Source organism: Eptesicus fuscus, chromosome 7 (assembly GCF_027574615.1).
Source record: "Eptesicus fuscus isolate TK198812 chromosome 7, DD_ASM_mEF_20220401, whole genome shotgun sequence".
NCBI lineage: Eukaryota > Metazoa > Chordata > Mammalia > Chiroptera > Vespertilionidae > Eptesicus > Eptesicus fuscus.
In genome coordinates, this window is record NC_072479.1 from 55,804,915 (window position 1) to 56,086,755 (window position 281,841).

General features: G+C 49.6%; 10 protein-coding genes, 5 long non-coding RNA genes and 1 other non-coding gene across 20 annotated transcripts; 5 read left to right on the top strand and 11 right to left on the bottom strand.

Moving 5' to 3' along the window:
- Nucleotides 1-3,347: 3,347 nt before the first annotated feature.
- LOC114231274 (uncharacterized) lies at nt 3,348-9,450 on the bottom strand. 4 transcript variants are annotated; one of them, XR_003617242.2, is made up of 3 exons: nt 8,920-9,450; nt 4,770-4,859; nt 3,348-4,299 (listed from the first exon to the last, which is right to left on the bottom strand). XR_003617242.2 is itself a non-coding variant. In XM_054718437.1 (3 exons), exons 1-3 carry the CDS (start codon nt 9,275-9,277, stop codon nt 3,662-3,664), a joined length of 1,005 nt encoding a protein of 334 aa, XP_054574412.1. In that variant the 5' UTR covers nt 9,278-9,395; the 3' UTR covers nt 3,348-3,661. The 4 variants fall into 4 exon arrangements, 2 of the variants coding, with proteins under 2 accessions (XP_054574412.1, XP_054574411.1); XR_008556501.1 differs by lacking the exon at nt 8,920-9,450 and adding an exon at nt 8,597-8,666; XM_054718437.1 differs by having other exon boundaries at nt 3,348-4,239; nt 4,770-4,838; nt 8,920-9,395.
- Nucleotides 9,451-9,573: 123 nt separating this feature from the next.
- LOC114231275 (uncharacterized) lies at nt 9,574-14,429 on the top strand. Of its 2 annotated transcripts, XR_003617243.2 has the most exons (3): nt 9,574-9,718; nt 13,811-13,930; nt 14,128-14,429. It is a non-coding gene; the product is annotated as an uncharacterized LOC114231275 (long non-coding RNA). The 2 variants fall into 2 exon arrangements; XR_003617244.2 differs by lacking the exon at nt 13,811-13,930.
- Nucleotides 14,430-53,283: 38,854 nt separating this feature from the next.
- Nucleotides 53,284-54,590, top strand: LOC114231273 (uncharacterized). Its single transcript, XR_008556502.1, has 2 exons — nt 53,284-53,424; nt 54,187-54,590. It is a non-coding gene; the product is annotated as an uncharacterized LOC114231273 (long non-coding RNA).
- Nucleotides 54,591-74,835: 20,245 nt separating this feature from the next.
- Nucleotides 74,836-77,092, bottom strand: HOXC4 (homeobox C4). The gene is made up of 2 exons (XM_054718438.1): nt 76,500-77,092; nt 74,836-76,007 (listed from the first exon to the last, which is right to left on the bottom strand). Exons 1-2 carry the CDS (start codon nt 76,936-76,938, stop codon nt 75,652-75,654), a joined length of 795 nt encoding a protein of 264 aa, XP_054574413.1. The 5' UTR covers nt 76,939-77,092; the 3' UTR covers nt 74,836-75,651.
- Nucleotides 77,093-94,387: 17,295 nt separating this feature from the next.
- Nucleotides 94,388-96,582, bottom strand: HOXC5 (homeobox C5). Its single transcript, XM_008140784.3, has 2 exons — nt 96,129-96,582; nt 94,388-95,438 (listed from the first exon to the last, which is right to left on the bottom strand). The coding sequence occupies exons 1-2, from the start codon at nt 96,580-96,582 to the stop codon at nt 95,224-95,226; spliced, it is 669 nt and encodes a 222-aa protein (XP_008139006.1). The 3' UTR covers nt 94,388-95,223.
- A 2,343-nt stretch (nt 96,583-98,925) lies between these two features.
- Nucleotides 98,926-101,575, bottom strand: HOXC6 (homeobox C6). The gene is made up of 2 exons (XM_008140785.3): nt 100,865-101,575; nt 98,926-100,131 (listed from the first exon to the last, which is right to left on the bottom strand). The coding sequence occupies exons 1-2, from the start codon at nt 101,262-101,264 to the stop codon at nt 99,824-99,826; spliced, it is 708 nt and encodes a 235-aa protein (XP_008139007.1). The 5' UTR covers nt 101,265-101,575; the 3' UTR covers nt 98,926-99,823.
- A 14,886-nt stretch (nt 101,576-116,461) lies between these two features.
- HOXC8 (homeobox C8) lies at nt 116,462-119,968 on the bottom strand. The gene is made up of 2 exons (XM_008140783.3): nt 119,512-119,968; nt 116,462-118,172 (listed from the first exon to the last, which is right to left on the bottom strand). Exons 1-2 carry the CDS (start codon nt 119,945-119,947, stop codon nt 117,880-117,882), a joined length of 729 nt encoding a protein of 242 aa, XP_008139005.1. The 5' UTR covers nt 119,948-119,968; the 3' UTR covers nt 116,462-117,879.
- Nucleotides 119,969-125,866: 5,898 nt separating this feature from the next.
- On the bottom strand, nt 125,867-128,990 carry HOXC9 (homeobox C9). Its single transcript, XM_008140782.3, has 2 exons — nt 128,453-128,990; nt 125,867-126,737 (listed from the first exon to the last, which is right to left on the bottom strand). Exons 1-2 carry the CDS (start codon nt 128,988-128,990, stop codon nt 126,493-126,495), a joined length of 783 nt encoding a protein of 260 aa, XP_008139004.1. The 3' UTR covers nt 125,867-126,492.
- Nucleotides 128,991-129,005: 15 nt separating this feature from the next.
- Nucleotides 129,006-130,170, top strand: LOC114231271 (uncharacterized). Its single transcript, XR_008556599.1, has 3 exons — nt 129,006-129,071; nt 129,329-129,488; nt 129,927-130,170. It is a non-coding gene; the product is annotated as an uncharacterized LOC114231271 (long non-coding RNA).
- A 7,192-nt stretch (nt 130,171-137,362) lies between these two features.
- MIR196 (microRNA mir-196) lies at nt 137,363-137,441 on the bottom strand. The gene has a single exon (NR_129197.2). It is a non-coding gene; the product is annotated as a microRNA mir-196 (primary transcript).
- Nucleotides 137,442-139,428: 1,987 nt separating this feature from the next.
- HOXC10 (homeobox C10) lies at nt 139,429-144,024 on the bottom strand. Its single transcript, XM_008140781.3, has 2 exons — nt 143,161-144,024; nt 139,429-140,055 (listed from the first exon to the last, which is right to left on the bottom strand). The coding sequence occupies exons 1-2, from the start codon at nt 143,909-143,911 to the stop codon at nt 139,778-139,780; spliced, it is 1,029 nt and encodes a 342-aa protein (XP_008139003.1). The 5' UTR covers nt 143,912-144,024; the 3' UTR covers nt 139,429-139,777.
- Nucleotides 144,025-152,801: 8,777 nt separating this feature from the next.
- Nucleotides 152,802-155,961, bottom strand: HOXC11 (homeobox C11). The gene is made up of 2 exons (XM_008140780.3): nt 155,273-155,961; nt 152,802-154,022 (listed from the first exon to the last, which is right to left on the bottom strand). Exons 1-2 carry the CDS (start codon nt 155,958-155,960, stop codon nt 153,790-153,792), a joined length of 921 nt encoding a protein of 306 aa, XP_008139002.2. The 5' UTR covers nt 155,961; the 3' UTR covers nt 152,802-153,789.
- A 7,395-nt stretch (nt 155,962-163,356) lies between these two features.
- Nucleotides 163,357-176,614, top strand: LOC114231269 (uncharacterized). The gene is made up of 3 exons (XR_008556503.1): nt 163,357-163,831; nt 165,111-165,298; nt 176,398-176,614. It is a non-coding gene; the product is annotated as an uncharacterized LOC114231269 (long non-coding RNA).
- HOXC12 (homeobox C12) lies at nt 172,537-174,133 on the bottom strand. The gene is made up of 2 exons (XM_008140778.3): nt 173,524-174,133; nt 172,537-172,775 (listed from the first exon to the last, which is right to left on the bottom strand). Exons 1-2 carry the CDS (start codon nt 174,131-174,133, stop codon nt 172,537-172,539), a joined length of 849 nt encoding a protein of 282 aa, XP_008139000.2.
- A 7,176-nt stretch (nt 176,615-183,790) lies between the features above and the next one.
- HOXC13 (homeobox C13) lies at nt 183,791-190,712 on the bottom strand. The gene is made up of 2 exons (XM_008140777.3): nt 189,980-190,712; nt 183,791-184,234 (listed from the first exon to the last, which is right to left on the bottom strand). Exons 1-2 carry the CDS (start codon nt 190,710-190,712, stop codon nt 183,978-183,980), a joined length of 990 nt encoding a protein of 329 aa, XP_008138999.2. The 3' UTR covers nt 183,791-183,977.
- Nucleotides 190,053-194,225, top strand: LOC129149647 (uncharacterized). Its single transcript, XR_008556504.1, has 3 exons — nt 190,053-190,151; nt 192,427-192,476; nt 193,256-194,225. It is a non-coding gene; the product is annotated as an uncharacterized LOC129149647 (long non-coding RNA).
- Nucleotides 194,226-281,841: the final 87,616 nt, after the last annotated feature.

The window sequence follows — 281,841 nt, forward strand, 5'->3', positions numbered from 1 at the left end:
GGTGCAGCGAGAAACAATGCTGTCTGCCTTTGAGCTGTTCAGGCGTCAGGGAGCGGGAGCGGGGAGGGAAGCGCTCTGCCCCCCTCAGCGGCTCTAGCACCAGAGACACTGTCCAGAGCTCAGCCCGGGGCCTGCAGGGCCTGCACAAAGGCTTGCTCAGCTTCCCCTCCCAGCTTCTCCCAGGCTGTCGGGCTAATTAGTAACGCGGCGTGGGAGTGGGGGCAGGGAACAGGGCCCGAGATACATTAGCAGCGTTTCTGCGGTTAATCCTGCGGTGCTTGGAGGCTGTTTACCCTCTACCCAGGGATTAGGAACCTGTTTGAGTTAGAAGGGCACAGAGAGGCCAGGGCTGGGCTCTGTTCCCCACCTGCTTTTAGGAGCGGGGGTGGGGGCGCTGAGCCAGCAGAAAAAAAAAATAAAAAGAACTCCAAGAAACCTGTCTCCAATCTATCTCCCTTATTGATCTCCCTGCCGCCCAGCTGCTGGCCTGCTTTTGAATCCTGATCCTCTCTGCTCCTGCTTCATCCCTGGGCATTGCCCTTGTTGTCAAATACCAATCTGGCTCAGAAAGGTGGGGAGGAAGGAGGGAGGAGGGGGTGCAGTGTTTAGCAGAGGGGATGAGCCCAGCATGGAGGGGTCCCATATTTCAGATGTGTTCCCTTGGAGGAGGGGGAGTCCCCTTCCAAGATGTGGGCCACCCCCTTACTCTGCCCAGAAAGGAAGAGAAGGCTAGACTGTAGGGAGAACTTACTTTCAGCAGCAGAAGCGAGTAGCTCCTTCTTTAGAGCTTTATGATATGACAAGCCCAGTGTTTTACTGAGAGCAGCGTTGCTCCGAGGCCTTGGGAGTGCAGGGAGGGAGAGAACTGTTTCCTCAGGTGTCCTGTTGGTGGGGACATTGTCACTTGCTGTTGTAGCACAAGGATTCCTGAAAGTGTACACACACACACACACACACACACACACACACACACACACAGCGACGCAGCTGCTTAGAACCAAACCGAAGGCGCCCGCAGACACAGGAGTGGGCTCTGAGCAGCCTCCGGGGACAGGGCTCTGGGGCCCTCGCAGGTTGAACAAGCCCCCAAAGGAACATGCCAGGTGACCGTTCGAAGAGGCGGACTCTGATGACCCCCCTGCCCGCTTTCTCCTCTTGTGTCAGTGCTACAGCAGTGTTGGTGGGTGTGTGGACCCTCCCGCCACCCCCACTGGGGTCTGAGGGCAGAAGCTTCCTTGGGGCCAAAGGCGGAAGGAAACAGCGGCCCGGGCTTACACTGCAGCGTGCGGGGCAAAAAGGATAAAGGGCCCCAGAAGCTCCTGTGCAGACTTTGGAACCAGGATTTGTGCTCTAACCAGATTTTCTTCTTCTTTCCCTTGGAAAACTCACATTGAGTGATCCCTCCGCTAGGGCTCAAGGTGGTTCCATGCTAGTGCCAGGGGCCAGCCCCGGGACGGGCCTTCTTGGGACACAGTCCTGCCTCCTGCTGAGGGATGCCTCTGACAGCCTGCCCACCACCTCCCAAGCTGTGCAGAACGGTACTCAGCCCCCCGGTGTGGCTTTGACCCAGGAACCAGGAAGTCGCTGGTTCGATACCTGGTCAGGGCGCATGCTGGGTTGTGGGCTGTGCAAGAGGCAACCAACAGATCGATGATATTCCTCTCTCATTGACATTTCTATCTCTCCATCCCTCTCCCTTCCTCTCTCTCTAAAAATCAATAAAACATTTTTTTAAAAGAAGAATGGTATTCAGAAATTCACAGAAGAAAGGAACAGAACGGTTGAATATATGGGGGGAGGGAGGGGGGAGGCAGAGCAAACCCAAGATTATCCATTGACATTTGTGCTTTCATGTGGCTTCAAGGTGGGGACTTCAGACCTTTGGTACCCGGATCCCTGGGTGAAGGGCTGCAGTATGTGTGTGTGTGTGGGTGTGGGGGGGGGGGTTCAGTGCAGGGACCCCTGGGACAGTGGGAACAAAGGGGCTAGGAGCCCAGGCAAACCTCTGTCAGAGAGGTCATGGCGGGGGGCGGGGGTCAGCATCCATCTGTAGGGACGGGGGAGAGAAGAAATGGTAAAAATAGGAGAGAGAGAAGAAATAAAACTGAAGGCACTGAAACAGAGGAGAGAGCGAGCTAACGATCCACACAAAGAGGCTGAGAAACACGTGTGAGCTTGGGAGCGGGTGGCGGGCAGCAGGAGGCGGGGAAGGGAGAGCCTGGCGGGGGGCGGGGGGGTCAGCAGCCGAAACAATTGGCCAGGCTTCTGCTTGGGAAGGTGGGCAGGCAGGCAGGGAGGGGAAGGGGCTGCAGAGAAAGCCGCCCCCCCCCCCCCGCCCCCGCACAGAGGAGAAGGTGGCGATGGAGCCGCCTCTCCCAGCTCCGGGGCTAACAGCACCCCCTGCCCTCTCCCTGAGCCCAGGGCTGAGATTGACGGGACTGCAGCTTCTCTGGGTCCTGGGTGGATTTGAATAATTAAGTCATCTGGATTCTTATGATTTACCATTTTCAATGATAAATAGACAGCGCCCAAGCCAGCCAGTTGGCAAAACTCTGGCTGCTAGTTATAATTTGTCAAGCTGCCAGCAGATTCATGTTTTATGCTAATGGAGAGAGACTCATTGACTAGGGGGAGGCAGTGACCGGGTCAGCTCTTTCCTCAGGCACCCCAGGGGTCGAGAGGTCAGGGGAGAAAGGCTGAGGCCAGTATGGATTTTCTGTAAGGGTCAGTGTAATTTTATAATAATTCAGCTGGTACACACGCTTTTGCATACATGGAAGGTCATGTATGCAGACATATGCTCAGATCTGCGTGCACCCCCCCCCAACACACACGTGCACCTGCTCCTGTGCGGGCGTCTGGGCCCACTGCACACAGTCTGGGGCAGGAACACTTGTCCACCCTCTTCGGCTCACTTGCACAGGCACAACCTTGCTGTCACCTTCAGGCACGTGATTATAGCGAGGAAAACCCACAGCCTGCTCAGAAACCCAGGGGAGCACCCCGCCACACACACACACACACACACGCAAACACACACACGCACACACGCACACACACACACACACGCACACGCACACACCCCACACACAACGCACACCTCAAAGATGGGGAGGGACCACTGGAGGACCCGTGTGCCTACCATCCCACCATCCCAGTCCCTTTATTTCCGGGCTTCCCGGCCTGCTGATCCCCAGGGTGTGTCTTTCGCTCTAGTGGGGGAAACATACGCGCCCCAGGACAGTCCTGGTTTTCAAGCGACTGGGCCTGGGTAGCTGGAGCTGGGAAGACAGGGGCTCTGAGACTGGCACATGGACGGCTGCAATCAACATCAGCTGAATCCAAACTCTCTTTCCCATTCACCGGTTTATTCAGGTATTTGTCCACACGCATTGAAGCCGCACACTGGCAAGAATCTTTTTTGACAGCCGTGACAGACGGAGGCAGAGGCCATGCTTTGCACATACTACGTGTTAAATAAATATCGGGGGCACGAACAGCTGAAGCTACTGACTTGTCCACAGAGCAGACTGCTCGCTCCCCTTCCAGTCCTCCACTCACCACACCTTACCATCCCTGGTGTGAGAGGCCAGAGAAGAGGTGCAGTTCGGGGTGAGGACCGCCTAGTCCTTGATGCGAGAAGTCTGGGTCTTTGGTGTGATTAAAAAATGCCAATTTTATACCAATTGAAGCAATCTGGGCTCAATTTTGACCCCCAAATGCCCTCAGAGTGGGTCAATGAGCAAGGGAGGCCTGAGGGAGGAGCCTCTGCTGCTCCTCCGTGCCCAGGAGAGAATCTGAGTTTGCTTCCGAGCAGGGCCGGAAGCTGCAGGTCCTTACCATCAGCTGCTTGGAGGTTTGGGGGGGGGCTCTGGGGAAGGATTAGGGACACGGAGAAAAACATTTCATTTCCCTGTTCCCCAGCCCCACCCCAAGTGAGGGGAAAAAAGCACAACAGCAAACTGAACAGAGAAGAGGCCCAGGCGTCACGGAGAACCCCAAGGCAGAAGGCGCTTCCGGTGTCAGGCTCCAGGAGGCAGCTGCAGCTGCAGGCTCTGCGCAGACATCCAGGTCCTGAGAAGTGAACTGGGTTCCTCCTTCCCAGCCGGCCAGGTAGGGGCAAGGGAGCAGCTCTGGGCAGAGGTCTGCATCTGCTCCGCGAAGGCCTGGAGTGAGCGACCTCCCTTCTCTGCTCCCTTCTGAGCAGATGTGGATGGCGATGGGCCTGGCTAGTCAGGGCTGGAGAGACGGCCAAGAGCCAGAATCAACCAGCCTCGCCATCCAAGAGCAAGAGGACCCCTACATGCATGGGGAATAGGGAAATAGACCTTACTTATTTAATACACTGAGTGGCCAGATTATTATGATATCTGAATGCATAATAATCTGGCCACTCAGTGTATATCCTATATAATAAAAAGTCTAATATGCAAATTGTCCTCTCGACCAGGAGTTCGACCAGCAGGCAGGCCGGCCAACCGCCCATGTCCCCTCCCCCTGGCCAGGCTGGCCGGACCCCACCCATGCACGAATTCATGCACCTGGCCTCTAATATATATATCTATATATATATATATATATATATATATATATATATACACACACACACACACACACACACACACACACACACATACACTAAGTGGCCAGATTATTATGTGTTCAGAGATCATAGTAATCTGGCCACTCAGTGTAGTTTAAGGCACTGTCCTGGCATCACTGACCTCACCTCCCTGCACCAAGGTGAGTTCCTACAGACCCTCACTCACCCTGTGAGAGCAATGGCCTTGGGGCAACAGCAACTCCACCCGCAGGGGCTAGGGCAGGCCTGCAGATGGCTGGAAGGGAGGAAGGATTTTCTGGAATGATACAGGGATATGATGGTAATAATCATGACTGATACAGAAAACAAGTTGGTTCATCCCACACCTGATCGGCAAGCTTACTCCACATCATTTTGCCCTTTACTTTCAATCCCAATTTTTGCATCCACATAATGAACTCTGGAGGGCTCATGTTAGCTTGCCTAAAAGTCTCAGAACAAAGCCTCTGGGATACAAAGATAGTACAAGAACCCATCTTGGACTAGATGGAGAGAGAGAAATAGAAAGGAAGGGAGGGAGGGTGGGGGGAGAGAGATAGAGAGAGAGAGAGAGAGAGAGAGAGAGAGAGAAGGAAAGGAAGGAAGGAAGGAAGGAAGGAAAGAATTAAGCCGAAGAAAAGGGGAGGAAAGCTAGAAGAGCAATAAGAGCAATGCTGGGAAGTGCAGGACTGAGGCCCCCTAAGGGGGAACTGCAAGGTATTCTGTGGACATGGCATTCCAGCCGGTTTGAGGGCCCGTTAGCCCATCCTCAAGGACTGCACTGTCCTTGGAAGACCTGGCTGACCTCAGTGACCTGCCCCATCCCATTTTGGAAAAACAAAGGGGTAATCTAATTGGCTCTAACTGGGCAGTCTCCCTCCCCCTCCCGCACTTGAACTGGGTGTGGAGTGCTGGCCCAATGTGCTTCAGACACACAGCCACCCCAAGCTGAGCTCCTCCACAAGCTGAATCTAAAGCCACTTTGCCAATTAACCTCTGTGTGTGTGAGTTCAGTGAAATACACTGCACATCTAACGTCCACTTGCCCTAGCAGGAAATGTCCTCATTCTCTTTCAAGAGTGAGGTTCTCTGGCTCCTCCAGCACTTGCAGAACTCATGCCAAGCTCTTTACAGATTAATCCAACCCCTTCTGGCGAGGAGAAACCCCCTGGCCTGGAAGGCAGCTTTCTGAGGCAGGGGTGGAGATAAGGATGGCAGAGGAAGAAAATGAAGATGCCTTTCCCAGGGGTGACCAGGCCTTTGTTCGCCCCTCTCTCACCTGCATATATACAGGCAGGCTCACCGAGATTCCAGGAGGACCTTCCAGTGCAGAAAGCTCATTCAACATGTGGCCCAAAGGAGGCCTAAGTTCCCAGAGTCAGAGCCTTACCAAAGAACAAAGCAGCCCAGTCTGCAGTCAGCCTCGGCCAGCAAGGTCAGTGGAGGCGCTAGGGGCAGCGGGACAGGGTCTAGGAGAGGGGCCCACCGCCTGCCTGCCTGCCTCTCAACTGCCTCCTCTGCTTCCTGTGCTGATTTTGGAACTAGACCTTGACCTGCTGAGCCTCACAGCTGGCCCAGCTGAGGCAGGAGGAGCCAGGTCAGCTGCTTCTCTGGAGAAGCTGGTGGCAGGAGGCCTGGGTGGGCCTGGCGCTGGGGAAATGGTGGTGGTAGGTCAGGGCAAAGCTGCCTGGAGTACCACGCAGCGGGGCGATCTGGTCCCTCCCTTACCCCCACGGGGCCTCTCCCTGCCCGCTCTTCACCTTGTGCCTTCCCTGCCTCTGCTTCTCCCACGTGGGTTCCCCTTAATGTTCATTCTGCTTTGTTTTCTCTCTCCTTTTCTTTCTTTCCTTTTATCTCTCTGTGTCTTTATATTATGTTTCCTTCCTTCTTTTGCATTCTTTCTGCAGTACCTTCCCCTTTTCCCTCTCTGTATTCTTCCCTTCCTCTTACCCTTTCTCCTATCATTCCTCCTTTCTTTCCTATCTCATTCTCCCTCCATTTCTTTTTTATTTTACTTTTTAATTTCTTTTCCTTCCCTTTTCTTTCACTTTCTAGCTCCCTCCTTTTGTTAATTTGTTCGTTCTTTCCCTCTCTTTGTGTCCTTTCTGCTTTTGTTCATCATAAAACTAGTCCTGCTTGTTCATTCTGTCCTTTGTCAATATTCCTGCCTCTCTCTCCCAGCCGCCCTCCCGGAGACCCCTGCTCTACCCCAGCATTAGGCTTTCTCACATGGCTTCTTCCCTCACCGTCTTCCTCTCTTTGTTGTTCTCAAATTTTCCAGTCCTTTGTGCTGTTTCCCTGACCTTCTTTCTATCTTCCTTTGTTTCTAAATCCTCTCTCTGCAACAGGCACATGGCATAAAACAGCCCCCTCCCCAAGTCAGGGCTTCTGTCCTGTGTCAGCCCAGCCGCCCTTCATGCCATTTTTTCTCATCTTCCCTCAACTTGGGGTTCAGTCCCAAAGGCTCAGGAATGGCGCTGTTCCCCTAGGTGAGAGGTCAGGGCTGGGTCCACAGCTCCCCACTACAGGCTCAGGCGAGCCTTGCCAAACTGCCATACTGCCAATCTAATTTAAAAGAGAAGAACGGAAAGGGTAAAAGAGAGAGAATCCCATGGATTGTGGGGTGAGGGGTAGAGGCAGTGTTGGGGAGGCAGAAAGTACTGGCTTCACCAAAGAGGGAAGGGGCAAAGCCCAGGGCCAGGCGCCTCCCTAGCACACCCAGAGCCCAGCCAGCTCCCTGCGGCAAAAAGGCCTCAGGCGGCTCCAGTGAATTTGGGGGTGGGGCGGGGGAGACCTCCCAGCAGCTCCTCTGAGTGGAGGGTGCGCAGGTAGAAGGTGGGAGGGAAGGAAGGGCTTAGGTTAATTCTATCAGTCGCCTTGGCCTTCCCCTGGACATGTCCTTCTCCAGGCCCAGGGTTTAGGAGACCCCACTTTAGGCAGTGTGGGCTGTGGCCTCCTGAACCCCTCCGCTAGGCAGGCCCCATCCCGGGGCGCCCGTAGGAGCAGGTGCGGGCCGCGCTGGGTCACCCTCAGAAAAACACCGGGTGCAGCGAAAACAAAGGCCTGGGCGGGTTGGCAGCTTTGCAGCTCCTGACGGAGCAGGGACCAGCGGCCTCTGGAATTGGAGGTGCCGGGCCAGGTCGGGGGCCAGAGACATCACGGTGTCTCCCCTGGGACCCACAGCCTCTCCCGGGCCTTTCCAAAAAGCGGTCCGAAGGCGCGGCTGCCCCGGCCGGCCGGGTTCCCAGGGCTGCGCCGCCCAGCTCGGGCCCAGCGGAGACTCCCGCCCAGGCCGGGCTCAGAGCTCGCGGCCTCGCCGTGCACCTGCCGCGGCCCCCGCCCTCGCCCTGGCCCAGCACCGCCCTGGCCTGCCAACACCCTCACCCTGGGCCGGGTCCCCCATTTCAGCTGTGCCCTCTGGACACCCCCTCTGCCCTTGACTCCCTTTTGCAGAGCCCCCTCCACCTTCCCCCGGGGAGTTTTTCGGGGTGCTCCATCTCAGCCCCCGGAGGGGGGGTGGGCAGAGGCTCTCCCTGCCCGTCCTGTGAGCTGGAGAACGTGGGGTGGTTATGCTGGGGGCGGGGGCGCACTCCCCTGTCTCCACCTTAGGGACATGGGTCCGAGTCCAATTGGACTTAAAAGAAGGAGATACTTGGGAGTTGTTCCCTCTCTGTGTCACTCCTAGTTTAAAGCCACGGGAGGCTCCCAGGGCGGCAGGGGCCGGGCTGTCCTGGGGGAGGCTCTGGGCCGGTACCCGCCCCCCACCCGGGCAGAGTGGGCAGCTGCGTTTTCAGCCCGTGCGTCCCTCCCTCCCTCCCGGCGAGGCCGCTCTGAGGATCTCTAAGCGTCTCTAAGGGCTGCCGGGGTGAGCAGGTTCGGGGCCGCCCGGGGTCCCTGCATCGGTAATCAGCCCTGACCGGGGACCAGCAAACGCATCCTTCCTTCCACGGAGGAAGCAGGTCGCCCCCTCCCACTTTAAACAGCAAACCCCCAACTCTGCCCCCTGCCGCGCACCCCTTCAAAAAACTTTTCTGAAGTTCCCGCAAGTTGCGTTTGGGGACAGCGGCGATCACTCTCAGACTCTGTGGGTCTCTAGGCCCCCAATTCCTCTCGTCCTCCCGTTGCAGAAGCTGCCAGCCGCCGCCGCCGCCCTCAAACTCCGAGGAGAGCTGCCCTGGCCCCACGCGTGTGACAGACGCCCACGCCGGGCCCGTCCCTCCGAGGTGGGCAGGTTAGTCTGTCTGCAGGGTAACGGGATGGAGTAAAGGGAGAGAGAGAGAGACCGGGAGAGACATTGTTTTCAGGCTCAAAGCGCAGCCCTCCTGGGCCCAACTCACCTGCTCCGGGCCGGCTCCTCTTGATTTTGATCCACTCAAAAGTTTGTGCTCTCCAACCGTCCCGGGAGGGGCGCGAACTCGGCCGGCCGTCGGGGTGAGGAGGGCGCCCCCGAGGGCGCAGGGGCCCCGGGGGAGTAGGAGTCGGGTGCACCTTCCCCAAAGCGGAGGCTGAAGCAGCGACCCGGAGAGGGAACGTGCAAGCGTCCAGGGCCAGGGGCCAGGCTGTCAGCCCTGGGGCTGCCCGGGCCGGAGCGGGCGCTAGGGAGGGCGTGCTCAGCGGGGCTGGCGGGCCGGGGAGCCGGGAGGAGAGGGCCCTGGGCCCGGGGTGACGTTTCTTGCTGCCTCCAGTGTGTGTCATCCCGGGTGTGTCCCAGCCCACAACATTCCCTCGACCCCTCCTGGCGCGGCACTCAGGGCTGGGACGAGGCGGGGAGGGGGCGAGGAGACCCCCCGTAGCCCCTCCCCAGCCCCCGCGCCACCACCACTCCCCCCCTTCTCTGTTCCGAGCCAAGGGACAGACAGAGAATTGCAACTAGAAATTCGATCGATTGGTACGAGGGACCACGTGGTCCGAGGCTGGCCAATGACCAGGCCGCCCGGGATGAGCTAATAATGGAAGCAATTTGTAACTTTCAGTAGCTCTATCGGCCTGGGTACCGGAGGGAGGCGGGCGGAGGTGGGGAGAAGGGTACCCCTAGTCCTTCCACTCTCCTCATTCGTCCAGGGACACCCAGATCCCCTGTTCCTCCTTTCCCCCAACACGCAGGCCCCTTCTGTCCGGCGGCGGCTCCAGAGCAAGGTAAGCGGGTCCTTCGCCCTCAGACACTCCGTCCCCATCCTTTCTGGCACCTGCAAACAACGTCCCCTTCCTACCCACCGGACAATTTAAATCTGATTTTGTTTTTCTCTTAGTTGAAACACACACACAATTCTTTTGTATTCTTTTGTGTAATCTATTTCAGATTTGCGGAAAGATTAAGTTCAGATTAATATACTTTTTTTTGGGGGGGGTGAGTGGTACTTTTTGGGGAAGTTTTATATTCCCTTCTTTTGGAGAGGAGCATTCTACTTATGGAAAGTTTACTTTTCTTTGGGGATGAGTTGCACCTTATGTTTTTGCAAGCTTAATTTCCCTAATGATGTCAAGTTCATGCCTTTCTCCAACCCATCTTCCAATTTCAATATTTACAATCACTTAACAGATTTCAAGTTTACTCATTTGTTTTTCTCCTCCCTCACTAGTTTTTCAGCTGTTACCGAATCTCCTTGATTTCTTTCCTCCATGGGTGGCCTGAGAGTTAGTTTTGTGTTGATTTCTCTTTTTGTTTTGTAAACGAATTTATTGTTTGGGAAACTCTATGGGGGTGTGAACAAGGCCTCTTTTGATTAATTCCAACGCCTCCTCTTTTGAAGAACAATTTGCTTGAAGTGTTTTATATATTGTCCTCATTTTTGTTTATTGTGTCTCAATTTTGTTGTGCTGTATTTTACCTCCTTTTAAAATCGGATCGTTAAACCATTCTAAAAGTTTTTATTTTATAAAGTTCACTATTTTGTATATTTCCTTCCCTAACCCCCTTTGCACTGAGGCCTCCTCCATCTCAAGACCCCCCCCCACTGTCAACTTCCACAATTCCCAGCTTCAGATCTGACTCACCCTCCCAGCCAAAGAGGGACGTCTGGGAAGAAAAAGATGTCCTACTTGTGTTAGAGACGACACTCGGGGCTCTAGTTCTGGGCACCTCTAGTCCGACCCACCAAGCCAGCAGAATCAGGGAGAACAGAATTTTTGTTCTCTTTCTAAGCTCTTTCTCCTTGGCTCTATTCTGGGCAACTCTTTGGTACATAAAGTTAAATTATTAATTCCCATCTTTCCCCTAAATCTTAAGGAAAGTACAAGCAGATGTCTTTTCTCCCCTAAATATAAGCTATTAGCTCGGGGTCAGCCTGTTGGGGCTCTTCCCTCCTGGAAGAGGATTCCCAGAAGAGACACACAATGGTTAGCGGCACCCCCCCACCCCCCCCCCCCCCTTTTTTTTTTTTACTTGTGACTGAGGTGGAGGTGGCAGGGACTGGGAAACCCCATTTTGATCTCTGGCTCTGGCTTTGAACGGACACAAAGAAGGAGAAAGAGCTGATCCCTTCTGGTCAGTGAGTTCTGGCTTAAGAGAGTTTGGGGTACATCCCAGCTCGGAGGACATTCTTTTTAGTGAAATAAACCATTGCATGGTTTCAGCCTCTTCAGAGTCATTGCAGGCACAAAAATCAAATTACGAGAGTAATCTGTTCCCCGGAGAAGCCCTGCCTCTGGCGACTTTGTTCATTCCTCCGAGGGAAACAGAAGCCAACGGGGCAGAAGTAAAACTGCCAGCGTTCCTCCCTCTGCCGCTCCCGGTGCTCCGGCCGGGCTGTCTCATTGGCATTCCAGGCACATCCAGCCCAGCCCCGTCCCAGCTTCTCCCAAGTATGAATCTAAATTACTATTAATAAGGGGCCGCTCCAAGTTAATTGGCATTAAAAGAATTCATTTCAATTTGTTAATATTAAATGAACGCTCTGCACTTTAGCTCCCTTCTTCGCTCTGGCATCCCAGATGAGTGATGGGAAGTGAAGGTGGGGGAGTCGAAGGAGGATTTTATTTCTGACTCTCCAGCTTAGCCACTGCGGTGCCTCCCCAGGGTGGGAGATCAAGGCGCAGTGGGGGACTCTGATGATCTCTCTGGTGAAATTCATCTGAATCAGCTGGCGCTGGGGGGTAAGGGGAGAGGGGGCGGAGGGAGAGGGACCAAAAGGTAGGGGAGACATTGTGGGGGAGGGGAGGGACTGGAGGAAAGGTGGGAGGGAAAGGGACAGAAGTGGACTGGAGTGCTTGGAGGACAAGGATTGTGAGCTGTGGGGGTAGAGCAGATTTGTAAAGGAAGGTGCTGCTAGTTGAAAAACCCGCCTAGAGGAGGAGGAGCGGGGGGTGTGGGCGGGGTTGTGAGGCGAGGCAGCTGGGGGCTGAAGCTGTAGAGCTGTGTGATATTAGGCAAGTTGCTTGACTTTTCTCTCTGCCTTAAGCTTCTTGATCTGTAAAACTGGGATGATGATAATAGCATCTATCTCAGGGGGACATTTGGGATTAGGTGAAATACATGTACTATGCTTGGCACATAGAAACCACCAGTAAATGTTACCTCTTGCCCTGGCCGGTGTTGCTCAGTGGATAGAGCATCAGACTGAAGGGTCCCGGGTTGGATTCTGGTCAGGGCACATGCCTGGGTTTCAGGTTCGGATCCCCAGTGGGGGGTGTGCAGGAGGCAGCCGATCAATGATTCTCTCTCATCATTGTTGTTTCTATCTCTCTCTCTCTCCTCTCCCTTCATCTCTGAAATCAATATAAATATATTTAAAAAATAAAAATAAATAAATGTTACCTCTTATTATAGCGCAGTGGTATAGAAGCATGGATTCTGGAGCCAGGCCACCGGACTTTGACTCTCAGTCCTGCCTTATACTAGCTGCATGACCTTGGGCAAGTTACTCAACCTCTCCATACTTTTTTAGTTTCCTACCTGGGAAATGGAGTTAATAGCTCAGAGGCTGTTGTGAGGATTAAATGAGTTAATACATGTGAAGTGCCTACAACAATGTCAGTCATGTAGAAAGCCCTATATAATCATTAGTTGTTGTTTTTTAAAATAATTTTTTTATATTTCAATTACAGTTCACCATTGATGTTGCTTTTCTGGTCTGAGAAGGTTGGAGATAGGGGCATGGAACCTCTTAGAGGTTGAGAGCTCAGTGGATTCTCTGAGACTGTGATCAGATCCATCCTGTCACCTCCATCCCTGAATCTGGCCTAACAACTGGGGTGCCAGTGGTGAGGGCAGGGAGAGTGAGACTGGGCGCTGGGAGCTGGGATGCCCTGGGAGTGAGACCTCCCCTGGCCTCTGTTCTGGTTCTCGGGTTGGTGATCCTTTGCCAGGGCCCACAGACTACCGGGGAGGTCAGTGCTTTTTCCCCTGGGAGGGCTATGATGGGGCCATTGCTTTCCTGGTCTAATAGCTCCCTTTGGTAGAATCACCTCTGCAGTGTGGGTTGGGGGAGGTTGGGTAGAGACTGACATTTACTAAACACCCTCTGAGTATGGGCCAGCCCCCCCCACACGTGACCTCACTTGAGAGGGTGAAGAAAACAAAGGGCTAAGTAGGTGAAGTGACTTGCCAAAGACATAAAGCTAAGAAAGTGGCAGAGTTGGGATTTGAACTCTGATTTGCCTGATGACAAGTCTTAACTCCCTTCCATTGCTGTACACTTTCTGAAGGGGTAGGTGAGACCCATGTAAATTTGGGACCAGAATGAGGCCAGGACCACAGGGCAATTGGAAGATGGGGACGGGGGGAGTAGGGGTGGGAAGAGGCCAAGTGGGAATATTTCAGTCACAGAAGACTTCCTGGAGGAGGAAAGTGTAGATCAGGGTTCAGATGGGAAAGGAATGAGGATACCAATAAAGAAGAGGCGGGGGGGGGGGGGGGGGGGGGGGGGAGGCGGAGGGGGAGGAGGAGGGAGTGGTGCATTGGCAAGGAAGGGGAGGAGGAAAGGGCTATTCAGAGGCTGAGTGAGTGAAGCCGAGGGAAATGAATCTGATTTGCCTGGGGTCTGCCTTGGTGGCACCAAGTAAAATCAGTTGCCATGTACTGAGCCTCCTGCCTTCCAGCTATATTCATTATCCCATTTAATTCTCTCGGCCACCCTGACAAGAGCATTTCTATTCGTATGTCCAAAAGCGTCACTTGAGGCCCAGAGACCTTAGTCCCCACTTCAGGCCACACATTTGGTAGCTGGGATTGCCGGGCACAGAAACCCATGGCTGGGCTGCCTGCACAGCATATGTTGCCTTTCATTCTAGTTAGGTCGTCCTGCCTCCCCACATCGTAGTCACACCTAATGACGGGAACGGGATGAGACCGAGCGGATGGCCAGCAGGCAGTGGAACAGAAACCTTCCTCACGTCCTAGTGAGGAAAATGGTATTCTCTCTGGAGTGAGGCCTCCAATGACTTTCCCAGGGTGGATGGTGGGACATCATTGGGGATCACACTGTTTTCTGGGCTGTGGACTCCGGGGAGGGGAGGGAAAGAGGGCAGCTCAGGTGTGGGTTTGAGCCCTGGATTAAGACCGCCAGTTGTCCACTAAAATCCCATCTCTCCTTGTTGCATGAGGACAGAGAGCCTCCCAGCTGGACACTCCAGTTCCCAGCTCCCCTGCTGCAAGGTGTGGCCAGAGCGGAATGTGAGCCGAGTAATATCAAAGCCTTAAGACGCTGGGTAAATTCTCCTTTTTCTGAGCTGGACCAGATGCACCTGAGCCTGAGCTTTGACTGCAATTGAGGAGAAATCCCTAAGAGGGGACAAAGCCACAATCTGATTGGAACCCAAGTTCCTGACTGACCAGGTGGAGCAGAGCTGCCTGCCGTCCAGGACTGCTCCCTTCCAGACTGTTCCGTGAGAAATAAACTTGTTTTCTAGATGTGACTGTGTTTTGGACCCTTTTTGTTATAGCAGCTTTGCCATCATCCTTTCTATTATACTTTCCACACAGATTTGTCAGTTCAAACCCACCAGCTGGATTACATCAGATCATGGAATAATTATAGTAACATTTATTGAGTGCCAGAGATTACACACATTATTTAATATTATTATCCTCATGACAGTCTTCTGAGCTAGGCATCACTATTCTTTCAATATACAGATGAGAAAACTGAGGCCCAAAAGAGGTAAGTGATGTGTCAATGGACACATAGTAGGTGGTAGATCTGGGATGCCAACCCACAGAGTGTGCAGAGCTTAAACCCTTCAACGTGGGGCAAATCTCTTCGTGAGGACAGAGATGTAAAGGGCCTTGGAGATCACGCTCAGCTTGGCCGAGCCACTTCATAGTCACCACGGGGCCTGGGCATCTCCCATCCTCATTTCAACCCAAGGAGTCTGGCAGACACCCATGTTAGATGTTGGGCTGCTACCCAAGTTTTATTTGAGGAAAGGATCACACACTAGAACCAGTCTGAAAACCCCTGATAATGTCAACCCTCCCCCATTTTTTTTATTATAATGAAGCTAAGAGAGAGGAAGTGACTTTTTAAAAAATCCTCACTTGAGGATATGTTTTTATTGATTTGAGGGGGGAGGGGAGAGAGAAACATCGATGCGAGACACTGACCAGTTACCTCCTGTAAGCGCTCAACCAGGGATGGCACCTGAAACCTGGGTATGTGCCCTGACTGGGAATCAAGGCCACAACCTTTTGGTGTAAGGACAACGCTCCAATCAACTGAGCCGCCTGGCCAGGGCTGAGGAAGTGACCTCTTAAGGTCACACACTTAGTTTTTCTGAATCCAGGACAAGCTCTCTTCCCACCACACCAGCGGCCTGACCAATCCACAAGAACAAAAATAACCCAAACCAGGCAAGGGGGCCTGTATCTCCAGCGATCCCGCTTTGGGATAGCCAAGTCATGATTCCCTCATTTCCCCTGTGTCCCTCCAGTTGGATATCTGCCTCGGAGACCGCCTCTCTGGGCCTGGGGAAACGAATGGGCGGCACCTTTTCCCAGCTGCCTCCCTCTCTGGATGGTCAAACATGCAAAGGAAAGCCAGCGCCACAGCCAAGCCTGGCCCGGATCCCTCTGACTCCCTCTAGTCTCCCCACATCTCCCTCCTCCCTTCCTAGTAGCCCACCAGGGAGAAGGGGGAACAGTATCATAAATTTCCCCTATTTATACAAGAAGACAGAATGTTTCTTGTGCCAGAAAAAACACAGAGAGGGAGCTGTCAGGGGAGAAGGGACCCAGCTCCACACCGCCTGGGGACAATTCATCTTCCCCAGCCATGCCCTCGGGGCTGCCATAACACTGCCTGTGTGACCCGCAGGCTTTGGCTTGGGGGGCAGCCAGGACCCGCAGTGTCTGGGCTTTGTTTCTGATGGCCACCTTCCTGCTCCGTCTCAACTGCTCCCCCTCTCCCCCCACCCCGCTCTCTTTTTTAAAAACCAGTTTCTTGAGATAGAATTCACATACCATACAATTCATCATTAAAATGTAGAATTCAGTGACTCTAGTATATTCCTAGATATGTGCAGCTGTCACCATGGTTAATTTTAGAACATTATCATCGCCTCAAAAAGAAACTCATACCTCTTAATTATCACTCCCTCACTTCCCCCCGCCCCCACTCCTTCCAGCCCTAAGCAAATCTTAATCTTTTTGTCCCTATAGCTTCCTCTATTCTAGACTTTTATATGAAGGGAATCATATACTATGTGGTCTTTCCTGACTCACTTCTTTCATTCAGCATCATGTCTGCAAGGTTCATCCAGGTTGTAGCATGTGTCAGTGCTGCATTCTGTTTATAGCTGACTAATATTTCATTGTATGGCTGTGCCATGTTTTGTTTACCCATTTGTCAGTTGATAGACATTTGGGTTGTTCCTATCTTTTGGATATTATGATTTTCCCCTTCACTCTTATATCTCTAGGCAGCTTGAATCACATAGAATGTCTGTGGGCAAGAGTGTTTCTTTTAATTTTTTATCCTCGCCTGAGGCTATGTTTATTGATTTTAGAGAGAGAATATGGGAGGGAGGGAGAGAGAGAAACATTGATTGGTCACCTCCCATATGCATCCTGACCAGGGATCGAACCCGCAACCTAGGTAAGTGCCCCAACCGGGAATCAAACCCGAAACCCTTTTGGGGCACAGGATGATGTTCCAACCAACTGAGCCACCTGGCCAAGGCAAGTGTTTCTTATATGTGGGAGCACCCAACATCCAGGAAAGCAGGGTCTTGGGCCAAGTCTTTTTTGTGTTAATGATGGTCACTAAGCTGGACTATTCCTCCCTCTGCTAAGTTACCGAGGGGGCAGCTATACAACTTCTCTCTTTTTATCAGTTGTTATTTTGGTCACTTGCTAAATTACTCAGACTGGAGGATTCAGAGCCTCCTCCGGGGGGTTTAGACACACCCAAGTAGATGAATGGATGTCTTCCCACTGGGGGAGAGGTTCCCTGAGTCTGGTCCCCAGCAATCCTCCAGTATCTCACGGCTGAAGGGAGGTCTGTGGAGGCTCTAGGGTCAAAGGAAAGCTTTGTCTTGGAGGCCTGACTCAGCCCAGAATGCAGGGCCCATCTCTGTCTCGCAAATTGCTTTGAGCTTCATCCACTCACTCACCCAGCAAGCGTTCATCGAGCATCTGGAGAACCCAACAGACATTGCCCCTGCCCTCATGCACCTCGCAGTTCCAGTGATGTGGGCGAGATAAATACAAGTGAGCCAAAGAACACAAGTTGCACGAGCTCTGTCAACATTTGTTGGATGAATGAACAAATGAATACTTACTATGTGCTCCAGCAAGAAAATGTAAACAAATCTGAGTAATGAGTCCGTTTCTGCAGCCACGACCCTTTCTAGTCTGGATGATAGCACTTCTCCAGCCCTCAGAGGGGAAGGTATGCAGACAATGCAAAATATTAGCTAATAGCTACCATTCATTGGGCCAGGCAAGTACCAAGGGACTTATGTAGCTCACCAATTTTCACCCTTTGAATTAGGTATAATTATCCCCATTTTGAGGATGAGAAAAATTGAGACTCAACGAGATTAGTAACTGCTTGCAATCACACAGGCAGCAGTACATGGCAGCACATTGGTCCAGACTCTGGGGTGTGGATTTGTTTTCAGACCCAGCTCTGCATGACGAGTACATCTCCTTCTGAGGCCCCGGCGCAGAGGGAGCTGGCCACCTCCCCTGAGCCTGGGTAGGAAGGGAAGGACCAGCTTTGCGTTCACAGTCCTTTTCCTTCCAGTCCTCGCTGTGTGGGAGAGACCACACGAGGCCTGGATGTTGTCAAGCAAAGGCCCGAACAGGCCAAAGAGCGGATGATGTTGACAAGAAGGGGACCTCCACAAGGCAGATAATCAGGAGCTGACGACTGACAGCCCGTTAGCATCCCCAGCCCCTGCTAAATCAGGCCCCTGACCTGACCTTGATGACACGTAACACACTTTTAACACATTATAATTTTCACATGCGTTAGTTCACGTCTCACAGAAACAGGAGGTATCCAAGACCGGGCTTATTACCGAAAAAGTAAGCTTGTGGGGCAAGGACCCAAGTGTCCTGCTCAATTTTATGTAATGAAATTTATGTAGGGCTTACCATAGACCATGGACTCTGTTAAACATCTCACAACTATTAACTCATCTACTTTTCTTCACCATCATATAAAGTAGGTATTAATATTATCCACATTTTTTAAAAAGATGATGAAACCGAGGCACAGTAATGAAGTGTCTTGCTCAAGGGCAGAGCAGGGCCTATGAAGCCAGCCGCCTGGCCCCGGAGTCTGTGCAGAATCACTACACCAGGTGGGCTTGGCACAGCGACTCCACTGGGGAACTCCCGTTTGTTTTCCTGGTGACCCCCTCCCTCTCCCCCGCTCCCCTCAGTCTTTATGGGCCATTGGAACAAGCCAGCCAGAGCTGTGGCTCCCAAGGTGATGATCCTTCAGCTGCCTCCTTGGCACTGTCACTCCCGCCTCCCATCTCCTGCCAAGGCCTCCAGCCGGGAATCCCACAGACGGTTTGCCATGGATCAAGGTTTCTCCGGAGAAAGAGCTCACAGAAAGTCTGCTGTGAGAGATGAAGTCACTTGCTGTTTCCCCTCTTCCCTCAGCAGGAGGAGCCAAGTGAAGTCAGTGCACACTTGAACGAGGGCTATCAGCCTTCAGCGCTGGCCAGTTCGCAGACACATGTGGGCCCCTGCGCCCAGTGACTGCATGGAAACTCTGAGGCGTGGGTGATGGAAATAAAACTTGTGTAGGAGAGCTGTGTGTCATTCATTCACTCAGCACCGCTCCCTGATGTGGGCCCAGGGTGTGCACAGGAGCTGTGGATAGGCGTGCTCATTCTTTTATTCATTGTCCACTTATTTATTCAGTAAATTCTGATTGCACCTTAGAGGCACTGAGCTGGAGGTCACGGATGGACAAGGCAACATTCCTGCCCCGCAGGGCTCAGGCTAGAGAGGAAAGTGCAGGCAATGTCCTGGTGATTTGTATCAAATACGGAGGAACGAGTCATTTGGTGGCGCCGCTTGACATAACCAACCCCAGTGCTGTCCTCCCTCAGCCTCTCCACATGCCCAGCAGCCCCGTCCCTCAAGCTTCTTTGTGCCTGACCCCACCTTCCTTGTGAGCTGGACCATTTATGTCAAACAAGGAGTCTTGAATCTCCTTCCCAATTAGCCACCGCTTGGCTGCAGGCAGCGACGAAGGTGGCAAGAAGCCATAGAGATAAGGCTCCAGGTCAGGAGGGCATCCTTACGGAAGGAGGGGTTTCGTGTGTGCCCCTGTGTCTCCTGGGCCCCGAGGCTGCCCATGCCACCTACCTCACCCTGCTCCTCACCACTAGTTTCCAGGTGGATTTGGCCAGCAGAGTTCCTGGCAAGGAAGGGAGAGGAGCCAGGCTATGTGCTGCCTGCCCCCCACACCCCGGGAGGGGTTGTGGCTCCCCAATGACCTATGCTTTGCCAGTGGCCCCTCTCCTGGACCCCAGCCCGAGCATCAGGCTTTGGTGGCACTATTTCATTTCTTGTCCCTTTAGGGCTTCCTGGAGCCTCATCAGCCCTTATTGGTTCCCTCAATTCTGTCCATGCCCTGAAAATTGGCATGTCGTGAACTCTCTTCAGGGAAGCCCTGTTGAATGGGTCATTTGTTTCCTGTTGGAACCCCAACGGGCTTGGGTGCAGAGGAGGGGTCAGAGGGCCTGGGGCTGCAGGTTGGCGTTGTTACCCTTCTCCTCCAGGCACGCCCAAGGGCAGAGAGAAGGTTTGCACCGGTGAACGAGCGGCAACTCTCTACTGAGGCTTTTCCTTGACAGATGAGGAGCCACTGGCCCGGCTCTGGAAGGGAGCATGGAGAGGCAGTGCAGGCAGGCGCTACAGGAAGGACTGTGGTTGGGCCAAGGGGAGGGAAGCGGACTGCTGCTGAGGCGCACCCTGTGCTGGCCGCTCTGACAGCGGCCTCCCCAGCCCCTTCATTCACCCAGAACCTTCCCCTCATTTTATAGCTGAGGATTGTGGCTCAGAGAGGGACAGAGGGAGCAGGCAGGAGATGCAGCTGCCTCAGTCGCTCAGGCAATCTAAGAGATGCCCCACTTTGTGATCAAGGGATTGGGAGGGTGACAGACAAATCTTGGCTTAAGTGACAGCATAGCACTGGGAATTCGGAGCCACACTGTATGGATGTGAGTCCTGGGTCCACCTCTTACTAGCTGTGTGATCTCGCACATGTTACTTGACCTCTCTGTGCCTCCATTTCCCCATCTGTGAAAATGGGGCTGATAAATAAAACCACCTTGTCAGGGCTGTGGAGACAGTTCAGTGAGTCTGGAGTTAGAAGGGCCTGAGGAGCTGTGCTGGGAACATCATGTGTAAGAGTTAAAGATGGAGCCTCGTGCCTTCTTTTCCAGCCCCCGCCCTTTTCTTACCGCGCTCCGCCCCTGCCTTCTCCCCAAAGTCCTGAAAAGAGTGAAAAGCCACCAGGCAGTACCTTGTCCAGTCTGTTGACCTCCAAGCCCTTTGTGAGCGTGACTTACCCTGTCCTGCCCCCAGAAACCACTTTTTTAGCGAGAGCACGAGGACCCGAGACAGCCAGGTGTGTCACCCACACCAGGCCCCTGTGCCCAGTGGGATCAGCCTTGATGCCCGCAGGATGGCCTCTTCCTCCCAGCCCCTCAGCTTCCTGGAGCTGTGGGGGGCCTGGGAGCTCCTGGTAACAGCACATTAAGCCCCTGTTTGTGGGAACTTTAATTTAAACACGAATTAGAGACGGCAAATGACTCTGGCAGCCAGATAAGCTATCCCAGGAGAGCAGGGAATAAGCCAAGAGAATCCGTTGAGGTAAGGCCTGACTTTAAACCCAGAAGCTTGGGCTAGGCGAAGGCTGGAGGTCCCAATGAAGCACCCCAGGGGCCCCACCCCAGCTGCCCCCCTCTGGGGTCCATGCCAGCCCCCTTCTCCACCATTCTCCATATATTTTGCAATATTCCAACCTGACTCCTGATTCTATCCCTCCTGCCCCGACCCCACTGATTTGGAGAACACAATGTCATTACTTCGCTTCTCATACTTTTCTGTCATCTGCTATTCTGAGAAAGTTCCACTTGTTATCTAACCTCCATCACCTCTATTACCATTGGAGCCTAATGCAGCCTGCCTAGTGGTGGCTCGGGGCTTCTGTCCAGGAGGCCGGTGTGGTGAAGGTGAAATAACCGGCCGCTGAAAGACCTGGGTGCACGTCTCTGGGTCAGTTTCCTCATCTGAGCAATGAGTGAGTAAGAGGGTCTCTAAGACCCCTGAGCTCTGACTTTTCACAGGAGAATCTGAGGACAAGAACATCCTAGGAAATCTCTATTGTCGTCTATGACAGGAAGTTTCCACTGTTCTAGGAACATGGTTGGCTATTTGTAGGGGGAGAGGGGAGAGCAGTCAAGTCTGTCTATTCCTTTGTGAGGTCTTCGGGCTTTGCTCCCACCTCTCCACACACCACCCAGGCCCAGGCCCAGGCCCAGAGAGGCTGACTCCGGTTCCATCAAGGCCTGCTGAGCCCAACTCGGTGGGGCTGTGGCTGCTGAGACATCGTCACTGTCCTCTGGGGTGGGAGCGACATATGTTCCCTCTGTTATAGCACCTGTGACGGTGGCTGAGGGATGGCAACCCCCACCCTCTCCAGCTGACCTTGAGAAATCGTATCTTGTCTTTCTGGGAGGCTTAGAGTGAAAGCAAAGGGGCACACCACCATAGCCCCAAAGCCCCCACCAATGGGAAGCTGCTGTCCTCCAGAGCGTGTAAAAAAACTCTGGCTAGAACAGGAGGGAAGAGGGTCAGACCACAGGCAGGACTTCCAGGCTGAGTGCTAGAGCAGACTGTGACCCCAAAGGGAAACCCCTGGTGTTGGTCTGAGAGGATGTCTGTGAGGCCTGGGTCACGGGCAGGAATGAGGGCAGGAATCCCAAAGGCCTGTGCCAGCCTGTGACTCAGGAGTTAGAAGGTCCCTATGACTGGCACAGAAGGACCTTGGCATTTTCTCTGGCCCAAGGCTCTAAGGCAGAGGTGGGCAGCTGTCATTGGGGCCTGAGGCCCAGCTCCCTTGCCCACCTCCCCCTTCCTGTGTGCCTGGCTGCCCCTAGAGCCCCAGGCCTGCCCGCCATCTGGGTAGCTCAGAGGAGAGCCCACTGCCAAGGGAGTGCCAGTGTTGATTTATAGCCCACAACCTTGGCAGGCTCGGCTGTGTGCCCAGAACCTCCTTTGCTCAGGAAAGAGTCGCACCTCTTAAAGGGGCAGTGCCGAAGAATGCAGAAAAGCCCAGAATGAACACTGAGGCAGGAAGGGACCAGCGAGGACTCTGGGTGACTCATTCCCTAGGGAAGCTTCTCCACATCCATCGCCCACTCCTCCTTTGTACGCTTAGCCCAACTATAACAGGTTAGGGTGTTTAATGTCAGTTGCTCCTGGTCGACTATAAACTCTATGAGGGCAGGAATCAGATCTGCTGTGTTCATCCCTGTATATGCAGCGCCCAGCACAGAATCTAGCATGTAATGGAGGCTCGATAAGAACTCGTCAAGCAAAAGAAGAATAAATAAATGAAAGTCCTTGCCCAGGAGGTTGGAGAGGACCATGTGCTTATGTGCTTTTCCACGGTTTTTAAGACGCTGCAGCACCTACCCACCCCCACCCGCCCTGGGATCTTTCCTCCAAGACTTTTCCACGTCAACTGGGACCCGTGGGGCCAATCTGTTACCCAGATGCACGTTCCTCCCCCCACTTTCCTTGGTGGATCATCCCTCCTCAGGCTCCACACAATGTTCTTTTCCTTCCTCCAAGAGGCTTTCTCTAATCACCTCTGGCCTCGTCTCCTGACTTAGATACTCTTTCCCCACCACTTCTTAGCATGCAAGTGCTTCACTCATTCATTCATTCAGCAATATTTACTGAATGAATCTACTGCGTGCTGGGCACTGGGTGCTGAAAATTCATGAATGAACAAGAGAGAGGCATGATCCATGAACTCAGGGACCCTACGTTTCAGAGGGTGAGACAGACAAAAGAATTAAGTAAATCCTCAGGTCTCAGCTCTCAACAAACAATAAACGCAAGTTGTGATATCTGCTATGAAGAGGGCTGAGGTAATCACAGGTGGGGTGGAGTGGGAGCCATTAAATTGGGCAGTCAGAGAAGTTTTCTCAGAGGAAGTGACATTTTTGCTGAGATTTGAAGGGCAAGACAGAGCCCTGTGGCGTGAGGGAACAGCTTTCTAGAAGTGGCTCAGTCACCTGGGTGTGCACAGCAGAATACCCCGGGTGTGTGATTTTCCACACTGCCCACTCCCACTCCTCCACATTCTGAAAACTCCTATTCCTTTAGTTTAAAATCCTTGGGCAAGCAGCATCAGCCTCATCTGGGAGCTGCGTCCCCTCTAGATCTACTGCATCAGAATCTGCATTTAACAAGATCCCCGATCATTTGTATGTGCAGTGATACTTGAGAAGCACAGCCTAAGTAACACCTTAAAGGTGGGCAGTATGAGGACATCATGGAGGTGGGCAGGGTTGAGGGAGTGGATGCTAAAAGTTTGGATTTGAATCAGAGAAGGGGTGTGAGAGTATGCATGCATTTGTGCATGTGTCTCGTGTGTGTGTGTGTGTGTGTGTGTGTGTGTGTGTGTGTCTAGCCCTCAAGACCTCCAGGCCCTTTCCTTCCATGAGGATGATTGCCTGGGGACACATCTTTACCCCAGTGCGACAACACCCCTACCTCCACCTGCAGCTGCAAGTCAAATGGAATCTGCCGCCTCTGGGTGGTTGGGGACACCTCTAAAGCAAGGCAAGGCGAGCAGATCCCTTGTTTCTGACCTCCGGCAATCCATTTATCTGACCTAAGTCTCATAAATGCGTCCTGATGAGCCCAATCGCTTGCTAATGGTTATGAGCTGAGACTTGGGGATTTATGGCTGAGGCCTTGGTGGCCACAGACAGGAGCTGGGCTGTGTGCAGGAGACCAGGCTCGGTGTGGCTTTAGCTCATCCATGGACCATGGCAGGACCCAACCCCCCGCATTTGGGGCAAAAAGCACTGCCCTGAGGAGGGGAAAGTGGGCTGAGGAGAGAGAGAGAGACGTCCGGCCGCAGATGCCCAGGGAAGAAGGGTGAGTGTCTGGGAAACAGGCCCAGCTTGGCTGCATGTCTGTGTGTTGGGGTCGGGGGAGTGAACATTGGAGAAGTGAGCACCGGGATTGGAGCCAATCAAGCTCGGGTTCAAATCCTGGGTGTGTTACTTAGTGTGTGACCGGACGAATCACTAATCTCTCTGAGCCTTCGTGCCTCATCTGTAGATGAAACTGTATAAAATAATACCATAGGTTTGTAAGAATTAAATGATAAATTTGCAAAAGACACTTCCAATACTAATTGTGTGTATTTAAGGAGGTGAAGAGATTGGGATTCCAACTCCAACTCTGCCACTAACTTGCTGGGACAGAGCTTTGGCGCTGCCACCAATGGCCTCACGCACGTGCCCTTTCTGGGCCTCGGCGCCCCACAGATGTGAAGAGGGGGCTAGGCCCAGTGTTCTGCTGCCCTTCCAGCTCAGAGGTTCTGTGGCTCTAACAAGGAGCCCTTGAGTTGCAGACGGAGAGTTGGAGGGCATGGCCATGCTGCAACTGCGGCCTCAGGGACAGCATGGGGATGGGAGCTGAGTCAGAGCCGCCCCTCCCTCAACGGTGTCTTCTTGTGAGTTCAACCCCCAGCAGGGTGCTGGGCACGACATAGAGGTCTGGGGCAGAGGGGTGATCAGGAAAGGCCCTGCAGTGGGTAGGGGCCAGTTCGGATTTGGTGAAAATACCTGAATCACTCATGTTGTTTGCACAAGTAGGTCTTCAAAGATCTCCTTCCTTCCCCTCCCCCAAGACACATATGGGTGCTCTGTCAAGTCTGACCTGATAGGGAGAGGGAGCCAAATGGAACAGAGAGCCCCAACCCCACCCCACCCCCACCCCCACCCCTGCCAGGAAATCCAGGCAGAGACCTGAGGATTCCTATGCCACAGTGCAGAGCACGGGCCTCAGCCCTCCCTCCACCCACTTCTGGGAACTTCCTAGAGACGGTCACTGTGGGAAGCGGACATGACCCCCAACGCAGCCCCCAGCCTCACAGGCCCTGTCCTCTTCCATGCTCTACCCCACTCGCCCCTCCGCCCCCACGGGCTGGCATCCCCATCTCGGAACCCTGGAAGCCTCTAGGGACTCAGCGGCCAATGGAATTACAGTTATTGAGCACCTGTGATGTGCCTGGCACTGAGCCACCAGCAAGGGCTAAGGAGGGATATCAGACCTGATCCCTGTCCTCAGAATGTCACAGCCTAGCGGGGGGACAGACTTAAACAGCAATGACCACACAGTGCGGTGAGGGGCAACCATGTGCATGGCAACAGGTAGGCCGTTTTTACAGGAGAGGGAGGTGTGAAAGGAGATACGTGAGCTGCTTTCTAAACATTTTGGTTGTGGAAGATTGAAAACGTACAAAAGTAGAACAGCATACTAAACCCTGTGTCCTCAGCACCAGGAGCAACAAAGACCACCGCAGGGTCGCCTTGATGAGACCCCACTCCCACGCCGCTCCACCGCACTGGTACTTCGGATGGGGCTGGGCTGGTTTTTTTCTTTTAAATATATTTTATTGATTTTTTACAGAGAGGAAGGGAGAGGGATAGAAAGTTAGAAACATCGTTGAGAGAGAAACATCGATCAGCTGCCTCCTGCACACCCCACACTGGGGATGTGCCCGCAACCAAGGTACATGCCCTTGACCGGAATCGAACCTGGGACCCTTGAGTCCGCAGGCTGACGCTCTATTCACTGAGCCAAACCGGCTTCAGCTTCTGGGCTGGTTTTAACGGAGGAACAGCAGTTCCCCGTGTGGACAAGGGCTGGGGGGACATTGCAGGCACAGGGAATGCGATGCCCAGGGCACCAAATCCAAGGCAGACCAGCGGGGAAGCTGTTGCGTCCACCGCGGACATTGGTCCCTGTGTGACTTGTCACTATTTATGGAACCAAGAGTCTCCCGAGGCACGTCCCCCGCAGAGCCCAGGAGGCGCGGAGCAGGCCGGTGGAGAGCTGGGAGCGAGGCGCGCACAGGGAGGGGTCCCCGCAAAGGCCCTTGAGCGCGGGGACCCGAGCGCACCAGCACCGCTGGGCACCGCGGGCGCAGGCGAGCCCTCCGCCCCGTCGGCGCGCGGCCTTAAATATTACCCCGGAGTTTTCAATTATCTCTTCTTAATGGATTTGCAGGGGCTCTTTCATCAAGCGCGGTGTGGCTGGGTGTGGGGCTGTGCGGAGCGCGCGGCGAGGGCTGGAGCTGGGAAAATGGCCCATATTTCAATATTAAAGCCCTTTACGATCGTCAGCAGCATGAAAGATGCTGCAAATAAAACGGAGCCGCCCGCGCCAGCCTCTTCATCTCGCAAGTTTTAATTAACGCTGAGGGGGAGGCGGCTGCCGGGCGGGTCGGAGCTGGGCCGGGGCGGACGGCGGAGCCTCGTGGATCCCGGGTCAGAGCGCGAGCGCCGAGGGCCGGCGAGGCTGCGGGAGACGCCGGCGGAACGGCGCCCACCGCGGGGGCGGGGGAAGAAGAGGCGGGCAGGTTTCTGAGCGACCAGGAAGCAAACATCTGAAACCCAAGACGCGTGGCTCTTGTTATTAAAGGGGAGGAGGCTTACGGCCAAAGGACTGAGCTCTTCACACCACCCCTCCTTCAGCCTCTTCTTTAGGCCAACAGCAACCCCCAGACGGTCCCCTGAGATGACCCCAGACCATCCTCCCACCCCACTGCACCCCCAACACCTGAGGGGTCTCCAACCATCCCCTTCTACCCTCGCTTTGGGGAGGCAGACATGCTTCCTGGTGCCCGCCCTCACGGCTCCTGCTCCGAGACGTCTGCTTTCTCCATCATTCCCTCTGCCGCCTCCGGGGCGGGCCCCATTCTCCAGGCGCACAGTGTAGCGCGCACAGAAGCGCCACTGTTCTGCCTTGGCAGCGGCCTGGCCTGACAGCTTGTGCCTGAGCAACAGACCCATCCGTCAGGCGGGAAGGATGGAGCCACGTCCGGCTGCCCGCTCTGAGGACTCCCCTGGGAGCCACCTCTGGCCTTGGCCCAGACTCCTCTCTTCCCCTTTCTCCACTCCCCCATCCCTGCCTGCGACTGCCAGCTTAGCGTATATATCTGTCTCTGTTCTCCCCATCCAACCCCTGCCCCGCCCCCCTACACACACACACACACACACACACACACACACACACACACACACACTGGAGAGGGAGGCCCAGGAGCACCTCTTCCCATGGGCCTCACTTAAAGGTCTTTCTCCTACCTACACCCACATGGCTGGCATAACTCTTTGGCTAAAAAGAATCCAGGGATCTCAGTGGACCACAAGCCAAAGCTAAGTCAACCAATGAACACTGATTTTAAGGGAATCCTATGGAGTGAAGGAATTAGAAAAACAATACAAATAAAAGACATGGTCTTTATTCCTGGGTATTTACACATACTTTATGTGTCCTGACATGTTTTGCAAAAATGAAATTCTTGTCTCATTGCGCTAAGGAGCTTGCAAGCACTAATTTGTTAAAGCAAAAAAGGAAAAACAACCTTCCTCTGATTTCTCTTTGGTGTGTGTGTGTGTTTTTCTTCTTGTCAATTTGATAAGATGTAATCATTTATCAAGACTGCTTAAAATAGCACGTGCTTATGCAGTATGGTTAGGAAGACAGAACCCACACTTAAACAGCATAGGGAGCAAGTACAGAGGGCAAGTGCTGTGGGAATATAGAGTGGAGAAGTGGGTGAAAACTGAAGCATGGTTAGCTTAATCAAGGAAGACTTCCTGGGAGAGGCTGGTTTTGGAAGTAGAAAATAAGAAAAGTAAGTCCCAGATGGGGGAAACACTGGTCCTAAAAGAGGACAGATTCTATATTTTATTTCGGGTTGAGGAACACACACGCGAGGCTACAACACATCTTCCCTGAGAACAGAGTAAGATGAAACAAGACTTGTGTGGGAGCAGGAAGAATCCGGGGTGAACAGCGAGATCTTCAGTGAAGTTGGAGATGGAAGTGAGAGGAAAGGGGCCCTGAAGCAGCCTGTCTCCAAAGGAGTCTGCCCATACTGGCATCCGGCTATGGGAGGGGCACCTGGACTCAGGGACTTGGCCACCACCTTCGATGGTCCCACAAAAGGTCTGAATGCATAGTCATCAACGCCAGGAAGGGCCCCACAGCTTCAATCGCCAGTTCTGGCACCGCTGGGGGCGGGGGGAGAGAAGTAAAGGTTCTCTCCTCCACACAGATTGTAAGGGGAGAAACCGAGGTCCAATCACTCAGCTCAGTAAGTATTGAGCAGCTGCTGTTTGCCGCACTCTCTACACAAGGCACTGAGGATCCAGGGATGGCCAGGCACAGTCCTTGTCAACAAGGTGTGCACAGTCTAATGGAGAAAACAATTCATTGATTAAAAAATGTATTGAGCCCTGGCGGGTGGCTCAGTTGGTTGGAGCATCATCCCATAGACCAAAAGGTTGTGGGTTCCATTTTCAGTCAGGGCACATGCTCAGGTCGTCGGTTCTATCCCCCGTCGGGGAATGTACTGGAGGCAACCGATGGATGTTTTTCTCACATCAATGTTTCTCTCTCTCTCTTCCTTCCTCTCTCTCTAAAGATCATATTAAAAATGAAAACATATCCTCGGGTGAGGAAAATATATATATATATATATATATATATATATATATATGTATTAATAAAAGCATAATATGCTAATTAGATTGGACGTCCTTCTGGACGTCCTTCCAGATGAAGCTGGGGCTGCGAAGGAAGCCCAGGTCCCGGGTGCCAGAGGGAAGCCGGTGCCGGCAGCCGGGGAAAGGAAGGCCTACTCTTGCATGAATTTCATGCATTGGGCCTCTAGTTTATATAGTTATATATATAGCTTACTATGAGCCAGGTAGAGTCACAGGAGCTAAAGATGCAACGGCAAATGAGACAGACTCAGTCCTGCCCTCTGGAAGAACACTGTTTGGTGCAGAGGATGGGTACATTCCAGGCAGTTAGAATTCAGGGTGATGTGTGCTGTGAAGAAGGAAGGACAGTGGCCATGCAGGGACATGCATATGAGGGACACCTACTCTAGTCTGTGAAAGGGGAAGCAAGGATGATGTGGAAGAGGTAACCCAAATCTACCTCAAAGGGTGCAGAGAAGTCAGGGGCAGGGTGGCGTGGGAGGGCGCTCTGGCCAAGGTTTGTGGGACTGTCTAGCATCCCACCCGGAACTATGGTCAAACCAGGTCCAGGCCGAGTTTCCTCCCTCCAGGCACAGGATGGCACCGACCTGCACCAGCGCAGCTCTTCCAACAGCAGCGGGGGAACGCCAGAGGATCATCCTAACGGAGCCAGACCAGGGGATGAGGTTATCAGTTTCCCTTCTGCTGGGAAGCTTCTGCCTCAGGGCGAGGCTATTTGGGAAGGCTGGGGGTGGGGGAGGGCGTGTTCTGTGGAGGGTCTTACTCTTTCCACCGCCCCCTCACTGATAACAGTTTTGAAACAAACCAGATTTTAAATAAAAAGAAACAGGTGATATGTCTCTCTAGCTGCAGCTGAATACAAACCAGGACAAGAAAGAATTGTCCTCCCCAGAACGTTCCTACCTCCCGGATCCTAACCAGCTCCCACACCCGCCAGGGGCAGGAGTGAAGGAGCACAGGGGAAGGGCATCTGGCCCGGCAGACTCTGCCCGAGGCAAGAGCACCTGTGGCATCTTCGGGAACTGCCGCTGCCCTGCCTCGATGTAGGAAGGAGGTTGGCAGAGCTCATGAAGGCCCAATACATCAGGTGGAGGAGCTGGGACAGTGAGGGACCCCTGAGCGTTTTATGGTTTACATGTTGGCAAGTTTCCCTGTAATACCGAAAACAGAATCATGTCACACTCTTGTACTCACTATCCAGACTTAAAGTTTCATGAACCGATTATTGTCATTTTGTCAGCTTTGCTCTGGAGGTTTGTTGTTTTTTTTTTTTTAATAGATCATTACAGATAACACTGAAGCTGCCCTTTCCCCTCCCCAGTACCATTCACCTCTCTCCCAGAGGCATTACCATCATGAATTTGGGGTGGTTCTTCCAGACCATCCATGTTTTTCTATTTTCACCACATATACATGCATGAATAACAGTTAGTCAAGCGGCCTTGTACTATCGCTTGGAAAATTAGTACTTTTTAAAAAGCTGTCCAGTGGTTACAATAGAATTTACAACTTAATTTTTTTTTTTCACTCTGCATCTTTTAAATGTCTTCACATGAGGTTTTTGGCAAAGCACCGGCAAGGGTAGACCTGGGTTTGTAAGATCACTTTGGGTACCAATCAGGGAGTTCGAGGTGACAGGGAAGGACCGAGGACGGTGACCGTGGGAAGAGGGTAATGCACGTTTAGAAGGTTGAATCCACAAGGCAGGTCACTGATGGCAAGCTCCTGAGGGCAGGGATTTGCTCTGTACATGCTGTTCTTTAGCACCACGAACAGGGCCTGCCTCTTGGAAGATGCTCAATCAGTATTTGTTGCCTGAGGAAGGTTAATAGGGGAGGAGCAATCCAGGATGACTCCCCGATTCCCAGCCCAATGGGACTGTCTGTAAAATAAGGGTCCCAGGCAGAGAGGCTGGATTCTAGGGAAAGAGGAATCCAGAAGCCAGCTTTCTGGGCCAGAGGAGGTGGGGCTGCCTCGCACAGGAGGCACTGGCATCAGGGAGCAGACCTGCCTTCCAGCTCTCAGGATTGAGGGCTATGAAGGATCGGAAGGGACCCAGGGATTGAAGGGGGAGGGTCCAGTCCTGCTGGGGGTAAAGGGTAGTTGAAAAACAAACTAATTTCAAAAACCAGCTTTCTCAGAAGGTGGGAGGGCAGGGCCCAGCCTCTGCATTCCCCACAGCAGTGTCTCATTGCCCTTTGTGTGGTGGGTGCCCGCAGCCCATTAGCCAAAGCAGAGGAGGAGGAAGAAGGTGTAATAAGTGATTCTAGAAGCATAAAGACCTTGTCAGACGCCCACACTCCCAACTTTGCTCCCACTCATACTCATCAACAAGATGGACCGGCGGGGTGCTCACAATTGCTTCCTAGGGACTTATTCTTGACCAAATCCAATCTCTCTCTTTAGGGAAGGATGTGAAATATAACCTGCTGTCCTGCTCTTAAGACCCAGAATTCTGGCCCTCACCTCGAAGGGCTGCCCTCTGCAAAGAGCTCCCTCAAAGCCACTGCCGCCCCTCCCTTCCTCAGCCCACCACCTCCTGGCCCAGGCCCAGCCACCACCCATCCTCTGCTGCCAATTCACCTTCAAACAGTCCCCTGTTTGTCTTGTTCTTCTCCTTCTCTGACACACGCCCCTCCCTCTGGTCCCCCTCACTGATTTCCTGAACTGAGCCTGACAGCTCCCCGTTCCAGCCTCATCTGCTTTTGTCCCTCTTTCCAACTCCTTACCTGAACCTTTGATTGCTTGGCCCCAGAGTCCTTTGGGTCCTGGGAATGGTTGAGTGGCATTTCCTGTGTCACCCCTGGGTTCTGGGGCAGGAATGCTTTTACCATCCCCAGTGCCCCTCTCTTGTGGGGACCAGAGGGGTCATTTAGTTTTGTTTGATCTGGCAGAGTAAGGCATTTCCTTCTCTCCCAAATGGAGCTCTTATGGATCTAAGTCACTTGGCAATTAGATGTGTTCTTTGCTTAAGGAATTTTAAATATCCTGAAGTAATGGAGTAGGTGTAGGGGAAATCTTGGTAGGGCTGGCCATTCCCCTTCTCTAAGAGCCTGCCATTTGAAGGGATAGTAACATCCATTGGAAAGGCCCCGGTGGGTCCAACCCTAAAGTCACCAAGAACCAACCTAACGACCCTCAAATCCCCTCCCATCTTGAACTTGAGCAGGCTTCTGATTTTTCTCAGAGCAATACACTTTACACCTCCCTGAACCCCAACACTGAGCAGAGTTACACTAAGTAGATTTCCACCTTAAACAGGTGGACACACCACATGGGCTCCCCCAAGTCATGTGACCTGCCCAGCTGACCAAGGTTCTGTCTCTCAGTGGAAAAACCAATGAGACTTTTTTTTTCCTCCTCCTTTTCATCTGTCAGGACTATTCAATTTCTCTACAATCAACACATTACTTGTACTATTAAGAAGAATAAAGTAAAACTTTAAAAGGCCAGGAATTAGGGTGTAGATGTGGATCATGGTGGCCGCTGCTGAGTTGGGAATGCAGCCCTAGTTGGGTGTGTGTCCTGCGGATGCCCTAATGCGTCAAGGGCCACTGCAGGGCTTTCTGAGGACAGGGAAGCCGTGAGCCCTGGGCAGGCCCAAGGCTGGGCCAACAGAGGGCCCCTGCCGAGGACTAGAGTGGGGGGTAAAGAGAGAAAAGTGTCAACAAGACCCAGAGAGGCAAATGCCTTCCAGTCATAAAACCTCAAAGGTCTAAGTAACAGTCAGCCTTTGGGGCACCCTGTGGATTAGTGGTCTGGCTAGTAATTATTATACAGGAAGGAATCAAAAGTAGGTTGTCTTAAATCCACTACTTCATGTTCTTGATGCTAAAGTGGAAGGATAAACAGCGGGAAGGTGGAAACAGGCGTGTTGTTTGTTTGGCTCTTTTAAAGAGTGACAAAGTCAGAGGTCCTGGCTCGTAGCCCAGGCTCTGTCCCTGACAAAAGGATTCCCAGCCTCTTCTGCCCAAGTCCCTTTGATGTTAGAAGAGTGGTTTGGACCTCAGTGGCCTGGGGCTCAGTTTGAAGGGCCCTCACTAAGGACCACATTTTTTTGAGGCCTTAAGTTTTAGCTTTAAAATTATGAGAGCTTGGCATTTTATTACCTAGTATATTTTGTGTCTTAATATAAAAATGATGTTTTAAACCAGTGGTCGGCAAACTCGTTAGTCAACAGAGCCAAATATCAACAGTACAACGATGGAAATTTCTTCTGAGAGCCGAACACCGACTTCTGCGCATGGGCCACGAAGTTTCAATCGCACTGTATGTGCGCGCCCGCACGTGGTGTTTTGTGGAAGAGCCACACTCAAGGGGCCAAAGAGCCGCATGTGGCTCGAGAGCCGCAGTTTGCCGACCACTGTTTCAAACTATTTGCCATCAAAACACCTCAGAGAGGCTTCTTATGGTATGTATCCTGTGACACCCCACCATGTGGCCACTGGGATGCAGCCCGCGGGCACCTGCACCCCAATGAGAAGTGCTTCCATGGGTGCCTCCCCCCAAGTAAGTCCCTTCTCTGTTTGATTTAAAAATTTTAAAATTTGATTTTTTAATTCCTTGCCACTGTCTCAGGTTATTTCTCGAATGACTACCATTTAGTGAGCACTTTCTATATGCCAGGCTCTGGTGCCAAATGCTTCACATGCATTTTGTCATTTAAATTCTTACAGCCACCTGAAACTCAGAGAGGTGAAGTGGCTTGCCTGCGGTCACACAGCTGCCGAGTAGCAGAGTGAGGATTTAAGTATCGGTCTGCTTGACTCCAAGCAGACTGCAGTCCCCGGCTGCCTCTCAGGGCCCAAGGCTGGAGCAGCGGGCTGAGTGCAGAGTAGGCTCTCTTGTGGGGAAAGAGGCTCTCGTGGTACATCTAGAACGAGCGTGGCTGCATTACAGGAAGAGTTAGAAAAGCTAGGGTTAGGTCCATCTCTGCCCCTGACCAGCTGTAGGTCTGGAGGGAGCCCCTTCGCCTCTGGGTCCTCATCTATACAATGGATAAATGAGGTCTGTGAAAGGGACCGTGGAAAAAAGATGAGCCTAGAATCAACATCTTAGGTTCCTTTCTTGCTCTGCTGCTAACTGGCTGTCATATTAGGCCAGGCACCAACGCTCTAAGCCTCTGTTTCACCCTCTGTTTCACTTCTAAAATGTGGAAAATAGCCCTAGCCAGTGTGGCTCAGTTGGTTGGGTGTCAGCCTGTGCACTGAAGGGTCGTTGGTTTGATCCCTGGTAGGGGGCATGCAGGAGGCAGCTGATCCATATTTTGCTGTCATATCAATGTGTGTGTGTGTGTGTGTGTGTGTGTGTGTGTGTGTGTGTTTCTCTCTCTCCCTCTCCCTTTTTCTCTCTCTAAACATCAATAAAATATAAATTAAAAAAAAAAGACATGGAAAATTATACCCACCTCACAGGGCTGCTATAGGGATTAAAAATAATATATGTAAAACACCTGAAACAGAGTTTGGCATGTAGTAGTTGCTCAATAAATGCTTCCCAATAGCAGTAAACCTTGTAATGGTAGTATCAGTGGTAGTGCCCATATTAAGAAATTGTGATTATTAAAATGAGGGAAATGTGTGAGAGCAAAACTGCAAAGTAAGGCAACTCCTTAAAAGTATGGAACTGGGATGTTCACTTAAATATTTGTTTACCTTTTATGTGTGTTTAGAAATTTTAATAATAAAATATAGAAGGAAATAATTGATAAATGAATTAAAAATTTAAATACACATTATCAAACCGAAACAAAGGGAACTGGGGAAAGGTCTACCTTAATGAACCCCCATATTGCTCTGCTGGTTGAAGGCCTGGAGTTCCCTTTCATTGAGAAACTTCTAACACAGTCAAAACCAGAGAAGGAGCCACAGCTCAAGTTCTTCTTTTTTTCTTTCATATGCTTTTTTGTATCTCTTCCCCATGATCCCAGAACAAACATTCCTCCAGCCCATCCCCACTCCCACTGGTGCCCAGCGCCCAGGGTGTGTCTGTGTTAAGTCCTTCCCAGAGGAAAGACACACCAAACCAAACAGCTCCTGGAAGGGGGTGGAGGGTTCCCTAGAGAAAGAACGCCTGAGGGAGGTTGAGGGGAGGTAGGAAGGATCCAGGTCACTCTACCAGCCAGTTTGGAGGACAAAGCCAGACCCTCCAACAAGCAGACTCTCAAGGTCTCTCTCAGCTTTGACTTTGGCTCAGCCCAACTCTGTGACTCAGCCAGTCAGCCCTCACTCCTCAGTGTGGGCAGGACCTCGAGGGATCACCCACCTGCCTTGGCAGCCACACAGGCACTTCCCAAAGTCTCCGTTCGGGGATTCTCTCTGAGGAAACTTCAGGGCTTGACCCAGGATTGCCTCTCCGTCTCCCTGTTGGGGGGCCTTGCAGCCCAGCCAAGCGGGGGTTTTCCAAAGCAGGTGGGGCCCCAGGAGTGGCCAAGAGGCTGTGCGTAGGATGGGTTCTCCTCTCCTGGGGCCTTTTCCCCCTGAGCTGGTGTGCCAGGCACCTCTCCCAGTTTGGAAAGCAGATTATTTATGGTTTATTTTTGACACCAGATCATCGCTGCCCAAGTTTCATCAATTTGTCACTGTTTTTATTGTCAGCAATTGCCCATAACTGGAGCACATTTAAAATGTCATTGATCTTGGTATTACAGCGTCATAATCTGACAGTAATAGGTGTCGCCAGCACAGGAAGCCCAGGCCCTGAGATTGATGGCGTTCAGCACACCGATTATATTCTGTCCATCTAAGTGATAAAAGAGTACGTAGGAGGCATTCAATAGATAAATTAGATATCGCTCCCAATTATGTCCCTTTATTTTATGGAGTCATATGCTCCCCTTAGAACTTTTTTTCTTCATTTGGCTTGTAAAGGAGGCTTTACTTGACCCTCAAAAAACCAGGGCTGCTCACCTGCCTGCCCCACCTTGAGTTTCACCCTGATCTCTCACTACCTTCTAGAAGTTTCTCAGGTGGACTTTCCCTGGAACTCACCTAGGAGCTTCCCCAGTGTGGAGGGTGGGCACAGGTTTGGAAGGAAAGAGACGGAGGTACCTCAGTGCCTGGGGAGGGGTTGCATCAGGCCTTTGGAAAGGTCTGATGATGCCTTTCCTTAATGCGACTCTGGCCAAATAAATGAGATCAGAAGAGAAGCCATGAAATGGCTATGATCCTCCAGCCCCAAACACCAGTGAGCCTTCAAATTAGGACAACTAGTCAATGGCTATTGCTGGGGAGGAGGAGGATGGTCCGAAAGCTTTCAGTCCTCAGGGAGTGACTCCATCCACCTCCCTGCCTCTACTTTCCCTTGAGTTGAGTCCATTCAGATCTTTAATTGGAAGAACCCCTGCCCCCCAGAATCTCCTGCACCCCGTTTCAGACCAGATCAGATGCTTCCCTCAGCTTGAGTTCCAGCTCTGCCACTGAGGTGGGAGAACGATGAAGGCTTTTCTGGGGGCAGCAGCGGGTTCCCTGCCAGAGAGCAAGCCCCAAGACCAGCTCATTTCTAAGATGAGAGCTCGCCCAAGGCAGGGAGGGCCTGGCCAGAAATGAGAGGCAGGGAATGGAGGTATGATGAGGAGGTAACTTTATTTGGGGCATGGTTTATAAGCATATTACTCTGAGGACAGCCTTGACCTAGTCTAGACCCCTGTTCCCCGCTCCCCTTCCCCCATGTTCCCTGAAGCCAGCAGGAAACACAGAAGAGACGGAGACAACAGGTGGTGAACAGAGTTCCACGTCCATTTATTGAGCTTCGCAAGAGAAAGTGTCCCTGGCTGGGCTGTTCCCCCAGCCTGTTGCCATCTCTACTATTATAAATAATCCTGGCACTAAGTGCCCTGTTCCACGTAGGGGAAGTTGTTCTTGTGGTGTGAAACTTGAGAATATGGGTCAGGGGAGGAGGGAAGACGGGGGGACAGGAGAGAGAGATGGGGAGCCATCACCCCGAGGCTCCTCAGCTACACTCCTGAGCTGGTGATAGATGAATTTCTGGAGCAGCGGGTGGCATTTCAAGTAAAATGTTTATAGGAAGCGAGTGTGATTTAAACAACGTCTTGGCCGATAAACACCAGCCAGATGGGGGGAGAGGGCAGAGGGAGGAGTAGAGGAATCTAAGGCCCAGAGGCCCCTGGTGTTAAGTAGCTGTCTGAATCTCTGCTCAAACACACTCACCAGCTTTGGTCTTAACATGTTTTTAAGAGCTGGTTATGATTTCCTCGAGGGCGGCTCAGATTAAGACTAGAGTGGAGCCCCCAGCTGAGCGCCCTCAATAACTGTCCATCACAGAGTCTTTAGAGACGGCAGCCTCCTCCCCTCGGCTCCGGCTCCAGGAGCCCCGACCAGGGAGGGCTGCCAGGCTGGCCTGCTGGTCGGCCTGTTCCTAGGCAGCGCTGGAGCGTGCTGCCCTTTGCACATGCTGTGCCCTGGGTCCCGGGACAGATCCTGGGGACAGGGCTTAAGACCCACCCTCAAAAAGTCTTCGAGGAAAGAGAAATCACACAACCGAGAAAAGAAGACAGAGAGTGAAGAGAGGAAAAGGATGGGAACCAGCCTTGGCCTGTGTGGCTCAGTTGGCTGAGCGAGCTCCTGTGCACTGAAAGGTTGCCATTTCCCTTCCCGTCAGGGCACATGCCCACGTTGTGGGTTCAGTCCCTGGTCGGGGCTCATGCGGGAAGCAACCGATCGATGTTTCTCTCTTTCTCCCTCTCTCTTCTCTCTCTAAAATCAATTAAAACATATATATATATTGTTTAAAATGATGGAAACCAAGAAAGAGAAAACTGTCACCAAATCCAGAATCCGGGCCCTTCTCACTATGTCCACGGCTGCTACTCACCTTTCACTTGGATTAGTGCAATAACCTTTCAACAAGTTTCCCCACATCTTCCCTTGCCCCCTTGCAATCTATTCTCAACACAAAAGACAGGACCATTAAATCTTAAGTCTAGTAATGCCTTTCTTGCCCATTTCACTTGCAGTAAAGATCAAAGTCAGTAAGGCAGCCTACAAGGCCCTACGTCATCTGGCCCCTCATTACCTCTCTGATGCCGTTCCCTCCCACGCTTCTCCTTGGTCACTCTACTCCAGCCACACCAGTCTCCAGGATCCACAGGCTTGCCAGGCATATGCCTGCCCCAGGGCCTTTGCACCAGCTGTTCCCTCTGCTTGGAAGTCTCTTTCCCAAGATACCCTTGGGGCTTATTTATCTCCTCGCCTCTGAGTTTTGGTTCAAATACTATATTGTCAATGAGACCTTCTTGACTACTGTATTTAAAAATGCAGACTTCTCCCCCATCCTGATCCCTCATTCCCTGATCTGTATTTTTCTGCCACCATTAATATATAATAATTTACTTATTTAATACATGGATTGTTTATTACGGACTCTCTCTGCTAAAATGTAAACTCCACACAGGCAGGGGTCTTTCTGTGTTTTGTTCACTGATGTATCCTGAGAACCCGGATGAGTGCTCAGTAACAACTGCTTAATGAGCAAATGCAAAGAATGAGGTTAACCAGGGAAGGGCTTGGAGGTGAGGGAAGGGGGGGACCATCCCAAGTTTGGGGTTACCTTGTGTCTTATCTCACCACAGGCCAAGCATGAGGAACTGAAGGTCAAGGTGATACGCACAAGTACAAGAGCTGGGCATCACCCACATGGAGAGATTCAATTGGAAAAGAGACTAGCCTGGATTTACCCCTGATTCTGGCGCAAAACTTCACTTTAGGTCGGGAGTTCATCATCTCTGTGACCAACCTGTACTTTAGGATAACAATGCCAAAGGGATGTGCCAGGCAAGAATGAAGTGATTGGAAATGAAGGGTGGACTGGGAATTCAGAGGCCCTCGAGGTCAGGGGGAGGGTGGCTGAGACAGCAAAGCAGGCATGTGTCCTCTAAGACTGGAAAAAAGATCAAGGTGGAATCATAGGGCCTGAAGGAAGATTAAGATTGTGTGTGTAAGTCAGGGGAGGGAACCAGGTCATCATTTCAAATAGGATGTTCCATGTCCATGGAGGGCAGAATGACAGCCATGGGCTATACCTAAAGTAGAAAGAATTGGAGTTAGACTCCAACAGCGCAACAGGTAGTAGAGGGAAGGTGGAGCCTTGTCCTCTGGAGAACCTGAGCAGGACCCAACTGGGTGACCCCTCAGCTAGGCTGACACTGAGGGCCCTGAGGGCCTGCAAGGCCCTGGGACAGCAGTGTGGGGACTAGAGCCCTGGAGAGGCTTTCTGCCTCTTCCTGGCCCCCGACCCCTCCCTCTCTCACATGCAGGGTTTCTGAGCAACTAATCATGCAGCCATCTTGCCAGTGTGGATGGAAAAACTGAGAGTATTTGGTGTGTCCCTTCACCACCTCTCCCTGAAACCTCAGTGCTCAACTCAGCTTTGGGGTGACTTCGGGGTATAAGCCAGGAGAAGTAGAAATATCTCTGGAGGGTTACACAAGACAGTGGTTCCTGTGGTTATAATGGAGAGAGGATCCAGGTGGCCTGGTTGTCCTGAGGATGGAAGGGAAACTTACTTGTCACTGTACAATTTTTGGTGCCTTTGAGTTTTCAACCATGTATATGTATTTCCTATTTGAAAAAACACAAAATAATTATATTCAGACAAAAACAACAATAACAACAACAACAAATAGATGCAGGGAGGTTAGAATTTAATGCCTATGACGACTACCTTGAGGACAATGAGCTGGCCCTTCTGGCCCCCATCCACACCCTCCTTCGATCTGGTATCTCCATTCCCTACAGGTTCAGAGAGGGGTGTGGCTAACCTGATGTCACACAGCATTTAGGGGCTAGCAAAGTTCTGGGGGTCAGTTTTTCAGACTCTCAGTGTCAGCTTTTTCTCCTGGTCGTCAATGGTCTGATCTCCCCCTTGACCTCTCTATGTTATTTGCAGGGCTGTGTAAATGCTGCAAATCAACCTTCAGAGAGATATTTTTAAGTGTGTGTGACTTAAATGCCATCTTCCCCAGAGAGTCATCTCTTATGAGCTCTCCTCTGTCCACCCGTGTGGTATCAGCATATTCCCTCCCTTTCTGCCTCCTTTCCACCACCCTTGACCACCAAAGTGGCTATCCACTGCAGTCTGGCCCTGCCCCAGATGAGACATGTGACCTTGAGCAAGTCATTTAACCTTCCGGTGCCTCTGTTTCTTCATCTATAATCGAGGATCATGACCTTCCTCCCACGGTTCTTCATTCATCCATTTGTACAACAAGCATGTATTCTGTGCCAGGCGCTGAACCCAGCTCTGAGCATCACACGAGACAATGCATGTAGAGTCAGTATAGGGACACAGAGTTATTGCCAAGGCCTCCTTCCTTGGCCACTTTTCTGGGCTGGGCGTGGAAATCGAGCAGGCCCTCGGAAGAATTGCTTCAGTCCACTCCCAACCGCTCAGCTTCCACACTGCTCCTGGGGTGAGGCTGACATCCTCCTCTGGATAAAGTGTCGGGCGCTGGAGAAAAAGCCTCTTTCCCAGGCTTTCCCACTGGCTAGATCCCCAGGGCATTGCTTTGCCTGCAAGAAGGGAGAGCACTGAAATTCACCTGTGGGTCTTTAGTCTGGAGCTTTGGGAGTGTCCAATTCTCTTGTCCCCTGAGAATCTGCTCCTTCTGCTCTGCTCATGTCTCTCCTTTCCTGAGCTCCACGCCTCGCTGGGGCTGGTACAGAGGCTGAGAATCTGGGACAAGACACTCTCTCACATGTGCCTCCCTCTAAATGTAACCTGGGCTGTGGAGGGAAGATGACCCCTTCTTTCAAACAACCACCACAACCTCAGAACATACAGGAACTTGTTTCCGATGAGGAAAGAGAAGTTTCCAGAGCTCTTGGAGGGAAGTTATGCCCATCCCCTGCCTGTTCCCTGAGGATTGGATGAGTATCACTGGGAGGGAGGGGTGTTTGTGGAAAAGACGCTTTGCTGGTCATAACACGATCCCAAGTCAAGTCAAAGTGATGATGAGGGTCTATGGGGAAGAAGGGATCTAGTTTAGATATAAGGAGGCATTTCCTGATGGTCGGGGAATGGGTTTAAGGAGAGAGCTGTGGGGGGTTAGATGGAACCACTCAGACACAGTTCTCCCAAAGCCAGGGGAAGGATGAGATGATCTGGGAGTTGCAGAGGCTTCAGGGATTCCATGATGCTGCAGGGCCAGCCGGGACTGGGGTGGAAGCCAAGGAGATGTCAGTTCATCCATGTCTAGAGTATAGGGGGCAGGTTCTGGGGACACCCCCCCCCCCCCACACACACACACGCCCAGCACAAAGCCTCATAAAGGGCAGACTAGACAATCTGACCAAAGAGGACAAGTCTTTCCTGAAGATGGTGCCAGCTCCACCCTCAGGGAAGGACCGCTGCTTTAGAGCCCCAACAAGATGGTTCCAGACTGTGGCCCCTGGAAGTCCTTCTCTGTGTCCAGCCCCAGTCCTGTTACCACTGCTTGCTTTGACCTCACTGCAGTGTGTGGGGTTTGCCCATCCCCAGAGGACAAACCAAGAAGGGAATAAGGGCCTTGTTCTCAGGCCTGGCCTGTTGGAGCAGAGCAAGTTGGCCAACCCTCAAGCACCTGACTTAGCTCCTAGGGAGTCCTGTGGAGACTGGAAAGGGGGTTCTTCCTGGGAACGCCCACAACCCCTGAGGGTATATGCAGACAGCAGAGGGGGTGCTGAAAGGCTGGTGAGGAAACTCTTCTGGATGCTCAGCCCTCCACCCCCCTGAGGAAAGATTGTAGCTTCTGAAGGGTGGGAACTGAGCATTATGCCAGGACCCCCGTGCCCAGCACACAACAGGTGCTCTAAACCTATGGGCTGGCCCTAACCGGTTTGGCTCAGTGGATGGAGCGTCGGCCTGCAGACTGAAGGGTCCCAGGTTCGATTCCGGCCAAGGGCATGTACCTTGGTTGCGGGCTCGTCCCAGTAGGGAGTGTGCAGGAGGCGGCTGATCGATGTTTCTCTCTCATTGGTGTTTCTGACTCTCTATCCCTCTCCCTTCCTCTCTGTAAAAAATCAATAAAATATATTAAAAAAAACCACAACCTATGGGCTGAATGAATAAATGCATCTGGGGGCCTGGGGCTGGCCCCCCAGGAGCTGGAGTGGATCTTTGGATGAGAGATCCCTCTCTGGGCCTCAGTTTCTCCATCTGTAAAAGGAGGGGGTTGCACTAAATTATGTCTAAGCTTTTTTTCAACCAGGGGTTTCCTGTTCTCTCACTGTTCCTCTCCAGTTCTACCCCTTTAAATCCTTATCTCCCCCTTGACCCACATTCTCTGCCCTCTTCATCTCAGCCTCTCCCAGTTCCCAGCCCACTTCCTCCTGTTTTCCTTTTCACAGGTGTTCTCCTTGTCTGTTTCCGGTGATTCCTCCTGGCAGGACCCTCGCTCCCCCCCCCTGAAGCCTTCTGTGTCTGGGTCCCCCTCCCCCGGACCCGCTCCGTCTAGCGCTCCCTTCATCACTTTAGAGCCAGAACCCGGAGATTGTAAGAAGGGGAGGGGTCCTAAGGCAACCTCTGCCCGGCTCCTGCAGCGGCCCCACCGCAGAACCACAGTCCCCTCCCCCTACCAATCCACTCCCCGGCGTGGCCCACCCGCCGCTCTCCCGGCAGCCGGTGCCGCAGTGCGCCCTCGCCCCACGCTAATGCGATCTGGAGAGACCCAGGCGGGCGGCGGGCAGTCTGGGCCGAGCGTCCTGGGCGGCGCTGATGGATGGTCCCCTGACAGTAATCGCAGAATGAGGACGCGCTGGCGACGCTCTCGCCTGAGGCCCCGCTGTTTGGCGAGCCCCGGAACCCCTCCCTCCACCAGCGCCTGCTTCCCAGGCGCTGCCCCCAACCCATTGGGCTTTGGGGAGGCCTGAGGCCTGAGGCCTGAGGCTAGGGCGGAGGTGGGGTCTTTCCCTGCCCCCTCTCCCCCAATAGTTTCTGTTCTGGAATCATCCTAGGATCCCACCCTGTGCCGGGTGATTCTGAACAAGCTACTGGGCTCCTTGAGCCTCACTTCCCGCTTCTGTACAATGGGAAATAATGGTCTTTCTGAGCCTAGATGGAGAGAGTTAGCTTCAAAGGAGAAAATACTGAGGCAAATTACTCTCCCTTAAGCAGAAATTGACTTTTACTTTTAGTTCACAGTGCTCAGAATCATCTGGGCTAGCTCTGGCTGGGAAGCTCAGTTGGTTAGAGCATCCTGCCAACATGCCAACATAACGGGTTCAGTCCCGGTCAGGTCAGGGCATATACAAGAATCTACCAATGAATGCATAAGTCAATGGAGCAACAGCCCTAGCCTGTTTGGCTCAGTGGCTAGAGCAGGGGCCTGCAGACTTAAGGGTCCCCGGTTTGACTCCGCCCCTGGCCGGGCCCAGGTCAGGGTGCATGCCAGAGGCAACCAATCGATGTTTCTCTCTTTTTCTTTCTCTTCCACTCTCTCTAAAAGATCAATGGAAAAATATCCCAGGGGTGAGGATTTAAAAAAAAAAGGAACAACAAATATCTCTCATCAATAAATAAAAATTAAAAAAGGAATAATCTGGGCTAAAGCTAATAATCTGAAGCTGAATGAGAGCTGAGTGGATATTTACACATAGAATATATGTTTATAAACATACACATGCTATAATGTTCTGGGGCTAATAAATATATCTGAACGGCCGAAACCGGTTTGGCTCAGTGGATAGAGCGTCGGCCTGCGGACTGAAGGGTCCCAGGTTCGATTCCGGTCAAGGGCATGTACCTTGGTTGCGGGCACATCCCCCGTAGGGGGTGTGCAGGAGGCAGCTGATCGATGTTTCTCTCTCATCAATGTTTCTAACTCTATCCCTCTCCCTTCCTCTCTCTGTAAAAAAAAAAAATCAATAAAATATATTTAAAAATATATATCTGAACGTAAGAGATGTCAGAATCAGCACTGCTTAGGTGTCATTAAGGAGAAGCACATCAGCACAGGTATATTTCTTCAGGGAGGTGACTGCCTCAAGCAGGACTCTCCCCACTCCACTGAGGCCCCATAAGGTACTAAGCCGCATTCCCCATCGAGTCTTGGGATCCCCTTCAATCCAGGGCCAGGCTGACTAAGGGCTGTGAGGAGAGGATCCCCTTAGGGAAATGTTCCTGGAGGACTTTCCGACCCCTCACCCACTTCCAGGCCACTCAGAGTTCCAAGGTCCCCCACTCCCCACCCCAGGGGATTCCCCTTGGGCCTGGGCCCTGCTGAGGGTCTGGGGGCAAGGATCCAGAGCCAATTACAATTCTGAGAGCATGCCCAGGCACTTCCTCAATCCCTTTTAACCTTTCCCTCTCATCAGAAGCCAAATTGAGTTAGTCTTGAGTTTTTATTTAATTCCCTAAATGGAATCATAATCTGTTTAGTGGCCTTTTTCCCAAGTCCTGGGTACTAAAGTGTGCGTGTGTGTGCGTGTGTGCGTGTGTGTGTGCATGTGTGTGTGCGCGCGTGTGTTGGGGGGTGGGTAATGAGGGCAGCTCTGTGGCTTGTGGAGAACCCTCTCACACAACCTCTAAACAACACCAAAGAGCAGGAGACACCCATGACCCTGATTGCCACTGGTGTATAATTGTGATGATTATGGTGATGATGGTGATGACAACTAATATTTATTGGGCATCTCCTGTGCCAGCCTTGAGCTAGGCACTGTCCATGCATTTCTCACTTAATTCTCACCATTACCTTCCAGGTAGGTACTATTTACAGATGAAGAAACTGAGACTTAGAGAGGCTGAGTAGCTTATGTCACATCCTACAGCTATTTTTTAAAAAAATTCTCACCTGAGGATATTTTTTCCATTGATTTTTTTTTTTTTTTAGAGAGAGTGGAAAGGAGGGAGGGAGGGTGAGAGAGAGAGAGAGAGAGAGAAACACCAGATGTGAGAGAGACACTTTGATTGGTTGCATCCTGCATGTGCCCCTACCCAGGCTGGGCATCAAACCTGCAGCCCAGGTATGTGCTCTTGACTGGCAATCAAACCCAAGGCCCTTTGGTGCACGGGCCAACACTAATCATTGAGAAACACTGGCCAGGGCCACATCCCACAGCTATTGATAAAATAGGGCCCAACTTTGAAACCACAAACTACAGAGGCCGCGCTCTTAACCACTCAGCTGTGTGACGCTGGTCAAGATGCTTTTAACTGCTACAGACTCCAGTTCCCTCATTTGCATAATACAGATAATAAATGAAGATAATATACTCCCTTCTTACGGTTGTTGTGTTGATTAAATGAGATAAGACATTCACCCTACTCACAGTAAACGTTCAATTAAGTGCCATAAACTTTGGGATAGGGTGGAGCATGGGAAGGGGTGTAATGCAAGGCAACAGGTGACTATTAATGATAAATTGTGACTTCTGATAATCACAGTTATCATGTTTTGGAGAGCCTACTGGGCACAGGCACTCAGACAAGGAAAAAATTGCCATGCCTGTTTCACAGATGAAGAAACTGAGTTTCAGATAAATTAAGTAAATTGCCTAAAGCCAACCAGTTAATAAATGGCAGAACAGAGTTTAAATTCAAACATTGGGCCCTTTGGACTCCAAAGCCTGCTGCTCCTAACACCTCTACAGTCACCAGACACTGGCCTCTCCTGGAGGAGCTCAAGGCTGCCAACCAGCCCAAGTCATTCCCTCTCCCACCTGGGATCCATTGCTCCAGGTGAGCAATGTTTCCTTAAAGGAACAGGAGAGTAAATAAAAAAGCACCTAAGATAGTTTCTCCCTCCCCCAAAGCCAATGTGGAGCTTTTCCCCACCCCCTTTCCTCACTCCCCTGTTTCCTCTGCTCAAGTTTGTGGCCATTAACTAGAAGAGAAGAAAGTTTGAACCAGGCATGAAATATTTATCAGTTAATTACAATATGCAGATTCTGTTCTTGGGGGTGATTTATCTTTTTAGAAATATAGAAAAAGATCCTGGAAACTTGTATCCTAATTGCTTGGCCTATTATTGTAGCAACCAGGTAGAAACTCCATTTACTATGTAACTGCGAATTTTCCCACTAGCTGCCTCTGCCTCTGACACTGGTGGTCTGGGGACTATTCACTTTTCTGATGAAAGAGGGGCCTGGAAGAGGTCAATTTGTCCGTTCCCCTGTTTCCTCTTGGGGTGGCCCCTAATAGTTGTAGGAAATGAGAAAATGAGAGTCTCAGAAATTCTGGGATCTCAAGAGAAGCATATCGTATGTGACACCCTCCCCCACTGAGGCAGCGGTTGCTGAGAGGGTGGGTCCCATGTGGAGGAGAAGCTCTCAGCTGAGCATCCTTCCCTCCCTCTTTGCTTACACACAGAGGGCGAAGTGGCAGCCTTCCTCTTGCCTCTTTTATCACCTCTTAGGGCCCATAGCTCAACCCCTGGCTGCATATTAGTATCATCTGAGAAGTTTTTTAAAAGGCAGATGCCTGGACACTACTCCAGACCAACAAAATTAGAATCTGGAACAAGGTCTCAGTATTTTTTGTTGTTGTTAATCCTCACCCAAGGATGTTTTCCATTGATTTTTAGAGAGAGTGGAAGGGAAGGGGAGAGACAGAGAGAGAGAGAGAAACACTGATGTGAGAGAGAGACACATTGATTGGTTGCCTCCTGACCTGGGATTGAGCCTGCAACTGAGATACGTACCCTTGGCTGGAATCAAACCTGGGACCCTTTGATAGAGCCAAGCTCTATCCACTGAGCCAAACCGACTATGGCAAGAATTAGTATTTTTAAAATCTGTCCAAGGGGTTCCAGTGTGCAGCAAAAATGATTACCTCTAGCCTTGGCCAGTTTGCTAAGTGGTTAGAGCTCTGGCCTGCGGACTGAAGGGTGGCATGTTCGATTCCGGTCAAGAGCACATACCTTGTACCTCGTACCTGGGTTGCAGGCCTGGTCCCTGGCCCTGGTCGGGGCGTGGGCAGGAGGCAACCCATGAATATGTCTCTCTCACATGGATGTTTCTCTCTCTTCCTGTCTCCCCCTCCCTTTCACTCTCTGTAAAAAATCAATGGAAAAAATATCCTTAGGTGAGGCTTAACAAAAAGAGATGAGAACCTCTAGGGCTCATGAAAGAGTATGGCTGCCTGGAAAAGGGGCCCTGCTTATGTGTAGGACTATGGAATTTTCACCCCTCCCTTTCAGGTGTTGGAGGAGGCAGTGCCTTCACTTTTTTTCTTTTATTAATATATTTTATTGATTTTTTACAGAGAGGAAGGGAGAGGGATAGAGAGTTAGAAACATCGATGAGAGAGAAACAGAGATCAGCTGCCTCCTGCACACCCGCCACTGGGGATGTGCCCTCAACCAAGGTACATGCCCTTGACCGGAATCGAACCTGGGACCTTTCAGTCCGAAGGCCGACACTCTATCCACTGAGCCAAACCGGTTAGGGCAGTGCCTTCACTTTTATTGGAATCTGAAGAGCGTACTTTTCTCTCCCCATGAGAAGCTTCTAATATTAATAACTACCATTTATCAAGCCCCTGCTGAATGCTTGGATCTATGCAAATAAAATTTAATCTCATCCACACAACAACTCTATAAGGTCAGTGGGTATGTCCATTTTATGGATGACTCAGAGAGGTTAAGTAATTTGCCTAAGGTTGTACAACTAGCAAGTGACAGATCTGGGATTTTGAACCCTAAAGCCCTGTTTTTCACCGCTGTGCTGCCCTGCCTCTCAGTCTCTGAAGGCTGGAAGGGAAGCGCTTCAAAGCCAGTATCTGAAGGCCTAGGAATGTGTTGGTGAGGGCAGGGAAAGAGGAGGAGTGCCGAAGGGGCTGAGCAGATGGGGCGTGCAAGGAAGAGTGGTGGTGGGAGACAAATGAGAAGCAGTGTGGGGATGAGATGAGGTGCCTGAAGGAGGGCGTGGTGAGGGAATGGGGTAGTGGCTGTGGTGAAAGCTGGGGACTGGGGTCTAGGAGTGGGAGCTGGCAGCAGAAGGGCAGGAATGGTGAGTAGTGCCCACTGTGGACTGAATAGCTGGAGAGGGGGAGGGACCTAGTTTCGGAGGAGGGGCCTTTGTAAGGCACGCAGCAGTGAGGAATGCCCCGCCATGAATACTAAGGGCAAGAAGAAGAGAAAGGGCCAGAGGGGGCTGGGTGATGTTTAGCTGCTGGGGTGATTAATGGGGGTGAACGGAGGGTGAAACTCAAGCCTTCGAACTGAGATGATGGGGAATGGTTGTCCAAGAACAACAGTGCACTGTTTCATCCAGAAAGCCAATGTCCAGAGGAGGGGCGGCGGGAGGACGCCAGGCTCGGTTGCTCCTTCTCTTTTTTCCCAAGGTCTCTTTATTTGCCACCGACCAGTAAATTAAAATATACTCTCCAGGTCTGGGAGATCTTCTGATGCGCTTCCTACCTGCCTCCTGGTTTGGGGAAGACTCAGGGATGCTGGGGTGGCTCAGGGGAAGAGCGAGTGGGGTTTAGGATGGTGGTTGAGGTGACTCCACGGACCACTCCACCATGGCATGAAGTGGTGACATAACCTGAGAGGCACTGGGCGATCCATGGGGGGTTGGCTCCCTGAATGTCTTAGAGCAGCCTCAGCCTCAGGGAGGGGAGAGAGAAAGAGTTGGGGAAGGAGGAGCAAGGCCCTGGCATCAGGGTTATTTACTGGGCTTGAGGAATGGAGGTAAAACTCCTGGGAAGTATTGGGTTTGAACCCCCTCCCCCATTTCCTACTTCTACCTCTCTATAGGTGTAGCTGCTTCAACTCTCCAACAGCATTTTCAGAGGGCAGGAGAGGAGGAGATGAAGCGATGTCTCAGAGATGTCTCAGAGTGGGGGAGGTGAGCTGTAGGCAGGGATTTAAGTGGATATAGTCTCACAAAATAGGAGCAATTTTCTCCCTCTCTAGGCTGTTACAGATGGGAAACAACTGGCAAATCCTGCTTCCCAACTCCAGCCATCCCAGGGCATGGTACATCTTGAAGCCTTTGCCTCCTATAGAAGAGCGGGGTGGGTGGAAAGGGACATCAGGAAAAGGAGCCAGATGTGTACTCAGGGGTCCGCAGAGATCAGCATGTCCTGAGGGCAGGGTAGGCAGAATGCCCATCCCTGATCCTAAATCACTGGAGAATTTTGCCTGGGAGTCCTGCCACCAGGCCTTAATTCCTGTCTCCACACAGAACTTGACCAAGCTGCTTCCCTTGTTGGGGTCTCACTTCCAGGTACCACTATATCTTTCCAGGAGCCAAGCCTACAAAACACTTTAAAATTTGAAGTTAGTGGGAGGTAGTTTATTGAGTGCAAATACTCTGTGAGGTGCAACATGACCTGACTAGTAATGAGGCAACCATTCCACATGGGGTTCAGGTTCAAGGGCTACTTTCCAGAGGGGCCAGGCCTCAGTTTGCTTGTTCTGAGGGCAAGGGCTAACAGAGGCTGCCCAGTAATTCTCAGAGAAGGAAATAAACGAGCCCACTGGAGAGCAATGGTCACAATTAACAGTCTTAATTATGAATTAATAATTCATAATTATCCCAGACTTGCAGATAAGCACAAGCCCGCTGAAATTATTTCTCAGGGAGAAACATAGTTGGAGGGGGTGGGAAGGGGACTTCAGTGCAGCCATTACTTCTAAAGGCCTTTACCTTCATTCCTCTGCTTCCCAACTAGGCCTGGAAGAGATTCATACACTCCCTTGGCGGATTCCCCTCACAGCTACCTCCACAGAAAAAGCTTGCAAACACGGTGCCACACTGCCTCTCTGTTCTTCCTGAGGCCAGAGGGTCATCCCTGCCAATGTGACCTCAGAAGCTGGACTCTAGATTTCTGGGGTCTCTCTGTCCCCTGCTGCCTGTTTTGCTATTTATATATGGGGACCCTGCAGGAGGGGCTGACATGGGGTGTCCCAGGGAGGTGTGGCCACCTTTCTGGCTCTTCTCCCTACCACACCTCCCTTCTCGTGGGGATTGCCTAGGAGCCCTCCTATTGTGGCGGAAGGCCACTTCAGCTCTGTGGGAAGGGAAACAGAGACCACCTCTTCTCTTGTGGATGCTGCTGGTTCCAGGTCTGGGTGTGAGTGGCTGACTCTGACCTCCTGAGAAGGCATCTACATGACACTGTTAATGGCTAGGAAGGCTTGTCCAACACCAGAACCAGTTTTCTGATGCTTCTCTCCCCAACACCCATAACCCCAAATCCCCACTCCAGCAGATTTTAAAACATCTTAAAGGAACTTCAAAGAGTAGCTCAGATCCTCACCACTGGGGGTGGGGAGATCTCTCTCCCTCTCTCTCTCTCTCTCTCTCTCCTGAAAAGGAGGAGAGATCCTGTTCTTCCAAATAATCAAGGACTTAAACCACAAAAGGGCCTTATCTTCTGGCCATTAGGGGATCCTTGTCCACCTTCGTCAAATGCTGAAGGAAGAGGTGAACAGATCATGGGCCAAGGGGATCTGGCATTAGAAAGGGGATCTGGATTTGCTTTCCCATGGGCCTCATCATGTGTGTCAAATATGCACGTCAGGCTAAATCTACAGGATGAAGGGAATTTGGGACATTGAGACCTGAAAACACCCTTTTCCACATCTGCGGGTACAAGAACGTGCTTGGAAAGCTGCTCTTGGGCAAGGTGGATGGTCTGTCCAGCACAATAGCTGGGCATGGGGGCCACACACCAGCCCTTCACCCCGAGCGCGCTCCTTCCCTGGTTTCAAGAGGAGCGTCAGTTAGGTGTGACCCAAGTCATCCAGATAACAGTGAAAGCGGGAGTTGTTTTTGAAAAAATGCCGCTCTTCTGGCCTCCAAATGTGAGGTCTTTAAATCCCTTCCCTTGCTCCTCCTGTTCTCTACCCCTTGCCCCAGTAGACACTCCCAAATCCCAGCTACCACCATTTCTAAATATGGGGGAGGGGGGAAGCCTAACTTTTCTGGTCTACCATTTCCCCCCACCTGCAACTCCTGCCCCCTCCCCCAATTTTTTCTCTCTCCCTCCTGAGCCTCCGCTCTTCGCTTCTTTAAAAAAAAAAAAAAAAAACGAAGAAGAAGGAATTTTCAATAGTCCCACTTGTCAAGCGAAGACCATCTTTTAACCTTCAACAGCAGCGAAAGCCGTGTGAACTCTCGGTGAACCAAGATTGAAGTCATAAATCACGCGTACAAAGGCGGCTGCGGAGGCTGGCGCGGGCTGCTGCACCTTTAACGCTTTCTGGGGCTGACAGGCGGCGGCCCAGCTAAAGTTCACAGCGCCGGGGAGGGCCCGCCCGCCCCCGCCCCCCTCCCCCCGCCCGGCCCCCGCCCCCGCCCGCCCCAGCCCGGCCCGGCCGGCCGCGGCCGCCGAGCCTCGCGGAGGAGGCCCCTGAGCTGCGCTGGCAGAGGCCGGGGGTGTGCGTTTTCGCTCCACAACCCGGCTCCATCCCGCTCGGCGATCGCCACCCCTCTGCTTGCAGTATTTAAATAGGCAACTGGATCCGCGCGGACACGATAATGTAGCCCGTTCTGTCCTGGGCATTTTCCACAGGACCCCAGAGATGGACCTCCCGCCCTCGGTCCTCCCTCCGAGCTGGCACCCCTCCTGTCTGCACCGGCCCAATGACACAGGTCCTCGGGGTTCCGGTGGGATCCGGTGGGATCCGAGTCATTGGAACCAGGACACCTGGCGGAAACACGCCATATCATTAGGAGGATTTTCTTCCTCTTCGCCTTCAGTTCCTTTCTCTCTCTCCTTTCTAAGAGGGTTGGAGTCGGCTGCCGTGCGCGAGCGGAGAGCGGGTGGGAAGGAAAGCCGCCCTGCTCCCTCCCCTGGCCGAGGTCGCCAGCTCCCGCGCTGCAGCCGGACTCGCTTCCGTTCCTCGGCCTCTCGGCCTCCTGCTCCCATCGGTTTTTCCTCCCTTCACCATCTTCTCGGTTTAATTAAAGTTCAGCGACTCCGCTTGCCTTTCCTTCCACTCTCGTTTTTTGTTTGTTTTGTTTTGTTTTGTTTCTCGGAAAGCAGAAAGCAGACGGCCCAGCGGCCACCGGCCCAGCGGCCCCAGCACAACCCGGGCCTGCCGCCGGCGGGGCCTCCCCTAGCCGGCCTCCCGCCACTGGCGACCGCCTTCTGGACCGGGCCCTGCCACTCCACCATCCCGAAGGTGTGCAGCGCTGGCCTGGGGGATCTGAACGACGGGGGCTGGGGTAAGAGTGTCCTGTCTTCCCCTGTACCCCCAGGCTTGCTCCAGAAAGTTTGAAGGGTGTACACCCGGACTCAGACAACCCGCTCCCCCAAACCCAGGACCAACTAATCTATGACAAAAGCCCGTGATGGATTTGGTATATGTTAATTCACAATGCCCTTTCCTCCAGAATTTAACTATAAGTTAATACACACCGGAAACCACGCGCATACACGGTCGTTAATGGGCTTAGGTATTAGCGAGCCCTAACGATGCATACAAATGTGCTCTGCGCTCTGTAGGCCCCTCAAGATTTATGGGCCTGGAGCTCTCTGAAGCTGTAAACAAGGAGAAAAAAGAGAAAGAGAGAGAGAGACTGGGGGAAAAGAGACAGGGGCCTGACTTACCCCTCCAGGTTGTGGGAGAGAAGGGATCTTTGCACGTGGGTTTTACTTATTTTCCTTTCCTTACCAGCTCCTCTCGCTCGCGCGTGGGTTTTGGCAGGGTCTGGGGGTGGTGTTTGTGCCTGAAAGCTGGTGTGGCCGGCAGTGTGTTGTTTGCATGCTGGGGTAGGAGGATGTCTGCCTCCTGTGAATTGCTGTGCAGGGCCTGAAGGTAGCAGGCACTTGTGGGCATATGCTGTGTGTGCACACCTGCTAGGTGTGTGTGTGTGTGTGTGTGTGTGTGTGTGTACACGTGTGACAAGCAGGCTTCCCTCTGGGTCTGGCTGCTGTACCCTGAACCCAGTGAACAAATCTCCAACAACAATCATAATAACAATAAATAAAAACAGTAGTTAACAGCCCCTCCCTAGCAGGGTAACAGTAAAATGCAAGAGGAGATATTTTGAAGAGGGGATGGGGACGGGGTCAGGTCACTGAACCTGAGGGGAAGACAAGAAAAGAAGTTAGCTTCTTCGTATATCCTTGGGGGGCTGGGGTTTGGGACCCCCCCCCCCCCCCCCCCCCGCAAGAGGTTCCTCAGCCAGAGGAGCAGAGGGAAGCCAGGAGGCCGTTTTTTCCTGCTGCTTTTTTCCAGCTTTTGCTTCGTGTGATCAGGGGAGGGCTGTTGGCTTTGAGGACTTTCTGGAGCCCCAGTTTTAGAGAAGGCCAACCATGTAGGGTCAGGCCAAGGGGCAGACTCGGGTAAGGCGATGGCCACAGCCTGGGCCCATCGTGCCGGGAGGTGGAGGACGAGCGCAGCCGGCCAGGCAGGGGTGGAATTTATGGCCGCGGAGAGAGGGGAGAGCAAGGGCAGGGCTCCCGTAGGCCCAGCGAAAGTTCCCTTCCTAGGTCTTTGGAGAGAGAGAGACAGAGAGAGAGAGAGAGAGAGAGAGAGAGAGAGAGAGAGAGAGAGAGAGAGAGAGAGAGAAAGAGAGAGAAAGAGAGAGAAAAGAAGAAGGAGAAAGGAGTGGAGGCCCGTTGAAATTTCCTTCGCGCGGGCTAGAACAGAGCGAATTTCCATAAAGGAAGAGAAGACACGGTCCCGGATCCTTCCATGGACGCCTCACTCTCTCCAGGTACAATTTTCTGATGATTCCATGAATTTATGTTTTTAGGGGAGGACAGAGTCAGAGGTGTAGGGATATGCCACTGGCCGGGAGGAAGCCACCCCCACAGTCTCGGGTCTAACGAAATCCCCCCTTTAACAACAATTGTATCTACAAAAAAAACCAAAGAGGAAATATAAAAACACAAATTAGCCAACTTTCATAGGAGAAGAAAAGAAAATCGCCATAACAAATGAGCGTGAGGACTTCTAAAAGATTTAAGTCACAAACCTTTTCAGAGGTTTGGATGCCTTTTCCACAGCCGGTGACCCATCCGGTCAGAAAAGAGCCGGAGAGATACACTTCCGACCGAGCCACTCCTTTAGAAGCAGCGCACACACAGGTTCCAAAGAGAGCCGGGGCCTCCTCGAGTGTGAAAACCACACCGGGTGGAGGACACTACGGGAGCCAATTGGGCAAAAGGAACAATAAAAGAAAATAAAACTGGTCGCACCGCTGAGCGCAGGACACGGATCGAAGAGGCCCCGGGTCTGGGTTCCAGGCAGCCGCCAGGCGAGGCAGCGGCCCAGGGACGGGTGTTAGGGCCGCAGGCACCGCTCGCTCGCTGGGTCTCCCTCCCAAACCCAGCCTGCAGCCCGCTTCTCCCCAGCCTCCGGACCCTTCTGCTCTTGGCTGGGATGCCAGGTTGGGGCTTCCTTAGTGTGAGGATTTGGGGTCCAAGAGGGGGGCAAAGCGACTCAAGCCAGTCTCTGCTCCATTTCTCTCCCCTAGGCCTCTCCACTTGCCCGAGATCTCGGCTGGCCACCAGGAGACGGACACGGAAGGAGCTTGTGGGCTGCAGGGCTTCCCAGAGTCCAGCCACCTCAGCCCTCTTTGGGGGGAATATCGGTGCCAGACCCCTCTGCGCCCTGTCATATGTGACTGCGCTCACGTCAGGATTATCTTACAAAGAAGAAGAAGGAAAGCCGGGTGTTTATAGCTAGTTCTGCTGATCCGTTCACATCTGGAGAGTTTATTTATAACTCCCACTAGAACTCTCTCTGTTTGGAAGCACTGGTGGCTCAATTGACAGACTGATGCCTAGAAAATATTGCTCTATCTCTAACCATACCTAAATGTGCTGTGGTTGTATTTACAGATTTATGCTCGAGGAAAATATAATTATTTCCATTGTGTTTGTGCATATACAATAGTTACAGGAGCAGATTTATATATGGGAAAATATACGACTCTCTTATAGCCATCCAGCTTTATGGACATTTGATATCCTGACAGATTTATATCTCTGAGCAGCTATATAGATAAATGTATATCGTTGGAATTACATACCAGGAGATATATACTTATTGATTGTGATATAGAGTGGTTAGAGCATTCACTTAAAGCCATATATGGCTATGGAGATATTTCTATATTATTATCACTATATATAGGCATATCTATTTATAACTACATAGTTATAAAAATAGACATAAGTAATTATAGTCCTATATGTACATGCCGCTATCTCTCTTGAGAGTTATAGACACTTGCGAATATAACTCCATAGAGATATCTGTATGTATATAAGGGTGTAATTATCTCGTGATGTGTGTAAATTGGGGCTTAGGCCAGTCTATCTCTGTACAGACATATTTATATGTAGGGGCTGGGAGAGACTTCTTCACGGAAGTATTTCCAGAGGGCCAACTGGAGGGCTGCTTGGGCCATCTAGGAAAGCAGCTAACAGTTCTGACTAATGGAGGGATGGAGTTACAAAAGGGTAAACAGAGCACAGGAAGCCGCTGGGAGAGGAGGGGAATGGAGAGTGCCCGGGGCTCAGCAGGAACCGACAGACAGGGAGGAAAGGGGAAGCACCCACCGGAGGCGGAGGCCAGAACCGGTTTTGTCAGGGGCTAGTGGCCCAAGGGAGTGGGTGCGGGACTTACGGAAGAGGAGGCGTGAACCGTCCTATAACCCAGAGGTACCCTCCACGGAGGGAGGGAGCGGCCTCCAGTCGGCTTTTAATGCACTGAAGGTCAGCTATCCCCTAGCCCCTCTCGCATTCCTTGTGCATTTTTCTTGAACCCCAATTTTAGGGGCTTAAAGAGTGGGCTTCAGAGGTGAAGAGATTTAGGAGGGAAAGGCAGGGAGCAGGGTGCGCTTTCGCCACTGCTGCCCTCTGATAACACAGCCAGAACAGCGAGGCAATGTTGCCAAAGGAAGCTTGCTTTCACCTGGGCCTCCTGGGCCTCTGGCGCGCTGTGTGGCTGGGAGCCTGGTGGGTGGAGGGGTACATTTTCTATACTGGGCATGTTCTGATGAGGGTTTCAGGAGGCCTTCCTCACAGGGGCCTAATCCTGCTCCACTGGGCCACTTCTCTGTTGCTCCTGAAACTGGGGTTCCCTCCCCTCTGGGTACACTGGGGCTCCTCCAGCTCCCTAACATCTCTGCCCTGGGCTTTTATGGGGAGAACTTGACTTTAAAGAGCAGGGAGCATGGACCTGAACCTCTAGCCCTCTCCTCTCTCACTCACATCTCCACGGCTCTCTCGCCGCCAGCCCTCTTCCAGGCACCCCTGAGCTAAGGCTCCATAATCCTTCCCCTGCCACCAACCACGGGAGGGGGACGACACACCCAACCCCAGTTGGTTATTTTTTTTTAAACCAAGGAGTCACAGGTATCTTTGCCAAATGGGATGAGCGAAAGGTTTCCCTGCGCTCCCTCTCGGCGGGCGGCCTCAGGATCTCTCGGATGCTGGGGCAGGAATGCCAAGGGCCGCCCTCCACACACCTCTGCCCGCCGGATTGGCTCTCCAGCGCAGGGACTCTCTCTGCTGCCTGGCACAGCGGAGTCGCCCAATACATACTTGTTGAAGCAAACTGAATGGCAATTAATTGAAAAGCTTTTGGCAGAGAGAGTCTGGCCCTCCTCAGCCACAGCGGGGTGGCAGGCACCGGGGTCCCAGGGCCGGAGCCGGGCTGGGATAACATGGCGGCGGGCTGAGCTGGGCTCTGCAGGCCCAGAGCTGCCCTGGCCTGAGAGGGCGGCTGGAGGGAGGTGCCAGGAGCCAGGAAACGGGAGAGGAGGCAAGGCAAGTGCTGCCCCCCACCCCCAGTCTCCTGGCTCTCCAGACTCTCAAGTATAAGAAAACCAAACCAGAGCCCAGACTTGGGCTGGGAAGGAGCCCTCTGTAGGCCCGCGGGACCCAAAGAGGAACCACCACTTGGTCCATTAAAAAGTACACAAATAAAAATATATTAGCAGAGACGACAGCCTGGCTGTAGGAAAAGGCCTCTCTCTCGGCCCTGCTCTGCTCCAGGGATACTACCAAATGGAGCAGAATTAATGTTTAAAAACTTTTAACGTTAAAAAGCTCACACATTTTCTAATCTAGTCATACCCCTTAATTAGGTGGCTTCATAGAGTTATTTTTTATCCTCCTCATCTCTGCCCCACACACTTTGGTCCCAGTAGAAGAGTTCCTTCCAGGAGTTTGGGGACAGGCGGTCATTGTCCATGACAGGTTCTGAGTTTCCCCACCTAGTAGGATCCCGGCCTTCCCCTTCCCCTTTCCCACAAGGCTTTGAACGGAGCAGACCTTCCCAAATTTTCCCCTAAGGACCCTTTGAGACAACCTACCCTGTACCTGGGGGAGGGACTGAGGCCTGGAGAGGGAGCTAAGTTAAATGTGGATCTCATTTCTGGTCCCCCAGCCTTTGAATTTCCTCCTCAGACACCCAACTCTCCCTTCCCCTCCCCGGCAACACCTGATGCCCACAGGGACCGTGGATGCTTTCCCTAAAGAAATGTAGGGCGGGGAACTGTGGGGCCAGCATTTACATATGTTTGCTTAAGTGGGACTTAGGCAGGTGTCAGCTCTTGGGGGAGGGGAGGCTAAAGGGGGTGGGGGTGGGGGGCTGCTGTAAACCTCTGAACCTTCCAACCAACCTTCTAACCTCCTTTGGGGTTCAGGTAACAATTGTCCTTGGCCAAAGGCAGGAAATGAAGAGACACTGGCCATACATTTTGAGCCTAGAGATTTTGGGTTCCTTTACCTGGGCCGAATGACGCTTAGCTGTTTCTGGATTCCAGACCCCTTGAGAACTGATGAAAACAACCTGCTCTCTCCCCTGCAAAATGCACACACTCAGTTACTGGGATTGCCCGGGAAGCACAGGACATCTGGGTTCAGTAGCCCTAATTTGTATATTTTCCCTTTCTTTCCGTGACCCGTGCCCAGTTGTCTGATTTGGCTTTTGCCCTTCCTGAGTCCCCTTGCTTGGGAGTCCAGAAGTTCCTCTCCAGGTATAGACCCTGCCATTCTCGGCAAGGCCCTTTTCCTGCTCGGCTTTACTAGAGCAGGCACCAGGCAGAGGCCTTGCGTGCATGTGCGGAGCTCCTTAAGCGCTCCCCTTCTGCAGAAACCCGCACTGTCTGTTAACTAAAGGCTGGTCCACACTACCCAGTTACTCCACTCATTCCGGAGGGTGGGGGGAGTCTGGGGGCATATTGACAGCAGTGGAGGCCAGGCTATAAGGGGACCAACTCCCATCTCTAGTGGAAACTTGAGTGCAAGGAGCAAGTTGCAATTGCTATAATAATCATAATAATAACAATAATAATTTATTTAGCATATCATTAGATGTGTATTTACTGTCTTCCCAGGGCTTTTTTACAAGTGTCTCCTAAGGAATTCTCACAACACCCAGGGGAAACAATAATAAGCTAATTACCACCCTTCAGCTCCTTCTCCTCCCATCCACAAAGTCACCCTCTCAGAGAAGCAGCATTTAGAGTCCCTCCCTGTGTTTTACACTCGCCTAACACAGTCTCCCCATTCCTAAATCTCCCTTCCATTCCCAGGTTTTTTAAAATCATAATTATGGAAGTTTCCCATAATTTGGAGGAGGAAAGGTTGGGAAGGGTAGTAGCTGAGGCCCAGAGAGATGTAGGTAGTAATACTGTTTCCCTGACATCACAGTAATATTTAGGATAATGAGGGGGGGGGGCGGGGGAGAGGAACCAAATTCTTACTTCTCTGCTCTTTGGGGGGCAGAAACTGCCTGAACATGGCTAAGAGGCAGACCAGGTTAGACAGAGGACTCGTGCCGCCATGATGCCAAAACATGAGTCAAGTTTAGGAGTGTGGCCAGTCCTGCAAATATAACGTCCACATGAGTGGCCTTCAGATTGTTCAGGCCAGATAGAACTCAGAGATGTCAGGCCCCACACATCCCATTGGCGTCTTTTGGCAATGGAAAGAAAAGAAGAATTTATATATAATATTCACACATATTTTTTGAGTGAATAACCATGAAACTGGTTATACTTTAAAAAATACTCATTTCTTTGTACTTTTAAATATAAATTCATATCTTTTCAGAGACTATAATTAAAACACAAACCAGACACATGATTTTGGATGATGGATTCTGGGTGGACTCTTGGACCACCTAAAAGGCCCCCTAGAGTCCCAGTTATCTGCAGAGCATACTCTTAGATACTCATTTTCTTGGCCCCAACCCAGGATGGAGAACTGTAGCTGATGTCATGACAGTCCTGGTCAGAGACAAAGCTACTTGGCCTGTCATTGAGATCCTGGGTGTTGCTGTTCAAACTACCTAGTCCCTGAGGCCAGCACTCCACCTCTCTGCCCAAGTATGCAATTGCTCCTGGGAAGAAGCAAGTCTGAACTAGAGGGTATAAGAGGCAAGTAGAGTCAATATGAAGATGAACTGGAAAAGTTAGAATTTAATGTACCTTTTAGCTCCCCAAACCACAGGTGGCATAGTGACATTCTCAGTGGTCGGATAAGCCATTTGGTATCTTTTCCCCTTTCCATGGTTCTGGTCCTCATGTCTTCCTGCTACCCATGCTTTCCACTGTATGCCTCTGGCACTCTCACCTCCCCAATCCTGTCAAAATGTACTCATCTTGAGTCCCAGCCCTATCTCGACTGGGCCAGGATGCCAGGTTAGGACCTTCACCAATGTGCTGAAATGTACTTTCTCCCAGAAAATGGTGCTTCTTGTAGTGGTCGTCAGAAGCCATTGCCCAGATGGAAGGAAATAGCTATCATGATGGAATTTCAGAACCATGGCAGGTGGCATGATATAAATTTGTGTGAGGTTGGCTTATGATTTTTTTAACCATATCATGGAGATAGCCACCCATCCTGTTTGTGGGTAAGGCCATCCTTGTCCCAAACCTAAGGTTTCTAGGCCACTCGGAAGGATCCAGAACTCTTTCTGCTTCTTTTATAACCAGATCTTGAGAGGTAGCATTAAGTTGGAAAAAGACTGGAATCCTCTGGGTAAGAAGATCATGCATGAACTCTCAGGGTCTAGCTTATGATTTGAGACCATGGTAGTCATTCATTCGATGACTTGGTTCCAATTCAAGGGTAGTGTCCTGAAGCCCCCTCAATACTCATAACTAAAATAGCTTCCATTTATAGAGGATTACTATATGCCAGGTGCTTTCTGCTGAATTTTGTGAGGAAATGTAATCTCAGAAAGGTTAAGTCACCTGCCCAAGGTCACACAGCCAGGTTGAACCCTGATGGGGTGTTTCCTCATCTGCCTTTGGATCTCCAAATCATGTCTCCTGGATTAGATAAACAGCAAATAATCGCAGAAATGAGGAAAAAATTTTTTCTGAAATAGTTTTACATCCTCTGGTCATGTAGACGGGGCTCCACACGGCACTTCTACCCTGGCGTCTACAGTGGCGGATCCAAGGGCATGCGCACTATCAGAATTTTCATCTCCCTGAATTCAGTTTTACCGGCAGCACCTGTGATTTTTCAGCATGATAACCACCCACCTCTTTCCCAAGACTAGAAATATACCCTTAGCTCGGGCATCTGGTTTCTAGGAGAGTCCTTGATTCCCACGTCCCCAGGCAGAGTCTAGGTTTCTCACAAGGGCCAGCCAATGCTGAGCTGAGAGGTATCTAGAGATAAATCTTCAGAGCCCCTCATCTCCCTGAGCTTCCCCTCTAAGCACTACTTTTCTGTTCTATCCTTGTTTGATAAAGTATCCCCTTGGTGCTTTTGTATTTTAAAGGATGTGATCTGGTAGGACTGAACTTAACACCATGTGCTCTGTTGGTGGAACTTAAGGCATTTCGGTGGCCAGACAATTGGGGAGTGGGAAACAGCCTTCTGGGGGCTTTAAACTGCATCACTGCATCAGGCTGATCCTGCATCTCATTATCCATTAACTTCAGATGAAAGCTATAAAATTGGATCCCTTTATTCTGATATTTGAAACTAAGCAGATAGTGGGGCTGATTTCTCTGTTTTTACCTGGCAACTGGCATCATGCAGACACCCCTCCCACTGTTTTGCCCCATCTTGTCTTGGCCTCTCTTCCCTCAGGGCAGGGTACTTACGGGGAAACAGCTCCCCATGGTGTGTCTGCAGGAGCCCGGTGGAAAAGGTTGAGTTGTCAAATGAGGAGACACCACAGCTAACACCCCCACTCCCCACCCCCCACCAACTCTGGAATGAAGATGGAGGGTTTTCTGTGCCTGGTTTGGTTCACGGAGACACATAGTCCATCATCTGATTTGCTACAAAGGGTATTCCTTCCCTGCCCCCCAGCACCCTCTAGTTTTTGCTTAGAGTCTCAGAGCTGGAAGGATCTTAGTGATAACCTAATTGAACCACTTCATTGTGAAGGAAGGGAAACTGAGGCTCAGACAGAGACCAGAATCCAGGTGTTCTGGTCCTCAAACCAGTATTCTTCCTACCACCACACTGCATCTGGCTCTCTTTCCATTTCAGCTGTCTATTATTGGAATTGCTTCCTCCAAACCCCAGAATCCAAGCTTGTTTTTCATGGCAGAGAACACAGGCACCAACAATCATAATAATATGGGCCCTCCTGCCTGGTTGTGGCCACGTTTTGGCACATGCCTCAACATACCCACATCATGCTCCCACTGCAGCCCATCTGTGATTTCTGTAAAATTAGAGGGCCTCTCTCTTCCCCTGTTTCTGTACCACATTCCATGCCAAATCACCTCAATCCACACTCCCTAGAGCTGACCAGGGCCTAGAGAGGGGCTTAAGGTCCTGGGACAGAGAATAAAAGGGTAAGAGCATTATTTTTTCTTTTTTTCTTTTATGGCCTCTGACTTTCTGCTCTCAGCCTCAGATGAGGAGAGAAAGAGGAAGTTGGCTGTCCTGAGTATATTGCCATGCCTTCCTCAAGCTTCAAAGGAAAAAACCTTTCTTATTGTTCAAAGTTGAGGACTGAATGCAAGGGAAGGGGGTTGAGTTTAGCACCAGGATGCTGATTATATAAGGAAGAACTTGGGGCCATGAGAGTTGTTGGACACCTGTGCACTCTGAACACACCAGGTAAGTTTTCACCCTACCCCCTGTCTAGACGGTCAAGTCAACTTCACAGGGTTCCTTCTAGCCCAAATATTCTGGTTAGAAATGTCTTTTTCTCATGTTTGTTGGTCTGTCTAGTCCTAGATTCCTTAGGCAGTGCTCACTCATTTTCCCATCAGGACTTGACTCTGAAAAACATTTTTAAATTTTATGTCGGTCCTAAATAACAACGTCTCTACCCCTAAGAAACAAAACAAAATTGAAGCAATTCAGAAAAAAATAATTCATCAGTTCACCTATCTGTGGGCTTGGTAGCATTGGGCTCAGGGGTCCAGAGCCTTGCAGTCTGTTAGAGGCTGAAGTATGTCCCCTCAAATTCATATGCTGAAGTTCCAACCCCCAGCACCACAGAATGTGACTGTATTGAGAGGCATGGCCTTTAAAGAGAGGTAATGAAGGTAAAATTTGGTCACATGGGTAGACCCTAATCCAATATGACTGGTGTCCTTATAAGGAGAGGAGATTAGGACACAGACGGACACAGAAGAAAGACCATGTGAAGAAGACTATCTACAAGCCGAGAAGAGAGTCCTCAGAAGAAATCAACCATGCCAACACCTTGATCTTGGATTCCTAGCTTCCAAAACTGTGAAAAAATAATAAATTTAAACTACCTAGTCTGTACTTTGTTATGGCAGCCCTAGGAAAGTAACATGGTGTCTAAGTGTGTCTTAGCCATTCACTGGCTGTGTGACCTTGGTCAAGTCATTTAAAACTCTCCAAGCTTCAGTTTCCACATGAGTTCTAAGGGCCTTTCAATACCTAACATTCTGGGTAGAAAAGGGTATGGGGGGATAAATGGTGATGGAAGGAGACTTGATCTAGGGTAAACACACAATACAATATATATATGATGTATTATAGAATTGTACATTTGAAATCTATGTAATTTTATAACCAATGTCACCCCAATAAATTCAATAAAAAAGAAAAAAAACACACCCTAACATTCTGTGATTCTATATAAAAGGACAGTCCCAGTTACACTATACAACGTTTCCTTTCCTGCCAACGTTAGTTTTAAGTGGACACATTTCTAGATACATGTACTCATACAATCACCTACACAGCTTTGAATCACCACATTATCCTTCTAAGTATACAGCCACTTACACTAGCCTTTCCTTCCTCTAAATGCCAGTGTAGATCCAACTTGCAATGCAAACACATTGGGTCCCCAGAGTCTCAGATGCTGCATTTCACAAAAAGTGGTTGAAATGAGAACATTTTAGTCAATTGGCTGGTTTTGGTGAACATAGTGCCAAATAGCCCCACTGTTTTATCTCTATTTAATTGATGGATCTTGTTTTTAAACTGTCAGATTCTGTCCATATTTTTTGACTCAGAATCACTCTATGGCCATGGAAGGCCTAGTCAATTCCATCACCGTTATTTGAATTGATTGGTAAGTTCACTCAAAAGAATCAACCCAGACAATTGACATAGCTTCACACAGACCCAGAGAATATATTCTCAGGTCATGTCTACAAGATGCCAAAACACCCACTTTGGTCAATCAATTTAGTGAAAAAATCAGTCTAACCTACAGCTATAACACAGTGTAGGCAAAGCAATGTTCCCTTGTCAGCCTGAGATGACTCGAAATCTGTACATGGCCAGTGTCTACCCGCTCCTCACTGAACTGTCTTGTTAAGATAAAGATATGTGTTTATATGGACACATACACACATACATACCATGCCACACTGCTCTTAGTTTTGTCTTCTGAGGAGAGAGAAGACTTGGGGATAGAAAACTTGTGCTGGTAGGGGCAGTGAGAAGACCTTGGGATGACTTACCTCAGGTGCACATTTGCATGAATGTGACTCAGATTGGAGCTTTGGCCAATAATTCCTTCATTTGATGGGATGGGAGAGAAGGAGTCAACTGGAATGGGGGTTGGCCATGTTAACTGGTCATTAGTGAAAATGGCCCAATGTATATTTGCATGTCTCTGGGCTTTTGTATTTGATTTTATATTTTTGTTCAAACATACAAATATGCATGTTTGTATCCCTGCATATTCACATATGTCTGAGTATTTGGGTTTGTGCCTGTTTTCCCACATGCCTGAGTTTGCTGATATATACTTGTACATTTGCATCTGCCTCTGAGTGTGTGCATGTGTTTGTATGACCAGTGTGTGAGCAAGGTAGATTTGCCTGGGCCTCTGTGCATATCTCTTTTGAGTTTCTGTAAGAGGATGCTATTACATGTATCTGCATGTACCGTATTTGGAGATCAGTAACTCCAGTGAGACTTCAGATGTCTCTCAAATCCCAGGCAAGAAAAGGATGAAATCTGATGCTGGAGAATGGTTGGACAGCCCCTCTGCTTAGACCCCTCTGGCTCAAAAAATGATTTTCCTCCAAGATGAGGTTTGCAGTGTCTCCCAAGGACCCATTCTATCTGCCTCTACCACATCTAGACCTCCAGGGTCCCTCCGCACACCATTTTTAATGTACCTAATGAGTAGAGAGGAAGCTCTGGAAGTGAACTGGGACTTTAAGATAGAAATAAAAAAGGAAACTTCATCCTTTCCTCCCCATTGTCCTCATTTTCCCTTATTGACATTTATCAACCTGGAGTCTGAGGCACAGGGGAGTCAGCTACTCTGCATTTTTTTAGATCCTTTTTACACTTTAAAAGCTAAATAATTTTGCTAATTTTTAAAGTAGGTATGGTAATCATATTGTGGTTATGTTGTAAAAAATGTGTTTTTTTCTTATAGAGATATTAATTGAACTGTTCACAGAAGAAATTATATGATGTCTAGGATTTGGTTCAAAATATATGAGGTAGGGGTGGGTTCAATTTAGATGAAACTAGATTGGCCATGAGTCGATCACTGTCAAAGTGAGGTGATGGATACATGAGTGTTTGATTATACTATTCTCTCTACTATTTTGTTTGACTTTTCCCTACTAGAAAAGAATCACATTCCCTCAGGCATTCCCTACTATTTCCCCACTACACTCCCCATCTGGAGATATAACTGAGGGAATGATTTCCCCCCATTATGGGGATAAGAAAGTGGTGGCTCTCACTGTAGTGATAAGGCATCCAGGAGTGGAAAGCTCTGACTAGAACTGAGGCAGCCGGACTTCCCACCGAGGGTTCTTCCCATTGCATCGTGCATAAACATGAGCCTCATACAGCCATGAAATATAGGACTTGTGAGTAAATACCTATCTGATTAATGAAAGAACTGAGACTCCAGTTGTTCATGCCTTTGCATGGGATGTGCCTAGATAAGTCCATGGGCACCCAAGGGTTCCATGTTTGCATCTGCAGAGACACATACACACCTCAGTTCAGAGACACATACACACCTCAGCTATGCTTTCCTAGGTTGTACACTGGTAGATCACTTGTTTTGAAAAGGTATGTTAGACATGATATATAGAAAAAAAGAGAAGGGGATCAGATTGTTATTTCTAAGTGCGCCTGTTCTGTATGTTCATGTGAAGAGCTGGGTTATCGTACTCTTGGTGAGAACATACCAACAGGGAACCTGAAAGGAAAAGCTATCCCTGACAATGGTTAGGTCAAGCCCTGGACCACAGACACTTGGAGTCTGGTAAGGAAGGAAAAACTTTGGCAGGTTAGTGCCTTGTATCTCTCAACAACACTGTAACTTTACACACAGGGGTACAAGATACTTTTCTCCTCGCATACATATGTATGTCCCAATTAAAAACAATCTATATCCTTTCATAAATAGTGTGTCCATCTTCCATATGCATGTTATGCAGCCATGTCTTTAGAGAGAGGGATTATAGCAGGTGAGCCTAGTCCTAGGAGTCAGAGGACAGGAGGTCTAGTCTACTGTCCACCACTTGCTGAGTATGTCATCTTCAGCCAGTGACATCACCCCTCTTTGGCTCAGTTTCCCCTTCTGAAAAATAAGACTGATATTAATAGCTCAGCTGTCCGTGTCAAATAATGCTAAACATATAAAAGCTATTTTGTCTACAAATCTATATTTTACTCTACGTATTCATACTAAAAATAATGAATATGTACCTATAACATACATAGCTTATCTACCTACCTACCTACCTATCTATCTATCTATCTAACCTATCTATAGGGTAGAAAGATGGAGTAACTTGCATAAAATAACACAATTTGAATATAGCATAGAATAGTGAAATGATAATGAGTTTTGGAGTTAAAAGCACCACTAAAGAGCTAAAAAGTTGCCCAATATAATGGTTATGGAGTGACTTCTGCTGGTTATCTCAATTCGTTAGATTAGTGGTTCTTAGAGTGTGGTCCAAGGAGCCATTCAGGAGCTCTGTGAGGTTCTTTCTCTCCCAACTTCATATCTGCATGAGGCTTTGTACTTCATATACTTCAACCAAAACAATATATTGCAACAAACTGAATGCAGAAACAGATATGAGAATTCAATCATCTTCTATTAAGCTAGACATTAAAGGGATTTGCCTAAATATAAAACAATGACATTCTTCTCACTAAATTGTTATTTTTCACAGTAAGTTAGTTAGGTTAACATGTAATATATTTATTATTATTACTATTATTTAGAATATTTTTGAAAGGTTTCAGTTTTAATTTCTAAGAAGGTAAAATTGATAGGTATTAGCCATTCAAAAAAGCTCTTTGATATTCTAATAATTTTTAAGAGTGTAAAGGGATCCTGAGACCCAAAAGTTTGCGAGCCACTAGGTTAGAGCCTGTTGTCGATGAGGTCAAGAACCTGCCAAGCAAAACCAAGCCAGGTAGCAAGACCCAGGTTGCTCTAGGCTTATTGCCCTCAATCTGGTGCCACCCTACACCCTCACTAGTGCTCCCTGCCAATCTCAGTCCCATCCTAACAGCTGGTGCCCATGGCCATCGTGAACACAGAATTGGAGTTCATGAGCATCCACTCTGGTGTCAGGTAAGTCCTACTGGAGTCCCGGCTCTACCAGTGGAGCATATCACCAGCCTCCTGGGCCTCAAGTAGCTTCTCCTTTTGTAAAAAGGGTATATTCCTTACAGTGTTATTACAGGGCTCAAGTGAGAGAATGAATTTAGCACAATGCCTGGTACTAATAAGCACTTAAGAAAATGCCTGTTGTTGTTAATAGTAAGTTACTGAAAGACCACTGTATGCCAAATGCTCATATAAGTGCTTTTCATACATGAATCCACTCAATCCTACAGTGTCACTGTAAGGCTGTTAACAACCCCAGGTCACAGTTACTCGGTAGTTGCTGTGGCTCTTGTGGTGGTTTTGGTTGTTTCCTATGTCCTGCCCTATGAGCAGAATAGTGTAGATTGGAGGGTTAGATAAACGTTTCTGGTTTTGATTTAACTTTGACATAGAAGCAAGAATACTGTGAGGAATCTGATCTTCTAGAAGCCTCTGACTCCCACCTGCTTCTTCTTTAGCCACCCCAGATCTAAGGAAATAAATTGCAGAATCAAGAATGAGACCTTATGCCACATGGTCTTCAGCAAAGGAGCAGGCCTTTGGGGAACAGAGGACATACTGTGAAGTGACATCAGTGATAAATCAATGAACCTACTTCATAGGTGCTCTAGTTGGAATGCTATTCTCTGTCAGTCATCAACTCTACACACACACACTTTATCTTTAGCAAAGTCACCTACTCGTGCATCTATGAACAGGAGAAATGAATGTGTTGAGGTCCTTGCATGTATGTGTTATTCGTGTTTTGAGGGTGTGCCTCTAGGTAAACATGTGTACAGAGAGAAAGGACTCTGTGAAATTATAGACTAGAGGGAGGGACTCTCTCCCCAGTCTTCCCTTCCATTCTGATTAATTACCAAAGATGCTATAACAAAATTATAGGCTCTGATCTCCTGAATCTTTCTTAGATCAGGTTCCTCCAGAGAACATTGTGGCTGGTCTAGGTCTATCCAACTAGTGGGGTAGAGAAGGGAAGGATGTAGTTCAGTTGCCTCTCATCACTGTGGAAACTGAATGGCAGAGCCATGGGGAGTACAAATCTGGGGCTTTTGGTCAACCACCAGTTTTCAAGGAGAGAAGAAGGGCCAGGATCCCAGGTAGGGCTGGAGGGAAGGGTGGGAGGAGGAGTTACGTTCTCTAGCAGTTTCCAAATGTGGGCACTAAGACAAGGACCTTGGGATAGTCCAGTCTGGTGCTCTGGGGTAGAAGATGGGTTATTGCTAAAGAAAGGTCTACCAACTAGAGTTCAACAGTCTTGGGCCTGGAATTAACTGGACACAGATTCAGCTGGATTGACTGAGAGGAAAAGACGGGCTGTTGTCTGCCTGGCTGGGTTTTAACCATCTCCTTCAAGCTTTGGAGACCACGTATTCCGGTATGTGAGTGGAGGAAGGAGGATGTGAGGGAGTCACTTTTTGGTTCTTTTTATTTTTTGGAAGATGAGAAGAAAGGCTCTCCAATGTGCACTGTCTTGGTTTATATTAGGGAATTCTGGGAGGGACCGAGGGGTGTTTTCATTGCTCAAAAAATGTTAGAGAGGGTGATAATGACCAGGTAAAGAGGTTAGAAAAGGCCATCTCTCCTCTATGTCAGAACTGAAGATACGGTCAAAATCTGGAGTCCAGCAGAGAACTGGGGCAAATTATCTAAATAATTAAGCACAAATTCCTCTGACTTCAGATCCCTTGCTGAATTTAATGGATAATTGTCCCCAAGAGAAGATGCTGGTTCCTGGCAGGCCAAGACTCAAACTGTGCAATTCCAGGACCCTCTCCAGCTGGGAGAAAAAAATGAAAGTGACTGGGGGTTGGGGAGTGGTCTCAAAGTTTGGGTCCAAAGGTCTCTGGGCCCTAGGGTAACAGAACTGGCTAGAGGACAGAGGCCCTTCATTTGGGGACTTCTTTGACTGCTAGAGGTAAAGGGGGGGGGGGAAGGAGGTTGTTGGGGGAGGGGCAGGCAGGAACAGATGCTTCCAGATCTAAAGAAATAATTTGAGGGGGAAAGCAGGAAGGATCAAACGGAGGAAGAGGAGGGGGAGAAGGGGGGAGAGGAAAGAGAACAAAGGTAGAATGGGGATTGTAGCCTCTTTGGTGGAGAAGAGATAAAGGGGAATCCGGGTGAGATAGCTAAACCAACATCTGCCCCAGGCTATAAAACCTGCTCCATTCGCTCCTGGCCCAAGGGCCACTCTGGAGCTGTCAGCTCAGCCCCTGAGGTGGCCTGGACTGGAAGCTCTTCAAGGAACCTTTGAACCTCAGTTATCCCTCCCAGATTGCCGCCCTTCCCCCCCCCCCTTTTGGTTCCTCTTCCTCTGCTTTCTCAGTTGGAGGGGAGTTCCAGGAGCAGCACAGGCAGGAGATGGTCTGGGAAGATTACTGCAGGATGAGAGGGGCTGAGGAGCAAGGACGTGAGGAATACCGAACACAGAAAGCAGCAGGAATGTTGTGCAGGGACCTTCGAACAGCCGAGCAAAGACAAGACAGACAGACAGAGCTGGAGGCAGTCACATTCTAAGACAGTTCAAAATCATCAGAGAAACCTAAGTTCAGGAAGAAAGGTTTCTTGCTGGGAGGCCCACATCTCCCCACCTCACCTGGAGTCCCTCAGTCAGGTGAGGTTGAGGTGAGGGGCTGGAGAAAGGCAGCTAAAGGCATGAGCAAATATACAAGAGGAATATTCCATACCTCCCCCATTTTTCTCCTCTCCTCAAATGGTTTTCCTTTCCCCCCTCCATCTAGGACTCAACCCCTGTTCTGTAACCTTGTTTTCCAACGTCTGTTCCAGCTGAATGGGAAGATCCACATGTACAAAGTTACAAATACTGTGCTACTGCCCAAAGGAACAGTCACAAATAAGAGCCATGGGGTGAGTAGAGCTCTTCCCAGCAAGAACAAACTGGTTGGGAGAAATTTTCCAAGTGACTCACTCAACCCCAGTGCCTCCCGGCCCGTGCCCTCCCCCCCACCTCAGCCCCCATGGATAGCCCAGCCTTGTCCCTGCCCATCCGATTTGAGAATGTGCTTCCCTTTTTATAAGAGCCCCGATCCTAACCTGGCCTCCAGAGACAAAGGCCAGAAGAAAAGGGAGGCGATCTTTCCTAAGATTTGGGGTGGAGGTGCGGGGAGGACCCATTCTTGGCCTGGAATTCCTCCGAGGGAAGAAGAGACTGTTGGTTTGATGGCCTGGGATCCTTCAGTCCTGCCAAGTCCCTGTTAGGGAATGCTTCCAATACTAACTGGATCTCCCATCTCCACCCCCAACCCCTGCCCAAATCTTGAGAGGGTCCCATTTCCTGCTCTTGTAATTCAGAAAACTCTCCTTTCCTTTGTAAAGAAAAAGGAAATCTTATCTGGTAATGGTAACATTGGGGTATTGGTCAGTCGGGGAGCAATTCATTGAGACTACACTCAATTTTCTATGAAAAGATGGGAGGTGGAACAGGGGAAAGCAAAAGGAGCTTGGGCTCTAAAGGGCGAAACCCCAGGGGTGTGGAGCGGGTTCGTCGCACAGGGAACCCGCTCAGGCGGCCACGCAGCCCGCTCCCCCCGCCTGCCTCCCAGCCCAGCGCCCTATTGTCCTCCGTCCAAGCCTGGGGTCGTGACCCAGTTGAAGGCGACACCGCGCCCCCGGGCAGACTCGGCGTGGAACCCAGAGGAGGAGCCGGGCTACCGCCAGCCTCTTGCATCTCGCCTTTGCGGGGCTCGCGATCCTCAAGATCCCGGCGCGGGGACCCCCGTGAAGGCAAGCCGCTTTGTGCCCCATTCTCTTGCTGCCGGCTTCCGGGAAGCCAGAGACTCGAGCGGGAACCTCGGGGTGGGCTATTTGGCAGAGCCTGCCTACAGGCTCCGTCTTAGGATTTCTCTGTCCAGAAGTTCAAATATACTTTGCTCTCGCAATCTCTGACGCTGAGAAGGGAGGGCCAGAAAGGGGGAGTGAGTAGAGGTGACACTTCTTTGGGCTTGACCCGTACCTATCTCGGCAGGCCGAGCAGACCCCAGAGAACCCTGATCTTCCAGAATCTGGCAGCTGCTGATGGGGACTGGACATTTAAAATCGTCCCTTCCCATTATCAGACTCTGTAACCCTATTCACCGGCCAGCACACTCCCAGACCCTCCCTACCCATCCTTGCTTCCCAGGCCTCCTGATTTGCCAGCGGGGGCCTCAGAACTGAAAGCAGGAAGGTGGAGCTGCAGGCGCCTCACCCCTCCTTGCACGGATGTGGGCTCAGCTTCTGGATGGACCCTGCGTTCAAAGAAGCTACAGAGCTGACACCAGAGAGAAGAGTAGAAAAATCCCGAGGAATGGCGGGAGAGCCCGTTCTGAAAAGAGGCCCCTGGCTCTGGAGGGCAGTGAGCAAACCTTGGTTTCTTCTCTGCTCCCCAAATCCAAAAGGGATCTGAGCTCCTCAAGCTGCACAGGTTTTAAGGTGGCTGAGGGACCCCTTCGGGTCTCTGGCTCAAACAATGCACCCTACCGGTCTTCATTCTCAAGAGGCAGCTGAAACTCGGTACCCGCTGCAGGAGAAAAATTAAAATGTGGCCAGTGATCGGGGTGCAGAAAAAGCAGGCCAACGGGGTGGTCAGTTCTAGCAGAAAGATTGGTCAGAGGCAAAGACTTCCTTTCCTACCAAATCCCCCAAATGTTTATTTTGGGCTCCTGCCCATCCAGATAAATCAAGCTAACAGATTAGGAAGTTCATAAAATTGTATTCTTAGGTAATGATATCCAGAGAGGCAATAAATATTCCCTCTGCTCTGATGCCCGCTGGAGTTAGGGGATCCTCCCTCTCTTTTTCCAAGCTTGAGAATGGTTTATTGAAAGGGGAACTTTCAATTAGAATTAGCTCTCCAAAGGTGGGGTGCCAGATAGAAGCTGTGGAAACCATGAGAAGTGGCTTTGTGAGGGCAAACTCTCCCAGGACTGGGCAAAAAGCAGAGAAAAGGTTTCTGAAACTGCCCCAGCCCACTGCTCCTCCCGTCACCACCCTCAATCTCAAGGATTCCCTTGGTAATCACTGCCCCATAATCTTAGAAAAGCAGACAAACTGTGCCTAGCAGGGGCTACCCTGGCCCCAAGCTCTGGAGAACCCTTTCATTGTTTTATCTTCCTTACCACTCCCCCAAATACACACATGCACTCTAGACTGCAAGCCACCAAGCCCATGCATGAAAAAAGCGGGTGCACAGACTGCAGAAAAAACTTTGTAGGAAAGTTCATACACACAGCCCTGCGAAGCCTTCAAAGAAACAAAGTTGCCCTGGCCTTTCCCCCAGGCTCACTTTCTCAGCTCTCTCCCCTTTTCAGGCCAAGTTTTTTCACCCAAGTACACCAGTCAGCGCAGAAACTCCATTTTCCCCAAGTAGAAGTCGTCCGTTCAGGATGCGATTTCCCGCCTTCCCTCCCCAAGACCAGAGTTGAGATAAAAATTGAATGGCAAACAGAGGCAGAATTGAAACTGCTGTGCGGCTCGCCCCCAGAGCGGATCGAGTGCTAACTACTTACATGTCAAGGGGATTTTTGACCTGTGGGATCTCTTGGTGCTTGGAGAGAAGGACCTTGGAGAATTGGTGTCGTCGTTTCACCCTGTCTTCTCTTTACTTGTCCATTGGAGACAGAGATACACTGTGCTGGCAGGCATTCACGCGCCTTGCCTCTCCCCATTACTCTGGGCAAGAACTCGCCAGCCCCACAAAACAGTGGCATCCTATCTGGAGACCAGGGGCTGAGCCAGAGCTGGCTTGGGAGGGTCGGCGATGGGGGTGGGGGAAAGGTCAGAGGCGCTGGCGAATATAAAGGCGATGTGAGAGAAAATGTTGTGCCCTCCCCGTGAACCTGGGCTGCGTCCCCCCTCTCCCCGCCTCAGCCTTTCCCCACTGCTCAACCCAACTTCAATAAAAAGCCCCAGCCCTCAGCCCTGGGCTTCCCAGTGAGGCTGTAGTAGCTGCATCGGGTGGAGCAACAGCTGCAGGGGACCTAGGCTGCCAGAGCTCAGGGCCCTGGCCCAGGTTGGCCCCACACACTTCTCTCCCCAACCCTCCCCAGCAGCCTGATCCTATATCTGGGTGGTCAGGTCCAAGGCAAAGGGGAGCTTTGGGGGAAAGAGGAGAGAATGGAGCCCACTGAAGGGAAGACCAGAGGCCGAAATCTTAAAAACTCAAATGTAAAGGGGTTTAGTTTTATTTTATTGGTCAAGAATTATGGATTTCTGATGTTTCAGAGCAAGAGGGATAGAGACACAGAGAGAATGATTATGCGTATATGTGTGAGAAGCGGAAGGAGGAACTGGAGCCCCTAAAGAGGGGAAATAAAAGACTGTCCAATTCTTTTAATCTGCTTTTCCTTCAACAAGTTCAGGGAGAAGCTGAAGAGATAAAAGACAGTGGTTCCCCCCATCTTTGCTTTCATCTTTTCCATTTTCAGGAGGAGAGGGAATAAATTCCCCTAAAACCAAACGAGCAAAGTTAGGCAAGGACTATGGATCTTAATTTTCTTTTTTCACCCCTCTCTTTCCATCTTAGCTTCCTCACAGGGTTGGAAAGACAGGCAGGTCCACCCCTCAGACCTTCCTTTCCTTTTCCCAAGCACAGCTAGACCCTCTCTTTCTGCCCCAAAGTCAACTCTCTCAAGATGACAGCAGCTACAGTCCGATTTGGCCCCTAATTCACTTGATTACATAAAATAACTCTAGATAATTGTTGGCCCTGCTTCCTTGCACTGTAGGCAGCATGTTTTGCTGTCTCCAGGGCACCATTGAGGGAGGAGAAAGTAGACCTAAAGGACCAAGTGATTCCCCTCAGCACACACACACACACACACACACACACACACACACACACACACACACCCCACTCCAAGAGCCAGCCAGCCAGCAAGTGGTACAAGAGGAAATAAACCCAGAGCACACCAAACAGATTTTCACAACTTGGTCCCCTTGTTGCCTTTCACTCCAGAATTTGGGGAGAGAGGGAAGGAGTATCCCTGGCTCTTCTACGTACCCAGATCTCTCCTCTTTCTCTTTTCTACTTCTGATAGTGCTTCATCCTAAAATTTGGATAAATTGCCTGAGAAACTCACCAGCTGCCTCCCCCACATCCCAACAAACAAGCAAAAATTTGAGCAGGTCTTGCTTAGAGCTTGGTCTTCAGAACCAGAATTATTTGGGAACCTTTGGCTTAAATTAACTATTCGGGTAATCCAGACCAGTTTTCTTATTTTGCTTCTTTTTTGTTTTTTTTAGCCCCAAGGAAATAAGTTTAAAACAATTTTTTTTTACAGCCAGAGAGCCTTCCCTCAGCCTTGCCGGGACCTGGGAGGTTGCTGAAATGGGGTGGTCCCTGCCTCTCTCTGTATCTTTTCTCAACACCTGGCAGGTCCATGATAAAAGTTAGGGGGGAAAAAATAAAAGTTCTTCATTATCTCCAGGCATCAGGCTTTGAGGCCTACCCATGCAAGGGGCCTCCCAGGCCTCTGGCCTCCACTTCACCCTTCTTTCCAAGTCTAAACAAACAGAGAAGCCATCCTGACAGGTCACTTTGCTGCTTCAGAATCACCAGCTCAAAATCTTTCTTCTTTTAAGGAGACCATACATGTTGAAGGGGCATCTTTCTTAATGCCTCATCCCCCCTAAAAAAGCCCTAAAAGATCAAAGATCTTTTCCCTCCTACCTAAACTTGCCTTCTTGTCTGAAATTAGGCAGGCCTGCTCAGCATAGAGAAGGGAGAAGGTAGGAGAGGGGAAATAGAAAAAAGAAAGCACTGTGCCTAACTATAGAAAAGTGACACCCCCATCCCCCCAGCTCCGCTGTAAGCACCCCCATGAGAGTCTGACCTCTGCAAAGTCAGAGGGAAGGGACAGGAGAAATCAGCCCTAATCTTCCACATGCCCTCTTCTGAGGGTCCCCTGTCCCAACCCCCTCATTGGTTCTTCTAAGGATATTGTAAAACTAGAGTTGAGAGTTAAGATTTGTGTGTTTGCTTAGAGTAAACTTAGGTAACTATAGAGAAGGTGGGATGTTACCAGACCAGAAAGAGGAGGGGGATAAAAAGAAACCATCAGACATTGACGTAAAACTAATTCACATCCACTGGTTTATTATTGATCACGGGGCATTTCACATCGACACTAAAATTCTTTATTGCAAGTTTTACAATAATCAAGTAAATTCAGTCCAAAAACACAATAACCATGATGGAGGGGGGGGTGAGGTGGGGAGATTCTACCTATAGACTGCCTCTCTGAACTGAAAGTTCATTTTTATTTTCTTTTGGCTCCTCAAACTGAACAGCTCTGAGAGGCTCTCCAGATGCATTTAGCTTTGTCTGCTGTCTTCCCCCATCTCCTCCCAGCCTCCCCCCACAACAATAATACAAAAGAACTTCATAGCTTTGTTCTCCTTAAAATGACTTCCCTCTCACTAACCTCCCCTGGTGCATTTTCAATGCAAAAGGCCTAAGGAAAGAGGGGGGAGAGAGGGAGGAGGAGGAGAAGGATGAGAATTAGCTTTAAAAATCTCTTTCATTTTTTCTTTTCCTCATTTCCCCTGAAATTCACCCAAACCAGACCAGCACACCTTGCAATATATAATTTTTGCAGTTTTTTTTTCTTAAAAAATAAATAACCCCCCAAAATGGCCTTAAAAAAAAAAACAAAAACAAAAAACAACCCAGCAGGTACCATGCTAAGACAACATCACATGCTTTAAGGGTCCTTAACAGTAGAAGGGAGAGAAGGGCAGGGGGCTTGTTTGTTTATCTGTTCTGTCTGTTTGGAACTGACAAGGGATAAGGTGGGAAGAAGAGAGAAAAGAACCAAAATATATATATATTAAATTCTATAAATAAGAGTCAATTTGTATGTGAGGGGAGGAGGGGGGCATGGGGTGGGGGCAGGGTGTGAGTTATGTTTTATAACCTGGTAATGTCCTCTGCCCGCTGCGGCTCCTGCGTCGTGGCGCCCTGGGAGTGGTCTTCAGAAGTGCCCGGGGTGGCTGCCGAGAGGGTGCTGGGCGCAGCGCCGGCCGGGGGCGCTGACCTGACTTTGGTGTTGGGGAGTCGGTGGTCCTTCTTCCATTTCATGCGACGGTTTTGGAACCAGATTTTGATCTGCCTCTCAGAGAGGCACAGCGAGTGGGCGATCTCGATCCTTCTCCTTCGGGTCAGGTAGCGATTGTAATGAAACTCTTTCTCTAATTCCAGGACTTGCTGCCGGGTGTAGGCTGTCCTCGAGCGCTTGGGTTCCCCTCCGTTATAATTGGGGTTCACTGGGGGGGTGGGGAGGGGAAAAGCAAATAGTGGGGTTCAGAGGCAGCAGCTCCCTGCCCCCACCCTCACCCCGACCTCAGCTCTGTGGAACGGGAGGAGGGGGTGGTGGAAATAAAGTCATCAAGCTAAATGGGTTATAAAGAAGTTGGAGGAAGCTTGGAGACTTTGTAGTGTAATAAGAGGGGAATCCTCATTGTAACGACACTGAATTATTTATGCGCCCTTAGAAAGCGAGCATAGTTTTCACACATACATAACAGATCGTAGCACATGGCTCGGACTGCCCAGAGTAGCTAAGCCATAAAATTTATGGGGGATGTAATTACCCATTCTCGCTCGTAAATCCAGTTCAATTGTGCTAACCCAGAGTAGCTCCTGGAGAGAGAGGGGGAAGGAGAGAAAGGAGGACGGGGGCCAGAGGGGGCCGGGGAGGGTGGGGAGCGCTGGGGAAGAGGGGAGGGAGGGGGAGAGCAAAAAGCAAAGTTGCCTACCCGTGCTAACGTGGATTTTTTTCATCCATGGGTAGACTATGGGTTGCTTGCTGGCGTTGCTGGAGGGATGGTCAGGGGCTGGCTGGCTGCAGGCTGGCGGGGCTGGGGACGGGGAGGCGGAGGCGCCTGAGAGAGGCGCCGGCTCGCAGAGCGGCTGTGATTTCTCTGGGTGGTGGTGGCCCGCCTGGGCAGGCCCGTGGCCTCTCGAATTGCCCGGCCCCTGGAGGCTGGTGCAGCTATACTGGCGCTCGGGGTAGCTAGGGCGCGGAGGCGGTGGTGGGTACAGCTCCTGGTGGTGATGCTGGAATCCCGATTCCCTGGTCCGGCCGTAATATTCCGGACTGTGTTCAGGGATGTAGCTATTTTGCGAATATTCTTCGCATGGAGGAAATTTCGGATCGATGTAGTTAGAGTCCATCAAATACGAGCTCATGATCATTAATTTCTGGAGTGGAAAATAATTTTTCTCGCTTTGTCGTTTTTCTGCTCCATAAAGCCCTCCTACTAGCTAGCGACCCTGTAAAGTTACTTTCACCATGTGACTCCGCCGGCCAATCACACGGAGCAACCCAGTCCCCGGATAAGGAACCGAATCGCTTTATTCAAAATGTATCCAATTTTTTTGTGTGTGTGGTGGTGGTGCTGCTGCTGGGGTGGTGGTGGTGGTGATGTGGGGTTAGCTGGCAGGGGCTGGGGTGTCTCAGTGCGCACCCCACAGGCTGACAGCCCTCCCCTGTAAAAGGAGGGGAAGCCCCAGCGTTCCTCCCGAGCCTGGGCATTGAGGGGCTGTGGGGAGGCTGTGACTCAGCCCCCTCCCGAAGTCTCCCCTTGAGCTTCCGATGGGCCCCTTGGGCCTCAGCTCCTGAGCTTCTCCAAAGGTTTCCATTCCTGGTGATCCTGTCTGTCTGTGTAGGTCACCGGGCAGCGCCCCTCTTTTGCAGGAAGAGGAAGTTGAATGAGGACTGGAGTGGAGGTTGGATGGGGAGGAGCCCAGGCTGAGCCCAGGGGGCTGAAGAGCCTGGGGTGCCCCCCATCCAAGCATACCAGAGTCCAGCCCCCTCCCGTGTATACACACTCACCCAACCCTCTGGCCCGGGGGGCCGGCGAGGCAGGGTCCCAGCCGGACCTGGCAGGTAGAGGCAGTGGGATGCAAATGATTCTGACGTCATTTCTGGAGGTCTGGGGGTTGAGCCCCGCTGAAGAGAGACAGGAAGTGGTTGGCAAAAGCAGAGTTCAGAAGCCTTGCCCTCCCGAGCACCCACTGAACCTCCCTGTCCCAGCCCAGGAACCTAGGACCTCTCCTACTGCCGGTTGCTATTCCCACTCTCCATTCGGCCTGGCCTGCAGCTTTCTGACCACCGCCTCCAAGCTGCTTGCTGAGGAGCCCGGGCAGGGAGCAGAGAGATCGGCCGGGAGTCAGCGCCCGCCGGAGACGTGTCCCGCCCAGGCCCTGGGCGCTCTTCCTTCTCCATCCCCACAGAGGGCAGACCTAGCTAAGAGGGAGGCCGGCCTGTGTGGATAGCGCTTGCTTGGGGCCAGGGATTGTATCCATGTAACACATGTGTTTACATGTAAACACACATTCCCAGAGGCCATATCCAGGCTGCCTTCCAAAAGCTGAGGGGTGAGCTCACCAAGCTGGGAGGGCTGGGTACACCTAAGCAGGGGAGATGTCTCCAGATCATTCCTGCCCCCTCGCCTTTCTCTGCCACCAACCCACAGGAATACCTTTGTGCCCGGGGTGGCAGGGCCATGGAGGGGGGGGGGCAAGAAGGGTTGCTTTTCACCCCCCCCCCCAGATAGGGATGGCCATGTCCTGCCACCAATTCCAATTAACTGATCCCATAACACAGAGTTGGGGGGGGGGGTGGCAGAAGGGAGAGCCCAGGGAGGGAGCCGGGTCCCCTTGTTGTACTTGATAACAATTATAGTTTAAAATCATAGCTTGCCGGGGCTCAGCTATATTTTACTTGATAACAATAAAAGTGACACATAAAGTTAACTGTTTATGTTTTATTTATTAGACTAAATCTGCCAGTGGTGGTAGGAGCGCTTGCCTCGTCGCTACAGCTTTTATAGGGCTGTAAAACGTCATAAATCAGTCTCGCGGAATCGCCCGCACTCTTTGTGTCGGCGGCGGCGCAGGGCTGGCGGCCGCTGGCTGCCTGCTCCCTCCTTTCCACGAAAAGTCGTAATGTGATTTTTCCCCCTCTGATTTTATTATTATGATCGCCGCCGTGATTAGTCAATCTACCTTTAATTCGCCGCCCTACGCTGCCTCCTCCCAGCCCAGCCTGGTTGACACTTGAATAAGTACCTTTTAAAACGGCATAACAACTATTTGAGGGTTTAATTAGAACATCTGCAATTAAGGGAATGAGGAGGGGAAGAGAAAAAATAAAGCCCTTGTGAGAGGAAGACTGAAGGCGGGAAATTCTCAACCTGTCTCTCACCACCTTTGGGATGCAAGAGAGGGTCCCCACTTCCAAATTAGGGCTCACCCTAAGGCAAGAATTACACTGGGCCACAGCTGATGTCCCAAGGAGCTGATCCTCCACCTGGGCCCCTTCCTTCCTCAATGCTCAGGCCTCCCACCCTCAACCCAGGTGCCTGGGGAGGGGGGTCCCTGGATACCCTCTCCCAAGTAGATGATGCCCTGCCCCCTGCCATCAGGTGGGCGAGGGAACAGGAATTCCCTGGAGGTGTACCATCTCTTGGAGGAGATTCCCAAACATTCACAGACCCCCCACTCCTGTCCGGGACCCTCGTAGTGTGAGGACTGGCTGCTTTGGTTGGAAGAGGAACTTGAGACTTTGAGGAGGGGAAGGTTGATAGTGGTTTGGAGTGTGTCAGGGTTTTATTTTTTGTAATTATTGGTGGTGGGGGTGAGAGCAAGAAGAGGGCAAAGGGAAAACAATGCTGAATGCTGACCTACATGAAAGTCTGAGCCACTGCCCCAAGGCGAGAGCCAAAGCGCTGGGGAATCTCAGGTGGGGGGTAGGGGAGCTAAAGGGACTGAAAGCCTCCTAGCCCCACCCCCAACCTCCCTTCCAGGCCAGCACCTGGGTCAGGCTGCCCCACCCCAATCTGGCCCAGATATTCTTTTTCCCACCTGACCTGGTGAGGTCTTGGCCTGGCTCCCCTTCTCCCAACCCTCACACTCACCTTCTGCCAGCCCTGCCTCCACCTCAGTCCTCACTTCTTCTATCTCCTTACCCTCTTGGGCTTGTTAGGGAGTCCTTCCCAAGGCATTGCCCACCCCACATCCAACGAACTTACTCCCCAGGATTCTGAGCTCCTGCAGGTGGCTAGAGGGAGCAGCGGGAGCAGGAAACCCACTTCAGGCCAGTGTGTGTAAGTAGATACAGAGAGTTCAGATGCCTCCAACTAAATGTCAAATCTGTCTTTGGTTATTACAGCTAACAAATATATATATATACTACTAATGTTTATTAATACATTAAATGCATCCTTATGCAGCCACAAATATATGTGTGGTTCTCATTGCAGGCTTGCACAGCTAATTCAACATGCACATTCATAAAGTGAAATCTGGGCGATTCCCCCCAATATGCCCACACTTATCTATATCACTTACCAAAAAAAACCTCTCTTTGGGCTTCTATAGCTTAATAACAAGGAAGTCGCCTATCACATGGGGAAAATAGCAAGCCAGACTGCACCACACACATACATACAAACATTTTCACTTATTAGCAGTACGGAAATCAAATCCTTACGGAAGACTCCTGCACTTAGCACTGGCTTAATTGGGTGTGTGTGGGGGGGGGGGGGCACTAAAGCAGCGGCTCTCTCCTGCACTGACTCCTCCGGTCCTGCCTCCTTTTGTGCATGACCCTCCTGCCTCTGGCCTTGCCAACCCAAGGGTCTCTCTACTCTCTCTACTCTCTGGCTGGCTCTGCCCTCCACCTCTCTCTGGCCCAATTTTATTTTTTTTTCTGACTACCTTTTGCCAGCTTTTAAACACTCTCCGAATGCCCCCCGACCCCATATCCTTTCTAAATCTCGATCTGGTTTCTCTTTCGGAAACATGTTTCAGTACAAAGCGCTTCCCTTCTGACACCGCTGAAGAAAAATATGTGTCCATTGTGTGCGAGGCCTTATTGTGCCCGGATTACCATACTGACCGTTGGATAACCCATATTCCTCCCCTCCCCAGTAACACGCTGCCGGCTGAGAGACCTCAGCGGCTCCACAGATTCTGTGCTGCATTAAAATCCACCTCTCAGACTCCCTGAATTTTCCTAGGGAGAAAAATAAATGTGAGGACCAATGTAGGGTTTGGAAAGCAAAGAGAAGGAAAATGAGAGTCATTCCTTTCCCGTTCACAGAAGTGCAGGGTTTTGCTTTTAGTGGATGTATGTGGTTTTTGTTATTTTAGAGATTGGAAATGGCAACATATCTCTTTCTTCTTCCTGAAATAAATTGACTTTTAGATAGTATGCAATCAAATAATTCATTTCATTTTTATTTTTTTTTCTCCAAACAACCTGAAAACCCCAAACTAAAGCAAGACTCTTATCCCATTTCCCCCCTGTGTATGTATGTATGTATATATGTGTGTTTTGTCCCTTTCTAATGCCAGCAGGCAGGGCTAATGTATGCAAAAGAATATGCAAATGCTTAATTGATTTTTTCTTAAATCTCTTGTCAGTAAAAGTAATGAATTGGTCTAAAATGATTTTAATAACCTGGACGTGTCACCAGAAAATACTCAACCTTTTTTTTTCCTCTCTCCTGGAATCGCTTATAGTCTTGGGGGGGGAAAAAGCAATCATGGAATGTTAATTTGCCCCCCTTTAAAATATTAAAGATAAATTTCCCTTGTTTGTTCCAAGACCATAGGCAAGGTCCTCTCATGGATTTCCCCCTCCTTGCCTTGCCTTCCTTGGAATTCAATTTTCCTCAAATCTCGTTTAAAGTGGCTTTTTAAAAAGTGGCCGCATTTTAATATTGGTTAGACAGAGTGACCTGCATTTCACCTCGGGTGTTTGACTTGTTCCAATAGGTCACTGCCATGGGGTTATTGATGGGGAAACTCCATTGAAATTTGTCTCTTCGCAAATGGCCTTTAGATCTTCCAGTGAGTTCAATAACTAGTTATAATGTGGAAGGGGAAAAATGAAGGCCCTGGGCTAACGAATTTGATGTTTCATTTTTATGCTGGAGAAATTGTTAGTTAGAAGAGGTTGGCTTCCCCACCCCCTTCTTTGCTCATCCTGGCCTCACTGACCCCCACTCCCGGCCAAGGCTGCTGGATTATAACCCCTTTAAAACTTGGACTGGGATGTCCCTTTCTCCCTTGATGTAAGCTTTAATTCTTATTATTATGAATATTATTGTTGTCAAAATTCTGACTAAGGGTGCAGGAAGCTTGCGTTCCTGGAGATTTGTGACCTGAGCTTGCTTGTTTAGTGGGGGAAGGACTTTTATTTTTTAAAGGGGCTTAAATGCAGTTTTGAAAGATTCGGGAGTTAAGCTGGCTTTAGGGTCTTTTATGGAAGGCTCCCCGGCCTGGTGCTCTCAGAATTAAGGTGATGATAGGAAGCTTCCATCCCTTTCAGGGGTTGATGAGGGCATCTGCCCTCATCTGTTTGTGGCCTCTGAGCTGCCAGAGACCCATGGGATCAGGCACCCAGGACCAAAGAAGGCAGAGACTGGAAAGTTTAAGGATAGACGGAGAATTCCATGGAGCAAGCAAGGGAACCCTGGGTCTCCTCCAGGGTCAGAGACAGAATTCATGGAGACTTGGTCTAGTCTGCCGAACTTCATAAGAAGGGCGCCCCACAAAGCCCAACGCCCAAAGACAGTGCGTTTTCGTGAACTGAGGAGAGCAGAGGACAATGATGGGAGGCATGGAGATTTTATAAGGTTCCCCTTTTGCTGGAATCCTCAAGGAGTGGGAGAGGATAGGGCAGGGGGAGAGAGGAAGGTCTTTATTTTATTCTCCCCAACCACAGCCAAGTTGGGGAACCCTTGACTTGTCGAGAGAAGCCTCGGTGAGAAGGGATTGTGTAGAAATCATCTCTCCAGGCTGACCCAGCCATACCGGAGGTTACCATTATTAACCTCAATAACAACAAGAACATCATTCCCCCACAAATCAGCTGCCTGGGTGCCTCAGGTCCTTCTTCCAGGAACTGCTCCTTCTCTTTTCCTGCCGGAAGGGCTCCAGTTTGCTCAGCCCCAAGTTTCCCCTTGAACAAACCCACCCGCTTCCTACCCCCTTCTGAGCCTGGGTTCCGTAGATGGGAGTCATTCCAAAGGCAAGCACTGATTTCTGGGTTAGGGGAATCGAGGCCAGTATGTCAGTGCCTGAATCCAGGGCGCCACTTCCCTCCATCCCCTCGAACCCAGAGGCAGGAAGTACCTCGGTGCCACCTGTGCTCAGACCAACTTTCCTAGGCAGAGCCGTGGCCCCACTGGGGTCGGGAGCAGCCCTTCACCGGAATCTCATAAAAAATGGGAGAGTCGGAGAAGGGGCCCTGGGCGCTGGGGGGTCGGCCTGGGAGAGGACCCCGGCCCGCGCCGCCCAGCCGCGCGGGGATCCACGGCGATCTGGTCTCAACTTGCCCGCAGCCCCTGCGCGTGGGCCCCAGCGGGCGAGTCCCTTCCCCCGGACGCTCGCCCGCCTCGGCCCGCACCTCGGCGGCTCCCTCGGAACCCCAGACCCCCAACCTCGGGCCTCGCCCTCTCCCCGTTTTAATTACGTGATTGATTTTCGCTTTGGCCGCGTCGAGACGCCTCTGCCTCCGACCGGTTTTAACCTCTCGGTTCCCTTTTTGTCTCTCCGAGTGCTCCTGCCGCGCGGCAACTCGCAGGCTGCCCCCGGGCCGCTGCCTCGCCCTTCACACCAACGAAATGGCCCTCCCGGCTCGGCGGCCGGGGCTGCGGCCGCCCGCCCGCCGCGCGGGGCTCTGCGGCTGCGGAGCTGCCCAGCCGCCCCCTGGATGGTCTGCGCTCCATTCTTCTCTACGAGGGGCGGCCGCGCCGAGTTACCGCCGCCCGCCTGGGGCCGGCCGGCCGCGGCGGTCTCCTCCCCGCCCCGAGAAGGGGGTGCTCGGAGGTCTGCCCGGGACCCGCGGAAGCGCAGCGCCCGGCTCCGGGCTCAGCGGGGAGCTCCAGCCTCGTCCCCGTCCCCAGACTCGGCCCTGCGCCCGCGGCCCAGAAGCGCCCAGAGGAGCAAACATGGCCACAACTGTCCACCGCTGCGCCCCGAGCGGGACCCCGGGGCTGGGGCTCGGAGCCCCCCACCTGCACTTGGCCGTTCAGTCTGATGTCGCCCCCCAGCCCCAGACAGAGGCCCGGGGGAGGCAGCCGCCGCCTCTGCCCCGCGGTCCAGGGACACGCCGCAGTCCCTGCATCCGAGGGGCTGGAGGTGAGGCCAAGGAAGGGAGAGAGGGGAGAAATTTTAATGGACGAGTGGAACAGATGTGGGGTGGGGAGTGGAAGGGGAAGACTTGAAATAAAGAAGAGAAGCCCTTTCCCCCACCCTAGCCTTTCTTGCCTCCACACACACACACACACAACCAACCCTTTTTCCCTCCCCAAACCGCTGGTGTTCCGCTTAATGTCTCGTCTATTTACAACTAATAAACACCTCTCTGATTATTCTCCCACGGTCTGTTCATCCTTTGATCCTTTCCAAGGAGGCGAGCGATGACTTACTATTAGCAGTATTTGATGATTACATTTTCCCCCTCGGGGAGAGGAGGGAGTTGGGAATGGATTTCTCACTGGGGAAGAAGTTCAGTGAAACTTGAGTTGGTCGCAGTCTTCTCCCTGCACCCCCCTCTCCCCCACCATCTACAACACCCCAACCTCTGCTCCCCCAACCTCCTTCCCCAGCAGCAATGTTGCTGGGTAAATAAGAGTCCGCCTGCCTGGCTATTAGGATTCTGGAGACGTTGGCATCTGTAGCAATCATTAGTCAAAGCCGCGGAAGCCAAAGGAGCCGAGGAGTTGGACAGAAAAAATCTTGGAAATGATATACAGGAGCCGCGGAGGCATCAATCCCGCCGATAAGAGTGCGGCTGCCGGGAGCAAGGCGGCCGCTTAATTGGGCCCTGGGCACCCGGAACAATTGGGGATGGGGCACCTATGGGTTGGGCAGTGACCCTGGCACCATGTGGGCACCCTAAAAAAATAGCTAGGGGCTTGAACACCCCTTCCCCCAATGTCAAAGGCCCAGTTGGGTGGGATGGGGGGACTCATGCCTGTGTCAGCTTCACCCTGGGAGCCAGGAGGGGCTGGGCTGCAGGACTCTGCCTTTCTTCAGTTCCCTGCTCCTTCGTGGCTCTCTTAGGAGGTGCTGCAGGTTCGGGGGGCCTGGGCTGGGATTGCAGATCACAGGGACAGTCTGGACAGAGGCTGTGGTCCCTAGAGTGGATTTTCAGGGGACAGATAATTCAGTTGCACTAGATTTGAAGATAGCCTTGGAAATAGCAACAGAATCACTTGCTTTAATAAGCAAAACATCCAAAAGATATTTGTTCCCTATCCCCACTCTTTATTGATCACAGAGATAGAGAGACAGTAAGTTTAAATCCTTCCAGACGGAGAGCTATGCCCCTACATGTAGATGTGTGCATTATGAAACCATCTCTAAACATATGTTCTAATATTTAAGTTTCTGCAAAGACTACAAAGATCTCCAAATATTCTGCTTCAATAAATAGCTGTTTTATGAGTGGGGACCCTTACATAAATCAAGATAAATTTTTCAAAATAGAGATTGAGCAACACATATATAGTTCTTTCCAAGTGAGAAGAAAAAAACCCCACCAAATATTCATCTAGATGTTTAGAGAGAGAGAGAGCTGTACCAATACATTCTAGCATATACATCGAACTCTATAGAAGGATTGGTAATGTGCACACAGGAATTCGACAGAGGACTGTTATGTTCACTGTGGATCTATAAATCTAGAGATCTATAAATCTGTATTTAAATGTGGAATAGAGAGAGATGTAAAACATACATCCTGTTATAGAGACATAGAGCCGTCCATAAATACATTTTCACGTGTACAGCTACAGGATTGTTCAGCTCTCTATAAAGACACCTGAATTTTTTCTGGAGTCCTAGGAATGAGGGCAATTCTCTAATGCTTGTGAGTTTGGGGTGCCTGAGCCCAGAGTTCTCTGGGAAATAAACAAGGGTACACCGGAGCCTGTGCAAGTGCTCAGAGAGCCCAGGAACTCATATAATCTATGGCCTCATTCCCAGCATGTGCAGACATTTCTCTGGCGGTGGATAGGAGCCCTGATGCCTGGGCCTGAAAAACGTCCTGATTTACTGAGCCCAAACTGAGATGGAGGTAGAGGGCTCTTTACTTCTTTTCCCTTCAGCTCCTTAGCTCCAGGCTCAGGGGAGACCCGTGGGAAAAGGGGTGTCTTTAGGAGGGGAAGGTTCATTAACATTACAAAATGGAGTCATACAGGTAAAATATGATTTTGTTTGCAGAGAATTGGGTTAGAGAGAAACAGGGGAAGGCTGTGAGCTTTCACACACACACCCCTGCACCCATCTGAGTTACATAAATCCAGCACCACAGCACTGCAGAGTTCCCTCCATTCACATGGTGCTAGCTGGGGACTTCTATATGCTTCACTCCCACCCCTCTTCCTAAGTTCTCCCCTAAACACCTTGTTCCACCTGGTCAAGAAGGAGTTCGAGTTCGGGGCTTAGGAAAGGGGTCACAGGGAGAGCAGAGCCCCCGATGAGTCATGGTGTCTACCATCAGGCTCAGAAGCTGATTGCTTGGATGTTGGTTCCTTTTTAGTTGAGGGGTTGGGGGAACAAGGTCTGTGTGGACAAAAGGAAATGAAAGGTTCCTCGGGTGATTTTTAAATCTGGAACTTTGAGGAGGGGAATCACCAATGAGCTCTTTTCTTACTGGAGGTGGAAATTTTTGGGAGCCCTGGATGTCCTTTTACTTTCCTTCTTTGGTTTTCTGGGGAAAGGGCGGTATAGAGGGGCCCCAGGTGGGCTTGGGGAAGTGCAATCCAATCTTGCTGGCCAGATTGGGGGAGAGTGATTTACAAAGCAAAACCTCAGATGCTACTTCCTGAGAAGTCACCAGATCAAAACAGCTCCTCTAGGCTTTTATGACCCAGTCTCTACTCCCAACAGGAAAAGCACCCTCAATAAAACCTTGGCCCACGCCCCCATCCTCTATCCAGAGGAGGGGCAGAGACACAATCTAAAATGAGAGACCTGACCCTTACTTACTTCACACACACACACACACACACACACACACACACACACACACACACACACAATGGGCTTTCTAGGTGACTTTTAAAATAAGTATCTACTAGATTTTTCTCTACTGCCTGAGCAAAGAATCAGCCATGAGAGATTTGGAATTTGAGCCTGGAGCAGAGGGTAAGGGTGATTTGATCAGATGAGGGTCTGGCTTCATAGTCCCTTGTTATCTTCCAACTCACCACAACCCAACAGGCCAACAGAAGACTAAAGGTCACCAAGAGCCTGGCTGCCACCATCTGTGGGGGCTTCTCCAGGGTTTTGCTTTTCCAGAGAGGCAGAAGGAAGGAAACTGGACAGTTGCCCAGGGCTTGAGGGCAGAGGTGGGGAGGGCATGACAAATGGTCTCCAGGCTGGGTGGGTGGGAAGAATGAGGCAGGGCAAGGACTGGGAAGTTGGTTCAAGACTGGATTACTGTGTGCAGCCTGGGCTTCAGACCTCTTTCAGACCATACTTAGGCACATACATGTACTTCTGTGTGTTCGTTCATGTGTGGTGTTTGGGGTCAGGGACTGGGAGAAATAGGGATCCTTCTAGGGAAGACCTGGTCTACTCTACCCCTCTGAGAGCTGTGGCAGGCCCAGTACTGAAGGATCCCAGGGAACTGAGCCGACACATTCCACCGAGCCCATGCAGGGCTGCAGATCATGGGAGAAATTTCTCTGTACTTGTATCAGGTGTGAAGAAGTAGCTTCCTACCTGCACTGGCTCCCCAGCATGCCCAGAGCCTTCTAGTCAACCTCTCTTTGTAGCTTCTAAGGCCTGGCCATCAGAGAATGAACAAGGTGCTGGATTACCTAGTGTAACTTTCCCAAGTCCCAAATTCTATCCCCTGTTCCCCCTACACAGTGATTTCTCCTGGGTGTTGCTGCTCCCCTTTGCCCTTCAGTGAGCCTTAGGAATGGGAGGGGGAGATAAATCCCAGGGTTCTCCAGGACTCAAGGACCAAGAGATCTCTATCACCCCAGTTCAGCCTTCCAAATTCCTTTGGCTCCTGGGGCCCCATCAAAGCCTGGGAAGGAGATATTGTTAGAACAGACACACCATTCTGGGTTACCAGGACCCATTAAAGGGGGATGTGATTTTCTTGGCCCTCTAGCAGCTTCATTTCTTCCTTATATTGAATCTCTAACTCAAAGATCCCTAACTTGGGGTCCTGATTTTTCCCCTTCTCCACCTCAAAGGGCTCCAAGATCTCCAGACCCACTGAGGAGGAGGCTCAGAGTGGTGCTTGTCTCCTCAGCAAAAGAAAATACAGAATTGAAACCCAGCCCAAAGCAACTACACACAGAGAGGAAGAGTCAAAGAGAAAGAAAAAGTTTACATGGATATTAGGAGGGGTTAAGCAATAAAATCTCTCTTCCCAGTGCCTGCTTAGACATCCAATGCCCCCCCCCCCCCCTGTCTTTCCCCAGCTTTATGGGATCTGGAAACTCTAGTGTGAGAAATCCACACTGGAGGTGAGGGTTGGTCTCAGACAAGACTACCACACCACCTACCAGGGAAAAAGAACGTGTGTGCTTTCACTCTTAACCCATGAAAGAGTCAATGGAGCAGTATGAGGAAGGTGGTGTGGAAAGTGGGGGCTCAGTGGTTTCCAGAAGAGCTGCCTTCCCTCTGGCTTCTCTTTCTAATCCTTCCCACCTGTGGCATAGTCCCTAAATCAGCCCTACCCAGAAGACAAACAAACAGGAGGGTCCTGACAAAGCCCAGCTCAAACCGGGTTACCCCTCCCATCCTGCACCCCTGAGGCCCCTTAGAGGAGGGCTTAGAGTTCCCAGGGGCACAGCCCTTCAGAACTCCCACCCCTCAGTCAGCTCAAGAGGACCAGAGATCAGAAGGAGAAGGGGAGAGGCGGAGAACTCAACCAGAAAATTAACCCTGGAACAAAGTCCTGGAGAGGGGTGGAGGCATGAGGAGTACCTGGTCTGCACTCATGAGGTGGCTGGGTCAGGGCCCAGCCCAAAATGTTTAGGAAGCACACACTTCTGTCATACATGCACACTCTCTGTGCCATCAAATGCCCTTGCTCAGAAATAGTTTCTCCACCCATTGCTTGTTCTGACCAACCCATGTATACATAAACATTGAAATCCACACCTTCAGTGACTGTGTCCTTCGACAGCTATTGGCCAGGACACAGGATCATCCTGTAGATAAAGCTAATGACTCCTGGAACATTTCCAGAAACACAAATCAAAAGAGGCCTCTTCTAATCATCACGCCTGCCCCCAAGAAGATTGGAAGAAAATGATAACTTGTACAAGGTGAGTGTATAGGGAATAATCATACTCAGAATTTGAATTCAGGGTTCGAGTTCATATCCACACCTGCTGCATAGTTTGATCTAGAGTCCACATCTATAAAACCTAGAGAATTGGGTAGGATCACACAGGCCAAGATGGGAGTAATCCAGAGGACACCCTCACAACTTCTGATCCCTGTACAATTGAGATTGACCTCCAGGTACAACTTCGTTAGAATAGAAGCCACAGGCTCTCCACAGCTGGTTCAGGGACAGAGGCCAGAACGGGCTCAGCATCACTCCCCTGGGCATCTGAGATAGGGCGAACCCAGGCGCTATAGGGAGTGGTGGGGAGGGAGGGAGCCGAGGTGGAGGTAGGGTGAGGCGAGACAGAGACCCAAGTACTTTGGGCTGATTGGTTGGTGAGGGCCATGTGACCCTACTCAGAGCATTCCTGATTGGTTGCTTGACCCTTCTAGGGTTAAAGACCTAGGAACAAAATTTAAAGCTTTCCGGGTTGGCTGGGGCACCTGACTGCCCATCCCCCCCCCCTCCAGTGGACCCCTTCAATTCCAGCGCGAAGTGGGGGTGGGAAAACCAAGAACCTCATGCCCAGTTTGTATTTGTCCTACTTCCGTTCATCCCACTACAAAACAGCAACAACAACAACAACAAAAAAACTGGCCCAGGTAAATTATTTGAGAGGAAGGACCATCTATTATTATTGGGATAATAAGGAGTGACATTTTTGAGCCTAAGAAACAGAAAACGGGACAAGGAAGTCATAGGCCCCCTAAGAGACGCTGTGTAACCCGAGTACACCGCCCCACACGGAGCGGAGGGAATGGGAAGAGATTTGGCCAGGAGTCGGGGAAGGCTGAGAGTCCGGCCCGGGTGCGTGTCTTTGCCCTGCCTCAAATCTTGGTTCAAGACCACGAGACTCGCTCCTTAAGGCCTTGAGGAGGCCGGATCGAGGGGAAGAATTATAGACCAAGGGAAACTCCCATCTCCCCACTGCCTGGTTGGAAAGTTTTCAGAAACCCTCAAAAGCACAGACTGGTGGGGAGGGGAGAGTCGAGGAGGGCCAGAAATGAGGAAGGGAGAACCTGAGAGCTAACTTTCCAAATGGGCTGCTGAGGAGAATCCTCGGGGATCCGAACGCCCCCCCCCCCGCCCCCCAGGAAATAAAGAACTAGGGAGGAGGGTGGGGAGGCCGAGGCTAAGCTACAAACCGAGGCGGCGCGGGGAGGCGTAGGATTTCCCCAGTCCCGGCGCCCGCGGTCCTCACACCGACGACCGACTGCCAGGGTGGGGGCTGGGGCTCCAGCTCAGACACGCTGTATTTGGGTCTCTGTCCCCCTTCACCCTTCCAGAGTCTGCCTGGGCTCCCTGTCGGTGCTGGATCCCTGCTTCTTCCTCAGTCTCTAGGGCGGTAGGAGCAAGCCAGCAGCCTCCTCTCCCCGTCCCCCAAATGCACCCCTTCACAAAGCGGGTGCCTGGACCCCCTCGTGCTCCCAGGCAAGCCCCCACTATTCTGGAAAGGCGAGTAGACCTGGCTCGCCCCTCCTCCCCCTCCTCTTTCCCCAAGTTGCCCTCATTGGGACCGCCTTCCCCCTGCTTCGGAATCCCTCGAGATTCTGGTGGGCCCCTTCCAGGAGCCCGAGTTCACATGTTGCCGCTTTCCTGGCTTAGCTCTGGGTGCCGCGGTGGGGGACCACTCACAGGTGCGGAGGACACGTGCCTCCCAGGCTCCTTCCTACAAACCTGAAGGGAGCCCAGCCTGAGACTGGGCCAGGGTGCCATGCCCACACTGGGCCCTGTGGCCCCATCCACCAGAACCCACTGCCTCCTGAGGGCTGAGGCCTTGCCTGGCCAGCCTAATAAAGAGGGTAGCCTCCATTCCCCCACCCACTTATGCTCCACTCATAGCAGTCACCTCTAGGCCTCCCGGGCCTAGTTTCATGGTTGGCCAGGGCTAGGGGTGCCAGGAAAGACCCCAGCAGCTAGAGGGAGGAGGAGGCGTGAAACCACACTGGCCCCAGACAGACTAGAACCCCAGACCACTGAGGTTGAGACAGCTGCCCACCCAGGCCTATTGGTGAAGAAGGAGTGGGTGCGTTAGGAGCCCTGGGGTTCAATTGGCCACCTTTAAGATGCTTCTGTCATTTCAGCTCAAAGCCTGTGGGTTCAAAAGTCCTCCTTCCCCAGCTGCCCACCCTGCCTGGACTCTGGGTCACTGGCCAAGGGCCACACTGGCCCTTCCCTGGACCAGAGGCATTTTGCGCTTGCGCCTACAGTTCACACACTCCTGCAAACACCCACCAAACACCCATATGTGGCCGCTGTCTTTCTTCCCAACTGAGGAGGGAGAGGGGGTCAGGGAGACCTGGCAAAGCTCTAAAGAACCCAGGCCTCTCTTTACCCCAGTTGACTCATAACTAGAGGGAACAAGGGCAGGGAGGAGAGGGCTAGTCTGGGGCGACAAGCTCCCCATCCTCCTACCTCCCAGCGGCTTCTCTTCTCCTACCCCAGCCTGACGGTGCCTGGGGCCTGGGGAGGCCTTCTTCCCCTCCCCTTAATGAGTAGGGACTGCCTTCTCTCATGAAGTGGGAAGATTAGGTAAACGGGAGAAAGGGTCAGAGAGAGAAAATTAACTTACAGCATTCGCCTGGGATTCATTTGCGAAGAAGTAACCTCTCTCACCATCATCCCCAGCGCCGTAATCCCCTCTAACTGCCAGGCCCTCTGTCCTAGCATTAAACCTCACCAGCAGCTGCGTGGCTGGACAGTTAAGATTATATATGATGTAAATATATTGTGGGTTTGTCAGCTCTCCCTACACCATAAAACTTGGTTTAATGACATCACGTGGTCCCCCAAGAGCCACTCACGGGCTTGCCTTCGGGCCATTCACATAAATAACCTCCAAAAGTTTCAAACTCCTAAATTCACATAGAAGCCGTGGGTATTTCTCTAATGCTCAGTTACACTAAAAAGACCTCGTGCTGCTCCTTTGCCCCACCCCCACACCCCCCTTGTAGGGTGGGGAGGGGGGAGAGGGTGGATCCTTATTTATTTACTTACTTATTTCCATAAGGACCTGTCGCCTTCGAGGTCGTGTTGATATTTTTTTTTCCTCCTATTTTTTTCCTCCTCTCTCCTCTAATTGCTCAGAGTGGGCCGTATCCCCCTCTTCCCACTCCCCCGGGAAGGTAAGTCATGCTTCTTCCCCTTCTTTCTCGATGACAGAGGGGGTGGGTTTCAGGGCAAAGTGAAGAGGCAGGCTTCATTGTCGCTGTTTGGGACCCAGGAGCCCCTCCACTAACTCCCCCAGAGTGATGCTAAACCCTGGGACGTGGCGATTGTTCCAGGGGGCTGGCCGGCGGGGGAACCACCTCAGAGTCCAAAGTAGAAGCCTCTGCTCAGGGCGAAAAGCAAGGGCCTGGGCTGTACCCACTCCCAGTGCAGGGCTGTGGCTACTGATGCTGCTGAAGCAGAGGCTGGGGCCTGGGCGAAGACCTGCAGGCTGTGACAGGAGGGGGGACCGGGCAGGCATGGCTGCATCTACCCAAGCCTGCCCAGCTCCTCCAGTGAAAGAGAGGCCCAAACCCTTCGGGGAGGAGGCAGTCAGTGCAAGGTGGGGCTGGAGCGCCGGGCCCAGCGGGTCTGAGCAACTTTGCCCCCACCGCTGGCAAAGCCCTTGGTTCTCCCCCTGGGGCGGTGCATCCCCTGGGAGGAAGCCCAGGGCCCCCCGGCAGGCAGTCAGGGAGGCTGGGGCAGGTGATGGCAGGCGCCAGGGCCTCCTTCTTAGTTAACGGTTACCCACTGGTAACGCCAGTGCTTCTCCATGCTTCACCGCTCACCCAATAGTTTTACTCAGCATGGAGAAAAAATTAAAATAACTCCCTGACGAAAAATTACACATTTTATTTGAGAAAGAGAGGGAGAAAGAGACAGAGAGAGAGAGAGAGAGAGAGAGAGAGAAGGCAAGCTGGCGCTGGGCTGTCTGCTGTGTGCTAGTGGAGGAGAGACACTCCGGGAGGCCTAATCTGGACTGAGTGAGTGCAGTGTGAAGAAGGGTGTAGCAATGGGTGCAGTTCAATCAGCATTTGGTGAGACCTCCTACTTGCTGGCATGTTGTGAGGAAAGGCTCTTGGGTCTTTAAAAAAATGACAGGTGGCTTAGGCAATAGGATGCAGAGAAGTCAGTCCTTATAATAAATCCAAGGAGCATCAGCATTAATAATCATAAATATTCCCAGAGCCTCCCTGCTCCCTTTCCCTCTTGGCTGCTGAGAAACCTTCTAGCCCAGCTCCTGAACCTCTCCCTTCCCCCCCCCCCCAGTGTGGGGGGCCTAGGCTTGGCTCCAGGAAATCACCCCATTGTGGGAGGCGGGAGAGGAAATGCAGTAAAGTTTTATGGACCCTTCCCACATTTGTTTCTCCTATAAAGTACTTCCTCCCCCTTCCCATCCCAAGAGCCTGAATCAGAGCAGAGCATGGGCCTAAGCCAGTCTCAGGCACCATCTGAAGTATCTGCCTTTCCCCCTTCCCTTTTGCCCACCCTCCCCCTACACAGAATCCCAGCGACCAGATAAATGATGGCAAACAGATGAAACTCAGGCACTGGTCTATGCAGCTCCTTTCCAGTTAATTGTCCTCTATAGCCCTAGGCCCTAGAAGGTGGGGAAACAGTCTGAAGATTCCTGCCAGGCAGGGACACCCCGCAGACTGCCCTCCCTCCTCACCCTCCGCCAGTATCTGAGAAAGCTGAGACACACCTCCTCCAACTTCCCCAGCTCCCCTTTACTAAGCTGCACCAACTCGGAGGATCCTCCTGAGACCAAATAGGACCCTGAGCTCAGCCCTCTCTCTATGTCCACCTAGGCCCCTCGGGGACCCCTTAACCCTGGAGAGATCTTCAGGGGGCCGAGTCTGAGTACTACAGGGCCACCAGTCCCTGCAGACTCGTTCTGGCCTGCAGTGAGGGCCGCTGTCAGTCTAGAGGCCCCAGATCCACCCAGCCAAGGAGGGAACGGGGTGCAGAAGCCTGAATGCCTTGGATGGCCACAGCATAGGACAGGCACCTGGGTCCTCCCCTTCCCCCGAGGCCCTTCTTGGGGCCAGGGGTCAGGACAGGAGCTCAGTTCACCTGCCTTGTCTCAATACCCCAAGAAGCTCCTAAAAATTCCTTTAAAGGGGAGGTTTAAAGGCTGTGGGCCTCCCCCTGCACCTCACAGCCCATTTAGACATTTTTGCCCAATACGTGCCCCAAACAGAGAGGAGCCACTGCATTTTTAGTCCTGTTCTCTCTTTGTCTTTATTTGATATGACAAAATATAGTTTCAGGAGAGACCTGGAGTCAATAAATAGTTGTACAACAGCGATGGGGCAGGCGGGCACAGAAAGTCGCGGCAAGGATACTAGCAGCCAGGAGCCCCTCGGACCGCTGCTGGGGTCCTGTGGCAGGGAACCTCAATAGTTGAGCTAGCTAGTGGTCTGAGGCTGGGGGGCCTGAAGGCATGCAGAGGGCGCAGGCTGGAGAGGTTCCCGGGTTTAGGGTTGGGAGAAAGGTTTATAGAGCAGAGGACAACCCAAGGAGCCCGAGGCAGACTTCAATCGGCTCCCCTTTTATTATGCAAATTATTTAAAAATCAACCACTTGAGTGTAGTCACTACAGCGAAGCACCCCGAGCCTGGCGCCAGACTCCCCCAAGCACAACCACTCTTTCGCCAGATCGAAGCGGCCTGGCCAGCCCAAACCGGGAACAAAGGAGAGAGCGAGGCTGGAGGGTCGGGGCGCCCGGCCTGCAGCAACCACACGGCCCACCTTCGCTCGGGTGGGTCTAGCTGGGGCTGGGAGCCTGAGAGGCGGCCCAGGCCGGTCGGGGCAGCGCCAGCCTGGGCAGCGCCAGTGAGCCACAGCCCTCGGACCCCTGCGGAGCCGGCCCCGGGGCGCCCCAGAGCTGAGCAGAACTGAGGGGAGTCAGCACAGCAGGGTCAGCCCCGCGGGAACCTGGGGTCGGTGGAGATGCGGAATGCCGGGGAAAGCGCTTTTGTCTTTGGGGCCCGGGAGCGGGTCCCCAGCCACCGCCCTTGCCCTAAAACAGAGAGGAAAACCGGAAAGGAAAGGCGAGGGGAGTGAAAGGAGCTCAGGGTGCTGTTGGCGGGCGTCCCCGCTGCCTCCTAAAGAGCCTCTTTGCTTTTCATTTTGGAATCTTTCTTCCACTTCATCCTGCGGTTCTGGAACCAGATCTTGATCTGTCTCTCGTTGAGACACAAGTTGTTGGCGATCTCTATGCGCCTGCGGCGAGTGAGGTAGCGGTTAAAGTGGAATTCTTTTTCCAGTTCCAAAGTCTGGTAGCGCGTGTAACTGGTTCGGGACCGCTTGCCGTCTGTCTCTGGAATATAAGCCCCCCCAAGCCAGGAAGGGGTGAATAGCGTGCAGCGCCTCAGCGTCCCCACCCGAGTCCCAGGCCCCGACCCGCGGCGGAGGGACCGGAGGCGAGCAGGGCGCGACAGGCCCGGCGGGCCGCAGGCGGGCCCGGCCCAGCCCAGCCCCGGGAGAGGCGCCTCCGCCCAGGCAGGAAACTTTCCGCCGCAGCCTTCACTCCGCAGCCAGAGGGGCTGAGGGGTGGGGGGAGAGGGAGACCCAGGCTCGGACCGAACAATAAGCACCCTCAAGATCCGAGCACCGGGGACCCCCCTCCCGCCCCTCCCAAGTCGCTGGAGTCCTCCGGAGCGGCGAGCGCAGGCCGAGCCGGCTCCACGGGGGAGGAGGGAGCCGCGGGGGGATCCCCGCGCTGGAGCCCCGCGCTCCTCACCCTTCAGATCCCTCTATTTTTTTAACTCCCTCCCTCTCCCCCAAAAATTGAATATTGCCTTTTATACACGTTTTGTTCCTATGATCCAATTATGTCGTCGTAAATTTGGGCGCACACAGCCTCTAAGCCTTTTAGTGGACAGTTTTACGAGCCATTGATGCCTGGATCGTAAAATTTATGGCCGCAGGTTTTTTTTCTTTATTTGCCCCGCATGGCCTATAAAACCCAGGCGGACCCGAGCGCGCAAAATGAAGTCCTAAAGTTTACCGTGGCTCATGTGCAGTTTGGTCATCCACGGGTAAATCTGTGGCGGGGCCGGTGGCTGGCTCAGTCCGGCAGGCTGCCCTGTCTGCGCCTGCTCCTCTTTGATCTCCCCACTGCTCTTAGCTCGCTCCTCCAGCGCTGGGCGAGCCGCCTTCTGACTGTACATCCCGGGGTTCAGAGGAGCCGCTTCGTCTCTGCCCAGAGCGTGTCCTGGAGCGGCCGCGGCGCTGCAGGCGGGGCGGTCGGGGTGAGCCCGGGGGTTGGCAGCCATGTCTACCCCGTGGAGAGAGTTGGAAGGCGCAGGCGGTGGGAAAGTGATGCTTAAGTCCAATCCGCCGTAGCAGTACCTGGATGCCTGCACCTCTGAGGCCGATCCATAGTTCCCACAAGTTTGCATGTTATAGGCAGGGATATTGGGGCTCTGCTTATAGAATGAATTGGCTACGTAGGAGCTCATGGCGGGGAGGGCCCAAAAAAATTTCTGCACCCTTTTTGATTAAGGGTGATTTGTGACTCTTTGAAGTTGAGGGGTTTTTTGTTCTCCAAAGTGCACAATTTATAGGTGGAGATATCTCTTTCTTTATCCTATGCGCTCTTCCCAAATAAGGGAGCCTTAAATAGAGTCACGTGACTCCGGCGGCCACTCATAAATTTGGTTTGATGACCTCCGGGAGGTTAGTGATGGAAGCCGGCGAAACGCATCTTGATATGTTGGCAAAGCCTAACCAAAGGGGAGAGGGAATGAGAGAAACAGAGAGAAGGGGGAGGAAAAAAAAAATGGTTCTTTTGAATTGGGGGTAGCCGGGACAACGAGCCCACAGCGACACCTGGTGCCTACTTGGAGAAATTGCAGCCTGGCGCGCCGGCTCGCCTTTCAGACCGATGGATTTTCTACCCTGTAGAGGGGAAGCTGGTTGTTGCTGCAACAAACCCCTGAAATGGCCTTTGAAATTGTATTTAATTTTTAAGGGAAGAGGAGGCCTCGTTTAGGATGCACTGAGGGTGTTTTTTTTTTGGTAACTGATAGACCTGGCCTCTTCACCCCCAGGGCCTTCCAATTTTCAAAAATGGCTGAGGGAACGGGACTTAAGTGGGGGAGGGGGCCTGCCCAGGTTGGACTTAGAGGGGGCTTATCTCAGGTTGGAGGTTCCTCTCCTTGGATGTCCCAAAGCACTGCTATTGCTGAGAAGTTGCTTGTCAGCATGGAAAAGTGAACCAAGCCTCTGGAGAGGTAGACAGGATGCCCAGGAGAAGTGATCCTGGGTGGACATAACTAGATGGGGGTGGGGTGGGGTCATGAGGCTGAGAGTACTGGGGACTCTGGGGTGAGCCTGGAGGTGAGGAGCCATGGTAGCTGAGCAGACCTCCTCACCATATCAGAGACCCCAGAGTAGCAACAAGGTCATTTTCAACGTGTGTGTGTGTGTGTGTGTGTGTGTGTGTGTGTGTGTGTAGAACCAGACACAATGGCCTGGAAGACTGCTCTACATCCCTGTGTATGACCCTCATGTGATACCTATGTCTGATATTTCAGATAGGAAATAGATGTTCATTGAGGGCATGGAAAAGCAAGATTCAAGCCTCCACAAATATATGGGCAGGGCAGAGGACAAGACCTATTTTGTGCCCTATGGAGGAAAGGCCTCTGGACCAGGGACTTAAATCCACGAGGTCCACAGGAGAGGAATTTCTGAGCTAGATGGAAGTGCAGGAAGAACCTGACTGGGGGTAGGAGAAGGGGGTGGGCAGAGCAGGCGCCTGGGCAACCTTCACAGCCCATGGTCAGGGGCTATACAGCCATTCGGCCCCTTTCCGACCCCCCTCCCCAAGCTCCAAGTCTTATTCTTTCCTGCCTGCCTGCCTCTCCCCAGGAAATCTCCGCCCCTGCCAGGAGAAGCGTCCCTCCCCCCCTCAACCCCCCCCCCCCGCAGGCGGAGGCGCTGGAGGGGGCGCTGGCGGGGATCTGGAAGGTCTAGAAAACTCTGACGGATTTTTTTTCTCTCTGGGAGACCCCCTCACTACCTCACCCTCTGGGTCCACTCAGGTTTCTCTGGCTGGGCTTAGGGAGAGAAGGCCTGGGCTGGGGGAAGGTTGAGGCCTAGCTGCGCTCCTCACCCGCGGAGTTGGAGGGGAGAAGGAAGAGTGAGGAGCCAGACTGGGCTGGGGCTGTGAGGAAGAAGAAATGCTGTCCCGGCCACGTCAGGAGTCCCAGGGCAGGCGAGAGCTCAGTTTCCAGGCTTTCTTTTTCGAGATGTCCTTGAATCGCTCGGTCCCGGCGGAGGGCTCCAGTCCCGCTGTCTTCCTTTCCCCTCCTCTCCGCCTCCGCCACGTTTCGCAACTGTCGGCCTGGCGCGGGCAGGGGGCTGCTCACAGGGCGCCCCCTCCTCACTCGGAGAGCGGGCGGGGAGCCCTGGTGCCCTGGATAATGCTGCTTTTCTGGGTTTGGAGGGCTCGTGGGTCCGAAGACGGACCCCAGACGATCACAGGCAGGAAGGGAGGCCTGTGCGGGGCTGGAGACCAAGCCGCCTAACCCCGGCTTCTCCCTGACCCCCATCAAAATCCCAAGCCGCTTTTTTTTTTTTTTTTTTTTTTTTTTTTTTTTTGCGGGGTGAGTGTGTTGCTCCGCGTAGGGAGCCCAGGAGAGCCACCCAGCCGCACGGAGGGGGAGGCCAGGCTGGCGCCCGCTCGGGAAAGGCGAGTGGAGAGGCTGGGGGCTCGCAGGCTGCAGGCAGGCGCGGGGCTCCGGGAGCCTGCCCCAACCTTCACCCCCAGGCGAGGCGGGCGAGCGAAGTCACAGAAATCCCGATATAAACTTTTAAAAATAATATCAGTTTTATTAAATATTCGGGGACGGATCCAGAGGTCGGATTTATACAGGAGGGTAACACGAGGGGATCTTTTAGAATTTATTTTTTTTTTCTCCTACTGGCTAAACAAACGTCATTCACTTTTTTTCTCTTTTTGTAATTTTCCCTCTCTTTTTTTTTTTTTTTTCCCTTTTTAAGATGGGATCGGAACACGGACGGTGCTAAACATAAATATAAATACAGAGACCACAAATACAGCTAAAAATATTCACACAGAAACGGTCACAGTTTGTAATATGCCATAATGACCCCCAGGATTCTTTAAATACAATTCGCCTGGGCTGGGCATTTGCTGGGGCAGAGGGGCCGGGCAGGGGCTGCGGGGAGGCCCTGGGGGTGGCTGTGGGGCCAAGACGCGCCCTCCTTGGGCCTCCCGCCCTCCCCGCCGCCAGGCCGGGCCCTAAGGCCCCGGAGTGGAGGCCCCGGGCCCGGGAGCCGGCTCTCTGCGCAGGGGCGGGAGGGGGCGCCGAGGGGGCGGGAGGCCAAGTCCTCATTTGAGGGAGAACAGCGGAGTCTGAAGCGAGGTTCAGGGACAGAGCCCCCAAGGCCTGGGCGGGGGAAGGGGCCTGCAGACAAGCCGAGAACGAGCTAGCGAGGGAGCGAGGAGGAGGAGGAGAAGGAGGAGGAGGAGGAGGAGGCGGCGGCGCGCAGTGAGAGAGTTTGTGCGGTGAGGGCGGGGGTCCAGAGTTTACTTTCAGGTCCATATCTGACTCCCTAATTTTTCTTAGGGTGTCAAGACACACCAATTGTGCCAGTGATAAATACAGAGTGTGTGGTCAGGAGGGCGCTGGGGGAGCGGAGGAGAAGGAGAGGGGTGGAGGGACAGTCCGGTCACTCTTTCTGCTTCTCCTCTTCTGTCTCTTCCCGCTTTTCCTCTTTTCCGCCCAGGCTGTCGGCCGCGGCCCCTCCGCCGCCCCCTGAGAGCGTGGACGTGAGATTAGATTCCTTTTTCCACTTCATCCGGCGGTTCTGGAACCAGATTTTGATCTGTCGCTCGGTCAGGCAGAGCGCGTTGGCGATCTCGATGCGCCGGCGCCGCGTTAGGTAGCGGTTGAAGTGAAATTCCTTCTCCAGTTCCAGGGTCTGGTACCGCGAGTAGATCTGGCGGCCGCGCCTCCGGTCCGCTCCATAGCCAACCCCTAGAGATCCAGGCACAAAACACACCGAAAACAATCAGCCGGGCGTCCTCCGCAGACCACTTAGCCTAGCAAAGTCCTGACCCTCCCAACTTGACCAGCAGCTCAGGGCCCCTCCAGCCTTCTCCCACTTGCCCTGCCCCACCCCCACTAGGGGTACAGCCAGGATCCCAACTTCAGTCCCCCCCCCACCCTATAGGCTGGTAGGTGTGTGTCCCACAGAATGGTGGCAGGGCGGGGGGCAAGAACCAGGCAGAAAGCTGTAAATCTAAAAGCTGGTTTTTGAAAAATCCTAAACACTGGGGATGAGGGCCCTATTTCTCAACGATTGAACTCCCCCACCTCCCCAAGCACCCTAGCTCCCTGGAAACTTCTCCCCCCACTTTCTGCCCCCTCCTTTCCCCCTCCCTTCTCCTCAGACTGACTCAACTTTGGGGGTTCCCCCACCCCCTGCCTCCTCCCCTCACTCCCTGCCCTGTTTCTGCCCCCCCTCCCCGCCCCAGCTCGCCTTGGAGCCCTCCAATCGGTCAGGGGCCGAGGGGGCCAGGCCCCTGCGAGCAAGCGGGAGGCGAGCAGAGGGGGCAGAAGAGGGGGCCCTGTCTCGGCGTCGGCGAGGAGACGAGCGTGATTGTTTTTATGGGGCCATAAAAAACTCTCTCCGCCCGTTCTTCTAGGGAAGCCGGTCATAAAGCCAGTTCAGTTTATTTAATTTATATCTCGGAGCTGTAAAACTCACCACTGTGCGAATTCATTCGCTGCATCCAGGGGTAAATCTGGATACTGGCTTTCTGGTCCTGGGGCGCAGTCCTGCCCTGCTCAGAACTAAAATCCTGAGCGATTGAGGTCTGTGTGTTATGTCCTAAGGTGTTTTGTCTGCAGTTTGAGAGCATGTCTTTCTCCTGGTAAAAGGAATTAGATCCATAGTCATACGGCCCCCGGCTGGAACTGAACACGACATTCTCCTGTGGCGAATAGAAGGGAGTCGAGTAGATCCGGTTCTGGGCAACAGCCGCTCCGTAGGTGGAGAAATGCCTCACTGGATCATAGGCGGTGGAATTGAGGGCGACGTTGGGGAGGACGTCCTGGCCCCCGGCGAGGTGGCAGGATAAGGAAGGGTTAGTGAAGTAGGAATTCATCCCTTTGCCTTTACCTGGTCGGGCTATGATTTCTTTAATATTTATTTCTGTCTCCAGTTTGTACTCGGAACTAGATGGTTATAGGGACGGCTCCAATCCAGGACAGACAAAATGACAAAGTCAGCTGACCCCCTTCCAGCCAATCGCAAGCCAGATGTCAAGAAGGGGGAAAAAAATCGCTTCTGCTTCTGTTGATTCCCTAGTTGAGACTAAGTGTGTGCTTTGAAAGTAAGACTTGGATTTTTTAAAATATATATACGCGTAAGGGAGCTGATTTGGAGGTGAAGGAAGGGTGAATGTCCGCGAGCAGGGCCGTGGGGCCCAGGGAGGGAGAGCTGCACTCGCTCAGCCCCAGCTAACTTTGCTGTGCAGTGGCCAGAGCCAGGGCTGGAGAAGCTCTGTATTTTCAATCTGATTTCATCTTTTATATCTGCTCTCTTCTAAAATTACATCTTGATTTCTCCATGGGAGGAGCTCCCTCCCAGCTCAGGGGGGATCCCCAGAAATCCTACAGGAAATCCTGGTTTGATATTCCACGAAGTGATTCCTCATCACCAAACCAGCATTTTTTTCCCCCAATAATTTTTTAAAATCAAGAGTAAGAAGAAATTCATAAACGTGATGCTCAGAGGAAGGAGGGTGTGGCTGAGAGTCTTGGATGTAGGGGAGCAAGTAGGTCTCAAGGGGTGAGGGTGAGACTTCAGGGCAGTGGCAGATCTGAGGTGGGCAGAGGGGCCTGGCAACTGCTTTCCCCTTCCCCAGCTCCCTCTGCCTCTTCCTCAGCACCCCCTTTTGGGGGAAACTCTGGCAGCATTTTTGCCTAAAAGGGAGAATGTATAAAAATACTATAGGAAAGGGAGGGAAAGAAGCAAAAGGTGAAAGAGAAAGAGAGAGAAAGAAAGGAAGGAGAAAGAACTCAGAGTCTTTCTAGACACATCAACTCCTGTTTATGTTGGTGAGAATTTATGATTTGGAGCCATTGAGGGCCGGTGGGGTAATTCACATAAGATCCAGCCAGAAAGAGAAGGCTGGTGGGGCTCTGATGGACATATAGCATTTTGCAAGCTCAAGCCCTTGCACATGTCAGAAGCCCCCTGCCCCCTCTGGGCTCTCTACCCTGCTAAGGGAGGCACCCTTGGACCTGAGCTCTGGGGCTTGGAGATTCCAGCAAAGTGCTCCCTAGGAGGGTCAGCCATACCTGGTGGGGCCCAGCCTCTCAGCAGCCCTTACCCCCCATTTCTTTCCACCTTGAGGCTGAGAAAGAGGAAGAGAAGGCAGCTGAGTCCGAGGTTTCTGAGGGAGCCGCAGTGGGCGAACTGAAGCAGCGGAAGGTGTGCAGATGGGGTTTTACTCCTGATTAATCCAAACTTAATTTGCTATCGTGACATAGGCTAAAAAAGGCTTTGAGTTGACAAAGAAGGGGTGGTGGGGCAAGTGAAGAGGGCAATGGAAGCTCATATTTTCCCCTCATCATTTTTTTGGGGGGGGGAGGACTGGCTATAACAAGGACCCGGATGTCGCCAGATTTTATGATCTTTTCCTTCTGTGTAACAAAGCGGAGTAATCAATGGGTAGCAATAAAGCCATAAACGGGACTATGCTGGGAAAAAACTCGTTTATTCATCTTCTGTAACGTTAAGGTTTCCCTGGAGTGTCGCTAGGGGGGAAAAATAAAGTTTTTGAACCCAAAAGCAGACAGTGTGTAGGAGCTGGTGGCGACAACATGTTAGTTAATACATGAAGCTCCTTACCGGGCTGAAGAGTCTTCCTGCCAAATAATGTGTGTTGGCTTTTAAAATCACAGGCTCAGTCCTTCAGAGAAGGAAATTTGCTGTTATTTAGAAGGGTAGGGAAAAGACCCCTGTAATTACAAAGGTTCTTCCTCTTGGACCATACTTCCCTCTCCCCAAGGAGATGAAGGTGAAAGGGCAGGGGAGGTTTCTTAAATTAAGGAGAAATTTTTAGATGAATCATCTCATTTTGGGGTGACGTGGCAGGTTCACAAACACAGACACTAGCGTGAATTGCTTTCCCCTCTAGAATCCAGTTGTCCTCCAATTCATGGCATGCCTGAACAGAGGTTTCCAACAGCTGGCTGGGGCTCCAGGCCCCCTGGAGGGCAAAAGGGAGAGAGAGAGGGAGAACTAGGGGCGGGGAGACCCAGGGGGCTGAGCTAAGGAACAAGTCAGTGCACCCCTGGACACAAGTAGCCGCTCTCAGAGTTCACAGACTCATTTCTGCCCTAAGGGTAGTGGTGTAACACGTAGAACAGGCCAAAGAAAGAGTAAATTCCACCCCCTCCCCATTTCAGAAAGAGATTGCTAGAGGGATAAATCATGTCAGTGATATTTCCTGCAAGATATTAAATTGTTGCAATGTACAACAAATTGAATGATAGAAGATAGGATATCTTAATGAAGTTTTGCTTTCAATGAGTGTTGATTTTCTAGGTATTTTTAAATCTCTTTTATGGATGGGTGGGGGAAGGAAGGTCCTTGGAAGAAAGAAGGGGCTTCTGGGGAAACACGTACTGCAGCTCTCCAGCAAGGATGCCAGAGTTTCCTTGAGCCCCTCCTAAACCAAGTCTAGAGGGGAAAGGGGCCCCAAAGTTGGGGAGAGTCTCTTTTGGGCCTAAAGGCAGTGGAGGGGGGGGGGACGACCTGAGGAAAGTCTCAGCCCCAGAAAGTTAAGTGTTTTATTACATCCCTAAACAGAGGGCAGAGACTGAAAGGTCTCGCCGATTTATAATGAACAGAAACCAGCTGCTGGGGGGCAGGAGCGGGGAGGCAGAAATGTTGGGAGGGGGAGAGAAGGGGAAGCAGAAACACAAATAATTTTCCCCAAAGCTTAAAGACTTTCAGCAAAATTAATTTCCACCACATTCTCCCCCATCACCGTTCCTGAGGAAAGACGCTTCCTCCTTTCAGTTAGATCTTTAATTATGCAGCTGAAATCTGCTGGAAGGATTCGCTCCAAGGGGGGAGAGCAGGTCAGATAAGCCCAATCTTCCCTCCATTGGATTACATTTTCCTTTTCTCATTTTATGTTAATTTCTTTCTTTTTTTGGCAAAAGAACGACTGTCTATGGGGAGAAAGCTGGGACTTGGGTTTTTCTAAATATATTTGTATTTTCCTGTTAAATTTGTCTGAAAACAATTATGGAAACTCATCAACAGAAGCAAGAACAGATGTTTTATTAAAACTGCAGTTGAGCTCTGTAAATATGCACAAGTCCTAGGAAGGGGAGGGATAACTTGTTCTTTGTTTCTATAAAACAAGCCTGGAGAATCAGAGAAACACCCCCCATCAGGCCCGCAGGTCTCCGAGCTGCTCTGCCCTTTCGGCCTCGGAAATCAGGCATTCCGAGGGGGTTTGGCAGCAAGAGCAGATTTTTGCTTTGGGAGCTGTAATTAGTGGATTCAAAAACAGAATTCAGAAAACACAGCACAGGAATAAAGGGGGAAAGTTGCCGCTTGCTGCTCCAGCCCCCTCCCCAATCCAAAACACATGCTTTTCACAAGCACTAATTATAGGAGAGAAACTTACTGCAGGCGCGCCCTGGGCCTGAGTGGGGGGCAGTCACTGGTCAGGAGTCCCCAAGGCTAAGGGTCTAATTGGAAGCTGGGCGCTTGAGGGTTTTCCGAGGCGAGTGAAGCACCCCTCCCGGAGCCTCACCCTGCTCCAGGCCGGGGCCTGGGGGCCTCTGTGCCTCTGAAGGGGGAAGAGGGTGGGTGGACCTGGGCTCTGGCCCAGAAGCGATTCGTAGTCAGGCCTCACCTTGCTTGCCTTTGCTTTCCATTCTGCTCTGGGAAATATATTAATTTCTTAGGGAAGGTATCTGAAGTGAGAGGGATGAGATCTGGGATTTTTATTTGGGAGCCATCAGAGGTCCTGCTTAGTTTGTGTTCTGCCCGTTTTCTCTCTCTCCCTAGATCCCCCACGTCTGCGTGTGGATGTCTGTGACCCACCCAGTCTCGCACACAGATACACACACTCCTTTCCTGGCTGCCTGCGCCACCAGCTACAGCTCGGCGCCTCCGAAGGCTGCTCAGGGACCCGACACTGGAGCCGCAGTCCTCAGCGCTCGGCCTGGGCTGGGCTGGCGTTTGGCTGCCTGGAAGCCACCGCAGCTGCCTGACCCACCCCGCCAATTCTTCATTTCCAGAGCTGGAAGGAGCTGTTGCCCCACCGGCCCCTTTTGTGCCACTGGGCAAGGGCTGAAATCCCTCTTGCAGAGAAAGCTGAGTTTCAGTACTTGTTCGGCTCACTTCACAATCGCACTGTTTGGTTAAGACTTTGCTGTTCTAAAGCGACTGACTATTCACTTGGCCCCGACCTGGTCTATGATTAGCTTTTGTATTTAAAAAAAAAATTAAATCCTACTCTAAATGCCCAGCGTTTTGTGCATGAACTCCTTTGATCTCCACAGAATCCAGAATAAAAGGATTGCAGAATCGCTCAGTCCACCAAAGAACCTGAACACAGGGACCTGGATCTGCTTGGAGACATCAAAGAAGAGCTCGCTCTAGGAGCCCCCAGTTTTTCGCAGATATGTGGGAGACGTTGTCTGAGTACATACCTCCCCATATACACATTGCATTCCCAAACATGCTCCTTCTCCTTTCAAAGTTCAGGCAGGGAGACACTTGGAGAAAAGTGAAATTTGACACACCCAACCCGGAAATGGATTCCATCAGGGGGTGCTGATATTATAGGACAAGGCCCAAGTTGGCCAGCTGAATAAAATTGGGGGTCCACAGGGAGGTGGGGAGGGAGAAGGAAGAGGCCAGATGGGGCATGTCAAGTGCCTGAGAACTGCTTCAAACACCTCGGAGGCCTGGGCTGGTGATTCCTCTTTCGAGTTAAGAGGTTTAGAGGCTGCCCAAGCTGCTTTTGTTTTATTTGTCATTAAACAGAGAAGAAAGGTACGCGGAGGGGCTCTGCTAACTCACATCATATTTTCTCTCCTCCCTCTCTCTTTCCAGATTTCTGCCTGACCTTTCATTACTACCACTCCACTTAATGCTGCTACCATCAGCAAGCATCATCTCCCACATTGGTGTTTGTTTGGCTTCAATTCACTTCTCTGGCTTAAGGTTAAAAAATAAAATAGGTCCCAAGTTTATCTGTCCCATCATACTCAGTCTTGAGGCCCTTGTGGGTTCCCTCTGGAAGAAATCATTTCTGGCTTTTGTGGCCTGGCCCCCAAGCATCCTACCTCTGTCTCAAGCAACTGATTATGAGCTGAGGAGGGGGCACAAGGAGAGCTTCCAGGAAAGGGGATGGAGCTCTGACCCTGAGGGGCAAAGCAAGTGGTTTGCTTGGTCCAGGAGGAAAAAGGAAAATCCAAAATATTCAGAATATTTTTGGTCCCCAGAATGAGGCCAAAGGATTCCCGACCCCCTGGCTTCTCTTCTATCCATCCACACTGAGCAAGTACTGCTTAGACCGATTTTGGAGGTTTATGAGAATTACAAAATTCAAGAACATGGCATTTATGACGTCACAGTGAGTTGTCATGAGGAAATTGTAAATGTCATAAAAGTTATATACAACAGAAGCTTTGTGTGTGGGTGCCCTGCCTCCCCTCACTTGGTTTTCCTTTCCCCCTTCTTCCCCTTGTGTAAGTTCTCCCACTTGAAAATAAAATGTTATTATGTTCTGGAACAATAAGCCAACAATGAAACATAGTCCTCATTTCCCTATAAATAATTTTATCCTTTATTGTTTGCAGATTTGAAAGAACCATTTAATCTGTGCTGGCGAAAAGAGGGAGAGAGATGGGGAGGGGGGAATTAATTTCAGAAAGGCGAATATTACTTACTTCAATGATACTCTTTTTAGATTTGATAGCCAGGAGCAAAATTAGAGGCAAACCGAGCCGCCTCTCTGACTCTACACCTGGCGGGATTGGAAATTTATAGGATCTTTAGCGAAGGGGCAATTTAATTTTGTAGGATTTGCTTAAATTCACTGCTATTTTGGGGGGCTGAGGAGAAGGGAGGGTGAGCGACATGCTTTATCTAGCTTTACGAATCTGCCAACATTACCCTGATTTAAAACCCAACAACCTGTGTCTCAGGGAAAACTCCTGCAGAAAGGAGTGGGGGAGAGGGATGAGGGGGGCTCAACTTTCTCAATGACTGTGGCCCCCTTAACCAGGCAGTTGCCAGGGGAAAGGAAGAAAAGCTAGAGGCAAGGGGAGGGCTGCTCCAAGTCTCTCTACCATCAGGACACTGAAGGTTTATGGTGTCCCCATAATTCCCCCAACCCTATAAACAGCTGCCCTATTTTAGAACAATTTCTGCTTCCTCCCTTCAGAAAGAGAGAGGGAGGGAGGAGGTGAGGGCTGTAAGGGCTGCAGCGCGGTGCTGGAAAGGGGAGGGAGTCAGGATAGCACTGCACTTTGTTCTCCTGGGTGAGTTTGCTGGTTTGGCGGGTTTCAGACGCAGGGTGGCAGCAGACAAAACAAGTAAACAACTCCTCACAGACACAATAAACAGGGGCAGCTGCACCGCCGCCGTGGCAGAGGCCATGGGCCGGGAGAGGGGCACAATTTGGGGGTAATGTCACACCGGCACCCAGGGGTGCCCAAGGCCTGAAAACCCAAGGCCGCTCTTGGTGCCAAAGGAGAGAAGGTGGAAGCAAGCTGCATGCCTCTGCACCCACAGCATGTCTGGACAGGAGAGTCTCGGTAGGAACCTGATCGCCTAGGAGTAGAGGAAAAACGACGCCAGCCCCTCTCCTGTCCTTACTTTTTTTTATGAGGTTTTTTTTAAAAGGACATTTTTATTTCCCCCTTGCTCTGTCTTTTCGTGGCCCCATAAGGGAGAAAGGCTAGGAAAGGAGGCTGGTTAATTGCCTGCCCTGGCCCACACTCAATGCTCCAGGCCCACAGGGGGCCAGACCCTCTGGCATTGCCCCATCAGCCTTCTCCTAGCTTACATAGCGGACTGGATTAAAACAAAGTCCCATTAGTAACCAGATGTCGGTATTTTGGGAACTCAAAGAACCCCTAATCTGTCCCACAGACAACAGACGCAGGCAAATCTTGGACCCGGTAAACGGACAGAGTGAGCAAGGCTAGAGGATAGATGTTCACCGCACTCCTACCCATCCTGGCAGGCCTCTCCAAGTACCCGAGCCCACAACTGCCCCAGACCATGACCCAGAGACCACCGCCTCAACTTCACCGCCCCAGCAAGGCTTTAAGCATGAGGGCCCAGCCCATTGCTCCAAGCAAGGTCCACATAACCCACAGAAGATTTTCCCACAAAACTCACTTTCAACACAGCTGGATAAAACAGTCTCTGAGTTGGGGGAGTATGGGGGGAGGTGTGGAGAGAAAGCAGAAGAGATCAGTATTTCCCCAGCCCAGCTGCTGGGACAGCAACGGTATTAAGGTCTGAGAAAGCTTTTGTAGTATCTGTTGTTGACTGGAACCCGCATACTCCAACTGCAGCACGTACACATTGTACACATTTCAATCGAGCACGCACAGAGAGCCTTCTTGGTGCACCCAGGGTCTCCTTGAGCCCATGCCCACCTAGTGAGGGCTAATAACATTTTGCATGCACATAAAACGGTGTTTGAGCGAATATAGGCATGGTGATATACAATTAACCAATGAGGAAATCTGAGTCTGTGTATATTCACGCAAAAGTCTGAGTCTGTACATTTGAGCCTGTATAAATGTGTATAAAGCTCCCAAGCCTGGTTTTAGAACACAACAGCCAACCCAACAAGGCCGCCTTCTCCAAACAAGGTCGCATTCTTCATGGGGATCACAACTGTCAAATCAGGGAGAGAAAGCGTTTGCTCTGCCCATTCCTTCCTAGCTAGGAACCGGTGCATGACATACAGCCCATGCCAGGCTGACAAAGCTTGTGAGGGGCAGGCCTGAAGTGCCCAAAGAGTGGACTCAGAGCTAAATACTGGGGGCTTGTGTTAGCACTGCCAGGCGCTACCACACAGGTCCAGTGCCTCTGCCCAGCCCCGAGCCCTTGGTGTGCAGAGTCCTGGAGCCAGATTCTATTCTCAGCAGCCCAGGCTATTATTAGATAATCACTGCAGCACTCTCCTGCACCAAGGACCAGGTCTACAGGGGATCTGGCCTGCAAGGTGGGTGAGAGTTGCCACTGGTAGCCCCTCTTGTGCTTCTGTTTGAGCGCCACAGAGGGGAAGAAGGAAGGGAATGAAAATCGAAAGTAAGGAGGGAAGGAAGGGGCTGGCGTTTGGGGCCGGCTTTATCCCCTGGCCAGACTAGAAAACTGGAAAACCAAGGCCAGTCACTGTGGCTATACTTTCTCTGCATCCTTCTGTCTCACGAGGAGTCTAGGGATAAAGGGCTTGGATGCCTATAGGACCCTCGTCAGGGAGAGACAGGAAATCAATTGATAAAAATATTATACAAGGACATCTCAGGATGGTGCTATTAACCCGTCAACTGGAACCCTAACACCCTGAAATCGCACCAACAGCACATTCTGTTAGATCCCCACTGTGGTCTGGAGAAATACCCCGCCTTGCCCAGGCCCACCTCTCCAAAGGGAAGGGACCCTCTAACATCCCCATGGCCCCAGTGGCCCTCTTTAGAAACCCTTTCCCCAGGGACAAACAAAGGAGACTGTGTGCGCCCCCCCCCCTACCCCCCACTCCAGAGAGTATGGCCATCTGCAGGGGCGGGGGCAGATAAAATACAGGCAAAAGAGAGAAATAGAGGCCTCACCGGTCGGCGGGTTCCCACATTACGACAGGAGAAAAGCTCCCATTTTCAGGCCTCCGGGGGCCCCTCCACTGGCCCACTGGCCTCCCCTTGCCCTTTTCAGGTCTCACAGACTCGGGATCTCGGTGGCCGCGGCCTGGCTCCCGGAGGCAGCCCCGGGCCGCGCCCGAGCGGCGGGAGAGCGCGCGGCAGCCGGAGCAGGCGGCGGGCTGGGCCCATTTGGGGAGAGCCGAGCGCTTTCCTCGATCGTAAACAAGGAACGCGAAATTAGCCCTTCGGCAGACGCCTCTGCCGACACACAGTCCTATTGGGGGGGTGGAGGGAAGGGGGAGAGAAATGCCATTTCTTCCCCCGGGAGAATACCTCCGAGGCCTTTATGTCGTCTGCGAAAGGGGAATTTTGGGGGGGCAGGAGAGGAAGGGAAGGGGATTGAGGGGGGAGGGGAGGGAAGATTCACCGTCAACTCGAGCCCAAGGGGTTTGATTTGAATGCAGTCGAACTATATTTTTAGGAATTTGATAAAAACAGGTTCTCTTCCCCGCCCCCCCCCGCCCCCAGGCGACGGGTCAGGGTTTAAACAGGAAATCGAGGAGCGATCCCCTCCCCCACTCGGGCTGGTGGAGGCCGGTCGGGCCTCTGGGAGGGGGGGGGGGCGGCTCCTGACTCGGACTGAAGGTGAGTCTGGCCCCCAGACTCCACGCCCTCTCGAGGAACAGGCGCCCCCTCTCCCAGCTCTGGGGTGTGTCTGCCTGGGCGTGCAAGCGTTTGCGTGCGCGTCGCCCTTTATAAACAGAAGCTCACACATATAGGGGCCGCCTCGGACCCAGGCCCGGGAGCAGGGCGGGTCATATATCAAATTGCAACACATTCAGGGCCACGTACATTTGGAAGAAATTAAGCCACTGTGTTATGAAACCATATGTGTCGGGTTAGGACTATACAACACGCCATTAGCACCAATTATTAGGAAGAGCCCGGGCGCCCCAAACCCTCCGGGCCGCCCGATGCTGACGTCCCTACCCCGGGAGCCGGCCACGCCTGGAGCCTCACTGCCTCCACTCACCCCGGAGGCCCGCCAGCCGGCGAGGCCTGGGCTGTCCACCCAGGCGGGGGCCTCCCCAATTCCCACGTCCGCCCAGACAGGGCTGCTCCTCGCCCAGAGCAGCCAGGCCGAGGCGGGTTAAGCTGTCCAGTATGGATCCTGGGTGGGGTGGCCGCTGTTGGGGGTGGGGGACGCACTCCGGGGGAGAGAAGGCAAAGAGGCCCCTTTGCTCCCAGCGCTAGAGGAGCATGAGTCCCCCACCCCCACCCATCTGCCCGCAGTGCTGGGCACCTCCCATCTTTCCAGCCGCTCGAATGGGAGCGGGAGCAGGGGGTGCGCAGACGCTCTGCCCTCCGCTGACGCTCACCAGCCACCAGCCTCCCCCCGTAATTGCCAATTAACAGGCCCCGCCGCCCGCCCGGCGGCGCGCTCTTCCTGCTCCGCGGCCCGGCCCTGGGCCCGCACTGCGCATGTGCGAGCCTGGGCGGCCACGCGCTCCGGGAGGGAGGGGGCTGCGCAGCGGGGAGGGGCGCTGGAAAGTTTGTTTGGGGGTTGGGGGGCCGACTTTGCTCCGGGGCGACGGCTACAGCCTACAGGTTTCCTCCTCCGCCCTGGAGTGTGCGCCTCTGGGCCCCCTCAGCCCCGGTCCCATTAGCCCAGAGGCCGCAAATCTAAATAACAGGTAAGGACGCGGTGAGCGCCGGCGGGCGGCGGGCGGCGCACTAGACCCGGCCTTGAGCCCCACGGGCGCAGCCTCCTGCCCGCACCCCTCATCCCCAACTTCGGCGCACAGTGACATCAGGACAACACCCCCCCCCACTACCTGATATTCCAGTTTAACCCAATTTCTCCCCCCTCCACATTTCCTCCCCGTAACTGCCCACGCGCCCACCCCCTCGCACCCCCTCTCCTCTCTAACCGAGACCAGCCGCTGCCGTCCTTATCTTGAAACCGCCACCCAGCTACGGACCATTAGTTACATATTTGAACCAATAAGGAAACACTTACCGGGCGCTGCTGTCACTCTCCCTCTCCCTCTCCCTCTCTCTCCCTCTCTCCCTCTTTCTCGTCTTTCCTCATTCTGTGCCGCTGCCGAGCCTGTCTCAGCTCCACACACTCACATATACTTTATATAAATTTAAAAATAAAATAAATAATCCTAATAACCAAAAAAGCCAAATAAAATTAAGGAGAGTTGCAAGAAGGGGGGCAGGCGGGAGCGCCTGGGAGAGGAGAGGGGAGGGGAGGCATCTGCAGCTCCTGCCTCAACTCCCGCGCCGCAGTCCTCCGCCCCTGGGGGGGTCGAGGGTCCGGAGGGGAGAGAGGTGCCCTCAACTCCTGCCTCTCCCCCTCCCCCCTCCCCAGGTGCCCCCAGCTTCCGGCGACTCCACCTGGGAGGGAAAAAATTAAATGGGGGGGGGGAGAAAATAATTATTAATCAGATTAATAAAAAAAATACTGATAATGAAGGGAGCGCCCAGCGCAGGTTTCCCTGGCAATGGTTAGGCTCTTACGGGGAGGACTGTTCTGAGGAGCGCTCCGAACGGACAAACCACAATAAAAAGTTCACGTTCATGGATGGAATCCACATGACTTCTTGTGGCCAATCCAACTTGTGAGTCGATCGTAAACTTTTATTACTCAGCTGTAAATTTTCTGCAAACAACCGGGAATGCGATGCATTTGTGTAGCGTGTGCAAATGGGCGCCGCGGTCGCCATGTTTACCCAATTCTCTCAGAGAGGGAGCAGCCCCCGACTCCCACCGCACCCCCACCCACCGCCCGCTCCCCCAGGGCCCGGCGCTCCGGTCGGGCGCAGAAAGGGCAAGGGGGATGCGAGAGGAGGTAAGGAAGGATTCTGGCGCTGAGTCGGCTGCCTCCCTTTGCCATGCCGAATTTTAAATATTTTCCTTAATAAGTGGGTTATTAAGGTTGGATCTGGGGGAGCCGAAGCTTTGCAAAGGTTGGTGACATTGGGGCAGTGAGGGCTGGCAGGGTGAAGGGACTGAGAAGGGATGCGCTCCTTACCCCTGCCTTTTTTTTCTTTTCCTGGTAAGTGAACAACATCCTTCCCAATGGGGTGTCTGGGCAGCCCCCCACTGCACCCCAAACAGGAGTGGGAGGGGCAGGCCCCTGGAAACCTCCTGGCAAGCCTGAACTGACCGCGGTCTGCAGAGCAGAAAGGGCTTAGCCTGGCCTGGGCAGTCCTGCAGAGACAGCCCGAGGGGTGAGAATTGGGAGCCGCTTCTAGGACCCCCAAAGCACCTCTCCTCCCCAGGTTCCTTTTTCAGAGAAAATACATTTCCCCCCAAGACCACCCCTACTGTCCGGTCTTCTCAGTTCCAAGGTTGGCATGGCAGCTACTCCCAATCGTTTTAGAATTAAAAATAAAACTAAGGCCCAAGATCTTGGTTCCCACTTCTTTTCCCTTTAGGTGCAAGGCAGTTTGAAGCCCTTTCTGTCTTCTGTCTTGTCTGGTAGCCCACACCCGCCCGCCTTTTTCAGAAAAAATCCCGCATCCTGGCAGCTGAGACACACCTTGGAGGCATTGGATAAAGAACCTTCTCCCTCCCTAAATTCCACCTTCCTTACTAAATTCTGAGCACCCGAGGCACCCCCACCCTTCTCCAGACCCCAAATTCTGGCGATGTGTCCAGTGTGGGGGAGCTCAGACTGAAGTCCCCATAGAGACTGCTTGCCCATCAGTCATAGCCCAACCACTCTTCCCACCAGCTGGAGATGTGAAGGCCCAAAGCTCTCCCCTTGGACCCACAGGGAGTTGGCTTGGGGACTTCCAGGGCTGGGTGCCCTACCCCAGCCAACAGGGGTCCCCCATCCCCTCCCCAAGCTTCCTCCACAGAAGGTGAAGCGGTTCCCTCCGCCGGATGCAGGGACCTCGTTTCTTTTACAAACCCGCCCATAAATTTTATAACAGGTAGTTAAAAATTACAACAAGGAAGCGCGGGCCCAGCTTTTCACAATGGGCCGCGGGGAGAATGGGACGGCGCAGCGGGCAGCTCGCCGGAAATTTTACTTCTAGTCTGTGGCACACCCTGTCCCGAGCCCGCTCTAATTGGGGCAGGGTGACTGCGCCCGCCCGCCGCCTCCCAGGCGCGGGGCATCTCATTTGGAAAAGATGAGGGTGGAGCGGCCAATCCCCTCTCCCGTCCTAGGGTCCTCCGAGGAGCCTTTTAGGACATCCAGTACCCACCCCGCCTCCCTCCTTCCCCATTCCCCGCAGGCCTGCACCTCCCCTGGCTTCAGCAATGAAGCGGGAGAGAGAGAAAATGATGAGGGATTTTTTTAAATCCAGAGAAACGAATTTGCCCCCCAACTTAATAGCTGCATTATCTCGTCTCTACGGTTGAGATTAGAATAATAAATTCAAGGCAAAATGAGGGAGATGCTTCAACTCAGCATTTTGAAAGATACTATTTTTCACAAATCACAAATCGCTTTCGGAAGCCACTTTGATTGGCTAATAAAAAAGTAAAGAATGGGAGAGAGTTCTAACTGCCGCCGCCGAATGGTCCCCATTCCCGTAATGGGACGGCGGGCGCGTTTGGGAGACGCGTTTCTAAAAAGAGCGCATCCTGCTCGCAATTAAATTCCCCCATAAAACGGGTTTTACCTTCTTTTCTCTCCAAACGAGAAAACGGAGGCGGTGGGCAGAAGGGGTGGGGGACTGGGTGCTGCAAGAGGGGGCGGCTCGAGCTCTCTAGGTCTGGCCCACGTCTCAAGCGACACCCGCTCCGGATGCACCCCGCCCTCCGACGCCCGGCTTGGGGCCACGGGCATTGCCGAGCAGGGCCAGGGATGAATGGGACATTTGGGGGACAAGAGGTGAGATCCTTCCCAGCCACTCAGTGTAGGGTTCAACCCCCTCAGCTCCTGGACCAGCGATTTTTATTAATAGCATTCATAATTCCACATTTAAAAATGAAACAGCCCTCTGCCAGCCCTCGGAGTCCGGAGAGGATGCGCCGCGCGTGGGAAGGCCCGCGGTGGGAGCTAAATGCTGTTTTTTAGGACTTTCCCGGCGGATAGTGTCTCGCGCAGCAAACCGGGTTACCTGGCTGGCTCTGTAGCCCTTCGTGGGGACCCCAGGTTCCGAAAGATTTCCCCCAGAGCTGCTCAAAGCTGTTCCCGGCGGCCCCCAGCATGGGCTTTCAATGGCACCCTCTCTCGCACCCTGTCTCAGGCTGCAGCAGTTCCCTATCCACGATCCCCGACTCAATCCTGTTTTCAGGATCACTTTGCGTGGGAGCCAGGACACAGACGCAGTGGAATTACACGAAACAAGAGTTGGCCTGGGCCTAAGTCTGGGAAAATCATCGAGAGAGAGAGAGAGAGAGAGAGAGAGAGAGAGAGAGAGAGAGAGAGAGAGAGAGATCTGGCCTCAAAATATTTCAGTCTTTGGGGATCTGGTTTTTAAGACCAGAAGATCTCATCCCCTCCCCTTTCCCCCTCTCCTGACTGAGCCAGATGTATCTCTGGAATTTGGTATTATTTGACCAGAATCTTACTGGCATAAACAGATTTCTCTAAGACCGCCCCCCCAAGGAAGAGTGAGAGACCACTTTGCCCCCCTGAGTCCCTTAGCCTTTGACCCTTTATTTTGGAGAATGAGGAGTCCAATGAAGACTCTCCTTACCCTACTGTGGCTGGAGTGGAGGGACTGTCCCTTCTCCCCAGGCCAATGGCCTACACCATGAAGGGCAGGGCAGGCTGCCCAAATGCCAAGGTGAAGCCTGGACCGGGCGTGAAACAGCTAGAACAGAGGCTGGAGTGGGAGCAAGTGGGTTAAGTGAGTGATGGCTCTGTGCTGACTGAATTTGAATTTCAGAATGTGGACCCACTCTGCTTGGTGTACCAGCTCACTCACTTTCCCCTTCTTCTCGCCTTCCCCCCAGGCTTAAGCTTCCTCATCCTTAGGCACCTTCCAGCCAAGTCCTCCAGGCTGCCTGGCGCCTCATATTTTCCCCATCGTGTTCACTGTTCTAGTGGTGGGTGCTGGCTGCCCAGGGTTGGCCATGAGGGGCATGTGGCGATCAGAAAGAACCTCATTGCCTCATCCTCAGCCCCAGCCCTGGAAATAAAAGGCCTAGCTTTGGGAAGGGCATGGGGGCAGATTCTTTGTCTGGGCCCAGCCCAGGGCTGAGGAGGAGTAAGGTGGATAAGTGGGGAGGTGCTTTCTCCCCATTTGGGATCCTGGCATCCAGAAACCCACTTTGTTTGGAGCCAAGGTTTTCCCAAGAGCAGAGTGCTCTTCTTCCTCCTCTTCATCTCCCTCCTTTCACCTGCCCTCCCAGCCCAGCCTGCCCTCTCAACTCTACATGAGTTCCACACCCCCACACCCCAAAGCCAGGTCAGTGGAGGAGACCTCTTCCAGAGTATTGAGAAAAGAGGATGAGGACGGGGAGTGGGGCAGATCATAGGGAGGGGGTTTTGGAGAAAGAAGCAAGTCATTCCAGATTCAAATATTTTTCTCCTTTTTTTTTTTTATTATGACTCACGTATACAATACAAAGTACTTGGACCAGGAACAGGGCTGCCGGGACACAAAATCTACATTCATAGCTGGACATAAAGACAAATGACCAAAAATTATTCTTATAGATATATTTTTAACGTTTTTTTTTTCCTTTCGAGCACATTGCATAAACAGAGAATTCAAGACAGAGTTAACTATACATTCAGTGCAATTTAGTTCTACTCTACTGGGGTTAGAAGCACAATAAAAGCGCACAGGACCGGCGAGCTAGGCAGTCTCAGTTGTTGGGTTTTCTTAGTGAAATAAGCAGCAACAAACGACAACAAAACCGCATTACGAATACTCTCAAAGCAGGATTTCTTTCTATAGGTAGTGATAAAATACGTTGGAGGTTTTTTTTTTTTCATTTTAAAATTTTTCTCTTTTTTTCTCCCATATTAGGATTTCTAAAAATGTCTCTTTTTTATTTTTTCAAGATTATTGCAGGTTCCCTTTAGGTAGTATGTTAAAGATATCAGTATTATTATTACCAGTATTATTATGGTCAGTATTATTATTTTCATGATTATGGTGATTTCTGAGCACTAACACTAATGCAGCTCAGAGGAAGCTAGGCCCAACAACAGAAATCAGACAGCAAAGGGGAGGGAGGCATGGGCCTGAGTGACCATGGGATGACTAGGTAGGATTTTCAGCCACTGCAGGTTCCTGTCTACCCTCTGGAAAGGGTGGGGGTGGGGGATGGTCTTTCTAATGGGGGGGGGGGAGCCCCAGAAAGGGAGAAGGAATATTCCTTGCTATCACCTTTTTATTTCTTTAAACATTTCCCCTTTCCTTTCCTTCCTTCCTTCTTTTTTTTCCTTTCCTTTGAAAAGAAGTAAATCTAATAACCTAATCCTAGCATAAACACAAAGCCATGAGTCTTCTTCATTTTAAGGGGGGGGCTCCCCTCTAAAATAAATACCAAAGGAGCAGGGAGGTGGGAGTGTGGCAAGAAGGGGCGAGAGAGGGGGCAAAGAGGGCAGGTCTCAGACCTTAAAATCCTGGCTGGTCTCTGAAGGGTGGGGGTAGGGACAAGTGTGTGTGTGTTGGGGCAACGACTGAGACAGAGACTCCGAACTTTTCGCTGTGTCTCAGTCTCCCCCCTCCAGCCCCCCAACAAATAAAGATGGGGGAAGTCCAAAGGCAATAAAACCAGAACTGCAAGTATCTGACAGGTAGTTAGAGTTGTGAGTGTCATTCTATTCTCTATAAAAGCAAATGACAGTCGTAAACTTCTCAATTTATCCGCTACCATAAAACGAAACTTCAAGGGAGTTGCTAAAGGGGTGGGGGGGGGTCCTCTCTTTTTTGCTTAGTCCTTGTTTTCTTCCTTTTCCTCCTCTTCTTTCTCCTCTTCCTCGTTTCCTTCTTCCTCCACCTTCTCCTCATCCCGGGCTCCGGGCAGTTTATCCTTGTTGTTCTCCTTTTTCCACTTCATCCTTCGGTTTTGGAACCAGATCTTCACTTGTCTCTCAGTCAGTCCCAGGGCGTGAGAGACTTCAATCCGGCGCTTTCGTGTCAAATAAGGATTAAAGAGAAACTCCTTTTCTAGTTCCAAGGTCTGATACCGGCTGTAAGTTTGCCTTCCGCTGCGCCGCCCGGGAGCTGGACAGAACAGAACCCCAGTCTTGTTATGTTTGGGTGGGGGCTCAGCTTTCCCCTGCCATTCTTTCTCCCCTAAAGTCCTCCTCCTGATCTCCCAGGTCCCCTTCCTCCCGCAGAGCAGGCAAGGGCAGATAGGCGAGAGCAGGCAAGGGCAGGAAAGTTTGGGAGCTTGTTTTGGTTTGCTTCACCTTGGGAGGTGGGGGCTGGACGGGGGTCTGTCTGGAACCTGGGGGTTGGCAGGGGCCGGGGATCACTGCAGGGTACTCCCCGGGCCTGCAGTCCCAGGAAAAGAGCCCTTGCAGCTTTGTTTACAAGTGCAGAGTGGCATTTGGTGAGCAGGGCTGGGGACAGTCTGTTTCCCCAAAAAAGGAAAAAAGGTCTGGGGGTAAAGAAGAGGGGCTTTGCTCACTGTCTCCTCATCAAATCTCTCTGACTCCTGCTTTGCCAGGAAGGAAAATAATTGATCTCCTGGAATGTATCACTGCTTGGCCTGATTGCTGACTGGAGACCAGCAAATAAATCACGGGCCGTCCCCGCTGGAACTTGTCGCTCCCTTGCTTCCCCTTTTGCTTCGAAATTGGGCCAGGAGGGGCCACCCTTCGAGGGGCACATGACCTGAGTCACTCGTAGGGTCTCCAGGAGCTTCAACTAGCCTTGGAATAGGGGGTAGGTTGGCTAGGATCTGCAGGACCTCAGAGCCCTCTCATCTGTATGGTCTCTCTTTTAGAGCACTCTTGTTTTCCTCCTCTCTGGCTTCCTCTCTTCTCTTCAATGGAGGGAAGTACAGCAAAGTTGGGGTAGTGGCCCTAAGGCCAGCTCTCTGACAGAAGGCACGGGGTGCCCCCAGACAGCCAGAGCACCTGTTCTTGGGGTCTTACCACCCTCTGGCCCAGAGAGGGGAGGGAAACGGGGGTCTCTCTTCGCCCCAAGAAAGCCTGGACTAAGGCTCTGTGCCTTATGGAGACCCTGATTTGCTCCAAAGGCTGATAACCTCAGGCTCCTCAGGCCCCTTCCCAGCCACGTCACCAACTTTGCTCTTAGAGACGGTAAGAGGGAGAGACGGACAGACAGACAGAGGTGAGAAAGCCACTTTTAACCCTTTGCACCCAGGCACCACCTTTCCCCCTTAACCCCAGTCCCCCAGATATCCCAAGGCAAGCCCCGTGCCTCACCCCCAGCTGAACCTCCCAACCTCCAGAAACCCACTCAGGCACCTAGGTGGGGCCGGGGAGACCCCGCCGCCAGGAGGGAGAAAGCCAGGACAGACAAAAAGGAGGCAAGGGAGGGGGGAGACCCCGGAGCGCGGGAGACCGAGGGGGAAAGAGAAAAGGCTTCTCACCGTGGGGTCTCATCCATGGAAACATGAGGCTGGGAGACGAGTTTTGATTTAAGTGGCCTTGTCCTTCGCTACTGTTAGTGTTGGCGGAGGATTTACAGTCGGGATATTGCACCACGCTCGCCTCTTGCTGAGCCCCATAAAGGGACTGTCTGGGGAGCGCCTCGTAGCCATAGAATTTGGAGGCGTCTCCGTGGCAGCTCAGCGAGCAGGGGTTCTGCTGGTAGCCCGAGTTGGAGATGCCCGAGGTGCCGTGGTGGAAGAAGTCTTGGACGTGGTGCGAGGCGTGCTGGAAGCCGGGCGCCGAGCCGCCGGGCCCGTACACCAGCGCATGGCTCCTGCCCACGCTCTGGGGGAACCGGCAGTCGTAATAGGCCGGTTCCAGGGACTCGCCGCCTTTGTATTTGGAGAACAGGGGGTTGACGAAGTAGGAGCTCATGCTGGGCACATGAAAACCCGCCGCCCCCTCCCCTCTGGCTCGAGACTCCCCCGCCCGGTACCCCCGAAACTCCCCTCCCCCCGGGAGCGAACCCCCCGGCCGGCTGGTCCCCGGGGCTGGGCCGGGCTGGGCGGGTGGGGGCGCCGGGGCCGGCCGGCCGGCTCACGCAGCTCCCGGGCTGGGCGGGCGGCGGCGGCGGCAGCGGGCGCGGCGGCGGCGGCTCTCTTCACTGTCGGTAGGTAGAGCTCGCGCTCCCTCACTTAGCTCTTTCCTTTAACAGCCCAGGCGAATTCCTCAGACTCCCGGCGGTGGCGGCGCTTACACGCGATTCGCGTTCATCAATCCACGACATGAAGACAGGCGAGAGAGAGAGAGAGAGAGAGAGAGAGAGAGAGAGAGAGAGAGAGAGAGAGAGAGAGAGAGAGGAAGGGATGGTGGGGGGGTTGAGGGGTTCAGAGCTGGGGGGGGACCTGGAGGGAGGAGAGGAAGGGGGAGGGATGGGGGTGTGGTATATATGTGTGTGTGTGGGGGTGAGCCAGCCCAAGCTAATGGCTGGGGCCAGTTTTTCCAAGGTGCGCATTCAGATCTGAAGGTGCCTCTCCCCTCTTCTCTTTCCCTTCCTCCCTGAGAGAGAGATACCTGAGCCGGCAGGTCAACTCAGGTTACCTCAACAGGTATAAGACCCCCAGGGGGAGGGATGCCAGCCAGGGAGAGCAGGCCCCCTGAACCAAAGGACGGACTCCTATGGGGTCCTTAAGTCTGGAGACTTTGAAGAGGAACAAGCACATCCTATCCCAAAATGCTTCAGGCACCAGAAACCTCCATGCCTCTTGCCCCTCCCCTGGGTGGGAGGCTGCCCTGGCTTCCCGCGGTCCTTCAGGCTCTCTGGCTGCCTGCTGTGGGTAGAGAAGAGGTGGGGTCACTGCATGTACCCAGGGGGGCTGCCCTGCCCCTTCAAGACACCAGCTCCTGCCTGAGGCACGAAGCCAGGCAATGGCCAGGAGCTTGGCCGGGGGGTTCTGAGAGCAACGCTGCTTGTGGGGACAGAGGAGAGGGCAGCTGGTGGGTCTCTGGCGGCTGGCTGGGTGGATTCAGGATGTTTCTCCTTAGGAGGCTACTTGGACCAAGGTTGGAGGAGACTGGAGCAGGCCTCTCACTTGTCCCCGCATACCCTACCCCGTCATCAGGAATGCCAGCTCGCCCTGGGCATCCCCTGGCTTCACCTCCCACCCCCCACCTCCCCAGGCAGGCTGCCCAGGCCAGGGTGTGGATGAGAACTGTCAACAGACACTCTTTAAATGTTTACCCACACTTTCTCCGGGCGGTTTCCCCCAGCCCCAGGACAGGGTACATTCAAGTCAATCCCCGTGAATAACCTTAGTTCATCAGCACCCTTCCCTGGCCATATGTGCGTGCAGTCCTGTGGCGCAGACAGAGAGAGGAGGGAGAAAAGACAGAGAGAGGAGGGAGAAAGTGAGAGAGCTGTAGGTATGTGTGCTGTGTGCATATGGGTGAAGAAGAGGAAGAATGATTTTTCTGGTCCTCTCCCTACACAGTGTGTGAGGTTGTGACACACAGGGCAGCACCAAGGTGCACTGGGGATACACAGACACTGCATATGCTCCCTTCCACCCTGAAAAACATCAAGTGCATACTCACTAAACTATCATGCCTTGGAGCACCCCTGTCACTCCACAGATACTGTGCACACACATGCACACCCAGGCGCATAGGAAAATAATACCTGCCAAATATACACGCAGCTTTAGCTCTTTGCATCACGAACAAATTTGCTACCTATTTTCCTTCCACATCCTGAGGCTTCCACATCCTGAACGAGGAAGGAGGCAGTAGGAAACCAGATCTTTTTTCTTCCCCATCTGGAAGCCAGCTCTGGGTATGGAGGAAGGAATGGCAGTGCAGGGGAGGATGGTGCTGAGAGAATGAGCCTCCCCACCCCATCCCTCTATTATCTAAATAATTGCTGGGGAAATGGCCACCCTCAGCCAAATTCTCAAAGGAGATTCACGGATGCCCAAGCAAGCGGTGCTTCCTCTCTGCTCTGGATTTAGAGAAACCCGCCCCCATCTGAGTCCGGGGCTGCCCAGACTCTGTGAGACCCAGAGCAAGGACCCTGGGGCAGCAGGAGGGGAGGGTCAGAGGAAGGCTGTGCCAGGGCTTCAGGTCTCCCTAGGGCCCAGGAGCGTGGAGGACAGACAGGGGTGAGCACGCTCCAGCCTTGGTCCCAGCCCTGCCTTCTCTGAGCCTGCTCTGCAGTACTGAGCTGATCCGGATGGACTCTGGGCTCCCAGCATCTGGATCACCAGGGACTGTCATAAATACTTTCTCTTCCCTGCCTGGAAAGAGGAGGCTCGGCAGGCCGGCCCGCTCTGGAGCCTGCACCTTATCTTTTAGAGGGTGGAGGGGATATCTCTACAGTTTATGGTCCAGCGAAATCCCTGCCACACAGCTCTTCTTCCGGGTCTTTGTGTCTTGGAATGCGACTGTCCTGAGTGTGCCGCCACAGCCGCCTGCTCCGAGAGCCCACCAGTCCTGAACCCCCTGGCCGGACTTGGTTTCCCCTTTTGGGGAGGGGGTCCCTCGCCTTTTCTTCCTTTCTTTCATTTGATTTTTTTTTTCTTTTACACATAACTGGTTGATTTCCCTTCGGGAGCCAGGAAATAAAGAACCACAAGCAGCCATCCTCGCTGGGGAGTCTCTGTCCCTCGCCTCGAGGCCTGCACCGCCTTTCTAGGTATCACGGATTTATGTTCGTTTGTCTGGGTCATTCTGCCTTTTTGTGTTAATTACGCGCTGCCTGCTTCGTTCTTATCTCCTCCGCAAAGCGATTATTTTCGACACCCGCCCTCCCTCGCCTCCCTCGCGAACCTGCTGTCAGAGCCAGGGCCCATCTCCCGCCACCGCTCACGATTTATTTACACCTCGCAGGTGAGAGGATTGATTTGCTCAGCCAGTAGGGCCGGGCGGGACCGGGGCGCGGGGCCTTCTCGCCACTGCTCCGAGGAGCCGGGCCTCAAATGTCAGTGCGGCCAGGCCGGCCAGGGGCGCCGCCGCCGCCTCTAATATTGAACAACAGCGCCACCTCGCGTTCATTTTCTCCAATGCAGTCCAGCTGGGGGAAAGGCCAAGGGAGAGAACAAGCAGGTCTCAGGCTTGGCCCTAAGGTGAAAAGTGGCAGGAAGGAGTTTCCAAATGGGGGAGGGGGAAGGGGGTCCCTGCAAGGGCGTTCCCCCGGGACCGCTTTCCGTTTGTTTTATAAGTTCTCGAGATAAACCTTGTCAAAGGTTTCACACTCTTCTCCCTTTTTGAAACCTTCTCTTCCCGCATTAAGAGCCACCATGCAAAGGAACTGCCGCGGTCTTTCCTCCTCCCCTCTTCAGGCGCATTTCTGGGCTGGGAACACCTCCGCGCACGCCGACGCACGCCCTGAAGCTCCCGCAACCACCTGCCCAAGGCTGCACCCTAAACTCCTGGCTCTTCTTACCCTGCTGCTGGTCCCGCACCGCCTATTCCGCTGCTGCCCGCTGCACTCTGGGGTGGGACTCTGACTTCTCCCGGCTGTTTGCCCCCTGGTTTGTAGCCCATCCCTCTCTCACGCGCGCTCTCTCCACCTCTCCCCCCCCCCAGCCAGTGAGGTCCTGTTCTCCGTGGGCCATAGACAAAACATTCCTATAATCTGATTTCAAAGGAAAGAGTGTCCACCTTATTTAAACCATAAAACAATTAAGCCCAGACGTCTAGCCAGCTCCGCGCTGCTGTTTTGTTCGGCCCCATTCAGAACCCAGCGCAGGGAGACAAACAGCGCCATAAAAGTGGCATTTCGGTGCTGCGGAAATGTACCTATCCCCTGCCTTTCCAAGTGGAACAACCTTTAGGGTTTTGTGATTCTGACAAAGGAGCAGAGGAGAGGTGGGAGGGGAAGATTAGGGCAGGAGGGCGTTTGCTAGCCCCTTTCCCCCAGCTTTCGTTTCTTTCCCCAGATGTGTGTTGTGTTGTGATGGTTTTAACGCACAGATTATAATAAATAAAAATTGAATCCAATCCTGACCTGCAGGCGGCTGAGCTGGTGGGCCGGGGCGGGGTGGGCCTGCTCTGGATCCCGGGGCCCTCGAGCCCGGCGCCCTCCTTCCTGCCCGCCTTCAGGCCGGCTCGGGCAGGCTGCGGGAAGCAGGCCCCGCTGGCGGACGGACGAGGGGAGGCGAAAGGGCCTTGGAACAGGGGCGGGGTGGAAGCCCGGAAAGGCCGCCAAGCTCGGGGCTGCGGGAGAAGCCGGAGTCCCCGCGTCAGGACCCGGGCAGATGGGTGCCTTGTTCCCCAATGGGCGCAGAACTGGGGCCAGGGTCACAGGACTGCAAAACGGCCAAAGGGAGGAGGGAGGAAGCGAGAAAAGCGAGCAATCTACAGGCAAAGCACCTTTCAAAAGGACCAAGGGAACAATCGATTCTGGAATTGGAAAGGATGTCTCCTAAGCGGGAGAGAGGAGAGGGTGCTTCAGCTACTGGGGAAACCACACCGTCGGTCGTTTGCGACTTTTGATTGCAAAATATTATCAAAATATTATCAAAACAAAATATTATCAAAACAAAATATTATCAAAACAAAATGTTCACCCCTTCCCACCTTCCTCCGGCCCCCGACACTGGAGAGTTGAATGGAAGGAGGGGGTAGGACCTTCAAATGATGGGAGGGGCTGGTCCCTACAAGTGCCTCACCAATCCTGTAAGACAATGCAATGGCCCAGGGAGCTGCACGAGGCCTGGGGTCCCCAATTATTTTATGATACACCCCAAGAATTCAGAGCAGCACCCTGCACCCTCTCCAGAATGGGCAGCCTGAGATATTAAAGGGCTATATTTCAGGCAGTCTGAGTTTAATAGTTTCCAGATTGGGGGATTTCCGAGAAAGGGGGCGCCCAGGCAGAGGCGTACCCTGCAGCTTGGGTCTGCTTCTGATTAGCAGATGAATCTGCCCGTTCTGGGGAGGGCACTCTGGGGTACAGTGCAGCTGACAGCCCCACCAGGCTGTCAGACACACATCTCTACATCCTTATGCCTGGGGTCCTTCAACCACCAGAGAACATTCCCCGCCTGACTAATCCCTGAGTAGCTTCCTTGGGCCCTGGCCACACTACCCCCCAGAAATGCTGCAGCTGCACAGCATAACCCCTGCACCCCAAGACCAACATTCAAACTAACCATCAGAGAGACAGAGAATGCATTGAGAAGTAGAAACTAAATCTAATTCTGATTGTATTGGCTTTGCCATCTTTCTCCTTCCTTAATTTCTCTCTCTCTCTCTCTCTCCCCCTCCCTCCCTCCCTCTCTCCCATCTTCCTCCATTTATTCTCAACGAAATCCTCAGTGCCTGTTCTCCCTGAGGCCTGCTGGCCTTCCTCCTCCAAACCGCACACCCTCCCTACTCAACCCCCCTAGCCATCCCTCGAAGCACCGATGCAGCCAGGCAAGAATCCAGCCCGGGCCCTCACCCAGCACCCAACTTTCATCTTCACCTATCTCTTCCCTCTGATCTCCTGTACTCATAAATTATTACAATTAATTACAGCGAGGGAAAGCCATTCATGCCATGCCCCCACCCCCCTGGACTCCATTGAGCTACCAGGAAACTCCTAGGCAGCTATCAGAGCAGGCACAGACTGTGCCCAGGTCTAAGCAGCCTCCACCCCACCCTGGAGCCCTCACCCACCCCACCCCGCCTGGAGAGAAGCAGCAGGCACTTGCCCTCCCGAGGTCAAGAGAGCCCCTTCCTGGCTCCAGCCTCCCCCAGAGGATCTGAGCACTTGCCTCCTCCACGACAGCGGCCTGGGAGCCACAGGGAGGAGAAATAATGAGAACTGGATGCAGTTGGGTTTCTGGTTTTTTAAGTGACTTCGATATATTAACACAGAGCTGTTCTACCATAACAAACAGAAGCACGTTACAGGACGGACGCTGGGGATGATAGGAAACACTGCTATGTACATGCCCGAGGCACCGGCCTGTGCGCTGGACCCAGCCTGCGGCACCATCCCCGGCCCTCGCCCCTCAGCTCCTGGGCTGGGACTCGTTATTGTGTATGTATGTGTATCTTTTTTTTTGTACAAAATCTGCACGCAGAGCACCCCAGGCCTGGGGAGAGATGGCCCGGACCAAATATGATACAGGAAAAAAAATAGAAATATAGCGATTCAAGTACTGGCTTCTCTGAAGAAAGGAGAAAAAAAATCACATTGTGTGTGTCATTTATTTCAGTTGCGCAGAAGAAGAGAATGCGGCTTCTCTCCCCGCCTCCTGATCCTCGCTGGGTAGAACTAACTCTAAAACACCAATTTTTCAACACTGAACCCTCCCAAATCGCAAGAGTTTTCCTTTTCCCTTTCCTTTTTTTTTTTCTTTTTAAGCTGATTGGCTTTTCTCTATCTTGCTCTTTCCTTTCCTTTTTCTTGCTCTCTCCCGCCTGGGCTGGGTTTTTTTGTGGGTTTTTTTGTTTTTCCCTTGGCTGTGCCGAGGCAGCAGGCCGGGCAGGGTTTAGGATTGCTCCTTGTCGGTTTTCTCTTTATTCATCTTTTTCATCTTCATCCTCCGGTTTTGAAACCAGATTTTGACCTGCCGCTCGGTGAGGTTGAGAACCCGGGCCACCTCGTACCGACGGTCCCTGGTTAAATACATATTGAAGAGAAACTCCTTCTCCAGTTCCAGCGTCTGGTACTTGGTGTAGGGGCAGCGCTTCTTCCTCGTGGAGCGGGCGTGGATCCAGTTGGCCACGGGGTTGCCTGGAGGGCCAAACACAGGCAGGGGTCAGTGGAGACCCTTTCCAGCCCAGGATCCCTGCCACTCCACCCCCAGTCGTAGCCAGGCTATCAAAACCCAATAATTGAACCTGAATTTGGACACGTTTTGCTGTAGGAATTTCCCCTCACTCCTTTTGCATTCTGCCCCCCCTCCCCATCTCCCCCTTCTTCAGTTTCCTAAAACTATAGGAAATCAAAGCTATCAAAGCCCCAACAGTCTGGTCCTCAGCTTCAAGAGTAGTAACTCGAGAATATCCTCATAAAAAGTCCAAATTCCCAACCGTTTCATAGGCCCATAAATGCTTCTCTCCCTTGTTTTTTATTTTTATAGTGAGGTCTCTCTCCTCCCCACTTCCCTCCTCCTTTGCCCCCTCCCATCCACCCAGCCCACGACCAAGTCCTGAAATTTCTGCAGTTCTGCTTCCTGACCCTGAGAGCCCCTAAGCCCCCCACTACCCTCTCCAGCGCTGTTGCTCATCTCCGCTCTCCGAGTTCAACCCTGCTGAGGCGAATTCTCAGGGTGATGCTGGGCTAGGAAAAGCCTTCCTCCTCTCCCCCAGAGAGCTGCTGGCCTTGGAAACAGCCCCCCTACATGTGAGCTTCCCTGTTTGACTGCCAGTGCCCCCACCCCTCCTGCCAGCCCCAGGACAGGCTCTGCAGGAGCCAAGCCTCCAATTTCAGGTTTATGAGAGTAGCTGAGGGCAAGGAGGGAAGGCTCAGAGGGGTATAATTAGGCCCTGGCCCCTTACCGGGCTGGAGGAAAGGATTTCCTGGAGCCCCCCCTGGGACTCCCCCAGACACTTCCTCACACCCAGGGGGCTGCACCCCTCCCCTGCTGTTTCTCTTCTTTCCCCTTTCTCTGGCCCTACAGCTCCCACCTGCCCCTCCCCACCTACCCCTGCCCTTCTTTGCAACACTCAGAAGGCTCCTGTCTCCCTGATTGGAGTGTGTGTATGTGTATGTGTGTGTGTGTATGTGTATGTGTATATGTGTGTGTGTGTGTGTAATTCTCTATTCTGGGGAGATGTCTCTCCCCACTCCTCATCCCTGACACCCCCATTTTTCTACCTTCTCTCCTGCAGACCCCCAGAAGAGGGCTTTCAAGTTTGAGGCTGGGACCCCACTTCTCTCCCCTAACTCTGGAAGTCCTGTCTCTCCAAGTTCCCCCAGACCCTTCACTCAGTGGTCCTGGGAGAGAAGTCCATAGACCTTGAGTTTTATTCATCTCTAGTGGTGTGAGGACCACCCCCCCACCCATGCTGGCTGGGAGGTAGGGGTGAATTTTCTCCCTGCCCCGAGTGTCCTCCTCATCTCTGTCCCATCCCACCTCAAACCATAAAATGAACCTCGCCCCCACCCCATCCCCTGGCCCTGTCTGCATTTCTTGGAAAGTAACGACTGAGCCAAAGAGCCCGGGCTGGGGGTATGGGGGGCGGGGGTCTCTCATCAAAACCTGCTCCTGGGCGAGGAGCCCCCCCTCAGCCCTCTCCCAAACCTGGCTCCTTGGGCCCCCTTTCAGACCTCCCTGCCCCTGAAAGCTCCCCAAGGTAATTCGCTTTTATTGAGTCCTCACCCCCTCGCCCTCGCCCCTCTCCCGCGCTCCCTGCGCCACTCCGAGGGGCTGTAATCCGGCTCCCCCCGCTCGGCCTCTCCTCCCCTCCCGCGCCGGTTGTAAAGGAAAATTGCTCCCAACTTACTGGGGTCCAGGTCGGCCTTCTCCTCTTTGTGCTTGCTGCCGGCGAGCGCGTCCGCCTCGGGCGAGGGCAGGGTCTGCGGGGCGCGGTCGCGCAGCTCCCCGGGCGAGCCGTACATGTAGTCCGGGTAGCTGCGGCCGTCGCCCGGGCCGCAGTCGGCGCGGCGCCCGGGGTAGGCGTCCGGCTTGAGGGCGTAGTGGCGGCCGCCGGCCGGGAAGCTGGGGAAGGAGACGGCGCCGGACAGCGGCTCGAGCCAAGTCCGCATGTAGCGCGTGTCGGCGCCGAGGTGGGGCTGGGGGCCGTACGGGTGGTACACCACGGACGACTGCGAGGGCACGGGCGCCCACGACGTGCTGAACACGGCCGGCTTGGGCGCGAAGCTACAGGACGGAAAATCGCTACAGTCCGGCACCAAGCCGCTGGGTCTGGCGGCGGCGGGGTGAGCCCCGGTGGCCGGAAACCTGGACGCTAGGAGGTCTTCATTGTCGTGGGAGATGAGCGAGTCCACGTAATAGTTACTGATGGGCCCCGTCGCCGACATCGTAACGGGGTTTTACATACATAAGATTATTGTATGAACTGTATATGTACTTTTTATCTGCTCACAGAACAATCAAGGCAGGTAATTATTTTTCCAGCCTTTTCCCCGCAGCCCATTGGCTCTCCGGCCCCCACGTGATCGTATTTACCCAAAAATACGGCGCGGATCAATGCGCAGGGGCTTTTTTTTTTTTTTTTCCCTTGCCTTTTTTTTTTTTTTTTTTTAACCTTCTCCCACCCCCTTCTCTGCTGATCCCCGCGACCTGCGTTTTCCTGGGGGTCCGGAACTCTGGACCCCAGGCATCCGTCACCCCCTCAGGACAACTCGTCTCTCCTCAGAGAACCCCCTTGCCCATGTCCACCCGGGAGCAGATGGCCTCCCGCCCCCACCCCCAGGAGGATTTCTTAATGGGGTGAAAACGCCAGCCCCGGAACCCAGGGTTCCCGGACCCCCGGGGCGGAGCTGGGCGCCGGAGCCCGGGGACCCGAGGCCGCCGAGGTAGGTGGAGGAACTATTTCTTGACGTAATCTGTCTCTGTCGGCCCCGACGCTCCCGCAGTCTCTGCGCGAGCCGAGATCAGCGATTGTCAGTTCGGAACGTGGCTTTTAAAAATGCGTTTTTAAATAGTGTGTATGTATGTATTTCTTTCAGGAGCAGCAGCAGCGAGAGAGGGAGGGTGGGAGGGGACTGGAGAAGCTGGGGTGGAGGGAGGGAGGGAAGGAGAGAAAGGGGAGAGTGCCTCTGCCCTGGCCAACTCAGCCCCCCAAACACGGGGTAGGGAAGGTTGGGGAAGGTGGTCCGTGGGTGGGAGGGGTAGGACCTCTGGACCTCAGACACCTTCAGCACCAGGAGTCCTCTCTTTGCTTCGGTACAGATATGCAGGCACCTCTATTTCAAATTTATTGTCTATATCTACCTTTTTTTTTTCCTTGCCAGCTTGAAGAAGTGGAGGAGAGATCTACACAACTTAAGTGGGGCAGCAACCCCATCCCATCTTCCTGCTCACCCACCTTTGCCCCAGTTCCATCTCTGGGACACCCTGACCCCCCCAAAAAAGAAGTCACCCCCCTGGTTCTGTCTGCACAGAGCCAGGGTGAGAGCGGGCAAGGCAAGAGAGCGACCTCAGTCGTGGGCAAGTAGCTTGTTTTTACGTCCTTCAATAAAATTTTTATGAGGATCATTTGATTGTTCATAAATGTGTCTTTCATTAAATAAAATTGTAGGCTGTTTTTGGAACGGGGAAAAAGCAACGGAGGGCTGGGACAAAGCGGTTTCTTTGGGGTCGGACACAGGAATTCTGGAGAAGCTGTGTGACTGTAGGGAGGACAGACAACTAGGAGTACTCGCCCCAATAAGTGGGTTGTTACCCCCCTGCTGGAGTTTGGGGTTTGGTACCCAGTCCTCTGCTTTCCATCGGACTGCCCCACGGCGGTTCAGTCAGGGTGGGCTTTGGACAAGCAGGAAATTCTCAGAATGAGTGCGAAAGAGGGGGCAGGAAGGTTGGCTGGTGGGGGAGAAGAGCAGGTGATGTCCCTAGAGGCAGATGCACCCTAGGCATGGCAGAGCGAGTTTGCAGGAGGGATGCAATTTCAGGGTCAGAAGGAAAGAGTCCCAGTTTGTGCTGGATGAAAAAAGGCAGGAGCTGAGGCTGAGAGGAGGCTCTGAAACAGCAGGGAAGGAAGAAGCTTCCCAGAGCAGAGATGCCTGCCCTTCGTTCCCACTCCTGTCCCCAGGAGGGGACACCAAACGCCAGGGGTGGGGGCCCAGGCTGGTTTTCTCCTGCACCTAGGTCAGCCTGTCTCCTCTGGGGCAGGGAAGGACCAGAGAGAGGTGTCCCAGAGAGTGTAGGATGTATGTTGGGGGGAGGAGGAAAGTTGAGGGGGGAAGAATAGATGTGAAGTCCAAACACTGACCCCAGCTTTCTAGGCCCCGTCCCCAGTCCCTGTTCCTCCCCCTTTCCAGTTCTTTCCCTTTCGGTCAAGCGGGGCTGGGATTTCTACGAAAGGGGGGCAGGATGTGAGAAGTGCCTAAGGGCTGGGGAGAGGAGACTCGGGGCCTCAACCTCCTCGCCCTGGGCTCTGATTGGATTATCTTCCCCTCCCCCAGACTAAACTGATTTGGAAAAATCCAAATAACAGCAAGAAACAGAGTATCTCTTTGGCCTTGATGGAGTTGGGTTAGCTGTCAATCAAAAATCCTCCCTCACTAGTTCAAGGAAAAGACAAGAGGTTCCCGTCCCCCTGCAGAGGCTCTCTCCAAATCCCTCGCGCCGTCAGCACCTCCCCCAGCCCTGGCGGCTGGGGACCCTGACCAGCTCTTGGGCGGCTGCTGGCAGACATGTAGCCTTTGGCCGGCCCGGGGCCAGACTGTGACCAAGAGGACGTTAGGGACAGAGCCTGAGAGAGACTGAGCCCGAGATGGCCTGAGACCGAACAACTGAAACACACACGGGGCGTCAGGCCCATAGAAAGGAAGGAAGGAAGGAGGGAAGGAAAGAAGGAAACAGAGGATTAGGCTAAAAAGAAGGAGCGAGGGGAGAATTAAAGAAAAGGGGGGAGGCAAGATGAAAAGAGATAGGAGAGCAGGGAAAGGAAGGCGTGCAGAGAGCAAGACAGAGGAAGGGCGGTGATAGGCAGGATGGGCTAGAGAGCTGGCGGAGCAGCCATGGCATTGTGCAGTCCGCTTGCTTGCCGGGCCTTTGCCGGCGACAGGCTCCAGGCACAGCGGCCACTTCTGTCCTGACACAAAGGAGGAAGAGGCCTTCCCTCCTGCCCTTCCCAGCGTCCTGCTCCTGTGGGTACACTAGGCTCCTGGGATATAGAACCCCATTTCAGCCCAGGCAGCCTTCCAGGCGGCTGGGGCTGAGCCACGCTCTAGTCAAGGAGCAGAGGAGAAGACATGAGGAAGGAGGTTTCACGCCCTGCTCCTCTTTTGCGTCTCTGCCAGGCCACAGGGCCCATCGGCCCCCATTTCAGCTTTCCTGGAAGAAGGACACCCCTGAAGGCCCTCTTCCATGGGCCTCTGCTTTGGGGGAGAGCTCTCAGACAGAGTGGCTGCAAACAGATGCCCCTTTCTCTCCTCGCCTCTTTGGCCACTGCCTTCTTTTCAGCCCTGCCCAGCCGGCAGAGGCAGCAGCACGGGGCAGCTGAAATCACAGCTGAAATCCTCCAGCCCACACTCCCTGCTGCTGTCAATTTCCCCATGAAACCTAGGGGAGATTGTCACCTTAGTTATAGAGCGTGAACTCAGGCATGGACAGAGCTGAGGATCAGGAAGTAGGCCTCGCCCACAGCCCCCTCCCCACCAATACCCCATTTTGCCTAGGCCTTGCTTAGAGAGGCGGCCTGGGGGGGGGGGGGCTGGAAGAGGCTGGGAGCCCCTGAGTTCACCAGACCCAGGTCCCTGTGCTTCCACAACTGCATATGGCTTGTACCCCCATTCTCTGTATTTGGAGGGAGGGTGGCAGGTCAGGGCTCTGAAGCAGATTTTCAGGCTCCCCCAAATCCAGGCCTCTAGGGATGGGAGCACAAGGATGTGGGGACACCACCACGACGACGGAGGGGCTTGTCTTCCCAGGTTCAGCTCCTCCTCCGGAATCCCCTGGCAGATTCCAAGACTCCCTTCCACCCCCACCACTCCCTTCCATTTTCCTCAGCGCAAATGGGGCAAACTCAAGAGCCTGGAGGCTACTGGGAATCCCTGCTGTGGAGAAGGTAACCCCAGCCTCAGCTAGCAGCTCTGCGCTGACTCTGGTTCTCAGAACTCCCCTCCAACCCCAAAAGGTTTCACTGGGCACGGGAAAGCCCCCTAAGGGGGATGGGCAGCCTAACTGGATCACCTCGAACCTGGGCAGCTAGGACTGCAACCCAGCCAGCACCACCGTGGGAAGGACTGACGGAAAGGCAGACAGGTTAGAGGCTTCCTCTCCCCGGGCCCTGCGCCTCCTTTTTAGTGATTTAAATTCCCTCCGGTTCAATCCACACCGTCAAGTTCGGATTAAATTTAAAACAGGCTTTCCCCGGTGCCCCCAGTGGGCTATCCCGGCCGCCGCAGGCGGGGAGACCGCTCCCGGGCTCGTCAGCGCCCGCCCGCGCAGAGGAGGCTGTGCTCCATTTGCTTTCATTTTCCATCTCCCCCTGAAATGGGCTCGTTTCACCTCTTCGCTGCCCTCTCCCCCTCCCCGCCCCCTCCCCGGTTCCCCTCGACTTTCCCCCCTTCTCTCTCCCGATCCCTCTTTGTTGGGAAAAACACACCCACACACAACTCCTCCTTGCTCAGGCCTGCGCTGGAAGGAAGCAGACACTGAATTCTCCTGGCCTGCCGCGAGGAGCCCCGCGTCCTGCCCCCACCCCAGGTGGGTACCCGGGACCCCCGCACACCAGGAGCCCGGCCCCTCCGCCCAGCAGGAGCGAAACCCCTAGGGCCTGTGAACCTGGCCCTCTCAACGCCACGGCCTGCATTCCCGCCGGCCCCCTGCCCCGCCGCCCGGCAGCAAACGGGGCTATTTCCGGCTCCCCCAACCGGACTAGCTTCCTAGCCTGGGGAGTGGCTGGAGGGGGAGGGCCCCAGAGCTGGGGGTGCTCCCTGCCTGGAGCCCCCGTGGCCCTGGCGACTGGTTACCTGATCTCTCTGTGATGTGTGTGTCGCAAGGAAATTTGCAGTGACTTTGGAGCCCAGACTGCGGAAGCGGAGGTGGCGAAAGGAGAGACAATACGGGTACAATTAAGGGGCCAGAGCCGCGAGTCTCTCCCCCGCCCTCCCTGCGCGACTGGGAGCTGTCTGGCCTCCAACCTCAGGGCAACCCGCGAACCTGGAGCCGGAACTCAGCCCAAGGCGGAGGGAACCAGAGGATCTGGCTTCCAGGAGGCGGGAGTCCAGCTCCCTTCCAACTTGGGGGCACAGCCATCAGCCGCACTGAGTTGCAGAGAAGGCAATGAATGAAAGTGCACATTCCGACCAATGTTCCCAAACTGTTCAGCCTTTGGAAGGAGAGCCTAGGGTTTGGGACGCCTCAGACAGACAGACAGACAGACAGGCAGGCAAACCGCATCTCCAGAGGCAGACTGACTCACAACATGAGTGTGAGCCTGAAATCAAATACAGGTTCAACATTCCCCGAGGCCTCTCTGCCAGGCCGGCGGGCGCCGATCTCCCTACCTTCTCTCCCCTCCAGGGCGTTGGACAGAGACCTGGAAGACTTGGTCCCTCTGGCTCGGTCCAATCCCGCCTCGGGAAGCGCCTTCGTTACCTGCTCCTCGGCTCCCCACGGCCACAGATGCAGGGCAGCCGCCTCCCGCCCGGGGAGGGAAGCCCCGGCCACCGCAGCCGCCGCCGCCCGCCCTCCTTCCCTCCCTCCCTCTGTCTCGCCCTCCCTCCCTCTCTCCCTCCCTCGCGCGCTGCCGCTCGCGGGCCCTCCCGCGGGCAACCTGTTCTGGACCCAATCCAGGTATCTCCGAAAGAGAGAAAAAAAGAAAAGACATTCTTGTGCCAAAGAAAGAAAGAAAGACCCCTAACTGCATTTATTTTTCATGCTCTGAGCCTGGGTTGGCCTCGGTTCCCAGGTCCTGGCCACGGCCCTGCCCCTGCGGAGGTGTGCGGGGCCTGCTGCCTCGCCCACGAGGACCGCCGCGCCCCACGCGCTGCGAGCTGCACACCGTGGACCGCCGCGACGGCCACCCAGACACCACTCAGACCCCAAGGTCCTTCCTACAGACTCAATATCCGGTTGTCCGGCTCGCCGCGGGCCTCCGCCCGGGGAGCCAGCTCCGCTCCGCCTGCCGCCAAAGTACACACGCGATCCACCTAGTCTGTGCTCTCACGCCCGCCCCGACACCCCTCCCGGGCTCGGCGCCCGCCGGGGCGCACTCGGGCCGCGGTCTTGCCCCGGGCTACAAACCTCCTCCCGTGCACCGGACCCACACAAAGCCCGGTGCCTGCCGCTCCCATTGGAAGCCCCCGCCGCCGCCGCCGCCGCCCTTCACCTGTTTCCGAAAAGAGCTGCAGCTCCGCGTCCAGCCAGGCCTTGGGCCCCAGCGGAGGGTGCTGGGGAGCCAGGGTCCCAGGGAAGCCTCGGAGGATCGAGGATCCGCGGGGCTGAGCCAGAGCCCCCGCAGCCGCGAGATATCTCGGAGCCCAAGGCTCTCCTTGGCGAGCTCTTGCCTTTTCCTCCTTCTCCCACAAGTCTTAAACACTCACATGCCGAGAGTTCAGCTCTATAAATCCTGTTCCTCTTTCCCATATCATAATTAAAAAAAACCAGTAGGGGAGGTTTTAACTTTTATTGCGATTTCTGGAGTTGGGCTGCGGAGCATATATTAAGTTTACGCTTGTGCGCTCTCGGCGGGGAGGGTCCTTTAAGAAATAAAAATCCATCTTAATATCTGCAGACGAGAGAGATAATTTTTCCCCTCCTCTTCACGCTGTTTCTTCTGAAGACTCCCTTCCAGCGAAGCGAATAAATAATCACCACCACCTTAGCCATGATCCATGGCCCCAGGGCCCTCGGGGCAGACGCTGGCCACCAGACTGGCCCTCACCTTGGCCCTATGAGAACTCACCCCATTCACCAGGATTCTTTTGGGGTGGACACCCAGACCCATGGCTCAGTGACCAACCCCCCTAAGCTCTTGGGCTCTGAAACAGAAATGGAGGCAGAGAGACCCAAAGCGCAGAAGCCCTTCCTTGGTGAATTTCGGCCCATCAGGGACCCAGTCTCCCCTTTCCTGGGGACTCATTTCACTCCAACTGGCCCGGTGCTCCTGGCAACCTGAAAATTCAGAGACTGCTGGGGGCTCCCAAACAGGGGGTCCCCCTGCCTGCCTCTAACCAGCTGGTCTTCCTCTCTGAAAACCCCCCTATTCCCTGAGAGCCACAGAGAGATTTGAGCACTTTCATCCAAGGGAAGATATTTTTTCCCCCTACAAATGGCTAAGGAACAGATGGAAAGTCAACCTGACAAATTCAGCTGAAGCGAAGAGAGGCTCTATTCCCATTTTCCCCTCTATCCTCCTCAGGGTGAAAACAAATCTCTTCGTATAACAGAGAGAAAAATAAATAAGCATGCAGGTAAATATATATAGGGGGTTTGAGAGAGCCTAGAGGAGACAGAGATATAGAAACAGAGACCCACACTCATACAAGGTTACAGATATCCCCCTAGCAGACAATTGCAAGGATATGGAACTCCATGTATATGTTTTGTTACGGGGACATGACTTTATTTCTCTGTCTGAAAGTTTATAATGTTTTAATAATCACAATAATTCCAAAGTAAGAAAACCTGTCCTCCTTTTGGCTTTCTCTTTCCCAGTCTGAGAACCGGGGTGGTATCTCCCCATTCTCCTGGACTCCCCCCCCCCCACCCCGCCCATTTTTCTTCACAGGCAGAGAAACCTCTTTTGAGAGCTTCTCTCTAGCAACAGGGTCCAGAATTGAGGAACCAAGGGCAAGGGGTGGATGGGAAAGGAGGGGAAGAAGCTTTGCGAAGTTTCGCATGGCTCAGATTTCCTCTCACTCCATTTCCTGCCCTCCTTCCCTGGCATCAGACCACAGCCTTCCCAACAATATGGTAAAGGTGGGCGCTGGCAGCCTCCATTCACCCAGACATTTCCACACGATGCAAAGACAAGCAGCTGCCTGGCAGCCACAGACACAACAGACCAAGGCCTACGGGCCACAGACAGCTGGACAGAGACCAGAGCTGGCTAGGCTCTTGCCCTAATGTTTCCTAGTATGTGTGTTGGTGTGTGTGGGTGTGGGGGGGGGCATTTCTACTTGGACTTGATGCTTTCCTCTAACCTACTAACACCCTAAATATGCCCTTCTCCTGGGCATGGAGCTATAGACGGGGAGGGAAGGTGACTGAGCTAGTGCTCAGAGGTCCCCAATTGTTGGGACCCCCAGGCACCCCACTTTTCTAAGGGGAAGCTTCAGCCCCAGCCTTCTGGAGGCATAGTTTTTCCTTGGAGGTGGCAGGTGAGAGACACTAACCCTTCCAGAGACTCCCTTCTCTTTCTGTGCTCTCCTCTCTCCTAATGACCCTGCCCTACCCTGGCTGGCCTGCCAGACCACCTCTTACTCAAATTCCTCAATTTCCTTGGAATTGACTAGACCGTCTTTGTCTATCTCCATCAGCTGAGTCCAGGAAACAATAGCTGCAGGAGAAACTCCTCTCCCTGAGCCCCAGGGATTGGGACAGGCTGAGGAGTAGACAGTAGAAAGTGGGGTTTTCAGGCTTGCCTGGCCTGGCCCCACTCACAGCTTGCCCTCCTCAGTCTGTATCCAATGTGCCCTACCTGGAAGGGGGCTGTGGGGCAGGCCCACAGGGGAGGGACGGAGCTGGATAGGTGGGTTGGGGCCCTCGACGAAAACCGACTGATGTAACTCAGGCAGTTTCTTGTTGCCGAGTTCAAAACTCAATCCCAACAACATGAAACTACCTAAGCCACAGATCAGCTGAGCGAGCAGGGCGGGAGATTCAGCTTTGCATCTATCGGGAGGAGAAGGGAAGGGGGTTGGGGAAGGAAGAAATTCAGCCCCGTCCCCCTTTCCGCCCCCACAACCTCCCTAAAGACTAGAGAGTAGACTTTGGGTGGCTGGGTGGGTAGGGGTCTGACTGCCTCATCAGCTTCTGGTCCAAGCAAAACGTTCAGGGAAACTCTGATGAAATGGGACCTCCAGCCGCCAAACCCACGCCCCACCTCCAGCACCGCAGCAGACCCATTCCCCTGCGTCTGGCCCTGGCCCTGGGGGAAGCCCAGTGTCCTTCCGCTCTGGAGCTGGGTCGCGGTCCTGTCCATCGGGCCCTTCCGCACTCTCCTCCTAGATTCCCTCCGATCCTCTCTCCCTCTCTGCTCAACTCTGGCTTCCCTGCGTTTGTGGGGAGCCGAGCCACACAGCCTGTGCTCCAGCGCCTCTTCCCACCAGGCCACTTGCCTGGCGAAGCCCCATGGTTAGGGAGTGTGGGGACCGAGAGCCTGGATAAGGCTCACATCCAAACCAGCAGAAAGCAGAAAAACCTAAGCTTCAAGCTCCAACCCTCTCCAGCCCACCCTCCCTCTGCTCCCCTCAGCAGACAGCCAGACTGAGCGACATCTAGACCCATGTGTCAACCTCGAGGCAACCCTAAGTGCCAGCGGAAGAGAAAGAAGCCAAAACCTACCAATTTACCCGATTAACCACTGAACCCCACAGCAACAGGCCGAGGAGGGGAGGAAAGGGAGCTCACGGCCACTGCCCTCCGCTGCCAGCATCCACAAGTCCACAAGCAAGCCCGGGCTCTCGGAAAGCTTGGGCGCCCCAAACTCCTTCCTTCCTGTTCTGCCCGCTGTGCACCGGGCACCTGGGGACGCTGCGAGTCCCCACTCTGCCGCCAAGAGAAGAACAAGAAACCGCTTCTCCTACCTTGTCGCCGCCTCCTCCTCCTGCCGCTGCCGGCGCTTCTGCTGCTGCTGTCGAGGGGAGGGGGGTGGCTGAGCTCCTCGTGTCCCCCTCCAGCGGTTAAGTTTATTCCTCTCTTTGGATAGGTGGGGAGCTCTTGGGGTTCCCCCGGGCAGCGGTGGGGTGTGCCTGGCCCAGCACCCCAGGCAATCAGATCCGTCTGCTCCTCAAGATTGCAGTTTGCTCTCTGCCTCTTTCCCTCCTCCAGTCACCTTTAAATGCATCTTTTACTGCAGCACCACATTATATTTGCAGATCATAAAATCCACCTCTCGCGCGCACCAAGACCGTCCTGACATTACTGTTTTATGACCTTGACTTATTGTGGTCACCTGGATAATATTTAAATCAACGTTATGGTCTCTCACTTACATTACACCCGCCAAGAGACGTTCTAGAAAGGCTCTAGGAGATGAGTCAAACACAAAACACACACATCCACACACTCAGCCTCTTTAGGGAGGGGGTGTCGCTAAAAAAAAAGCACTAAATACAAAAACCACCCATTTGAGGATTATGATTCTGGAAATTTATTAGCATTTTTTTCTCCATTAAGGAAGCCACATGCAAAAGATACAACATACAGAATATCTTTAAATAACACAACTGCCAGACAGGGACTGGGTGATATGGGGGGGGGGTGTCTGTCTTTGCTTCACTATGTTCTATTTTTAAAATTTTTGTTCCTCTGGATGGAAATTTTCAGATGTCAGTGAATGGAGGATGTGGGGTGCTAGGAGGATGGGAGAAATGCAGAAAGCAGTACAAATACAAGACTTCAAGCAGATTCTCAGAGCGACTGGGAGGTAAAGACACGGAGAGGGTTCGGTGGAGGCGCTGGGCGCTACGATGAACATACAAACACTAGCCGAACTTCCCAAAACGTCTATTCTAAGGAGGAAATACAGCAAGAAAGGAGCAATTCTGACTGTGCTCTGTGAGATTACAGACCTTCTCTGGTTCATTTTTGTCCTCTTCCCCTCCCCTCCCCCCCCCCAATTGGGTGTATTCGACCTTAACTTTGCATAGAGAACAGGATGCTGCTGCGTGTGAGTGCGTGGGTGAGTGAGGGGTTGACACACACACCAGTCACACTCCCACCCTTATCTATGCAGGCACACCACACCCAAACCCCTGCACCCCATTTCTCATGCTTTAGGTGGACGCATCTTCACAGCACGAACCATTGGTCCCTTGGAAGGAGAGTCTGAGGTCTTTGCCTTCTTTGCAGGCGCGTTGCATTTATACTCAGGGAGGGAAAAAAATATACCACCAGGCACAAAGGGAGGAGGGGCGGGGAAAGGAAGAAAGGGGTGGGGGAGAGGGGAGGAGGAAGGGAGGCCAAGTGCTCAGGTGAAATTAAAATTGGAAGTCAGTTCCCGGATCCGATTCTCTCGGTTCATTTTCTTGAGTTTCATTCTGCGATTTTGAAACCAGATTTTGACTTGTCTGTCTGTAAGGTTAATGGTCTTGCTAATCTCCAGGCGGCGCTCTCGCGTCAAATACATATTGAACAGAAATTCCTTCTCCAATTCCAGCGTCTGGTGTTTAGTATAGGGGCACCTCTTCTTCCTTCCGCTCTTTGCTGTCAGCCAATTTCCTGTGGTGTTTTCTGCCTTTATCTCCTCTGTTAAAAATAACATTATTTACATAAGTATCCCTGCAGAGGCAACCCCTCCAGAATGCTGCAGCCTTTGCCAGCCTGCTGTGGGGCGGCTGGTGGAGTACAGAGTAGCTGCTCTTGTTCCACAGGCCTGGCTGGCGGGGTCCTCTTGGGCTCAGGGCCCTTAGAATATCGTTGGGGTCTAGATTTACAGGGGGAGAAAGACAGGAGGTTCTTGCCTCCAAAGCATTTATTAAATGTAAATTACCCCAATCCACCTTGACCTAGCAGATTCTGAGTAGTCCCCACTCCCTCAGCTTGCTGACCCTGGTGGGCACTTGAAACCTCACCAGGCCCTCCCTCCTCTCTGTCCCATTCCAGCTCTGGAAAAATCCAACCAGAAGGAAAAGCATTTTCCAGGCCCCAGACTGGGTGGCAGAGTCCATCCTGCTGGCTAGAGCAGTTCCCAGAGAGCTTTGACCCCTTTCAACTCAGTGGAGGGATGTCGCCCCATTCTCTGCAGCCAGTGGCCATTGCAGCTGTCCCGCACCAGACCTCCCGTCCCTGTTCCCACCTGAAGTGCCACAGAATGGCACTGTCCCACTTGAGCTCCCATTGCCAGCTCTTCCTCTCCTGGCCATTCCCCCGGGGGTGTCAATAGCTGAGGCAAGGGAACTTTACAGGCAGCAGAGGTCAGGGCAACAGCTCTAGGGCATGCTGAGTGGTCCTGGGACAGCAGCCCTGGCCATAGGACCTAAGGTCAAGGGAGAGAGATATCCTGAGGAAATGCAGCCTCTTGGAAATCTCCTGCCTGCATATCGACATGGATATGGATGCCTGCCTGCATGTGTGGATTCCTGCAAAGCATTCTCCTGCACATATGCAGACATGTTATTTATCTAAGGAGATGCTATAAGTAGAGGGTGTATTTCCCATTATCTTATGGATAGCTTCTCTCCCTGGACCATGTTCTTGCTGAAATGGACCGGTCTTACTCTTCAAGCCGCAAAAGAGATCTGGGCTATCTTTTCTAGGGAAAAACCCAGAGTCCAGAGACCAGAGATGGGCACCCAGCAAAGGACTCTGCTGATGGCTCTGCACTCTGTCTCCCATACACCAAATGAAATTGCCAGCTTCCTGGATCTTTATCTTGATGGGGAGTGGGGTGGGAGGGGGGGTGGCCAGGGGAACCAGGAAGCACCAGAAAAATGCAAACTTGAGGCTGTAGTTTAAAACATCCAAATGCCCTTCATTCTGCTCCCACCTCTGCACCTGAAGCCTCCAGTCAAATCGTTTAAAGGCTTTTCACATCTAACCCTGTCTTGTTTATTTTCTTATTGGGTTTGTTGGGTTTTGGGGGAAGGGAAGAAATTACAAATGGTGAAGTCTGGCCGAAAGCCCTCTTGCCTCTGGCCAGGTGGTGGCATCAAAATGGGAGAGGGGAGGCAAAAAGCGCAGAGGTGAAGGGCAGACTGAGAAGGATTAGTTGGGGTAGGAGGATTTAGATTGTTGCGGGGAGGGCAGGAGAGAAAATGGAGCCTCTCAGAATGGGGGCAGTTTGAGTCAGGAGGTGAACTTATTAACCTTGACTTTGCTTTTGGTGGGGCTAGAACAGCTTTTCCTATCCTACATATCTACTCCCCAACCAAGCTCAGGGTCTGAGGAAAGGGTGTAACATTAAACTTGCGTGTTGCACAAATGCCACAACGAAGGCTTTGTGGGTGTGGGGGCCTCACTCTCTCCCTCACGCTCGCTCCTGAGCACACCTGATCTTCTGGCCAGGGTCTCCATGAGGTAATTTGCCAAGGCCACCTTTGCAGAGGAGACCCAAGGAAGAGAGGCTTAGCCCTTGCCCCCCAAAAGAGAGAGTGTGTGTGAGTGTGAGCAGGCATGCGTGTGTGCGGAGCATGTGAGAGGGGTGTGTGTGTGAGTGTGACACAGGTCGCCAGGCATGCGTGTGCCGCATCCATATACAAAGCACCACAAGATCCAGGCTGCTCAGCTCTAATAGTCCATCTGCCTCAACACTCAGAGAGCCCCTCTTATATACAGCCCCCAGCAGCCGGTGCCTTGGGGAGCAGCTTTATTCCTCCCCTCCCAGTTGGGCCTTTCTGATGCTTTTGGCTCCAACTTTTCGGGGAGAGTAGGTCTCCTCCGCCTCACTCCACTGCTCCGTTTGTTTCCTCCACATTCCTCTCCAGGTGTCAGAGAAAGGTCCTGAAGTCCTCCAGTTCCCGCAGCAAAAATGAATCTTGAACCCTGAGCTTGAACTCTGACGAAGCTTTCTCTCTCATACCAAAATCACAATGCAAACCAACTAAAGCCACACTTCCTTGCCATTCACACAGACATTTCCCAACCACTCATTTGTAAGCAGCTATTAGAAACCAACGAAAAAAAATTTAACCAGAGAAAAGGAAAAGAAAAAAAATTAAAAGGGAGACAAAAAACTTACAACAGCCCAATTGCCCCTTTCCAACGCCATACCCAAGCCAGGCGCCTGGGGAAGGGAGGGACGCGGCGGGCAGCCTCTCACCTCCACCTCTTCCGCTCCAGCCCCGCTGTCCTAGGCCCGGGCCCGGCCCCAAACCGCAGGAGCCCAAACCACACGCACAGATGAGACACACAAAACAACAAATCCGCGCTTCACAGGAAACAATTTTCAACTGGGAAAACCCAGTAACGCGAAATCTCCTTTCTCCCCAGTCTTCCTTAGTCCCTGACCCAAGATCGCCATTTTAAGCTTTTTACAAGCTTCTGACCTGAGCGGGGGACATCAGCCCCCACCAGGACAGCAGCGCAGAGCAAGCAAACCAAACCCAGCACATGCCTGGGAGTGGTCATCCGCCCTGGGCAGCTGCAGACCGTCCGCGGGCGCGCGCCAGGCCGGGTCTGGGCGCCCACGGCCGCAGCTGCCGGCACCTCCACTTGGCCGCTCACCTTCCCCAGCCCAATGACGCGCCCCCGCCGGGCGCTCAGCAGACGGGAGTCGCAAGCTGGGGTCTTAGTCCCAGGACCGTCCAGGGCCTCCTCGGCCCAGCCTTCTCCCTTCCCCCCCGCCCGCCCCGGGCAGGAAGACCAAGTAACCGAGCATTCCGGCCGGGCCACGGCCCAGGCAGGCGGCCTTACCTTTTGCTTCGTTATCCGAGGTGTCTGGGCTGGAGTCGGCGGCTTTGGCCCGCTCCTTTTCGCTCTCCAAGGGGCTGCCTTTGGAGCCCGCCAGGCTCTGCTCGGTCTTGATCTCACTGGGGCTGGGGGTCTGGCTGTCAGACTTGGGGGTCTCGGGGAAACTCACTTTGCCCCCGAGCTGGGGCGATTCCAGATGTTCGGCGCGCGGGTTGAGACTGGCCCGCTGCTCAAAGGGGGCTTCGAAGTCGTTGGTCCCGGCGCAGTGGGGCGGCTTGTCCAGCGCGGAGTAGCTCGGGCTGGCGCGGTAATAGCTGGGCACGGGCACCTCGTGCTCCCCGAGGCAGGACTCTTGCAGGGGGTGGGAGTAGAGAGCTGCCTCGGGGCCACTTTTGGCCCGCTTCTCTGCGCTGTACATGCAGCAGACATTCTCCTCCTTGACACTAGGTGGGTAGGAGCAGGAGGACAGCGGCCTGCCAACAGGTTGTTCCAGGCGGTAGGCGGCTTTGGGGTCGCCCCAGGAGTCCAGCTGCGAGAGGTAGGACGGGTAGGTGTTGAGGGCGAGGTTGGGGCTGCTGCCCTCGTCCCTCTTGGAGAGCGAGGGCGTGAGCCCGCATCCCCTCATCACCCCGCAGTTGAAGTCACTCCCAGATTGCATATACATGCCTGCGCTCCGGCTATAGCGCTCTCCTCCGCCGGGCGCAGCCAGGGGCTCCGCGTACGAGTTGGGAGTTACATTGCGAGGGCATGTCATTTTCAGAGAGAGGGGTTTTTAAGGAGCAATACTACAGCGGAGGAGCTGACATCTTTTTTTCCCCCCATCCGGGAGGGGGGGGGCGGTTCGAGGGGGCGGGAAGAAGAAGAAGGGAGGGGGGAATATCAGCTCCATAATTATCCGCACATTCGGGCCTCACCATGTGACAGCTAGACCAATGGGATTTGAAAATGGCCTTGATGATTCAGACGGCCGTGACGTCAGCGGGGTCAAGTTGTCGGCAGGCGGAGCGCGGAGCGTGGAGTAACAGCGCCACCTAGCAACCACCTCGGGGTAGGGGCGCCCGAGCACTTCACCGCGAACAAAGGAAGCGCCCGGGGGCGACAGGGGCAGGAGGAAGGTGGAGGGAGATTGGGCAGGGGTGGGGGTGGAGGGTGTCTAGGGAGAGTGGGGTTTGTTTACCCGGGAACCAGCCTGTACTCCTGGGGAAGGGGGTGGGAAGGGGGGGAATGCAGGAGAGACGGAGAGAGCAAGGTAACTCGCGGCTCAAAACAGTCAAATTCAAATTAAAAGGTCAAGACACCATTCAGGTACTTCCTCCCCTCTCCTCACCTCCCTTTTCCTCTCCTTGGACTCTGGCCTCTGCTTCTTCCCTTGGGGTGGGACTAGGGTAAGGTTTGGCGGGAGAGGGCTCCAGTGGGCAGAGAAATGGAGAAAAAGTTAAGGAATCCCAAACAGAACTAAAGTTTCTGCTTTCCTGTATCCTCGTTTGGCCGGCGTGCGTGGCCTTTGGGACTGAGAGCTGGGGGACCGCCAGTCACGGAAGTTGATCAAGTTGCAAGTTCCCCTGGGAGTTGGCAGGGAATCTCCGGAGTGGGAGAGGTCAGGGAGGGGGTCCCATCACTTCAGGGCTGCTTGGGGACAGGAGGTTCCGAGGGGATCCCAGGGTGGGGAGGAGGGAGCTGGTGACTGAGACAGGGTCGGACCCAGCAGTGCCGCCTGGGCCTGGCTGGGTGGGTGGCTCCTGGCTCACCATCTCCGGGGCAGGAAGGCTTTGGCCTTTGGGTGGGTTTGGTTGCTTTGCTCCAGGCCCCAGTGGCCCTCGCTTTCCAATTGACCTTGCTCCCACAAATACAGGGACTATTCCCAGAGAGAAAGAGGGGACCCGCGGGGCCTCAGCCGGTTTGGGAGAGTTGCGTCTCACACGGAAAACCAAGACACCAGACTCGACAAAATCCTACCCAGAGAGTTGTCCTTTGCAGAGCGAACGAGCTGGGGGCATTTTTGAAAGGAGAAAAGGTTCGAGTCTGTCATTGCGGTTATTTTTCAATAAAGGGAAGCCAGAAGTAAGGGGCAAGTATGTCTGAAATAGCTCTTTTCGTTTCTCCATCGCCTTTCTCCCCAAGCGAACTAAACTCTCCACGCCTTCCTTAGGAAACAGAATCTGGAAAATAACTTGTTTTTCTGGTCGCCCCACATTTTCCCCTGGACAAGCCTCAGGTTTCTACTTTCCGATGGGCTGGAGCCTGGCGGGGAAAGAAAGGACTGGAGCTCTGCGCGCCCTGGCGTGCAGCGGTGAGGAGGCTGGATGGCTCTAAGGAGGCCTGAGCCGGGGCGGCGAGAAGGGGACTTCGGACATAAATCCCCGGGATTCTCTCATCCAGTGGTCCAGAGAGAAGGCGCAGGGGTCCCCAACCCTGGAAGAACAGGAAAAACTGGAAGAACATCTGTAATGTATGACTTGCTTGCAGGGCCAGCCGGCAGGGATTGGAAATGGTTTTGTGTTTTCATTTGCAGAGGTCGCCGTGGGCTCGGCAGAGGGGCTGGCCCAGGCAAGGTTAGGCTGTTTAGGCTCCAGAGGAGACTTGGGACAGCCGGGGAGCACTCAATCCAGAGAGCCTTTTGTCCCACCACCCACCCCGAGGGAAACGGAGGAGACTTTATGGCCACTCTGTTTGCATTATCTGCATAAGTCTCTCCCCACCAGTTTGATCGAAACTGCTCGCTTTTACGAGGACCCAACGAAAATTCCCCGTCATATTTATCAGCCGGGGATAAAAATTTAGTATGGGAACTGATATTTCCTCATTTATGGGGCGATGAAATTAAAGACCAGAGCAATTGAAAATTATATGGCTTTGGGGGGTTCCCTCCCCCCTCTTTCACAGTGCCTTTATTTTCCTGCCTGGTGTGCCTGTCCCTGGAGTCTGGCGTCCCAGACCCCTGCCCTTGCTCCCTGTTTGGGGTTCTGCTGGGCCCTCTCCCTCTGCTCAGGTGCCACTTGGCCATCTTGGCCTTTCCTGGCCTTTTTCTCGGTGTTGGGGGCTGGGGGCCTGCACAGAACTAGGGAAGCCTCTGCCCGGCTAGGCTGCGATCCGGCTGGGGCAGCGGGAAGTGGAAGTTTGCACTGAGCCTCACGGTCTGAGCTTGGCCTGGGAGGGGGTGAGGGAGGCTGAGGAGGAGGGCGAAGGAGACGAACTCCAGGTTACCTCTCAAACCCAGCGAGTCCCTAGGCTTAACCTGGGGAACCCGCGGGAACGGAGTGGAGTCACTCGGCTTTAGGGCCAGTCTCCCCTACCAGCCCGACCCCCAGTCCAACTCACTCCTTACCTCACCCGTGGGAGGGGATGGAGTCGCTCCCGAATCCTTGCCATTATTAATGGAAGTAATCCCCGTGGGACGAGGAGCCTCCCGCCTGGACTCCCACTTCCTCACAAGAACAAATAGTGTTTAAAGTTGAAATAATTAGAAGTATGATAAACACGGCCCATTAATGAAAAAAGAAATCAAATTCATCAGCCTAAGTAGGACCCCCGGTGGGACAAATGTTTGCCTTTAATTACGCAGGATAAACGCAAACTCGGAGCCGTTAAACCGGAGCCCGTGCCGACGCAGACTTGAATTCAACTTGGTAGGGTTTTTCAGACTTTGGAATTCTACCCCAGTGGGGGTGATGGGAAGGAAGACTTGAGGGGTGAGGGTGAGGAGGGGGCCAGAGGAGCGTTTCTGCAGGTCGGTCGGCTGTAGGTCCCAGCCCTGCCCCCCTGGAGCTCGGTCTTTCCCGAGGCCACGAGCAAAGGCCGTTTCAGTCCTATTGTCCGGGCCTGGCGTTCAAAGGCACCGGAGTTGCCAGGGCATCCTGCTGCCGCCAGGCGCCCACCGGCCCTGCTCCACGGGGCCAAGGCCTTCAGGCCTGTACCCCAGGGAACGGGATCGGGGTCCAGGAGAAGTCTGTGTTGCTGGAATTGCCATGTTGAGACATTTCCCCAACTTCCCAGGAGTACCAAGAGACCTGTGACTCTTGGGCTTCCTCCTCTTGCCTCCACTTGAGGATGTAAAAATCCAGGGGCTGCAGGCCAGAGAGGGGTTCAGGCTGCACCCACATCTTGACAAATCCCGCCTACCCCAAGAGTCCTGGCTCCTGGTGCCCTTCTTCCCAGTACCCGGACCTTGGGAAGAGAGCAAGGAGGCAGGGCTGGGCCTCCTGCCGCTGCAGGGACTGTGGGCAAGGGAGAGGAGGAAGGTGCTCCTTGCATATTCCAGGGTGTTCGGTGGGTCCCAGGGGCAGGCCGAGGGCTGGGGCACCCGGGGTCTCCACGTAAAAATAGAAGAAAAATGGAGTGCTTCACAAACAGAAAGGAACCTCGGCTGGCTGATTTTTTTGGCTCAAACCCTCAAAGCACCCCCAGAAACACCCTGATTTCGCCAAGGAAAATTAGTGAAGTTTCTCCAAGAGGTTAGGGAAGTCAACTAGGAAATTCCAAAGGTGAAAAGAAAAAGGAAAAGTGTCTCTCCCTTTGCGGAAAAATAAAAATAAAAGTGTGTGTGTCTTGAAATCTCATCAAGCAAAATAGAAAACAAAATCACACGAGTGAAAATTGCAGGGTTTTTTTCCCTCTTGTTTTGAAGTCCCACGTAAATAATTTTCCTTCCAAAACTTGAAGGAAAGATTTGCTTTTCTTTTTCGCTAACACCAGACTCTGCCTCGGCTTAATTGGGAGAAAGGAAATCCCAGACAAAATACAAGTGCTCAGATGCCCAGGAAAGAGCTTTTCAAACAGGTATAGAGAGGGAGACAGGAGGCTGAGGACGCCTGGAGGGGCCTCTGGTCTCCCCGATCCCGCAGCCATTCCGCCCGGGCCGCCAACCATTAGAGTCGCTCTCACGGCTGGACCTTGTACACACATTTGCACCCCGATGCTATGGAGTTTACCAATTACACACGTGTCTAAGTTGTGCTTAATTTTGTATACAGAGCCACAAATATTCACTTTTACCCAAAAATGCGCTTCCTGCGATCCCGAGTCCAGAAGTCTAATAGCCTGACCAGCACAACTGCTTTCTTGCCTTTCGGAAGCCGACCAATGCTTTAATCTTGCCTCCTGAATCAAATCGAAACCAGATAGCAAACGCGTCCAAGAGAAGCTTAGGGAGGAGGAGACGGATGGGAGGATGTGTGTGGGGGGAAGGCCTTGCTCCCCACTTTAATGGTTTGCTTCCAAGTTGCCCCAGTAGGTCGGGTTTCCAGCCAGAGCCAGGACTGTGGTTGGGCCGGCTCACTCCGGTGAAAACCCCCGATCCTTCCTTACCGGCTGAATTCCTTTTCCAAGATCTGTTTTCCATCATTTACCTTTCTTTCTTCTTTCTTTCTTTCTTTCTTTCTTTCTTTCTTTCTTTCTTTCTTTCTTCCTTTCTTTCTTCCTTCCTTCCTTCCTTCCTTCCTTCCTTTTCTTTTTATTTATTTTTTGCTCCCCCTTCTTTCTCTGCATTTTTTCTTTCCTTCTCTTTTTTCTGCAGTTCATTTTTCCCTTCTCGTTTTCTGATCCTTTCCTCCTTCTTCCTTAATTCATTGCCTTTCTCTTTTTTCCTTCTTTCTTTCCTTATTATACAATTTATTCTTTGCTCTTTTCTTTCCTTCTCAGTGCTTCCCTTCCTCTTGACCTTCTTCCCTAGCCTTTCTTGTTAGTCTGTTTCGATGGGCTCTGTGAGGGGAGAGAATCTGGCTCGGTCGGCTGCATCCTCCCCAGCCGGCTGCTCAGGCTTGGAATTGACCTTCTCCTGCTTTCAGTCTTAATTCGGCTCCTCACCAGGGGAAGTGTGGGCTGCGGCAGCCAGAGGCCAGGCCTTCACAGTCGCCATTAGAGGAGACACTGACTCCGATGGCTCCCCGCAGCGCTGGTTCCAGGGCTCAGGTATCTCCATTCCAATCTCCCCAAAGGAGCCTGGTCCACTAGGCCTGTCTTTGGAGAATTAGCTTCATCTTTGTGTGGACTTCCAGAATTGAACAGTAAAGTAACCTCAATTTGAGCCCCATTGATTTCCCTAAAGCGGCAGTCGGGGGGATGGAGGAGTGGGGTTCTGTCAATCCCCTGTGATTCAAGGGGCAGATCCAAGGGCTCACTGGTGGGCTTAGTAGCCCAAGGCCATGTCCACTTGGGCACCTTTGTTATCTGAGCTCCCAGACCGCAGCCCTGCTGGCCATCCTCCTCCTTCTGTCCGGCAACCACTGTGACCGCTGGGCAAGAGGAATTTCTTCGGCGTTTTGAATTCTGTCTTTCTTCAAACTCATTGTGGACTTAGCGGGAGGCAGAGCTGTGTGCACAGAGAGACCCTCCCAAATCCCAAATCTGTGGTCTGAATCAAGGTTATAGGTTTCCACTTTATGCAGTGGGTTGAGAGTGTGTGCAGTGTATGTGTGTGTGTGTGTGTGAGAGAGAGAGTGAGAGAGAGAGAGAGAGAGAGAGAGAGAGAGAGAGAATGATGCCTGAAGTCAAACAAGAGGGCATGATGGGGGAGGTCTGGTCCTGCTGACATTGGCAGTCCCCAAAGCTGGGTCCAATGTGGGCCTCAGAAAATATTGACCTCAATCTTTAAGCCTTATTTTGCCTTAGGCTGAGCAAGGCAACTCCAGATCCCCCCCCCCCCACAAGCACCCCAGAGCCTCTGTCTTCCCAACCTCCCCCAAATCTTGAAATTTCATTCATAGCAAAACCAAAACTTTAAGTTTTAAAAAAAGGGGAGGAGGAATCTTGTAAAACTTTTATGCCAAACAAAGTTATAAAAACTTCCGGGTGATGCCTTTTCCAAAGGTTTATATGAATAATAAAGAGCTTAGTCGCGTGCACGGGGTTCTGTGGGGCCGTGAGAAGGGAGGGTTCAGCAAGCAGCGTGAGCCAGCCCTGGGGCACCAGAAAACCCCAGGGACTGCCCCCTTGAGGGAATATTGGCCCTTCAGATTCCTGAGAGAGGTTGGGAGAGGGAAGGGGTGGTGCCCTTGACTCCCTTGAAGTTCAAAGTTCCTCTTTGCTCTGGAGAGAAAAGTCCTCTCTCTGCCTTTAGACCACTCAAGAAATTAGCCCCAGGTAGCCTGCCCCCCTCTGGTTGAGAACTGGCTCCAGGTGTCCCCAAGTCTGTTCACCTTTCAGATATCTGGTCTGCAACTCTCAGAGCAGAGCTCTCCAGCCTCTCCATCTGGGACACCCGGGGGCTTTTTCTCAGAGGCTCCTGTGAGCCATCTTCCAAGGGGCCCTGGCATCATCATTTCCCAGCAACCCAGAGTCTGAGTGACAAAGAAACCCCAAACCCAAGGCTGGCCCCAACCCATTTCTCTTTTCAAGTCCCCCCAGGTTCCTCCTGCACCCCCAAAACCCATAGTAGGAGGGGGAGGGGCTCAGAGTGCTCTCTCTCAGCCCACACCACTTAATACCCTTGTAAACTCCCACGTGCGCTATAAACTTGGATTTTTACAACCAACATTCCTCCTTAGCTCCAGGAAACTTTGAACTCGGCCTCGGGTTTATTTACTGGGGGTGGGGAGTGGTGGCAGGGAAAGGGGGTTGGGGAGCTGGGAGCTGAGAAAGGCTAGAGAAGGGGGAACTGCCGGGCAAGGGGGTAATGGAGTGGGGGTCTGGGGAGTGTTGGGGGTGCCAAGACCTTCCACTACCGGTTTGTTTACTATTTAGGGCGGAAGCGTTTTCTAACACAGGCCAGACTGGGTCGTTAAGGGCGAAATGAAACTGGGTCTAGAGGCCCGGGGGTGGGGTGGGGGGAACGCTTTATGGCGGCGTCTAGACGGGGATCTTTTGTTCCAGGGCAGCGCCGTGGCTGGAGGGGATTACCCGGAGAAGTTGAGCCCAGAGTGGCCCTGACAAAAGGGTGTTGGACATCCCCAGGGTCCGAAAGTGGGTTTGTTTGGGAGACAGGAACCCTTTTTTTCTTCTTCTTATTTTTAGAGGGTCACCAAGGACTGGCAGGTTCCTGGGCCTAGGGTCACAGCAGCTTTGTTTTTCTTTCACTATGACTCCCCCCAGCCAGCCTTCAGAAATCCCTCCTGGAGTCCGGGATCTTTTCTGGGCTGCACATTGTAGGGAGCATGGTAGTTGAGGATTTAAAATATTTTTCTCCAAAATCAGGAGTCTTTGGAGATTAATATCTTGCTTTATAACAGATTTGTTCTACAGAGTTATCTTCATGTTATTTTATTGGAAACGTGGCCAGCAGGCCAGTACTCCTGGAAATGACTAGTAGATAAACACCTAGAGAAGTCTCACACTCACACAGGCCGTCATACACAGAGGATCCCTCAGCTGCATTCCTGCCGATCACCACACACTGCCATAAGTTACACACCACAGAGGACACAGCCCTAGGTGTGCATGTGGTCAGGTTTACTTCATGCTACAGGGAAAGCGTGCAAATGCTATTCTTTCTCATGTGTACCCATAGGCACACTGACTTAAACGTATTTGTGTGGGGGCACATGGGGGAACTGTGGGGCTGCATTGCATATACAGCTTAGTTTGCAAATTTTGTCTCAAAACCCCATTTTTAAGTTAGAGAGTCAGATACCTAAGCTGCAGGGATTCCAGTCATCAAAAAAGGACGATGGAGACTAGAAGCAATAGTCCATTGTCCTGGCACTTTTATCTTTCCTTCAACAGAATTGCATTGACAAAAACATTTTCTTTGAATTACCTAAGAGCAGTTCCAACGTGGGGGAAAGATACAAGAATTGGCCTCAAATCTCTGACCCCAAATAAGGAAGGAATTTGCATTCGAGATGGCCAGAATGCCCCCACTGAAAGTGCAGTGCGGAACGGACTGTGGTTCTCTTTAGGTAGAAAAACACGCATAGGTGTGGCCCACTGTTCACACAGGTCATCCTCCCTAGTGTCGCACCCCATGCCAACCTGTTAGAAAACAAATCTCTGGGGCTTTCTCCTGGGGACACCAAGTGTATAAACATTAGGGTGGCCCCAGCCTAGGTATTGTTGTGTCTGGAGGAGCCTGGCCATTTGTGCTTGAGGGGAAAGGGCCCAGTCCCACCTTCCCACCCTCAGGGGCAGCTAAGGTGAGGAAAGGAAGGTTTCTCCTCCTCTTCCCTCCCTCCTTCAAAATTGTATATAAAAAATCCAATACAGTCTTCTCCCAGAGAGAGAGAGAGAGAGAGAGAGAGAGAGAGAGAGAGAGCCCTATCCTCAACCCTACACACTTAACTGCAACAGACGGAGACATCTGGCAGGAGGGCAGTGGAGCCAAGAAAATTCCTATAAATTTAAATTTGATGATGGTTACAATTAACTCCACAACAAACGTGTACTTAAACGGAAAGCATTGCCCGGCATTTGGACGCAGCTTGGGCTGCACGTGAGAAAGGAGAGCTTTAAGAGAAGCCACGGAATATTCTCAGCTCCAGACGGGGAGGAAGCTACCACCACACTCAGGCCCCTGCCCCTGGAGAGGGGGTGGGGTGCAGGCCCACCAGCCCTGGCCTACCTCACCTTCACAGCCTGTCCACGCCGCCAGGGCCCTGCCCGCGTGCCGCCTCCTCCACCTTGGGAGCACTGAGGGTTTTAAGAGGAGAGAGGCTAATAAAAGGGTCAAATAAAATCATAATATTGAACAGAATGAAATATCTTTATTTGCCACCATAAGAATTTCACAGCAATCCCTCTGGGACAGAAGCAGGGTGGGGATTGCACATGTACACGCACTCACGCACATGGAGAGAGGTGGGTGATTTGAATCTCATTCCAGGCGAGTCCTCCCCCTACCCCCTCCGGGTAGAAAGAAACGCTTGCGAAATTTATTTACAAAAATTCAGGCCCCAGCATGGGGGAGGTGCCCAGTTCCATCTCCCTACTGCTTCACCCACACCCATCTTTTTTTTCCTTAAAAAAAAAAAAAAAAAGGTGGTGGGGGGAATGGGGGAGGGCAACAACTGCATAGACTATCGCTATAAACCCGTGGAGTGGGGCACGACTTGGAGAAAGGTTGGGAAACCTCAATGCACCAGTTAAGAAATTTCAAAGGAAGGCTCTACACGTTCACAGGGAGGACAGCTAGGCTCGGGCGGGGCCTGGGCGCAGACGGAGGTAGGACACGGACTTTGCACACCTAACACCAGGTCGAAGGTACGGAAATTTCACAGCAAGGCAGGGTCACATTTAGCTGCCCCCTAGCAGCGGGGCAGGTGGGGTCGGGGCCGCAGCCCCACAAGTCTCCGGCCGCCGACGCGGCGTGGCAGCAGACGTGTTCACGTGCGCGAGGGAGCGCTTTCAGTCCGGGGATCGTCCGGCTCAGGCGCCGCGACCCCTGCCCCTCCCCCGCCCGACCCGAGCAGCAGGACCTCGTCGCGAGGTGTGTTTTCTTTTAAATAAAGTCTGGGCCTCGGCGCCCAGGGAGTCCACTCGCCCGGGGTCCGCCGCTTCCCGTCGCCCCCCTTCCAGGCCCCGGCCTGTCCCCGGGGCGAGAGTCCGGCTGGAGGTGAGGCGGTTCCGGAAGGAAGTGCGGGCCACGGCCCTGGCCACAGTCCAGCTTTCCACCCGCGAAGAGAAGGCGAGTTAGAAAATAAAAAATAAAAATAAAATAAAATAATTTCCCCCTTTCCCTCTCCCCAGAAAGGGCCCGGTCTGCGGTTACAGCAGAGGATTTCCCGAGAAATACTGCAGCCGGTCTCTGCTGAGTTTTTTTTCTTTCATCCTCCGGTTCTGAAACCAAATTTTCACTTGCCGGTCGGTCAGGTTCAGCATCCGGGACAGCTGCAGCCGCTTCTCTTTGTTGATGTACACGTTGAAGAAAAACTCGCGCTCCAGTTCCCGGATCTGGAATTTCGAATAAGGGCAGCGCTTCTTGCGGGTGCGAGGGGCGTCTGGAGGGGAGGGGGCAAGTGCGAGGAGAGGGGGAGAGAGACACGTGAGACCCGGGCGACCCCAGACCGCCGGGCGCCCGGCGGCCCCGCTCCCAGCCCCGCCGGGGGCAGCCCTCCCGCCGGGCCGGCCGCCTCTCCCTGCGGGCGCAGCGCGGGGGCCGCCGCGAACCCCCGCCAGGTCCAGCGGGTCCCCAACCCGGGCCGCGCGGGACCCCCGCCCCGCGGGCGAGGGCCTTGGCTGATGCGGTCTAGGGGGAGAAGGCGGCCTGCGGGGGGCCCAGTGCGCCCCCGGCCCCGTCCGCTCAGCCGCCGGCCCCGGCCCTGCCTCCGTCCTCCCAGGGATTCGGGGGAACGCACCGTCCCTCCCCCAGAAATGGGGGGGGGGGCGCGGAGAACGAGCGCGCAGAGTGAGAGTGGGAGCGAGCGGTGGGAGGCGGGAGGACGAGCGAGCAGAGCGAGCAGAGCGAGCAGGCACCGAGGACTCCCGAGAGCCGCTCCGGGGGCCCCGGCGCTCCCGGGCGCCCGCGGCCGCGCCTCCCCAGTCGCCGGGCCGGGCGGGCGCAGAGGCCGCGGAGCGCAGGGACCCGCCGGGACCCAGGCCCGGAGCCCAGCGGCGCCGGGAGCCGCCTCGCCCCGTCCCTCCGTCGCCGCTGACCCCGAGTGACTCCGGGTTCTGCTCAAGGACCCACGGAAACACAGTTTGAACATTTCAAAATTAGTTTTTAAAAGAAGCGGAGCGGCCCTGGCGGGCCTCTTCGGCCCCAGGTTCTGCTCCAGCGCCTCTCTCTCCCACCACTCCCCCTCTCGGAGTTTCTCCCCGTCGTTCCCTCGCCCTCCCCTTTCTCCCCCTCCACCCCTCCCCTCCCTCCCACCCCTCGGCAGCCCGGCTCCCCATCCTTCCTTAAATGCTCCTCTAAGTTCACGATCAAAGTTAATATTGCCCGCGATGGTGGCGCTTTTAAAAATTTCACAGACAGAGGGAGATAACGGGGAGGGGGGGGGGTTCACCCGGCTTTTTCTAAAGAGCCCTTTCCCCTCCCTCCCCACCCTCTCTCCGTCGTAAAAAGTCGAGTCGTTGGGAGAGAGGGCTTTGTAGGTTATAATAAAATCCTTTGAATGCTTATAAAACTCCACATAAAATCAGACTGACCCAAAACACGAGGCCGGCCCCGTTCCCCTCGCCTCCCCCCCTGTCCTCGCCCGCCCGCCCTCCCTCGCTGCCCGCCTGGTTCCCGGCCGCTGCTACCTACTGGGGGCGGCTCCCTTGGCCGGTTCCTTGGCCGCCGAGTGGGTCGAGCCGGACGAGCTGGGGTTCGTGTTTTCCTCCTCGGCCTCGGCCTCGGCCCCCGCCTCAGCCCGGGACCCTAGTCCCGAGGCCGGGGGCACCTCGGGCTCCCCCTTAGCCTCCCCCTTGCCGGGGCAGGGGGGCTCGGGAGGCGCGTCGCCGCCGCCGCCGCCGCAGTAGGCGTTGTCGAAGAAGCGGTCGAAGGCTTGGGGCAGGACGCTGTTCTTGTTGACGGAGGAGTAGAAGCCCGCGGGGGCTGCGTGCGGGGCGCTGGGGTGGTGGTGGCCGCCGTAGGAGCCTTCGTTTTTCATGAGGATCTCGGTGACGGTGGAAGGAGGCAGGCACTCCCGGTGCATGAGCTCGTCGGCCGCCGCATAGCAGGAGGAGTAGCTGTTCCGGTGGTGCCACTTGCCGGAGGGCTCCAGGCCGTAGGAGACCTCCCGGACCGGGGGCACTTGGGCGGAGTAGGGGTAGGAGATCTGGCGAGAAGGGGCCTGGGGCAGGAAGGAGGAGACCGTGGAGAACTCGGGCATGTAGTAAGTGCAACTGGGCAGATAGAGGTTGGAGGCGCAGCTCCCTCGCTCCCCGAAATCAGCGCCCCTGTCCTTGCGCGACGGCGAGCAGAAGTTGCCCAGGTTGACCGAGTTAAACATCGTTCTCTTCTCCTGCCGGCTCCAGATGGAGGTTTTGGACCCGGTCTAGCGAGGGGGGAAAATTTGGGAAGGCGAGATGACGCGTTATCCGTCTTAGTCTCTCTCCCCGAGCACGTGATCCAAAGTAGATATTGTCATATATCAGTTCGGAGCACTTCGCAGACGTAGGAGGGGTTCTCTCTTAGGTAAGATGGGGACGTTCAGGCGATTGGTTTGCAAACACCGCAGAAACATTATGAAAATCAATTGCAGATTTGTATTCGTTTTCCTCTCTCACTCCCCTCCTCTCCGTTCCACAGAGCAAGCAAAGGAGGAGAGAGAGGGTTAGGGTGGGGTGGGCGGTGGGATGGGCAGGGGCGGTGGCTGGGAGGGGGGTAAATGTATTTTTCCTAGCTGCTGCTCTCTTTTCCCCAGGATTGGGGGAAGGAGGAGGGCCCTCACGTAAGGGGTTCTAGCCTCCTCCCCTCCGCCAGCAGAGACTAGGATGGGGATGAGGACCTCTTTCCCCGCTGCCTGATCCCGCCAGAGATGTTAATCCTTCACCCCCAACTCTCAGGGACTCGGAGCCCGCCAACCGGAGAGGGGCCAGCGCCTACTTGGAAGAGTTGGAATAAATCAATTCTTTTTCCCCGCCGGGGCTGGGTGTCAAGACTACCTTTCCCTTTGGAGAGACTCCTCAGAAGAGTATCTGAAGTTTCTCCAAGGTGAGGCCGCCCGGTAGCAAGCCTGTGTTCCAACTTTGTCTGGCTCGCTGTGCTGCGGCAGCTAGGGACTTAGATTAGTCATAAAGGAGTGGAGAGCAGTGCACCAGCCGCCCAGCCGGTGCCTGGCAAAGTCTGGGAAAAACCTTCTCTAATGTTGTGTTAAATATTTAGTATGAGAGAGTGGCCCTGGGTGAATATTTCATGCCTGACTTTATTGTCAATCAATGCACAGAAAGCTACATCCACGGTGGATTTTTTTTTAAATCTCAAACCCCAAAGAAAAAGGTTGGAACGAGTGCCATGTATCTTCTCTTTGGGTTGGGGGGCTCAGCCTCAGCTTGGGGGCTGAAAAGAAGACCAATGTCGGGGTTCCGGAAGGATATGGTTGCAGGACTAGGTGTGGGGCTCTTATCCTTGGGTGATTTGGGACGGAGAGGTGGGTGGTGTGGCCAGATGCGGGTCTCCAGACAGACCAGCAGGGCAGTGGAGGGGAGATGAGGAACCTGGGCGGGCAAGGCAGTGCCTAGGGCCACTCCCTGGTGGAAGCTCCCAGCCCTGCTCCCAGGGGCCGCAGCCAGGCCTTGGTGCCGCCTTCCTGTTTCTCAGACCTGCCCTGCCTTCTTCCGCCGCCTCTGCCAGCCTTCTGGATGGCTGTGGCCCAAGGGGTGGCCTCAGTGGTTCTGCCCTCCCTTGCCTCCCATCCCTCTGGACACCACAGGACACATTTGGTCAGCTGAAAACCACTTTATTGAAAGGTTCTGGACTGGGTCCAAGGGGCTGGAGCAACTGTCACGAGCAGAGAGCAACCTTGGATCCAAGGAGGAGCTGTCAGAGCATGATTTGTTCTGGAAGGAGGGGAGGAACCGAAGCCCCAAAAAGACTCAGCTCATCGCACTCAGGAACAGCCAGGAATGACCCAAATTATCTTTACACCCAAATTTGGATTAAAATTTGTTTCCACTTTTAAAATCTCATTTGGATTTGATTTTCCTTGCTGAGCATCATGAGGTAATGAGGCCCCAGAACCAGATGTGGAAGACACAAACACAGTGCCTTGTCCCCAAATACAACCCCCCAAAATCTATTCCTTCTTACCCCTCCTGCCTTCCCAAATTTGCAGCATCTGGGGTGGAACTGCCTCCACCGTGGGTCTCATTCTTGGGGTGGCTCTGGAATACCCAGGGATAAGACTTTGGCACCCTCTGCCCATTCATCCATCACTGACTAAAAGGCCCTTCTTTTGTCCTGACTAGATCTTAACTGAGGGCAAAGAGGAACTAGATTGGGGCTTTGCAGAAATGTTGGACTGCTTCATTGGTAAGGGGGTTACAAAAAGAAAAAGAAAAGAAAAATCTGTTGCTTTTCCTCCCTTTTTTTTTTTTTTACCCCCTTTTATAGGGTGACTTCTCTATAGGTAAGGGGCTGCAAAAAGAAAAATCTGTTGCTTTTCCTCCTTTTTCTACCTCTTTTATAGGGTGAGCTGGGGCCAGCGTTTTTAATTATAATGATGGGGAACTATGGACTATGGCTTTTATGGGGTTCATACTGACCTCATTAAACCTGAGTTTATAGAAGGCAAAATGTTCCCCAAACAGTGATAGGGACCAGCAAGAGGTTGGTGAGAGATACCACTATTCTTTGCAGAGATGTGGAGGAGGGTTCAGAGTCTCAGCTTTGGATTTCCACTTTCTCCCAGGATCCTGCTTTCTTCCCCATCCTGGCCTCCAGGGCAGCGTGGGGCCCAAGCCCCCAAGGCAAATTCTGCACCGCCAGGGCCGACAGTGGGGAGGGGGTGCGCTTCCTGTGAGGAGACAGCTGTGGGCCTGAGCACTTGAATTTGACCACCAAAGTTTATTCCAGGGCCACCATAAAAGTGAGCCAGGCAGCTGCAAGTTGCTGCTGGCAGCTCTATTTCCTTGAAACAAAAAAGAAAGACAGAAAAGAATGTCCAAGGAGTTGATGTCCAGGAAACTCTAGGGTCTCCCAACAGAGGCTTCTGAAATTAATATTCTTCCTCCTAAAAGTAAGGCATCAAATTCCTTTTTTTTTTCTTCTAGTTTTGGTCTGACTTAAATTTTCAACAACTTAAAAAAAAATCCCAGCAACTGGAGGTTGGTACTGAAGTCAAGGAGAAAAGGCCTTTGCCACTGCGGTCTGCAAAGAATTGATTGGCAAAAATGCCCATGATATGGGCTATGGACCTCGACCTCCCTGCCTGGCCCTAGGTCCAGACCACTCCTAAACATAGACTGAGCTGCCTGCCCCAGGCTGCACCCCAGGGCATCAGTACCTCCCACAACAAGAGACGCATCCGTGGCCCCAAATCTGTTCCTAAGAACCTAGTAAGCCCCCACGGCCTGGAGTGGAGGTGGCTTTTTCCTTCTCATCTCATAGGTGCCTGTGGCCCCTCCACCATCCTGGGGTCCCAGCTTTCACATGAAATCCTCCTCCTCCCGCAGGGTCGTCCTGCCCACCCCAGGGCTCTCGATGCCTCAGTAAGCACTGCCTGCGTGCCCCGCTAGCAGGCAGCTGCGGTCTGGGTAGCTGCCGAGGTACTCTGGCCACTGGCCAGGGCTACGAACTCCAGCACGCTTCTTTTCCACACATGGACACCAGAGACAGCTTCAGAAGGGGGCAGTATCTCCCACATTCCCGCCTGGGAGACCCCAGTCAGCATCCTCCGTACAGCCCAGGCTGCCTTGCAGCTTGACCACCTCCTCCTGCTGTCTGGACTCTAGAATGGGTTGTGGAAGGGAAAGGGGCCCACCCCACCGACCTTGAACTGGGAGGGAAACCAGGGAGGCGAAAGGGGCTGGTAGAGCTGTGGTGGGCTTGAATTGTAAATTCAGTCCCCGCTGGGTAGAATCAATAAAAAGATAAACAATAAGCACATGGACACTCTGGGCGATTCAGAAGCTGGCTGCCAAGGATGCACCCTCATTAGAAATCGGCTTGCATCTTTTTGCACATATTTCTCTTTCTTAGAGCAATCCTGGCTGTTTAATAATCCTCTTAGTATGCGTGGGGATTTTCAGGCCAGGGGTTTATTCTGCACTGGGGACACCTCCCACCCCCAATCTAGGGAACTAGAAGGGGAGAGGACCTCCAGTTCTTGGCCCCCACCTCTCCTCAGCCCTGGCCATCACCCCAAGCCCAAAGCCCCAAGTCAGACCACAGAGACAGATGGATGCTGCTCCTCTGGCCCCTGGACAGGAAAAGGGGAGGGAGAAGGGCAGCTCCTCTGCCCCCGAAGCCCCACCCACCTTTCTCAGCGGAGGGGTTGCCCCAGGAGGCTAGCAATGCGACCCCATTTCTCCCCATAAAAGTCCCATTTTACGAGCGAGCTTCATTGGCCCCCTCACCAAATGCTCTAAAATGAAGGAAATGTCTTAAAAGCAGTCTGGAAATGGAGCAACTACCTTTGGATCTCGGTTTTCCAAACCCAGTTGCAGCAGCACAGAAAATGCTTTTTTTTTTCCTGCGCAGGATTGCCCTGCTGGGCCACTGGATGGGGCTCCAGGTGGAGCGGAGGCCCGGTTGGACGGGACACCCACCATTCCCGGACTTTAGCGCCTACTTAGGCTCGGACCCAGTTCTCCAGATCAAAGTGAGCTCTCGGCATGTTTATGAGATCAACTCAGTGGCTCTTTACTTGTAATCAGATGCCTGGGTCGAAAATGCAAAAGGGAACAGCCCATCAATCCAAAAAGGAAAAGGAGAGAGAAAGAGAATTCAGGTGACACATAGCAAGAAGATTCAGTCACCAATAAAAAAGGCCCTTTGCCTGCAGCAAGAATGGTTTGTGGGTCTGTCCCAGCCTCCAGGCCCTCCCATCTGCCTGCACATTTCACCCTATTTCCAGAGGCCGGAAGCCTAACTCCCCTGTTTTCTGAAGTTTGATTCAAAAGCTTCCACAGTGTGGACACGCCACCTGGGGCCAGTGTGACCGCCTGCACTCGCTAGCCCCAGTGTGGAAGCGGCCTTCTGCTCACGACTGAAAAGTCTTTCCCATTTTGCTGCTTTCTTCTCCGCGGTCTCTGGGCACTAGGGCCAGAAGTTGAGTTACAGGAAGATTCGCCAGAGATTTATCGCTGGCCCCAAACTTGGAAAGCCTCCTTGTCATAAACAGCCATCTATTGTCTAGACTTTTATCTCTGGGTATGGATCGTGCATTATTGAGGCTCAGGAGACACGGGCCTGGCTCTGTGGGTTGTGTGTGCAGCTCAGTGCTTGCTCCTCCCACCAAGGGTTTCTCTGGTAGGTTTAGGAGCGTGCACAATTTGGTGCGTGCTGGGCAGGTACACCTGAGTGTCCACGGCTGGAGACCCGACATGGGGAAGGCCTCTTTGTGCCTGGGAACATTCTGGTGCATGTACTTGTGTGTTGGATGAGAATTTGTCACGGTGTGTTTTGTTTCTAGGGCATTTTAAGTGTTCCTGTCTGGGCTTTTGCGGGTTTTATTAACCTGCATCTGCTTGGCCTGTTTATGTCCCTTAGAAACAGATCATCTGGTGTTTTTCAATCTTAGGGCCCATTGTGTGTGTGTGTTTGCCTCTCTGAGGAAATGGGCTTGGGTGATACCTCTCCAATTTTGTTCCCTCGGATTCCTCCACCCACCCTCAATCAGACCCCAGCCTCCGCCTCCACCAGAGTGTCTGACCCTGCCCCACTCCCTGCAAGTCCCGAAATCTCCCAAGCCGCTACCATTTTCTGTCACAGACACGAAACACATTTTGATATGAAACACATTTTGCAGCATGAGGTCTGGTTGTCTCCGTCTTTTCCACACTATGGGGAAATGTCCCAGCTCCTAAATGCCCTTATTTCCGGGAGCTCTCCTTCCTTGAGCCGATGGGCACCTCAGAAAGGGCCTGCCCAGTCCATTTTGACCTTTTAAAATACTCTCTACAGAACTCAGATAACACCAAGAAGGGCCTCCTGCTCCCTTGCTCCCTTCCTGGGGCTTCCTGGCAGCAAATGTCCAAGCCCTGGCCACCCCCTCAGCCCCTTGAGCCCTGCAGTCGGACCTCCGCCTGGATTAATGTTTGTGGGAGAGACAATTATCACCTTAAGATCTCAGGGTCAGATGCTGTTTTTGAAAGCTAGGATCCTTAACACGAGCAGAAATGATCAAATCCTCCCTTGTGTTTTCCATTATCGGAACATGGGGTGGGCGGGCTCCACTGACCACCCGAACTGCTCCCAGCAGTTCCTAACCCGGGCCTTAGGCCCAGCCAGGTCCCTCAGGCGCCCTCAGCTAAATAGGTAAAAGGGAGGGGACGGATCCCAGAGGCTGGTTTCCAGCTGAGAAGGGTGGAGGCCACAACAATTAGGGGTTTGTGGGGCATCAGATTTAACCTGAAGCCCCACCATTGCTTCTGAGCATCCCTCCCTTCGTGGCATTAAAATTCCCATTTAGAAAGCAATGGTTGGACCTGAAAAGGGCTCCTGGGGCTCGGAGCGGTGAGAACAAGCTGTGAGGTCCGGGGCGGGGGAAAAAGGACACCCCACGCCACGTTCATATTCTTCCTCTCTCCATCTCTACCTCGGTCTCACCCCTCGTGCACCCTGGAGGGGAAGGATCAAGGATCCCACTTCAGGCTCCTCTCTCCCAGCGCCTGAGGCTGAGCCTGCCCGCTGCCCGCAGCCCAGGCGCTGCCGCCTCTCGCCTCGCCTCTCGGGAGCTCCCTTTCCCTCAGGCGGGCCAGCTGCGGCGTCGCTTTACTGTCTCTCCCTGTCTCCCTCCATCCCTGCCTCTCCCCCACCTCCCAGACCAACAAACATCTGATAGACTGTGCGGCTCCGCACCCACGGCCTAGGCTGAGCGGGTTCAGCGCCCGGGCACCGCGCTGGGCTCCCGGGCGCACGGGCGGCAGCCTCCTTCGCGGGTTGCCGGATTCAAACGCCTCTCTCTCGCTTTCCTGCGCCTCGCCCTTTCTTTCAGCCTCTGGTTCGGAGAAATAAATGAATCCAAGTCTCCTACCTCGTCGTCCCCCAACCCCGCCCCCGCGCTGCCTCACTTCTCCTTACCGAGTGTACCGCCTTGTTTTCGGAAGGAAACCTTAACAGAAATTTAAGCTGTAAGTGAACTTTTCTTTGTGACGGCTACTTTTCTCTCCAATTCTTACGTCCTGCTCCGCTTCGTGGTGGAGTGGAACGGATTTAGAAGTCTGCGGTAGGGGAGCGGGGGGAGTGGAGAGAGACGGAGCCCGGAGTCGCAGACAGAGGCGAGAGACGCGGTGGACGAGAGAAGTGGAGAGAAAAGAGGCGTCTGGGTGGAGAAAGGAGGGAGAGAGGGAGGGAAGGAGGGAGGGAGGGAGGGAGGGAGGGGGCCCCAGCTGGCAGGAGCGGAGCCAGAGAGAGAAAGGGAGAGAAAAGTTTCCCCGCAGTCTTCATGAGTAGACTTCTCGGTGAGCTGCTTCCCCAGCCAGCGGAGCTCACCCCCAATAAAGGAAGGGGGGAGGTCCCCTTTCTTAAGACCCCAAAGAATTCAGTGTTTACAAGATCAGAAATGCCATGGCCAAGTCTTGGCAGAAAGAAAGGCTGAAATGGAGGACCGGCACCTTCCATATAAGGTACGATGCTAACTTGACCTTCACTTTGTCACAGAGCCCCCCGCCCACGCAGACTCCTGCAGGCAGCCAGGCGGAGCGAGAGCCCAGGCGGACCCTGGCTTCTGCCTCCCTCCCTCCTTCCTTCCTTTATCTTTCATATCTCTCTTTTCTTTCCTTTTTTCATCTCCCTCTTTCCCCCCTTCTGTCATTTTCTTCTTTTTTTCCTACCTTTTCCTTTTTATGTCCTTGCTTCTTTCCCACACCTTCTACTGTTCCCCTTCTTAATCCCTTTCTTTCACTCATTCATTTCCCTCGTGCTTGCTGGTTTCATGGTTTTCCTTGATTCTCTCTTGCCTAGCTCTTTACTGTAATCTCTTCTTCCTCTCTCTCCCACAGTCTTCTGTTCTGGTCTTTTGAATCCCAGAAACAAAATATATATATATTTTTAATTCTTTTCCCATCCCCACCCCAAATGATCTCCACAGCTATAGCCTGGCTTCTGCCCCCATCCACATGTCCCTGGGGAGGAGGGTCAGGAAAGGCCAATTTGGGGTCAAAGGGGCTTCACTCTGGGCCCAGCGACCAGTTGGGGATGACAGTGAACTTCTTTTTGGTAAGACCCTGGTTTCCTCTCACTGGCCTCACCTGCAAAGTCTCTGTGACCCTAGTGGTCTTGATCAGAGAGCGGAGAGCAAAGGCCTTGATTAGGGACAGGGGCGGCGGGGTGGGCGGGTGGGGGGGGGGGGGGAGGTTTGGGAAGAGCAGAGATCACTGCTCCTGAGACTAAAGAGGAGATTTAAATACCAAATTGTTGTTTGCCCTTCTCTGAGTTCTTAGCCCCTAAAATCCTAAAGATTTCTTTTAAGACATCTGGGGATGAAATTTAGAGAATTAGGGATTTCTGGAGATTCACACACACATAAAAATAGGAATGAAAAAGACCATGGGGGCCACTCTACCTCACCTCTTGCTGCCTCCCAGGCTCCAATAAGCCACCAACATTAACTCTAATCATGTCTTGTGAGGCTATAAAATAAATGATATTATGGACACCCCTATAATTGTCTGTTATTTGCTTACTCGTGGTAATTACAATAGTAGATGAGACAGGTCTATGCAGAAAAAGTAAAGCCAAGCAAATTCCTCAAAAATGAAACTGTTTCACTGAGGCCTTCAAACTCTCTTATCTCTTCTTCAGTAGGCTCCAGAATCTCTAAGCTCCTGCCTAAGACCTCTTTGGTTTAGGAGTAGCCATCTTGTCGGGGATAGGGTGATATTGGGAGATCCTACCACCTCCTTTTACTCTGTATCCCATACACCCCCCCTCTTCTGCAAAGATACCACAGAGGATCAGACAATAAAAGAGAAATGCTTTCTCTCTGTCCCCCTACAATTATCCGGATAATTGCATGAATTCTTCTTTGAATGCTGCTGTGTAGTCAGGGTTGGGATTTCAGCAGGAAGTGCCGGGGAAAGAATTCCAAATGGGGGAAGCTGGGAGAGTCCTGGTTCTTACATTCCCAGACTTTATAGTTCTGTCTAGTGTTACATTGTTTCTGCAGGCAAAGATCTTTGTTCGCCTTCAGTCATATTTCTCCCTTCCCCCTCCTTTTCTTTTTCTCTCCCTCCCCCCTATATTGGCCCCTTTAAGGGAGATTCAGATCATCTTCTGCTTTTAATACATGACTATAAAAGTAAAATTAATCCCCCCTTGCCCTTTAATATCAATATCTCTCTGTTAAGTATGCACGTTGGTGAGAATAAACATAATTAAGTGCTGCAACCCAAACCAGCAATTACATCCAAGGTATCCCCCCACTGGGTTTGGCTTATCTAGGGGTGTTCACTCTGCAGTGAGATAACCAGGGGGTGTTTGTATTATTTTTTATAAGCTCCTTGGGTCCCGAGTCAGCACCAACTTGGTAGAAAAAGCAACCATGAAGCCAGAGGGAGAGCCACAGGAGGGAAGAGCGCACCAGACCAGCCGGAGATGAACCGCGGGGAGAAATGCAGAGAAAGGAAACGCAGCCGGTCCCTGAACAAACGCGGCAGAGGGCAAGAGAGGCACTCCTAGACAGAGGTTTATATATTTTTATTTAAAGGACTTTTTAAAAATTGAGGACTTGATGAAGAAAAGGGAAAATTCAGGGAAGGAGAGGGGAGCGAGAATTATCCAAGCCACAGCATGAACGCCCCAGAAGGGAAGAATGGCGCACGGAGCAGCTTCGTCGGTCAGTGCTGTCCTACAGACTGCTGGGCTGGGTTCTCCAAGCCCCCACCCGCCCCCTCCAGGCCACCAGGGCTTCCTCGCTCTCCTTATCATCTTCATCTTTATGACGAGGCTTGTTAACAAGACCAGCAAGCTGGCCGAGCAAATCTATCTCAGCCACTCGCGCTCAGCCAAGCAGCATCTGGTGGGGCGGGAAGGGGGGGGGACTGGCAAGGCACTAATTAATTGATTCCTTTGGACAGTAAAATATGGCCGCGTCTACACAGAACCCATCGACTCATAAACAATATCTCTGCTGGGTGTGAGCGCACTGCCTCTCAAAGAATTTTCCATAGGCATGTGTCGTGCAGTCCTGGATCTTTAGCTGCTAAAGAAAGACCCACATGGGACTAATTTTTAGGGGGCCAAAACAGAGTTAGCTCAATGCCAGGAAATGCTTTAAGTTACTACTGCCTCTCAAAAAGCATTGAGAGTGGGTTTTGTTGAAAACAAGCTGGGATTATGGGATATAATTTCCCTGCTGTCTTTGTAGACTCCACCAAGGTTAAGGTTGGGAACCGGAGCTGAGGCGCTGGACAGGCCAGAACCAGACCCGGGGTAGCTGGGAGGGAGTGGGATTGCTCTGGGATTTGAGAAGGGCATAGAAGAAGAGGTTCAGTGTTTGCTTCATGCTGCTCCCTAGACTTAGATAAAAATAATTAAAAAATTTAAATTTAAATAACTTCATTTTCAGGAGCTCTCGAGTGCCCAGCACATACCTGGAACTTGTCTATTAGGTCAACCTGCCTGTTACACACTTCTCTGGTTGCTGCATTTTCTCTTCCCCCTTCCCTACCTGGCAGCCCAGAGTAACTTTATAATATATTTATATTAGGTCCAGAAGAATACATCCTGAGGCACAGGGGATAACCTAATTACATAATGCTAATTCCATACAGCAGTAATTATGCAGTCAGACCCTGCTGCAAACAGGACTTAGCACTCTAAATATAGACCCTGACTTCAGACAAGAGATGCAACAGGGAGTCAGAGCGAGGAGACCACTTATATAAATAATGCATGTAGATATCGAAGGGTTTTTAAAAGACAGAAATAATAGAAATAAAGTCCAGAAAAGAGGCTAGCCAATGGAGATTGTCATTGCCAACGCCTGATCTTCCTCCCACTACTGTTTTAAAGATTGCCTGAGAAATGTATATTATAAATACGATATGTGAACCCAAAGAATGTTTTTCACCTATATTTGGTACACACCGTGTATGCAAACATAATTTACAGAATATATTTTTTCTTACACTGGGTAGATATGCACTTTGTGTGTATATAATAATATGATGTATTTTAATGCAGTTTTATGTGGATATATTACTATCTGGATGTATTTTCTGTGCACTGATTTTATATGCACTATGTAGCTAAATAGATGCAGGACTGTACATTCCCTTTGTAGAATATATGGAAATGTGCTGTTTGTGTATGTAAATGAATTTTACACGTGGTGGATATACATGCTTTATGTAATCTTTTTCCAGGAGATTGCTTTTCCATACAATAGCTGGAAGTGCCTCTGTATGTATATTTTCTAGAGAAATGTATTTTCCATGCCCAGAATGTATATGTAATACAGATATCTATGCATTTTAGAAGGTTTCGATACATTCATATTTGCGTGCATTTTATGGAACATCTTTTCCCTGCCGGTGGTGAGTTCCATCCACACAGACCTGTCTTTGAAAGAAGTTCTCTACTCTGGGTCAGGGAAACTGGGAAAGTGGAGGCTGGTCTCCACGTACCCAGGAAGTGGCTCCGGCTCAGGGAGGAGAAAACACTCACAAACAACCGGCCTGTCACACTGGGCGAGACCAAGCCCAGTTCCTCGGCTCCCTGGCCAGGCTCCTCGGGGCAGAGCCGCTGGGGGTGAGAGGCGCGGCGGGAGGGCGGGCCGCCGCAGTGGGGACGCCGCGTGCCCAGCGGAGGGAAGGCACTTAGGAAAAAGGCCTGGTGCCCGCAGCGCCTCAGACTCGGGCTGTTCTTCGAGGTCTCCCACAAACTCCCGGGGCGTCCTCCAGGCCCGGGGTGCTCAGGGGCCAGCGGATGAGCCGGACCCGTCTCCGCAGCCTCCGCGGCTCCGGCCAGCAGGGGTCAGCCCACCCCTCCCGGGCCCCGCGGGCCTCGGGCGGCGAGCAGAGCTGCCGGCGCTGCGGGGCGGGGAGCTCCGCGGGTCCCCCGGGGCTGGGAAGCGCTCCGGCTCCCCTCGCCTCGGGACCCTGGAGCGGACCGGAGCCTGGGCCGGGCCGGGCGGGAAATGGACCGGAGCCCTAGCCGCCCGGCCGGCCCGGGGTGGGAGGGGGCGGTGCAGGCGCCCGCGTCATCCCCCAGCGGCCGGGGCGCCTTTGTCTCGGGGGCCTTCCCTGAGCGGGCAGCGCGGCGCCGTCTGCAGGATTGCGGGGCGTCCAGGTGGCGCGGGCGCTGGCCTCACACTTCGCGGCGGAAAACCGGCAACTCGGTCTCAACAGAGACAGACACGGAAGGGCAGCCACTCCGACCTACAGGCTCGTGATCCACGCGGCTCCGGGCTCCGGGGCCTGCCACCACCTCGAGTCGAATTACACCGGAATCTTCGGCGCCTCCATGTGCCCGCCTCGCAGAGAGGCTGGCGAGCTCCCCAGTGCGTTTCCCGCGCGGCCCGGGGCCCAAGAACCGCTCCTCCTTTCCCGGTAATGGCGGGGAGGATGGGCAGGGGCTCCGGTCTGTCCGGAACCTAAACCCCGGGGGTTTGCTTTGTTCGCAGAGCGAGGCTGGCTGTCCCCGCTCTGCTCTGGATCTGAGCCATCGACCGCGCCGGGGTTCCGGCTGCATTAGTGTCCACAGAACCCGGGCTGCCCGGACCACCTTTCGGCCGCTGCACCGAAACCCTAGCGGCGTTTATGCAGATCAGAGTGGCGTAGAACTGAGTGGATGATCAGGGCCAAATGCACAATTTATGTGGATGGTATAAGCTTACAAACACACAACAGCAGGATTATTTTCTATCTGAATTATCCAGATAAGTCTCCCCCTTTCTTGCTCCGGAAGACCCAGTAGAGACACAGGACGCTTTGTCTGAAAGTCAGTGGAGTAAATTGTAGTTTGAGGCCTTAAACCAGACAGATAGTTGCAAAATAGATGCAATCTTTGCCCAGATCAAGAGCTCAAGAGGTGTGCCCTAAATATTTGGGTTGTGTCTCAACCATGACCTTCTCTTTGGCCAGGAGACCCAAGGACTTGTTTTTCAGCCATTGGGAGGAGATTATGGTGTCTTTCCTTCACTGACAGCTCCCCCAGTTATTGAGTCTGGCGGGGGAAGGGGGGCGGGCTGCGTAGACACCACCCAACAAGATCTATTCTCTCTCAGATCTGCAGTATCTCAGAATAAATCGAGGGAATAAATTAAGGGCCAGTTATTCCTGGCCTCCCTAAATTCCTTCCTTCCTTTTTAGCCAGAAATGTCTTCACTGTTAACTTCCTGTATTCATTGGGATTCAGATCCTCCTGGATTCATTGGGATTCAGATCCTCACAGCCCCCCCCTCCTTTATGCAGATCCAGGCACAGCCACCCAGTCCCTCCCCCAGCTCATGGCTGCCAGACGCTATCTTGTTCCCAGCCTTGCCCCCACTCTGTAGGGCCTTTGTGTGAGTACCCACAAAGCTTGGGATCATCTTCTTCCTGCCTGAACCCCTCAGTTATACAAGACAGCTGGGATTAGGGGCAAAGGGAAATGAGGTTTGGTTTAAATTTACCAGTTTTACTAGTTGCAGGAGAAAGGAAAGGAAGAGCGACAAAGTTTTCAGGGCAGAAGGCGTGGTTTGCAGGCTGGGCTTGGGTGGGGGCCCCTGCTATTCCGGAGAGGGCCCAGGAGGGTGGAGGGGGAATTTGGAGGAGACACTATGATTGGAGCCAGGCTGCGAAAAAAAGAAACTCAGGGACCAGAGGCTCAGGGGTAGAGGCATAGGGAGGGCGTTCCACCTACAAGGAAAGGGTGAGGTGGAGGTGCAAAGGGCTCATGCACTCAGCTGGAACCCAGACTCTGGCCTGGACCTGGGCCTCTCTCTGGCATGGCCCAGAGGAGGTCACTGGCTGAGAGAGAAGGAGCCAATTTCTCCAGCTTCAAGTGGTCTTTAGTCCCCTGCCCGGTCTTCTTGCAGTGCACAAAATATGCTCCCAGAGCAAAGCCATGGAGTCAGGGCCTTGGGGTTGAAGTGTGGACCCACCAAACCCTGCCCAGTATCCCACTCTCATCATCCCAGCTCCAACCTGCTTGCACCCCTCCCCTGGCTTTGCTTCGTGGAGATCCTGCAGCTCAGACTTTCTTTTCCCAGCCCTGCAGGTAGGTAGTCTCAGCCTCCTCCAAGCTGCTCACATTATTTTTACAGCCCACGACTTCTCAGATATTCCTCTCCTCCTCCCCAGTCTATGGTCCCCCAATTTTCTCTCTGCTAGTAATTGCTTAGGACTGGAGATGGCAGCTCATCAACAGATCTTGAGTGCTCATATATTTTTGTTGCCCCTGAAACTGCTCTTCCTTTATTATTATAATTATTATTTTTATTATTCACCTGAGCTGGAGAAAATAAAGTGGAAAACAGCTAGGAGGCTGAGGATCCCATTCTTTCTGGGCAGAGGAGACAATGTGTGGGGAACCAGTTTAATTTTTTTTTCTAAAAAAGAAATCACATCATCATACAGTCATGTTTTAATTAGTATTATTAATATTAATATGATGAAGTAACTCTGTACAAGGACTATATAAAGGGGAAAACGTGCTAAAGACAGCTGTTTGAATAGGAGGGCGCACTACAGAGAGCTGGGGAGGGAGAAGAGGGAGGTCGTCTACCCACAGGGACTACACAAGGTACTAGCAACAGACACAGAGAACAGGACACAGATTGACAGAGAAGTTCACAGAAGTCAAGTTTAAAGCGACAGGAAGAGAATATTGCATATCTTTCTCCCTCCACCCTTTGGGAGTCTTCTGGTCTCTCTTCTCTATTAGGCAGTGGGAGTCAGGCTGGAGTGGTGTAGATGGATTCCAGCACCCCAGAGCCCTTGAGGTCACAGGCGGGGCTGCATGAAGAGGTACATGGGTGACCAGGCAAAAGGGGAGAATGCCTCAGACCCAGCACCAGCAGACAGCTGGAATGGCAGTGATTGCTGCGAACTTGCACATGAGTGGAACAAGTTTATGTGGCTGGGGAAGCGTGTCAGGTGCCCAGTGGAGGATGGGAGCATGTGATTATATGGCCACTCTACAGGGTTGTATCTGGGGATATGAGGTTGCCTGTTTGCAAGTACAGTCAGGAGAGTGGGTTGGGCCCACTGGTGTGCTGGGCTCAGCTGTCCCTATGAGTTTGCCTCTGCACAGTCCTGTATAGGGACTTGAAGCTGTGTGCTGGTGGGAGAATGGGGTGGGGGGGGGGGACTCTGTGGATTGCCTTTCAAGGGTGTATTAGGGGAGACTCTCCCCAGGCAGGAAGAACTCCCAGCTAGCAGGCCAGTTCCACACTTCCCAAGCTGAGTTGAACTCCCGTCAGTCCCTTGCTCCTGGCAAGGGTGGGTCAGCAGATGGGAGGATGGGGGGGACTCTCACCCAGAGGGATAAAAAGATGGAATATGGGAAGGCAGGCAAGTTCCTTCACTGCTTCTCTCTCCTAAGCCAGGCTAGTATCTCTGGGGCTGGGCCTGGGGGTAGGGCTGGGGGCGGGCTGGGGCCTGATAGGGGCTGTGAATAAAAGGCCCTCCGCTGGAGAGGCCACTCTCTGGCCTCCAACAGGTTCTGGAGATGCGCTCCTCCCTCTGCTCTGGTCCTGGTACTCCGAGGCTTGAAGCCCAGAGGCAGTGGATCCTGAGACAAAGGGCCAAGTTGGGGAGAGGGTGGAGTGGGAGACAGAAACGAGTTGGGTGGGGGGGCTGCAGTGCCTCCTCCTTCATTGTCACCAGCCTGGGAAACCTGGACTGAGCTGGGCCACTGCAGCCAGTAGCCCCTCTAGGGGCGGATTCTCCTCCTGCCTCATAAATTATGCCAGTCCAGCCTCCAGCCGGCCGTGACCATGAACGCCAGCGGGAAAGGGAGAATTAGCTGCGGCCGCCAGAAACTCTTCCGCCCGCCAATCAGTGCCGTGCCAATCAGTGCCGTGCCCGAAGCCCCTTTCACAGCCTCGTGGGTTTCCCCGGAGGGCCAGGTGGGGGTCCCTAGAGTGACTATTGAATCTGAGGCTGCGTCTGCTTAGCCCTCAATTCCCGGCTTGTGGTTCTGGTCCGCAGCCACCTAGGGGGCAGGAAGAGAGGATGGCAGTACATCCGTGAGCGTGAGCGAATGGGCTGGCAGAAGGCTGGGGAGAGGGCTGGGGACAGGAGACGCTTGGACAGCCTGCCCTAGAGAGGACGTAAGGTTGTGATCACCTTGTCTGCAGCCCGCTCTGCCAACCGGTCATGCTTCCGCCTGCTCTGCCGTCCAGGCCTGGAGGACCCAGACACCCTGGACATGGGCGTTGCTGACCATTCTGTCCTCCCAAACCGCACTTCCTCCTAGATTCCCCCACTTCCTCCTGCTCCCCCAGAGCCACCCTGTCCCCCTCTACTCTCTCTCTCTGATGACCTCTACTCCTGTTCCCTCCTGTCAGCGGCTCCTAATCCCAACAGCGAGTTCTGGGAGACTTTGTTCCACTGTCCCTACCCTTGCCTACTCCTGCAGGCAGACTTACGATCACAGAAGGAAAGTGGTGGGAGCAGGCGCCTGGGTCCTCAGCCTCAGTCTGCCTCAAACCAACCCTTCCCCGGTGCCTCAGCGTGCCCTGTCTCTATCCCTGGCCTGCAGCTGTGGGCTTTCTGTCTCCCTGGCTGGGCTCTTCCCTTCTCTCTGGGGCCTGGCAGGACCTGCTGGGGGTGTGTGAGAGGCGAACACGAAGAAAACAGACAAGAGGACGTCCGGAGAGGGCCTGCCAGAGACTTCTGGCATTCTAAGCGGGGAGCCTGTGTCCCAGGCAGCGCCCCCTCTTGCTCTCTGCCAGAGACGGGCTCAGTCTGGGGCTGGCTCCCTTGTCTTGCCCCCTAAAAGAAAGAGAGAGCTTGCTCCCTCAACAGAAGTCTTTTCTTTTTCATTCTCCGGTTCTGAAACCAGATCTTGACCTGCTGGTCACTAAGATTCAAGCGGTCTGAGAGTTCCCTCCGGCGCTGCCGTGTGATGAACTCGTTCACGAGAAATTCGCCCTCCAGCTCCGCCAGCTGCAACTTCGAATAGGGCTTGCGCTTCTTCCGCGAGCGGCTGTGGATCGGGTACCAGGGCGTGCCTGGGTGGAGATGAACCAGGAACGAGGGTTGGCCAGAAGACCCAGAGGTGACAGGCTCAGAGCCCTTGCTCCTTCCCTAGTCCTCTTCACCTTGGCCTAATGCCCACCCCAAGCCCTTCCTCTCCTGACGCCTCTCTTCTATGCAGACCCCACCCCTACCAACTCCCATCCCTCACCGTTCTCCTTTTCCTCTTTCACTTCTTTTCCTGGCTTCCCCAACCCTACCTGCCACTGCAGTATCCCTGACGCCTCTACGTTCCTCTTCCCTCCCTTCTTCCCAAACCTCTTCTCCCGGATATCCTGGTCCCTTCCTCTCACATCTTCTGGGATGGGGTCCCTGATCAGTTAGAACAGACATGAGCGAGTGGCGAGAGTTCAACGTATCCACTGGCGAAAAAATGCAGGTAATGGAGGCTGTGGGAAAGCGGAGCTAGAGGCCCTGGAGGAGCAGGGACCCCAGCTCCGGGCCTCACCTTCCCGAGGCCTGGGGAAGTCTCGGTCAAGAATTTCCCTTCTCCTGAGCTCCCTGCCCCCTCCAGCCGCGGGCTAAAGTAGAAGGGAATCTCTTCAGTTCTTTTATGGGGATATTTACATGTTTATAGGTCTCCCCAACCCCCACTTCTTTTTAAAAGAAGTGCTTCCTCACCACACATTCTGTCACCCCAGGCGGCCCTAGCTCGGCCCTGCCCTGCCCGCCCCGTCAGACGTCCCGCCCTAGCGCGCCTCCAGAGCGGGCCGGGGTGCTTACCGCTGGCCGGGAGCCCGCCGCCGGGGTTTAAAGGGGACACCAAGCCGCCGGGGTCGCCCGCGCCGGCGCCCTTGTTGCCCTCGTTGAGCAGGGACGAGCTGGAGTCGGATTCCAGAGACTGGCACGAGGGCGGGTCGTGCGGGGGTCCAGCACCGCCGTCGCCACCGCCACCGCCGGCCGCGTAGTCGTACTTGAACCCGAGCGCCGGAGGCCCTGACGGCTCCAGCGGCAGAAGCGCCGCCCCGGGTCCAACTCCGGGGCCCGGGTCGCGCCCGCGCTCCTCCCGCTTCAGGCCCCCGCCGCCGCCCTCGGCGCACGGCTCGCGGTAGTAACCCTTGCTGTCCTCAACGCGCGCCAACTCGCACGTGCGGCCAAAGGGCGGGTTGAGCGACACGGGGCTGCCGAGGTAGGGCTGCGGGTAGCCATTGCACGGCTCCGCCGACGGCCAGGGCAGCGAGCACACGTTGTCGCGGCGCGGGTAGGACAGCGAAGGCAGCCCGGGCAGCTGCGCCCCGGACGCGCGGAAATTGGGGAAATAGAAGGTGTCTCCCGTGTGGATGTTCACCAGCGGCCCCACAAACCCGGGATTCAGGAGATTATGCTCTCCCATTTCCGCGGGGCCCGACCGGCGGCTTCTACTTTATTGCTATCTGACATTAAACATAGTTAAACCTGCACCGGCCACCCATTGGCCGTCCAACTCACGTGGGTACCGCCGCCAGAGGGATGGGTGGGGACAGCGAACCCCCCCCCCACCCCGCACCAATTCCAACTTCCCCCTTCCCCAATTGGGGGGGGGGCGCGAAACGCGGGGACAGATTTATTCGCTGGTTTCTAGTGTTTTAAAGAAATCATATAAAACCTAACGCAGAGAGTGAGGCATCGCCCGACGCGGGGCAAGGGGAAAATAGCCCCACCAAAAATACCCGCACGTACACACCTCTGCACCCTGCACCCCCCCCCCAGATGTATTCTCTTCTCACCAACAGCTGGCCCAGCACAGCCCGTCCCTCTTTAATTAGCTCCTTTATTAACTAAAACCGTTGGAATTTACAATATCTCCCCAATAAATTACTATTAGATATTGTGTCATATAAAGTTTACTGGCTGTTTAAGGAGACGGATGAGCCCTTTGGCTCGGGGTTTATTTACAGTAGAGGCGAGTGGGGGTAAAGACAGGTTTTCCTGCTGCTCTCTCTCTCAGCTCTGTGGCTGCTGAGCTTTTCTTCTTCAGCTCCTTCTCCTCAGGAATTTGGGGGCTTTTCCTCCAGGAAGGACTCAGGACTCGGAATTATTAATGTAGGGTCTCCCCCCAAGCTGGGAGACACCCTAGCCTCACACTTCCACTCAACCTCAGAGAAAGGAGGCAGAGGGAGGCAGAAAAAGAAGGCGCCCAGCTCAGTGTGAACCTGCTTACCTGCTCTTGGAAATCTGGGGGCCTGGACTGCTCTTTATTGTGATTCTGTGGGTCACAGGGGCTTCTGGGGGAATCTCCCAGATTCTTTGCAGCGAGAATCTCTGGGCCTGGGAAGCTCCTGACTCCCACTGTGAAGAAGACATTGGCACCCCAAAACTGGCCCAACCTGCCCTTGGGACCATCAGATAGCAGTGCTGAGGCCACTAGGTGTGCTGGGAGCGAGGGAAAGGACTCCAGAGAACCCTGTTGGATTATGTTTATGGTGCTGGCCTCAGCAGCTCCTTCCGGAGAAGGCTGAGTACCCAACGCTGGCCATTGGTGAGACTCATCAGCGTAGGGAAATCACAAACCCTTTTCAACTAAGTCCACAGAACACAGTCAAGTGGATTAAAAAGGAGAAGAAGAAAAATCCAACACACACACACACACACACACACACACACACACACACACACACACACAAACCTTCAAAAGTGGGTGTATTCTATAGAGCCTAGTAGACAAAATAGTCGAATTTCTATGTGATTATTTCAGGCTCCTGTCCAATGCCCAGCTCTAGTAATACGAGGTGAGATAAATAGTTCAGGAAACATCTGAATATGAGAAAACACCAGAAGATTTAAAGAAAATTAGAGACTCCGAGAGAATATGGGAGAGAAACACCCATGTAGGTGCAAGTTAAATGTCTGAGCAAAAGCCGAAGCAGACCGACCGAAGCAAAGAAATATCATCTCCCTCTTTTTCTCTCTCTTCTCTGCACGACGCAGCGGAGAGAGACGCAGATTCTTAGAATTCCACAGCTCCGGGCGATTTCATATCCCAAACCATAGCTGCTCACTCCCACGGAAATGCGTCCGTGCAGGCGTCGCCCAGCCGGCTCGCCGGCCGCAGTTAGAAGCTCCGCGTCTGCCCCTTCCCCGCCCTAGCCCGCCAGGCTGCCTCGCCAGCCACCCCCCGCCCCACCCAGGAGCCTTTGGGGGCCCAGCTTGCCTAACCGAGACCAAGCAGTGGGATGCCAGCCTGGCGCAGTCACCTCCAGTCAGAACCGCAGGAACCGGGCGCCAAACAGTGGGCAAGAGACCCGCCTGGATTGGGCTTGCTGTGCCTAACTGATTAAAGGGCTGCGCGGCTGCAGAGGCGCATCCCTCAGCTGCAAATCCCACGTCACAGCACCTCCGACATATTATTGATGCCTCCTTTTCATGATGCATTAATGGGCGCCACTGAAATTTTAATTTTTTTTAAAAAAAATTATCTGGGGGTTATTTTGGTCATAAAACGACACAAGGTGTGACTTTAATATTGTCGCAGTTTTCAATCAGAACATTGCGCCGGCGGCGAGGTCTGCAGGCCTCGGCTCCCAGCCGCTATTGTTGGTGGGAGAAATGCCGAGCTGAGCTTTGCGGAATAATCACTAGTTCCGGTGACGCTTCTCCCCCTTCTCTTTTCCCTCCCAGATGACCGCAATCTCCGGGAAGGCGCACCCCAGGAGGAAGGCGCACCCCAGGAGGAAGGTCTCAGTCTCTCCCTAGTCCTCCCGGGCTTGAAAATATCGGGCCGAGACCTCTGCTCGCTGCCCTCGGGCCGGCCGCCCAGCACACAGAGCTTCGGCCACAGGGCGGCAGATGCAACGCCGGGGGAATGAGGATGGAGTGAAGGCTTCCTTCACTCGCAGTTTCTATCAGACTGATTTGACCCCCATCAAAAAAAAAAAATGCCATTTTCCCAGGTTTTGGACTCCGTGGGCACTGGCACATGCTTAAACCCCTTTTCTTCCGAGCTTCGGACCCCGAGTCCTCGCAGGGAGAGCTACCAAGAATCATCATAAAAATTCGCATCTCCAGTGTCCTGTTCCTCAGGACTCAGAGTGAACCTAGGGGTTTACAGGGTCGCAGCGAGGACCCAGGCAACATATAAGCGCTCAGCCTCCCTTTGCACCAAGCGCGGCTCAGTTCGCCTGTAGGACACCCGCTGCACGCCGCTCAGGCGCCCCTTCCTTGACCACGCTCACACAAACAGTCCCCAGAGCGCCGCTCTCAGCCTGGGTCCCCGGGGCCGGCGGGAGGCTCGGGTGCGAGGCTTCAAATCAAATCTAAATCCAGACTCGGCTAAAGCTGCTAGCCCTGAGCCCACTGGGGCTGGAGACGGATGCCGGGAAGGACTCCCAGCCTAAAGCGCTGGACAGCCGCGTCTAGACCGCGGGTTTAATCCGCTCGCACTTCGCAGCCCCCTGCACAACTCTAATTGGCCAGGGACCCAAGCTCCCGAACCGCGGAACGATCTGTACGTCCACTCTCCTGCACATTCATCAAATCACAAGGTTAGAGGAGATGACCTGCTTGCTAGCGTCTGAGCCACGGGTTCCGGCTGCAGCTGGTCTTGGCTCAACCGTACCCCTCTCATTAACTCAGGGGTTAATTAAAACTGAAGGCCAGGATGTGGTCCAAGGTTTTCCGTAAAGACCCGTGGCAGCCCTCGTGCTTCCGCGCATCCACCAGCCGGATGCCCTGCCTTCCTCTCCCGCGCCTTCTCTGTCTGAGCCTCCATCCCTCCCGCATCTTCGAGGCCTTCTCGCGGGGCCTCGAGTCGCTGCCACCGCTGAGCCAGGCGAAAGGAGTTAATTATAAAATCTACGCTGGTTCTGGTGGCAGGGTCAAAGCGGCTGCGTAGGCCACCGCGGAGCAGCTGTGAGTGGCTGTGTTTGGGCTTCCCGAGGTCGGAATGATTCAGCGCCGCGGTGCCCTCTTCTCCCCTGTCAGTGGAGAGGCCGCGATGGCCCGGTTCAAGGTCACTGTCTAGTTTGCGGAAAGCGGCTCTGCCGCATATGCAAATGAGGCAGGGCTTGGGCCCTGAAAGAGCTAGGAGTAGGGACTGAGCAGGCAGGGAGAGGGGAGATGAAAAGCGGCGAATGTGGAAGGCTTGGGGCCCCGACCCCTCAATCCTCGCTGTTTCACCCCTTTAGGGCAGTTGAGCTTGCAACAGGATCTTCGTCGGATTCAGACTAGACAGAGGTAAAGGAAGGGGGCTCAGTCTCCTCCGTTTTTGCTTCACTCGCTCCTCCAGAGGTGGGAGCCCTCTTGGTTCCCAGGTCTTCCTCCGAGAGCCCGGGACTTAAAAAAGAAATTTGGGAGGCCCCTTCTCTAGGTATTGCCTTCTAAGGACCTACAGCCTGGAGGTGGGGGCTTTAGAGGAACCCTGGGTTTGGGGGCCCGGTCAGGTTTTTAGGCTCAAGCCAGCAGCCTGGAATCAGCAGCGTCCTTACGTCCTTCGATCCTGCAGCTCCTCGGAGCTCCCTCCCACCGCAAGACCCCAGCCCGGTTGCCACTCAGGAAACGGGGAAGGGGTGGGGAGTCCCGGCGGGGACATCTGGGAAGCCATCTCTCCACCTCTCACCTGAGCATCCCTCAATGAGCCATCTTTCCCCATTTTCTATCTTTCCAGCGCGCTAATGGTTAAATAGTTGCGTGGCTCTGACATTTTCCACCTCCGCCAGCAGAGGATCTCCTCCGCCTAGTGAATTACTGTGTGTCAAGAAAGGTGTGGGACCCAGTTAAAAAACACACAACAAAACACCTTCATCAGACGCCACACCCACAGCCGCCTGCCAGGGGGCCGGTTCTCCGCAAACCTCGGAGCTCCCTGCGGGGTGAGGACGACCCCCAGAGCGCCCTGCCCCACAGCCCGCGGCTGGTTGTGACCACGGCCTCCGGCCTCCGTCCAGGCCGAGCTCTGGGAAGCGGCTGAGCTCTGCCTGGGGTCTGTTCTGCCCAGCGACCCAAACGCTTCCCAAAGCCAAGCCCCCAGTGCGGGGTGGGGGGCGCGGGCGGATCCGAGTAGGGGCAACCGGCCCAGGAGGCTGGTGGTGGTGGGAGGACGTGCTGTTAACCCCGAGGGTGGCTGGGCCGGAAGAGCGGGGTCCACTTACCTTTGGAGACGGAAGAGGTTCGGAAGGGTGCGGGGCGGGGGTTCTCAGCCTCTAGACACCCTCTCCCCCTTCCCCAAGACCCGCCGCGGGCCCAGCCGAGGTATCTGAGGAGGGCGGGGCGGAGGAGGCGGAGGGAGCGGCCGGCGGCGGGCGCGCGGGAGCTGAGCTGCAGAGCATCTCTGGGGAGGCCGCCTTTTATGGTCGTTATTAGCGCCCCTGTCTAGACTGAAGACGACACCTCCTCTGTGTGTAAACACAGGCGGCGGGCTCTGGCGGGAAGGGGGATGGCGCGTCGAGGGGGCTCGCGGCCCTCCCCTTCTCTGGCCACCGGAAGATCAAGGCCTTTCCCCCCTCCCCCCTCACATGTGCTCCTTGCGATGTCAAGGTCAGAAAGACCTAGTCACGGTCAAGGCTAAAAAAGGAAGAGCCTGGTTGGTTGTGAAAGGCTCTGGCCCCCTCCTCCTCCCAGAAGCTCCTCGCTTCCCAGGGCCCCTCAATCCTCCACCAACGCACGTCTGGATACACATCTGATGCAGCGGTTGGAGTTTTTTGAGGGGTGGGCTCACGCCAGCAGCCTGGGATCAGCCCCGTCCTTACCAAGGCCATCTGAGTCGGACCCAGGTGGATCCTAGTGTGGGGAGTTCTCTTTTGAACAGAGGGGCTGCCGCAGTGCCCCAGCTCCAATCCTCGGAGCCATGGAGAATGTCAGAGGGCTGTCCCTGCTTTACTCCCGAACTGCTGACCCAGCTGTCTGTGGATCAGCCTCAGGAGCAGATGGTCTAGAGACCGCGGTGGAGGAATCTCCCGAGAACTGCTGGCCTTGCTCCCTCAGGTGGGTTCTTGGCTGTGGCCCTAGGTCTGGGGATGAAGATGTGGGTGGGGAAGGATATGGGAAGGATATAACTGAGCCCTCCCTGGCAGCCTGGTAGAGTGGCCTCCAGATGGAGAGTCCTGTTAGGCTCTAGCCCACCCCCATCCAGGATCCCCAGTCCTGACCGGGTGGGGCATGAAGAGTGGAGAATGCCATCGCAGACTGTGAGAAAGATGGCAGGAGCTTCCATCCCAGAGGGGAAGGGCTGTCTCCAGGAGAAGCCTCTGTGCTCACAGCCCTTCTATTCCCTTGCACTCTCATATTTATTGCAGCCTGAATCTCACACCAACACTAGGAGACTGGCCTTAGATAGAGAGGCTTTTTATAGATTTGAATAAAGAAGAGAAAACAATTCTATACCCTGAGATGAGTGCCTGCTGACAACACTCCTACCTACGTAGTTGCACACACAGGCAGTAAAGGCTGAAGAAATTCTCCACTGGTCAAAGGCTCTAAACACACACACACACACACACACACACACACACACACACACACATCCTTCACAGGAATGTCTCACAGAGTCCCCAGTGAGAATGCCAATTCTTGGAGGACAGAGGGGTAAGGGACCAACATGATCAGGAAAAGGATAATACATTTTCCCAACTTTGCCACCGCAGAACACACAGTCACACAATACCTGTCTCACATGGGAGTTTCCATTCTCATGCTCACTTACTTTTATGGGAGAGGCATCCTAAAATTGATCCAGGCATGACAATTCTCCAAAATCCATCCAGGCACATTTAATCCAGGGCATGAGAGGGTCTTAAACACACCGCGACTCACAAGGACTCAGAGAGACTTCAGTCTTTGCCTGGGTTATCAGGGTCCCAAAGCAACCCCAATGCTTCCACAGGCTTTCTCCTTCCCTTTTCTTTTTAAAAAGTTTTTATTGATTTCAGAGAAGGAGAGGGAGAGATAGAAACATCAATGATGAGAGAGAATCATTGATAGACTGCCCCCTGGACACCCCACACTGGGGCTTGAGCTGGCAACCCAGGCATGTGCCATGAGGTGGGGGAGGAAAATCAAACCGTGACCTCCTGGTTCATGACCTGGACCATGCTGGCCGGGCTCTCTTCTTTTCCATCACCCTCTTCTGGGGCTGTAGTGCCAGTCCCTCTGTGTGTGGAAAGATTCACTCATTTGGTTATGTGTGGGTTTGTGTGCAGAAGCGGAGGGCCCCTCAGAGAACTCTAGACTCCCCCTGCCCGAGTGTCCAACTTCCACTGTGTGTACATTGCATGTTGTGGGACTGCTCAATGCATCTTCAAGTCAAAAGAGGTGGGGGACCATATCAAGAGAGCCCCAGACCTCTTATCTATTCAGTTCCTTTTTCTGATCAAGCATACATTTAATCTTCAACTCTTTTTTTAAAATATATTTTATTGATTTTTTACAGAGAGGAAGGGAGAGGGATAGAGAGCCAGAAACATCGATCAGCTGCCTCCTGCACACCCTCTACCTCCTGCACACCCCCTACCAGGGGATGTGCCCGCAACCAAGGTACAGGCCCTTGACTGGAATTGAACCTGGGACCCTTGAGTCCGCAGGCCGATGCTTTATCCACTGAACCAAACGGGCCAGGGCAATCTTCAACTCTTTTCATCTCAAGGGAGACTCTGGTTTTGGGGAAAGGTTAGGGTGGTGGATAGGAAGAGAAAGGGGAGATGGAATTAAAAATGAACCTTATTCCTGGGAGATTCACTTACACCTCCTAAATCTCTACTTCCCAGCATGATTTTTTGATAGTTAACCCAGAGTTAAAATGCAGTTGAATGGGACTGGTGCCACATCAGTAGCAAAGCCTCCAGAGATGGTGAATTCTTCAGGCCCTTTGTCTCTCAGACTCCCTGTGTGTGCATGTGTGTGTTTCATCCTCAGAAACATTTATTTATTTCCATAAAATATTAAAAACTTCAGCCAACAAGTAAAGGGAGTCCAGAGATCTCTGATTTCCAATTCAATGCCTCCAGTCTTTCTGTGTCTCAGGAGAGGAAGAATATTATATATAAAAATTGCCGCAGTAAAGATTTAATCCAAGATAACATTGTTTTAGGCTATGTTGCCTTTTAAAAGTCTCCTAACCTGACAATTTAACAATCTCATTAACTCTGCCAGATAGGGAGATAGGCACGACAGAAAAAAAACAAATTAGTGGCAGAGCCTATAGGGCTCCAGATTGCTTGAAAGACCGAGGTTTCCAGGAATGCTGGAGAATAAAAGTGGGGTTGGTTTAGTGAACTGGGGGCACCAGGGATCCTAGCAGCCTGACCTCTCCACATAGGTCACCGGGGAAAGGAAGAGTGCAGCCTGGGAACACGGAGCAGGGCAGGGGTGGCAGTGCGGACCTCTCCCTAGCCTCAGCCCTGAACTGGCTGTAGGAATTTGGGACCCTCTGCGGACAGTAGGGCCTCAGGTTAGCTTCCCACTGCTGCCAGGGCAGCATTCGGCTCCAGCACCCAAATGCAGATCTGAGACCCAACTACTAACTGAAATAAATAGCAAGTATTTTTCTCACTCACCTCCTCCCAGGCCCTTTCAGTTGCTGATTACATCCTTCTCTCCATCAGGATGGAAAGAACTTTTCTCCTGTCCAGATAGTTTCAACTACCCAAGGTTTAAAAAAAAAAACTGGAGCAAAATATGAGTCAGGGATCTTCCCAGCTGGGGTGATGGCTATCCTCTTCCAATGCCCATTCTGGCTAGTCAGGGCATCACAAACTTCTCTGAAGAGCCACTGGAAAGAAGAGGCTTCAAAAGACACTGAGCAATAAAATCAAGGCCCAAAAAAAGATTTTATTTTAAAAACAGGTTTGTGGGTTTTTCTTTTTGCATTCAATTCAATACATTGTCATTCAGACATCACAATACTATATACAGATACACAACATTTTTAAAAAGCCTATTTCTGATGAACATTGCAAACGAACACTGTTTCATAATGCGCCAGTGGGAGAAGGTGAGGGGCCCCCTAGCACCAAGTTGGCCTTGAAGAGGGAAATGTTAGGCAGCGTCTACATTAGCTGGCTTTGTGGGGGCCCTTATTTTGGCTTCCTGGAAGAAAACTGCTTTCCTCTGGACAGTCAGTAAAAGTGAAAGTATGAGGCCTCTGTTCTCAGCTATTGCTATGATGGAGAAGTGACTGGAGAGGGATTCTGCTGGGGGACCCCAATCTCCATCCTGTGGTTCTTTCTTTCTTTCGTTAAGATAAAAAGATTCTACTTCTTTCTGGCAGACAGAGAGAGAGAGAGAGAGAGAGAGAGAGAGAGAGAGAGAGAGAGAGAGAAGAAGAAGAAGAAGAAGAAGAAGAAGAAGAAGAAGAAGAAGAAGAAGAGGAAGAAGAAGGAGGAGGAGGAGGAGGAGGAGGAGGAGGAGGAGGAGGAGGGGGAGGAGGAGGAGGAGGAGGGGGAGGAGGAGGAGGAGAGAAGAAAAATATTTAAAAGGCTGGTTAAGTTTCTGACCTTGGATTCCTGTGTGATGACTGGGAGAGCAGAACAGAGGAGGCAGTGGCGGCAAAGGCAGCTCCTGAGAAATTCCGTTTCTTGGTTGAGGGGGGTAGGTGGCTCTTAGGCCAATTCCAGCTTTTGTTGAAACAGAAAGAAAGAAAACCTATGTGCTGCCTGTACTCCAATCACGGTGCCAGATCCCTAATAATTATCATTAATATTAACACGACTTTTAACATATGCACAGAAAATCTTAATTGGGAATTCTTGCCTAACTAAGGAGTGCGGTAGGGACAGGGAGCAGGGGAGGAACTGGAAGGAAATTTTAAGCTCACCAGGTCCTGCACTGAGGTTGAGATGTACCTCAGGAGGATCCTCTGCCTGCTGGGCAAAGGAGGAGGCAAGAATGGGGTTATTGGGGTTCTCCAATCCTGCTTTGGAATGATTGGGCTCATCTGGCTCTTCGCTGCCACTTGGCTTTCTTACAAGGAAATGGGAGAGGGGGGATGGGGGCCGGCAGCTTTGCTCCCACAGCCCGCCAGGGATCCACCTCCGAAGCCGTTGAGGCCCAGTAGGTCCCATCTAGACGGGGGTGGGGGTTGAGGATGGGGTGGGGAGTAGGGGGGCGGCAGGGCGCCCCGCCGTTGGATACTCTCTGCCTCCCAGCCACGGTTCCTCTTTCTTGTTAACATTAAATATTCGTCTGCACCGGCGAAGGGTCCTTCGGTGAGTTTGGTTATGGTACAAAGCCGCGACATAAATAGAGGGGGAAGGTGGCCCGGTAGGCGGTCAGGTGGAGTGGAGATGAGGCGCTTTCGATTTGCTGACCACCTTCTTCTCTTTGACTCGACGGTTCTGGAACCAGATGGTGACCTGGCGCTCGGAGAGGTTCGTGGTGGCAGAGATGCGCCGGCGCTTCTCTTTGGTGATGAACTTGCTGGCCGCGTATTCCTTCTCCAACTCCTTCAGCTGCACCTTGGTGTAGGGTACCCGTTTCTTGCGCCCCCGCCGGTAGCTGCTCACCTCAGGCTGCAGGGGAACCACGTCTAAGGAGGGGAGAGAAGGCAGGCGGGCAGCTAGTGAGTCGCGTGGCTGGACCCTGGACTGGGCTATGGGCATCGAGACCGCACCGCAGACTGGGCGCCAAGTTCTGGCAGGGACTCAAAGCGGGCAATCCGCCGGCCCCTTTGCAAATCTTTTGTGTCTCTATTAGCAAGGCCACGACTGTGGTATTTTTCTCTGGTTCAAACTTTAAAGGAGGGGGCACAAAATACTCAGTAATCAAGATAAATAATTCTTGAATACAATGCTCTGAAAACATAAAAATGAATGCAAAATATCCATGATGAACAAAATACCAATTTTTTAAAATAAACACGGGACAGTATCACTGATTTCCCTTTTGTCTCGGGCTTCATTATGGCTTGGCACAGCAATCTCGGTGTCACGAAAATCTCTGTGTCCCTAGACTCTGTGCCCTTAGAGGGCTCCCTTCAAATTTCACTCTGGTCTGCAGGCCTTCCTGCAGTTAAATCATTTGGGCTGCCATCAGCTCATCCTCTGCTCCAGGATGAGAGAAAGGTGTTCTGTTGTGGGTTTGAGGAAGGACATGGCGGGCAGGGAGATAGCTTCAGTAGGGCACAGACCACTAAGTGGCTGCTCACGGCTCTGGTCACTGGCTCTGCACTAGGAATCTGATGCCTGCACCACTAGATAGAGAGAACAGTCCAGGTGACACCAGCCTGCGTGGGAGCCCTTCAGTCTAGGAGTCCAATTTTGTGAGCCACTTAACAACATCCAAGGTAGGAGGCCCTGGTCCTGAGATGTAGAGAATCAGTCCTTGGAAGTAAAGGGTCCACGCCCCAGGGTCTGTCCACCAGAGAAGGCACCAGGAGAGCCCTTCTTGGGGGTAAAAATCAGCTATTCACTTAAGTCTATAAAAAGAACTCAATGTCCCCCTGCCCCACCGAAACAGAGCAAATTCTGCTCTGCTCCAACCCCCTCCTCTCCATTCTTCCAAAGCCCAAGAAAACTCTCTTCATCCCATGCAGGAATCCTAACCCTAAATCCTAAATACCTTGTCATCCTAACCACTAGTAGTTCAGTTTCTTTATACTCTGAAAATTTCACAGGAACCAAAAAAAAAAAAAAAAAATGTCACTTATACCCCCCTTCCACTCCACCCTCATCTCTGTCAATAAAAAGGTCATACCCACACTTTCAAGGGGAAGTGGGAAAATAGGGAGATTATCTAAATAAATAGCCCCCCTAATTTTTAAAATGTAATTATTAGACTTCTTCAGGCAGAAGCTAGTGAAGAAGACAGAATATTGGGAGTTTCTCCTTCATTCTCTACCCTTTAAAAGTGTAGAAACAGTCGGGAATGAAAACACAAGGCTCTGCCTGAAATGCTGTTCTCACCCACCCTCATCCAACACCTTCCCTGTACCCATTCCCATTGGGTCTGCTCCCTCCCAGGGACCCTCCTCTATAGAGGATGTGGAGAGAAGATGTCTCCTGAGGAAAAGTGCTCAGGTAATATATGGGAGAGTGCGGGGAGGGGAGGGGGGGTTCCAATGGCCTGGTTTGGCTGTCTTCGTGATGACAATTTCCCAGGAAAATTGTTGGATTTGTCACTTGTCTCTGCCTATGTATGAATAGGCCAAGGTTTTATAAAAATCTGAAAAACAAAACAACTTAACTTTAACAGAGAAGATCCTTTAGGTTAAAAATGATTTTTTTGTACAAGATAATTTTTTTTAAAAAACCTCTCAGTTCTCAAGTTGTTTTTTACTCTTACAGATGTAACTATGATTCAGGGAATTGATGATTCTGGGACAAGAATAATACAGAGAAGGTACGTAATGATATCATGAGGACATCGTGAGGTTTTCTTTTTGTTTGTTTTAATCCCCAGAACTTTTTTTTCAGGATTATTTTATTAAACTCATTTACAAGATGAGAATTTGAGGCTCTAGACTGGGTAAAATAACTTAAGTGGCAGAGCCAGATTTTAAACCCAGATTTTCAGACTCAACATAATGACACAGTGAGTTCTCAAATGGAAATAAGCCACCTGGTACAATTCAGCTTTAAAATATCTCCTTTTCAAAAATAAAATAAAATACCTTCTTTTCCCTGGAGAGCAAAATGGAATAAAAGTGGCATTTGACTCCTGAAGTAACCAGATAATTGTCTTGTTGTTGTTGTTGTTTTTCCCCTCACTTTCTGTAAATGCTCACAACTACCTATCTAATTTTGGGTCCCCTAATCCTAACTCTAATTTTCCAGTGAGGGTTAATCAATGCAACCCTAAAAATCAGTTTGAAAAAAACAAGTAATTGATCTAAACCAGTGGTCGGCAAACTCATTAGTCAACAGAGCCAAATATCAACAGTACAACGATTGAAATTTCTTTTGAGAGCCAAAATTTTTAAACTTAAACTTCTTCTAACACCACTTCAAAATAGACTCGCCCAGGCCGTGGTATTTTGTGGAAGAGCCACACTCAAGGGGCCAAAGAGCCGCATGTGGCTCGTGAGCCGCAGTTTGCCGACCACGGATCTAAACCACCTATTTTTCTCTGTAGACTACCAGGATTGATTTGGCCAAGTTTTTCATGGGTCAGACCAGACTGCTGGGGCTTTTTTTAAGGCCTCCTGGGGGAATACCTTCCATCTTGCCTTCCCACAGAAGCCCCCCTTCATTGTCTGTTGTCTTGTCTGAAAAGGAAGTGGGATCTACAGATGTGGGAACATCTGGAGCTTAGACCTGGAATAGTGTCTATACTGCCTAAAGTAAGTAGGGGAGTTGGCTAATTAATATTACGATCAACCCTTCCCTACTCTCCCTCCAGAGCATACACGCACCCAAACCACTTCATACCTGGGAATCTAATAGACACCTTTGAGGAGCAAATAAAAATCAGATCAATGCTCAACCATAGCTTTCTCTTGGAGCTCTGTGTACAGGTTCCTACTGCTCCCTCGCTCTTGCCCACTCACTGCCACAACAGGGCTTTGCAGAGGACGCCTTGCCCAGCTAGAAATCCTAGCTGCTCTTCTCAACCAAAATCCAAAGGCTTGTCAGTAGGTACTCCAGCATGGCCTAAAGAACCATTAAATGTTTTTCTCTTTCTCTCTCTCCCCTAATCCTACCATATCTGTCTCTTCCCATCTTTTCTTTGCTGATTCTCTCTCAGAATTTCTGCCTCTCTGAAAAAAAAAAAAAAAGTCTACACTCACCATTGGGGGGAGGGAGAGAGAGAGAGAGAGAGAGAGAGAGAGAGAGAGAGAGAGAGAGGAGAGAGAGAGAGAGAGAGAATAATGAAGCAAGGGTCTATATAATTGGGGGAAAGGAAGAAGCCACAACACATCTTGGCCCTAATTATTTGGATCTTTCTGAACAATTGCTCCATCTCCCACACCAGCTCAGACTGCCATAGATGAGGTTTCTCAGAGCCAGAGGCGCTGAAGAGAGACAGTAGTGTTTATGCCTAGATGCTGCGGAACAAACCACAATTGCATAGACAGAGTTATCTGGAAATCTCACTGCTTCTAAAAGATCTCTGTGTGGGCAGAAAGATGGAGGGTGTCTGAAGATCATTTCTTTTTCATCTGCCTATTGCCTGGACCTCTGCACTCACTGTGATACACCAGCCTGATTCTATTTCCACACAGGGAGTGTTTGAGCACATAGCTGCTGAGACACACTGGGTTTTATATCCATTTCCATGCTGTAATTTGCATGCCATAATTTGCAAGTGTATTAAATCTCAGTTGGGCTATATATTTTTTATTTCAAAGCTATTTTTCTCTAGGAGGCTGTGATCACAAAGTGTTTATTTCTAGCGTGTTTTTCCCCTCTGGGAATCTTTTAAATGTATATTTTATTCAAAGATATTTCTGAGCTTCTCTTCAATCCTTCACCCCTACTCCACTCCACATGCATACATGAGGATGCCAGAGAAGCTCCTCTTCACATTAAACCCATCGCCTATTGCTCTAGACTTCTGTCCAGAGTGGGCCTGGTGGGCACATGTCCCCCTGCCTTTTGGCCCTTTAGTATGGCCTGTTGGCTCCACCTGCTCCAAGAATTCCTGCTAGATACCCAATTCCTAAGGACCTTTCCATTTGGGAGAATGGGGGATTAATTCATGTGAATTGCCTGTATTCTAGAAATATATTAGTGTATGTTTCATATTAGGTGGTTAATAACAGAAATGTTATTATGTAAAACTATTATAGCCAATGCCAAATAGGTAATGCATGACACCATGTACTAAAATTCTATCATCCTTAAATCTTCTTGCAACCAGAAATGGGGTGCCAGGGGTGGGTTCCACCGGGTGTTCAGTTGTATGTTATATGGAGAATTCTCATAATATTTACAAGAATGTTATTTGCTGCACTTTCTAACACAATTCAGTCATATTTTCACCATCTGCCCTTTCCCCAGTCCTGGATGCAGAGGAATTTCAGGCCCCCTCTTAAGAGGTCTTCAGTCTATATTTTCCAATGAAAATGTCCCTAGGCCCGTATGCAGAACTGGGGGGGGGGGGCGGGCTCTGGGCAGTATGGGGAGACATGTGTGGCTGCTCTGGGCCCCACTGGACCCCTGTGGACATCAGAAGGGAGCCAGTCAGACCTCTCTCCCTGAGCTTACAGCCAGAGCAGACTGAAGCTCTGGATTTGTTAGACCCCAAATCCTGATTTCTCAGTGCAGTGCTGAATTCCCATACAGTTTTCAGAAACCCGAGACTGGTCTTTCCCCGCTTGGGTGGGTTGCAAGAGCCGCTCCTATTTAGGGAAAGGAATAGGGCAATGAGAGGAATAGGGCAATGATGAATTCCACCGCCCATACCCCACACTTAGCCAGACAAAACTGAGGGGTTCTCAGCCTGGGCCTGGACCCCAGATCCCTTCCGAACAGGTCTTCCTCCCCTATACCTCTCATCCTTACCACCTTCTTTCTGTGTTTGAGGCATGGATAACTCTCTCTCCCCACACTTGGGGGAGTTAGCAGTGGAAACACCCACATTATTTGACCTCAGTATACCAGAGAGGAAAATAAAATTTATATCTCATGAGAGGGATTCAAACTTCCTTCTCTACACACCCTCTCAAGAGAGATTTTAGCTCTGGTCCTTTAACAATCAGGAAATTCATGGACAAATTTTTTTTTTAATATATAAAAAAGAAAAGAAAAAGGTAGTATCCTACATTTCTGTAGACCGTGGCAAATCGGACCCCTATTTAAAACACACACACACACACACACACACACACACACACACACACACAACTGTCTAGTTCCTGAACGATCTTGGAAATTCTGACAAAGAAAATGGGGGTTCCTGTTCCCCTCCCCCCGCCCCAGTTATTCGGTGGGTTGAGGGTTTGGGGCTGGATTGTGGATTCCTAGGTACTCTAGGCCCACCCCACCCCCATTCTTAGCCGGAAGCGGGCTTCGCCGGCACAGAGCCACGCGTGAGACTGGAGCCGGCTGGGGGAGGAGGAGGCGAGCTACCGACTCGAGCGCAGCCGGCGGCCCGGCGCACGGGCGCCTGTGATTGCTTCACTCTCAGCCAGGCAGCTTCGGGGAACGTGTCGGAGCAGATTTCTTCCCCGGAGCATTCCTCAGCGCAGCTCGCCGGGCCAGCTCCATCGGCAGCCCAGCAAAGCCGGCGCGCCGGGGCCAGACGGCGGGGGTGGCTGGGGCGCGGAGCCCGGGGGCAGGCGGGGCGGGGAGGGTCCCTGGCGGCGGCCGCGGCAATCGGGCCCCATCCTTACCTGGAAAGGGAGACTTCCAGAGGTGGGCGGACTGCGACTGCTCTTTGGAGCAGTACACCTGACTGTCCCAGCCGTTGGAGAGCGCCCAGTGCTGGTAGCCTTCGACAGGGATGAGCGCATCGTGACGCGGCTCCGGGTGCCCGCTGATCCCAGGCACCACCGACACGTCCAGGTAGCCGGGCATCGCCTGGTAGGAGCTGGCGAAGCTGGGATAGAAGGCGAACTCCTTGGCTCTGGAGGACAGGTCGTCACCGGGCAGGGCGCCCGACGGCTCCGGGTACTTATCGCCCGGGTGGTAGGAGCAAGGCTTTTGCTGCAGGTTCACGTTGTGCGACAGGCGGCAGCCGTAGTAGCTGCCACCAAACGGGTAGCCGTAGCCCAGGGTGGCGCTGGACGAGGTGGGGGGCGCGGGCGGCGGGGCGCACTGTCGTGCCGCCTCCGGGGCTGGGATGTCCGTGTAGACGGCACCCTGAGGGGCTCCCAGGGGAGCCGGTGGGCGGCCCAGCACGGGGTGTGGAAGCAGGTCGCGGCAGTGGCTGGCCGGGCAGCTGCTGCCCAGCCCGTCCATGCTCGGGGCTTTGCCGGGGCTCGCTCCGCTGCAGCCGCCCCCCGCTCCGCCAGCGCTGCCGCCTCCCCCGCCGCCGCCGCCGCCGCCGCTCTCCGCCGCGCTGTCCTCATAGACGTACATAAGGCTCTCTGGCCAGCGCGGATGCAGGAGCAGCGAAGTCGTCATGACATGATCTGCTCGAGCTTTTTAAAAACTCCACTTGCCAGAGGCAGCGAGCTGGGGAGACACCTCGCTCTCTTTTCCCCTCCCCCATCCCTCCTCCTGTCCCTCCCCACCCCTCCCCTCCTCCTCCTGGTGTTTCCACCTCCCTCCCCCTGATTCCTTCTACGCATGCGGGGACACTTCATTAAGAAATCCGCCGGCTGCCGCCCGCCTCCCCTCCACGCCCCTCCAACGCCCACGTGACTTGGCCAGCGCCGAGCAAGCCGGGCCCGGTCTCCAGGAGTTCCCACCCCTCCAGATGGGGCGGGGCAAAGTGGAAAAGCTCTATGCGGATTGGCTGTCAGGAGGGGCAAAGAGGAGGGAGCTGGGAGATTTAAAGGGACAGGGCAACGCCCCTGGCAGGCCCCGGGGAGGAAGAATGAGGAGGGGGGCGAGGAGGCTGAATTTGGCCGACGCAAAGGGGTCTGGAGAGACCAGGACTATTCCTGGGCGTCTCCCCCTAGGCAAAGGATGTATGTGGGGGAGACAAATCCCACCCCCCAAAAGATCGCTGTGAGTGGATTGGAACTTGGAGCTAAGGGTGAGGGAGAAACTGGATTTTTTTTCTTAATAAATGAAGAAACTAGAAAGCAGGCGTCAGGGCGCGGGGGGTGGGGGGGCGGGGGGGGGAGGGCAGGGCGTGGGGAGCCCGGCTGTGGCCCAGGCTGACACCCCTGAAACTCACTAGGTCCCGAAGCCGGGCAGGAAGAGAGACTTTGATGACGGGATGGCGTTTCCATTTCCTACTTCCAGCCACTTACCCTAAAGCCCCAGTTTTCTGAGAGGGACTCCTGGTCCCTAAGTCTTTCTCAAGCAGAGTCAACAGTGCTTGAAGGATGTGATCGCCCCCCCACCTCCTGCCTCCGCACGCAGATCACCGCACACAGATGCTCTCAGTGAAACATGGAGAGAGAATAAAAGGAGGGAAATGGGAAATTGGGGCAATAGAATAGGCTGATATTTCAATATACAATAGAAATAAAAAGCCTCGGAGTGAGAGTTTTCAAAGAAAAGGGGGTGGAGGGGGGGGCGAGGATTAGGTCTAGGAAAGCTAAAAAAGCCCTGGATGTGAATAAGAGCACTCCTGTTCTCATATCTGTGTACAAAAGGAAACTTGAAATGAGGGAGGGATGGGAGGCCCCAGGAGGACCGACCTCAGCCGGTGGGCCTGCCCTGGGCCGTTAGGCTGGTGAGGGCCAGTGGGCCGGGCAGAGCCGGGATCAGTGCAGTTTTAGCTCCCAGGGCTTTCTTGGGGTCACTCCCTTAGAGTGTGAGTTGTTTTCATGCTTTAAAATTGCCCCATATTTCAAAGGACAAATTAACACCAACTTACGGTAAAGCCCCCCCCCCCTTCTTCCCTCCCAATCTCCCGACTTATGCGCCTTCCTATGCCCAACGCGATGCCTTAACAGAGTCAACTCTTTCCAGGGCACATTTCCGTGGAATTGAGCCAAGTTCCCTTTCAGCACAGGGCCTCCCCAGGAGAAGAGGTCATAAAGAGAGAGGGGGGAAAAGAGGGGAGAGGGGCTGCAGCATGTCCCTCTTTTCTGCCCCTGCTACGTCGTTTACATGCTGGGTACTCCTGTCCAGGCAGCCCCACTGGACCCCGACAGCCTCAAGAGCAAATGGCCAGGTCTGCACTGAGACCCAGCCCACGCAGTCTCCCTTCTTCCTGTAGGGGGAAGGTGGTGTCTGAAGATGGAGAGCATGGACATCGTCCTGGCAAGGGTGAGTTAGGATAAGAAACTAATCTTTGTCAGTGTGATCAACATCCTTAGATTTTGGAAATCAGGCTTCAGGCCGGGCTGGCAGTAGGAAGAAAATACAACAGAAGCAGGCTAGCACGAGCGGTGATGATGGTAGAAGGAGGAGAGATGGAGAGATGAGCCGAAGTGAAGGTGGGTCTTTCTGAGAGCCAGCTCCTGGCTGGGAAAACTGGCTTCCCTGCCTCCGGAGTCCAAGGTCAAGGTGAAATGAGGAGCGTAAACTTGGCCTGGCCAGTCTAGACTGGGTCTTGTGACCTTGCCCCCCCCCCCCCCCGCGTCTGCCTGTGGCCTGGCTGGTGGGGGTAGGTGGGTGGGGAGGTTTTTGGGTGGGTTTCCAGCCAAAAGGGGAGAGGCGGTCCTGAGGCCCTGGCTTCCCCTCCCATGATGTGCGGGATCCGTGAGGAGTGGAGAACCCAGGCGACAAGGACCGTGCTCTGTGGGGCCACGAGGACAAACAAAGGGCCTGAAATGCCCACTCCAATCCTGGGGCTCCCTCCCGGGTACACGAATGCTTTAGCCCAGCGCTAGAGGCGAATTCATCGGGCCAGACCCCACAAGACGTCCCCCAGCTTCTGGGAGTAGGGGGCAGAGCCGCGGGAAGGATCTGGGTGCAGGGCTGCCCTGCAATAAATAAAATTAATAGTATGTTCTTTTCCAGGTTTATATAAGGACATTAACTATTCCTGTTGCACTGAGATATAGATTTAATTAACCCGGCCATTTTACAATTCCATTTATTAGGGGCACTGTGCGGCCAAAATTCGGCGACAAGAGGAAAAAGCTGGAACCAACGTCCCCTCCGGCAGGAAGACCAGCCCAAGAAGACGTAGCTCCCCAGGAGACTTGGGGAAGTGAGAAGGCTGGAGGGGAAAGTTCGGGGCTGAGGGAGTTAAAAGTGGCCGGTGAGGTGTCCTCATGCTCTTTCTTTCGGTTCCCCAACACCTTCCGCGCCTGAAACTGCCGGCTCCGCGGCTGGGGCGCGCCGAGCGAGCGGGGCGGGCGGCGGCGTTGCCAGAGCCCGCGGGCGCGCGGCGGAGAGTAAAGCGTTGTTGGTTAATTAACTTTAAGCCTGGGGTCGCTTCTCCCTCCTCCCCCGAAAAAAATGTGGATCTCGCTGAGACACAAATAAAACCAAATTAAACACTCCAGGAGAATATGCGCCACTGGAAACGTAGTAATTACACCTCCGAGGCGATCCCGCCCTAGAAAGCCGGTGCTGAACCCGCGGCTCCGCGCTCACCGCGCCTCCCCCAGCTCGTCCACACCCCACCCCGCCGGGGTGCACACACTGGGCGACGGCGGCGCTGGACCACGGACGAAGTTTGCAGCAAATCAAGACAAATGGAAAGGAGTGTGGCTGCCCGGTCTCTAGATGTGCTGCGTTACACTAAAGGAAGATGGAAAATGGCCCGGCAGCCCTGGCTGGTCGGAAAGCCGAGCTCTGCTCTGGGCTCTTTTTACAAAGGGACCTTTGCAAGGGCGAGGCTCCGGAGCCACTCTGCCCTCAGCTTCTTCTGCGGACTGAGGTCCCAGCTCGGTTCAACTCTGAAATTCTTTTTCTCAGAGGCGATATCCTTTGTGCCTACTCACGGGACGTGTGTGACCTCTGTGACGTTGGGGACGGTGCAGGGTGCATGCACTGTTCCTGGCACATGCCCTTGTAGGCACAGCCCAAATGTGCTTATAAAGATACCCAGCCCTCTGCTGAAATCCTCTACTGCAAATAAAGATCTCTGCGGATCTATTCATCTGAGTACACACTTAATTTACATGTTCATCTTCTGCTTAGACATCCCAAAGGAAAATACTAGGAAAATGAGGAGGCAGATGCCGTGTCTTTCTGAAGTTGATGGGTGGAATTCCTGGCTCACTGTATTAAAGACAGAGCCGGAGGTGGCAGTTCATGGCATTGGCAGCAAGAGGGTGCAGGACTGAGGCATACACTTGGGTGTAGCTTGCGTGCCAGGCAGGCTAGGGAGAAGGATGAGAGAAATGAGCGTGGTGTGCCCCTTATTCAATACCCAGATGGTCTTCTCTGAAAATTAAGCATTACTTGATGTCTTCCTTTTTCTGTTTCCTCCATATTCCAGAGAAAAAAGAGCTCGAAGCTCTGAAGCTCCTGTTCCCCCCCCCCTTTTTTTATGGGAGAAAAAGTCCCGTTATAAAAAGAGGGGGTGGGTTGAGGCTGCAGGAAAACAAAGAGCTTCACCACCATGGGGTCTGGATTCCGGGCTCCCCCCCCCCCACTTGGGACTTTGGTGGGTGGGCGAGGATTCTGACGGTCCCTTTCCAGCCCAGGGTTCAGGCTGCATGATAGAAGAGGAAACTGATGGAGAAGGGACATCAGGCTTGAACTATCCAGGAAAGAAAGGAATTTTTAAGATGGAGAGGCCACTTATAGGAATGGGTTAGGGGTCCAGGGAATGCACCCCGAGAGGAGAGTGTGTCTGAGTTAGGAAGAGCCTTCCACACACTCGGAGAAAATTCCTGGTGAGTTGCAAAGGGTGGTATTGTTGGGGAAGGGAAAAATGTGGCTGATCCTGGCTGGGGCTCCCTGGCCCTGCCAAGCCCTCTCCTGGCCTCTTTCCCTCCACCTCTGCGGGCTCTGGGAGGTTGCCGGCGGCCCAAGGAGCATGCAGACACAGATGCCACCTCCCAGGTCCTGGGTCCCTCTGGAACCTGCTCTACTTTAATGTCTCCACGCCCACAGCCCGGCCTCAGAGAAGAGCCACCCAGGCCTCTCCTCCCAGTCTGGGAACTGGCCTCCTGACCAGTGGCTGCCATCCTGTTGTCTCCCACATTTATTGTTTTCCCTCCCTGGGCCCCCAGTTCGAGGGAAAACAGGGCAAGGATGGCTGAGACATCACCTTTCTCCTAGTTTCAGTGTTTTCTGCTCTCAAACCCAAACTTGCCTTCCTCCAGGCCTGTTCACTCCCCTCTTTCAGACATTAAAGAAACCCACTCCCTTCTGCTGCCCACTCAGGGCTTACAGTCTGGGGAGCCACACCAAACTGTCCTTTTTGGTTCTGCTACATAGGGGTCCTGGTTTAGGCTCTTATCACCAGTCTTTTCTTGGATTCTCCTCCGGCCTGCCCCTAATCGCAGCCCCTGCCTGATGGTACACTGGGGTTGGGCAGGGCGATCAGGTGACCCTTCCATGGGGAACTCTCAGGAAACCTCCAGTGACCTGCAGGGTCCCTACCCCAACCCTCTTTCTTCCACAGCTTCCCAGCCCCTGCCAAGCTCATCACAGAGCCCCTTCCCAACCCTCCTTATCCTCTCCTTCCCCAGGCCACCTCTTTTCTAATCCTCATCCCTCCCGCTCCCTTTTCTTTTTTGGCAGCATCTCAGCCAGTCACTTGCCCTCCCCCACCCCAATTGATAAAAGAAGTTCATGGGACAAACACAAAGTTAAGAAATTAACAAAGTATCTCCTCCCCCTGCTTGCCTCCCCAGAGCTCCTACCCCCACCCCATCCTCTGCTGTGGGAGAGAGAGCCCTCTGTCCCTTTCCTTTCTCCCCCAAACACCTCCCCCTTTAGGAAGCCCTTCAGAAACAGACAAATAAAATCTCTCCTGGTTTTAGGGCCTGTCTGAGAGGGAAGTCCAAGTTCATTTTCAAGTTAGACAGGAGAGCTGAGGGGGGTTGGGCAAGAGGTGGAGGAGTGTTGGCTGGATTTGGCTTCCTTGCAGAGATCTAACAAAGGCCCCTTTTGGTCAGAAAGCCAACAAACCAAAAGCTTGGAAAAGGTATTTATCACTTTCGATCATTTCCTCCATCTTTTAAAGTTTAGATTTGGGGCTCCTAGAAAGGAAGTAGGCATGCACACAGATGCCACCTCCCAGGTTCATGAGTGTTCCCCCCTTCCCCCCGCCCTGCGCCACCCCCTCTCTCTTTCTCCCACCTCTCTCTAATTTCCAGTTATTTTAAAAGAGAATATGGAAAATAACATTTTCCCCATCAGGGCAAGAAGGGGCTGTGGATTCCAAAACAGCATTCTTCTGGTTAAAGTGGATTGTTTAACCTCTGCCAGAGAAAGGCTAAATGTAAAAGGCATAGCTGAGGGCTGGACATTTCAACTCTAATTAGGTGAGAGACCCCATTAATGCCACCACAATGCTGTGAACTGGAGTTTGGTGCGGCCCTAAAAGGCAGATGGTAGAGGATGCATATATATTTCAGCATGGGGAAGAGAGAAAGTTGTACCCTAAATGAATCACAGCCTAGTTCTCCTCAGGACCAGGCACCCTCAGAAGTCATAGCAGAAGACATACTCTGATCACTCATTGAGCAGAACCCAAAAAAAATAAAAAATTAATCGACCTTCAAAAGATGCCTTATCAAAAGAAAGAAAATTTAATTTCACCCTCTCCAAAAAAGGGGGAGGTGAACACCCAAGACTCCACTAAACCAAGAAAAGAAACCCCTCTTTGAAAAAAAAGCCACCCTTGCTTGGGATCTATGGAGCTAAAGGCAGGAGGGTACTTGGCACAAGAGTCCTGCTAGTGGTGATTAATTCAAACTTCCATATATATGTAATTTGGTGCAGTTTTAGTGACTGAAGGGAAACTATCCCTATGATATCCTTGGGGAGAGGGCGGTCAGGCTCCCTCTCTTACTGCCTTCCCCTTTTTCACCCAAACTTCCCTTTCTCTATGGAGTATTTAAAAGAACTTTTTTCTCTTTGTTGTGGTGTTGTCTTGTACAGGCAGCAAAGTCAATGAAACCTAAAGAAGTAGAAAGAAGGATGGGGACATTCATTTTCTCTCTTCCCAAAAATGACTGCATTCACTTGCAAAGTCAGAGAAAAATTCACTCAGATAAGAAGAAATATCTCTCAAGGAATAGAGACCACCCGAGTTTTCAGGCACTTGATGACCTTCAGCATTTCTGGGCAGAATGGCTGTTGAGTTGGGTTTGGGGCATTCCTGGGTATCAAACATGCTGGGGAGCGTGTTGCAATGGGTGTGCTTGTACTTGTAGAGCATGGAGACATTTCCAGGTCCATGGTGACAGCGGTGCTGTTGGGGCAGGCTGATCGGGTGGAAGGGAACGGAAGGGAAATGCATTTAGGATGTGAACTTGAAGAAGACCCCCATGAACCCACCAACTCCAGCCCTCTCTAGAGGTGGCCTTCTCTCCTTTGGCTGGGCTACTGTATAAGCAAATGGATGGGAGAAAAGAGCATCCTCAAGTTTTCCAGAGATGCACTTCTTAAGGCATGGGAGGAGGGGAACCTGGTGCAATCCCTTTCCTATTCTGAGGCCTTAGGAAAATCCTTTTCCGCTAGAATCTGCGTTTGTGATTTAAAGCACTCCTACATAACTTTTTTTTCCTGTTCTTGGCTTATTAATGAATTTCCCTCCAAAGAAGTAATAGAGACTTACTTTTCTTTCATCTATTATAGATCTATCATCTCTAGACAAATAAGTATAGAATATATGCTTTGTTAAGGGAACTTTAGATAAATACTTAATATATGCTATATGTCCATGGATACCCATGTCCATAGGATTAGGTAATCTTTGTAAAAATTTTTAAATATTCCCCTTGAATACGACAACATAGTCATGCTTACTTTAAAAAGTTTTTAAGTATTTAATTGTCTTTATGCTGATGCTAAGATTATGAAGGGGGTTTGACAGACCTACAGAAAGGATATGTGTTGGCACAGACATTTTTAAATCCACTTCCTTTAGTGTTTTCTCTGACGCGGTTAGCAATTTAATGGAAATTGTATTCAGGCATATGTAAGGCAAAAATACTTTTTAAAAATGTTATTTTAAAGAGAGAATAAAGACACCAGGTCTGAGGATATCCAGGAGCAACTTTGCAATATATGATTCTCAGACCCATCTCTTTCCCCAGCCATCTCAGGGGAAAGAGGTGCCTGCCAGAAACCAAGTTGCTGCCTCGCTCAAACGGGCAGAATCCTTGCTTTGAGTCTGTTCTTCCAGCACAATTTCCCCCCTGCAAGGATTTAAAAAGATTTGGGTCACTCCCGGAGCCTGATTGGCGAGTCCCCTCAGTCTTTTCTTCTCCCATTAGGATCCAAAGTCCAGGAAGAGGAGCAGTCACCGCGGCTCTGCGCGGGGAGGAATGGGGCGCCAGCATCCAACGCCTTTCTCTCTTCTCTCTGGGTCGCTCTCAAGATTTCGAGAGTTCGTTAGTTATTTTAATAGGCTGGCCTTTTTATTTTTATTTTTTTAGTGTGTAGTGACTATTTAGTATTTGATTTCAATAACTCCTATCAAGGTTAAGCTTGGTGAAAGCCGCCTTCACCCAGGACAATAAATGGCCGACGCGGAGGCCAGCGGGTTCAGTACCCGCTTTGGGAAGCGCCCGCGCCACTCCCCGCGGCGCCGGAGCTGACCCAGCGAGCCGGGCAGTCACGCCCGCAATCCCGGTGGATGCGCCGTGTGCGCTCTGTGGGCACCTATGGCTGAGCACACAGGCGGGGGTCTTTGTCTGTGGGGTGAGCAGACTCCTATGAGATCCCTGGGAGCTCGGGTGTGTGGGGAGGCGCGGGCTTACCCGAGCTGGGCATTCATGGACGTGCTGGTGTGAACAGATTTGGAGGTTTGGGGAGTTAGGTCCCTGTGTCTCGGGGCTCCTGTGCTTATCTGCAGGGACACTTCCTGGTTGCAAATTTCTGTTAACAATCACCACCACCCAGAGCAAGAAACAGCCAACTTTCTCTCTGCCTGTTCCTGTGGAAAAGACACCTCCCAAAAGGAAAAAGGGGGAGAAAAACATCTTATTTTCTTTTAAAAAAATGTCCAGTCTTGAAATATGGAAGTGATAAAAAAAAAATCATACACCTACAAATGTTTTTCAAAAAAAGATTGAGAGAATCCCTGGTTTCAAAAAAAAAAAAAAAAATGGGGGGAGTAAGTGAATGGGTGGGTGGGAAGGGCTGGAGGCCAGAGGCAGAAAAGCCGGGAGAACAGACCGCTGCAGAGCTGGGTAACTCTTAGTTGGCATAGGGTAAAAGGGGAAAGCAGATTATTCAGATGATGGGGATCTCAGTGCTAATTTCTGCGTGGCTATTTATTTGTTGCCATTTGCTGCATATAATACACATAAAGTGGCATGGTCATGTTTTATACAGAAACTCTCAATGACAATATCCCCATGTAGTTAGACATGTTTCCAATGTACTTGTAAGCTTGGTGCCCTGTGCATCTACAGATTTCCTGTACAGGGTGGGGCAAAAGTAGGTTTACAGTGGTTCCTGTGGAAAATAATACAATAATTAATAAATAATAATATGCCGAAACCGGTTTGGCTCAATGGATAGAGCGTCGGTCTGCGGACTGAAGGGTCCCAGGTTCAATTCCGGTCAAGGGCATGTACATTGGCTGCGGGCACATCCCTGGTAGGGGGTGTGCAGGAGGCAGATGGTCGATGATTCTCTCTCATTGATGTTTCTAGCTCTCTATCCCTCTCCCTTCCTCTCTGTAAAAAAATCAATAAAATATATTTTAAAAAATAAATAAATAAATAAATAATATAAGAATAAACTGTTTCACATACTCACAACTGTAAACCTACTTTTGCCCCACCTTGTATTAAATCTTTTCTTTAGGATACTTTATACTTTAAATAGTAGGGATAGGATCATAAGCAGTGGTGGATTTCTCTTTTCAAACATTGCCAGTAAGCAATTCCCTCTCATTACCTTTCAAATCTTAGCCCAACCCTTTTTTAAAAAAGGGTTTTCCAAATGTGATTTATCTTGGGAAGAAAAAAGCCCAATCCCGAACCCTCTCCCTGCAAGATGACTGCTCGCTGGGTCTGATGGTCCGGGCCTCTGGGTGCAGCCATTAGAGGAGCGCTCTGTGCTAGATCCAGGGACACCCATTTCCGTTTCCACCCCGGCCTCTCAGGGCTCACTCCTCAGGGTCTGAACCAGTAGGGGTTTCTCAGATGCTCTGCCCAGCTTGGAATATGGATCTGCATCTGCCAGTTCATGTCAAGCGGGGGTGATGCCCACATTCACTCCGCAATTGCATATTCAGCCTAAAGGTTATGTGGAGGGGACTGGTCCTACCCAGCCTCGGTCATCCTGGGAAAAGCTATAACCCAAATATCATTCCTGCCAAGATACATATTTTCCATCAAGCTAAGTAGAAAATCAGTGCTTGAGCTCCCTTTCCTTCCCTCTGAATTTCGATAACTCTATCTAGCTAGCTTCATGCCTTTTATCATAACAGAAACAATATCCTTCCAGACACCCCAGACAGGCTCTGTCCTTGTACCACCAGGAAAAATGCACGGAGGACCCGGCCCACCATCCTGCAGCGCACACTGCACCCGTCTCCATTAGACTTTCCTTCCTTTTTTGGGGGGGTCTTTTTCCTTTCCAGCCAAGATGAGTCCCCACAAGCAATCAGAATTCACCTTTTCCTAAATTACTCAAACAATCAAAGGTAAGCGAGAGGAAGAGTTGTCCGATGTTTAAAGACGATTTTGCTGTGATGATGTTTTTCTCCAGAACGCTGTAGTACAGTCCCCCACTTCCATGGAGAACCTGGCAGCTGGGACCCACCCCACACAGAGGGCCTGGAGCATGAGGTCCATGCCATCGGAACAGGGAGGGTATCTGTAATAACTTCAAAATCTTCCTTGGTTACAAACCCCTGGGACAATGACGAACCCGCCCTGGGCACCTCCCTCTCCACCGTTTCTTCAGCCTTTACTTGGCAGCTTCAGCTTCAAGGGCCCCTTCTCGATGCCCAAAAGATACCTTTTTGTGGCCCTGGGGACAGAGCCAGCTCAACGTGCAGGCTCATGGTGGTGGTGCGGGGGGGGGGGGGGGCGGACCAAGGGGGCTTCATCGGAAAAGATAGTGGGGCCATCATCTCGCATTATTCAGTTTTCTCTCCCAGGGCCGTTCAAAGAGCCCAGAAATACTGCCTTTCTATCTGATTCCCCAGCAGCTTCCTATTCTGCCTTCGAAAACGGACGGCCTCCTGCCGCCGAAATGGGGCGGAGGGACGGCTGCGCCCTGAGCTGCGGACCGGCCTTCTCCTTCCCGCGCCTCAGCCGCGTGCGTTCAACCTGCGCTTTCAGGCCTGCGACTTCGAGGAGTGCGGGGTCCTGTGCCCAGAGCTTTTCCTCTGGGCACCCCCACCGTGATCCGGGGTGCAGCGGTGCGGACGCGGCCCCCGCAGCACCTCCTGCGGGCAGCTGGGGACCGCGCTCCTCCGAGGGCCCCCCGGACTGTTTACGGACACAGTTCAGAGGCCGAGGTCCCCACGCTCCTGCCCGGGACCGGGCCACCCTCATTTTCTCAACCCGAACCAAACGAAACCTGCACCCGGCAGGACCTCAGGACCCAGACCCGGCGGCGCCTGCCCGGCCACGTCTTTGTGTTTTTCGTGTGTGTGTGTGTGTGTGTGTGTGTGTGTGTGTGTGTGAATAGGTTGATTTAAAGGGGGTGGGAAGGCAAATGGGGGGAAATATGAATTTGCAAACATTCCTGGCGGAATGTGTGTGGATTGGCGCCGCGCTAGGGCCGGGCATCCGCCCCGCGCCTCCCGCGGTTCCCAGGCGCTGGGGCCGCCGCACCGTCTCCTCTGTGGGGGGCCGCGCCCCTTTCCCTCCTTCGCCCTCGCGTGGCTCTGACCCGTCGCCCCCCAAAAACCGTTTTACCAGAGGGGCGGGCCCCTCTCCAGGCAGCGTCGGAGCGGGGGGCGGTGGCCAGGGGACGCGCGGCCCTACCGCCCAGGCCACTCGTCTGGTCCCCAGATCTTCGAAGCCCTCGCGCCGGCTCCCGCGCGGGCGGGCGAGGAGGAGCGGCGGGAGGGAAGCGAGGGGCTCCTGACTTTCCAGGTCTCCAAAACCTCACTTTGCAGCTTTGTAACCCTCAGAGCTGCTCACGCCGAAAGGGGCCGGCAGGGTCCTTCCTAATCGCGGCATTGGAGGGACAGGGGAGTCATCTCCACGCCCAAGTGTCTACACGAACGGATGATTTTTTTCCAAAGTAATTTTCATTTATGTACTTGGGAAGCCTTATTTGCTCTTAGCTTGGAGGTTTGACAGACCTTCTCCTCCGCGCCCGCCCCCCCCCGCCCCGCCCCCGCCGGCTTTGGCTTTTCCAGCATGTGTTCCAGCACCTCAAGAAAGCAGGCAGGAGAGGATGCTTAACATAAAGCTCCAGCGAAACGAGGAGAAAAGAAAGTGCTCCCTGCACGCATGCATGAAGAAGGTAGTGACTGTCGCTGCAGAACGGAACCTCTGGGCGGAGAATGGAGACCCCCTTTTATTAGCGAGCTTAAGGCCCATGGTGTAGGTAACAGGGGATTGAGTTGCCGGAGACTGCTTTCAGTGACCGGTCCTGCAAAGCTGTTTGCTCCACCGAGGGTGAAACTCCCCAGAAAGAGGTGTGTGTGTGTGTGTGTGTGTGTGTGTGTGTGTGTGTGTGTGTGTGTAAACATGCAAAGCCTTACTGGAATGATCTCATTGCTACCATATGTGTCTTCTGGTCCAAAAATGAGGCACTTTAAAAAAAATTAAATCCAATTTGGGAATTCATCTAATGTAAACTATGATTTTGTTTAGGGTTGAAGGGCCAGGCAATTCCCCTTGCCTTCACTGGATTTTACTGGCTTCTGTGTCCTGTGGCAAATCTTACCGGATTCTTTCAGTAGCAAAAAGGTGGTGTTGTTTGTTTGTTTTTTAGGACTGCATCCACTTCCAGGCTTCCCAAGACCTAGGGGTTCCAGGCACATCTTCATCACACAAGAGGCCAGAAACGGGAGAAGGAGGCTGAGGGGTGGATGGGTGGGGGGAATCGGGTTCCTGCAAGTGGAAGATCTGAGTAGTCAAGTTACAGGAGACTTGTTCATCTTCATGGCCACCTGATTGTTGTCACTTCTATTCCTGTTCTTTCACTGGAGTCCTCTCCTTTCTCCCCCATTCATCCATTCATCAACACACACCATCTGGAGAAAAGTCTCTTTGGAGAGTGATGATTTTTTTGTTGTTGTTTAAGAAAAAAGTACTATTACAACTATGCTCTCTACAGTGGTTGAACCATTGGAACTCCATGAGGATTTTCCAGGTTTGTCTCTATAGCAACTCCTCCCCCCAAATCTGGTAGTTCTTCTCTTGGGCCCACAGCTGGACTACATTTCCCATCTTTCTTTGCAGTTTGATGTGGCCATGTGACTGCTTTAGCAAGTGCTATGTCCCCAGCCCCTCTCTCCCATGCTTTCTGTGTTTGGATGCCAACCTTGAAGTCCTAGGGAACAGTGAAGACACAAATGGGAAGAGCCTGGATCCCAGAATTGCATGTAGAGGAGAGCTGTCCACTGATAAGAATCACTTGTCCAGCACTTTACCTGAGGGAGAAATAACATTCTATGTGTCTGAGCCTCTGCACATTTTAGAGTTTATTATTGTCATCCAGTCCATCCTTACTGATACTCTCTCTCTACAAGACAAAATGCAACTTAATTTTTGTTTTCTATCACCCCTTAAAATGTCAGTGGATGTTAGGTAATCCTTCTTGGTTCTCGGGTTTAAAACTGCAGGAGGCTCCAAGACTCTTCTACCCACTCTTAGGTAACAGACAGTCCTATAACAGCTTCAAGTCATATAACATCTTTAAGTCATATACACAATTTCAAATCTGTAGTTAAAATGTCCAGTCCAATGTATCTTCAAGACTCTGAGTTTGATTTAATGTGAAATCTTCCTTCCCTAACTCTAAGATTGCTTCATCTTCGATGCCTGTAGAGGGAAAGAGGAGGGTAATGTGGGGTTCTCTATTTCTTAATCTTGTGTTTCTCTTCCTCCCCCTATCCTCAACACTGCTTCAGACCCGCTAGTGGTTCAAGAAGAGATTGAGAGAGTCAAGGATTGGCTTGAACAATGTTTTAGTGATTTTGAGTTGTGGAGATAAACCAACTAGATCAGGGCTACTGTAGTTGGAAACTACATATCACCAAATGAAGCAGAACTTTGGCAATTAGTTACTTATTTTGACATGTAGACAAGAGACTGTAAATCTGGACAGTTTAAGAATTTAAGTAGATTATTTGAATTATTTGGTTTGATATATTTCTAGATCTAAGTAAAGAATCACTGTATATTTCTCTAGGTTGTGTAGAAACAACCTAATCAATTCCTTGGAAAGGTAGCTGGTATGAAAGCCTATTCTCCAAAGGTGATGAGGACACATTGCTTCGAATTGGTTCACCCAAAGTCCTCCCTGCCCATCCTCTTCCCTGGATATATAGACTAGAGTCACTCTCAGGAAATGAGTTCCTATCTCTTTGTCTCTTCCAACACTAGAAACAGGGCCATCTCATTCCTGCAATTCTGTTTTGCATTCTGCTTCTTCTGTTATGGAAATATAGCAGCTGTCTAATAGTCAGGATGCCTGCCAGACTCTCTGGCACTTTTGAGACACTGGCATCTCTCTTTATAATCAGTGCCAAGCCACTAGGCCAGCTTTGAGGTCATCAGGTGGGAAGAAAGCCTGTCCAGCCATCTCATGCCAAATGAACAAATGAAGTGTTAATGATGCAGTTAACGTTGTCCATGGACACTGCTCAGCTACAAGATTTTAGGGCTGCATGCTGACAAAATAAAACTTCAATCCTGTATTGAATTATTCCCAAATATCCAGATATGTGGCAGCAAGTGGATGGATTAACCAGATGACATTTTTCTCCTGCTTATGACCAGTTGCTTGGCATTACCTAGACCCTTATTAAATGTGCATGCTATTGAGTGGCACCAGCATTTTCTAAGACTGAGCTGGGGGAAGAGCTGTAGTGTGGATGTGGGTAGACAAAAAGCATTTAAATCTGTGAATGAGATAATCTAAACTTGGAAACCTGCTTATCATTGTTAGCCAGCAAGGATTTTGGATGTCTATGGTTAACAGCTGAATCAGTCTGGAAATTACTCTGGTCTTTGGAAAGAATGTAGATTGGGTTAAATATTGAATTATACATCATGGATGACTACTTGGTCCACTTTCTCTGGATTATGTCCAATCTGCTAATTCACATTTTCAAGTCGATACTATGTTATATTCACCATCACCCACTTTTGGGGAGAACCATTGAAGTGAAAAGGGCCTGACATTAAAAAGGAAACCCCTGGCTAGTGTGGCTCAGTTGGTTGGAGCATCACCCCATGCACTGAATGGTTGCCAGTTCGATTCCTGCTCAGGGCACATACCTAGGTTGAGGGTTCGATCCCTGGTAGGGATGCATATGGGAGGCAACCAATCAATGTTCCTTTTTCACATCGATGTTCCTCTCTCCCTTCCCCTCTCTCTATAATCAGTAAAAACATATCCTCCGGTGAGGATTTAAAAAGAAGGAAAGGAAAGGAGAAGTTGTGGGTCCATATAATGAAGTATATTATTCTGGCAGGGAGAGCTGTTAGATAATGGGATGGGAATTAAAGAGTGTGACATCCATTCCTCTCGTGTAGCACTTTGAATACTTAATCTTTTCTAATTTACCTGAGCAGAAATGGATGGGTACTGGACTGGAGACAGGGGCATGTCCAAGATGACCTCTGAAGGCCTCTTTTATTTTTGCCTTTGGCTTCTATAATTTTCTGACAACAGCCGTACCTGTAAAATGTGTCAGATTCAGCAGCAGGGTCAGGGGCTGCTGTCACTTGGCAGACTTCAACAACATGACCCTGGCAAAGACTTCAGAATAAAAACATCAGGAAAATAAACACTCAATGCGCCATAGCCAGAGGACTGGCTGGGAGCTGTCAGGTTGAAATACTAGTCTATTTGGGAAGGGAAAGAACAGGAGCAAGGCCTCTGACACTCCTCTGCCTCCTGGAAAATACCCCTCTAGCAACAGAGCTGGTGCCAAACACATCAAATTAATTAAGAAAAGAGATAGAAGAGCTATTACTAGGCTGAGCTTCTATTCCAGCCAGTTTGCTAATCAATACTCTATCAGGAACAAGGCATGGCCAGGGCTGGGAGAGGGGACACCACAAAACAAGAGATTAGGCCAATCTCTGTATGTGGGGAGCCTCACGCCATCTGTGCGGGGAAATGGAGCATATATTTAGGACCCAGAAAGAAAGATGAGAAGACTGAGAGACAAGAGAGATTAGGACATCGATGCAGCGGGCGGAAGCTGCAGAGAGACTAGAGGGATTGGACAAAGGAGTTATCCCCAAGGAAGGGATCATTTAGAATTGGGCAGGAGAGCTGAGGTGGAACTGAGGACAGACGTGGGAAAGGCCTTGTGTCCCTGCTCAGGCAATGGCTCGTGCAGTTTAGAGACTGAAGAGGACAAGGTGTGCTGGAGAGAGTGTAGGATTCTGCTTGAGCAGAAATTCTGCATCAGGGAAGCATGGGAGAAGAGACTCAGAAGCTGATGAATTATCAAGCTGGCAGGATGAGGTGAACCAAACATGAATTTCTGGGTAAAGGTGTTTGTGACAAAAATGCTGACCAGAGAAGAAGCTTTTGCTCAGGCTACCTTTTAGAAAACAGGTAAAATCTAAGCAAATGAGGCTGATGCAATCATCTCTGGTCAGAAAAGAGGGCAAATACAGAAGAAGCAGGCTACTTCACTGGTTTCCGTCGGAAGCAGCAATAATACCTGCCAGCTATAGCAGGAGTAGCCAGGGAAGAGCCAGGGACTGTGTGGGAGCTTGTGCTGGCTATATGTCTCTGACTGTGTGTGTACATGTGCGTGTTTAAGGCTGTGTGCATGTCTTTATATATTCTGAGGGTGTTTCTTCTTGAACACCTTAGAAAAGTATGCAACAGATGCACTAAAAATAGACATCAGACATTAAATTAGAAGGTAGACTGATGATAAAGTCTGGGTGGTATGCATCTCATGGAGGAAAACATAATACTAATACCTCTACACCATACAAACATACACACACACATGCAGACATTGAATAACATTTGTGTATATATTAGAAATGCACAGAAACAAAGACACAACACTTCAGATATGAATAAAACACAAGTGCTATCAAGTAACTGCAGTCCCTTTCACAGGTATACTATAGAAAAGACCAAGAGAATGTAGATTTAAAATGGTGTTTAAATATATCTTATCTATTCTTTTGTCTATAAGAAAGAACATCAGCTAACCAACTACTTCAAGCAACATAATGCCTTTTTGTCTGAAAGGACTCTAAGAAATTAATCAATCTCTCATCCCCACTAATGTATATTGTAGGGGAAAGTGCACTAAATCCTGCAGGAGTCAAACATGTGGACTATTAATCCACATCTACCACCTAATAGCAGAGTATCCTTTGGTAAGTAATTTTATTTCTGACTCTATTTCTTTATCTATTAAAAGTGAAAGCTGTTTATAAAATCAATGGTTGCTGCTAGCTACAGTCTTAAGACATATATATGTAGATAGATATATATATAGTAATCCAAGTGCCCAATGCCCAGAAGTTTTTGGTAGAAAAGAAAATTAGATGACCATAGTTATCAACAAAAATGTCCAAACAACTTTTCAGTTCTGTTGTGTAATGGAAAAATTCTAAATATTTTTTTTATATTGTGAGGACTAAGGGATTAAGAACTGAAATTTTCATTTTTCAAGAGCTGAGTTGTGTTATATAGACAATGAACCTGAGAATGAATAGGTCTACAGTCACCTGTTCTACACAAATGTTGGAAATGGGTCCTTTGATTATGACTGTAATTACACAGTCTCAAAACAATGGGATGACTTAACCAAGTCATGAAAAAAAAAATCAGTTACATTGGTCATTTGGTGCTGAGTAGTCAAAAACAACTCTTTAAGAAGATTTTAAACAGATCTAGATTTTGAGTTATGAGTGTGTGCCAGTCTCCACCAGAATTAGTGCTTGGGTCTTCTTCTCTCTGGAGTTCTCTCTACCTTTCACCACCAATGCCCAGCACAGAGGATTTGCTCAGGGTTCCCAGAGTAGCCACATTATGAAAACTTATTAGTATACCAGAATACCTTTCCATACACATTGCATATTGAAGAACAGGCATACCATCAGATAATAGCATCCTTTCTTTCGAAGTCTCCTAGTATAGTACTGGCACTTGTTATAATATTCTACTGCCCGTGCCCCCCCCCCCCCAAAAAAAGTCTGCAGCTGGCAGACTTCACCCTGAATGTCAGCAGGGGGCTGATCCCATAACACACTAGCCTGAGATAACCCAAATCACAAAGCCAAGGCTGGTTGTGATTACTTAGCATTTATATAGCACTTTATCTAGGTCCTATATGTCAGCATCATTAATGGGAGATAACTCACCAGGAGTTACAGCTGAGAAAAAAAATTCATGACCAAAAAGAAAGAAGGGAAAGCTTAAAGGATCTGAGTGATTCCATGGGGGCTTGTGGTTACTCAGTAATGGAGAAAGGGCAAAGATGCTATTCAAAGAGGACAAAGAAAGCTTTTTTGTCTCTCCCTTGTGAACAGGAGTGACTGAAGGTACAGAAGGAGAGAATGATCCTCGCACCCTTGGGAATAAAAAAAAAAAGTCATCTGTTTGGTGCTTGGAGACAAACTTAACACATCTCTTGATACTTTAGAATTACTACAGCATAATATACAATTATCCCAAGCAAACGTACAAACTAATTCTTGGAATGTCTGGCAGCAATTTAAAAAGGACATGTAAGGATTTAACCCTTTTCGTTGTGTGGAGGGCCTCCTGGGAGGGCACCTGAGCATTCTATATTGGTCCCTCTTACCCTTTAGGCCAAGAGAGACCCTCTTGACACAATTCAATTGCTCACAGCTGTTGCATGAGCTCTCTGTTCATGTCGAGGTTGAAGTCTCGTTATGGCTGGTGCCATGGATCTGTCTCTCACCCAGTAGGGCGAACTGAGCCCCCCCTGGAGAATAAACCCGGGTTCCAAAAGATATGTGATCAGTGCTGGGGCCCCGCCAGCAGGCGAGGGGATCCAAAGACAGGAGCTGGGCATGGAGGCCACGGGGGCATAGGCTACCAAGGAGACAAAACTGAACCTCACGTCACCCTGCTTGGCCCCGGAGGATGGCTGGTTAGCCAGAGACGGGTAAGATTCCTCAAAGAAGGAACAACCTAAGACAGGCACAGTCGCAGAGGGGCCATCAGGAGAGAATTTGGGGATCAACAGAGGTGGGGCACAGACCCTCACCCCCCCAACATTGCAGGGGCCTGAATCCTAGCCCCTTCTGAGGGAGGTCTCCTGCCCCCATGGCTGCTTCGTGCTTCCCATGCCCAGCTCAGATCAGGACCCAGGTGACCGACAGAGACTTGGCCGACAGCAGCTGCCCTCTCACTCCAACAAGAATTGTTTGAGTTGTCTTGTACCCATGTTGTGGGGAAGTGGGTTTATGATATCTAAATCCAGCCTACCACCAGGAATGCTCAGGACCTACTCAAGAAGGCAAATAATCCCTTCCACCAATATTTACAGGGTAAAACAAGATTTTTGTTAGAGTAATAAATTTGACAGTAAAATAGTAGTCAAGTTTTCAGGCAAATTTAAATTGGCCAGTTGAAACAAGTGAATATTCTAGAAAAAATAATTGTACTGGACAAAAAGGTGTTCCTAAAGTGTCAACTAAAATTTTTATTGGTACTTCATCTCACGATAAAATTGTGCACCATGTAATGAACCTAAAACAGTAATATTATAGTACAAAAAATTAAAATTTAAAACACATCAAGACTACATTATAAAATTTTCAAAAGCCTCCTAACATTTAAATCAAAAAAGGAGGGGATAGTAGAGGAATATCATGCAAGGAAAAGTATCCTGTAAGTAAATTACATCTAGAAAATTAATACTTTAGAAAATTAATTGTAAGGCTAAAAGCAAGACACCCATGAAAAACACACAAGGTGATAAAACAAGCCAGAGGAAAATCATTTGGGCAAAAATTGAAAAAGGATCCCCAGTCAAATTTATAGAAAATATTCCTTTATTAACTTTTGGTCGAGAATATGTTTGTATATTTTCAGAAAACAACTCCGAGACCATGTGGATTCTAGCAAGAGAAGAATTGACAGGACTACTCCAGCCATGAAGACAGAAGAGAAGCAGTCCAGAGACAGAAGACGCTGATGTGGCCTTCCCATACTAGCAGTTAGCAGCTGTGCATCACTGCAGATTGCCCAGGACCAAACCAGACAGAGTTGGACCTGCATTACCACCAGTTGTCCACCATCCAGAACTGAAATGTCAGTGCTGACATGTACACATAAGGAACTGTTGGACATTGAAATTGGGTCTCAAAAGAACTGTTGGCCCAGAAAGAAACTCACTACAGACCGAATCATTTGCCTGTCACCATAACCATTATTGCTTGTCTCATTTTCGGTTCTTATAAGTGTATTTCTAATAGCACATGATCTCACTCATCTAGGGGAAATAATGAACAACATAGACTGATGAACAAGAACAGACCCAGAAACAAGGAGGCATGGATCAGACTGTCGGGCCTCGGGGGGAGGGTAGGGAAGGGTGGGGATAAAGGGAGAGATCAACCAAAGGACTTGTGTGCAGACATATGAGCCCAACCAGCGGTTAAGGACAACAGGAGGGTGAGGGTATGTGTGGGGAGGGGGGTGGGATGGAAATGGGGGGACGAGGACAAATATGTGATACCTTAATCAATAAAGAAATTAAAAAAAAAAAAGAAGGAGAGAATGAGCTAAAAAAAAATAAAGGAAAACCCCACCAGCGAGACTGGCTAAGCTTAAGAGTTTGACTAAAAGAATTTATAGTTTGTCTTCTATAGCACCTTAGATCCCGGGGAAATTATCATTTAGCAAAGACTGTAAGTAATGGTTGGAGGGTCATTCTGTCTGGAAGCAAACCCAGAAGTCTATTTAAAAAAATAGAATATTAAAAATTTCATCAAAATTTCACTGTGGTATTTTAGTAAAGTGCAAATTAATTCAAACCCTCTGTTGTGATAAATAAGAATGTAATCATTCAGTTATCTGGAAATATGCAGATGATTACCAAAGCATCAGCAGATTGAAAACAGCTGTGGTTCAGTTTCTCCAGTCAACACCCAACTCCAGTCAACACCCACTTTTTTTCAATGTTTTAATAGTCATATAGGAATAGGAATCAAAATTTGACCCAAATAAAAAGGAAGAGTAGTAAAAGAATATCTGTTTACTCATGAAAAAAAGAGGGCAAGGCAGACAAAGACAAATACCATATTTCTCTTATATGTGGAATCTAAAAACAAAATAAACAAAACAGAAATAAACTCATAGAAAACATCAAACAAATTGATGGTTGCCAAAAGGGAGAGGGTTGGAGGAATGGGTGAAAAGGGTGAAGGGATTAAGAAGTACAAATTGTGCGTGGCTCAGTGGTTGAGCACTGACATATGAACCAGGAGGTCATGGTTTGATTCCCCATCAGGGCACATGCACAGGTTGCAGGCTTGATCCCCAGTATGGGGCCTGCAGAGGGCAGCCAGTCAATTACTTTCTCTCATCATTGATGTTTGCATCTCTCTTCCTCTCCCTTCCTCTCTCTGGAATCAATAAAAACAGGGCTTGCTAGAAGGGCTCATTAATACAGTAGCTATGAGGACAAGGTTGGAAATTATGCAACAAAACAGATTTTCTCTCACTGAAGCAGAGCTGGCTACTATGTACATCCTAAGGATAATCTGCCAACAGCACAGACCAATCATGAGACATATGGTACTGAACCTGAGGGGACCGGGTAAGGCAGGTTGGTTACAGTGGGTCCTTTTCATCATGGAAGAGGCAGTGCTTTATCCTCACTGGAATACATTTTCTGGATAATGATTTTCCTTTTCTGCCCACCATGTGTATGTCAGCATACCATCATAATGATCTTACCAAATGCCTTCTTCATCATCATAATATCCCACACTATATCTTTCCCATCCAAGTTTACAGCAAAAGAAGGCAGTGGGCTCATGCTCACAGGATTCAGTAGTCTTACCATGCACTCCATCAACAATAAGTGGCTAACTTTCTGGAATGGCAGAATGGCCTAATGAAGAATCTACTACAGAGCCAGATGGGAGACAACACCTTGTGAAGTTGTGGTGCTATCTTATAAGACTGACTTGAGCCATATTTGGAGATACTGTCACACATATGACCTACTTGAACATTTCTCTTGCCTCTCATTCCTTTAACTTTGGATTCCGCTGGTTCAAAGGTGTTAATTCCTCAGAATTAACAGACTCCTGGCCATTTTGTATTCTTCTGAACCAACAGGCAAAGGTGGAGTGAAAGAGTGGTTGCCTTGCAATGAGAACAGGGAGAAGTGTGCTTAAAACCCAGGGGAACCTCTGGGTACCACAGCACCTCCTTGACTTGTGGAAAGCTAATGGAAGATTAGAACATCCTAATACAGGCGGGACCACTTAAAGGCCAGCTCCTTCAGGAATAAAGGTTTGGGTTTCTCCACTAGGAACCTGAACCAGATTGTTGCTAAGGACAAAAAGAACATGGAATGGGTAGTTGACTAAGTTGTTATAAATAGCAACTATAGCCTTGTTCTCAGAAGCTTTGTGGCATCTATAGGTGGTGCTGGCAGCTATGATGGTGAGAGCAGCAGCTTCCTGTCCTCTTGATTACAACCACGATGGTATGTTCTTCAACTAACAAGTTTAATGGCACCTTTTGACTCCTGTTCTTTCAGCCCTTCCAACAATTTTGTAAGCATTGAATTTCCTGTAGTAAATTCCTTTCTGCTTGGAATATCTAGAGCTATTTCCATTCTAGCACTGAGGCCTGACTGAGTCACATAATGATTAAGATAGTGTGGAATTTGCATAGGGATAGTCAAATTGACCAATGTAAAGGATTAGAGAGCCCAGAAACAGACCTGTGCTAATTAAATCTGATACCTGACTTTTCAAACCAGTGGAGAAAAGAGTGGACTTTATAATAAAGGTTGCTGGGGACCATGGGGCATCCTTGGGGGGGATTAAATCCTTTTCTCTCACTATATATATAAAAAATTAATTCCTACTGGATTAAAGATCTAAATGTGAAAAGCAAAAGTAAATACTTTTAAAAGAATATGAACATCTGCATTATCTTTTATTAAATTAGTGATTTTTAGAGAGAGAGGAAGTGAGAGGGAGAGAAACATCGATCACTGCCTCCTGCATGCCCCCTACCTTGGTGATACAGCCCACAAACAGGGCATGTGCCCTGACCAGCATCGAACCGAAAACCTTTCAGTGCACAGGACCACACCCAACCAACTGAGCCACACCAGCCAGAGCAAAAGTAAACACTTTTTAGAGGAAAATATATGAGAATTTAAAGCAAGAAACATTATTATGCTAATAACCTTTACATTTACATCTCTAGCTTATACCTGTCCCCTAAACACCACTTCTTCCAACTCACAACTTCCGCTTAGATATCTATTATACACTTCAAAATTAGCATCTTCAAAGACAAAATATTCATTTCCCCCCAAATCTTTCTCCTACTGCAATGTTCTTCATGTAAGAAAATAACACCATCACTCATCCATTTGCTCAGGCAAAATAACTTGGAGTTATCCTTGAGTTCTCTTTCATACAATCCTCATCAAATCCATTGCAAAATCTTATTAGGTCTAACTTCAAAATATATTCTGAATGTGATATTCTCATGATTCTCTTTGCTATTACCCTGGCCTAAGTCAATATTACCTCTCACTTAGACTACAGCAACAAACTCCTAACCAATCTTCTTGCATCTATTTTTACCTCCTATTATATTATGATAGTAGTCATAAAGATCTTTTAAAAATCAAATCAGCCCAGCCGGTGTGGCTCAGTGCTTGAGGGCTGACCTATCAACCAGGAGGTCATGGTTCGACTCCTGATCAGGGCACATGCCTGGTTTGCGGACTCGATCCCCAGTAGGGGCCATGCAAGAGGCAGCCAATCAATGATTCTCTCTCATCATTGATGTTTATCTCTCTGTCTCCCTCTCCTTTCCTCTCTGAAATAAAAAAAAAATATATATATATGTATATATATATATTTTTTTCCAAATCACTCCTCTGCTCAACATACTTCAATGATTTCCCATCACAGAATAAAATCCTTGGCTACTTCTCTGAAGTAACCACTTAACACTCTTCCCCTTACTCATGGGACTTGGCTACACTGACCATTTTCTCAAACATTGGATAACCCACCAAGCAGGTTAATATCTTAGGGCCTTTGCACTTGTTTTTTCCTCTGTCTGGAATGTGATTCTCCTTGGATATTATCACTTGTTGCTTCCTCACCATCTTCAGTTCTCTGCTGAATGTCACCCTCTCAGGCCTTCCCTGACGATTTGATTTAAGTAGCAAGCAGCCTATTGGTTTTCTTTATCTCCCCATCCTGTTTTATTTTTCTTTAAGGTTTATTTTATATTTATCTGTTGTTTACGGTCTCTCTCCCAGACTAGAATCTAAGTCCACAAGGTTGTCTATCTTAGTCAGAGTTGTATTCCCTAAGTCTAAAACAGTTCCTGGCACATAGTAGACATTCAATATATTTGTCAAATAGTTGAGTGAGTGAATGAGAATTCTTTGTGATATAGGATAGGAAAGAATTTCCTAATCAAGATATGAAAAACACAAACCATAAGAAAAAGTTTGAGAAATTTGATGAAATTAAGATTAAACACTGTGTTGATTCACTTCAAAACAGCATTAAAATAATATTATTTTTATGGCATTTAAAACATTATAAATATAATGGATATACAAATTTCATGCTAGGAGAAGATGTTTGCTATGCAGAGATTGGACAAAGGATTAATATTTGAGATATACAAGGTGGGGCAAAAGTAGGTTTACAATTGTTCATATGGAAAATAATACAATAATTAAATAATGATACAGGATAAACTCTGTGTTTCATGTACTCCCAACTGTAAGCCTATTTTTGCCCCACCCTGTATAAAGGACTCATAAAAGTCAGTAAGAAAGAGACAAGTCCCACTTCTGGATAAACAGCAGAAAATGTTTCACTTGCTGAAAATCAGACACTTTACCAGATGGAGCTACCTTTCATTTTTCTAATTAACTTTCTGACATTGATAATTAGGAAGTCCTAAATTAGAGTTGTTCCTATGACTTTAGCTAAACAAAACGAAAGCCAAAATTTGGCAAATAGTTTACTGACCCAGCAGACTTAATTCTGCTCTTGTTGGAAAATAATTGGTCTTTATTCTTCTGGCTTTTATACTGATTGTAAAAGAAACAGAATATGATAGTATTTTCCTTATTTAGTTGAATATATAATGTAGGTATTATAGGTCACTTTCCTCTGTTTGGGATGTTTTGTATTTGAAACTTAATATGCAAGAAAAAAAAGGGACAAAAATTAAAAAGAAAAAAGGAGCAAAGATAATGAACAGGAAAGTAACAAAAGAGGAACCCTAAATGGTCAACAAAAATATGAAAGATGTTCAACTCTCTAGTTGTCAGAAAAACATATTAAAACCACAATGAGAAACCATTTCACACCACTGCACTGGCAAAATGTATGAGTTTGATGACACCAAGTATTGACAAAGGTATGAAACAGCTGGAACTTTCATACTTCTGGTAATAGCACAAATTAGAGAGCAATTTGGCAATATCAAGTATTTTAAAAATAAATTTCTCTTTTCTTTTTAAAATTATTTATTTATTTATTTTAGAGAGAGATAAAGAGAGAGACATAGAGTGAAACATTGATTTGATGTTCCATTTATTTATGCATTCATTGGTTGCTGTTGCTTCTTGTATGTACCCTGACTAGGGATTAAACCCACAACCTTGGCTTATAGGGACGGCACTCTAATCAACTGCATATCAAGGCAATATCAAGTATTGTTAAAGATACATATACTCTACAACCCAGCAATTCCACTCCCAAATGGGAAAAGGTAGCAATGTACTAGACGATTCATTGTAGTATTTCTCCAACCCTGGACCTTTCACCAACCATTCTTTCTGCCTGATACTTCCCCTAGATATCTACATGGCTCACTCCCTGATTTCCTTCAGGTCTTGGTTCAAACGTCACCATCCCAGTAAGGGCCTCCTTGACCACTCTGTTTAAATCACAGACCACCTTCGCCCTCCCCAGCGCCTTTATCTTGCTTTTTTTTCTCATAGCACTTCTGATATATTATATAGTCTTTAATATGTTCATTATGGCCCTGGTCGGTGTGGTTCAGTGGATAGAGCATTGGTCTGCACACCAAAAAGTCATGGGTTCTATTCCTGGACAAGGGCATGTACCTGGGTTGCAGGTTCCATCCTCAGCTTTGGTCAGGGTGTGTGTGGAAGGCAACCAATAGATGTGTCTCTCTCACATTGGTGTTTCTCTCTCTCTCTCTCTCTCTCTCTCTCTCTCTCTCTCCTCTCTCTCTCCCTCCTCCCTCCCTTCTACTCTCTAAAAATCAATGGAAAAAATATCCTTGGTTGAGGATTAACAACAACCAACAAAAAATATGTTCATTATGTTTATTAACCATTTTTCTTCCACTACTCTGTAAATTCCCTGAGGGCACTCTTTTTTTTTTTTTTTTTGTAGTTTTGGTTTTTGGGTGTGTTTGGGGTTTTTTTCTTTTCTTTTTTTTTTTTTTTCTTTTGTTCACCTAAAAGAGTACCCGAAAGTATTAGGCACTCAATCAAAATTGGTTGACTAAATTAAATAAGTTTGTAATAGCAAAGACTTGGAAGCAACCTCAATGTTCATCCAAAGGAGAATGGCTAAATAAACTGTAGCACATTCTTTACATTGGCATACTATACAGCAGTTAAAATGAATAAATTAGAGTTTCATGTATCCACATAGATGAATATAAAAAATGGAATACTGAACAATAAAGCAAATTGAAGGGTAAGTATGGTATGGCACCACTTATAAAAAGTAAGAAACATATGAACAATACTATATATGGCTTATGTTATATACATATGTAGTAAAAGTATAAAAATGTCAATAGTAAGCACCAAATTCAGAACAGAGACTACCTTTAAGAACAGAGGGACAGTAATGTGAGAGGGATACATTACATCTGTAATGTTTTATTTCTAAGGTGGAAAGTGGACATATAAATGTTAATTTCCTTATTATCTATACCTTTTCATATGCCTGAAATGTTTAATAATAAAATTAAATGATATAACAGTGTTTAGCATGTAACAATAGTCAGTATTTATATAGAGCATGGTCCTAGGTAGGTACTGTTCTAAATGTGTTATATATGACAGCTCATTTAAATTCTCACAGCAACCCTCTGAGGTAAGTATTATTATTAGCTCCACTCTAAGGATGACAAAACAGAGACACATAAAAGTTACAGAACCTATTCAAGACCGCCTGATGGAGCTCTGTGTTTTTAATCATTACACCAAATTGCCTCATAGTCTTATTAAGCACACAGTAGGTTCTTAATATTCAGCTGAAATTTATGAGATTACCATTTTTATAAGCCAAAATGGTCAAATATGTAGCAATTGCATGTGGTTCAACCTAATAAATGTCAAATAAAAATGTCAAATACAACTGACCTTATAATATCAGAAAGCTCTATGATGACTCTGCAGTTGCTTTTAAACATGTCTTTTGCTTTCCTGCTCTAGATGTTGTTAGCCCTTGAAGCATAAGGGAGGAAAGCTAAATGCCAGAAGCAACTTCCCAACCATTAGCATTGAAATCAAGTGAAGAAAGCAAGCCTTTTAGGAAAGAGTGGTCGTGACCAGTGCTGGGTGGTGTTACGAGCCAATCATGGGTGGGAGGACGGTTGAGTTGCCTTCTCAACAACCAAGTCTGCCTTCCCCTTTGCCTTTCTTAGTTTGTTGAAGAGGCAGCTTCAAATCAGCCAAGACTTAGCCATGGGTTTGGCTTAGAAGTCCTTGTTTGCAAGCCCCTGAGCAGACTGCTAAGAAATCCAGACAGGATGGCAGGCTTCCTCATTAGAGCACCCAAGGGTGTAAGATCAAAGGTTCCTCTTCTGCAGATCCTAACTCCCAGGAAACTGGAAATAGAAAGAAGGAGATGGGAGACAGATACAGATTACCCCAGGTTCAGTCAGTCTGGTTTTGGCAGTTACAGGCCTAATTTTTTATTTATTTATTTTTATTTTTTTATTTTTTTATTTTTTTTTAATGAATCTTTATTGTTCAGATTACAATTGTTTCTCCTTTTTCCCCCCATATCTCCCCCCCCCCCAGTTCGTACCCCCCCTTTTCCCTTACCTCCCCCCCCCCCCGCTGTCCTTATCCATAGGTGTATGATTTTTGTCCAGTCTCTTCCCCTACTCCCCACACAGACACCCCTTTCCCCCTGAGAATTATCAATCCACTCCCATTCTATGCCTGATTCTATTAAGTTCACCAGTTTATTCTGTTCCTCAGATTTTTAATTCACTTGACTTTTAGATTCACTTGTTGATAGATATGTATTTGTTGTTCATAATTTTTATCTTTCTTCTTCTTTTTCCTCTTTTTAAAGAATACCTTTCAGCATTTCATATAATGCTGGTTTGGTGGTGATGAACTCCTTTAGCTTTTTCTTATCTGTGAAGCTCTTTATCTGCCCTTCAATTCTGAATGATAACTTTGCTGGGTAGAGTAGTCTTGGTTGTAGGTTCCTGCTATTCATCACTTTGAATATTTCTTGCCACTCCCGTCTGGCCTGCATGGTTTCTGTTGAGAAATTAGCTGATAATCGTATGGGAGCTCCCTTGTAGGTAACTAACTGTTTTTCTCTTGCTGCTTGTAAGATTCTCTCTTTGTCTTTTGCTCTTGGCATTTTAATTATGATGTGTCTTGGTGTGGTCCTCTTTGGATTCCTTTTGTTTGGGGTTCTGTGCGCTTCCTGGACTTGTAAGTCTATTTCTTTCATCAGGTGGGGGAAGTTTTCGTTCATTATTTCTTCAAATAGGTTTTCAGCATCTTGCTCTCTCTCTTCTTCTGGTACCCCCATAATTCTGATGTTGGTACGCTTGAAGTTGTCCCAGAGGCTTCTTACACTATCTTCAACTTTCTGAATTCTCTTCTCTTCATGCTTCTCTGGAGGAGTGTCCTTGGCCTCTTTGTATTCCAAATCTTTGAGTTGATTCTTGCAATCCTCTAGTCTGCTTTTGGGTCTCTGTATAATATTTTTTATCTCAGTCAGTGTATGTTTAATTTCTAGTTGGTCCTCATGGAATTTATCGGCCTTTTCCATGAAATTCTTGAAAAACCTTATAACCGTGGTTTTGAACTCTATGTCCAGTCGCTTGTTCTCCTCCATTTCTTTGGTTTGTGATCTGTTTCCTTGCCTTCTCATATTCTCTGCTTCCCTAAGTTGGTAGGGTAGTTTTGTGTACTAGGTGTCCTATTGGTTCAATGGGTCAGCCTCCCAGTTACTTGAGGTGGACACACTCTTGGTGTACCCTTGTGTACTGTGTGTCCCCCAGCAGGAGCTACAGCAAGGGCTAGTTTTCTCCTCCTTTGCTTGGGCGATTTTGGAGCAGTCTGACTGGAGCTGCAGTTGGTTAAGCTGCTCCAGAACAGGCCATTTATATGCAAAAGCCGCTGTGTGGAGCCGGGGCGGGTTTGTAGAATGTGCGGGGCGGGGCCTCGGGGCGGGGCCTCAGGGCTGGGTGGGGTCTCAGGGCGTCACTAGGCTGGGGCGTGGCCAACGGCGATGGCTGCCGTCAGCCGTCTCTGCCTTTCCACGTTTCCAAGTCCCTGCGCCCCGCGCTCCAGCGCAGTAAACAATGATTGCTGGGCGCACCACTGCAAAAGTCACTCTCACTTTCCGACCCGATGGCTGAGAGTCCAGCTTCTCCCCGTAGGTGCCTGGGTCCCCCGAGTGTCCCCAGAAACTGGATTTCAGAGTGATCGGGAGCTTGTCTCCCTGCGGGTTGAAGAAAAGCCGCGCACCCAGCCGCCCGCTGCCGGCCCGATTCGCGTGCCTCCGTACCTCAGCTTTTCAGCGATTGTGCTTCTTTCTCTTCTTAGTTGTAAATCTTCCACTCAGCCAGCTTTCCCGTGGTTCTGGGTGGTAGACGTTATTGTCTTTTAGTTGTATTTTTGAAATTGTTGTGTGAGGCAGCAGATTAGTTGTTTAACTATGCCGCCATCTTGGTTCCAGACTACAGGCCTAATTTTTTAGCTGAAGTTTCCAAGACTTGCCTTCTGCATCTGCCCAAAGCATACTAGTAGACTCCTTTTCAGCTTCCTGTCTCTAGTGATCAAACTTCACTCCCTCTTATAGAGAGTGGCTGACAGAAAACCTGTAAGAAACACTGCTTTCCTCATGTCCTTCTTCGAGAACAATCATTTACCATAATATATTCAAAATCCTTAGTGCAGATTTCTGCAACCCCTTGTTACTTTCATAGGTGCCCCTCTCATACCATGTCAACCTGAACACAATCCATGTCAGTGGTTGGATCTAGCCTGGAGTCTGTGTGGAAACAGAAGAACAGAAGAGAGGACAGGGTTACTTCTGTAAAGTATAATGAATTATGTTGCACACTATTGCATATATGCTGTTTTTATGGGCATGAATGTATCTGTATGCATATGGTGGGAGAGGGGGGCTGTGCATGCACGAGTGCACAAATGTAGTTGATAAGTGTGCCTGAAGGTGGTGTGAGCATTTTCTAAAAACCTATGCTCGAAGCTTCACTCCATAAATCTCTTTTACTGGCGATACTCTGAAAGCCAAGGGCTGTGTAATAATTTACACTACATTGTCCTTACTCGCTTGCTCCCCTTCACTTGCCTAGGATGAAAAGTTAAAGATTGATAGTGATGTCCCTTTGGAGGAGCGAGGAGTGTCATCCATCCCCAGTCTCTCAGTCCGTCTTTCTAGAGCTTTTCCTATCACTCCACTTCTTCTGCTCTGCTCTGGAGGACAAGCTTTCTGTCTCCTCTTCTTCCCCAAACCTTAACCACTTGCTCCTAAAATGTCCTCCTCTTTGGGGCAGCCACCCTGCAGTAAGTAGAACAAGAAGAATTTTTCAGCTGAGCTAATCATAAGACTAAAAAAAAAAAAAAGGCCTCCCCAGAGATCCAAGCAGCTCCAGAGGTCTCCTCCTTCCTCCACTCAAAGCCATTTTAGTCCAACTTCCCAAGGTTCTAGGGAAGGTGTGTCCTCATTTCTGTGGGACTGCAAGTAGAGTATTTCTAACTTTCAATGTTTTACCTTTTATCCTTTCCATTGTGGTTTCGGCCATATTCTCTTGATATTATTTTATTTCTGCTAGATAGAAAGTTCCAGGTGAAGGGTAAGGGATACCTATGGAAGCAGAAGCAGAAAGAGTTTTATACACTTACTAGAGGCCCGGTGCACGAAATTTGTGTACGGGCGGGGGGGAGGGGTGTCCCTCAGCCTAGCCTGCACCCTCTCCGATCTGGGACCCCTAGAGGGATGTCCAACTGCCCGTTTAGGCCCAATCCTACCAGGACTGCTGGCTCCCAACTGCTCGCCTGCCTGCCTTCCTGATTACCCCTAACCACTTCTGCCTGCCAGCCTGATCACCCCCTAACCACTCCCCTGCCAGCCTGATTGACTAACTGCTCCCCTGCCATCCTGTTTGCCCCTAAATGCCCTCCCCTGCAGGCCTGGTCACCCCTAACTGCCCTTCCCTGCTGGCCATCTTGTGGCAGCCATCTTATGTTCACATGGGGACAGCCATCTTGTGTTTGGAGTGATGGTCAATTTGCATATTACTTTTTTTATTAGATAGGATAGAGGCCTGGTGCATGGGTGGGGGCCAGCTGGTTTGCCCTGAAGGGTGTCCCGGATCAGGGTGGGGGTTCCCTTGGGGCGTGGGGCGGTCTGGGCGAGGGGCCTGTGGTGGTTTGCAGGCCAGCCATGCCCCCCGGTGACCCAAGCGGAGGCCCTGGTATCTGGGATTTATTTATCTTCTATAATTGAAACTTTGTAGCCTTGAGTGGAGGCCTGGGCCCGCCAGGGTGTGCGGAAAGCTTGGCTTCCTCCATTGCCGGGGAAACCCAAGCCTCCTGCTCTCTCCGTGGCCGCAGCCATCTTGGTTGGGTTAATTTGCATACTTGCTCCTGATTGGCTGGTGGGTGTGGCCTGTGGGTGTAGTGGAGTGATGGTTAATTTGTATATTACTCTTTTATTAGATAGGATTTTTGGTTTGTGCCTTGCAGCCAGTTAGTGATATATTTAGGTTCACAAAGAACTCAAGAGTCTTTTTGTCTGTCTATTGCCTCTTCACTTCTTCCCTCCCACTTGAATTATAATCTCTCTAGTGTTCATCAACCCCCAAGCAACCACCCCTGCTACTAAACAAATGAAATAGACTCCATTGCTTCAATAAGCCAATGAAACTTTGCAAAGTCTTTTGGATAGAAATCTCCTCTAAGATTAGACCAACTCTCTTTGCAGAAGTTGCAGTTCTAACCCAGGCAGATAGACGAAACCGGTTTGGCTCAGTGGATAGAGCGTCGGCCTGCGGACTCAAAGGTCCCGGGTTCGATTCCGGTCAAGGGCATGTACCTTGGTTGCGGACACATCCCCAGTAGGGGGTGTGCAGGAGGCAGCTGGTCGATGTTTCTCTCTCATCGATATTTCTAACTCTCTATCCCTCTCTCTTCCTCTCTGTAAAAAATCAATAAAATATATTAAAAAAAAAAAAAGTTAATAACCCAGGCAGATAGACTATTTTGGCATCTGCCTTCTATGAAAGAAGGAAAGCCTTTCTTGATGATTCCAAATTTTCACACCTCTTCAAAATTCAATTCCACTAGTGTGTGTGTGTGTGTGTGTGTGTGTGTGTGTGTGTGTGTGTGTTAATCCTCACCCAAGAATATTTTTTCCATTGATTTTTAGAGAGAGTGGAAGGGAGAGGAAGAAACAGAGAGAGAAAAACATCAATGTGAAAGAGTCACATCAATTGGTTGCAGCCCCACCCGGGCCAGTGATTGAGCCTGCAACTGAGGTACGTGCCCTTGACCAGAATTGAACCTGGGATCCTTCAGTCCGTGGGCCAACAGCTCTATACACTGAGCCAAACTGGTTAAGGCATACCATCTTAATTTTTTTAATTTAATTTTATTTTTCAAGGTATTACAAATAGTAGTACATATGTCTCCTTTTTTTTTTTCCCCATTGACCTCCTCCCGGCCTCCCCTACCCACTGGCACTTGCCCTCCCCACCCCACCCCCAGCCCAGTGTCTTTCGTCTGTTGGTTGTGCTTATATGCATGCATACAAGTCCTTCAGTTGATCTCTTATCACCCCGCCCCGCAACCCTCCCCTACCTTCCCGCTGTAGTTTGTATATTTGTATACAGTCTGTTCAATGCTTCTTTGCCTCTGTCTATTTTTGTTCAACAGTTTATAATGTTCTTTATTATCTATAAATGAGTGAGATCATGTGGTATTTATCTTTCACTGACTGGCTTATTTCCCTTAGCATAATGCTCTCCTGTTCCATCCATGCTGTTGCAAATGGTAAGAATTCCTTCTTTTTTATAGCAGCGTAGTCTTCCATTGTATAGATGTACCACAGTTTTCTAATCCACTCATCTGTTGATGGGCATTTAGGCTGTTTTGAAATCTTAGCTATTGTAAAGTGCGCTGCTATGAACATAGGGATGCATATATCCTTTCTGATTGGTGTTTCTGTTTTCTTGGGATATATTCCTAGAAGTGGGATTACTGGGTCAAATGGGAGTTCCATTTTTAATTTTTTGAGGAAACGCCATACTGTTTTTCACAGTGGCTGCACCAGTCTGCATTCCCACCAGCAGTGCACGAGGGTTCCTTTTTCTCCACATCCTCACCAGCACTTGCCATTTGTTGATTTGTTGATGATAGCCATTCTGACAGGTGTGAGATGGTACCTCATTGTTGTTTTGATTTGCATCTCTCAGATAATTAGTGACTTTGAGCATGTTTTCAAATGTCTCTTGGCGTTCTGAATGCCCTCTTTTGAAAAGTGTCTATTTAGGTCATTTGCCCATTTTTTGATTGGATTGTTATCTTCCTTTTGTTAAGTTGTATGAGTTCCCTGTAAATGTTGGAGATTAAAACCTCATCACAGATAACATTGGCAAATATGTTCTCCCAATCAGTGGGCTTTCTTATTGATTTGTTGATGGTTTCTTTTGCTGTGCAGAAGCTTTTTATTTTGATGTAGTCCCATTTGTTTATTTTCTCTTTAGTTTCCATTGTCCTAGGAGCTGTATCGGTAAAGATATTGCTACAACAAATGTCTGCTATTTTGCTGCCTATGGCTTCTTCTAAGATTTTTATGGTTTCCCATCTTACATTTAAATCCTTTATCCATTTTGAGTTTATTTTTGTGTATAGTGTAAGTTGGTAGTCTAATTTCATTTTTTTTTTGGCAAGTATCTGTCCAGTTTTCCCAACACCATGTATTGAAGAGACTGTCTTGTCTCCATTGTATGCTCTTGCCTTCTTTGTCAAATATTAATTGAACATAATGGATTGTGTCGATTTCTGGGTTCTCTGTTCTGTTCCACTGGTCTATATGTCTGTTCTTGTGCCAGTACCAGGCAGTTTTGAGAACAGTGGCTTTGTAGTATAGCTTGATATCTGGTATTGTGATTCCTTCAACATTGTTCTTCTTTCTCAAGATTGCTGCAGTTATTCGGGGTCTTTTTTTTTATTCCAGATGAATTTTTGGATAATTTGTTCTAGGTCTTTGAAGTATGCCCTTGGTATTTTATGGGGATTGCACTGAATTTATAGATTGCTTTGGGTAGCATGGACATTTTAATGATGTTGATTCTATCAATCTATGAACATGGTATATTCTTCCATTTGTTCATGTCTTCCTCTATCTCTCTTTTTAGTGTCCTGAAATTTTCTGAGTACAGGTCCTTTGTTTCCATAGTTAAGTTTATTCCTAGGTATTTTAATTTTTTTGTTGCAATGGTAAATGGGATTGCTTTTTTAATTTCTCTTTCTGTGAGTTCATTATTGGTGTATAGGAAAGTCATAGACTTCTGGGTGTTAATTTTATATCCTGCTACATTGCCGAATTCATTTATTAAGTCTAGTAGTTTTTTTATGGAGTTTTTGGGGTTTTCTATGTACAATATCATGTCATCTTCGAATAAGGACAGTTTTACTTCTTCTTTTCCAATTTGGATGCCTTTTATTTCTTCTTCTTGTCTGATCACAATGGCTAGTACTTCGAGTACTATGTCAAACAGGAATGGTGAGAGTGGGCATTCCTGTCTTGTTCCTGTTCTTAGGGGAAATGGTTTTAGTTTTTGCCCATTGAGTATGATGTTGGCTGTGGGTTTGTCATATATGGCTTTTATTATGTTGAGGTATGATCCTTCTATTCCCACCTTGCTGAGAGTTTTTAATCAAGAAAGGGTGTTGGATTTTGTCAAATGCTTTTTCTGCATCAATGGATATGATTTTATGGTTTTTATCTCTCAGTTTATTTATGTGGTGTATCACATTTATTGATTTGTGGATATTGTACCATCCTTGCATCCTCAGAATAAATCCCACTTGGTCATGGTGCATGATCTTTCTAACGTAATGCTGGATTCGATTTCCTAGAATTTTGTTGAGGATTTTGATGTCTATGTTCATGAGGGATATTGGCCTGTAATTCTCTTTCTTTGTATTGTCTTTATCTGGTTTTAGGATTAGGGTAATGCTGACTTCGTAGAAAGAGCTTGGAAGTGCTCCTTCCTCTTGAATTTTTTGGAATAGTCTGAGGAAGATAGGTTTTATTTCTTCTTTCAGTGTTTGATAAAACTCCCCTGTGAAGCCATCTGGTCCAGGGCTTTTGTTTGTTGGAAGTTTTTTGATTATTGCTTCAATTTTAAGGAGAAAACATAGAATGTCTTTATGGCTTCAGGGTAGGGAAAGATTTCTTAAAACAAGATATAAGTAAATTATAATGGAAGAGATAGATAAATTTGAATAGATAAACAACTTGTTTTCCTTAAAGGCCTCCATTTAAAAAAAGTGACAAGATAGAAATAGAGATTTTTGCTATTAATGACCTATAAAGGATTTGTATACAGAATATATAAGAAAATACAAATAAGAAAAGACAATAAGAAAGACCAACAGGATAACCAAAAAAATGGGCAAAAGACATGAATAGGCCATTCATTTAAGTGGAAATCTAAATAACCAATAAACATGTGAAAAGATGCTCAGACTCTCCAGTAATCCATAAAATTCAAATTAGCCCTGGCCAGTGTTGCTCAGTTGGTTGGAGCACTGTCACTTGCACCAAAGGGTCTGGGGTTCGATTCCCAGTAAGGGCACATACCCAGGTTTCAGGTTCCATCCTGCAGTCAGGGCTTATACAGGAGGCAAATGATCAATGTTTTTCTCTCACATCAATGTTTCTCTCTCTCTCTCTCTCCCTCTCCCTTCCTCTCTCTGTAAAATCAATAAAAAAGCATATCCTCAGGTGAGGATGAAAAAAAAAAAGTAAATTAAAATAATCCATCAGGTTGGCAAACTTTTAAAAGCATGACAATACCAAATGTTGGTAAGGATGAGGAGCAAAATTCTTGTACACTGCTAGTGAGAGTGTAATTGGCACAATAACTTTGTAAACAATTTAGCTTTATTTTCTAAAATTGACGATATGCATATCCTGTCATCCAGAAATTATATTAATTCTGTGTGTGTGCATGTTCGTGTGTGTGTGTGTGTGTGTGTGTGTGTGTGTGTGTGGTCAAAAACACATAATATCAAATCACCATTTAACCTTAAGTGTACAGTACACTGTTGTGCAAAAAAATCTCTAGAACTTTTCATCTTGTAAAACTGAAATTATATACCTATTGAAAAATTCCTCTTTTCTTCCTCCCAGCCTCTGGCAATCACTATTCTACTTTATGTTTCTGAGTTTGACCATTTTAGATATCTCATAAAAGTGAAGTCATGTAAGTTTTGCCTTTTTGTGACTTAACTTAGGATAATGTCCTCAAGTTTCATCCATGTTGCAACATATGACAAGATTTCCTTCTTTTTATTAAGCTTGAATAATATTCTATTGTGTATATGTACTTCATTTTCTTTATCCGTTCTTTTGTTGATGGACATTTAGATGGTGTCCATATCTTGGTTGTTATGAATAATACTACAATAAACATAGATGTGCAATGGGTATGCATATATCTCTCTAAGATCTTGTTTTCAACTCTTTTGGAGGGATTGTTGGGTCATATGACAGTTCTATCTTAATTTTCAAGGAACCTTTCATATTGTTTGGAGGTGTACCATACAAAGTGGCTGTACCATTTCACATTCCCATAAACAGGGCACAAAATTTCCAATTTCTTTATATCTTCACTAATACCTAATATTTTCAGTTTTTTTAAATTATGGCCATCCTAAAAGGTGGGAAGTAATAGCTCATTGTGGTTTTGATTTGCATTTCCCTAGTGATTAATATTTAGCATCTTTCCATATGCTTGTTTATATATATATATATGGCAAACAAGCATATGGAAAGATGCTAAACATTATAATCATTAGGGAAAAAATGTCTATTAAAATCCTTTGCCCATTTTCTTTTCTTTTTTTAATCCTCACCCAAGGGGAGGGGGGGGAGAGGAGAGAGAGAGAGAGAAACTTTGATCAGCTGCCTTCCTTACGTGCCACAACTGTGACTCAAAACTGAAAGCCCGAATAGGAATGGGCAACCCTTCAGTGCATCGGATGACGCTCAACCAACTGAGCCACTCCAACCAGGCTTTTATTTATTTATTTATTTTAATAATCCTCACCTGAGGATATGTTTTTATCGATCTTTAGAGAGAGAAAAGAAGAGGGAGAGACATTGATGTGAGAGAGAAACATTGATCATTTGCCTCCCATATGCACCCCAACTAGGATAAAACCTACAACCTAGGTATGTGCCCTGACCAGGAATGTTACCCGCAACTTTTTGATGTATAGGGCAATACTCCAACCAATTGAGCCACCCCACCAGGGACAAAGTCTTTTGCCCATTTTCTAATTGGATTGTTTGAGATTTTTTGTTATCACCGAATTCTGGTGTTGTTTATATATATTCTAGATATCAACCTATTATATATGGTTTACAAATATTTTCACCCAACAGATCTTTTCAATGTGTTTATTGTTTCTTTTGCTGCACAGAGTTTTTTAAGTTTGATGTGGTTCCATTTGTATATTTTTGTCTTTGTTTCTTATGCTTTTTGTGTAATATCTAAGAATGCATTATCAAATACTAATACATCATACAGCTTTGCCTCTATGTTTTCTTCTAGGAGTTTTATAGTTTAAGGTCTTACATTTAGGGATTTAATTCATTTTGAGTTTATTTTTTATATGGTGTAAGGTAAAGGTCCAACTTTATTCTTTTGCATGTGGATAGCCAATCTTCTCAACACCATTTATATAGCCTTGGCACCTTTGTCAAAGTTCATTTGACCATATATGTGAGGATTTATTACTGGGTTCTCTTTCTGGTCTTTATGCCAGTAACATTTTTTTATTGTTATAGCTTGGTAATATATTTTAAAGTCAGGATGTGTAAGGCCTCCAGTTTTGTTTTTCTTTGTCAAAATTGTTTTAGCTATTTGGTGTTCCTTTGGGATTACATATAAATTTTAGAATGGCTATTTTCTATTTCTGCAAAAAATACCATTGGGATTTTGATAGAGAATACACTGAATCTATAGGTCATGTGGGTAGTATTGACATTTTAATAATATTACTTTTTCTAATCCATGAACATGGGATGTCTTTCCATTTATATGTTTTCTTTAATTTCTTTCAGCCATGCTTTGTAGTTTCAGCATACAAGTTTTTGTCTCTTTAGTTAGGTTTATTGTTTTGTATTTTGTTTATGAGATGGTCAGTAGGTGGGGCCACAAGAGGAGACAGAAGAGAAGCTCAGAAAAACAAAATTTATTATGCTCACAAGTCCTAGAAACAGGAGGCACAGCACACCATGCAGGGCCACATGGAAAAACACTAGGGTGGTCAGGAGGCAGAAAATAGGAGCAAGGGAAAGATTTAGGCCACAGCCTTTATTGGGTTTTCCATGCAAAAGTCAAGACAGGACAGGGTGAACAATTTAGGATTGGCTAGTTTGAATAGTTTTGATAGGCTTTGAGCTATAGGAGTGCTCTAAAGTCCTTGGTACCTGGCTCTGGGATGATTAAGGTGGAGGAATATTGCCTCCTGGGTGCATTGGCTCTGGATTAGTTAGTTTGCATATCAAAGATGGGCTCTAAGAAGGGCTCTTCTCTATCTCTAAGAACTGACTAGCCTCAGAGGGGCAGTTTCTCCCCAGCCAAAAAGGTTTTCTTAAGATGCCAAAATATCATAATATACAGAAAATTATTGAAACAACCACCATACACTTCTTTCTACCAGGTGTCTTCCATTCTCCAGGCAATTTCCACACTACCACCACCACAAGAATTATCTTTCTAAAATATAAATATGATTGGGTCACTCCTTTGCTCAAACTTTGGCTCTGCTTACCAATGGGAAAAAGGCCAAGCACTTGGGTATGGCAATAATTGCCCTTCATACCAGCTCCCCATCCTCACCCTAGGCAGCTGCCACATTGAGCTTCCTATTGTTCCATGCTCCCTGTGAGGCCATAAGCTTCTTTCTAATGAAACTTTTTTACTTGTATTTTAATACTGCCTAAATAATCACCACTCTGAGAAGACTACATTGATGCATTCCTCTCCAAAGAGTTAGATGCTCCCTCCTCTGTGGGCCCATTGCCTTTTATTTATAATTCCATTTTAACTTTTATAATGTTTTTTTTAAGTTTTTTTAAAAAATCTCTCTCTACCACCTCTCTATAAAATAAGCTCATTCAGGAAAGGAGTAAAATTTTATTTATCTTTGTATCTGCTGTGCCCAGAGCAATAATTGGCATCTAGTTAGTAGAGGCCAATAAACATTTGTCGTGACTGTACTGGCAGCAGTTTCTACTGGGCAGTCCTAGGCAATGGATGTGAAGTTAACAACACTATTTTTTCAAATGTGCAAGAGAAAGTTCATCAAGTGAATAATCTGCAGTTATAGGGTAATATACCCTAAAGACAAATGCAAATGATATTTGCTCTTTTTCTATTATTTGGATTAAGTGATGTCTTAGATTAACTACTATTTTGGATGAACTCTGCCTCTACCTCCTTCCTATAATAATTCTTGTGGTGGTGGTGGTGGTGGTGTGGTGGTGGTGGTGGTGGTGTGAAAGGTGGCCGGAGAATGGAAGATTGTTGCAATCGTTCAGTGTAATCGTAATCAGAGTTTGAACCAAAACATGGCAGAGAGCAGAAATGTAATCAAGAGATAGTTCAGATATGCAATTCAATTGGTCACAGCCTTGGTGATCAACTTGATATGGAAGAAAAAGAGACTTAAGGATAATTGCAGTTTTTAGCTTGAGAGACTGTATGGATAGTGACTCTATAAACTGAGATAGGGAACACAGGAGAAAGAGGCTTTGGAAACATGATGGGTTAAAGGGAATTGGAAAAGTTTTAGGGAAAATAGATTCAAGGAAAGGTTCATTTTGGGTGAGAAAAATGAGAACATGGGTCAAGGACAGGTGAAAGAGGAAGGAGACTGAGTGAGAACAGAAGTGGAGAGGTCAATCCAAAAATAGTAAGGTCATATATTCCTCTGATTAATATAAAATACTTAGAGGAAAGACTATGTGGTTATAATAAAGTTTAAAGTGAAGTGGAAGTTAGCATTAGATATTTTTAATTGGGAGAAGAGAGTAGAAGGGAAGTTTATCTGTTGAGGATGAATAGAAGACGTGAGATGTTAAAAAATGCTATTACATGTACTTTCCTATCTGTATATTAACAATATTGCAATTGTAAGCCCCAGTTACAATTTATAGCTTGCTATTAAATGCTTGCTATTCTTATAGTCTTATCATTCCTCAGTTATCTTAGAACCTCTTTCTTCCAACTAGACATGGACATTCACAAAGCGGGTTGATACCAGAACAAGTTCAGTTAGCAGATCAGTGTAATTCCTTCCTGTGCTTATGGTTAAGTGCAAAATTGGAATCACTGAGAACTCAAACATCTGCAAAGGCTTCTTGACATGGCTCTTCCAGTTCAGCCAATCTGATGAATATTTAGCAATATGCTTTAATATTTGAATTTTATGGGATTAGTGCAAATTCCCAAAGAAACACCCAGTTCCATTGACCATATTTTGAGAATTTATGTCCCAGGTGCTGCACTAGAAGCTAGGGAAAAGGGACTTCTAAGACACAGCCTTTTTCCTTGGGCCATGGGGTAGCTTTGCTCTGGTGTGTAGATGTTTTTATATACAATGAGATTTAGGGAAATTGGTACTCTGTTTTTACTTTTTTTTTTTTAAATCTTTATTATTGAAAGTATTACATATGTACCCTGTTTTTACTTTTAATGCAGCATTACTTCTGTATGTAGATGATTAATATAGTCAGATTTTTATTTATTTATAAATGTTGACATAAGTGTGTGTGTGTGTATATATAAAAGCCTAAGCAACTGTTACAACCGGTCAACTGAAAGACCAGTCCACCAGTCGCTATGATGCGCACTGACCATCAGGGGGCAAACGCTCAATGCAGGAGCTGCCCCCTGGTGGTCAGTACATTCCCACAGCCAACCTCCTGCAATCCCTCCCTCTGGCTGCCAGCCAATTTCCTGTGGTCCCTTCCCCTGGGAATCGGCCCCAATCAGGACTGGGTGAGAAGGCCCCGATTGGCCCCAATTGGCCCAAATTGCCGGCCAGGCTGAGGAACCCCACCTGTGCACGATTTCATGCACCAGGCCTCTAGTACATTTGTAAAAGCAGCATCACAGTCAAGATAATAAACATATCCATCACCCCCAGAAGTTCCTTCTTGCTTCTTTGCCATCTCCTCCTCCAATCCTTAGCCTTGTCCAGGAAACCATTGATCTGACTTTGCCACTATGGAGTAGCTTGCATTTATAGCTTGCATTTTATGTAAATGGCACCATATACTATGTTCTTTTTATTATCTAGCAACATTCAGCTTTGACACACCATACTAAAGGAATATTAAAATATATATTTTTAAGTCATAAGGGGAAAGATTTTTAAATAAATTAATACTCAAGATCTTATGGCTTGATGGATCAAGTTCTTCTGTAATTTCATTATGAGATTTAAATGCATAGAGATTGACCATTGAAAAAAACAGAATACTCCTTTGATTGGGATGTAGTAGAAAATGGACAGGTTTAGGAGCCAGAACTATATTCACATTTAGGTTTCACCATTCCTAGAAGAGTGATATTGAATGACTCACTTAACCTCTCTGAGTTTCAGTTATTTAATCCATAAAATGGGAATAATAAGGACCTATTTATTGGGTGACTGGGAGGATTCAATTAGACTTGGTTATGGAAAGTGTCTCACATTCAAATATTAGCTCCTTTTCCCTTAACTGTGATTCTTGTTTCTATGAGAATATTACTTTAGAATCATAAAGAAAGTTATCTAGAAATTATCCAACAAAAAAAATGGCCACTTAACAGCCTTTATGAGAACATATCTAGTGTGTAGAGCTGTGTTAATCTATGTAATCTTTTTTACAACTGCAGGTTGACCTTCCTAATTCTGCTTTGTCGTAACTGACATGAAAAAGAATTTGATATTAGTGTTCCCTGACTTCTCATTAATGTTGGGAGAAGATAGCCAAGAGACCAGAGAAGATCAGGAACTGACCAAAGAAATGACCATGTATAAACTCCAAAGTGGATAACATCTATAGAGGAAAAAGTTAGGTAATAATGGCAGCTAAAATGAATCAGGTGCTTACTACATGTCAGGCTCTATGCTAAGGCTTCACCTGAATTGCTGTATTTAATTCTCACAACCTTTGAATTAAGTATTATTATTGGACCCATTTTATAGATGAGGAAATCAAGGCTTAGAGAAGTTAAGTAACTTAATGAAGTTCAAAGTGATGGAAGTGGCAAAGAGGAATTCAGACCTAGGTCTCTGACTTCAGGGCTTAATTATTAGCTACTTCTCTTAGCAAAGCATAGACCAATCCCAGGCTCAAACCATGTCCCTAATGTCCGAATACCCAATTCTCTCGTGATAGGCCTTAAAGAGGTTTTCTGATCTTAGAATGGCAGGAAGAAGCTACCACCAAAACTGTGTCCTGAATTTTAGGAAAACAATCATCCACAATGATTTCTTGGTGATCTTTTCTGGACTACCTGACCTATTTTAGGCCTTTCCACCCATGCCCACCCATCACCCCCAACATATGCCCTTGATTTCCCTCACTCTTGGAAAATTCCTCCAGTTGTTGAATCTCAATTCATCCCATTGAAGTGGTGACCCTCCAGTTCTGGCTAACACCCACTTCCCTCCAGGGCTATTTGTCGAGGAGGGGGTGAGTGGGACTTAATGACATGCTTTCCTTAACAATCTTCCAAACCTATCATCTAGGTTAGGGTTTATAAGCATTCATCAACAACACCCTAGCAAAGTAGGTTAGTAGGATGAGCCCACTACCTGCTTAGGAATCTGGAGGGCTAAGGAATTTTTACCAAAACTTGGGACTCAGGAGTTTCTCCTGCACCGAAAGGCCTTTAGTAAGCTGCATATCTGCTCTGGTTGCCTATCTTCTCCTTACCTTCCCTCCGCCCCCACCACCATCATCTCTTTTGGCCTTACTTCCCACAGAACTAATTAAAGTTTATAAAGTATTTTGAGAACATTCAGTGTGAGGTTCTTGCCAAGACAGAATTACAGGTGGGAATGGCAAGGAAAGGGAATAGGTTAAAACGAGGATAGTCGAGTTGCTCTAAGGAAAGCTCTGATAAGCATAGCCCTTTCCACTATGAATCTTAAAGCTCTTTCTCTACTGCTTGCTCAGCCATCTCAGAGAAGCGTTCCCTTCTTTTCCCCTTTCACAGGCTCAGATAAAAGGCAAAGTGATACCTGAGTTCTACAGCTCTGTCTGCCCTTTCTCTTTAAAATCACACAGACTCCTTCAGAGAACATTTGTCTTCTGAAAAGAAAATGGTTGGGCCTGGCTAGTGTGGCTCAGTGGTTGAGCATCAACCTATGAACCAGGAGGTCACAGTTTGATTCCCAGTCAGGGCATATGCTTGGGTTGCAGGCTTGAGCTCCAATGTGGGGCGTGCAGGAGGCAGCCATTCGATGATTCTCTCTCATCATTGATGCTTCTATCTCTCTCTCCCTCTCCCTTCCTTTCTGAAATCAATAAAAATATATATTTTTAAAAATGGTTGGATTATATCATAGTATAGAGCAAAGTCTTCAGAATCAGGGTGTTGATTAGTATGTTTTCTGGGCTTCAACTGTGGTTGATTGATCATTGCTCTTGAGCTCTAGCAGAGCCCTAATACAGAGCAAGCCCCTCTGAGGAGATTAAAAAATTGCTCTAAAGAATCAAGTCCTTCCCAGGAGGAATTAACCTGTGAAGGCAAAAGATACACAATAAAAGCAACCTAAGAACAATTACAAAGCAACACATTAATATAGGCAAATAAAAGGCACTGGACAGATTAAGGTTAAACTTCAGAGGAACTTTCTGCTACAACAGATATTACAGATTCTCCTTTGCTTGGTGGGTTTAGGAATATCCTTTTTGAAAGCAAAGGCCTTTCGGCTTTAATATTCATCATTCATGTTACAAAAGCCTCAGTTTGGAGGGTCTTATATCCTGCTTATAGCAGGTCAGTTTTACTTTGGGTGTTTCTCCCTTCCTTCTCTCATTGTCCTATATAACCTTCTCTGGCTCCATTTCCCCCATCCCCATATCCTGAAGAGCAAAGGCTTTCTACTGTCCAAATGAACCTGTCCCCTTGGGAGACATGTTATAGTACCAGCCAATATGCTGCTAAGTCAGTGGTCGGCAAACTGCGGCTCACGAGCCGCGGTTTGCCGCTCTGTTGACTAATGAGTTTGCCGACCACTGTGCTAGGTGAAGGTGAGCAGTATTGCTAAATATTCTTTAGTAAGTAAAATACTGACATCGTGGGGCAAGGAGGATAAGGGTTGGGAGAGGCATTTATACCTCAGTTCTTAGGGATTGAGTTTCAGGTCATTTAAACCAAGGGCTTCCAAGACCTTTAACCCTTTTAGGAAGGGTTCTCTGTAGTCTCAGTTGTCCATACTTCTGGTAGCAAACTATGACACTGATGGCCAAAATAGGAGATTTCTGATGCAGTGTGGGAAGGTGTTCTCTGAGGGGTCTGACCTAGCATGAAGGGTTTTCCTAGGAGGAGTGGCTATCATGAGGAGTTTGTTTCATTCTAGCCCTCACCAAATGATAGAGCAAGGAGATGGCCACACCCAAGGATGCAGGGTGACAGGAACAAGCTAGACCAGGACAAAACATTTACTGCAAATATTACAAAAATGGGTAACACAAAGACAATGACAAAAGTGACAATAAGTAGGAGATAATCAACTTTTGCCAGGACTGTATCTTCATCAGAAGAAGAAGGAAGGGGAAAGGGAACTCTCTAGTTTGGGGAAGGGAAGGTGATTATGGAAAGGAACTCTAGCACCAGATCACTCTGCAGCTGAGGTTTCAGGCCAGTGGTTGTGTTTCCAGACTTGCAAAGCTCATGCCTGCAGCCCTGGAAGAGAGGTTCTATTCAGTGTGTGGCTCAGCCAAGTCTAAGAAGCCCAATTTTCTCATCCAGCCCTATTCTACTCTACAGGCTTTCTCTTCTTCCCTACAATCTGCAGTGTGTACCTATGTTCCTAACCTTTTTTCTTTAAAACACATGTAAGGCTTTTTGGACTCCATTGGATGCGCTTAAGGAAAGTAGATGAACTATGTCTTAATTCAGAGCAAGCTCCTCCGATATGGAAGATCAAGTCATACATTCCATAAACTTGAAATGGCAAATGGGCCAATAATAATAATTTGATACATGGGCAGGGATCTTTCCCTAAAACCTTCTATGGAATTCAGTAATATCAAAGAATAATGTCAAAGAATACCAGCTCCAGAGGCGCTTACAGTCTAAGTGGGGAAACAAAACACAAACAAAGACACATGAGAACAATCACAAAGCTCACATACTAGTAAATCCAGTCAAAATTACATAGCACATGCTAAAGAGGAGGGACTGAAGCTAGATTTAGCTTTATTCTTTTCAACTGCCATTTTTGAGCATTCACCATCAGCCAGGCTCAGTGCTCGGAGGTACTTTATATTCTCTTTTCTTTTAACCCTCACAAACCTTTGTGGTCAGTATTCTTACCACAAAGATAAGATTAACTAACTTGCCTTAATAAGCAAGAGAGTGAACTGAGATTCTTCTGGACTGAAACCCAGACCTATGTAACTCAAAACTTGTGCCTTTAACCTCCACCCCATACTGACTCTTTCTTTAGAAGAACTTTCTACCTTGAAAGAAGTTATAAACTCTTTCTTTGTTTAAGAAGAGGATGTACAACTTAGAGGCAGTGTTGTCAATGTAGAAGAATGAATTATATGAACTTGTATCTTTCAGTTGTCTGATTGGTCCACCCAGTTCTTTTTAAAAAATATATATTTTTATTGATTTTAGAGAGAGAAAGGGAGAGGGAGAGAAACAGAGATGTGAGAGAAACATCGATTGGTTGCCTCCAATGTGCCCTGACTGATAATCAAACTGACGACCTTTTAGTACATAAGACGATGCTCAACTAACTGAGCCACAATGGCCAGGGCATGGTCCACCCAACTCTTACAAACAAAACAGCCCTGACCGGTTTGGCTCAGTGGATAGAGCGTTGGCCTGCGGACTCAAGGGTCCCAGGTTCAATTCTGGTCAAGGGCATGTACCTTGGTTGCAGGTACATCCCCAGTAGGGAGTGTGCAGGAGGCAACTGATCGATGTTTCTAACTCTCTATTCCTCTTCCTTCCTCTCTGTAAAAAATCAATAAAATATATATTTTTAAAAACACACAAAAAATACTATACGTTCAAGACATACTAAGGTTGCACAAGCTTCTAGGAGCCTTTGGTTGAAAGGCACTGTTGGAAATCATTCTCCTGATTCTACGTAGAAGCCTCTTTGGACTCCAGGAGGTTCATTTTAGGCAAGCGGATGAACTACACCTTAATACAGAGCAAGCTCCCTTGACATAGAAGATCACATAAAGCATTTCATGAACCTCTAGATTTTTATTTACTTTTTATTTTTAAATATATTTTTATTGATTTCAGAGGGGAAGGAAGAGGGAGAGATAGAAACATCCATGATAAGTGAGAATCATGGATCGGCTGCCTCCTGCAAGTCCCCCACTGGGGATCGAGCCCACAACCTGGGCATGTGCCCTTGACCGGAATCAAACCTGGGACCTTTCAGTTCGCAGCCCGATGCTCTATCCACTGAGCCAAACCTCTAGATTTTTAGTCTTCAATTATTTAGTCCTTTCATTGTTTCAGTGGACTCAGTAAAATGAACAGAAAGGGATATTCTTGGGATCTTCACTGATTTCCTGCAATGGCAGTTTCCCCATATGCTGCTGCAAGGTAAACATGAGCACTTTACATACCGTCCGGGGAACATAAAACTGTGTAAAAATGGTCATTGTCCTCCAAGAACTTATGCCCTTATTTACAGGTACTTATAATAAAAACCAGGACTCAACATGGGAGAAGTATAAAAAGAGCTTATGGTCCTTAGTACCAAGAGCCTCTTCAGTCAGTGATATTTCCAGGTGCTAATGGAACCACGATTTATTTGACAAAGTCTTGAGCAAAAATGCAGGGCACTTGACTCTTATGCTCAATTTGTATTTCTAGCCCATCCTCTCCCAGAATTCATGGAACATTTACTGGGCACTTATAAGGTACAAGACTGGGAATATAGAGATGATTGTAATGTGACCCTGCCAGCAAGGTGCTCACATACAGGGTGGGGAGCTATGTCCCATCCAACACATCCATCTTCAGTAAGGGGTTTAATTCTGGAGTGTGTGTGTGGGTGTGTGTGGGGGGGGGGGGGGAGGGAAAGCACGGGGATTAAGGGATTAACGCTAAGACTTCATTAATGCTAAACTGAGTCAACAGTTTCTCCACCCCCACTTCCTCAGAAAGTGGGGGAGTTGTAGGAAACCACATGAGTTTCACTAATCCCCCATCAATAGCACCCATTGCATTACTGGCCTCATTATTTCTTAATGGGACTTTGTTGATTACAGACTGCTTAATTACAGTGACAGACTCCCTTTTTGTTGGGGGGAGGCCCTGAGGCAAGAAAATAAGGGTTAGAAGGTATGGGGGTACTAGCCCCCGCTATACAGGGCAGGAACTAAGGTGAAGAAGAAATCTCTGACTACCAATACTGGCCCTCTCACCACCAGTTTCTTCCCAAATAATAAAACCTCCAGGGATAAGGAAAAAAAATCAACTTCCTCTTACAGCTGTTTTTTTTTAACATCACTTTCTTCATTAGGCTTTTTAAATATCTTGGAGTTAGAGAGAAACAGCAATATTGTGTCACTACTGAACCACAAGTATAGTATAATCCATGGCATATAGTAAGCACTTAATAGATTTTTTTTATTAAATAAAAGATTATAGAGAGACAAAATAATAGGGGCAAAGGCAAACAGAGAGAGCAAGCTGATGGTCTATCTATGTTGGGCTTCTTAAATCAAGTGGCCCTTTCAGAAAAGCACTTTTCCGCACTAAAATCACCAATTGCATGACAGAGTTGACAATACCAAAAGCACTTTTAGCATTATACATATGCATTTAGTGATCAAAAGAGAGGAACAAAGAAGGGGGGAGCTTTTTTCTATGTGAGTATGTATATATAGCCACCCTGAAAAGGCCAGGTCAGGAGAGCAGAGAATAGGCAGGTGAAATTTTAAAAAAATACAAAAACTAAACCCGATATATGTCAGAGAAAAAGGTATGGGACAGAATGGGCATTTCAGGCAGTAGACAGAGAGGATTTGGGGCTGGTCCATAGGGCCACATTTACTTCAAGTAACATGATTTAGTTCTTTTGTGGCCTTGAACTGACCTTACCTTGCCACCCCTCCCATACCTATTCCAGGCACCCAATAAATAGTCTTGATTTTTATCTCAGGCAACTCTTGTCAACTGTGGTAATAAAATGAAGTGAACCATGAACTATTAGAAATTATTAGACTGATTTCTTTTATCCTCACCTGAGGATCTGTTTATTGATTTGAGAGAAAGGGAAAAGGGGGTGGAGAGAGAGAGAGAGAGAGAGAGAGAGAGAAACATCCATTGGTTGTCTTCCGTACATGCCCTAACTGGGGATCAAACTCTCAACCTAGGTATGTGCCCTGACCAGGAATCAAACCTGCAACCTTTTGGTGTATGTGATGATGCTCCAACCAACTGAGCCCACCCAACAAAAGCTCAGACTAATTTTTAAATTTGATTTTACCCAAGGAGTTATATCTTTGCAATTATGATTTACACTAGAGGCCTAGTGCACGAAATTCATGCACGGGTAGGGTCCCTAGGCCTGGCCAGCATTAGGACTGATCAGGTTCCCCAACTCCTGGCCTCCCCTACTTCTCCCCCCCCCCCTCCCTCAGTGCCCAGCCACCGCTGCTGGTCACCCGCCATGTTCCACACCACCCCCTGGTGGTCAGCACATGTCTTAGTGAGCGGTGGAACTCCTGGTCTCCCAGTCGAACTCCCGAGAGGACAATTTGCATATTAGCCTTTTATTATATATGATAAGCATTCATTGAAAAGGGTGTGTAATACCAATTTGGAGATGATTGGGGTAGGGCAGCCAAGATGAATGCTAATGGGCAAAGAAGAGTCCAGTTAGGATTTTAAATTTCCTAAAGATAATTTACATGCCAATACTTAAGAGTTGACTATTTGTACCCACATTCTGAACCATAAAATTTATGAACAGTTTTCTAATGTCTCATCTTTCATTTGTTATATTTAATATCAGATGTAGATATATACCAGAGTTATTTCTTCTTTCATATAAACTGGCTTATCCCTTAATCTGGTAAAGTATTAAACTGCCTATAAAACTCCCTAAATTAATTACCCAATAGTTTAAACATAATAAACATGTGAACTGTCTCAGTTAATTGGTTTAAGAAATCGTGTTCATCCCTCAAATCATTTTTTTCCTTTCTCTCACACTTCCCGTCACCCCGAATTAATGTCATAAGCAAGAAAAATTTGTTCTTGACAAACTCTGGATTCATATCCAAAATTAAAGCAAGACTTTAAATAGGAACTTAAGAAATAATCCACTAACTTGGAGAATTATCAGATGATGTGTAGGTCAATCACTTCTGAGATGACTGTCTTACATTCAGGGAGTAGAGGGAAACTCCAGAGGCAGAAGATGAAGTCCCTTCCCACAGGGGAAGTCCAGTCTTGTGGAGAATATGGGATAGAACTCATGACACAGGGACCAAGGCACATACATACAAGGACAAAATAGAGGGCCCTGTAGTGAACTCCAGAGGGAAGTGCTAAAAAGATGTGAATAAACTAGAGAGAAACTAAGTCAGGGAATAAAGGATTAAAGTGAAGGGATATGCATGAGATTCCTGTGTGTGCCTGTGTGTGTATGTTTTGCAAGGAGCAGCAGGAAAGGGTGGTGAAATAGGAGTGAACTTAGATCTGTAGAAAGAATCAAGGAAAGGGTCCTCAATGGTAAGATATGTACACATATAATACCTTAATAAAAAAATTGGGAAAAAATAAATTAAAAAAAAAGAAAGAAGGAAAGGGTCCTAAGTCTGGGGAAGAAGCCTAGGAGATGAAAGGCAGAAAGGAGTGATGTAAGGATGGTAAAAACTAGGTCACAAGCCTTCTATTCTCCCTGGCTCTCTATTCAAATCCACATTCAACAGGGATGGGCAGGCCAGTAGCTTTATGCAAGGCTATTTGACCCATTTGAAATATGTCTTCAGGTCCAGAGAATGAAAAAGAGTGGACTCACATTATGACTCTGAGCCTCTAACTGAGGAACACTTAGTGCTAAGTCCACTCTAATATGAAATGATGGGGACTGGGAGATAACCATCTTCCACACATAGTGAACTTCAAATATCTGAAGACTTATTATTCACAGGACCACCCGTAGCTATTCTTCATTCTTTCTGAAGAAATGAAAACCACAAGGAAATAGAATGAAGCTACAGAAGAAGGGATAGTCAGACAGAGGAGACGTTCCTGAGTGAACCAATCCCCCTGTCTGGCAGCCTTTAAGGTGGTCTTTACTATGCCCACCCATCAAGATGACTGAGAAGTCAATTCATTGAGCTTGTTAGAAAAAAGTGCGAAATGTAATGTTTTATCATATGGTTAAAATAAAATTATAATGTTTCACAAAGATGATATGTGAGAAAATGCATAGCCCCATGAGAGGCCCCCAGTAGAGAGAGAGAGAAAGAGAGAGAGAGAGAGAGAGAGAGAGAGATCATTTCTTCAGTAAATATTAATCCTCTTTTGGCTCCTGCTCAGTTTTCTTAAATGTAAAATGAGTATTGACTACATCCTTCAGAGCACTTGGTATGGAGATCAAAGGGATGGAAAACACTTAGAAATTGTAAACATTTAGAATTATATGTTATCATTAGAATCTGTATGGAAGTGTTTTACCAGCTGCCAGTATGTACAGACCCCTTTTATTCCAGGTCAGTGTCTTTGTTTCATGAAGGGTTATCTCCATAACCCTTGTCACTCATGCAGAAAAATACCCCTTCACTGCTGAACCCATCCCCCCACCCCCTGATGGTGGGTCAATCTTAGGTGAGAAGAAGATCATAAGCTAGGAGTCAGTCAAGCCTGAGTTTAAATCACAACACCACTATTAATATCTTTGAGCCTTGATTTCCATATTTACAAAATGGAGATAAGTACTATCTACCATTTGGATTGTTTTAATTTTTTTAAATAAATTTGTTTTCTTAATATATTTGTTCAATTGATTTCAGAGAGGAAGGGAAAGGGAGAGAGAGAGACAGAAACATCCATGATGAGAGAATCATTGAGCGGCTGTCTCCTGTAAGCTCCACTCTGGTGATCAAGACCACAACCCAGGCATGTGCCCTGACCAGGAATCAAACCGTGACCTCCTGGTTTATAGGTTGATGCTCAACCACTGAGCCAATCCCAGCCGGGCTACCATTTGGATTGTTTTCAAGTTTTAATAAAATAAAAAGCCTGGCCTATTGAGGATGGTCTTTTGAGTATAGTTCTCGTTCTCCTCTCCCTTCACATGACATACATTGCATCCCATTACAGATCAGGGTTCTGCTTGGAGACAAAAGAGTAAACACATTGATCTTTAAAAATTCAGGATTTGCAGCAATGTCTGAAGGGCAGGGAAAATGACAAAGAGCACCTAAAGGAGGACTGTTGCACCTTGCACAGAATGGCTGTCTTTTCCCTAATCTGTTCTCTTTCCATGTCCTTCCCCAGTAGAGATCCCTCACCCTTTCTCCCTAGGAATGCTGTGCTGCGTTAAATGGTCTCCAGCCTCAAATTAGCCTTTCAGGCCTGCTTTGCCCAGGCGAATGGAGAACAAGTACTGGCAATTTAAAAAAAGGTACTTTTGCCCTGGCCAGTGTGGCTCAGTTGGAGCATGTCCCATATACCAAAAGGTTGTGGGTTGAATTCCTGGTCAGGGTACATACCTAGGTTGCTGGTTTGATTCCTGGTTGTGGTGCATATGGAAGGCAACCAGTCAATGCTCTCTCTCACATTGATGTTTCTCTCTCTCTCCCTTCTCCTCTCTTGAAAATCAATAACAATATCCTTGACTGAGGATTAAAAAGAAAAAAAAAAGGTACTTTCATCCAGGGCTTGCTAAGTTCATCTCTAAAATTGGTCCAATATGAATACATGATAGTTTTCAAAGAAATTCTGCTCCTGACCATCCTTGCTAGAGAAAGAAGAATGGAGATTGGACAGAGAGCATCTGAACGGATATGTATTTGTGAAGGGGAAGGCAGTATAATTATCACCTTGGAAGGTTTGATATTTGGGAATATGTATGATTAGTGAGTTTATACATTGGACAACTTTGGAAGTGTAATGTATAGGTGCCGGTGTATATTTAGCATGGCATGGGTGCTAGGGATAGGTGTGTATATTGTATATGTTGGTGTCTGTCACTGGGAAATATGATGACAGAAAGCTACATGCAGTTAGAACTCAATTACTAAATGAAAGTGGAAAAACAAAGCCATATATATCTGAATTGAATTTATCATACAACATGGGCAAAAATCTCACTTTTTCATTCTCAATCCGTTTCACAGTCTAATCTTCAGTGTAAACCACTAAAATGCAAGGTTCATGGGGGCAGGGGTTTTGACTGTCTTGTCAACTGATGTATCCTCAGCACCTAGAACAAAGAGTACCTAGCACACAGTAGATGTGAGATAAATTTGAAATAAATATTAGAATAAACATAAGTGTAAAATTATTTTAAACCACCCTTAGGCTCATTCTGGCCCTGCCAAGTGAGAGTTGGGATGATGCCAAGGACAAACCAGAACCGGATGGATGCTGATACTTAAGAATGCATCTGGAAGAATGAATACAGGCAGGGTCCTCGGAGGGATGGGAAGGTGGAGTAGAGGATTTTAAACATTCTATGCAAGAACTTATCCACTGAATACTTATTCTCTAATATTTTATAAGCGCCCACTGTGTGGAGGATTCAGTATTTGGTGGTGTGGTTATAAAGATGAACAAGCTGGGGCCTTGAGGTTTGTACTTTGGTGAAAAACAATGTGAAAACAGACAACTAGAATAACCTGGGCATGGGCCTTAGTGACAGTTTGTAAAAAGTACTGTGGGAGCAGATGGGGTGGAGAGGAGATAGGTTTTGAATTATTCGAGCTAGGTTCTGAAGCGGGAGCTCTTCCTCACCGCGCAGAAGAGGAAAGGATTTTCCAAGCAGAGTAGGGCAAAGGCCACGATGCTTTGAGGGAACAGGAACGGGCTCAGCTTACTGGCAATGACTCAGAGGATGCACAAGGAACCCGGGCTTTAAGATGCAAAGATTTCCTAAAGATGTTGTCTTAAAGCAGATCATCTGTAAAGCAAAACCTACTAGCACATGTGCTATATCCTAACTGCAAATGTAGCACTGCTTTCAGACTTCTAGTCAATAGCAGAAAGAGTAATGTGTAGATAAAGTTATAAGAAATTACATGGAGAGTTTGATGAGATAATACCAAATGAACAGAATTATAAAATGCAAGTGAAAGGAAAAGGGAAAATGGCTACTAAAGAGACTTTCTTGAAAGAACATAAATCCACTTTAAGGGAACACAGCACACACACAGAAAAATAGCTTAAAAACACAAAGCAACATATAAATAAGTGCAAGCAAATATAGTACAGACTGAGTCCCTTGGTGCTATGAATAAACAAGAAACCAATATTGGGTGAGGAGAACCAAGGATTGCTTCCTGAAGGATGGAAATTTAATTATTGGAAATGCTGGGGTAAGTGTATGTTAAAAAGAGTTACTTGGGAATGAATCAACCCACGTTAAAAAAAAAAATAGAATAAGAAAATTGCCAGAGATCAGCCAAATTTGTCCCCTGACTCACTCCCAACACGGTTTGATATTTTGCCTGCCACAATGAACACATTACTCATTTGCCACTTTGAACAGTCTGTTCATTGCCTACGCTGCAGACACCACCTCAGACGCCCCATTCAGTTGCTCACAGACAATTATGACTCTCATATCTCCTGTGGCTCCAGCAGTATGGGGGTCAGGTTGCCCTACACCAGCGACTTCCAACCTTTTTCATCTCAAGGCACACAAAAGCTAATTACTAAAATTCTGCAGCACACCAAAAAAAATCTGTTAAATTTTTTGCCGATCTGACAAAAAAATAGGTAACCTTTTTATTCATTTACACCAGATGGTTATTGTTGTGTTGGCTGCTGTCATTTTTTTTTTAACTTGCCAGTTTAAGGGAAAATAAGTCAGTGCTCCTGACTAAATAGTCAGGTATTGCATGTTTGAAAATTTCTTGAGGCACACCGCTTGAAAATCGCTGCCCTAGACCACAAGGTGGCAATTATTCAGGTAATTTAAGTGTCAAGCTACTTTATTTGAATAATCAAACGCATCCATCCAATTCTGTGCTTCCCCAAACCCTGGCAGCTGACCGTCTTGAGACGGGCACATGCAGCACCAAGACCTGGAGAACTTAATTCGCAATACGATGTGGCCATGTGGATATCACGGAGGGTCCCTCGGATCCCTCAACCACCTTTTCTCTCTGCCATTTGGTTTGACATACACAGCCATCTTCAAGAGCCAATGAAAGTTTCCTGTGGATAGAGGAGTGCCGACAAGCTCCCAGTTTTGTTAAATTTGAAAATTACTGTATGTCACTCACCTAGAGAAGGAATGTGAGTCTGAAAGGACTCCTCACCGTAGGGATCTCCAAGCTAGAAAACTGTTAGCCTAGATTCCTATCAATACAGGCTGCCTCCCCTAGAGATAGATTTGAGAAATATTTAAGAGTTAAAACCAACAGGATTTGGTAATTTAAATAATAGTGGAGAGGGAGGTGGAAGGAGAAGAAAAAGTCAAGAGTGATGACCAAGTTTCTGGCACAGGCAGCTGAGTGTCCCCAACTGAAATAGGGACTACAAAAGAAAGAGCAGGTTGAGAGGCAGTAGATGAGTTGTGCTTTAGAGCACATTACATTCGAGCTATTTGGGGGAAGACTGGATATTTCAGTCTGTATTAGACTTGCTGGCTCTGTGTATGTATCCTGGTTTACTATTTCATTCCCATGTAGGAGGTCTGTCCCTCCTACCACATTGCATATCCTAAGAGGATAAGCCCGAGGTCTAATGTCCGTTTTTTATTCCCCTTTTGATACCTCCAGGGGCTAATACCTGGAAAAAAGATATTTGAATGCCCTTCCAGAGAAACCTCCTACCTCACAACACCAATCCTTATTTGTTTGATGTTTCTTTGGACCCAGCATAGCCCAGTTTCGACAAAAGACTTTGTTGCTTCAGCGTGCTCTGTTTTTTTTTTCTTTTTAAAAATGGAACTGGTGTGTCTGCAGGAAAGTGAGCTCTTCAAAGATGGTTTTCAGGAAAAACCCGTGTTTCGTGCAGTGCAGCCTTGTGTGGGGCAGAAATGCGTCTACTGGTTAGGTTTTTAAGTTGTTCAACTATATGTTAAACTGAAGGTAGGGAAGATGATTTCATAAGTCTGTCATCATGATTGCATTCCTTTTTACTAAAATGTATGCCATAAAATGGATTAAAAGCCAAACCTAGCTTGATCCAACCCCACTGAAAATGCATACATATCAAAATAGTGATAAGAGTATACAGGGAGAGGACTGTGACCCAGGAAACCAGAGACTTTCTAATCATGTATTTGTGATACAGACACTTGAGCCCCCACACCTTAAGGAGCTCTGGAGTGGACTTTTAGTCCCCATTTCCTTGCTCCAGGAAGAGCACCTTTACCCACCTCCCTCCCCAGGTCCCCAGGTCCCCAGGTCCCCAGGTCCACTAACTTGCAGCTAACTTCTAAATTTGCCCAAATCTTTGGCATACACAGTCAAGCCATTACCAAAGCCTTCTCATTCCTCTATCTTATTACTCTTTTCTCTTCTTTGCTGTAGAAATCGGAGCCTGAAGCAGATGTTCATGTGATAACACTTTATTGAAGAATGCAGTCCCCGAGAAGCAAGACTGAAGGATAGGAAAGAGCAAAGCAAGGAAAAAGAAAGAGAAAATAAGAAGGAATGTATTGCATAGCTGGTCACTGCTTCTGGAAAAGTTGGTTGCTTCACATGAAACATGAAAGGATGTTTTCAGATGGTCCATGTGAAGCACTGCATCCCCAAACCCTCAGTATAGGGGAAGGAAGGAGGACGATTTAACTACTAGCTCCCATTATTCAAGTGTTATCCCTTGAGGTGTTAACTATCCTACACTTCTGGGTCTCCTATGCGTATTGCTGTGCAGAACCTTCTTAAGTATCAACGGCACAGGTAAGCCCCAAGGTGTGAGACAAAAGATGGACAATGTAAGTGTGAGATGAGGCCAGTCTGTGTGTGCCCACAAGCGACATGAGGGACCTTGTTTAGCTGTAATCAATCTCCTGGACTTCAGCCAGAAGGCAGGGCAAGACATGGATCTGGCCTGGCATGGCCCAGCAATGGAGTTTGGCATAACTTCTTACCATTTGTATAGTCCTAACCTGGTCTAGAACCACATTGGTTATGTCTGGATCATCTCAACAGACTTATATCCAGCTTTCATGCATCTAGTCTTTCCCTTCTTTAAAGCAAGTAGTCACTGATAAATCAACAATTCATAAAAGCTGTTTTCATGGAGTCCACATGTTATGCAATAGCTACTGCTGTTCATCGTATCAAATCAAAGCTCCTCAGTTTGGCCTTAACTAACCTCTTGTGCTGCTTCCCCCCTCCCCCCGCCTCTCAACCTCCCCTCCATCTAATGGCTTTCTAAATGGAATCTCCTCTCTGGTTCAAGTTCTCTGCTTCTTCTCTTTCATACATGACATACTCATGCAAAGCTTCAAGCCTTCATATAAAAAATGTTTGCCTCCTCTCCAGTAACTCAAATTCCTCTCCTTTAAAAATAATTATAGTTAAGATTTCTTGAATATTTATTATGTGCCAGGCATTGTGCTGAACTTTTTGCACATCTCATCTCTATTAACATTTAAAAAATCTTATGGCAGGTACTATTATTATTTACATTTTATAAAAGAGTTAACTGGTATTTAGAAAGATTAGGCATTTTGCCCAATATTACCTAGCTAATGAGTTAAACTTTGGTTTTTCTAAACTCCATGTAAAACTCGCTTTCTGTTAGGTTTTTAATCTAATTCTTTGGTGATGGCTGTAGTGGTCAGAGAGCATATGCTGTATGAATTCAGTCCTTTTAAATTTAGTAAGACTTGTCTTATGGCCCAGCAAATGGTCTATCTTGATGAATATTCCATGTGTACTTGAAAATAATATATATTCTGCAGTCACTGGTGGCAATATTCTATAAAGGAAAACTAGGTCAAATTAGTTAGTAATGTTATTCAAGCCTTCTATCTCCTTACCAATAGTCTGACCATTTGTTCTATCAGTTCTTGAGAGACAATAGTTAAAATCTTCAGTTGTAATTGAAGATTTGTCTATTTTTCCTTATAGTTATGGTGGTTTTGCTTCATATATTTTGATGCTCTATAATTTGCCAACTACTTATTTATTATTATTATAATAGCCTCTTGATGATCTGAACCATCTATTATTATGAAATACTAGAGGCCCAGTGCATGATTAAATCATGCACGTGTAGGGTCCCCTAGGCCTAACCTGCCATCCTGGTGCCGGAGCGGACAGGCACCCAGCCCCTCCGCTTTCGCTTTTGATTGCGGGGGAGCTGGATGCCTGTCCGCTGGTGCACCAGGCCTTTCAGAAGCCTCCGGCGCGGGGGAGGCTTCTGAAAGGCCTGGTGCCGGAGCGGACAGGCACCCAGCTCCCACGCTTTTGATGGTCTGCAGCGGGACGTGAGCTCGCTGCCCTAGAGGCCCCTTCTGTGCCGCAGCACAGCCATGGCGCAGACGCTGAGCTTGCGCCGCCGCTGGCGATGCGAGCTCAGCGTCCTGCCGGCCCAATCAGCCACCCCAGCCACCCCGAGTCCCGCCCCTCCGCGCCTCCTGGCCAATCGTGGGCATAGCGAAGGTACGGTCAATTTGCATATTTGTCTATTATTAGGTAGGATCCCTCTTTATCTCTGGACTTGTACTGAAGTCTACTTGAAATTAATATAGTACCTTCAATCTTCTTGCAATGTGTTTGCATGCCACATCTTTTCTCAGCCTTTTACTTTCAATCTATCTGTGTTTCTATACTTAAAATGCATTTCTGATAGAAGACATATTGTTTTGTCATGATTTTTTTCATTCTAACTGCAACCTTTTAATTAGGTTATTTAGACCATTATAGTTAATGTAATTATCAATATAATCGAGATTAAGTCTATTCTTCCCATCTGTTCTTTGTTTTCTCTTTTAAATTAATTAAGTTTTAGGATTCCATTTTTATCTTCACTGTTGGCTTAATAGTTATGCTTTTCCATTTTATTATTTTATTGGTTGCTCAAGGATTTTTACAATATTCATCTTTAACTATCAAAATTTATATTCAAATAATATTACACCATTTTATATATAATGTAAGAACTTTACAACAGTTTACTTCCATTAACTTGGTGCTATTGTTTTATACATTTTACTTCTATGTGTGTTATAAGCCCACAATACATTGTTATTATTTTTGCTTAAACAACCAGTTATCTTTTTTTAATATATTTTTTTATTGATTTCACAGAGGAAGGGAGAGAGAGAAAGTGATAGAAACATCAATGATGAGAGAGAATCATTGATGGGCTGCCTTCTGCCTGCCTCTCACTGGGGACTGAGCTTGCAACCTGGGCATGTGCCCTGACAGGGAATCGAACCCTGACCTCGTGGTTCACAGGTCGATGCTCAACCACTGAGCCATGCTGGCTGGGCCAGCCAGTTATCTTTTAAAGAAAAATTTAAAACAAAAAAAGTCTTAATATTTACCTACATATTTGCCATTTCTTAGATTTATATAAACCTTTCCATCAACTATCATTTTCCATCAGCCTGACAAATTTCCTTCAACACTCAGAATTCATTCAGCTTCTGTTTGTCTAAAGAAAAAAAGGTTTTATTACACCTTCATTTTGAAAAACATTTTCAAAATGGATATAGAATTCTATGTTGTTACATACTTTTAACATTTTAAAAATGTCTCCTGGCTTGCATTGTTTCTGGCAAAACATCTTTAATAATATGTATCTATGCTTCCTTATTTTAATATGTCTTTTATTATGTTTTCTCCTTATTTTAATACTAGAAGCCTGGTACATGAAAATTCATGCACTGGAGCGGGGGGTCCCTCAGCCTGGCCTGCCGCCTCTCACAGTCTGGGAGCCCTCAGGGGCGGGAGGCAACCCGGCAATCAGGGGAAGGCGATGCCCCCATCACACCTCTGCTGCTGCCACTGCTGGCAGCACAAGCCTCGGCCGGCCCTGGTTACTGGAGCCTCGGGCAGCCCTAAACGGCTGGGCAGCAGCCATCCGAGGCTTGCCTGCACCTCGGGCCGGCCCTAGGCAGCTGGGCAGCTGACATCTGAGGCTTGCCTGCACCTCAGGCTGGCCCTGGGCGGCTGGGAGGCTTAGGGGACTGGGGGACTCTGGAGGCAGGCACGTGAAGCAGCCGGACCCGCCTGGGGGCAGGCCCGGCCATGCCACACCCCTGCCACCCCGGCGGGGCTGAGGGGACTGGGTGCCGACATCTTGTGGCTGTGGCACCGCCATCTTTGAGGGCATGGCAGTCAATTAGCATATTACCTCCTTATTGGCTATGGGTGCCGTCATCTTTGTGAGGGCATGATAGTCAATTAGCATATTCCCTCTTTATTAGATAGGACTAGAGGCCCAGTGCATGAAATTCATGCACTTGGGGAGAGGGGGGTCCCTCAGCCCAGCCTGCGCCCTCTCACAGTCTGGGAGCCCCGCGATCTATAGCCCCAAAGAAGTAGTCCCTGCCCACCCAGCTGGGGCTCTGTTATGGATCGCCCCTGCAGAGTGAGACCCTGTCCACCCACTGCAGCCCACCGATTGGTGGCCTGGGCCTCCCTCTTTGGGGCTATCGTGGAGCCACCCAATTGATTGCCCTGCCTTGGCTAGCCTGGCGCCAGTGGGTGTCATAGCGTGGTTGTCCAGTCATTCTGCTGTTCAGCCATTCGGTCGATTTACATATTATGCTTTTATTATTATAGACTAGAGGCCCAGTGCACAAAATTAGTGCACTGGGGAGTATCCCTCAGCCCAGCCTGCACCCACTCCAATCTGGGACATCCTTCTCACAATTCGGTACTGCTGGCTCCCAGCCGCTCACCTGCCTGCCTGCCTGATTGCCCCTCACCACTTCTGCCTGCCAGCCTGATCACCCCCTAACCACTCCCCTGCCAGCCTGATTGACGCCTAACTGCTCCCTTGCCAGCCTGATTGCCCCCAACTGCCCTACCCTGCTGGCCCAGTCACCCCCAACTGCCTTCCCATGCCGGCCCGATCGCTCCCAACTGCCCTCCCCTGCTGGCCCATTCACCACCAACTGCCCTCCCCTGCCATCCCGATCACCCCAACAGCCCTCCCCTGCCAGCCTGGTCACCCCTAACTGCCCTCCTCTGCTGGCCTGGTTGCCCCTAACTGCCCTCCCCTGCAGGCCTGGTCCCCCCTCCCAATTACCCTCCCTCCCCTGAAGGCCCAGTCACCCCCCAACTGCCCTCCCCTGCCAGCTCAGTTGCCCCCAACTGCCCTCCCCTGCCAGCCAGGTTGCCCCTAACTGCCCTCCCCTGCAGGCCTGGTCCCCCCCAACTGCCCTCCCATGCAGGCCTGGTCACCCACAACTGCCCTCCCCTGCGGGCCATCTTGTGGCGGCCATCTTGTGACCACATGAGGGCAGCCATCTTGTGTGAGGGTGTGATAATCAATTTGCATATTACCTCTTTATTATATAGGATATCTGGCTACTTTTACATTTTTATCAATTTGATTCTGATGTGCTTTGATGCAGTTGTCTTTTTGAAGTTCATTGAGCTTCTTGAATTTGTAGGTTTATAGTTTCTATCAAAGTAGGGAGAAACTGACCACTATATCTTCAAGTATTTTTTTCAGTGTCATTGCATGGATTTTAAACTACTTGATATTGCCCCATAGGTCAGTGAGATTCATTCTTTTTGGTTTTTAGTATATTTTTCTCTGTGTGCTTTGGTTTGTATGTTTCCATGCTTTTAAGCTTACTGATCTTTTCTTCAGCAGTGTCTAATTGCTTTTAAGTCCATCCAGTAAAATTTCCATTAATGCTATTCCATTTTTCACTTAGAGAAATCACAGTTTAAAAAGTATCTTTTACTTCTGTCTTCTTTAGGCTCATGTCTTCTTTTAAATCCTTGTGCATACTTTAATTGCTATCTTAAGGTCTTCGTATACTAATTACATTATCTTTGTCTTTTTTTATGTCTGTTTCTATGACTGATTTTCCTTCTATTTATGGATCAAAGTTTGCTGCCTTCTGGTGTGTCTAGTAATTTTTTTTAAACTGATATTTTGAATGCTACATTGCTGAGTATTTATATTTTTTTCTCTTTTAAAAAGTGTTGAAGTTTGTTTTGACAAACATTAAGTTATTTGAAGACAAACTTTACTTCTCTGAGGCTTGTTTTAAAGCTTTGTTAGGGATGAGTAAGGGCTACTTTAACCTTCATACTAAGGCATCACTGTTCTGAAGTCTCAACTGGTTATCTAGATGTTGTTCAATGATATCTCTACTCTGGGTGGATGGAATTTGAATATTTCCCAGCCCTGCCTAAACTCTAAGAACTGTTCAACTTACACTTACCTGTTGTTGTTCTTTTCTCAGCATCATGGAATTTTACCCTACTCATGCACACATTAATGTTCAGCCAAAGATTTCAAGAGACTGTATGTGACTTCCAAAACTCTTTCTCACTCCTCTCAAGTATTCTAACCCACCAGTTCTTGCTGCCTCAGTTTCCCTGAACTCCAATTTCTATCTCCTCACTGTAGGATGACCATCATATTCTGCTTGATGCCCCCTATCCCTGCTGCCACTGTTTGAAAATGCCCCCAGGTTGGAACCCAGAGTGACTATAGGTTTCACCTTGTTTGTTTCCTATCTCTCAGGGATCATGGTCTGCCTTGCTTCTTCTTCTTTCTTTTTCTTTCTTTTTTTATTTTATTTTATTGATTTCAGAAAGGAAGGGAGAGGGAGATAAAGATAGAAACATCAATGATGAGAAAGAATCATTGATTGGCTGCCTCCTGCACGCCCACAACTAGGGATCAAGCCTGCAACCCAGGCATGTGCCCTTGACCGGAATCAAACCTAGGACCCTTCAGTCTACAGGCTGGTACTCTACCCACTGAGCAAAAATGTCTAGGGCTGCATTTCTTCTTATCCCAATGTCTCAAAACAGTTTTTCACATATATTTTCTAGTTCTTCACAGTGAGAGAACAAGTTCCATATCAGTTACTTCTTTGTGGTCAGAAGCAGATCTTTTACCTGGCTCCTTATTTTCTTTTTTTCTTCACTTTTCATGTTCTGTAGTTTCATTAACACATGTTAGGTGTGAACTTCTTTTTCTCTTTCTTGGGGTTTACTAGGCTTCTTAGTAAATTTAGTCAGTTTTAGACAATTGTGTCATTATCTCTTCAAATACTGTCTCTGCCCTATTCGTTCTCTCCTTTTGTTTTTAAACTTTAATTAATGTATGATAGGTCTTCTTGATCTGTCTCCCCTATCTCCCAAACCTCTTGCATATTTTTACATTTTTGTCTCTCTGCTGCCTTCTGTAATTCTTCTGACTTGCCTTCTAGTTTATTAATTCTCTCTTCAACTAGATCCAATCTGCTGTTAGATTCATTCTATTTGGTTCTATTTCAAATCCACTAGGTCACTTTTCATATTTTCTTGTTCCCTAGAACCATTTCAAGCTTGTTATATAATATATACCTGATAAGTTTGATGTCCAAAGTCATTGTGAGTCTGTTTCTCCTCTCTCTCTCTCTCTCTCTCTCTCTCTCTCTCTCTCTCTCCTGATTCTCATGTATGGCACCTTCTCTCCCTGTGTGCTTGTTAATTCACTGCATTAAAAGAATTACTTGAGAGGATTTTTAAAGCTTAGGATGTAGGGGCCTTCAATGAGGGAGAATTTGTATTTGCCTTTTCCAGGTGCCTAGAAGAAATACTTGTCTGGAATCATTTTATTTTATTTTATTTATTAAAATTTTTTTTATTGATTTCAGAGAGGAAGGGAGAGGGAGAGAGAGATAGGAACATCAATGATGAGAGAGAATCATTAATCGGCTGCCTTCTGCATGCCCCCTACTTGGGATTGAGCCCACAACCTGGGCATGTGCTCTTAACTGGAATCGAACCCAGGACCCTTTAGTCCACAGGCCAATGCTCTATCCACTGAGCCAAAGCAGCTAGGGCTGGAATCATTTTAAACTAAATTTAAGGTTTGAGGTTTCCCTTTGCCTAGGTAATGTACATTTGGGCAACAAATCAGCCTGGCTTATAATTTTTCCCCTGGCTCTGCTTAGCACCAAGGAAAGTCTCTTGCAATCCTTAAGAAGACTTACAAAGGTGGCAGAAGGGTTAGGTGTACCTCTGTTTTACCCATACCCTAAGGGTGTAACCCTTTGAGTCTTCAGTTTAATGCAGAGAGTGTCTTCTATTAGACTCCCCATTTTGAGCCAGCCCTGAGTTTTAATTTCTGAGACCACCCATCAAAACCAAAGTTCAAGCTTGCTTTTATCAGCTAATACCTTCTGGTCTAAAGGGGCCTCTCTGTTCCACTTACACTTTGAGCTTTCACTTTTCATTAGATTTGACCTAGTATTCCCTTACTATCTTGTCAGCTCTTTGATGCTTTTAAGATGTTTTAAATATTTTACATAGCATTTTTAGTTGTACATTTAAATAGCAGGAAGTCGATTAAAATAACCTAGCCTATCATGTTCCCAGAAACTGAAGTGGTTTTAGTTTTTAGTGTCTAAAAAACAAAACAAAAACAGATTCCATCAAATAGTCTCTATAAACAATCCAAACTAGCATTGTTTTGTTTTTTTATTTGTGGGTGGGGGTTATTAGTTGGTTTGTTGCTTTTGCTGGCTAATGTGTCTTCCCCAAAAAGAACCTAATTTTTAAAAATCAAGTGATTGAGAACAAACATCCTATATAATAAAGAGGTAATATGCAAATTGACTGTCACACCCTCACACAAGATGACCGCCCCCATGTGGTCACAAGATGGCCTCCACAAGATGGCCGGCAGGGGAGGGCAGTTGTGGGTGATCAGGCCAGCAGGGATGGGCAGTTAGGGGAGACCAAGCCAGCAGAAGAGAGCAGTTGAAGGTGACCAGGCCTGAAAGGGAGGGCAGTTGGGGGTGACCAGGCCGGCAGGGGAGGGCAGTTGGGGGTTATCGGGCCGGCAGGGGAGCAGTTAGGCGTCGGTCAGGCTGGCAGGGGAGTGGTTAGGGGGTGATCAGGCTGGCAGGCAGAAGTGGTGAGGGGCAATCAGGCAGGCAGGCAGGTGAGTGGCTGGAAGCCAGCAGTTCCAGATTGTGAGAGGGATGTCCGACTGCCGGTTTAGGCCCGATCCCAATCCCCTGTGGGATCGGGCCTAAACCGGCAGTTGGACATCCCTAGAGGGGTCCCAGATTGGAGACGGTGCAGGCTGGGCTGAGGGACACCTCTCCCCCCAGTGCACAAATTTCGTGCACCAGGCCTCTAGTATTCTATGATATGTAAGAATTCAAATATAAGGCAATTTTCCCTTTCTGAGAAATTATTTGGGAAAGATAAAACTTTACCTTATATTTAGGCAAATCCTATATAATAAAGAGGTAATATGCAAATTAACCCTCACGCCCTCACAAGATGACTGCCTACGACCAGGCCGGCAGGGGGGTTAGTGAGGGACAACCAAACAACTGAACAGCAGGCTGCGTGAGGCGACCAGGTCGGCGGGGGGGCTGTGAGGGGCAACCAGGCCAGCAAGGGGGGGGGCAGTTGGGGGCGACCAGGCCAGCAGGAGGGGCAGTAAGAGGTGACCAGGCCGGTGGCGGGGGGGGGGGGCAATTAGGGGCGACCAGGCCAGCAGGGAGGGTGCAGTTGGGGGCAACCAGGCTGGCAGGGGGGACAGTGAGGGGCGACTAGGCCAGCAGGGGGGCAGTTGGGGATGACCAGGCTGGCAGGGGGGCGCAGTTAGGAGTGACCAGGCCGGCAGAGGGGGGCAGTAAGGGGTGACCAGGCTGGTGCGAGGGGGCAGTTAGGAGCAACCAGGCTGGCAGGGAGGGGGCAATTGGGGGCAACCTGGTCAGCAGCAGGGGGCAGATAGGGGCAACCGGGCTGGCAGGGGGGCAGTTAGAGGCGATCAGGTCGGCACGCAGAGGCAGTGAGGGGTGATCAGGCCGGCGAGGGGGCGGCAGTTAGGGGCAACCAGGCAGGCAGGCAGTGAGCGATTAGGAGCCAGCGATCCAGGATTGTGAGAGGGATGTCCGACTGCCAGTAGTCGGACATCCCCCAAGGGGTCCCAGATTGGAGAGGGTGCAGGCTGGGCTGAGGGGACTCCCTTCCCCCTCCCCCCCCCCCCCCGTGCATGAATTTCATGCACCGGGCCTCTAGTATGGTATATAAAGCGTCTCACAATACCTAGCATAGGGTAGGTATTTAATAAATATTAGCCTTTTCCACCTCTCTCTCTGATAGCTCTTCAGGGACTCCCCTTTTAAAAAAAAATCTAATTAGTCTAGTTGCTTACTAGTAAACTAATGTGAGTCTGTCCCTGCTTAGGTTAAGTGGCATGGTCAGCATGACATTTCTCTAACTCTCTTCTAATCCACAGTAATAATCACATGAATTGTTCTCTCTCCCTCAGCCACATAACCTTATAAATTACAGGGTTTTATGGCCTTTTATTTTACAAGGATTGTTATGAAGCATAATGACCAATATATCATAGAAGAAACTCGAGTTCCATTTAGAAAATAAAGATTCTTTTGGTTCCAGATAGAAATCGTTTTCTTTTTTACCCACGTAGTATTTGGCAATTTCTAAGAAAGAAACGAGTCAGAACTTAATATAGTGTCTTTCTTCAGTGACTTTAGTGATGGTGGGCCAGGCTTTCCACAGTAGAGTAAGCATATGTCTAGGATATTAGGCCACTGTGCAGGCGATGTAAGACATAAGCATAGCCAACTTCCTACCCTCTAAAATGTATTACAGACATTTTTGTAAGATCATAAAAGGGTAAGAGGTGCAGGAGCCTTTACCCCTCCTCTCTTATTCACTACAAATTACCAATCATTACTACCAGTACCACCTATACATTAAAATGCCTTTTTTCTATCATTTATGTCCTTTTTGTGGCATAAGCAGAAATTTACCTCTCACAGTTTTGGAGGCTAGAAGTCCAAGATTAAGGTGTTGGAATGTTTGGTTTCTTCTGAGGCCCCAATCCTTAGCTTGTAGGTGGCCAGCTTCTCCCTGTGTCTTCACATGGTCCTTCCTCTGTGAGTTCTTATTATGTCTTTTAATTCATTCTTCCTCTCCTATTCTGTGATTTCCTTGCTTGTAGAGTTCTGTCCATGATTTTGAAGAAACCAAGAAAGAAAGGAAAACACAAATTCATAACATTTTTCAGATTTGAAGAATTCTTAGAGAGGCCCTGATTTCATGCTTTCTTGTCCAAATAATTAAACTGAAAGGCCAGAGATGTTATGAATTGCCCAAAGTTACAGACCCACACTAGAGCCCTGGGGCTCTTGACTTCCATGTTGTTACACACCTGTCTAGCTGCTGGTTCCCTGTATGTTCCTCAGGCCTTTTCTTAATCAGGACTTCATATTTGGAGGCAAGAGCAGAACTTCAGGCCACATGAGTGAAGTTCTTTACATTGCTAGGGGAATTGGAATGATTGAGGATACAGAGAGAATGGAGAAAGAGAGAGAGAGAGAGAGAGAGGCATCTAGATTGAGAGATGGAACAGGATTCAGAAGGAATGGAAGGTTGGACTGATGAGAGGAATAGGCATCTCAGATGGAGAAAACTGATATTTGAGTCTCAGTCTAAAGAAAGGATGAGATATGTTGGGTTTGGGGCACAATAACAATAGTGACCGAAATATACAGTATAATACTAGCTGAGGTCAACTATGAGGTGAATTTCAAATAACACTAACTTTACTCTTTTGGCATAAGGAAGAGATGAGGCTAAACTAACATTTGAGAAGATGTAAGAGGAACATGGATCTTCCTTTCCCCAGTGAGAACTAATGGGCTGGAATTGCCATAGGAAATTAAGATTAGACAACAAGGGCAAAAAGTTGTGCACGTTTAACCAAATGATGCCGAAGATTCAGGAAATCTTGAAACAGTCTAGAGGAGACACTCTTCAGTCCAGGATGAGTTAAGTTCAGTCCTGCCTGGAGGCAGAGGGAGGGTTGAAATGTCCTGTCACAGAGTCTAGAAGTCTGGCTCAGGGCCGATTCATGAAAACAAAGCATCTCATTATGGAGAGAGGAGGAGAACAGCAAGAAAAATCCCCAACCTATTTGCCTGGGGCTTCAAAGCAGTATAGAAACTTTCTGGTTTGATCAATTTTAGGCTCTGATTAAAACAAAAAAGATTTCAGTTAAACCAAAATAAAAGAACATCCCATGATACTTTCACGGAGCTTGGATCTCACCTACTGGGAGTCTGCAACTGGGAATAATTAGCAAGTACAGTTTAAGCACAACTGGGAATGAAAACAGAGAGGGATAAAATTATTGCTTGGTTTGGGAATTTAGGATTTGGCTTTGAGGTCTTGGAGCTTGTCAGGGAGTTGATTAAGTGAGGGTCCTCCCAGCCTAGTGGCTATGCAAGAACCCGCTTCTGGGAACCCACTGTGAAGGCTGGGTGTGTCAGAACGTGTGCTAAATTCCTGGCTTCAATTACAGACTACCAGGCGGCTAAAGAGTCTGTCATTGCCGATGTCATCACATTTACAAGATTCATAGGTCCCCTCTCCAGTAAGACCCAAGAATGAAGGCCTCTCTCACCTGCAGCCCTGGCCCATTGCTGTGCACTGTACAAAGAAGCAGAGCATTGAATGATGCCGAAGTGAGGGTCTGTCTGGTGTGTCCTCTCACTCCCACCAGGGGAATGAGGATATGGGAGCGTGGAGAACTTACACTGAGCTTCCACTGCCCTGGTATGGCCTTCATGTTACAGGTCAGAAAATATCCAAGGGCAGAGGTTTTTATTTATCTAAAATGAACGCAGAAGTATGAATAAGCTGATCTCTCAAATTTCCTTTCAGTTGAAATAGTCTATACTTTGCTGTCTATGAATTGTCCTCTTCCTGTTAAAATCCATTTGAATTCTTGTCCTGCCAACATCTTGGGGGATTCAAAAATGTGTGGGTGCTCAGTCTGTCTTCTCCAACTAATTGTTTCTGGGCTCTGCCCCTGGAGATGCCATTAGAGAACCGACATGCATGGGGAACCGGCTTCTCCTCACAGAGTGAAACTCCCAAACAACCGGCTCCACATTCCTCTCTGACTCATGCCACCAACCCCCCACTGTGCCCTGCAGGTCAGTGGGCTGGGAGCCCTGCCACATCTGGAACAACTGCAGGTAGAATAAGATGTCTGTTCTGATAGCCGGGACTTACCTCCTCCCATCCCCAGCCCTGGATCACTCCCTGGTCTGTGCCTCAGGTGTTATGATAAGATGCAGCCAGTGATAGGCAGAGGACAAGGTATCTACCCTAGAGCTGGCAGCCTCACTGGGGAGATCTGATCACAGTCTCTGTGGCTCATCCACTTGCCATAGTATAGAATCTCCCAGCCCCTGAGACATAGGCACTTCTCATTGTCCAAGTCAGTGGATGAGAACGGAGGCACACATATAATTTTTCATTTGTTGCGTGCCTACATGTGCCAAGTCCTATGCTAAGTGGTAACTATACAATGGTGCACAAAATAGAGATAAATCTTGCATGCAGTTTACTGTCTCATGGTAGAGGCTACCATTAAACAGATTCACAAATAAATATATCAGCTCAGAATGAATTAGTACTACAGAAAACTTAAATAAATTTACATTATTTTACCTACACAAAGTCACTCATGCACACACACACACACACACACACACACACACACACACACACACACAAAACATCTGTGTCCATCTCTGATTCTTTTTCTGACACAGTGTTTCTGCCAAACCCAATGCAGTGGAAGTATGGAGTCTGAAAAAAATCCACACAGTGGATAATCTAAAAATCCTAAATAAAGATGTCAGTATGAAAATCAACCTTGGCTATTTATCTAGATACTAGAGGCCCAGTGCACGAAATTCATGCACAGGGTGGGGGGGGGAGGAGGAAGTGTCCCTTAGCCCGGCCTGTGCCCTCTCGCAGTCTGGGACCCTTTGGGGGATGTCCGCCTGCCGGCTTAAGCCCGCTCCCCGTAAGCCATCAGTTGGACATCCCTCTCGCAGTCCAGGATCCCTCGTTCCTTACCGCCCGCCTGCTCACCGCTCCTTACCACTTGGCTCACTGCTCCTTAGCGCTGCCGCAGAGGCGGGAGAGGCTCCCACCACAGCCACTACCAATGCGCTCACCGGCCATGAGCCTGGCTTCTGGCTAAGTGGCGCTCCCGCTGTGGGAGCACACTGACCACCAGGGGCAGCTCCTGCATTGAGCATCTGCCCCCTGGTGGTCAGTGCATATCATAGCAACTGGTCGTTCTGGTTGTTCCGCTGTAAGGGTCACTTAGGCTTTTATTATATAGATGAAAATAATATCAAAATTGGTCACAAAATCCCATTTGCACATCTCAATTGAATAAACTTTATCCTCACTTCCTCAGTCTTCCATCTCTGAAGTATAAGGGCAAAAAATATTTTGGCGGGGAACCAGAGAGCCATGCAGCCACAGGAAAGAGAGGCCTGAAAAGATGGGTTCCAGTTGCTCTAGTTTCTTTTTCTGTGTCCTATTCTGAAATCACTGAGCTTAGGCCTGAAGACAGAACTTTGGAGGTCTTCTCATTCCTTCTGTTGCCTCCAAAATCAGACAGATAATTGGTAATTGACTCAATTCCTCTAGCTCCTCAGATAAAGGGAGTACACAATTTCTTTCAATCATCTCAATAATCCACTCTGTTGGGAAGTTCTTTCTTTGATAATTCTAGTCTTTCTTTCTCTACTTGGAATTTAAAAAAAAACCTAACTATACCAAAGGGAAGATGTAGATACGTTACAATATCTTCCCCCCTCATTCATAAGCATTTAGCATTATATGAAAAGGAGCCCCCCTTCCTTCTGTAGCAGAGGAAATCTCAGCAGAGGTCCATGGTGGAAATATCTGGGACTCTCCACTCCTGTAGTCAGTTAGCATAACCCAGATTTGGGAAATCTTTCTCTAAAAGCCTGGGAAAATCCAGAGGCAGTTTCTTGGTGTATATTCCTCCTCTCAAGCATGGTCAATCCAGAAAGGTAAAGGTCAGTGGATAGACACCACGTGTGAATGTTTCTTTGTTTTATCACGAAATTTTGTTATACAGACAAAATGAGTAGACTGAAGGATACAAGGGCATGTGATTGGATAACTTACTTGTGTAGGGTCATTTTATGACTCCAAAATAGAACCAATCAAAATGAAGTCCAGAGTCCATTTGGATGAATAATTACTGCTGAAATTTAAGCCGCATTTTAGAACAAACTAGACCTGAGGTTTATTGTCATTGGTCTTTGTTCTTTACCTCATGTTAGCACAGCACCTTAGTCATATAGTAGTCAGAGTTCCAAAAACCTTAATTCACTTTTCTCAAAAGCTAATGGAAATAATAAATTTTTTAGTTCTCCTAAAGTTATTTTATTTATTCCCCTGACTCCAGTTAGGAAGACACATTATCCTATGTTGTTCATCTAGGTCCTCCACCAATTATACCTTAATCTATCACCAAACCCATTTCTATTGACTTTTCCTTCTTAGACCTTGTGTTTCACCAACCCATCCACCACTCCCCCCTCTCCCAGTTATTCCCACAGCTAAGCCTGTGCTTGAACATTGTCTCCTATCTGCTAGAATGTTGTCTTCATGGCCGCTACTCGAAACCCAGCTCACAACCCTTTCCTCCAAAGTGTCTTTATTAACTCTAACTCATTGAGATGACTTTTTTGCTCCAGTTTCACCTATTTGGTTTCAATAATATTTCATTGCATATGTGTATGTGTTTTATAGGATATTGGGGAAAATTATGTTTTTTGTCTCATTTGTTACATTTTAAGTTCCTTAAGGGCAAGGACTATGGTTTCTATATTTATATATTTTTTTTGGAATATCTAGCCTCCCACCCCATTCCTTAGAGTTCTTCAGGAAATGTTAAAATTATGTTTCAGACAAACTAACTGCTCATCACAGAATGAGACACAGAACAACTTTTCTGTGTAAAGTTCTGAGAGATGGATCAATGATGAATAGCAATACCAAGAAAGGGGAGGATGATTAACAACAACAGAAGAAATCTTAATTGTGTACTCTATCAGGGACTTCCACACTTGTTTGGGAATATTTGATAAGTAATTTCTCATATCAGACCAACGTCTAAACTCCCACTCACAAAGAGCATTAATTATAAGCTCACAGGGGGAAAGCATTGTAAAATAAGCAGTGCCTAGTACATAGCAGATCCTCAGCCAGCATTTGTGGGATAAAGAAAAGGTGGAAAGAATTAGAAAGGGATCAAGAAAGTCAACAGCTTCTAAACTTCTCTTTATTGTTACCTGTTAATACTGTTGGTTTTCTAGGCAAGAGAAAGCCAGTCAATGACTTCTCTGAGTGCAGACACTGGAGGCTATGTTTCTCTAGTTTACTTCTTTGGCAAGAAGGAAGCCACAGAACTGAGCACCGAGGAGTAGGACTTAAGAAATTACACACGTGGGCTATCAGAAATGAAAGAGGGTAACAGGAAAACAGTTTAACAGTTTATCTTAGGACGAAAATGCCTTGTTGAAAGTCAAGAGAACTGAGATGGTGGGGTGTGAGTAGTTGATAGAAGGAATTGGTAAGAGACTCTGGAGGTTTAGATGTGTCTTTTCTTAAGTATATGGAATATTAGCAGTCATAAAACAGCCCATTTTTCACCTTCTACCTACAAGCACATGGGATCAGAACTGTTAGCCCCTCCTTTGGCACCTGACAGGAAAGTGCTGGCAGTGACATTATTGTAGCTGAAGGAAACAAGCTTGATGCCAAGAGTGAAATAAATATCTCTAAGCAAATATACTGCCCTTTTTTCTGACATACAAAATCCATAAACTAATCTTGTTCTCAGAAATCAGTTTCCTCTTATCTTCAGTTGCCTCTCCCTTGATCCAGTTTCTCCCTGAGTGGCTCTGCACAGACATTCCTTCAAATAGCCTTTGCCAAGCAGAAAAGCTCATCTCAAATCAGTCCAGAAACTTTCCAAAGATGAATCTGTTTACAGGGTCTGCTCAAACCTGTCAGTTCCACCTGCAGTCTAACATATTATTTTAGATGCTCTGCTCTTACCATAGACAGAGGTGGAGAATACCCAAAGACTGATTTGGATAGTGATAAAAGGTGACATGGTTAACGAAGAGCTAAATAAACATAAAACATGACCTTATTATCCAATTAATTGATATTACTGAGCACCTAGTGTGCAAAGCATTATGCTAAGCACAGAAAATAATATAAAGTTAAAAATATATATAATCTTCACCTTCCCAAGGCTTATAATCTAGGAAAAGAGACTGCATATATAAATTAATCTAGTACAAAGCAGTGCTATTATAGAGGCTCAAATAATATGACAGCATAATTGGGGGAGAGACAAATAATAGTCTCTAGAGAGATCTAGGAAGTATTATTGGAGGACAAAATATTAAGCTTGGCTTTAAATGAAGGATAGGACCTTGATAGGTGGATGAGAAAAAGAATGCCATTCCAGAAAGAAAGAACAATATGTAAAAAGACCTTGAGGCAAAAAGGAAAGAACAAGTTCAAGAACCTCACATAGACCCATGAAGTTGTAGTGTAGGTGATAAGAAGGGATGCAGATGTAAATATAGGCAGAGTCACTATGGAGGGCTACGAAGACCAAGCAACAGAGTTTGGATTTTATTTGGTATATAATGGAGAATCAAGTAATTATGATAGATGCCTCATATTTCTTTGAAATTATTAGATAAATGACTCAATTTCTAAAGTTTTAGAATAAACAATCTTCAAGTTATCATAAGGAAAATGGCATTTCACGTGGGTTCCACTATGGAAGCTGCTATCTTGATCAAGTTCACCCACATCCATACAACTTCACTGGACATAAAAATGGGAGGCCAAGGAAGAGTATAAAGTCTTTTTTTTTTTTTTAAGGCTTTAACAGAAAAGAGATTTTCATTTACCTAAGAAGGTTGATGGTGATAGTTTTGCTTTAAATCAGAAGGCTAGAGGAGAAACCAAGATGGCGGCATAGGTAAACACCAGAACTTGCTGCCTCATACAACCACTTCAAAACTACAACTAAAAGACAAAACAGACATCATCCAGAACCACAGGAAGGCTGGCTGAGTGGAAATTCTACAACTAGAAGGGAAGAGAAAAGCACACTGAGACTCAGAGAAGGTGCAGAAGTAAAGTGCGGAGGTACGGAGGCGCATGCAGAAAGGGCTGGCAACTGAGGACATGGTTGTCTTTTTCAATCGGGAGGGGGACACAAGCTCCCGACTGCTCTGAACTCCAGTTCCAGGCGAGACTCTGGGGACCCAGACTCATACGGGGGGAAACTGGACTGTCTGGCAGCGGGCGGAACTCGAGGGCAGCTTTTTCTCAGAGGTGCGTGCAGCGATTACCGCAGGACACTGAGAACCGGGGGCCCTTTAGGGCAGGGCTGAAGGTCAGCCATTGCTGTTTGCTCCGCACTGTGGATTCCCTGAGACCCTGCCCCACCCAATTTACAACCCCACCCCAGCTGTGCGCAGAGGCTTTTGCATACGAATGGCCTGGCCCTTTGCGATCTAAAATTACCTAACAAACTGCAGCTGGGTCAGAGAGCCCCAGAACTTCCAAGGCTCCATAGCAGCTTGCATTGCTTCACAGCTGGGCCTCATCTGGGCACCTCCAAACCCCAAACAAAGAAGAGGAATCTGCAGATCTCTCCATAACTCCTGCTGGGTCGCTTCAGGCAGAGCTAAATTTGCACCTCCTTGGAGATCCAAGAGCCAGTGTACCCAGTGGTCAGAGCGCGACCAATCAGATTACAACTCCTCAGATCCATAAGGGACACACTCAGGGGGCAGACTCAGTGATCACCAAAGCCCCACTGAAGCAAGTCCTGCCCCATAAGGGTATCTCTAGTTCAGACGTTCTCCCAGCATAGACATAGCTGATCCTCACAGCCAATTGGCCTGGAGGTCAATTCCTCCCAGTGATACCAACAACAATCAAGGCTTAACTAGAACAAGACTGTGCACACAGCCCACAAAGGGGTGCACCAAGAGTGTCCACCTCAGGTAATTGGGGAGGCTGAGCCACTGGGCCCTATAGGACACCTAGCACACAAAGCCACTCTATCAACTCAGGGAAGCAGCCAACATGCAGAGACAAAGAAACAGGTCACAAATGACAGAAATGGAGGAAAGCAAACGACTGGCTATAGAGTTCAAAACCTCAGTTATAAGGTTTTTCAAGAATTTTCTAGAAAAGGCCGATAAATTTAGTGAGTCCCTCAAGGATATGAAAAAGGACCAACTAGAAATTAAGCATACACCGACTGAAATAAAGAATAATATACAGAGATCCAATAGCAGACTAGAGGATCACAAGAATCAAGTCAAAGATTTGAAATACGAAGAAACAAAAAACACCCAACTGGAAAAGAAAAAAGAATCCAAAAATATGAAGATAGTGTAAGAAGCCTCTGGGACAACTTCAAGCGTACCAACATCCGAATTATGGGGGTGCCAGAAGAAGAGAGAGAGCAAGATATTGAAAACCTATTTGAAGAAATAATGACAGAAAACTTCCCCTTCTTGGTGAAAGAAATAGACTTACAAGTCCAGGAAATGCAGAGTACCCCAAACAAAAGGAATCCAGAGGACCACACCAAGACACATCATAATTAAAATGCCAAGAGCAAAAGACAAAGAGAGAATATTAAAAGCAGCAAGAGAAAAATAGTTAGTTACCTACAAGGGAGTACCCATACGAATGTCAGCTGATCTCTCAACAGAAACTATGCAGGCCAGACAGGCGTGGCAAAAAATATTCAAAGTGATGAATAGCAAGAACCTACAACCAAGATTACTTTACCCAGCAAAGCTATCATTCAGAATTGAAGGTCAGATAAAGAGCTTCACAGATAAGAAAAAGCTAAAGGAGTTCATCACCGCCAAACCAGTATTATATGAAATGCTGAAAGGTATTCTTTAAGAAGAGGAAGAAGAAGAAAAAGGTAAAGATAAAAATTACGAACAACAAATACATATTTATCAACAAGTGAATCTAAAAATCAAGTGAATAAAAAATCTGATGAACAGAATAAACTGGTGAATAAAATAGAATCAGGGGCATAGAAAGGGAGTGGACTGACAATTCTTGGGGGGAAGAGGGTGTGGGGGATGCGGGAAGAGACTAGACAAAAATCGTACACCTATGGATGAGGACAGTGGTGGGGGGGTAAGGGCAGAGGGTGGGGTGGGATCCGGGCAGAGGGGAGCTATGGTGGGCGGGGGGGGGCGGGAAGAGGAACAACTGTAATAATCTGAACAATAAAGATTTATTAAAAAATAAAAAATAAATCAGAAGGCTCATTCAGGTGGCCACAAGAAGTCCATTGATAGACTTAAACAATAGGACAGAGAGATGCATGCAAATAATATAATATTGAAAACTGTAGAATAACGGAGTCCTAGGAACCAGGTAAGGCCGCTTTCTGGTGGAAAAGACTTTAGAACCAGGTATACAAAGAGGAAAGGGACAGAGTTGAACAAGGAGGACAGAAAAACAGTACATAAGTTTGGGGGAGGAGGGAACTGTCCTAAATAAATGTTTGAAGGCAAGTACCAGCATGCACATGTGGTTAGTGTCATGTGTGGGAGACAGAGAACAAATGAACTCAGCTGGAATGGACAGTCTGTAACAAGAGCTAACAAGGGCTCAGTACATAGGTAGCCCAGTTTTCAGCACAACAGCCTGGGTCAACATCGGAAGCTACTCCTGGCCTCTCCAGAGATAAGAAGCAACTTCAGTCTCCATTGTCCCTTTAATAAGCTCATGAGACATAGGTTACATTCCTATTTGTTCTGGACTTTGACTCATCCTCCTGTAATGAATCTGAGTATCCTATGATGCTCTATATTGTACTGAGGGATAAAGTGAGGCCAAGCCAGAGAAGGCTATGGGGCCCAAATTCAAATGAGGTGTCAAAAGTTCCGCTTGGGCTAAACTTACATTCTTAGAATTCCATTCCTCATTCTCTTCTTCCTCTGTTCCCCCTGGACATCCTGTAGGAGGCTGACTTCTATCTAAGCCAGGTAAGGGAGTGGTCAGATGTGGAAGCAGAGGCTACCGTAGGATGAATTCAGAAGGACTACTATGTTTTGGGTGAGCTGCCTAGGCTAAGGGCACAACATTCTTATTTCTAATCCCATCTGAATTCACAAGTGGCCACAATGGAAATTTCCTGAAAAGTCTAAATGTCAGAGTAGGAACTGCTTATTGACCATTCTGAGCAACCAGTGAAGCCATGTTGACCCTAAACCTTGAAGGAAAAACTGGGTTCAATTTCGCTGAGTAGAGCAAGACTTTCATACAGTCCAACCATGTAAAGCATTTATTAACTGAGAACCAAGGCACCCCTGAAATCCAGCTGGAGAATCTCTCCCTCATGTTCTCTCTGAGCTCCACATTCTACCACAGAAAACAGTAAAAAGGGGGTTGCCCCACACCCTTCTGTAGGAAAAAGGTACATTTTGGGATGGTTTGGAGGCATCAAAATGGTAAGCAATTTTAGGGTACAATTAAGACCTGGCTGCTCAACCCTACAATAAATTACCATCAAAGGCACTCACACGTCAATAGAGAAAAAAACACATGTGCTTGCAAGACGATGTGTGTTTGATGCTCATAAAAAAGATAAAAATATAGGTCATCATCATGTAACGAGCTTGTAGGTGTCAGAACGTGTGCTGTTGGGGGAAGTAGGGGAGGGGAAATGTCGAGGGCTCAGCAAACCAAAAAGGAAATGGAAATCAGACTCATATCCCCAAGTTCTTCCCTTCAGTAGGAGACAGTGGATGAGCCATGGGGGTCACAGATGGACCCATCCCCCATTTTTATTTCTTGGAACACCCCCTACCCTGTTCCCCCCAGCTGGATTTCCAACATATTAATCATCTCTCCCATTTTGAAATCAACCGGTCAGGCTATTATTCAAGCATTGTTAATGACACCATCGACCAAGGTATCAATTAGGCAAGTTGGGATAAGAAGAGCAAAGAATAGGGCTGGTCAGAGAGCAGAACACAAGTCTGTTTTGGTGTAGGTAATCCACATGACAGCAAGAGCTCCTAACCCTTTTATTCTACTCCCCTTAAAGGCAACTGCAAATACTCTGAAATCTCCACTCAAGACTTAAACCAAAACACTACTTCTTAAGCATCTCCTACCTTGCTCCCTCAGTCCACCCTGAAATGAACTTCAGCTAATCACATCACACCACTCAGGATATACAGGTAAAGGGCACAGTTAACCAGTTCTGGGCACAGCTGTTCCTGTGCCTGGGGCCCAGTGTCATGGGAGGGAATATTTCCTCAATCCACATCTGAACTTCCTTTAAAAACTAGCTCAACTTTTTCTCATGCACATAACTATTTTTTTCAAATAAGGAAAGTCTTTCTATTTGTTGATTCTTTATTTCTTAAATTCAAGAGCTGAGTATTGTTTTTCCCATCAGACTGAGAGTTTCCTAAAGACCAGAGCTTTTTTGTTGTTGTTGCTAAGTCTCTCTGTTTCCCACGCCTAACTATACTCCTCTCTTTGCAGACAGGCTGTGTTCAAAGGTGCTGTTCAGAACAAATGGATGTGACAGGTACTCAGGTCACTAAAATCTGGATTCTGGAGAAAAGCAGGAAACCAAGACTAGAGTTAAAATTACAGCATGATAGGAGGCAATTCAGTCATCAAGTCATCCACATTCCTTCTCATTATATACTTAGGGAGGTTTTCAGAGCATTTTGTTCTTAGGCTTCTTGAGTCATTCCCTAGCTCCTTCTCATCTTTCCACTCTCCAGATGGATGCAAGTTCTCCATGGCTTTCTTTCCACAACTACCAATTATCCAGATCTTCAGACAGATGTGGGAGACTAGAGAAGGATATAATGTCAATGCTTCTTTTTTTAAAAAAAATTTTTTAATTGATTTCAGAGAGTAAGGGAGAGGGAGAGAGAGATAGAAATATCAATGATGAGAGAGATCATTGATCGGCTGCCTTCTGCATATGCCCCACTAGGGATCCAGCCCACAACCTGGGCATGTGCCCTGACCAGGAATCGAACCGTTGACCTCCTGGTTCACAAGTCAACGCTCAACCACGGAGCCACTGTGGATGGGCAATGCTTCATATTTTTAGTGTCTTTGGACCCAAAGAAGGTGGCTGGACCAACTCAGTTCCAAACACGATAACCAAAATTAGAAATCTCAATAAAATATATTGATGTTTAGAGTTTTGAAGACACAGTTCTTACCTAATTAGATTAGCTAGATTTCCCAGGATTCTTCCCAAAACACTTAGCTCCTTGGCTTCCCTTTTGCCCCTGTTCTCTGCCTTTTTTCCCCTCCTCTAATGTCTGTCCTGCAACTTTACCCTAAACTCTGAAACACTAGGCTGCAGTAGTTGATAGAAAATAAATTTTAAAAATAAACTTTCATAATGGATTAGCCAGGATTTTAAAGATAAAAAAAAAATTTGTTTTCAACTAGCTTATAGGTTCTGTAAGGGCCAGCACTGTATTATAATTTTATCTCTTCTTTTAAATAAAACATTTATTGAGATATAATTCACATACTATATGATTCACCTATTTAAAATGTACAATTTAATGGTTTTTAATATATTCACAGGGTTGGGCAACCACCATCACAATCAATTTTAGAATATTTTCATCACTCTAATAATTTCTGTATCTATTAGCTTCCCATTTTCTCCCAGCTCTAGTGAATCACTAATATATTCTTTCACTTTAGAGTTACCTACTTTGAACACTTCATATAAATGGAATCATGTAATACGTGGTTTTTGTGACTGACTTCTTTTTGTTAGCTTAATGTTTTCAAGATTTAGCCATGTTGTAGCATGTATCAGTACTTCATTCCTTTTTTATTGCCAAATAATGTTCCATTATATGACTATTCCACACTTTCTTTATCCAGCTGATGGATATTTGGGTTGTTTCCACTTTTCAGTTATTATGAATAATACTGCTATGAAATTTATATAGTTTTTATGTGAACAATTTGTTTTCATTTCTCTCGGGTATATATTTAAGAGTGGAACTGCTGGATAATATGGTAACTCTAGGTTTAACATTTTGAGTAACTGCCAGACAGTTTTCCAAAGAAGATGTATCCTTTTGTATTCCCACCAGCAATGTATGAGGACTACAGTTTTTCTATTCCTCACCCACACTTATTATAATCTTGTATTATTATTATTATTATTATTATTATTATTGCCATCCTAGTGGTTTTGCTCTGAATTTCCTTGATAGCTGACATTGAACATACTTTTCATATGCTTATTGTATTTACTAGAGGCCCGGTGCATGAAATTCGTGCATGGGTGTGGTCCCTAGGCCTGGTTGGGGATCGAAGCGCAAGCCTCTGGCATGGAAGGGCCCAGAGATCCAGCTGATCTCTGGGCCCTGAGCAGCACCTAGGCCCCCAACCCCCACACACCCCCTTCTGCCTGAGTCATAGCACCTGAGTCCTGGCATCCCCGGGGGAGGATAGCAGGGGAAGTGAGAGCAAACTTGGTGGACACCCTGGATTCTCACCACACCCCTATCACCCCTGCCCCCAGGTAGTCTCAGCCCTCCACCCACCCAGGCGATGTGGGAGGTTGGTTTCCACCACCCACCCCCAGTTCCCCGTCCCAGCCCAGAGCCCGGCCCTGATTGGGCAATCAGGGCCTGCTGGCCGCTAGTCACCAGGAGCCGGGAAGCAGACCCACCCCCCACCGCCATTGGTCACCGTCTGTGGGACAATCGGCGCGGCCATTGGGCCCCCGCTTGCATCCGCCTTGGCCTGGCACTGCCCATTCACCTGCTCTACCATCCCGCCGCTGTCTCACTCTCTTTGGGGCCCATTGGGACCAGTAGCGCCTCCACTGCCATCTGCTGCCAGCGCCACATCACTGATGTCTGCCATGTTCCACACCACCCCTTGGTGGTCAGGGCACATCATAGCAAGCGGTCAAAATCCCAGTTGAACTCCCAGTCAAACAATTTGCATATTAGGCTTTTATTATAATATCTAATAAAGAGGGAATATGCTAATTGACCATCATGCCCCCACAAAGATGGCAGCACCCACAGCCATAAGGAGGGAATATGCTAATTGCTGCCACGCCCTCAAAGATGGTGGCACCACAGCCACAAGATGGCGGTGCCCAGTCCCCTTAGCCCCACCAGGGCAGCAGACGCATGGCACGGCCGGGCCCGCCCCCAGGCAGGTCCAGCCACTCCACGCACCTGCCTCCGAAGTCCTCCAGTCCCCTCAGCCCCTCAGCCATCCAGGGCCAGCCCTAGGCACAGGCAAGCCTCGGATGGCGGCTGCCCAGCCACTTAGGGCCAGCCCAAGGCGCAGGCAAGCCTCGGATGGAGGCTGCCCAGCTGCCCAGGGCTGCCCGAGGCTCAGGTAACCAGGGCCAGGCTGAGGCTTGTGCTGCCTGCAGTGGCAGCAGCAGAGGTATGATGGGGTGCCTTCCCCTGATCGCCAGGTCGTCTCCCATCCCTGAGGGCTCCTGGACTGTGAGGGCAGGCCGGGCTGAGGGACCCCCCCCTTCCAGTGCATGAATTTTCATACACCGGGCCTCTAGTATAGGATATATCTTCTTTAGAGAAATGTCTATTCAGTCCTTTGCCCATTTTTAATTGGGCTATTTGTCTTTTTATTATTAAGTTATAAGAATTCTTTATATAGTCTAGATAAAAGTCTCTTATCATATATATGATTTGCACATATTTTTCCTATTCTGTAGGTTGTCTTTTAATTTTCTTGATGGTATTCTTTGAAGCAAAAAGTTTTATGGCCCTGGCCAGTGTGGCTCATTTGGTTGGACATCATCCTGTGCACTGAAAGGTTGCTGGTTTGATTCTTGGTCAGGGCACATACCTGGGTTTTGGGCTCAGTCCTCTGTAGGAGCTGTGCAGGAGGCAGCTGATCGATGTTTCACTATCACATCGATGTTTCTCTTTCTCCTTCTGCCTTCCTCTCTGAAAATATTTTTAATTTTTTTAAAGTTTTATGAAGTCCAATTTATCTAATTTTTTTTCTTATTGTGCCTTTATCTAAGAAACCATTACCTAATCCAAGGTCATGAGATTTACACCTATGTTTTCCTATAGGAGTATTATAGTTTTAGTTCTTACATTTGGGTCTTTGATTCTTTTTGAGTTAATTTTTGTATATAGTGTGAGATAGGGATCCAACTTAATTTTTTTGCATATGGCTATCCAATTGTCCAAGCACCACTTGAAAAGACTATTTTCCTCCCATTGAATTGTCTTGGCACTCATGTCAAAAATCAATTCCCTGTAAATGTGAGGGTTTATTCTTGGACTCTCATTCTGTTCCATTGATCTACATGTCTTTCTGTATGCCAGCACCATACTCTCTTGATTACCATAGCTTGTAAGTTTTAAAATTAGGAAACGTGAATCCTCCAACCTTGTTCTTTTTCAAGATTGTTTTGGCTATTTTGGGACCCTTGAGTTTCTATATGAATTCTGAGATCAGCTTGTCAATTTTTGCAAAGAAGTTAGATGAGATTCTGCTAGGTATTGTGTTAAATCAGTTTGGGAAGTATTGCTGTGAACATGGGATGTTTTTTACATTTATTTAGTACTTTTTTAATCTGTTTCAACAGTGTTTTGTAGTTTTCAGAGTACAAGTATTATACTTTTCTTATTAAAATTTATTCCTAAGTATCTTATTATTTTTGATGCTGTTATAAATGGAATTATTTTTTCTTAAATCCACTTTTGGATTATTTATTGCAGGTATTATATTTTTCTTTTAAGTACAACAGTGATAAACATAGTTATTTCCAAAGCACCAACTCAGTGAAAGTGCTCTGCTAGGTTGAATGTCAAATAAAGAGAATAAGACTTGGTTCCTAAACTCAAGGAATGTACAACCTAGTTAACTGGAAAAAAATGCTTTACACATGTTTTACCTGCACATTTTTTCTAAGGTATTTCAAATACTTCATCTTATTTGATTCTGACAATACCATTCATGTATTTTTTCAAAAGTGTTTCTTGAGTGACTAGTGTATGGAAGCACTGTACTAGATGCTGGGAATTAAAAGGAAAGGAAAACAAACACAGTTCCTGTCTTCATGACTATTGCTGCCAAGTATTAATCACATAAAAATAAAAAATTGTGATAAATGCCATAAAATAAAAGCACATTGAATAGTAAGTAGGGCAGGATCACCAAATCCATTTTGCAGAAGCGAAAACTGAGGTTAGCAAGAATTTAAGTGTTCTAGAGGCCAAGAGCCGATAATTCTATGAGAAGTACCCCTTCAGCTTTAACTTTTTAAGAGTATTATGCTAAGTGAAATAAACCAGTCAGAGAAAGACAAGTACCATATGATTTCACTTATGTGTGAAATCTAATGAACAAAATTAATTAAAGTGGAGACAGACTCATGGATACAGAGAACAGATTGACAGCTGTCAGAGGGAAGTAAGTGAGTTGGGTGCTGGGTGAGAAGGATGAAGGGATTAAGCAAAGAAAAAAAAAAAGAAAGACTCATGGACACGAACAATGGTATGGTGCTTGCCAGAGGGAAGGGGGGTGGGTAGAGGTAGAAGAGGGCAAAGAGGGGATAAATGGTGATAGAAGGAGACTTGACTTGGGGAGGTAAACACATAATACAATATATAGATGATGTATTATAGAATTATATCCCTGAAATCTTATATAATTTTATTACCCAATGTCACCCCCAATAAATTCAATAAATAAATAAATAAAAGATTCACAGAAAATTGGGAAAGGACATGGTTATAGTAAGCTGACAACTATTTTATGAATGGATTATAGAAAGAAAACTTCGGTTTTATTTCTTATGTATTATACATATATTGGAAGGAGGGACACTATATTTTATTTAACCAGAGAAGTGGAGGTCTGGAATTTGTCCAGGATTTCCCCCTAATTTCATCTTGACAAGCAGTGACAGGGCCAACTCATGAACTGTAATCGAGGAGCCTAAACCAGAACCCAGACCTCCTGACTCCTACTACAGTGCTTTGCCACTGCATTTCTAGAGACTTAATGAATCCTTGATCAATTCATTCAACAAGCATGGCATCATAGTTAGGACTAGGAGATACAAGGATGAATAAAATAAAGTTCTGGTTCTCGTCACTTGTTCCTCCTTGACAGTCCACTCCACACCCCCGCCCAGAGTGGGTTAGATACTGTTCCTTGTGCCTTCATGATACTTAGTGCATTGGTTCTTTCACTGCACCTTACCATTGTATTGTACTTATTTGTTAATATATCTGTTTCTTTCACTAATATTGTTGAGTACCTTATAGACGAGATCTTGTTCTCTGCTACCTTGCACAGTGCCTGGCACACAGTAGGGTTCCATAAATCTTTGTTGAATGAGTAAACCAGTAGCTGGTCCAGTCCTTCTAGTCCCACTTCATTCTGCTGGCACAAACTTCGGTAGTATGTGGCCACATATCTCCTAGGTGAAAACCGAAAAACGGATACGTCTAAACTATGAGTAATGGCATCACCAGTAGTGGATGAACTAGCACAGCATCCATGAAACTAACACAGCAATTCCACTCCTTCTTCCTACATACACATGCCAAAGTAGAGATCTGGATTCAAGTAAAACAACCAAAACTGGTTTTGCATTGGATGCATTTAATAAAGTGGAATGTTTGAGACAACCGACCAATTCAGAAAACTCCCTTATATTTTATTTTATTTTTTTATTTGGTTAATCCTCACCTGAGGATTTTTTTTTTCTCATTGATTTTCAGAGCAAGTAGGAGGGAAGGTGAAAGCCACAGAGAGAGAAACACTCATGTGAGAGAGACACATAGATTGACTGTTTCCTGCAGGTGCCCCACCAGGGTTCAAGGATAGAGCCTGCAACCGAGGTGCGTGCCCTTGTCCAGAATTGAACCCCGACCCTTATGTCTGTGGGCTGACACTCTAACCAGAGTCAAACTGGCTAGGGCAAAATTCCCTTTTATTTTATTTCATCCATATGTAGCCGATCTCAGGTTCAGACAGCGTTGTCTCTTTCCAAGGCCAGGTTGTTTTCTCCTCATAGGCCTCATTTTGGTTTTGCCAACAAGTTAAAAGAAGCCGTTAGGAGAATGAGATGCATGTATACAGCTAAATTGTCGCTGAGCCAACCCAGACAGAGAGGAATCTGAATAACACTCACCTATATTCTTCTTCATAAAAAAAATCATCATAAATGGACCTGTAAAGTGGAGTCTTGGAAGCCTCTGTAGTTGGCTCAGTCTGAACTATCCACCGGGGACAGGTAGATGGCAGTGGATGGCTTTCCTCCCACTCCCTATTGTCCACCATGTGACTCTGAGCCCCAGCTCTTCGAAGCAGTTTGGGGAGACACAGTTCCAATAACTGCTCCACTTTCAGATACATCACCAAGCTGGGAGATAAGTAGAAATGTCAAAGAAGTCAGGTAAGATTTTGTAGTTGTTTGTAAACAATTTCTTCACCAAGCCCTTTTGGGACAAAAGCATATCTCTACATATGTTAGCATGTACCCACTATGTTGATAGAGTGTGCTACTCTGTTCTTGCCTCTGGAGACTGCTTAGGTTTGCTTCCTCCCCGCTGTGGAGAATCAAGCTGTTGTCAGTCCTGCCCAGAAAGAAATTGGAGTCAGTTTGACAAAAGGTGAGTGTGCATATTTCTGCATGCATGTCCCTGCATTTGTGTGCAGGTGTGCCTGTGTGTGAGAGAGGAGGATAAAGAGTGAGAGATTTGATTCTGATTTCATCACAAAGCCAAATTGAAATTCTTTCTCATAGCTATTTCTTGGATAGTTTTCCACTCTTCCTCCCTTCAAGAATGCAGATAACTAAAAGTAGACCCAACAGGTCCTGCACCTGTATCCTCAAAGGCAAAAGGAAATGCACTCAATTGGTTCAAAGTTTAAAGGGTCATATCTATGTAGCACCAAATAAGTAAAGATTCTAGAACCAGATTCCCATAATTGTAGTAAATGCAGATTATCTAAGCTCCAACATAGATTATTTGATTCTGAATTGTCCACTTTGGCTATCTACACAGAATTTAGTATCTTCCCTTTAAAAAAGCTAACATAGAAACAACCAACATCTATATACAAAATAGAAAATATATGCATAATTTCTACATACTTGGAAGCATCACGATACTGGATAAATTTTTAGTCAAAATATGAAAATGGCTACAGTTTTCAAAAAATATGACTGAGATATCTGCATAATTACCTCCATGCCTCATAAGGCTGGTGTAGTCATATAAATACGTTTATATACCACTCTATTTCAATCTACACATACACATACATTTTATGTAAGTCACTAATACATATAAAGTTATATATGTTTATATGCTGAGCTATATGGGGGTTCATTTACGTTATTTATTTTATTAATTTATTTATTAGATTTCTATTCGACATGTCTATTTTGGTTTACTATCTGGTGAGACTCTGGCCTCACATAGCCCTGCCCTCCCTCTTTCCATATTCCTGGCTGACAGGAAGGCTTGTGCCCTGAACCCTGGGGGCTTTTAGCTACTTTCTTCAAACTGGGGAAAAGGTCAATCATGGCTTAAATGAATCCAAACATACTGTCCCATCTCCTGGAATGCTTATCTAGAGTCTATCACCTATAACTATCCTCCCTATAGATAATCTTCATTAGGTAAATAGGAACAGTTCTCTAATAGAACTGGCTCCTCTCTGGGGATGGGGGAAGAGGACAGGTGGCCATCTATGGATTCCTGTTCTCATCTGGGTTTACTAGGCGTACCGGTTAATAATGGAGGATTTTGTAAGTCCGGGTGGGGCCCAGAATTTGTATTTCTTTTTTTTTTAATATATGTTATTGATTTTTTACAGAGAGGGAGGGAAAGGGATAGAGAGCCAGAAACATGGATGAGAGAGAAACATCAATCAGCTGCCTCCTGCACAACCCCCAATGGGGATGTGCCCACAACCAAGGTACATGCCCTTGACCGAATCGAACCTGGGACCCTTCAGTCCCCAGGCCAATGCTCTATTCACTGAGCCAAATGGGGTAGGGCCAGAATTTGTATTTCTAACAAATTCCCAGGTGAGGCTGGTCCAGGGACCACACTTTGAAAACCAAAGCTACAACTGAAGCCCCTGCACATGCAAAACTGAACGGAGGGAAACAAAGGCTCCCTTCTAGCACTTCACTTCCGTTAATAAAACATCTGTATGAAGAGGTTACCATAGTTACTCCTTTCACAATGGGGAAGTCACAGGGAATCCCTTCACAGTGTATACGTACATCAAATCTCATGATGTACACTTTATATATCTTAAATTTTATAGTAAATATAACTCAGAGTTTGCCCTATGCTAACACTATCCTATATAATAAAGAGCTAATATGCTAATTAGACTGGACAGTGGAACGACCTTCCAGAACGACCAGTGGGCGGGGGGGGGGCGGGGCCTCAAGGCAGCCAGGCTTCAAGGGCTGAGCCCTTTGCATGAATTTCATGCATCGGACCTCTAGTTTCATATAACTGTAAAATGAGCTAAACAATGCAGGTAGTCAAATTTGGGCCTCATGACCCTGTTTGGGTATCTTTACTAATCACGAAATCCCCACATCATCTATGCCAGAAACAGGTTCTACCACTCCAGTGTTTTGTTGTTTATTTGTTTTTAATATTTTTATTGATATCGGAGAGGAACAGAGAGGGAGAGGGAGAGATAGAAACATCAATGATGAGAGAGAATCATTGATTGGCTGCCCCCTACATGCCCCACATGGGATTAAGCCTGCAACCCAGGCATATGCCCTATTGAACCGTGACCTCCTGGTTCATAGGTTGACGCTCAGCCACTGAGCCAGGCCTGCTGGGCACTCCAGTGGTTTTTATCCCTGGCTACATGTTATTAAAAAATACTGATGCTGGCCCCACTCCACACCAGCACATCTGAGAGTAGGTGTCTCTAATGTTTAAAAGTTCCTGATTCTGGGCATAGAAAGGTAGCAGACTGACAATTCTCGGGGGGAAGGGTGTGTGGGGGATGCGGTAGACAAAAATCGTACACCTATGGATGAGGACAGTGGGGGGGCGGGTAAGGGCAGAGGGTGGGGTGGGAACCGGGTAGAGGGGAGCTATGGGGGGGGGGGAGGGAGGAACAACTGAACAATAAAGATTTATTTAAAAAACATAAAAATGAAATCACTGCTAGAAAATAAATAAATAAATAAATAAAAAATAAAATAAAAGTTCCTGATTCTGCTCCATAGTGAGGGTTAAGAGCCACTTGTTTATACTGACCTGATTCAATAGGAGCCAGAGAAAGAGCCCAGGAGTTGGGGACTGGTAGGCAGTCCGGGTGATTCTAGCTAAAAACAAAAACAAAGTAGGGTTCCTTTCACAGAAGCATATTTCATCATGTTAATATCTGCTTATATAGACACAGCCAGAGAAATGGGGCTGGGAATGTGAAGATCATTATCTTTCAGAAGCCTCACATTTAAGAACCCATTCCCAGAGGAGTTACAAGGAGAACTGGAGCACACAAACGCACACACGACTACAGCCACGCACACGCACACATACACACCATGTACTGCAAGTAACTTAAGACGAAAAAATTTTAATTGAATTTCGGGGCCTGGGGAAGATCTGAACCTATAATTATTTCTTAGCAAACTTGCTGAACACAGGGTTTCCCTCCTCTGGGACGAGATGAGACGGGTAGCATAATGAACCCTCTTTAATTAAAAAATAAAATGTTTTAGGATGATCATATTCTTCCAAGTTACATTATTTTTTTAAAAGGAAAGGAAAGATGGTGAGAAAAATGTCAATTTTCAAATGCCCAGTGTTACGCTACCTCAAATGGCCTTGTTTCTCATTCAACCCTCTAGATTCAAAATCCCATCCTGAAGGGAAAACTGGATCCCCTGCGTCATTCCCAGTAGGAAGCTTACTCTTTTTCACTCCAGCTCTATTGCCTTAAAAGCAACAGGTAGATTCAATGTCCACTGATTCCAGCCAAGCCAACCTGTGGGAAGGAAACAGACGTTGAGGCACCAAAACAGAGACACTTAGCCCAACAGCTCTCTGACCTAACTTTGTAGGTTTCTTTAGTAAAAAAGTGCACTGTTGATGTTTCCCCTGTAGAATTCTCCTTAGGAGATATTTGGGATGTGCATATACAGACAGAAGCAGGAAGTACTCTCCTGGATGTGAGGACAATGGAGAAGGGTGGGGAGAAGGCAGAGGGAAGTTCATGCTCTGATTAACTGAAAATGTCTCTCTTCAGCCAGGTGAACAAAACAAAGATGTCCATGGAATAGGGGGGAGGAGAGGTTTAAGCCTGAGTTCTATCTCTCAATGGTTTCTGTGTATGATTAGGAGACATCCAACTCAGGAAGTTTCTTTTTAATTTTGTTATTTTCATTTTCTTTGAATCCTATTTCCTCTTTTACCACTTCTGGGTTTGACACCCATAGTGCTAAAATTTCTGCTTCTAATTGGAGATATCTTTATTCAAGGGAATAAGTAATATATTGGAAAATCTAAATGGAAATTCTATTTTCTCCCAAGCTTTTCCTACCCCATTTCCTCTTAACAGAAAAAGGAAAGATATAGCCGAAACCGGTTTGGCTCAGTGTATAGAGCGTCGGCCTGCGGACTGAAGGGTCCCAGGTTCAATTCTGGTCAAGGGCATGTACCTTGGTTGCAGGCACATCCCCAGTAGGGGGTGTGCAGGAGGCAGCTGATCGATGTTTCTCTCTCATCGATGTTTCTAGCTATCTATCCCTCTTCCTTCCTCTCTGTAAAAAATCAATAAAAATGTATTTTTTAAAAAAGTAAAGATATAAAGCAGCTAAAACCTATTGCTGTCATTGATTTCACACCAAATATTATCTCTGATAGACTGTGTCTATACTTCCAAGTGCAAGTACAGGCAGCTTCTTGAGCCACTTAAAAGACATTACAGCCTGGCCCATGTGGCTCAGTTGGTTGAGTATCATCCCATGCACCAAAAGGTCACCCATTTGATACCTGGTCAGGGTTCGTGCCCAGGTTGAGGGTTCAGTTTCCAGTTGGGGTGTGTATTGAAATCAACCAATCGATGTTTCTCTCTCTTTCTCTCTCTCTCTCTCTCTCTCTCTCTCTCTCTCTCTCTCTCTCTCTCTCTCTTTCTCTCCCCCTTCTTCTCTCTAAAAAATCAACAAAAACATTTTTTTAAATGGACTTTTAAAAAAGGCATTACAGCTCTTTCCCTAAGCAGTGTAAACCTACTTATGTTCTCAGCTAAATGGGAATCATCTACACTTCAAGCTACATTTAGACAAGCACATGTGTGCCCACATGCTTCCTCCAAATATGCCTGTCATCCGAGGTACCTTCACTGGTCTCAGCTGTACTTAAACCAGATACCTTGGGAATTCTCTAAATTCCCATTTATGGATTTAGAAAGGCAAAAGGAAGGTAGGTGAGCATTTTCTCCTCCCAAAAAGTGGATGAGTAAAGGTAGTGAGAGTGGGAAACCTATTTTCTGAAATTTCATAAGGCAAAGTAGGGCGCGCGCGCGCGCGCGCACACACACACACACACACACACACACACACACACACAGTGCCTGTACCAGGAACATTCCCGCTGTGGCTGAATGGAAAACTGAAGAGCCTGGAAATCTACCAGTGCGGGGAGGGGCCTCACAGTCAACAGCCTAGAGAGCTTTGCCCTGGCCAGGTCTACACCTGCCCAGGGAGAATTTTGGTAATTTTAATAAAACCAAATTAAATCCTAAAGTAAGAGCAGTTGGTGATTCAATAGGGATGGCCCTAGACCATTATGGAGTAGCTATAAAATAAAAATTATAGATGGATAAGAATAGGAGCAAAGCAAATAAAATCATTTTAATGGAGGAGAGAGGGAATATGGCAGAGAAGAGGAAAACTGCCAAGTGTGAAGAGAGGGTTGCTTATAGGATTCTCTGGAGTAAGTGGCTTTTGAGATAGGGGCCTACAGATCATAGAAAAATTGGCACAGACCATAGGATTTGTGAGGGGAAGGGGGGATGCTTGAGTACAAATGCCTTTCTACCCAAGCAGAGATGAGGCCAAGAGGCTTGTGGTGCTGAAGAAGGTGGAGGGATGTGAAGGGGATGAGATTCCC

Excerpts from the sequence above, each read along its gene's own strand:
- LOC114231274 (XM_054718436.1), bottom strand. The coding sequence starts at position 9,277 with ATGACACACACTGGAGGCAGCAAGAAACGTCACCCCGGGCCCAGGGCC. Across the intron at positions 4,860-8,919 it reads GAGGAGCCGGCCCGGAGCAG|AAAATCCTTCCTCCCTTCCA; the intron begins GTGAGTTGGGCC and ends GTATCATTCCAG. Across the intron at positions 4,240-4,769 it reads AAGGCCATTGCTCTCACAGG|CCCTGACTAGCCAGGCCCAT; the intron begins GTGAGTGAGGGT and ends CCGTCTCTCCAG.
- HOXC4 (XM_054718438.1), bottom strand. The coding sequence starts at position 76,938 with ATGATCATGAGCTCGTATTTGATGGACTCTAACTACATCGATCCGAAA. Across the intron at positions 76,008-76,499 it reads AAAAATCCACGTTAGCACGG|TGAACCCCAATTATAACGGA; the intron begins GTAGGCAACTTT and ends CCACCCCCCCAG.
- HOXC5 (XM_008140784.3), bottom strand. The coding sequence starts at position 96,582 with ATGAGCTCCTACGTAGCCAATTCATTCTATAAGCAGAGCCCCAATATC. Across the intron at positions 95,439-96,128 it reads CAAACTGCACATGAGCCACG|AGACAGACGGCAAGCGGTCC; the intron begins GTAAACTTTAGG and ends CTTATATTCCAG.
- HOXC6 (XM_008140785.3), bottom strand. The coding sequence starts at position 101,264 with ATGAATTCCTACTTCACTAACCCTTCCTTATCCTGCCACCTCGCCGGG. Across the intron at positions 100,132-100,864 it reads GCGAATGAATTCGCACAGTG|GGGTTGGCTATGGAGCGGAC; the intron begins GTGAGTTTTACA and ends CTGGATCTCTAG.
- HOXC8 (XM_008140783.3), bottom strand. The coding sequence starts at position 119,947 with ATGAGCTCCTACTTCGTCAACCCCCTGTTCTCCAAATACAAAGGCGGC. Across the intron at positions 118,173-119,511 it reads TCCATGGATGAGACCCCACG|CTCCCGGGCGGCGCAGCGGA; the intron begins GTGAGAAGCCTT and ends TGTTCTGTCCAG.
- HOXC9 (XM_008140782.3), bottom strand. The coding sequence starts at position 128,990 with ATGTCGGCGACGGGGCCCATCAGTAACTATTACGTGGACTCGCTCATC. Across the intron at positions 126,738-128,452 it reads GAAGGCCGACCTGGACCCCA|GCAACCCCGTGGCCAACTGG; the intron begins GTAAGTTGGGAG and ends TTGGCCCTCCAG.
- HOXC10 (XM_008140781.3), bottom strand. The coding sequence starts at position 143,911 with ATGACATGCCCTCGCAATGTAACTCCCAACTCGTACGCGGAGCCCCTG. Across the intron at positions 140,056-143,160 it reads CTCGGATAACGAAGCAAAAG|AGGAGATAAAGGCAGAAAAC; the intron begins GTAAGGCCGCCT and ends TATTTTTAACAG.
- HOXC11 (XM_008140780.3), bottom strand. The coding sequence starts at position 155,960 with ATGTTTAACTCGGTCAACCTGGGCAACTTCTGCTCGCCGTCGCGCAAG. Across the intron at positions 154,023-155,272 it reads GGCCAAGGGAGCCGCCCCCA|ACGCCCCTCGCACCCGCAAG; the intron begins GTAGGTAGCAGC and ends CCTCCCCTCCAG.
- HOXC12 (XM_008140778.3), bottom strand. The coding sequence starts at position 174,133 with ATGGGAGAGCATAATCTCCTGAATCCCGGGTTTGTGGGGCCGCTGGTG. Across the intron at positions 172,776-173,523 it reads CGGCGGGCTCCCGGCCAGCG|GCACGCCCTGGTACCCGATC; the intron begins GTAAGCACCCCG and ends ATCTCCACCCAG.
- HOXC13 (XM_008140777.3), bottom strand. The coding sequence starts at position 190,712 with ATGACGACTTCGCTGCTCCTGCATCCGCGCTGGCCAGAGAGCCTTATG. Across the intron at positions 184,235-189,979 it reads CTGGAAGTCTCCCTTTCCAG|ACGTGGTTCCCCTGCAGCCT; the intron begins GTAAGGATGGGG and ends TCCCCTCCTTAG.